General features: G+C 53.0%; 2 protein-coding genes, 3 long non-coding RNA genes and 1 other non-coding gene across 16 annotated transcripts; 3 read left to right on the forward strand and 3 right to left on the reverse strand.

Annotated features, from left to right (window-relative positions):
• Positions 1-1,655: 1,655 nt before the first annotated feature.
• On the forward strand, positions 1,656-9,355 carry LOC102900718. Of its 2 annotated transcripts, XR_006599963.1 has the most exons (3): positions 1,656-2,243; positions 2,376-2,694; positions 9,177-9,355. It is a non-coding gene; the product is annotated as an uncharacterized LOC102900718 (long non-coding RNA). The 2 variants fall into 2 exon arrangements; XR_002743252.2 differs by lacking the exons at positions 1,656-2,243; positions 2,376-2,694 and adding an exon at positions 6,005-6,911.
• A 35,242-nt stretch (positions 9,356-44,597) lies between these two features.
• On the forward strand, positions 44,598-50,473 carry LOC123386197. The gene is made up of 2 exons (XR_006599964.1): positions 44,598-44,777; positions 50,127-50,473. It is a non-coding gene; the product is annotated as an uncharacterized LOC123386197 (long non-coding RNA).
• Positions 50,474-53,929: 3,456 nt separating this feature from the next.
• SYNE3 (spectrin repeat containing nuclear envelope family member 3) lies at positions 53,930-163,180 on the reverse strand. 7 transcript variants are annotated; one of them, XM_023256008.2, is made up of 19 exons: positions 162,217-162,410; positions 128,812-128,969; positions 118,590-118,762; positions 117,259-117,568; positions 109,856-110,017; positions 107,824-108,171; positions 103,550-103,686; positions 102,227-102,401; positions 94,493-94,675; positions 93,405-93,548; positions 92,148-92,282; positions 89,054-89,215; positions 88,773-88,945; positions 88,216-88,345; positions 86,826-86,984; positions 83,492-83,641; positions 82,442-82,480; positions 72,348-72,565; positions 53,930-60,273 (listed from the first exon to the last, which is right to left on the reverse strand). In XM_023256008.2, the coding sequence occupies exons 2-18, from the start codon at positions 128,953-128,955 to the stop codon at positions 72,365-72,367; spliced, it is 2,925 nt and encodes a 974-aa protein (XP_023111776.2). In that variant the 5' UTR covers positions 128,956-128,969; positions 162,217-162,410; the 3' UTR covers positions 53,930-60,273; positions 72,348-72,364. The 7 variants fall into 7 exon arrangements, with proteins under 7 accessions (XP_023111776.2, XP_023111775.2, XP_006933142.2 ...); XM_023256007.2 differs by lacking the exon at positions 53,930-60,273 and adding an exon at positions 61,677-62,281 and having other exon boundaries at positions 162,217-162,409; XM_006933080.5 differs by lacking the exons at positions 53,930-60,273; positions 162,217-162,410 and adding an exon at positions 163,072-163,180 and having other exon boundaries at positions 70,241-72,565.
• Positions 163,181-175,739: 12,559 nt separating this feature from the next.
• Positions 175,740-179,073, reverse strand: LOC109501009. Its single transcript, XR_002158965.3, has 4 exons — positions 178,239-179,073; positions 177,249-177,417; positions 176,761-176,973; positions 175,740-176,476 (listed from the first exon to the last, which is right to left on the reverse strand). It is a non-coding gene; the product is annotated as an uncharacterized LOC109501009 (long non-coding RNA).
• Positions 177,704-177,978, reverse strand: LOC111561211. Its single transcript, XR_002743566.1, has one exon.
• A 77-nt stretch (positions 179,074-179,150) lies between the features above and the next one.
• On the forward strand, positions 179,151-189,623 carry GLRX5 (glutaredoxin 5). Of its 4 annotated transcripts, none has more exons than XM_045060478.1 (3): positions 179,151-179,542; positions 184,535-184,645; positions 185,319-185,776. In XM_045060478.1, the coding sequence occupies exons 1-3, from the start codon at positions 179,248-179,250 to the stop codon at positions 185,399-185,401; spliced, it is 489 nt and encodes a 162-aa protein (XP_044916413.1). In that variant the 5' UTR covers positions 179,151-179,247; the 3' UTR covers positions 185,402-185,776. The 4 variants fall into 4 exon arrangements, 3 of the variants coding, with proteins under 3 accessions (XP_044916413.1, XP_044916414.1, XP_003988001.1); XR_006599965.1 differs by having other exon boundaries at positions 184,535-184,872; XM_045060479.1 differs by having other exon boundaries at positions 179,152-179,542; positions 184,730-185,776.
• The last annotated feature ends 93,790 nt before the right edge of the window (positions 189,624-283,413 follow it).

Raw genomic sequence — 283,413 nt, forward strand, 5'->3', positions numbered from 1 at the left:
CCTGGGGCCGGATTCGGCGGTGCCCACCGCGGAAGGTATTTAGCGTCTCTGGGGCTTGGCCCCCATCTGGAAAACGGGCTGGCTGTAGGGTTACGTGGGAATGAATGCTGGTGTGGCCCTCCTCTCTTCCCGGAGGAGGAAACACCTTCCGGACTCACAGGAGCGGCCAGGAACATCCCGCCTTTCGCCAGTTCCGACCGCCTCACCGTCCAGCTGACCCGAGGGAGGGTCTTGACAGCGTGGGATGCCCGCGGGCTGGCACGTGAACAGCTGCTGTTTACCCGGTGCCAGGCACGCACGGGGGCACGGAGTGGGCCCCGCCTTCAAGTTCCACGGATGTCAACGTCTTTCATTTTATGGATGAGGAAACTGAGCCTCCGGGAGGAGGCGTCGGGCTAGACAGGTGTTCATTTTTCCCGTCCAACATCGATTCCCGCTCCTTCTGATAATAATGCCCTGCCATCTTTGAGGGGACTGCCTCTTCCTCCTGATGGGCCGGATGGTGGGATTGTCCATCGAGGTGCCCGCATCCTTTGGCCCAGGGGTGGATCTGGGACCCAGCTCAGCCCGTCGGAGGCTCTGTCTCTCAATCCCTAGAGTGTGCACCTCATGCACAGGGGTGAAATCTCTGAAGATGTCTGGGCCCGATTGGTCCCAGGAAAAAGGGTAGGATAGGGTGCTGAGAAGAACCCCTCATTGTTTCCTGCTGCCTAGACCGGTCCTTTGCCCCATCGTTACCCCCAGGCAGCCTGATTCTACCTTCAGAGTCTGGTCAATTCGGAGGCTCTCTTGGGCCTGGCCTTTTCTGCCTAAGTTGGCCAGATTGGTTTCTGTCACCTTCTGTCACAGCAGAAGGCTGCTGGGTGGCCAGTGGTCTTTCCACCACGCCGCGTGGCTGGCCCCAGGGTGGTCCTGCCACGGGGAGAGCCTGCTGAGGCGGGGAGAACAGCGTAAACACAGGCTGGAGACAGGAACACACGTGGCGTCATTGCCATGGGGCCGGCTCGGAGGCCAAGGTGCTGGAGAGTTCTGACCCGAGGCGGCGTGGGGTGCAAGCCCCAGCCTGGTTTGCAGTCCCGCCCCCGCCCCTGCCTGGAGGACAAGTCACAGAGACGCCCGCCTCCTCAGCGCGCACTGGCCTGGACGAGGGCTGGGGCAGAGGCTTCAGAGTGAGGTCCGTCAGGTTCACGTTCTCGCCCTTGCACTGAACTCACGGCCTGTGTGACGCCAGACAAGGACTGAAAAGCGTGTCTGTTCCCTACTCTGCGAAAAGTGGGATTCACACCCCCTTCCCGCAGGCTGCGACGAGAGGGGGATGCTCCGTGTCCGGGAGCCTGCTTGGTCACCGCGTAGTCTCCTGTGCCCGTCCTTTTGCAGGCCGATGGATCTGAACCCCTTACAGGTGGTGACCCAGCAGCCCAAAGCGGCTTTGCACGATTCCTACACTAGCCTGCGGCCTACGCCCTTGAGGGTCTCCAGCAGCTACGGCCAGCCTCTTTTTTTCCTTGCAGGAACGTGTCCTTCTAGAGACTCGCTTTCCCAGACTCCTTTGTGGCTAGCAGTGGCCACATGACCAGCCCTGACCAATGAGATGACAGTAGAAGGGTCTCTCTCATCTTATTGGCCAAGGGGGGGCGATAACTATTGCCCTGAAAAGGGGCGAGACACTGTGGGTCAAGCCCCTTTTTTCCTACCTGAGGGTGTCATCACCGTGGGGAGACCATGTGCAGACAGGAGGCAGAGGCTGGCTTTGTGCCCCGAGCTTGGGATTTAAGGCTCTGGGGTCACTGTCCTAAAATCCCGAGTAGTTTTATCTTTGAATCTGTGTTTTGTAAGCCAAGTCCGCTGGGACGGCGGAGCATGGGCTGGACGCGTGGAGCCTTCTAGGTGTGGTTCTGCCCCCGGCTGCCACTCTACCTCCCCAGGAGGGGGTCTCAGCTGCCCTGAGTGCTCTGGGCCCCAGCCGGGTCACCGCAGGTCAGTCCCGTGATTGGCGGGAGAGGACCCCAGCAGCAGCTCAAAACACCACGACAGGTCGAGAAAGACACAAAAGAAAAAAAAATTATATTTTAGTGTTTTTTACAGCACTCTTACCCTGCTTTTCAGACAACGGGCCATTCATTTTCATTGCCCTGGTGCTTGCAGGCTGCGGAGCTGGCCCCGGCTGAGATGAGAGGCTGGAGGTGGCAGAGGCAAAGGATGGAAAGACACTGGAGCCTCGACTGGTTGAGCTGTTAAGCCAGGTCTGGAAGAGCCCCCGCTCAGCTGTTGGCCAAGATAATGATCTTCACTGTTTAAGCCACCGTCAAGTGGGCACCTTGTTACTTGCAGCCACAAGCCTCCTGACACAAAGCCATTTTATTTTTTGTTCTCAGGATGATGCGTGAGGGCCCCCACCGGCCGGCTGATTGACAGCACGCGAGACAGCAGCGCATGCGCACGTGTTGACCCTGACACGTGAGGACCCGCTCGGATCGCCAAGCAGCAGTTAGCCCGGGACTTTTTACTGACAGCAGTAACGACGTCGTGACCCCTTTTTAAAGGGCCATCTTACAGAATTCTGATGCCGGTATTACTTTCCTCCCTTTTCAGATGTGGAGCATGAGGCTCAGAGAGGTTAAGTGGTTTGCTGAAGGTCACACAGCTCCTAAGCGTTGGAGGCGGAGATCAGATCCATATTTCCCGGCTAGAAAGGTGAGGATCTTTCCGCTACGTCTCAGTCTCTCTTGAAGGAACAACTGGTTCCTTTACCATTTCGTCCTCTCATCCATCCCCGGAACCTGCCGGAATTGTCATATGCATACTTTGTTGCTCTGGGGGCGGGGGGGGGGGGGGTCACTCTCTGGCTGCCTGTCTTCCTCAGGGCCCTTTCCCCAAAGTTGCTGCGGGGATAAGAAGGCAGTGAGTGGCCATCAAACACCCGCGGGGCCCTGTCCTTTGGCTCAGGGTCCGACATCCTGTCAAGATCCCCTTGGTTCTCATACCCGAAGGAGGTGTTCCTCTGACACACCATTGACATCCGCACCCCCTAATCAGGACCCGGAGGGCAGAGGGCTGATGCCCACCTCTGTGCCAAGGCACGGCAGCAGCCAGGGTGAGAGAGCCCCGAGGCCACCGGTCTTTCCCTTACAGGTCTCCAGAGCTCAGTTTCTCTCCCCGCACGTTTTCCAGGACCCCCGCTTCCTCTTTGCCCAGAGACCCTTCCCAGAATCCCCTTTTGCTTGTCTCTCGGCCAGTGGTAATCCGTGCTGAAGCCTGAGTCGCGGTCAGTGGAAACCCTCGGAATTCTCTTTGCCCTCCCACCAGCCCCGTGGGACCCGCTCACCCCCGCTGTCAGGAATGCGCCTCGGGGGCACTTTGGGGGAAGCCAGGCAGCCCTTAATGGTAATAGTCCTAACTGCAGCCAATTTTCGGTAATTGATGGCATTTGCCAGGGCATTCCTGCCTGTCAGAGCCACTCCTTTATGCCGGCTTTGATCTCCACCAGTCTCCACCGGGAGACAAAACACTGTTGTCATTTCCAATTACTGCAAGCGGCCGCGTGGCCTTGACCTTGCCACCGAAAGTCCCCAGCCTGCATGAGGCAAGCAGCAGCCACGGAGGGAGGCTGGGTGGCAGGTGAGGGGAGTCTCCAGGTCCATTCCTGGAGGCCAGGCCCTCTGGAAACCCAACTGACATTATATGAGCCGGAGGGCCTTCAGGGCGGAGGGCCGGGGGGAACGTGCTAGCGAATCATAAAGAGTACAGACAGGTTCCCGAGCACCGGTTTCTGCCAAGCACCTCTCTTCTCTCTAGAGCTCTCAGTGTGTCCCCTGCTAGGACGGACAGTTGTCCCCATTTTACAGAGGAGGATGCTGAGGCTTAGAGAAAAGCCATGGCTGGTGGGCGGGGGTGGGAGGGGGGCGTGGGGGGAGGGGGCCCAGCCCAGGTTTGCCTGGCTCTGGCCAGAGGTCTTTCCACATCACACAGCATCTTGGGTCTGCGGGTGAGAGGCAAGTTCCGTCTCCCCGACCTCGAGGACAGGAATGGGGTCTCCTTCGAATCCGTGCCTCCCACAGCGCCTAGTACAGAGCTGGCCGCGGTGTGAACCCTCAGCCAGGGGGATCCAAGCGTGGGGATGGGTCCTTGGCTTCTTTTTTCTACCACACTCACTTCTCAGGGGTGTCATCCTGTCCCATGTATCCAACTGCCTGTGCGATGTCCCCGCTGGATGTCTGACAGACACCCCCAGTTCACTACGGCCCCGACTGACCCCCTCGGGCTCCTCCCACACCGGCTTCTCCCGTGGTCTTCCGGCTCCCGGTCTTTGGGTTCTCTGGGATATTCTGTGGGTTTTACGTTTAAAACCAATTCCGCAACCCGACGATGTCACCCCACCTTCACCGCCAGCGTCACCTCTCGCTGAGATCATCGCAACTGCGCCCCGACTAATCTGCCATCTGTCCCTTGCTCCCCCGCTGCACTGCGGGCTCGGTCCGGCAGCTGGATGGATCCTGCGAATAATTCAGATGTCATTGCTGTTCTGCTCCCACCGCCCTGCTGCTCGTCACTCCTCCCTGGGGAGATGCGCTGGGCTCGTTGACTTAGCGCCTGGCGTCCCTGAAAAGCCACTGCCCTGCTCCGTGGAATGATGAGGGCCCAGAGCTGGGGGCCATGGAAGCGCAGGGCAGGGGGGTTGATTCTGACCGCGGTATATACGGGAAGGCTTCCGGGAGGAGGTGTCATGGGTGCTAAGCTTTGAACCCTGAATCTATCTGTGGCGCCGTCCTGGACTTGAGACATGCAGAGAGCAGGGGCTGCACGTGAACGCTGGTGAGTGTCGCTGAAGGCTGATCCCACCAAAGGCTGTAACCCAGCTTCCGGGCGTGCACGTATTCGCACCGCGGAATCTTCCCCAGGGCTCCTTCGGTGCGCTGACACTGGGCGGGCTCTTGGGATTCAATATCCTTGCTCCCTTTATGAAGCACGTATTCCAGGGGCGCCTGCGTGGCCCTGTTGGTTAAGTGTCCGGCTCTTTGATTTCGGCTCGGGTCGCGATCTCACAGTTCGTGAGTGCGAGCCCCGCATCCGGCTCTGCGCAGACAGTACGGAGCCTGCTAGGGATTCTCTCTCTCTCTGCTCCTCCCCGGCTCTCCCTTTCTCCCTGTCTCTCAAAAATAAATTAAAAAAAAAAAACATATATTCCAGTGAGGTAGACAAGGAACAGGGATGCAAATGAGAAGGCTCTTTGGGAGTAGGACGAAGATTATTATTATTTAGTATGCAAAAATAAGTGCGGGCACCAGCTCCTTCCTGACCCACTGGCACAAGTTCGAAAGACACAAATCACTTTTAATATTGGCTTGAACTAACGAGGGTCTGCCTCCGAAGCAAGAATTCCAAGTCAGCAGCAGCCCAGCCCTAACCACCATGCTCGGCTTTGTGAGCCCGGAGACAGACCCATGTGTGTTTCGTGAAGATATCCCTTCCTCCCCACGTGGTCCTGCAGGGCAAATCCTATTTTCCAGACCCAGGGAGGGGTCACAGGGTCACAGGGTCACAGTACCAGGATTCATACCAGATCCGTTTATCACCCCGGCGTCCGCTCTCAGCCTCCCCACGGGGCCACCAGCCTGGGAGGCTTGCAGAGCCGCAGAGAGATCACATGCGGATTTCCTTCTTTGGGGACGGAGTCAGGACCCATGGCCTCCCATCTTCGAGGTGGGTGAGCACCAGTCCCACCCGAAGGGCTTGTCCCCGCGGGTTTGTCCCGCCCTTCCCCCACTGCATTCCCTGCTGCTGCCATCCCAGCTGCAGGGCATGCTCCCAGAGACCTTTGCGCTGCACTCGGGAAAGTTATTCACCAAGAAACTTTTTGCATCTTTCTGTTTCTCTTGCCAGAGGCTTGCGCATAAGTAATTCTGCAAACTGCTGCGCCAGTTCCTTGTAGAAACCTAAGCAGTTTTTATTCTTATTCTTCCTTCTATTTCAATTCCCTCTAAGTATTTCTGTGGCTACTTCCTCCCCCCCCCCCCACTTTTTTTTTTTTATAATTTATATCTTTATAACTATGCCCGCACCTGTATTTATAGCTGTACGTAGGTGCGATTCTCCTGCCTTTATTTCAAAGGAGGCAGCACTCTAAACTACAATTGAAGACTGTCTGTTTATCCACCTAAGAAATCTCAGAAGTAATTCACAGCAAGCAGGTCAGGTTCAATGCGATGCCTCCCCCCAAATCAAATTCCAGACCCAGGAGCATGAGATAAGACTCGGAGTGCTGGGGAAGCTGGGGGGGGGGGGTTAAGCGCGGCCCTGACGGCCCCCAGCTCTGTACGTGTCTGCCCACCCCTCTCTGTGCAGAGGGACAGGTAATGCGGTGGAAACCATAAGGGCTTCGACATCAGCAGGACTGGGATTCAAATCCTGGCTCTGCCGGTTCTGTGGGCAAGCTCCTTAACTGCCCTGACTGCAGTTTCCTTGGTAAATAGTAACGATGATGATGTGTACCTTGCACGGGCGTGGGAGGATTGATGTCATAAAGCCCACGAAGGGCGGAGCACAGAGCCGGACACATAGCTGGCACTCAGCCCCCTCTGTGGACTGCGGGTAGACTCTGGAAACATCAGGTGTGTGGGTGGCTTTTGGCAAACCCGCAACACTGCACTGAAGGGTTCTGCTCCCTGCCTGGGGCATGTTCTCTGGCAGCGAGGCCCCAGAAAGGGCTCCTGGAGGGATGAACTGAGCAAGTGTGCGCTTATGGGCACGCACTGGCTCACACCCAATCACCATCACGATGGAGAAGTTTTCCCAGGGGCTCGTGTGACAGCTTGTGGATTTTGCAGATTCCTTGCTTCTGTTTTTTTTTTTTTTCCTCCCCTCCGGCAACTTAGGAGTTGGTCACTCTGTGTTTCTGTGCCAGCCCCATCTTGGTAAGCAGGGGAAAGGACGTGACCTTTGAGTCAGTCTTTTCCTCCGTGTGCCAGCGACACTGTGCGTGGGGAGGAGGGCAGGGACACAACAAGTATTTACTGAGTTCCTGGTTAGTGTCACTGTGCTAGATGCTGGAGATCCAGCAAAGACAAAATGTCTTGGAAGTATGGAAGACGGAATGAACAAATGCACGCATAGTTAGTAAGATGGCAGTGGCCGTAAGAGCTATAAAAAAATATAAAGCAGGGCAAGGGGATAAAAAGGAATGAAAGGAAGGCGTGGAACTCTGTTGATAGAGTGGCAAAGCAAAGACTCTGAAGAAGTGACATTTGAACAAAGAAGAGAATATTTAGGGGGAGAGCTTTTCGGGCAGAAGGTAATGATCCAGAGGTGCTGAATTAGTCAGCTATTGCCCCACTAACGCTGCATAACAAGCATCCCCAAACTCAGCGGCTTAAGACAACAACTCTTTATTCTTGATGATCCCGCTGCAGGTCAGTTAGTGGTTGGCTGCTCCAGGGTGGTCCAGGGTGGTCTCGGCCAGGCTTGGCTCCGTGCTGCAAATCTTTGTTTCTCATCTTCTTTGGATGCAGCACACTAGGGAGAAAACGTGTTCTCAATTTGGAGGCGGGAAGGCAAGAGGGGAAGCAGAAAGAGGGGAGCTATCGTAGAGCGTAGGCTTGGACCAAGCGCACTGAGGCTTCTACTGATATTTCGTGGACCAAAGCACATCACACAGGGAGGGGTGGTCAAGCTTAACACCAATGGGGCAGAGAAGTATGCTCTACCCCTAGCAGGTACAACTGTGAAGTGCATAGACAGAAGGGTGAAGAATTGGGAGCAGTGGTGCTATTTACAAAAGATGGGCACCAGCTTCGTGTGTTTGAGTATCAGCCACAGACCAGTGTGGCTAGCGCGAATGAAGTGCAGAACGGTAGGATTTGAGGCCAGTGACCTGGGCGGGGCTATATCATATATGGCCTTGATAAGAATTTCGATGAGTGTGATGAGAAGCCACTGGGGAGCTATGTGTCTTTCTTTTAATTCTAATCGAAGCAGAGTGCATTCGATAAAGTACACAAAAATTAAGTATACACATCAGGGATAAATGTTTCCATAGTGAAAGGTGAGTTTCACCTCTTTTGAACCATATATAAATGGAATTAGCATATATTTCTTTGTGCCTGTCTTCTTTTGATTGACCCTATCCGAGAGATTTATCCATATCCTTACATGCAGCAATTAGCTTCTTTTCTCCCTCACCACTATATAATGGTCCATTCTATACTATCTCTTAAACTGTTTATCCCTTCTGTTGTTGATGAACATTTGAGTAGTTTCCAGTTTGGGGCTATTAGTAAAAATCCTGTTAATATTTTTGTTCATGGTTTTTGACACACGTATGGAAGCATTTCTGTTAGATACATACCTGGGAACATGTATGTATATATTCATTGGATATATGTATAGTCTAGGTTAGTAGGTATGACCAAAAATGTGATTACTGGGCATATGCATTACAAGCGTCTTCTCCTCCTTTATGGCTTGCCTTTTGGCTCTTTTTAAAGGGTCTTTCGGTGAACAGAAGTTCCTGATTTAAATAAAATTCAATTTATCAGTCTTTTTCTTTGTATTCAGTTAAAGAAATCTTTGCTTACACAAAATCATAAAGATATCCCCCCTATGTTTTCTTCTAGATGCTTTATTATATTGTTTTCAACATTTAAGAACTTGTATTAAAAATATTTAATAGGGGCGCCTGGGTGGCTCCGTCGGTTGGGCGTCCGACTTCGGCTCAGGTCATGATCTCACAGTCTGTGAGTTCGAGCCCTGTGTCGGTCTCTGTGCTGACAGCTCAGAGCCCAGAGCCTGCTTCGGATTCTGTGTCTCCCTCTCTTTCTGCTCCTCCCCTGCTCATGCTCTGTCTCTCTCTGCCTCGAAAAGAAATAAAAACATTAAAAAATATTTAATGAACTTACAAAATAGATAAGAAAAAGACAGACAAACCTATTTTTTTTAAATGAGCAAAATTATTGAAGACGATCTTCACAAAAGAGGACATCCAAAGGGCCAGTGAGCACATGAGAAGGTGTTCAACATCATTAGTCATCAGGGAAATTCAAATTCAAACTCTTTGAGATTCTACTACATATCCACCAGAGTGGCCAAAATGGAACAAAACAGAAAATAGCAAGTGTTTATAAGGGTGTGCAGTAATCGATGGCAGAAGTGTATATTAAATACAACTTTTTGGAAATTTCCAGATGGTTTCTACTGAATCTATATCCTGTCCGTATACATCTCAGATGGGACCAAGTTGAGGGTCATCCTACAGATTTGTTGAAGACATGGAAGACAGGGAAAGAGTAAGAATTCATCCCAGATTGGAGGGAACTGGAAAGACATGAACACAAAATGCAAGGTGATATTTCTCATGACCAGACTCTATTCTGACAGTTTTGCTTCTTTTTGTATACTTTTAATATTTTTTCTTGCTTTATTGCATTGGCTAGGGCATCATGTGAGAATTTTAAGCGGATGAGTGGCATGATATGATTTGCTGCTTTGAAAGATGACTCCCGTGGCTGTTTGAAGAACCGATGGGGCAGAGTTTGGCAGTAACGGGGCCAGTTAGGGGACCGTTGCTCATCCGGGCAAGAGATGATAGTGAGAGGAATCAGGGCAGGAGCAGAGAGGAGAGAAGTAATCAGAATTCAGAGGTATTTCAAAGGAACTGCCAGTAGAATTTCCAGTGTGAGGTACGAGGAGGAGAAAAGGGAGGCAAGAACGATGATGCTAGGTTGTTGACGTGAACATTTGGATGAATGATGCTGTCATTTACTCAGATGGATGAGGCCAGGGGGCTGGGACAGGCTTAAGTGTGATGAGGTGAGCAGTGGGAATCAAGAATCTAAAGTGTGAGACATTCAAGAGAAGGGCAGGGTGTCCAACAGGCAGTTGGGTTTGTGAGTCTGAAGCTCAGAAGGGAGGACCAGCCTAGTGATAGATATTTTAGAGTCCTCAGGGCAAAGTGATATTCAGTGCCTTGAGAATGGACAAGGTCACTAATAGAGTGATTGTAGGAGGAGAGGAGGAAAGGAGAGGAGAGAGGAGACCCGAGGAGGGCAGGATCTAGAACGAGCAGCCAGCTAAGGAGAAGGAAAACCAAGAAAGTGTGGTGGCCCAGAAAGTAATGGAAGAAAGTGTTTAAAGCTGGAGGAAATAGTGATCAATTGTGTTAAATTCAGCCAAGAAGATGAGGATAAAAGTTGCCCATTGGATCGGGCAAACTGGAAGTCTAAAGACTATTGACTCCAAGTCACCATCTCGCGGTCCGTGAGTTCGAGCCCCGCGTTGGGCTCTGGGCTGATGGCTCAGAGCCTGGAGCCTGTTTCCGATTCTGTGTCTCTCTCTCTCTCTGCCCCTCCCCCGTTCATGCTCTGTCTCTCTCTGTCCCAAAAATAAATAAAAATTTGAAAAAAAAAAATTAAAAAAGACTATTGACCCCAAGTGAGCCTGGGCAAATGAAGCCCCTTCATAAACTGTCAAGGGCAGGGCTTGGTCTGTCAGACACAGTGTTCATGACCATGGTTACCAGTACTCATAGGGAGCAGGTCCTTCGCACCTCTTGAATCTCCGAAATGGCGACCCCAGTGAAATGTGAAGGAACGACCATTGTCACTCAAAGTACTGGTTTTAATGGCCTCAGAACCCCAGGGTTTGTCAGAGTCGGGGCCCTAGGGTTCTTGGCCATGAAGACCCAAAGGGAACCACATGCTTGCTATCACTCCCCAGTCTTTATTTTTAGGGGAATACCGAAGAAAACTCTAGATAAATTTTTTATGCAGAGCCAGCCCCCAGCTCCGTTTTAGTCATCAAGGCCTCATTGAAATGCTCAGAGGTTTGGTAGCTTCAGACAGGGCTGACTGAGAAGGATTTCACTTCCTTTACTAGCACGTTGATTGGTTGATTGGTGGGTTGGTGGGTTGGTTGGTTTTTTTATTCTTCATCGATTCTTCATTGATTCATTGATTCATTCACTTATCACTTATTTATTCAACAACACTTGCTGGATACAGGTGCACTAGGGCTATGTAAAAACCTAAGGCCTGGTTCAAAGTCATATGTTGGTGGGAGGGGGGGGCAAGATAGCATATAAAGGCCATGCAGTGGGTGGGATTATGCCAGGAGTGGAGGCAGGATAGTTGCTGCAGGGAGCACCAGAGCAAGAGAGGGGTCAGCTCCCTCTGGGGAGGTTGAAACCGCCAGACAGTGAGGTCAAGGGCTGCCTAGGGCCCGCCTCGGGTCCCCCAGACCCTAGGGTCCCCCTGGGAGGGGGATAGGGATAGGGAGGCGTCCAGAGAGAATGAAGTAAGGCAGGAAACTGCAAGGCATTTGCAGAGCTTAGACCATAAATGGAGAGAAGGCCTGTAAGAGCCAAGGCTGGACAAATAATGATGGTAATTATTGTTAGTAAAAATAGCACTGCCTAACATTTATTCAGTTAGTCGAATAGCAACATTTATTGGGTGGTTGAGAACACTGTATCCCGTAGTGTTTGGGCGGATCGATTTTATTCTGCTTTTCTAGCAAGGCCCTCAGATGGTGGCTCCAATGCTTAGACTCCCACCTTCTAGAGCGGATACCACACCGCCCGGGTAGAACTTGCGAAGGAGATGGCCCATAACTGATTTCAGGACCTCTGTCCGTCCATCTGCCCCAGAACGCAAAAGAGAGGCCAGGAGGTGGGAGGATTCCTTCAACGAAGGGGTCCCTGGCGGTGAGCACTTCCCCACTCCTACCTTTAATCCCCCCTCCAACCGGGGACACACGGGTGGTGCTTTTGTCTCCAAGGAAGCCTCAGGGAGACCGTCGTGTGTCTTCCACAGTTCCGGAGGCGCAGTGGCCCGGGGCGTGGCTCACCCTCAAGAGGGCTCAAGGGCTATTTAAGAGGCCGCTGGAGCGGCTTTGGCGGGCGAGGAGGGAGCAGCACAACAGTGCTTGTGTTGATAATGGGACAGAGCGTGCAGAAGTGTTCCCCGGGGACCGCGATGCTTCTAGCCAATCGCTCCCTGGCCGAGGGAGAAGCAGCTTTAACTCTGAATGAAGTAAAGAGTTTTGATCACTGTACTGAATGAACCCAATATGTACTCAAATGAAACACTGTGATTCTTATTATCAGTGGCGTTGTCCCCCAGTGAGCAGGTAAGCCAGGTAGGGCTGCGCAAGATTTCATCAAGGGGCGGGAACCAGCCCCCAAGAGCCGTGGAAGCCACGGTGCAGTGACCCAGTACTCACACACTTTTCAGCCCTGCCACGTGATGGGCCAGGTACGGGCCCTCCAGCTGTCCAGTGAGGTCAGTCCTAGTATTCTTACCAGGCTACAGGTGAGGAAACTGAGGCTCAGGGTGTTGAGAGGATAGGTTGGAGGGGAGGCTTGTGGCAGCCCCAGAATCCCAACGTCGGAGAGGCGGACGGGTCTCCCTGCCAGTGGAGGAGGAGATCGGAGACGGGTCATGAGGCTGTTGCCTGTCCCCAAGACCAGCAGGCTGTCCTCCTTGATGTTACATGGAGTGGCTTGGGAGGGCGGAGGCTGGTAGAGACTGAGGCTGGAGACGATTAAGCACCCCCACCCAGAGTTGGCTTTGGGGCTCCCCCTGGACGAGATCCAGGGCACCGCAACAGATCTGGGTGTGCGGACGGGCCCTGCCCTTGCGACGGAAATCCCAGATGGAATTCAGGAGACGCCAGAGGTCAGAAATGAAGCCCAGAGCGAGGCTGGAGAGAAGACAGCTTGCGGGAAGATGCCCAGACTTTTGCTTCTGAAAAGAAGCAAGTTTCACGCAGGTGGGGAGAAAAAGCCTAACGACCATGGAGCAGGGGGCCTCAGAGAATCGGTGGGGGGGGATGAGGCATCTAGAAACCTGAGCCCCCCGGGGAATGGAGACTGGGCTACCGTTGTCCTCTGCAGGGCCCGGGCCGGGGAGGCGGGGTGGGATTGAGCTGGGGAAGATGACACAGTGGGAAAACCTTGGCCCAGAACAGCTCCTCAGCAACCCCCTCTCCTGGTACCAGTTGCCTTCCGGTTCCTTCTTTGTCTAGCTGTGTCGCCCTGGGAAACACCGCTCTAGCCTTTAGACACCCTTCAGATGTTGACACAGGTTGGGAGAGTAAACCAAGGGCCCATCCCTAGAAGCTCACTGCCGCCAAAGGTTGTTTCGGGCCCCTTTCCATAAAGGGGGTAGTCCCGCCCCCACCCTCGGCCCCCACCACACCTGCTTGGCCGGGACTCCAGGAAGCAGCCTTTAGATTCTACACGATAGCCCTTATTTGTTTAACATTTTACGGGCCCCACCTGGCTCCACGGATATTTGCAAGTGTCCATTATATGGCCAAAAGGCCCCAGCTAAGCCTCCAGCGTCCGCAACAATTTTGCACATCAGCCTCCCTCACTGGCGGGAGCAACTGGGCCCTTTACAGCCCAGGGTGCAGAGGACAAAGATTTGGACATGTCTGCCGTCCCAGTCTTACCGATCACAGTGGGGCCTTGGGCACGTCACTATGTCCCTCTTATGAACAGTTTTCTCTTCTGTGAAACGGGGGTGTAATTCTTACCCCGGGGTCTTAGAAGATGTTTCTGAAGATCAGAGGAGACAAAAAGTAGGGCTTCACTAGCGGTAAAATCCGTGCGCGAGCAAAGGCCTGGGTGTTCTTCTAAACCTACAAACACGTAGGTCCTTCTCCTCTTAATATTTTACTGTGGTACTTGGGTGGGTGTGAATGGATTCTGAGCTGTGTATGGGTGTAGAATCAGAGAACAGTGCGGGGTGGGGGGGGTGGGCGGTGTTCTCGGGACCCTTCTGGTCCCCCAGCCTGGTCAGAGAAGGTGGCCGGGTCCACACAAACCACACCCAGGGCAGATGTGACTGATGTGGCTTTTCATCAGCCGCTGGGACCTGAAACCCTCCAACACCCTGGGGGTGGGTGTTACATGTGAATTGCCTGGTCCAGACTCAGGCAGCTGATGAGTAGCAGAGCTGGGATTTAGAGGCTGCCCACCTTAGTGCCCAAGCTCCTTCCCCTAACCCCCACTTTCCAGCATCAACACACCCCCACTCCGTCACTGTGTGAGGGACGACACCTCGGCTGGTGGCACACAGGAGGCTGGCAATCCAGAGCCTCTTGTTCAAGAATCAGAGCCTCTATGGATACTTATTTCTTGGACAACTGACGCTTTTTTAAAAAACCTTGATCGCTTTTTAGGTTTTTTTTTTTTTTTTTGCTTAAAAAGCTTTCTTTTAAAAAAAAATTTAAATGTCTATTTATTTTTGAGAAAGACAGAGACAGAACATGAGTGGGGCAGGAGCAGAGAGAGAGAGAGAGAGAGGGAGACACAGAATCGGAAGCGGGCTCCAGGCTCTGAGCCATCAGCACAGAGCCCGACGCGGGGCTCGAACTCACGGACCGTGAGATCCTGACCTGAGCCGAAGTCAGAGGCTCAACCGACTGAACCACCCAGTCACCCCTGGTGAAAAAGCTTTCTAAATCATATTATACATGTCCCTACCTCCTCAGCAAAATACAGACAACCCTGAAGTTTGTAATAAATTTGATTTCCAATGCAAAGATACTGCACTGAAGTAACATCAAACAAATCTCATTTTTCCGTGTAAATGGTGTCATAATGATGGGCTATGTCCCTCACCAAGGATCCGAGGCCCCATTTTAGTAACAATGAACACAAGTTTAGCTAACCATTAATCAATATAGTTAGCTGTTGTATCCCTAATATCTCATACAGCGCCCTCACACCTAGTAGGTGCTCAGTAAGCCTTTGCTGAATCAATAAAAGAATGAATATGTATTAGATGACACAAAGCTATAAAATAAAATATAGCAATCAATAACAATACTTACTATGTCCCCCAGGAGAGGGGCTGGGTGCCACTGGCACCCTGAGATGTAAGATGTGCAGGGGCTGGAAAAATTATCTGGAGCAGGAGGGAAAGGTAGCTGTGTCTGTAAGCAGGACCCAAAACTTTTAGGTTGTCTATTTCCTCTTGAGTCAGTTTTAATAGGTGGTGCTTTCCAAGTAATCTGTCCATTTTATCCAAGTTGTCAAATACATCGATCAGCATAAATTTATTCATTATTATCCATTGAATCTTTGTAGCATGTGCAGCAATGATCCATCTTTCATTCCTGATAAGCTGTGTTGTTTTTTCCCCCACTTTCTTTTCTTTGTCAATCCAGCTGGGGATGTATATGTTCTCTTCATCTTTTCAAAGAAACACCTTTTGACCTGCCTGATATTTGCAACTGTTTGCTTTTGGTTTCGCTGATTTCTGTGCATCTTTTTATAATGAACTTTGTTCAAGTTCAGTCTGCTCCTTTTTTTTTTTCTAACTTTTAACAAGCTTAGATCACAAACTTTAAAACTTTATTCTTTTTAAAGTATAAACATTTAAAGGTACACCTGTCCCTACAGGAAGTGTTTTACCTGCATTCTACATATGTCCTCTTGTTACCTTTTCATTATGATTCAGGTTGAAATATTTTCTTATTCCCTTTGTGATTTCTTCTGTGACTCATGGGTAGAAGTGCTGAAGAAAATAAAAAAAACAAAAGGTTAACTAAAGAAGGATCAGTATTGCTGCTGCTCTGATCCATACTAGAGCCTGAGGTAAAAGGAAAAATCAGAGGGGCGCCTGGGTGGCGCAGTCGGTTGAGCGTCCGACTTCAGCCAGGTCACGATCTCGCGGTCCGGGAGTTCGAGCCCCGCGTCGGGCTCTGGGCTGATGGCTCGGAGCCTGGAGCCTGTTTCCGATTCTGTGTCTCCCTCTCTCTCTGCCCCTCCCCCGTTCATGCTCTGTCTCTCTCTGTCCCAAAAATGAATAAACGTTGAAAAAAAAAATTTTTTTTTAAAAAGGAAAATCAGAAATACTGATCCTGTCTTTATTTAAAATTTGGGTGTTTGGATCTTCATGGATTTTTTGCATTAACTGTGATTTTTTTTAAATTTAAAGTTTTACTTTTTTTTTTTAAATAAGGCAATTTATTGCTTTAAAATATTAATGATCTTGATTGCAGAGTTTGTTGGTGAAGCTTTACATTTTGTACCCAGGGTGAGCACCTCACTTGCCTTATACTTATCCTGGCCCTGGTTCTATCAGTTGTTGATGGAGTGATTGTCCAAATCTTCAACTGTGATTGTGAATTTGCTTATTTCTCCCTTTAATTCTGTGAATTTTTGCTTTACCTGTATTGAAGCTCTATTATTCATACGTATATTTTTAAGGTTATTATGATTTTTAAAAAATGAATGGATCCTCCTAACATTATGCAATGTTCCTCCTTGTCTTTGGCAATATACCTTGACTTGAACTCTATGCTGTCTGATATTAGTATATTGACAATAGCTTTTTTATGCTTAGTGTTTCCCTGTTATGCATTTTTTCGATCATTTGAATTTCACATCATCTTCCTTCTTTATGTTGAGAGTTCTCTTTTGTCAACAACGCAGAGTTGGGTCTTGCTTTAATTTTTCATTGTTTACTCTTTGATCCAGTCTGACAACTCTATCTCTCGGTTGAAGTGTTTATTTTACCTGCAAAGGCATTACTGATATGGTCGGGTGTAGGCTTTCATTTTCTACTTGTTGTATTTTATTTTTTGTTCTTTGGGTTTTTTTTTTTTTTGTCTTTTTCCCTCTGTTTCTTTATTTCTCATTTTGACTTTTCTTTTGAGATCACAGAATATTTTTCAGTGTTCCGTCTCCCCCTCGTCTATTGACATTTTAGTATTTGTCTCAGTTCTTAGTGGGTACTTCAGGTATTATTACACAAACTCTGAATTTATCATGGCTCAGCCTGAATTAACATTACACCATTTCACGTAAAACACAAGAACTACAATGAATGGCGGAAATCTGTTTACTTTTCTCCCGTCCTTTGTCGTATAGTTTACTTCTTCACAAGTTATAGTCCTGTCGTATAGTTTACTTCTTCACAAGTTATAAACCCTACAATACACTTAAGATGTGTTTGCCTTGTGTGCTTAAGCGTCTTTTAAAGACATTAAGAAAAATAGTCCTTCTATTTACCTTCATACTTAACATTGTTAGTATTCCTCTTTCCTTCCTTGAGATTTGTATCTCTATCTGTATCAGTTCTCGTTAGCCTGAAAAACATACTTTAAGACTCTTTGTGAGGTGTGGGTCTTCCAGCAGTGAATTCTCTCGGCTCTTGTGTATCTGAGGGTGTCTTAATTTCCGTGCATTTTAAAAATATATATATTGATTTTGAGAGAGAGAGAGACAGAGCACGAGCAGGGGAAGGCAGAGAGAGACAGGGAGAGAGAGAATCCCAAGCAGGCTCTGCACTGCCGGCCCAGAGCCCAGTGCAGGGTTCAATTCCACGAACCAGAAGATCATGACCTGAGCCGAGATCGAGAGTTGGACACTCAACCGACTGTTGTGTCCACCGAGGTGCCCCCGTTTCCCTAGATTTTTGAAGAAAACTTTTACCGGCTGCAAAATTCTAGGTCGGCAGATATCTTCCTTCACACTTGTAAAGCTGAAAATCCATTGTCTTCTGTCCCTTTTTGATTGAGAAGGCAGCTGTCACTCCCATTAGTGTTGCCCTGTGCTTAATGTATCTTCTTTTTAATCCCGGAGGCTTTTAAGTGTTTGTCTAGCTTTCATTTTCAGACATTTTGATCGTGATGTGGACGTCTTCACCTTTTTCTTGCTTGGGGTTTGTTGACCTTTTCGGGACTTGTAGTTTATTGGCAATTGGAGAAGAAAAAAAAATGTGGCCATTGTTTCTCCTTGTATTTTTTTTCTGTCCCCTTACCTCCCTCTTCTTAAGAGACTCTGGTTGAACATACGGTAACCTGCAGGATAGGTCCCAGTGACTATTCATCCAGTCTGAATCGTTTCTATTGTTTTCTTCAAGTTCACTGGTCATTTTTTCTGTTATGTCTAACCTGCTTTAAGCCCGTTCAATAAATTTTTACAGCTTTATTGATGTGTAGGTGACATATAATAAATTACGCATATCTAAAGTGTACACTTTGAAGAATTTTGACATAAGTAACAACCCTAAAACCGTCACTGCAGTTAAGAAAATGGATTTAGATAGGGGGCGCCTGGGTGGCACAGTCGGTTAAGCGTCCGACTTCAGCCAGGTCATGATCTCGCAGTCCGGGAGTTCGAGCCCCGCGTCAGGCTCTGGGCTGATGGCTCAGAGCCTGGAGCCTGTTTCCGATTCTGTGTCTCCCTCTCTCTCTGCCGCTCCCCCGTTCATGCTCTGTCTCTCTCTGTCCCAAAAATAAATAAACGTTGAAAAAAAAATTGTTAAAAAAAAAATAAAAAAAAGAAAATGGATTTAGGGGCTCCTGGGTGGCGCAGTCGGTTAAGCGTCCGACTTCAGCCAGGTCACGATCTCGCGGTCTGGGAGTTCGAGCCCCGCGTCGGGCTCTGGGCTGATGGCTCGGAGCCTGGAGCCTGTTTCCGATTCTGTGTCTCCCTCTCTCTCTGCCCCTCCCCCGTTCATGCTCTGTCTCTCTCTGTCCCAAAAATAAATTAAAAAAAAAGTTGAAAAAAATTAAAAAAAAAAAAGAAAGAAAAAAGAAAATGGATTTATTCATTGCCCCAAAAGTTTCTTTGTGTTTCTTTGAAACACATTCCCATATCATGCCCTCCATCCCCAGGTAGCCACTGACCTGCTTTCTGTCACTACGGATTAGTTTGCATTTTCTAGCATCTTATATAATCGGAATTGGGCGGTGTTTTTTTCTTTCTGGATCTTTCTTGTGGCATGATTAGTTTGCACTTCACCCATGCTGTTGCAGGGGGGCAAGGGTACATTCTTTTTTATTGCTGCGTAGTATTCTGCTATATGGATACGCCACAGTTCGCTTATCCATTCATCTACGATGGACACGAGTTGTTTTCAGGTATTGGCTATTACAAAGAAACAAAAAACCAAAAAACCCTGCTGTGAGCATTCATGTATCGGTCTTTGTGTGGAAGTAGGCTTGCGTTTCTCTTGCATAAATTCCTGGGAGAATGGCTGGATCACACACAGGTATGTGTTTAGCTTGAAACCACCAAAGTGTGGTTCCAAAATGGTTATACCCTTTTATAGTCCCACCCACCGTGCATGAAGGTTCCTGTTGCTCTGAACCCTTGGCCATGCTTGGTATAGTCAGTATTAAAGGAATGAAGAACACCAGAAATGATAAATACATGGGTGATTGTAATTTTTTTTTCTTTTGAGGAATTCCTTTATTTTATTTTATTTTTTAACATACAGGGCAATATTGGTTTCAGGAGTAGAATTCAGTGATTCATCACTTACATACGACACAAAGTGCTCATCATTATAAGGGCTCCCCCCTTAATTGCCATCCCCCACCTAGCCCATCCCCCACCCCCCTCCCTCCAGCAACCCTCTGTTTGTTCTCTATGGTAAAGAGTCTCTTATGGTTTGTTTCCCTCTCTCTTTTTTCTTTTTTCCCCTCCCGTGTGTTCGTCTGTTTCTTAAGCTCCGCATACAAGTGAAATCACTCGGACTCTTTCCGTAGTTTGGCTAGTGTTGATAATGCTGCCGTAAACATCTGGGTGCGTGTACCCTTTTGATTCTATATTTTTGTGACCTTTGGGTAAATACCAAGTGTTGCAATTGCTGAATGGTAGGATAGTTTTATTTTTCACTTTTTGAGGAACCTCCGTACTCTTTTCCAAGAGTGGCTGCATCAGTTTGCATTCCTACCAAGAGTGCAAGAGGGGTCCCCTTTCTCCACCTTCTCGCCAACACCTGTTATTTCTTGTGCTGTTAATTTTAGTCATTCCGAGGTGTGAGGTGGTATCTGAGTGTGGTTTTGACTTGTATTTCCCTGATGATGAGTGATGTTGAGCATCTTTTTATGTGTCCGCTGGCCATCTGGATGTCTTCTTAGGAAAAATGTCTATTCATGTTCTCTGCCCATTTCTTAACTGGATTATTTCTTTTCTGGGTGTTGAGTTTGATAAATTCTTTATAGATTTCAGATACTAATTCTTTATCATAGAGGTCATTAGCAAATACCTTTTCTCATTCCGTAGGCCGCCTTTTAGTTTTGTTGACAGTTTCGCCTTGCCATGCGGAAGTTTTTATCTTGATGAAGTCTCAACAGTTCAGTTTTGCTTTTGTTTCCTTTGCCCCCAGCGATGTGTCTAGTAAAAAGTTGCTTGGGCCAAAGTCAAAGAGGTTGCTCCCTGTTTTCTCCTTCAGGATTTTGATGGTTTCCTGTCTCACGTTTAGGTCTTTCATCCATTTTGAATTTATTTTTGCGTATGGGGTAAGCAAGTGGTCCAGGTTCACTCTTCCGCATGTTTCTGTCCAGTTTTCCCAACACCATGTGTTGAAGAGACTGTCTTTTTTCCATTGGACATTTTTCCTGCTTTGTCGAAGATTAGCTGACCATACACAGCTGTGGGTTCATTTCTGGGTGTTCCATTCTGTTCCATTGATCTCTGTGTCTGATTTTGTGAAAATCAGACCATCCTGTCTTGAAGCCTCCAGCTTCGTAAAACAGCTTGAAGTCTGGAGTCATGATGCCTCCAGCTTCCCTTTTCTGTTTCAGGATTACTTTGGCTGCTCAGGGTCTTTTGTGGTTCCATACAAATTTTGCAATTATTTGTTCTCTGAAAAATCCCTTTAAAAGATAATTGACTGGGGCACCTGGGTGGCTCAGTCGATTAAGCATCTGACTTTGGCTCAGGTCATGGTCTCCCGGTTTGTGGGTTCGACCCCTGCCTTGGGCTCTGTGCCGGCAGCTCAGAGCCTGGAGCCTGCTTCATAATCTGTGTCTCCCTCTCCCTCTGCCCCTCCCCTGCTCACATTGTGTGTGTGTGTGTGTGTGTCTCAAAAATAAATAAACATTAAAATAATTTTTTAAAAGAAGATGATTGACTGTGGAGAACCTGCCTGGCTCAGTCAGTAGAGCATGTGACTCTTGATCTCAGGATCATGAGTTCAAACCCCACATTGAGCGTGGAGCTTACTTTTCATAAAAAGATAATTGCTTAAAGTAAAAATACTAACACTATGGTATGTGGTTTATAACACGCATAGAAGTAAAAACGTCTGACACATTAGCACACAAAGGCCAGGAGAGAGGAAATGGACGTTCACTGCTCTATGGGTCTCATAGAATATGTGAAGCAATATAATATCATGTGAAGGGAGCCTGTGATAAGTCAGACGTGTACTACCGCCCGAAATCAACCACGAAAGCAAACAAAGAGCTATAGCTAAGAAACCAACAAAAGATATAAAATGGAATCCTAAAAACACAATCCAAAAGAAGGCAGAAAAAGAGGAAGAAGGAACAAAAAGCAAGTAGGACACCATCAGCCGGCATGGCATACTTCACGTTTCTAGAAGGCTTCACTCGTGGATGGAAGACTACACGCCCCTTTCAAATGCACGCAGGACGCATGCCAAGGCAGACCACACCGGGTTACAGACCAAGTCTCAATTCATGTCTATGGATTCTGTACTGGGGCAATTAAATGGGATTAAACTGGAAATACCCAGAAGATGTCTGGAAAATCCCACAACATCAGAAACTAAATGATGCACTTCTCACTAGCCCACAGGCCAAAGGGGAACTCAAAAGGGAAAACCAGGAACCGAATGAAAATAAAAACACAACACAGAAACTTTCGTAAGACGCAGCTAAAGCGGTGTTTAGGGGGAAATTTATAGCTACAGTTGCCGCTAGAAAAGAAGAAAGTTCTCAAAGCAGAGACCTAGGCTCTCACCCGAACAAAGAACAGGGAGAACCAATCAAGCCCAAAGCCAGAAACAAAGAAATAATGAAATAAATTAGAAATAAGCGAAATTGAAAACTGAAGGGAGAATGAAATCAAAAGCTTTTTCCTTGAGAAGATCAATAAAATGACGTTTCCTATTTTTTCGAGAGTTGGGTGTCGTCCCATTTTCGATCGCTTTCCAGAGCCTTCAAGTGGTTTTTAAAAACGTGTTGTCCATGGGGCGCCTGGGTGGCGTAGTTGGTTAAGCATCTGATTCTTGATATCGGTTCGGGTCATGATCTCAGTTCATGAGTTTGAGCCCCACATTGGGCTCCATGCTGACAATGCAGAGTCTGCTTGGGATTCTCTCTCTCTTTCTCTCTGTCCTTCCCCACTTGTGCATGCATACACTCTCTCTCTCTCCAAATCAATCAATCAATACTTGGAAAAACAACGTGTGGGCCCGAGATGTTAACTGTTATAATCAGGAGGGTCAATCTGATGTAAGCGATCTCCCCGTGCACTGTCTCACTGTTGGTCATTATCAGCGCACCTCCTCCTGGAGCCTTCCCTCCCACTTCCTGTTTGCTGCGTCTAAGTTGTCTGTGAACCGGGCGATCAGATGATCACACTTGGGGGAGTTGCATAAAAACAAGACTAAGCAGTGGTCGCAGGCTCACTCGTGAGTAAAGTCTCTGAGTCTCAGCTCAAAAGCCTCCTTTGCTGACTCCTTGCGAGGCCACGTGATTCCACGGAATCGAGGTGGGTCACAGTCTGACTTGACCTACGTCCCAGCCCCTTAGCGGTTTCACAACCTTGGGTGCTCGCCTCGCAGGCGATCACTTTACCCCTGAAAAACGGGGTGGATATGAGTCTCGAGTTTGTGGCAGGGATAAGAGGGCACAGTACGGTTGTAAGGCCCTTGCACTGCCTCTGACACATTGAAGGTACTTAGCGCCAATGACCTTCACTCCCCGTCTCTATTCTTTACTGTCTGGAGAGCAGCTGTCGACCTAAGGTACCACCAGAGAATTAAGTTAGGATGTTTCTACGTTTCAACACAATCTGAGCCAATTTGCTTTTTTTTAGATGTTTATTTATTTATTTTGAGACAGAGAGAGAGCAGGCAGGGGAGGGGAAGAGAGAGGGAGAGAGAGAGAATCCCAAGCAGGCTCCACACCGTCAGTGCAGAGCCCAACGTGGGGCTCGATCTCACGGTTCGGGAGATCATGACCTGAGCCGACACCAAGAGTCGGACGCTTAACCGACCGAGCCACCCAGGTGCCCCTGAGCCAATCTGCTTTCTAAGTTTTCTTCAGTTGTGTATGTCCTCGTGGATCGTAAAGGCAGCCAAGATTATACCCCGTATTGCAAACACTTAACCTCTTCTACTTCGCGTTATATGCTCAGGAGGAACGGCTAAGCGCGGGCCAAACGGGCAAAGCAGCGGAATCTCATTAAAGGGTTTGGTCGAGTCCAACCATATACTCTCAGCAGATTGTGCAAGGGCTGGGGCACCAGGAGCTAACATCCTTTATAGGCAGCTTCTGGGCACATGTGGGGAAGACTCACCTGCCTTAGGTGAAGCGTGTCCTCCAGCAGGCTGGGCTTTGTCCAGCTGCCTTCTGCTAAACAGCTAGTCGACTCAGCAAAGGAAAACACCAGACTTCCCAGCTTCTGGCCTCAGAGCCAACTCCCCCTCACACCTGCCTCCTTCATCACCTGCCCCTGAAATCTTAATTGAAATCGAGCAGGGCTAGGGAGTCCCTGCTCCCAGAGCGCTTTCAGGAATGATCACGAGCCCTGTTCGACGTGTACCACGTTCTCGGACAGGATGAGGGGGTTAAAAGTCTGTGCACTCTAGAATCCAGGCTCAGAAACTGTTGAGAAAAGAAGAGCTGTCTGGGTGGAGGAGGGTTCAAATGCTATGGTCCGTGGCAGGTGTCTCCAGAGGCTGACACGCTGCCCAGTCATTGTCCAGTCATTCATTCACTCGTTCGTTCACTCCTGCATGCATTCATGCACCCTTATTCTCGCGACTGTTCGATCGTTAAACAAGTATTTCTTGAGCACCTACTATGGGCCAGACGTCGAACGAGGCACGGGGGTTGCGAAGCTAAATGCGATAGCCCAGCTTTGCCTGCTCGGGACCCACTCCCCATTCTTTTGGCGCCACTGCCTTGGTTTTGTTTAGGGGACGGTCCCACCCCATGGACACAGCCTTGGTGGGGCTGTCCTTCCGTGGCCCAAGAATGTCCCCCTGGAATTTGAATCTCAAGCAGAGTGACATGAAATGGCAGAGTGGTGTGTTATTTGTAGGCCTAACACCTCAAAAGACTCTACCTGTGTCCCCGATACCTGGATCCCTAGAGTTCCTCCCTCCTTTGTGAATCTACTCTCTAATTTTTATTGGAATTCTTCAAGCTCCTCCAAAGTCTCCAGATCAATTCTGTGTTTTGCTTAGGTAAACCAGTGTTTGTTTCTGTTGTTAGCAACCCCAGAATCCTAACATATTCTCTTCCCTCTCGGATCTCACAGTCTAGTGGGACAGACAAGTGATTTCGGTTCAAGATACTCTGCTTGTGATCACACTGGGAGGCCGGGGAGCCCAGAGGAGGGGCTCTGATTATTTCTTTTATTTTTTTATTTTTTTTTTACATTTATTTATTTATTTTTGAGAGACAGAGAGACAGCGTGAGCAGGGGAGGGGCAGAGAAAAAGAGGGAGACCCAGAATCGGAAGCAGGCTCCAGGCTCCGAGCCGTCGGTACAGAGCCCCGATGTGGGGCTCAAACCCACGAACCGTGAGATTATGACCTGAGCCGAAGTCGGACGCTCAACCGACTGAGCCACCCGGGCGCCCTCCCCAGTTTTCTTTAAACAAAGAGCCTTGAAAGCTCCCCATAGGTGTTGTGGTTATCCACTGCTGTGTGTAATGAACCATCCAGTGTGGTATGTAACACACCATCCACAGCTTCCAGCTTGAAATACTGATGCTTCAGTGTCTCTCAAGCCTTGGTGATCTGTCTGCCCGAAGCTGGTTGGTTCATGCTTAGGGTTTTCAATGCTGTTTGTGTGTCGGAATTCCCCCGGGGTTGGAATCATCTGAAGGTTTTACCTTTCAAGTGTCGAAGATGACTCACACAGCTTGGTGACACCCCGGTCATGAGCTGGGAGAGAGCTAGAGCTGTCCACGGGAACACCCACAAATGGGGTCTCATGCACACTTCTTACAGCATGCTGTCTGGGTACGGAGAGAGACCGTTCCCGGATCAACCCAAGGGAGCCCAGTGCACACCGCACGGCTTAGTATGACCTAGCCCTAGAGGTCCCAGAATATCAGCAATGCCACTTCTATTGGTCAAGCAAGTCACCAAGCCTGCCCAGACTCAGAGGAATAGGACTCCCGGTCCTAAAAAGTCACACTACAGAAGAGCCTGGTGGATGAGAGCTACCGCTGCGGCCATCTTTGGAAAATGACATCTGTCTCACCAGGCGGTCCCCCTAGAATATTCCCTGGGCCCCTAACATGCCCCAGTGGGGGTGGAAGATGCTCGGTGTTAGATCCTGTCTTTCTCCGATGTCAGACGTGACTCGTTACTTTGGAAACGCCAGTCCTCAGCGTCTCCGGGCACCATCACAAAGCTCTGTGACCCTCTCAGGCCAAACCTCGACGTTTTCGCTCCGTGCTCTTTCTTTTCTTTACTTTTTTTAAAGCTCATTTATTTATTTTTGAGAGAGGAGGTGGGGGGGGGGAAGGGCAGAGACACAGGGAGAGAGAGCGAGTCCCAAGCAGGCTTTGCACTGGCCATGCAGAGCCTGACGCGGGGCTCGAACTCACCAACCGCAAGATACGGAAACTGCAAAGGCAGGTGGTTAAGGACCATTTGGGCTTAGGGTGGGTGCTCCCTAAACGTTAGCTGGATGAAAGGATGACTGAATTAATGGGTTCATTCATGAACAACCTGGCATTCTACTCAGGACACCTTCCGGGCCTTGGGAAACCCAACTGCACATCTTAACTATTCTCAGATTGCTTACTTTCCTGCAGTTCGGGTAAGTGAAATTCAGGTTTGCGGATTCAGACTGAGCTGCGCCTGCAGCCCTGGTCACCTTCTCTTAGGGTCCCCACTCCCCCCATCCCCCCAGCTGCCCCATCTTCCTTCCACCGCGGAACAGGTCGAGGATCTCCACGCACCAAGCGGTGCCGCGCTGGGAATTGCGCGCTGGCGCTAAGAATGTGGGCGTGGCCACCGCTTCGTGACGATGTCAGCGCGTCTGTTTTCTGCAGCTGTGACAACTTGAGACGGGCGGCACGTCTCACCCCTGGCGTATCCCCAGTGCCTCGAACTGTGTCTGACCCATAGGACAGCGGCCAGTGAAATGTTTATGAGATGAGTAAACAAATGCACAAACGTTCCCAGCGAATGATTTTGGAAAGCACGCAAGTGTTGTTCCGGTTCAGGGAAAAGACCAACATCTGGGGGTTCATCCCTTCTTGGGTTTTTGGGTCATTTCAGTTCAGGGCTTCGTTGAGGAATCTGGGGTTTTGCCCGGGTGGGGTTGGGGTGTCCGTCCCAGGTCCTAGAGCAGTTAGCCCACAATGGATGCCTTTCTTGGGGACAGAGAAGGTGCCGGGGAGGCTGTCTTTCTGGATTCGGCCATGGCCCAGGCCCTGGGACAAATCTATGCGTTGTCGAGGCTGTGATGGAAGCAGCTTGTGTGCTGTGCGCGCCCCCACCCCCTTCACCCCGCGTGACCTTGACCCAGGACCCTCCCTTGGGCCGCTGCGCTGGTCTCAGACAATACACAATGCGAGCTGGCGCTGCGACAGGCTCCATTGAGCCAGCGCGGAGGGTCCCACGGAAAGTGCTATGAGGACTCTTTGTTCGGGGGCTGCTGCTTAGCCGCCCACACAAATATGCAAAGCCTACCCGGTCACCCTAGAACTAGAATTGGAATTGCCAAGGAGGGCTGGGGAGAGGGGACAGACCCGGGCTAGGCCGCCGCTGGGGAGGGACCCCCTCTGGGTGATCTCATTCCACGCAGCGGCCCTGCGCGCATAGGTGCTGTTTCCAGGCGGTAAACTGAGGCTCGGAGAAGTCAGGGCGCTTGGCCAAGGCCAGGGGAAGGGCAGTGATCCTGAGAAGCACTGCAAAGCCCCCACACCGCTGGAGCATAACGACTAACCATGAGAGCCATGGTGATAGAAATCACGGAAGGCTACTTCTGTTTGTTTCCAGAAACAAGGTCGCATGTGTTTCTGATGGGGGCTTTGCGGGAGGCAGGTCAGGTAACAGAAAGAATGTGGGCTTGGATCCCCGCAGTCCCAGGCTCTGATCCTGGCTCTGTTGCCTATAGCTGTGTGACACTGGGCGGGTTGTCTACCCTCTCTGTGCTTGGTATAATCGTACCTCGCTCACAAGCTTGTTGTGGGGATTGAGATCATGTGTGCCCAGCCCATAAGGAGCCAGGCTCCTGGCCGCCCGATCATGGTTTTGTCCTCGCAGTTGCCAGGTCACACGGGGGCTCACCGAGAGACCCTCAGAGTTGTAACATGGGCGGGGGGGGGTGAGGTCAGCGGAGCTGGGTCAGCATTTCCCTCTTGTGGGCTTCAGTTTCCCCATCTGTTAAATGTTAGGAGGCAGAAAGCTGGGCTAGAACGGGCTTCTCCCCCGCAGCATGGCTGACATTTGGGGCCGAATAGTTCTGTGCTGGGGGGGGGGGCTGTCCTGTACATTGTGGGATGTCCCGCAGCATCCCTCCCTGGCCCCCACCCCCTGGAGACGAGTAGCACGCTGCTCCACACCTGCCAGCGGTGACAACCAAAACTGTGTCCGGAATTTGCCAGATGTCCCCTGACATCCGAGCCGGTGAGCAGAGGTGTGCTCAGGGCTCTCCTGGGGACGACAGGTCGCATGACCCTGCCCTCGAGGACTCATCTTCACATGGGAAACAGTGAGCTTTCACCCGAGAAGCAAGTTCTGTGAGCCTTAACCGATGCCTTTCCAGGCCAGACCCTAGAGGATCCTGCTGTCCAAGGCGAGGCATCACCCCCTCCAGGAAGCCGTCTGGATTCTTCCTGGCTAGGTTAATGCCTTCCTCTGTGCCTCCGGACATCACCTCCCCTAGCCTCCCAACAACCCTCGGAGGTGACTTTTTTTTTTTTTTTTTTTTACAAACGGGGGATTTGGGGCTCAGTTAGGGGTGGGGAGTGGCTCACCCAAGGTCATATTTCGACTCAGACCCAGCTCTCTTCCCACTGGGGTCCAGAATCTAGATCCAATCAAGGAAACCTTGGATCCTAGGGGAGAAGCTGCCGTGTTGGAATGACAGGACCTGGGATATAGGGAAGCCAGCTCTGATGCGTACCGACCCGACAGCCTCTGAGCCTTGCTTCTCATATCTGTAAAAGGGAGATAGTGACACTTGACCCACAAGGTTCCAGTGAAGTTTGGGTGCTGTGACGCAGAATGCCTGGCACATAGTAGGTGCTCAGTAAACAGCAGCCGTAATGATTGCTGCTGTCATCGCTAAGGATGCGGAAAGTGGCTGTCACACAGTGCTGCTAGGTAGGCTGGCCTGGGAGGCCTGCAGACGCCACAACCCTGAGCCTGCTGCGGGGCTAGAGACTGGCCTCCGCTCCCAGGGCGTGCCTGGGGCAGCCGGCCACCGGAAGATTGGCAGGTATTTGAGTTCGGTGGAGGCCACAGTGCCCCCTACTGGACAGTCTGCAGAGTGGGGAGAGGGGCCCTGTCACCTTGCACCCTTGGGGCTCCTGTAGGAGGGCCTCCCCACCCCCCACCGCCTGGCTGGCCTGACGGGTCCTTCCTGCTAAGGAGCCGCTCGCAAAGATCGTCCTGAGCTGGCCCCTTTCCCAGGTGAATCCTTTTGTGTCGGCCAGAGGAGCCACTTCCTGCCAAGGACTGCCTTTCTTGGTTCAGCCGAGTTCACTCTTCTGTTTCTCTGACTTAACTCTAGCATCTCTCCTCTCGGGGAACACAAGTAGAGGGAACTCTGGGCAAATTAGCGGAGTTATTGTCGGAAACACGCCCCCTGACTTCCTGGCTCCAGGAGAGGGCAAGGCCGCTCCTTGTAGCAGAGTGGTGGCCTCCACGGGGAGCCGCCCTCCCGGGGCACCCGGCAGAGGTCTGTGCACGTGAAAAGCCTTTTCTGCTGCGAAGTTTTTCCATCACAGAAAGGGGCAGTGTTCATCTTTGTCCGGGTCCCTTTCGGCCAACATTTACTAAGCTTGCCATGGGGCCGACGTGAGCCTGGGCATCCGGGACTCAGAGAAGCCTCAGGAGGGGCAAATATCCACCCGGGTAGAATTTCCACTAGAAGTGATAAACCTCCCCCGTCCTCTGTTCGTTTCCATAGAAGGAGAGGGTGGTGGTGAGGCTCCCCGTCCATTCGCCGTGGCGTCAGGATGGCCAGTCGGGACGACGCCGCGGCTCCTTGAATGCCATTGAATGAAACCAGCAAAGGTCGCGTTTGCTCTGGGAGCCCGGCATTATCACCCCAGCATGGCTCAAAACGCGGAGATGCGTGTCCCGGCCCCAGGAGTGACATGCGTGTGATCTCCGGCTGTTCAGCTTCGAGGGGCTGATCCGTTTCTCTGCAGCCAAGCAGGGAGGCGTCAGGCTGGAAGGACAGGGGGAGGCAGGCGAGAGACCCGGTGGTCTCAAATGCCCTCATCCCAGTTCTGCAGAGCCTGGGACCCGGTGACAGACATCTGCTGGCTCCCTTGCTCCCTCGCCGCTCTCCGGCATCCCGTCCGTGCCTAAATAAAGAGAAGGGCTCTGTGGTTGAGCCAGAGTCCGGAGCAGAGGGTGAAGACATTGCCCCTGTCCTGCTGCGGTGACTGCTGGGTATGCACACTGATTTCCAGCTCCCCGAACCCGGAAGGAGAGCGTCTGTCTGCCTCGTGGGGCTCTTGGGAAGCTTCGAGGAGACAAAGAGGGTTGGCTCAGGGCGTCTCTCCGCTGGCTTCTTGATGACAGGATGGGCTGCGGTCGTGGTCAGCCGAGGGCCAGGTCCTGTCACTCTCGGGGCTTGGGGAGGCTGGGCCAGCTGGGCTCCGAGTGTCCCCCCACCCCCACCCCGGGTCCTGGAACTGACGCTCTCGTCCTCTGTCCCCACTCACGGAAGGCGGCATGAGCTTCCCAGCTCTGCCGTCCCCTGCGCACGACCTTTGCGATCCTTCCTTCCCTTGCAGGACTCTTGACGGTTGAAGGGGACAAAGGGTGTCAAGGTTCCGGCACCCGTGGCTGCTCAGTAAATGGCTATTCTTTCCTTCCCTCCTTACGTCCCCTCCCGCTCCCTTCTGCCCTCGGGTCCATTAGCTTTTAGTTTGGCTCAAGTGACATAAATAATAAATGACCTTTCCCTTTCCAGGGCTCGTCAGTCTTTAGGCAGCTTTTAAATAAATAAATATTACTCGCAAATTTCTCATCCTTTCTCTAAAACTTTTTTTTTTTTAAACCCCACTAATATTAGAATTTCCCCCAGGGACTAAAAATCACATTCATTCCATCAAAAGCAGTGTTCTCAAACGGGGTGGGGAGGTGTTTGCCCCCCAGGAGGCACCCACCGGTGGGTCAAGGCCAGGGATGCTGCTGAACACCCTGCAGTGCCCAGGGCAGCCTCCCAGCGACACGGGATCTGGCCTCAAATGCCGTTAGTGCCAAGGTTGAGAAACCCTGCTCTCAATCGGCACCTACGAGGGATGTGGATCTCCCTTGTGGGTGGTGGCCGCATCACCCCACTCCCGGGAGGGTCTCTGAGAGAAAAGCCTGCCATCTGCCAAGTCCGGAAACAGAATTCCTGAGCAAGCAATGGAGTTGCGTCCCTCCCCGGGCATTTCCAGACCCTCGGGGCCACGGGAACAGCCGGCCTCAGTGGTCCGACGCTGCCCTCGCACTGTGTGGCAGCGGGCAGGCCACTCAGCATCCCCAAGCCCTAAGTACGTCCACATCCATCAGTGGTTCCCCAAGAGTGCGGTGATTTTGGAAGCCCAGAGGTGATTTCGAGGGCAGAGGGGCTGTTGCTTTAAATAACAGCAGACCACAACGTGCAATAATCTTTCCCTTTTCCATTTGCTTCCAAACCCCTGGTTAAGTCCAGAGAGAGCCTCTGCTTGGTGCCACTGTGTGTCCGACTTTGACTTTGGCTCATGGCCCTCCATCACTCAGTGCCGGTGGGCCCCAGATTCAGAGCCGTGGCCCCATGACCCCCCCAGCCAGCTGGGACTCAGTGCCCTGGGCTTCCGGTCGTCAGGTTCATTGTCGAGGCCGCAGTCTTACACGACAGCTGGTTTCCCACTTTTGGTCGTGAAGTCAAGCGTCCTTTGAAAATGAAATTTAGGGGCACCTGGGTGGCTCAGTCGGTTGAGCGGCCGACTTTGGCTCAGGTCATGATCTCGCGGTCCGTGAGTTCGAGCCCCGCGTCGGGCTCTGTGGTGACAGCTCAGAGCCTGGAGCCTGCTTCTGATTCTGTGTCTCCCTCTCTCTCTGCCCCTCCCCCCCCTCTCTCTCTCTCAAAAAAAAAAAAAAAGGAAAGAAAGAAAAATGCTTAAAAAATTTTTTTTAAATAAAAAGAAGGAGAGGATGGGGCGCCTGGGTGGCGCAGTCGGTTAAGCGTCCGACTTCAGCCAGGTCACGATCTCGCGGTCCGTGAGTTCGAGCCCCGCGTCAGGCTCTGGGCTGATGGCTCAGAGCCTGGAGCCTGTTTCAGATGCTGTGTCTCCCTCTCTCCGACCCTCCCCTGTTCATGCTCTGTCTCTCCCTGTCTCAAAAATAAATAAAACATTAAAAAAAATGAAAATGAAATTTAGGAAAGAAACCAAGTTTCTTTGGTTTGCGAGCGTAATTCGTTCCGGAAACATGCTTTTCATGCAAAGTACTTGTGTATATCAAAGCGGATTTCCCGGTAAGAAATAATGGGAACTCCGATGACTCATTCCATAACCCCAAAAATATTCACATAAAAATGATTACAATACTGTATTATAATACAAAATAATAAAGAACATACTTTAAGAAAAATAAACGAGAGGCGCCTGGGTGGCTCAGTCGGTTAAGCGGCCGACTTCAGCCCAGGTCACGATCTCGCGGTCCGTGGTTCGAGCCCCGCGTCGGGCTCTGGGCTGATGGTTCGGACCCTAGAGCCTGCTTCCGATTCTGTGTCTCCCTCTCTCTCTGCCCCTCCCCCATTCATGCTCTGTCTCTCTCTGTCTCAAAAATACAGGTTAAAAAAAAAATTAAAAAAAAAATTAAAAAAAAAAAAAAGAAAAAGAAATGAACCTGCACTTGCCTTTGAAAACCTTCGTGGCTGATGTGAGGGAGATGAGAGAGAGGAGCGTTGTTGTGTAGGACGACGTTCACGATCACTAACAGAATCGCTGTCTGTTGGCTCACTGGAATCTTTTTCTTATCATCAACTTCAACAAGGAACCTATCCAATGAGCCAGAAGGAAGCAAGCACTCCTAAAGCAAAGGACTGTCCATAGGTGCTTGGAAGTGACAAGAAACCCACTCTAGTGCTAGTTGTGGGCGCCTCCCACATTCTGAAAAATCACTGGTCGCTTCCAGACACCTCCGCCTGAGCCCCGCCCTCTGGGAGACGATCGCCCACAATCCCGCAGAGAGAAGGGGGCAGGGGGCGAACCACTGGCTCGGTCGTGATCACGTGACATTCGGTTGTCATGCACTCCTCCTATTGCAAGACATCGCCCGTTTATCAAGTTAACGTTTATTAGAAATGTTTGCTCGTCCCTGCGGAACCCTCGCCGGGCGCGTCGCTCGCAATCCGAGGTTTCACGGTGCTTCGTAAATGGCGCGGGCAAGTCTGTGACAAGTGTTCAAGCAGGCCGGGGGGTTGGAGATCAGTTCGGCTTCCTCATAGGAAAAGGGAGTAACACCTGTCCTCCCCGAGAGTGAGGCTGGGGTAACAATCAAGCAGCAGGGCGCAGGGAAAGCCCTCACGACTGCAGGTGTCATGCGATGACCTTGTCTAAAGTCAGTCCCCTGCCTCAGGGGCTAGGGCCACACCTGCCTGCTTAAGCCATCAAGCTTACGCCGTCATCCTGGCCTGGGAGTCAGAGGATCTGTGCTCCAGCCTTGACGCAGGGGTCAGTCCCAAGCAGGAGGAGACAGGTAGTGTGTATAACGGTCAATCGATCCTAAGATCAGCGTGGGTAGAGGGTCCCGGGTGAAAACGGGGGATGTGTGCCCTGCCTATGAGCATTCACATTCAAACATCTAGAAGATACTGTGAGGGGCGCCTGGGTGGCTCAGCCAGTTGAGCTTCCAACTCTTGATTTCGGCTCACGTCATCATCTCACGGTTTCGTGAGGTCGAGCCCCACGTCGGGCTCTGTGCTGACCGCGCAGAACCTCCTTGAGATTCCCTCTCTCTCTCTCTCTCTCTCTCCCTCTGTCTCTGCCCCTCCCCTGCTTGCACCCTCTCTGTCTTTCTCAAAAATAAATAATAAATAAAAATCTTAAAATAAAAATACCGTGAGCTGCCGATCGGCCTGATTTGACCAGCAGGTGGCTGGTGGGAGACCCCTCGACTAGAGGATTTGTGGGGCCAGTTTGGCTAGACTGGCTAGAACCCCCCACCAGCGAAGCCTCACCCTTCCGAATGCCCATCCTTCATATCCGTGCTCAGGACCAGGCTGAGGCAGGGCTCAGGAGACGTTTGCAACATTGAGCAGGGAGGTAGCGGCTGAGGTCACTGAATACATTTCCTGAGGATCTGCTTAGGGATCGAGAGTAAGCTAAGCCCATTTTCAAAGGGAAGAAGTCTTTGTACTAGGTGATCGGTTGCTCTGGAGCCCGGAAGGTGCAGATCACTTCTTCCCATTGCCCTCCAAAGAGATGTCTAGAGCTGCCGTGAGCCCTGAATGCAGGCGCTGGAGTATATACAGTGTCATAGGGAGAAAGAATATATATGTATTTCAGCCTTCGAGAACCCCGGGCAGCCAGTGCTCCCGCTGGAAGGGGCCATGCGGGCTGAGATGGTGGGGGAGGCCAGAGGTGCATCTCCCAGCGTGAACTTGCTCTCGGGGGCCTCCGTTCTCGGGGGGTGGGGTGGAAGGAAATACAAATGCACCACTTACATGTATCGCTTCTCTCCCTGCAAATCTCTGCAGACGAACTTGCAAGTTAAATGCATTTACGTTACACCTAAGACTGGTATATCCAGTGCCCGTGGCTTCAGACGCACACACACACACACACACGCATCTCACCCTCCTCCGTCGCTGGGCACAGCTGGGTCCCCAGGGTGTCCTCACAGTTTATTTTCCCGTCCCGGGGTCTGTGGCTGCTTCCTGAGGCCGGGTTCCTCCCGAGTCTCTCTGAGAACTGCATTCGCGGGGCGGTCGTTACTTTTTTCTGCAGTTCCCACGGATTTTACAGCTCTGGCCTGGTTTTGGAGCGGAGGCCTGGGCCGGGCAGGCGGCTTCCCCTCCGGTTCAGCCGGCCTCGGCCTCCGTTTCCCTAACGGCGTTTCCATTACTTGCTGGCCTGCAGGCCGGCTGGCTGGTGGGCTTTCTGGGAGCAGGCCTCTTCCCTCCCCGGCTCCCCAGCTGCTCATATCCTGCTTTATGGCCCCAGGGCCGCGCCGAGGGGCCTGCAGCCTGGATGTTCGGAGGTTTTTATTGGCGTCTCCATCAAGACGAGGGCCGTGGGGGTCCTTCAAGGCCTTCCGGAGCCACTTTATTGGAGCCGGCCTTCCAGACGCGCTGGGGCGCGGCGATTTCCAGGGGAATCTGGTTTCTCTGCCGGGCTCGCACCCCGTTTCCTCTGTGTTTGCATTGGCAGCTCCTGGCCTGGCCTGTTTTGCTCCGCACCTCGTGCTGGGCTTTTGTGGCCTGTCTGTGGCCGAGGGGGTGCAGGGTCGCCGTTTCCCCACAGCCGCAGGGACACAAACAGAGCTTTGTGTCTGAGGGCAGCAGGTGGAAGGAAGGCACAGAGCTCACCGCCTTCCAGTGCTTCGGGGAAACGCGCTGGGGTTTAGAAGACGTTAAAATACAAATAAAAACCACTCCACACGGTCTACACCTTGGGAACCCAAGCTCGCTGGCGAGAGAAGGTTGAGTGGCTGGGTCTCAGTTCCCGCCGGGAGCTTTGGGATCCCGAGTAGGAAGAGGAAGCGGGCGGCATCAGTATTCTGCAAAGAGATTTAAATTAAAAAACGCCAAGGGGGCCTCCAGTTCACGTTCAGCTCCAAAGGCACAACGGACGACAGGTGTATCCTCGGCGTCTGAGTCGGGGAAGGAAGTGCCGTGGGAGAAGGTGCCGGTCCCAGAGCGTCCCAGGTAGCACGTGGCCCTTTCTCCCCTTGGTGGCCCCCAAACTGGCCTAATTTATGTAGAAGAGTCAAGGTTAATATTTATAATGGACTGGATCGTGTTCCCCCAAATCCCTGTGTTGAGGTCCTGCCCCTCCAGCTCCATATGATGGGACTGTGTTTGGATAGGGGGTCTTTAGAGAGGTGATTAAGGTAGAGTGAGGTCACACGGGGTGATCCTGATCCGATCTGACTGGGGTCCTTATGAGAAGAGGAGACTGGGACACAGACACGCACAAAGAAGAGGCCGTGTGAGGGGACAGGGAGGAGACAGTCATCTCCAAGCCAAGGAGAGGGGCCTCCGAAGACACCAGCCCAGCCAACGCCTGGGACTCTCAGCCTCTAGACCTGTGAGGAGATCGATTTTGGTTGTTTAAGCCTCCAGTCTGGGGTACCTTGTTACAGCATCCCAGCAAACAAATACAGTTAGCAACAAGAAGGAAGTGATCAGTGGAACCTTTATTTTATTTTATTTAAAAGTTTTTAATGTTTATTATTTATTTTTAAGAGAGAGAGAGAGAGCGAAAACATGAACGGGGGAGGGGCAGAGAGAGGGAGACACAGAATCCAAAGCAGGCTCCAGGCTCCAAGCTGGTCAGTACAGAGCCCTATGTGGGGTTCGAACTCATGGACCGTGAGATCGTGACCTGGGCTGAAGTCATACGCTCAACCGACTGAGCCACCCAGCCCCCCCTCATTTTATTTTTGTACCTGGTGGATTTGAGGGCCAGCCTCGGAACTGAGGGTGACAGTGGAGACACTGGCCATCCCCTGCTCAAGGGTGTTCCTTTTCCCCACAAACAATCCAGCACTTTCCCTGTTCACCCCAGCTGCCCTGTGCTTTTGTCATTCACTCGCTCATGGTTTGGGCTCCCGGGAGAAGTGGATCCCCCGCGACCCGAGCGTAAGCGGCTTACTGGGATGTGGTTCCGGGAGGCATGTGTGCGGCGAGGAAGGGCGTAAAGCCAAACAAAGGTGAACCACCCAGGGAGTTACCGTTGTGAGCAGTGGGTGCTCCGTCCCGCAGAGGACCTGGGTCAGCACAGAGCCCGACGCGGGACTTGAACCTGTGGACTGTGAGATCAGGACCCGAGCTGAAGTCGGCCGCCCAACCAACTGAGCCACCCGGGCGCCCCCACCTTTGGCCTTCTTGATTCCACACTTAACCCTTGGCTCTGCTGACAGACTCCTCTGGCATGCCGAGGGCCTTCTCCCTTCTGGACCCTCTCTCCCCCAGTCCCCTGCAGCCCCGTTTGGCTCCCGCTGTCTCTTTTGAGGCTGTGACGTGGTCTGGGGACCTGCCGCCTCTTAGGGGCAAAGCTTTCCCTCCCTCCCTCCTGTGTTTGTTGAGAATTACTATGCCATAGACACCAAGCACCTGCTTTGTGCCTGGCAACATGCCAGGGTATGCTGAAATGAGTGACTTGGGGTCCCTGCCCCTGAGAAGCTCCCAGTCTGGTGGCAAGGGCCGGGTCTGCCTCACTTCCTCTGAAAATGCTGACCAACCCGGGCAAGACCACTCCGCCTTCTCAAAGTCCAGATCTGCCCTGTCACTAGCTCTGTGAGGCTGTTTGGGTGCCTCTCAGAGCGTCCACGCGATGGGGCCCCCGTGCCTACTGCAGCAACCTCCATTGTACCCCCTCGTATCGGCCCCTCCCTCACCCCTGCATCTCAACCTCCTGCCCCCTCACCCCTGCGTCTTGGGATCGGCTCCCAAATAAGCGACTTATTTAGCTACATCACACCGGTGCCGGGTGTGACGGATGTGTGGCGTGTCCCGGAGCGTATCCGCTTTGCCAGCTTTGGCAAAGGAGGGGACGTATTAGGGACCCCTGCCGTGGTCACATGGCTAAGCCATTTTCTTTAATCTGGCCATTTCAGTAATAAAGCTTTAAAAAAAAAAAGAGCTCTATTTTAATATCATTATTTTCCATTTGTGCTTTGTTTCTCTTTTGAATCAAATGAAAATCTCTTTTGTCAACTTTTCTATTTGTCTTCTTTTATTATGGTTTTTGAAAAGTGCTTTGAAAATCTAGATATTCGTCCTTTGTTTGTTATATAAGCTAAATAGCTTCTCCGAGTGTGTGGCTAGTACTTAAGCGTGTTTATGTTATTTTTCTCAGAAAGATAGTTGCAATAAAAAAAATAAATGAAGGGGCGCCCGGGTGGCTCAGTCGGTTAGGCGTCCGACTTCAGCCAGGTCACGATCTCGCGGTCCGTGAGTTCCAGCCCCGCGTCGGGCTCTGGGCTGATGGCTCGGAGCCTGGAGCCTGTTTCCGATTCTGTGTCTCCCTCTCTCTCTCTGCCCCTCCCCCGTTCATGCTCTGTCTCTCTCTGTCCCAAAAATAAATAAACGTTGAAAAAAAAAATTTTTTTAATTAATTTTTTTTTAATTTTAAAAATTAAAAAAGAGCTACCATCCGTCTGGTTCCTGGATCTGCTTCTTAATTGTCTCTGAACACAAAGAAACAGAAAAGAGGTGCGATTACTTGGCATTCACCAAACCCCGATATTTACACCAATGAATATATGACTATCTTTTTACTTTTTTTTAATTAAAAAAATTGTTTTAATGTTTATTTATTTTTGAGAGAAGGAGAGACAGAGATGGAGAGAGACAGGTGAGGGGCAGAGAGAGAGAGACCCAGAATCTAAAGCAGGCTCCAGGCTCTGAGTTGTCAGCACAGAGCCTGACGTGGGGCTCGAACTCATAGACTGCGAAATCATGACCTGACCTGAAGTCGGATGCTTAACTGACTAAGCCACCCAGGAGCCCTAATTTATTATTTTTTTTAAGTTTATTTATTTTGAGAGAGAGAGAGAGAGAGAGAGCAGGGGAAGGGCAGAGATAGAGAGAGAGAAAGAATCCTCAGCAGGCTCCACACCATCAGTGCAGGGCCTGATGTGGGGTTCAAACTCATGAAATGGGAGATCATGACCTAAACCAAAGTTGGACGCTTAACCAACTGAGACGCTCAGGTGCCCCTTTGCTTTATTATTTTTAATCACCTTTACTGACGTATCCTTTGTGTACAATAAAGCGTGTATATAGTTTGACAAATTTTGACAAATTATGTGTCTAAGTGATCACCACTCCAGGCAAGACAGAGATGATTTCCATCGCCCTAGAAAGTTCCCTGATGCCTCACTCCAGGCAAACATCCACACCCACCCCAGCCAGGCAGCTTCCAATCAATTTCAGTCACTATAGAAGAGTTTGCCTACCTTGCGGCTTCCTGTGTTTGGAAGCATGTAGAAGTTCTCTTCCGAGACAGACTTCTGGCACAAATGTTCTTTCCTTTCTATTACTGAGTTGTATTCCATTGCAGAAGTCTTTATGTAGTCCTGTGTTTTCATTCTCTTGGGTACATACCTAGGGGTGTGATTGCTGAGACTTACGGTAGGTTTATACTTAACTGTGTAAGAAATTGCCAAACTGTCTTCCAAAAGCGTCTCTCCATTGCACTCCCGGTGTTCTACTAGAATTCTGGGTACGCCCTATTACTTCCAGCACTTGGTGATTTCCAAATTTTTTATTTTAGCTGTTCTGGCGGATGCATAGTGTTGTCTCATCCGTACTGTACATTCGTACCTTCTTTTGTGAGGCATCTGTTCAAGTCTTTTGCCTATGTAAAAATTTTTTTTTCAACGTTTTTTATTTATTTTTGGGACAGAGAGAGACAGAGCATGAGCGGGGGAGGGGCAGAGAGAGAGGGAGACACAGAATCGGAAGCAGGCTCCAGGCTCCGAGCCATCAGCCCAGAACCCGACGCGGGGCTCGAACTCACGGACCGCGAGATCGTGACCTGGCTGAAGTCGGACGCTTAACCGACTGCGCCACCCAGGCGCCCCGACTTTTGCCTATTTTAAAAATCAGGTTGTTGAATTGTAGATGTTCTCTGTGTATACTGAATACAAGTCCTTTGTTGGGTAGATGCATCGCAAGTATTGTCTCCCAGTTTGTGCCTTGCCTTGTCAATTTCTTTTTTGTATTCATTCATTTTGAGAGAGACAGAGACAACACGAGTGGAGGAGGGGCAGAGAGAGAGGGAGAGAGGGGATCCCAAGCGGGTTCTGCACTGCCAGTACAGAACCCGATGTGGGGCTTGAATCCACAAACCGCGAGATCATGATCTGAGCCAAAACCAAGAGTCAGATGATCAACTAACTGAGCCACCCAGATGCCCTGTTGCCTTTTCAATACCTGAATGGTGTCTTTGTTGCTGTTGTTTTTACAACTAGGAAAAAAAAGCTCTATTCCCTTCTAGCATTTTTTAAAAATTGTCAACAACTTTATCATAGTATACATATCATAAATTCACTTCTTTTTAGTGTAATAATGGTGTGGGGTTTTTTTCTTTTCAGTATTCAAAAAGGTTGGTAATTACTTAGAGATCCAGTGCAATGTTCTTACCAATACTTGCTTTTTCTGGAGGAGTGGGAGACAGCTAGCACTTTTAACGTGTGATTTTAATAGAAATATCTGTTCAAAATCACAAAGAAATACATGCTTCTTATAAATAAAAATCAAACATTGTAGGTAAGAGTAAGTTGGCGACACGCTGAAGGTCAACATCAGCTTTTGGGAGTGAGCCAAAATCTGATATTTGACTTCAGCTTTGGCTTGACTTTTGGAAGGTCAAATAGTTGATGCTAACCTCAATGTCATTTCTGGAATCCCTGAACTTGTGTGATCAACAATCATATGATTGTCTCATATCTAATCATAACAAGAGCAGTGATAGGAACAAGGCACGGCATTCAGATTTCTTAACAGCTAACCATCCACCGTGAAGTATTAGCAAGCCTTCTTGATGTAACTTGGAGTGGGAATCTCTTTTGTGCTTTATATGCTGAAATTTTGTCAATCAGTTGAGGTAAAAATGTGCTTTTGTTATTGCATAAACGTACTGCAGTAACTGTGGGTCAAAGTTGTTCACTTTAGGCACGAAAGCTATCACGAGCTTTCAAATAGTTAAATAAACAGGGCGATAGCTGACAAAATAGTGGTAGGAGAGAGTGTGTGAGCTAGACAACCTTAGGAAAAACATTATATCCTTATATCCTTCTTGGGAACCAAAATATTATAAAACCTGACCTTGCTTGGAAGTGAACATCTCTTCCGTGAGAGGGGGCCCCTCAGCAGAGAGGCCACAAAACGTCCCATCAGTGATGGCCCCAAACTACTCTTCCTGCACTGTCGGCCCTTAAAATTTCACTATTGTTTTAATACAAAATTGGAATAATAAAGTTTTCCTATAAAATGATGCCAAGCTTTGGTCTCTTCTTTGAAAATTCTTTTAAAAATATACTTTACATTTTGGAGCAGTTTTAGGTTCCTAGCAAAACTGAGCAGGTGGTGTAGAAATTTCCCATTCATCTCCTATCTCAATGGTATCTTTCAAAAAGCAGAAGTTTTCAATGTAGTGAAATCCAATTGATCAATTTTTTTTCTTTGACGGTTAGTACTTTTTGTATCCTAAGAACTCTTTCCTACCCTCGAGGTCAGAGATTTTCTTCTATGTTTTTTGTTTTTTTGTTTTTGTTTTTAATGTTTATTTATTTTTGAGACAGAGGGAGACAGAGCGCGAGCGGGAGAGGGGCAGAGAGGGAGACACAGAATCCAAAACAGGCTCCAGGCTCTGAGCCGTCAGCACAGAGCCTGACGTGGGGCTCGAACCCATGAACCATGAGATCGTGACCTGAGCGGAAGTCGGACGCTTAACCGACTGAGCCACCCAGGTGCCCCTTTTTTGTTTTTTTAAAAGGACTTCTACAGTGTTAGCTCTTACATTTAGGTCTAGCATTTATTTGAGCTAATGACTGCAGATGGGCATTGCTTCTCTGTCTTCTCAGTGAACAGGGCTGGGAAATCGACAATATGCAGACAGTGCCTCCTGAGTGCATACTGATATTGCTATACCAAAGCAAAACCACAGAGTGTTTATTTTTGTCTGAGTGAGTTACCTTCTTCTCTACCACATCCTTTCTTTCTTCCCTAATAAGCATCTCCCCAAGATCACACGGATGTTAGCATTCAAATATCCCATAATCCTTCCTTTACGTGATCTCATACGCACGCCAGCCACGATAATAGTCACAGCCAACCACCAGCTCTGATTACTGACCACAGTTAAAAGTGTTTCTACATATGCTTCCCCCTCCTTTCCCCCTGTTCTGTCATTGTTGGTCTAGAGCTCCATCGTCAGAACATAATGGCCGGTAGGTCGATACATATGCATCTGTTCGATGTTCACCACGTCCAGCTGTGGATGCCTCTCGACTATTTTGATCATCCCCCACTCATTCTCCGGTAGGTTTCTTCAGAAGGAATAACAGGGGCAATGTTTTCCGATTCATGCACGTTGACGACAGTTTCTGTTATCTTTATACACTCTGTGTTGGAAAATCGGTTTCCCCGTGGGGCGCCTGGGTGGCGCAGTCGGTTAAGCGTCCGACTTCAGCCAGGTCCCGATCTCGCAGTCCGTGGGTTCGAGCCCCGCATCAGGCTCTGGGCTGATGGCTCGGAGCCTGGAGCCTGCTTCCGATTCTATGTCTCCCTCTCTCTCCGCCCCTCCCCCATTCATGCTCTGTCTCTCTCTGTCCCAAAAATAAATAAACGTTGAAAAAAAAAATTAAAAAAAAAGAAAAAAGAAAATCGGTTTCCCCGAATGTAAAATCTTTGGCTCACATTGTCTCCTCTTGCGTATCCTAAGTTATTACATTTTCGTTTGTCGTTGACGTTTAAAAAAATTTTGCAGCAATCCCGTTTTCTTTACCTTAGACGTCACATGCGCTTTGTCCCTAAGCTTCCCAATGACTTTTCCTTTTTCCTTAGCGCCTGTGGTTTTAGTCAACTATGCCTTGCTGTTGCTTGTTGTGGTTCATGTTCTTGGGCCCCCGTGTCTCTCTCAGTGTGGGGCTTCAGGTATTTTTCTTTCAATTAAGTGGTCTTGAATTATGTCTTTTAAATGCTTTTTCTATTTCCTTGCTTTCGCTTTCTTTTTGAAGGTGTCCCATCTTCCACATCGTGAATTTTCTTATTTTATGTTTAGTATTTGTCTGTCTTCCACATCTTCTTTGTCTCTATTTTTTTACTTTTAGTTAAAAACATATTGTAAGTTTATTGCGAGAGAGAGCGAGTAAGCAGGGGAGGGGCAGAGAGAGGGAGAGAGAGGATCCCAAGCAGGATTCCATTCCATCAGCACAGAGCCCCCTTGCGGGGCTTTAACCCACGACCCTTGAGATCGTGACCTGAGCCAAAACCAGAGTCAGAGGCTTGACCGACTGAGCCACCCAGGCGTCCCTCCATTTTTTATTTCTCAAAATGTACCTGCTTTTCATCCTCCGTTTCTCGTAGGGCGTTTTCCGGGCTGCTTTGTCTTCTAGTTCTGTCTTCATGTCTAAAATGATTGTTTCGTCTATTTCCAATTCTTGAGTTCTGTCTCCTCACTTTGGGGGGGTTTGAGACATGCTTTGCATGTTTTTGTGTGCCTTGTATCATATTCTTGACTTTCGGGGTTTTTTTCTTTTTGAATGGTCCAGTTCCATTTTGATCAACTTGTGTGAGTGTCTTTCTGGTTTGCCTTGTTGTCTGCAGGTTTACGATTCTGCTTCTTATTCTCTTTTGCTTTGTAATAACTTGGTATAGGATTGCCCCCTGATAATTTGTGAATGCTCATTTGAACGTTAACGTCGTTTTCACGAACCTTTCCCGGGAAGTTCGGTTCAGACAACCCTTCCGACTTCACAGACCTCCTTCTTCTGCCGTTCTCATGCAATATTTAAAAATACGGTGTCCGGCTGTCCGAGTGTCCTGACTTCCTGCCCGTAACTTTCATCTGCCTTTCTCCTTCCGTCACTTTGACCAGCGTTACTCAGGTTTAATTCCCCGTCTAGCAGTCCTGTGCTCTTTCTTTATTTTTATTTTCATTATTTGTTTGTTTATTTATTTATTTATTTATTTATTTATTTATTCTAGAGCCAGCGAGAGAGCAAGGGAGGGGCGGGGGAGAACAGAGGATCCGAAGAGGGCTCTGTGCTGATGGCAGACAGCCCGACGTGGGACTTGAACTCACAAACCGTAAGATCATGACTTGAGCCAAGGTTGGACGCTTCACGGACGGAGCCACCCGGGCGCCCCAGTCCTGTGCTCTTTCTAATACTCAGCTGAAAGTGCATGGCTCCCTTGACTTTGCAACTCTTCCTAGGAATTTAGTAGACATTTCTGCAGACACGGTGCCTGGAGATGTAACAGACAAAGAATTGACTGAAGGCACCTGTGTCACTGAGTGTGTGACATTCCTCAAATGAGAAGGGAGGAGACAACTAGCCCACCGTAGGAAGGCAGCCCCCACCTAGCTACGGAAATGGGAGGGTCTGAGCACCGTGCTGGAGGCCAAGGTCGGCTCTGAAGCCCACACCTACTGCATTTGAGTTGTTCGGGGCTTTCCTTCTTTCTTTCGTTTTTAATGTTTATTTGACACAGAGAGAGAGCGCGCGAGTAGGAGAGGAGCAGAGAGAGAGGGAGACAGAGAATCCCAAGCAGACTCCACACTGTCAGTGCAGAGATCCACGCAGGGCTCAAACCCATGAAACCACAAGACTGTGACCTGAGTCAAAGCCAAAGAGTCGGAAGCTTAACCGTCTGAGCCGTCCAGGTGTCCCTGTTTGGGGCTTTCCGTTGACACAGGGACGAAAGTGCATTGTGATTTTTGCCAAACGGATTAGGAGGGTTGTGGTAATGGCTTAATTTCATCTCTTGGGCAAATTTTGGGTGAGCGTCGGTTAGGGACCAGCCTTGTGCCAGGGGCTGGGATTGAGCCACAGACAAGACAGACAGTGTGTGTTCAGGGAGAATTCATGTCCCCTCTCCTGCTCATCAAATTGAAACTTCATGTGCATCAATAAAAATATTTCCGGAGCGCCTGGGTGGCTCAGTCGATTGAGCGTCCGACTTCAGCTCAGGTCGGGGTCTTGCGGTTTGTGGGTTTGAGCCCTGCGTTGGGCTCTGTGCTAACAAACAGCTCACAGCCTGGAGCCTGCTTCGGATTCTGCGTGCGTGTCTCTCTCTCTCCCCCTCCCCGGCTCATGCTCTGCCTCTCTCTGTCTCTCAAAAATAAATAAACATTAAAAATATATATATTTCCAAGCCTCTAAAGTGACAATATCTGCCGACTCAGTGAGAACAACGCCTGCCGAACAACGACTCAGTGAGTTGAACCTCGTTGAAGGTAGAATCCGAACAGGAAGATCTTTGGATGTCTCTCTTTTAAAGTGCATGTACAAATCAAACAAAACAAACCAAAATATCGCATGTGCGTCTTCATTTCTGGTTTTAATTTTCTCCTTCGGGGCCCAAATCAGATTAGAGTTTCTAAGGAAGTGTATCAGCGGGGAGAGTGCAGTCAGGATTCTGTCTGAAGCCCTTGTCTGGAAGGGGCATTATCTTCTGCTTTTGAGCAGATGTTTCTGTGACCTCCGGACCGGCCCATCATTGAGGCCTGACTCAATCGTGAAATGTGATAAGCGAGGCCAAAGGGTCACTTTTATTGTTCAAGAGAATGCTAACGTTCCACAAGACGAACATTTATTAGCTGGGAACTTGTTGGCAGAATTTACAGCCCTTGGGGAAGAGGAGAGGCTCATCAAATGTCAACATCTTGGTTTCCCCACAATTAGGGAAGCCGGAGCCTCCCAAACAGGGTGAGTTTATCAAATCGTGTTCTCTGGGATGTTTGTCTCCCCGAGTCGATTCAATTCACCGAGCACCTTTCCGCTCTATTGCTGTCCGCCAAGGCCGTCCAGGCTTTTAAAGGCAGGCTGAGAGGCAGAGGAGACCAACAGGTACTGGTCACTTTCTCTGGGACTGGCGGGACTTCTGCTAGTTCTCACAGTAAACCCGGGGGCTCCGGGGGGTTGTCTGAGGTCAAATATGGTGAAGACAGGTCTTGGGTCAGGATATCTGCGGCATGGCCCCCACCTAGGAAAGGCATGAGCAGGGGGACCACCAGATGGGGACCACCCCATCGTCTCTAGTCTTGGCTGTCCACGGAAGCGTTGGGGACAAGTGAAACTCTTATAGGAGATCACTTGTCTTTGGCTTTAAGGAATCTGAACAACCCAACAGTTTTCATAGGATCAAAATAAATTGAGGGGCGCCTGGGCAGCTCAGTCTGTTGAGCTTCTGGCTCTGGATTTTGACTCAGGTCATGGTCTCACGGTTCTCGAGATCGGGCCCACGTCGGGCTCCACGCTGAGCGCAGAGCCTGCTTGGGATTCTCTCTCCCTCCCTCTCTCTCTCTGCCCCTCTCTCATTCACATGTACACATGCTCTGTCCCTCTCTCTCTCTCTTTCTCTATTAAAATAAATAAACTTGGGGCGCCTGGGTGGCGCAGTCGGTTAAGCGTCCGACTTCAGCCAGGTCACGATCTCGCGGTCCGTGAGTTCGAGCCCCGCGTCGGGCTCTGGGCTGATGGCTCAGAGCCTGGAGCCTGTTTTCGATTCTGTGTCTCCCTCTCTCTCTGCCCCTCGCCCGTTCATGCTCTGTCTCTCTCTGTCCCAAAAATAAATAAACTTTGAAAAAAAAATTTAAAATAAAATAAATAAAATAAATAAACTTAAAAGATAAATAAATAGGGGCACCTGGGTGGCTTGGTCGGTTAAGCGTCCGACTTTGGCTCAGGTCACGATCTCATGGTCCGTGAGTTCGAGCCCGCGTCGGGCTCTGGGCTGACAGCTCAGAGCCTGGAGCCTGTTTCAGATTCTGTGTCTCCCTCTCTCTCTGCCCCTCCCCTGTTCATGCTCTGTCTCTCTCTGTCTCAAAAATAAATAAACGTTAAAAAAAAAAAGATAAATAAATAAGTTGAAGGTTAGGGCAGCACAGGAAAAGAATTCTTGTCCCCAGGTACTAAGTACTAAGAATTCTTTAGTACTAAGCATGGTTATCCCTGTGGCAAAAGTCAGACAGAGACCTGCTGTTCTAGCATCCATAGTGGGACTGTGTGTGCCTTCCGAAAACCTACTTCTGCCTCCACCTGCCTCTGTCCCTAGCCCTGGGCTCCTGCAGCTTACAAGGCCCCGTGCCACCTCCCGCCAGCCTCCCCAAGAACTAATCTTGGAGGCCTGGGATGTGCCAGGCCCTGGGTGAGGCTCTGGGCACTCTGAGAGCCAACCAATGTCCCTGTCTTCCCGGGGCTTACGATCTGTGGGGAAGATAAGAGTAACGACGGGCGAACCTGTAGGTCAAAGAAACCACGAGAAACTCTACAAACCAGGTAAAGGCTGGGGGTCTGTTGTGAGATGGGGGTCGGGGGGTGCTATGTGAGAAGGGCGGCCAGCAAAGCCTCTGGGACAAGGGCACAGTCGGGCAGAGACCCGGGTGAGGGGAGGCTGTGAGCATGGCTGAGCTGGGGGCACGGGGCCCAGGTGGCGGCCTTCCCGCTCTTCCTCAGGTCCACTGAGGGGTCGTCCCGGGGCCTCGGTGCAGACGCTCACCCCACCCTGACGCCCACCCCCAGGATCCCCGACACTCACACCCTTGTGTCATTCGAGTCCTAATGAATCGACACCCAGAGGGCCCTTCCCCGTTCACCTCCCCTGACGGAGGTGCAGATAAAAACGCTGAGACTCCAAACACTGGAGAAACCAGCCCAAGCAAGGTCAGTTGGCCGCAAGGCATCTGGACCGCAGTTTGGAGCCCGCCCTGTCTTCCTCGCCCCTCCCCTGGCCTCTGAGTGCTGTCAAAGTGTGATTGATTTCACTTGAACACTCATGGTCTCCGTCACCTGGGCCCCGTCCTCTTCGTGATCATCTGGGCGAATCTGGGTCATGCCCGATTCCTTGTCTTTCCACCTTCTCTCCCCGGCTTCCCCTAATCTAGAAACCCCCCTCCCCTCCCAGCCTCTCCATCCCAGGAGAAGACATAACCACCAAGTCACAGAAGGAAACAAAGGGCTCCTGGGTGTGTCCCTCGTGCCTGGCGTGTTAGTCAAGGTTGTCCAGAGAAAGAGAACCAATGGGACATAGATACGTAGCGAGAAGGAGATTTGCTGTAAAGAACGTGTTCGCGCAACTATGGAGGCAGTTGAGAAGCCCTGAGATCTGCAGTCAGCAAGCAGGAGACCCAGGGGAGTTGCTGGTGGAGTTCTTGGCCGAGCCTGAAGCCCTGGGGACCAGGAGGGCCTTGTGTCGCTTCCGGTCTGAGGGAAGAAGACCGATGTCCCGGTTCAGGCAGGCAGGCACGTGGAATTTCTTCTTCTTCAGTCTTTTTGTTCTATTCAGGTCTTCAACTACTTAGAGGAGGCCCACCATATTATGGAGGACCATCTGCTTTACTCCGTCTACTGATTCAAATGTTAATCTCATCCAGAAACACCCTCCCGGACACATCCAGGGTATGGGGCCAGATGTCTGGGTGCCCCACGGCTCAGTCAGTTGACACAGAAGTGGCTGTCACTCCCAGCCTTTGGACACCTACAGCTTATGTCCAATAGCTCTCCCTTGTTCCTCCCTCACATCTGTCTTAGAAAAAAAGGCTTCTGGCCTCTGGTCTGGGGCTGGTCCCTCCCCCTGTGCACTGGGTCCGTCTCCAGAAAGGAAATCATCCAGCATTTCTATCCCCCCATTACCTAAGATGGCGGTGTGGGTAAAGCTCCGTGTGGGAGGGGAAGGTGCTGGTTCCGGGAAGGAGTCCAGAGTGTGGGTTTGAGGCCTCGACTGGATGACCAGACAGGCATTCCTGTAAACCTCCCGACCCTGACACCTACACCAAACACCCCTCCAGACAAGGCCCTCCCTGCAGGCACCGGGCGCGGGGAGGGGGGGGCACGCGGTCACTCTTTCTTGGGACCTCTTGGTGCCCGGGCCTGCTCTCTCCAGAGAGGTTTCCCTGTCCCTTCATGTCAACCAACCCTCCTGGCTTGAGCAGGATTTTCTCACTGTGGACGTCAGAATTCCAACTCAAAACAGTTAAAGTAAAAATGAGGATTTATTTAACTTTTTTTTAATGTTTATTTATTTTTGATAGAGAGAGAGAGAGACAGAGAGAGAGACAGAGCGTGAGTGGGGGAGGGGCAGAGAGAGAGGGAGACACAGAATCCAAAGCAGCTCCAAGCTCCGAGCTGTCAGCACAGAGCCCGATGCGGGGCTCGAACTCACAGACGTCAAGATCGTGACCTGAGCCGAAGTCGGATGCTCAACTGACTGAGCCACCCAGGAGCCCCCAAAATGAGGATTTATTGATTGATGCGACTGAGAGTTCATGAATGGGGCTGGCTTGCCGACTCTGCTAATACCGTTGGGCCTCAGTTTCCCTTTGCCACACACACACACACACACACACACACACACCATGCCCGTCTGCTGTCCTCTGTGTGTAGAGCTAGTTTTTCTTGCTGTAGGTGAGTTTCTCCGTGCAGTAAGGGGAGAAAGTGTCACAGGCACAGAGAGTGCAGGTGTCTGTCACCCCAGCTCAGCCACCTTGAAGGTAGGCCTTCTCTCTCCCACCCTCCGTATCGAAGTCCCCGGGTGAGATTGGTCCTGTATAGTCACCTGCATTGCCTGTACGACCACCTTGGTGTGGCCAGAGAGACGGGAGCTCTGATGAGCCAGGCCTGGGTCACGTGACCACCCTCTTGGCCAAGGTACCAGATTGCCAGGTGTCCTGGAATCACATGGACGGAGGGCAGAGCAGTTCAAGGAAGGAAGGACCTATTTTAAGAAGCAATGGGAAGGGAGGTAGGGCAGATAAAAACAGCAGATGACCTCCTCACCGCCTGGTCTGGGGGTGTATTGGATTGGGGCCCAACCTACTCCGTTGTGACCTCATCTTTTTTTTTTTAATGTTTTTCTAATTTATTTTTGAGACAGAGAGAGAGAGACAGAGCATGAACGGGGGCGGGGCAGAGAGAGAGAGGGAGACACAGAATCCGAAGCAGCTCCGGGCTCCGAGCTGTCGGCACAGAGCCCGACGCGGGGCTCGAACTCACAGACTGTGAGATCATGACCTGAGCGGAAGTCGGACGCTCAACCGACCGAGCCACCCAGGCGCCCCTATTGTGACCTCATCTTAACTAGTTACGTCTGCAGCGGCCCTCACTCCAAATAAGGTCATGTTCTAAGATACTGGGGATTAGGACTTCAACCGTATCTTTTGGGAGGGGACACAATTCAATCCCTAAAACCTATTGGGTGGTGAAGCCAGCCTCAAATCCAGAGCTCTCGCTTTCTGCCTGAAGGTTGCTGATGCTGACGGCTGGCATTTTTGGGCGACTGCTTTGTGCAGGCAGTTGCTCACAGTTTGCCACTTTAAAATGACAGCAACCCCAGGGGCGCCTGGGTGGCTCAGTCGGTAGAGCGTCCGACTTCGGCTCAGGTCACGATCTCCCGGTTCACGGGTTCCAGCCTCGTGTCGGGCTCTGTGCTGACGGCTCGGAGCCCGGAGCCTGCTTCGGATTCTGTGTCTCCCTCTCTCTCTGCCCCTCCCTCCCTAGCACTCTGTCTCTGTCTCAAAAATAAATAAGCATTTTTAAAAATTTAAAAAAAAATCACAACAGCTCTACAAGGTAGGCTTTGGGTCCATTTTATAGGTGAGGAAATCGAGGCGTGGAGAGGTTAAGTGCTCAAAGGCACACAGCTGCTTAGGAACGGAGTCGGGATTCGCGCTGGTTTACCTGACTTCACATCCACTTTGCTCTTGGCCCCGCCTTGCTGAGTTAAGGGGCATAATGTAAGCGTTGATGAAGTGCCGTGGGAAGCCCGGCGGACAGAGATCGCTGCTGCCTGTGGATGGTTGGGGACAGGGCTGGCGGACCGAAAAAAAATCTGGAAATCCTTCCTGGAGGCAGTGACGTTTTAGCGGAGTCCAGAAGGCGGGGTCAGACTCGGGTGTGCAGAAGTGGCAAGAAAGGGCGTTTTGGGCGAGGCATTTAGCAGAAGCAAGGCCTGGAGGCAAGAAAGTACTGGTCCAGAGTCCACACTCTCCCGGGGGTACAAAAGGAAAGAGCATCTCTCTAACGGGGGACAAAAATGGGGTATTCGTTCTTATCTTCCAGGTTCCCACTATTCTAGCAGAAATCGTGTCCAAAGCCGCTTTCCAGCCAAGAACAGGGGGCATCCCAAGAAGGCAGCGGAAGCCTGAACACGCGGGACCAGCCGAGGGGGGCCCACTGTTTTTCTCCTCTTTCCCACGCGCCCATGGCCAACCCCCTCCAAGCCCAGAAACCAGAGAGCAGCGAAGACGCCCGTCCATCGTCCGGGTCCAGAAGGCCCAGCTGAGATCTGTTTCAACGCACCCACGTGAGAGGGTTTCCAGTGTGTTTCCCCAGTTGCCATGGCTTTGCTTTCTGCGTCAGGCGCTCTGTCTGTCAGACACGACAATTGAATAATATTTTTATTTTTAGGCGTGGGTCACCAAGTCTTTTCATTCCACCGTCAGGCTCGCCCCCACACTGGAGCTCCAGGGAACTGAGCCTCCGGTCGCCTGCGAAATGAATGGGTGCAGCCGGGAGCGGGGTGGGGGGTGTCCAGCCTGAGCTGGACACTGTCCTGGGGCCAGAAAACCTTGTCCCGGGGTGGGGAGGGTGTCCATCATGGCAGAACACGGTGAGGGTAGCTGGTCTTCGCCAAGACCTGGGTGCCGTCGGGCCCGAGGGGCGAGGTCGGCGCTGCGGGAGGGCAGGTGCGTGGGCTGGACCCTCTGTGTGCGGTGGGACGATGTCCCACGATGTGGCGGTGGTGCCGGGGAGCAGGCGGGCGCTGGGGCGAGTAGTCAGCATCAACAGAGGGCCACGGGATGCCCAAAGGTGGGTCGCAGGCTTTAAGTGGAGGCAGACGGAAGTTCTCAAGGGTCGAATCAAAGCGGGGGCGCTCAGGAGTCAGACCCTCACATTCGGGGCCGGATAGAGTCAGGCAGGACCTGTATAAATAGAGCAGAGGTCCTTGCTCTGGCCACTGTTGACTTTCAGGGGTGATTGTTCTTGGTCCTGTGCTCTGTAGGGTGTCAGCAGCGTCCCGGCCTTCACCCACGGGATTCCGGACGCACTCCCTTCCCGGTTGTGACAACTAAAAATGTCTGCAGGCCTCCCCCGCTGTCTCCAGGGCAGCGGGGCTGAGCGCTCTCTGGTTGAGGCTTAGTGGGAACCGGAGGCTGAATGGATTTGGGACTGGGGGGGCAGATGCAAAGACCCAACCTCTGGGACCGGGAACGGCCCCTCAGCTGGCCCCCCACCGGCGAGGGCCTTTGGTGGCAAATGACACGTGTCAGTCCTGGCTAACACCCCCAAAAGGGAACATGGAGGAAGACGCGACAGAGGTAGGGGGCACGTGTCGAAAATAACAAAAGGCTGGAAGATCGGGCGAAGAGACGTCCTCGGGATTGGTTGCAAGGTCCGGTGGTGTTTAGAGAGTTCAGGTGGAGAATGAGTCTTGAAGCAGAAGGGCCCCAGGGAGACAGATCTCCGAGGAGGTGACGAAGTGCTACATGCTGGCGGGCTCTCCCAAGACCGTGCTGCGTCGCCAGTGACCCCTTCGCGGGCAAGAGCGCCCCTGAGAGCAGGGGACGCGGCTGGGGCCCAGGCCGGAAAAGGCCCCGCGGGAGGTGAGACGCAGCCTTCGCGCCCCATGAAGAGATGGGCTCCCTCGCTTCTGCGAAGGGGTGTGAGTGACGGAGAGAACGTTCCACGTAGTCCCTGAAACACCGCCCCGTCTGGGGGGCAGTGAGGAGCCGCCAACGGCCTGGGGAACCGGGGCGCTGTCACCCCACACCCCTCACAGCGGGGGCGGCTGTCCTGGGAGGGCCCTTCACGGCCAAGAGGTGAGATTTTTTCACGTCGGGGCCACTAACGGTGCCAGAGGCTGCGGCCAGGTACCTGGCCCCCCTTGTCACCTGGGAGCGCCGCGTGCGGGTGAGGACACAATAAAAGGCTTCTCTTCAGGCCCGGAGTGAGGGCACTGGGAGGCGTGGGACTCGCACCCGGGCCTTGTGTTTATTTTAAGCCCGGTTCTTATTGACTCTGGACTCAAAGTTGTTCTGCAAAGAGTAGTCACGGCGGGTACTTAAATATTTATGTTCTTATTTAACAACAATTTCCATTTCAGGGAAGAGGCCCGACTTCATCATTCCCCTGGCACTTCTCACCTCTGCCTGGAGCAGGCCCAGCTTCAGGGGGGCCCAGAACGACGCGCCCCTGGCGTCACCAGCGGCGGCCCCCGGAGTGTCGGGCAGAGGGCGGAGCCTCGTGGGGCCAGCCCCGGCCACCGCGGGCAGCGTTTGGTGACCGACCGAGAGCTTGTCTTTGATTATCACCCGTGCTTGGGGGCGAGTCGTGGCCCCACCTCCAACCAGCGAACTTATTTCTCTGAGCCTCACTTTCCTCGTCTGTAAAATGGGCATGAGGCTCTCTGCCTTAGGGGCGGGCTGCGAAGCCGACATGTGAGGATGAGTGTTCGTGGTTCCCAGAGGTCATGGTGCCCAGGGGTCAAGGGAGAGATGGCTAATATGAAGGTTCTCAGGCCCCTCCAGCTTTTCTGGTTGCGTGAAGCTAGGCTGGGACGCTGGGCCATTGTGACAAGCTTCTAGGTGAGTCTCACCCGAGTGAGTGATTCCGTAAGAAACACTGGTGTCTACAAAGGGCTTAGTCCCGAATCCAGCATGTAATAAGTCCCCAGTCCATGTTGCTGCTAGCGACTGTGACTTTTCTTCTAGACCCCTTGTCTCTTGTAGCACTAAGGGTACAGACAAATCATCCCCAAATCTAACCACTTTGCTTCCAGACCTCTGCTCACCATCACATTTGCTGCCAACCCAAACGACATCACCCGGCTAAGCCCAGAACCATCCAGAGGAACCCACCCAGAAAGGGAGGGGATAGAGAGAGAGAGGGAGACACAGAAACGGAAGCCGGCTCTGGGCTCCGAGCCGTCAGCCCGGAGCCTGACGCGGGGCTCGAACTCACGGACCGCGAGATCGTGACCCGAGCTGAAGTCGGACGCTCAACCGACGGAGCCACCCAGGCGCCCCTGCATTTTTAATAAAAAACTCCTTGGTTATTTCCCTGCCCCCACAGCACATCAGGACAGTGGTGATAACAGAGCAAGAGCCGTGACGGTTTCCCAGCACTTCCTCTGTGCCAGGCACTGTGCTAAGTGCTTTTAAATATTAGCTCATCCGACGCCCGCCGTGACCCCATGAGGTTGTGTGTTGGCTTCCTGTTGGGGCTGTAACAAACTGCCACACACCGGGTGGCTGGAAATAGCCCAGATTTATGATCTTAATAAGATTAATAAGAAGGCTTAAAATGGGGCTAAAATTGAGGTGTCAGCAGGGCTGTCTTTCTTCCGGAGGCTCTAGGAGAGGATCCATTCCACGCCTTTTGCAGCTTCTAGATGCCAGGTGCACCCCTTGGCTCCTGGGTGCCTTCCAACAATGGGGCTGAAAGAATGGATGGCCGGATGGGTGGAGGGACGGATGGACAGATGGATACGTGGACACACGGGTGGAGGGACGCGTGCGTGGGTGGATGCATGGATGGGTGGACAGATGGGCAGATGGACAGACAGGCAGAAGGACAGATGGATGGATGGATGGATGGGCGATAGCTGGGTGCACCCCAGAAAGTCCTGTCTCCCAGGCTCTCATCTCCATGGCTGAGACAACTGAAAAACATCTTCCTCACCCCCGTCCCCGGAGCTGTCACTTTTGTCTCTCCATCAGCATCAGGACACTTCCCACTCAGCTTCGTGAGTGAGAGCCTTTCTCTTTCCAAACCTCCCGCAGAACCAGTCCCCTCCAGTTGTGAGAAAATACGTATGTTGCTTACTCACCAGCCATGCCAGTCAAGGAAACTTAAAACAAAGAGATTAGTTCTGCTTTTATTTGTTGGTACAATGGAGAGCATGAAATATTTAACAGCATCGTAATGCGGAACAGATGGGAAAGATACTGCCTTTCAGGGCCTCTCCATCTCTCCCGTCTTCCACCGACAGCCAAAACCTGGCGGCCCTTTAGGACAATTTATGGGCTGGAAGTCAGCCAAGGGACTGCTTGCCCAGGGGCCTCAGAACTGGCCCAACCCTGATAACGCCTACTGGGTTATCCATCAAAGACAATCTTTTGAACACTGGGCATGCCACAGGGGATCTAGATGCTACATCGGGTGTAAGTCCTCATCGGCTTTACGCAGTTATCAGCGTTCAGAGAATCTTTTTCCTCCAGTGCTGATTATGTCATGGAATTTCCACCCTCAAAACCCGAAAGCTTGCAAAATCACCAAGGAGTACATTTTGATTGGGTTTTGTGCTGTGCAACCTTGGGCAAGTCTGTAACCTCTCTGAGCCTGTGTCTTCAGCGGCATGAAAAACGAGAAGAGCCAGCTGGAAGTCCCTGTGAAGCTTGAGTGAGACAATGTGTATAAAAGTCTGGTGATGGCACGTCGTAGGTACTCACACTGCTCTCAGGCCAGGTGGGTGAGTGCCCAGGGTTTGAACGATGGCTCTACTGAGAAACATATCACGTGAGCATGGTGTCTGGGTCTGCATCCCACACAGAATTTAGATTTTTTTTTTTTAGTGTATTTATTGAGAGAGAGCAGAGAAAGGGAGCAAGAGAGAATCCCAAGCAGGCTCTGCGCTGTCAGCACAGAGCCTGACATGGGGCTCGATCTCACAAACCATGAGATCACGACCTGAGCCGAAATCAAGAGTTGGATGCTTAACTCACTGAGCCACCCAGGTGCCCCAGAATTCAGAAATTTTGAACCAAAAGGAACTTGGGGGATTATTTAGACTAAAGGATGTGAAGCAATCCTTTGGGTCACATCCAGCCTAAAGACACACACACACACACACACACACACACACGGCACAGGTATTTTTTAATTATTCAAATTAGTTGCCACGTAAAAGACTTTCTCTCAACATTAAAATCTGAAATCTTGTGTGATCTAAGAACTGTCAGACGTATGACCCAGAGCGCCCACACCCACCTGGCAACGACTGACAGGGCCCCTAAACCTTTTTCCGCAATGTTTTCGCAAGTGACCAAGTCTCTCATTTGTGTTTCCTACCTGGGTTCTGTGAGCATGGGAATTCGTAAACCCAGCTCGAGAGCAATCCTCTCCCTTTACGAGACAAATAAGGTAAAGGGAAGGAATCCAAATATGCACCCCCCCCACCACCACCACCACCACCACGGCCATGGTGGTCACCCAGGGATCTTGGAGCTCTTTGCTTATTCAAGCCTCAGGGTCCTCAACCCAGTGCTTTGGGGCAGTCATCCAGGTGAACCTATCCGGTACCTCTGGACTGAGTCATTTGGTTCAACATTCTCCAGCCCTGCTGTATTCTACACCTTGAGGCCTTTCTTCTTTCTTTCTTCCGTACCCAAGACATAGTCTTGGGGGTTAGATACAATAATGCCTTTGACATCTATTGTGAGAACCAAAGGAAATAATGTCAGTGGGAGTACCTAGCAAACTGTGAATATTGCGTTATCAGGGTGTTACGCCTCGAATGCATTACTCATAAAACAAATGGCTCCCTCCCTGGCTCCCCCCCAACTCCTGCATAAACTCGGGTTTTGATACATGTTGCTTGTGGGAGGTGTTCTGGCATCCCCACAAAACTATACACGTTTTGTGTTCGGCCCCCTGGGCCTTTGGTCAGGGTCGGCCATGCCCTTCAGCCAAAACATGATTGTAAGAAGATGTTTCTTCAATTAAATGCAATCTCTTTCTTTATAGCCCCCGCATGACTGACCCCCTTCCCTGACCCCAAAAGGCAAGACTTGCTGCGTCTTCAGATGCTGGCTCTGATTTGCTCCGGGCCCCACCTCCTCCTGACCTCACCCACCAAAAGGCTCATTACCCCACACAACAGCCTTTTTCTTTTCAAGCTCAGTTAAAAAAAAAAAAAAAGAAAGAAAGAAAGAAAGAGAGAGGGAGAGAGAAATGTCCGTTCTCTTTTCCTTGCCCACGGTAATCCTCAAATTATGCCCGATATCCGGCACAGAGAAATGACCCCGAATTTAATTTTCTGGTTCCCGAGGAGACTTCGTCAGGCCAAGCGTCTAGGAGGGAACCCCCAGGGATGCGCCCCTGAGCTCTGGTGGGGCTCTCAGCCACAAAGGCGGGACGGAGGGCCGTGTGTGTCCGTTTGCGATGTGTGTCTGCACAGAGTGCGTGTGGGGCGCAGGTGTGTCTGTGCACGTGACGCGTGTTAGACGTGGGCACGCGCGTGGGCACGTGTGTGCAGTGTGTGTTGCAAGCAGGCGCGCGCACCTGTGGTGGGTGGGGTGCACCTCTGTGTGCGTGTGCACGTGCACCTGCAGGGCTCATCACGGGAGGCCCCAGCATGAAGGATTAACCACAGGCACCCTGAGTCCTCAGCTCCGCCTGTGTGCCCCTCTCTCGGTGTGTCCCTGGTGGTCACATGGATGACAGTCTCAGGAGGATTGGCACGGCTCTGGGAGCTTTGCAGTGTGCTTCACGGCTCATCCCCCGCTTGGCAGCAAGGGGCTCAGAGGCAGAGGGGGCCCTCGAGTTACCTAGAGACACAGAGGGAGCTGGTGGCCACTGCTGGGACTGGAAGCAATTTCTCCTGACACCCAGTCCGATGTTCTTTCTGCCTGGGCCCCCTTCAGGGGGGTCAGGGCCCGCCTGCAGGGAGCTGGTCTTCCAGAAGGACCTGGCTGGGATCCAGGGGCGAACAGCTTGGATACAAGGGGTGGCTGGGCCGGAAGTTGTGCAGGCGACAGCCCTGAGCAGGGTCTGACAAATGCTTCTCGAAAGGGCCCGGTAGGAAATGGTTTAGGCCTTTATAGGCTAAGAGGCAAAACTGAAGAGGTAATGTACGTACTTATGTGACCACCTAATATGTGATCGTTTTTTCAAAAAAAAATTTTTAAGTGTATTTACTTTTGAGAGAGACAGAGCGTGAACAGGGGAGGGGCCAAGAGGGAGGGTGACACAGAATCCAAAGAAGCAGGCTCCAGGCTCTGAGCTCACAGCACAGAGCCCGACGCGGGGCTCGAACTCACAGACCGCGAGATCATGACCTGAGCCGAAGTCGGATGCTTAACCGACTGAGCGACCCAGGCGCCCCCAATACGTGACCACTCAAACATGGAACCATTTTCAAAAATTTTTAAATCCTGTTGGTCATCTTGGGCTACACAAAAGCAGGTCGCAGCTGGATTTGACCTACAGGCCAGCCCAGTCCTAGACGATGGAAACATCAAAACAGCTCTCAAGTGATGGAACCAGAAACTGGAGAGACTCAAGAGAGTCAAGGCCAGGGAATGAGAGAACGGAGCAGATATCAAAGAAAGAGCGATGGAGGGGGAGAAGGAGCAAACCAATGGTCACAAATTGGCTTTGGCGGGGCAGGGGCATGTCAGAGGCCCAGATGTTGTCAGAGAAGGGTCTCCCAGCAGCACCAGGAGGGGTGGATGGAGAGAAGTCCATGGCCAGGGCAGTGCTCAAGTGGTCGGGAGTCATGGCGGCCAAGAGGACCTCACCATCTGCCTGTGCAGCCTTTCCATGGGTGGGAACCCCACACAGCCTGATCCCAGTGCCGTGTCCAGTTCTGGCTGAGTGTCCAGGCCTGAAGTCTTTGCCAGTTCTCTCATTTGGTCACCCGGTGATTCACACTCCAGGTCACCCACACCTGCTGCACAGTCCCCAACCCCTCTGCCTGCCCCATGGCCTCACCCTGAGGCTCCATGACCCTTGTCTTAGAGGTAAAGACTCTGAGCCTGAGTTTCCACCTGGCCTTGGATGATATGACAGAACCAGCCAGAAGTTCAGTGCTATGGGATCGAAGTCCTCCTGAAGGCCGGTGATGAAAGGCAAGGGGAAGGGAAGTCCCCCCAGGGGCCAGCTTTGAGCTGTCCATTGGTAATCCATTTTGCCCGATAACAGAAGTGACTGGGAGTACAGATCTACGTGGACTGGTGGGCGGAGACCAGCTCCAGGAAGGAGGCTCCATGAAGGCAGGAGCCTGGGTTTGCTCTCCTTCACCATTTTGTTCGTGCCTGACATACAGTAGGAGCTCAGAAATATTCTTGACTTAAGGATGGTCAAGGGCTTGAGAAGTTCAAGGTTAGGGACGGATGACAAGGAAGTTTGAAGGAGAGGTTTGTGGGTAGTCCTCTTGGAGTAGATCTCGGGTGCCAGGCTACGTGGGGCTCTCTGCTCACCAAAAGCCCATCTATACAAAGGAGGCTCCTGAGAGTCAGCTGGGCAATCACACGGCCTCTTTCCAGCCACTCCGGTGCCTGTTCATGGACAACGTGGGCGTGGTGGCGGGGACTGGGTCGTTAACCGTGTGCTTTTCGTTCACAGACTTCAGGCTATCAAGTTAAGACTGCGAATGAACCCGAGGGAAACTCACGGAGCACGGAAATGGATACACTGACTAGTAGGACGTGTCGCTAAGCGTGCACCTGTTTGTACGAACGGGAGGCGCATTGCACAGCGTGGGAGCTGAGTGTTTCTGCTGCTGTTTTCATTTGGAGGTTTAGATGGGGAAACAGGGGTGCGCGTGAATATTAAGCATCCAAAGGCGTGGACTGTGGGGTGCTCGGTTCATCACCCAGTAAACCCCTTGCAAGACGCCCTCCTGTGATGCAGAGAGGGTAAAGCTAAAACGACATTTCTAGACTCCTTTGCTGCCGGGCCCTGGATGTGACCTAGGCTTTGCCGGCTCAGGTTCTCGGGTCGCGATACGCGGTGTGGAAGGGAGGCCCGTGAGACGGCCTGACGCGGGGCACCTGGGTGGCTGCTGCGGGTGACCGGGGGAGACGACAAGAGTCTTCAGGCAACCGCGGCGGCTTCCTGGCTTGGCGGCTTCTTAAAGTGGTGGCTGCCTCTTGTCTCCACCAGGGAAGAGGCCAGAGTGGTGCTCAGGCTGGGCTTATTTCTGGAATCTCAGACTAGAGGTCGACTCCTTCAACCCTGCCAGCAATTTTGTGAGCCCCCCAACACCCTGTCATTCGTCTTTCTCTCCTTAAACGGGCTAGAGTGGGTTCCGTTGTCTGCAACTGACCCCTGGCTGATTCCAGAAGCCCCCCGCTCAACGAGGATCCCCGGGACACTTGCGAAGCGCGTAGGGGACGCCGCAGAGCCCTGGCACAGTTGCAAGGCCGTACTTTGGGGTCGGCCTACGTGGTCTACAAACCCCACGTTCAGAGGGCTGAAACAAGACGTGTCTTCCGGACGTGCTTTCGCTCCCGACCATATCCCTTTGTGGTAAGTATCATTCAAGAAGACTGGAGAACTTTCCCAAGGTTGCTACCTTGGAGACGCGGTGACTGGGAGGCAAACGTGGATGGGGCTGACTCCAAGCCTGTTCCCAGGACAGATCCAAGCCCGTTTTTAAGGGAGTAATTTAGAGGCGAGAGAGAACTCTCCCTTTTTCCCCAGGGCCATAAAAGTCTCTACTTAAAATAAATACATAAATAAAATTTTTCCTTGGGATGATTTTAGAGAAGGTGCCAAAATAGCACCAAGTTCCCGTCGCCGGGTCTCCTCTGACGCGAACCGCTCACGGAACCGTGGGACTCTCGTCAAAACCACGACACGAACACCGGCGTGACATTATTCAGGAAACCACAGACTTCATTTGCGTTCCACTGAGTTTTCCACTAATGTCCCTTTACCGTTCCAGGATGTGATCCAGGACGCCCAATCGCAAGGAGCTTGCTTTTTTCTTTTCTTTTTTTAACTTTTCTTTTTTTGTCATGCCATCACCTTATTCCAAAGCAAAAGGGCCTCAATTATTTGCACATGGTCAAGGACGGGAAACCCACACTCGCGATGGAGAGAGACTGTCGCGGGACAATTTGGAGCAATTTCCCTTGCTGTCCGTTGGTAGCAGAGGCCTCCTGTTAGAAATTAGCAGAAGGCCACGGCGAAGACCAAGGAGGAGCTGGAAGCAGGGACCGACCAGGACGCACGCCAAAGGCGACGGCAATCCAGGATCCCCACGGCGGAAACCCGGAGCGGGCCGGGGGCGCTCCCCTTGAAGCGTAATCGAGGGAAGCAGGGTGGCGAAAGGTCACCGCAGGAGCGGTTGGGAGCCAGAGCCGGCCAGACGGTGACAGGAAAGGCCAAGGCCAAGTAGCTGAATAGCGTCTCACCAAGGGGTTTCCACGAAAGATGATGAATCTCTCCAATTAAACATGTCACAGCCGGGCTGGGAAGCCTCAGATGAAAACAGAGGTAAGATAATTACTTCCATGACTAGGGCTGGTGGGGGGTGGGGGTGGGGGGTGGAGGGGGGAGTGGAAAATCACATAGTCATAAAAATGACTTAATCACCGAGTCAGGAGTATGAGAGCTCCGTAAGGATTTAGAACCTGTAGTTTTCCCACGAAAGCGATGTTTTAACGCCGAAGTTCCCGACCCCGGGTCGCTAGAAACAGCACACAGTCACTCTACGTGATGCCCGGCCTACTTTCACGTTACGCAGATTAAGGCTTTTTAAAATCAGCTACGTAGGGCCGACCCCACGACCTCCGTACACCTCAAGGGTAGAGTGTCCCAGCGGACGAGGTTCTGTCTTTTGTTTTGTTTTGGGAGACGGCTAATCAGGAGTCGAGGAGCCCCCTGACCCCAGGTCACAAGAGTCACGAGGGCTTCGGGTACTACTCTTAAGACGTTAGCCATTAGGTCCCAAGATACCTGATGGACTCACGTCTTTCTTCTTTTTCTTGTAATATTTATTTATTTGGGGGACAGCATGAGCAGGGGAGGGGCAGAGAGAGAGGGAGACAGAGAATCCCAAGCAGGCCGTGCGCTGACAGCGGTGAGCCCGATGCGGGGCTCGAACTCACGAACCGTGAGAGCAGGACCTGAGTTGAAGTCGGACGCTCCACCGCCTGAGCCACCCAGAGCCCCCGGACTCACTTCTGGAAGTGAATTCCTTATAGAGAACAAGCAGTACTCTTGTTACGGGCTGATGGCGGAGAGTTGTTCTGCCCTTTGACACCCAGAAGCGACCAGCCGGGGCACCGAGGACTCCGCGGTCTCACCTGCCATTAAGGCTGACCTGTGGAAGCCGAGGACCCCCTCCTAACAGAACAGACTCTCCCATCCGAGGTTCAGCAACGGGAATGGTGCTGGACTCCAAGGGCACGTGCCAGGGAACCGGTTCCTGCATCCAGAAGGTTCCAAGTCCTTCACACTCACAATTCTGGACACCACTTAGTTTTACCCAGAGTCTAAAACCCGGTCTCTCCCTTTTACCAGTCACTTAAGCGTGAAGGATTAAAGACACATTTTTCTCACCTGAGAGGTCCTTGCCTCTCTCTTCTTAATAAGCGACGAGGGTGTCTTCAGAGAACAGAGTAGGAAAAGGGTTGTGTGCGTTATTAAAATAACAGATTTGTAAAATTTGGGAATGGGCGGATAAATAATGCAAGAGTCCAAGCCTTTCTATTAAAAAAATTTTTTTTTAACGTTTATTTATTTTTGAGACAGAGAGAGACACAGCATGAACGGGGGAGGGGCAGAGAGAGAGGGAGACACAGAATCGGAAACAGGCTCCAGGCTCCGAGCCATCAGCCCAGAGCCCGACGCGGGGCTCGAACTCGTGGACCGCAAGATCGTGACCTGGCTGAAGTCGGACGCCTAACCGACTGCGCCACCCAGGCGCCCCAAAGCCTTTCTATTTTAAAACCTCATGGAAAGTGTTCGAAACTGAAGTACATACACTTTGGGAGCGGAAGATTCTGGACACACATTTCTCCTGGCAAGCCAGGGCCATTGCCGGGAGACTTGATTGACAGGCGGTGGGTCTGGGGTTCGCGGCTGGTTTCTTAGACCTCTCCTCGAACATGGGATGGTATCCCCCCTTCTCTTGTACCTCTGCCCTCTCTGGGTACAGCTTCCAAAACCCTGTGGCTTTGGAAAGCAGATTCTCAGACCTAAGGACGGTTTGTTAAACAAACCATCAAAGTGGGGCTTTGATCCAAGGGCCTTCTGTTATCTGCCTGGTGCCTGCCTCTGTTTGGGGCCGTCTGTCTACTCAGAGCGCATTTGGAATTTTCAAACTCCACTCGGTCTACCCTCCAGATTGCAGCCCACGAGGTCTGGGGAGATGCCGGCGGTGACTTTGAAGATGCTTCCCAGGTGATCCTGACGTTTCCGAGGAGCTGAGAACCGCTATCGCCCTGAGTTCAACCTCTGCATAAACCAGGCCCTGCTGTTGCCTGGAGGCCAGAATTTAAAAATCAGTCAGCCTTAGCCACACAACCCTCTTTCTCCTCGTAACCTCTTCAGACAAAACCCCTTGACTCCAGAAAAAAAAAGATTTTCCGAACCACACAATGCTTCATAGACCAAAATAGAGATTTTTTTTATTTCCAGACATAAAGCGATACATTTTTAAATGCAAAAAAAGCAACAACGAAAACATCCAGCCGTCTTTGAGAACACGGCTACTTCCAACTCCAGCCACAGAAAGGGGCTGTAAACTTCAAGGTGACTTTGAAACCATAGCACTGAGAAGCTAGAAGAACCCACGCATCCCTCCCTCCCTCCCTCCCTCCCGAGCGGGGAAGGCTCTGGGCTGGTCGTGGACTTGATATGAACCGAGATAAAACACACATGTTCCAGGACACTCATTTGGCTCTGTTACTGCTTGCCTTCCCAGAAAGCTTAATTTATTGCAAACGCATGTTTGACAATCACCAACTAGTATGACGGGAGTGGATGTGGTCCCTGTGAATACTGTTTACATAACAGAACATTTTAAACACTGAAGTTTGCTTTCGACGCCAAAACCCACTTATGTGGCATCTACACACACACACACACACACACACACACACACACCCTATTCCACCAGACCGTCGCCTGCGTCAACCAGACCAGACCAGCGGTGTAAACAGCCAGTCAGTCTTTGGACTTGGCTGAGGGTAGAGAGAGGGCAGGAATGTGGCCAACGCCTCCAGGTGGGGTTCCGCAGAGGCCTGGACCCCTCTGGTTCCTGAGCCCTCCCTTGGGAGAGAGGACAAGGCAAACTAACAAACCCATCAGGCTCACATGCTTTGGCACAAGAGGATTGGTCTCTTGGACTTGAAATGGGCTTGCAAGGTTTTCGTTCCTCCAAAGCTGATCCTGGAAACTTGCCTTTTTCCTGCCTCTGGCACCTTAGGTACCCAACAAATACGACGAACACCAGTGGCTTCTACAACACAAAGACACAGACAGACATGCAGAGCAAGAGAGAGGTGAAGGAATCTAGGACCCGTGGAGCTAAGTCCTTCTTCACGAGCTGGTTGTATGCTGTCTCGAGAAAAAAAGAGAGAGCATCATTTCCAGACCAGCTTATGGAAATTTCCAGATGGCAGAGAATCCCGGGGGTCGACTGGCATTCCCTTTTGTGTGGAGAATGACAGGGGGACAAACAGCTACTTCCGTGAGAAGCATAAAATGCTCTTCTCAGGGGAAATGTCCTGGGTCCAGCATGGTCATCCTGAGGATGCCAGGCCCTGTTGGTGTGTCTATTTTCCAGAAGCCCAGGGCTGAGAGCCAGGCTGCCCCCTCAGCTTCTGGGCCTTGCGTGCACACACCCCACTCACACACACACACACACACACACACACACACACACACAACTTCCTCTGTCCATTTCTTCCTTGCCAATGAAACTTCTAGAACATGCATGGCCTCTGCCCCTAGAGAGAAAATGCCTCTTTTTTTCTCCAGAAGAAATCAGAGCAGCTTTACAGGCAATGACACCCGCCCACTCTGTCCCCCACCCGCCCTGTGAGAGGTGGCCTCTCGCCATTCTTTGTCCCTAACCTCTGGCACCCATGCTGCTGTTCCCAGTTCCCGGTGCCGGTGGGAGGTTCACGATTCCATGGAGGGGGCGGGCATGGGGGAAAGCCCTGTGGCCCTGCTCTGGAGCGTCACCCTCAACGAGCCAACCGGCCACCACGGCAGCGGCAGCCCGGGGCCACCGAAAGAAGAAAGGTAGCGGAGGCTGAAGTTCCATGGAGAGGCCTGGACCCCCTCGCTCCTGAGTTCAAGTCCCAAAGGGGCCACTCTCTGGTTGCTTTTAGGCAAGCTGCTAACCGCCCCCCTCCCACCCCGGGCTCCGCTTTCAACGGGATCATAACCCTCACACAGGCATTTAGAAGGAGTCAGGGCTGGGGCATCTGTGTGGCTCAGTCTGTTGAGCGTCCGACTTTGGCTCAGGTCATGTTCTCACAGTTGACGAGTTCGAGTCGTGGGGCTCTGTGCCGACAGCTCGGAGCCTGGAGCTGCTTCGGATTCTGTGTCTCCCTCTGTCTCTGCCCCTCCCCCTGCTCATGCTCTGTCTCTGTCTCAAAAATAAATAAACATTAGAAAAAGAAATTTTTTTTTTAAATAAAAAAGAAGCCAGGGACATCTTGTAGGCTCTGAATTGAGGTTTCTTCCCTCCCCTTGCATCAGAACAGGAAGAGGGGCTGGAGGCCTACAGCCTGATTGCTGACCTTGGAAGTAAGCATCCTGGAAAGGAAGCCCGGATCCTTTGGGGAAACAGATCCCTCTGTATGATCACTGTCCCGTCTGGACAAGGTGGTTGGGTACCAACCAGTGAGCGCTGGTATGTTACCATGACAACCAACGGAGGTGGGGGGGGGATGCTGAATTGGCTGACTGTTCTCTAAAGCTCTGGGTGCTCTGTTGGAAGATCTGTTTTTAGTCGGCGAGGTTTGATTTTTTTAATTCCCTTTTAAAAACAAATTCCTCCTCCTCCTCGCTTTGGAGACAGACAGAAGGCATTCATCTTGCAATTGAAACCGAGGGCGCAAGGACGGCTGGTGTGAGTCCTGTGAATCTTCCCTCTGCTGGAGACACCCGTTTGCTCTGTCAGCCCCAGGATGGGAGCCACCTGTGGCTGCATCCCGGCACTTTTCTGATCTTCCAGAAAGTGGCGGGGGGGCCGCCCAGGAAAAGCCCAGAGGGCCCCTCTTTCCAGGATTTGCACCCAGGAGTAAACTCACGTTCCGGAAGAAATTAAAGCAAATATGAATTTTCTAGGCTAATTCCAAACACAAAGGTGTTAAAAAGCTTAGCTCCGGGGCCGGGACAGGGGAGGGGCTGTCTCTGCTCGCTGTGGCCAGGCAGGGGCACCTGACTTATTTGCCTGTCCCAGGTCTTACAAAAAGGTGGGCCTGGCAGCGCCCTCGGTGTGGAAGGAACGCCTTGGGGAGGGGAAGGGCTTCAGGGACCCAGGGAGCCCTGCCACCTGGTGGCGCAGGTGGCGGGCGGTGGCGGGCGCGTGGCGGCGCGTCATGTTCTCACTCTACTGACCGATGTCCTCCAAGCTCTGCTGATGGAGCTGGAGACCAAGACAGAGAGGGTCCACATATCAGAGGCACAGGCACCTAAGGGCCACCTGAATCCACTCCGTCCTCTTTCTTGCTAAGAGACGCCCGTTTTGTCGGGGGGGTGGGGGGGCTTGTCCCCGGATTCCTCGCGGATGGAGAGGCACCACGTGACACAGTCTGGCCAATGAGGGGGCAGCAGCAGTCTGTGGGTGGGGCTTCTGGGAAAGGGGAAGAAAACGAGGGCCACGAGGGCCGGTTCGGGAGCCCGTTCGCCCTCTTCCTGCCTGGAACGCAGACGCGACGTCGGAGGTAGCGCAAGCACCTAGGGCCATGAGGTAACTTGGAGGGAGGGGAGAGAGCTGCGGAAACCTTGGCAGCTGCCAAGGCTGCCTGGCTCTAGATTTCTCAGGCTCAGGGAAGAGCAAAGTCCCTGGTTGTTTACGTCAAAGCAGGAGGGATTCTGCTACGTGGGGCTGAATCTCGAGATTTCCCTTCACACAGGAGCCCTTCACCATCTTCTGAGAGTATCGAACATCTCAGGCAGCACGGGGGATTCCAGGGCCAACTTCCCCATTTGTGGTTGCAAGGACGGTGGCAGGGAAGTCGCCCAAGGTCACCCGGCTGTTAACAGCAGAACTCCCTCTGCACCCTGTCCAGCCCTGAGCACTCTGTCACCTGACGCGGGGAGCCCTCTCACCCCCTGCATCACTGGGTGAACAGGAGCTGTCGGGACCTCAGCCTCCTCATCTGTAAAATGGGCACAGGTTGGAATAAGAGAGTCTATAAAAGCCCTCCCACCTCTGACAGCCAAAAAAAAAAACAAAAACAAAAAACCAGGCAATTTCACATTTTCTCCTCCATTTTGCTTCCCCTAAAAGTTCTATGCGGTAATTCCTCCCCATGATCTGCTCTCTGGGGTTACCTTGTATCCCCCATGTACGAAACTAAGGAGAGTGATTTTTGATTGGAAACGTCCTAATTTTATTTTGCTTTTAATATTTTCTTATGTTTATTCATTTTTGAGAGACAGAGAGAGAGAGAGAGAGAGAGAGGGGAGAGAATCCCAAGGGGGCTCTGAGCTGTCAGCACAGAGCCCGATGCGGGGCTCGATCTCCCGAATCGTGAGATCATGACCTGAGCCGAGACCAAGAGTCGGACGCTTAACGGGCTGAGCCACCCAGGCGCCCTGAGAATGTCCTAATTTTAAAATTTAAAAAAGGGGGGGGGTGGAGGCCAGAGTTGAAAGTTTGCTGAGGGGGGCTGGTATCAGGGACAAGGAGGTCAAACATGCATTTTTCACATGACAAATAGGATTGATTGGCAGCAGCTGCCTGGGTGGTTTCCAGAAGGACTGTGAGGTCTGTGCAGGATAGACAGGGGGAGGGGAAGGGCTCGGTGATCAACTCTCAATGTCTGCCATGGATGCAGTAAGAGAAGTCCACGTATGTAGTGCTGGGCCTGTGCTGAGCTCACAGCTCACGGCCTCGCCACCTCTCCGTGGTGCTGACCGGGCCTGGCGACCATCAGACTGGGCGACAGGAGCGGAGTCGGGGGAGGCCCGCTGGAGTGGCTGAGGTCCCACGAGAGAAAGAATTAGGGCACCGTCCTGGCTGGGCCAGGGATACGAGAGGCTCACTGGAGGTCGCCGGGCCACTGCCAGCGAGAGCCGCTCCAGTAACAGGTTTCAAAGGAAGCTGGGGGCACCTCAGGACGCGCAGGACCCCTCCCCCGCCCCCTCTGCCCCAGGCGCAGCCTCCCTCAGGGGGCCGCTCAGTTCCCCTGCTCCAGGGACTAACAGTGGGTGGGAGGTGGGGGAGGGCATGATTATCCTAATTCTTGGCCAAACTGATGCCTGGAATGTACGTTACCAAGCCGGAAAACCTCCAGCGGGGAAGAGTGGGCTTCTCAGTTTGGTATCTCCAACCACAGACTTTGACCGTGACCCATGACTGCAGACGAGTAACTGTGCCAGTAACAGAAGTAACAACACGCCGTGTTTGAGGGCTTGCACGTCCCTGGCCTTAGCCCTGGGCCTCGCCGGAAACTTCTAGAAGCCCTCTCCAAGATAAAGCACCGCCCACGGGACCACGCCTCCGTCCTGAGCCCAGCCCATCGGTTTCTCCTCCCGGCTCCTTCTGTCGTGCCTACGTCCGTCCTCCCCTCATCCTGCCACCCTGATCCTGACCCGCCCTTCCGCTCAGGTTGGCTCACAGCGACACGGTGACCTCCAAGGGACGGCAAGGCACACGAGGACCACGTCCTCGGCTATCCCACTGCGTGCCCTACCAGCTTCGGTGACGGTGGGTCTGCCCCCTGCTCCGGGAGGGCAGATGGGCAAGGTCAAGAGCAAGGACTTCACTTGGTTTGGCATCTTCCCCTCCCTCCCCTGGGCTTGTGAGCTCCTGGAGGGCGGGCCTGGGGCTTTATTCACCTGAATTCTCCAGCACGAGCCTGGCACAGACGAGGGACTTGAGAACACCTGTTGCGTTGAGTTAAAGAGCGAAGAAGCACAGGGCATTTCTGCCCAATTGGCCAGACAGAAAGCGACAGACACGGGCTCCTGAACGGCCATCGGGAGTGCCGTGCTAGCGGCCCTCCGTCCGTCTCTCCAAGGCCACAGCTGGCAGATCCCGGCCCCTCCTCGGCCCTGTCGCAAGAAACTGCACCCAACCCCCACCCTGTCCTCATCCTGCTTCTCTTTCCTCCCTCCCTGAGAGTCCAGCCCAAGGCACTTCTCACGCTGCACCCCTCCCTTCCCCCAGCCTTTTCCGGCAGGGCTCTCCTGTCCTTCCAGAAAGAACACTGCATTGGGGGAAAACAGCACAGAGTTGGCCGTTTTTGTCTTCTAAAGACTCAGAAAACATACCTAGAGGAAGATACAGCTGTTCTCTCCCCTCCCTCGTTCCTCGAGGCCACGGGACGCCCAACAAGAGGAAGGATATACTCTGAGAATAAAGAGCCGGCACTTAGATGAAATAAAATCCTACAAAGCGCAAAACCCTCCAGGCATCTGCCCTTATTAGTACCATTATTTTCATTCTGTCTTTGGGGAGTGAAAACTTGGCCATGGGTCCTTGTCTTCGGATAAAAGTCGAGACCTATAAAGGTACAGCCTGACGCCCCTCCCTCCCTCCCTCCCTCCCTCACTCCCTCTGTAATTGTGGCCGAAGGCACAGAACGTGAAATTTACCATCTTTGCCACCTTTAAGTATAAAGTTTGGTGACGTCAGGTCTTCTGTCCCCTCCTGCCTTTGCCCCTCACTTGTCTTCTGCTCCTTCACCTGTTCCGTCCGCCCTCTCTAACCAGGGCAGCTTCACGGGCACATCCCCAAAGCTTCCGCAGGGCCGCTCAGCCTCCCCGGCTCAGGCCCCGGCTCAGGCTCCGGGAGAAGATTCGATCCCCTCCTAACCGCACCCTCGGGCAGCCTGAGCCGATCCTCCCCACTCTCCCCCCTACCCCCAGCAGGGACAGACATCCTCGGACCCCTGGTCCCTGCTGCGGCCTGAAGCAAAGAAATCAGAGGTTGTGAGAGACAAGTGAGTCCCATCCAGCAGGATTCATCTCCTCTGTATCTGGGAGGGGGGTTGGGGGGGTCACCAAACACGCTCGCCTCTGGGGTTTTCCATGCAATTGGACAACCACAGCCGAGGCCCCCACCCTGTGCTGGGCACTGGGTTCACACTCGCGGCCGCCATGCCTGGACCTCGCAGGTGGACAGAGAAGGGCTCAGCCCCCAGACGGGCAGGAAGCCCCGCTTCCCTCTGCAGCGGGCAGTAACCGCTGTGAAGGTGTCCGGAGGGGACCCTTGTGACTGTGCCCCTGGGGCGACTGTTCCCAGAACCCAGGGCGAGAGCAGCAGCGAGGCCGATGTGGGAGCTGGCCCGTCCTGCTGAGCAGGGGGCACTTGAGATCCATCTGCAAAGGCCGAGCCCTGGCAGAGCCAGCCTGAACCGCCCCCACCCCCCCTCCTTTCCCGCCAGTGTGGGCTTGGCACAGGGCAGACCTGAGTTCGAATCCCACCTCTGCACGGGCAAGCGTCTCTGTCTTTAGGTCTCAGCCTGCCCATCTGGAGAATGGAGGTAAAGTTCATGCCTCACCCTGAGAGCTGTCGTGGGGGTTAAATCAAGTATGGCTTCTCCGGTGCCCACGCAGGGGCCGGGCACCCGCAAGCACCAAATGGAAGGCACTCTTGGTTTCGATGCTATTGTCCCCTCTGCTCCTCCCTGAGTCTCTGGGCCTCCTCTGTCATCAGCACCTGCACATCCCACCCCTCGTCTGGCTTCTTTAGAAACACCCTCGGGGCCTGTATGGGCGGGTCTGCAAGGAGGTCAGACTAAGAGGAAGGGCAGGGGCGGGAGGCAGCCGAGGAGGGCGACCAGCACCCCGATCATAGGATCATACCGTGTTCTCCTCTCTCCCCTCCTACTCCCCCCTCCCCCTCCTCCACCCTCCTCTTCCTCTTTCTTCTCCTCTGCCCTCCCCCTCTCTCTTCCTCCTCCTCTTCCTTTTCTCCTTTCTCCCCTCCTCCCTTCTCCCTCTGCTCTCCCCTCCCATACCCCCCTCCTTCCTTCTCTCCCTCTCTTCTTCTGTCTCTTTCACACACACACACACACACACACACACACACACACGAGCTGGTGGGCCAGGCCGTGATCTTCCCCCGTGTCTCCACGACTCTCACTCTGGGGCGGGAGGAAAAACAAACACACGGGGGTCCCACTGGGCACCTTTCTCACACGGCACTTTAAAGCTCTTTGTAGCTGTTGTGCAGGAAGCTAGAAAGTCCTACAAATCCTAACCGTCTGCATCCACTGTAAGCAGGAAAGATTACACGTGAAAAGCACCAGTCCGTGGGCTATTTCACAACTGTATTTATATGAAAGTAATGAAAATACCCATTCTCTTTTTTTAAAAAGTGATGCAAACACGCAGGCTCTAGGGCCTCGTTATCAAAATTTAAAAAATACGTACAGACGTTCCTCTCCCCCGGCCTGCGTATTGCAGTTTTTCTGCCCGGGGACGCGGGCTACACGCAGCACGGCTACCGACGCGACAGGTCACCCTACGGTGAGCCGGGGCTTCGGGGCGCCCGCCTCTCGCTGTGTGGTCTTGGGCAAGTTCCTCCCCTCTCGGGGCCTCGGCCTCCTCGCCCGCGAAGTGGGAGAGTCGGAGACGCTCGAAGGCCCGGCCACAGTCTGACCTTCGAGCGCCGGACCCGCACGGCCCGGGGAGCGCCTGGGCTCGGCCACGTGACCCCAGGCCTGGGTCCTCCAGCCCTGGTTTTCCAGGACGGTGGTCGCCTGCGGGGACCCGTCTAGTGGCTCCGCCTCCTGGTATCTGGAGAAAAGTGTGCTTTCTGAGTGCGAACTTCTCCGCAGCTGCGTTTTTCCTGCCCCGGGAATGTCCAGCTTGGCCCAGTCGGGGGGTGGGGGGCCTGGGTTCTGCAGAGGGAGGGGCCGTGTTGGCCGCAGCGCTGGGGGGCGGGGCTTGGTGCCGGCAGTCAGGACCCTCCTGGGTCCTCCGTTTCCCTCTTTGCAGGGCCTTTCTGAGGCTGGACACTTCATGATTCCAAAGGCCTGCAGGATCCCCTCTCGGTCTACTGCTTGTAGGTGAACGGACAAAATCAGTTCGTAAAGAGGGGCCACCAGGCGTTTTCCAAAAGGAAACTTAGTGTTTTTGTTGATTTAGGGAAACTGCGACCCAGTTATAATGTGCTCAGGAGGAAAGGACACGTTTCTGGCCTCAGGGCGCCTCATCCGGTCGGGGGGGGGGGCTCTCTTGGGGGTGCCCACAGGCAGCCTCGTTCGGGTCCCCTTGTGAGGACACGTGTGGGACACTCTCAGCCCAGAAGACCCACCTCCCTCCGAAGTCCGTTCTGCAGGGAGGAAGAGGCAGAGACCCCTAGACAGGCTGAGCTCCAATGCCCATCGCTCATCTCTGTCTTGGACCCTCGATCCCTGGTCCCTGGAGGGCCACGTGCTCCCCCCCCCCCTTCAGCTCCAGTCGTAGACAGTGGAAAACAGCCCAAGACGGACGGAAGGACACATTTCCCCGGCACAGCGTGCTCCCCATTCTGAATGAAGACCTTGGCAAGGAAGTTTCCCTCCCCTTCTCCTTTCCCAGAACACAGGGAGCATGCTCTAACCAGACCTGCAGATCAGGGTCACAGCCACCGCCTTCTGCATTGCTCTGGGCCATCAGAGGCCAAGAGGTGGGGGGGTGGGGGGGTGGGAGCGCCCCCCCCCGCCCCGCCCCTGCACAGGGTGCCCAAAATTCTGTGAACTGGTATAGTCCTGGGTCCTGCTTGTCATCTTTCTTTTCCTTCAGGGATAGCACGCTATCACTCGTCACTTTTGGCTGCCGTCACCGGCCCTGCCTTCAAGCATCACCCTTACGCTTCTGACCCACAGCATCTAACCCGCTGTGATTTTGTTCTCGCTGTGTCTAGAGCGAGAGCGACTGAGCTGAGTGAGGGCTGGTGTTGCTCCTCTGTGTTGACAGCTCAGGGGCCTCTCCACTAGCATCTGGGGTTGGGACGTGGCTTCCCGCTAAGCGGTTGCCAGAAAAGGGACACGTTCCTGTTCTCGCTCCCCAGGGTAGGGTGGAGGGGGCCGCAGACCCAGGCAAAAATGCCACAAAATCCCACAGGACCCGCAAGCTGCTAGGAACCTTCCCGCCCACAAATAGACGCCATACGTGAAGCTATACGGACTGAGCATATCTACACACAGAGGATATAAACATTCTATGCATCACTCCCTAGTCGCACATAGGGCACCTTTAGGATAAATAGGCTAAGAAGACACCATATAAAAAGTGGTTTTGTTTGGGGGGCATCAATGCAGTATTTACACCGAGGCAGCTGTGCCGGTCGCAGCCTGCCTCTGTTTCCAGTTTCCTGGGCCCCCTCGGAAGGAGCCCTGGGGCGGATGGAGGGCTGGAGGAGAGAGTCACCTGCGTGGCCCGGCGGGTTAGGTGGGCGGGGGGCCATCGTAGCGCAGCATGAACTTGAAGGAGCGGGCGAAGTTGTTGGCCAGCGTGCAGCTGCGGTTCTCTTCCCCGACCGGAAGCAGGAACAGCAGCAGCAGGAACAGCAGGAACAGCAGCTGCAGGGGGAGAGCCACACAGCACACCTTCCGGAAGAGGGGCCCGAGTCCTCGCCACCGCGGAGCCTGCGGAACCAAAGCAGGACGTGTGAGTGCGCTTGGGGGGGGGGGGGCTCTGAGCGGGAGGGGAGGGCAAGCCGGCCGTACCAGTCTCAGTCTTCCCGACTGTCAAGTGGGGCTAAGGTTGGTTTCGCCCAGAAACCAAGGTGTCTGGTTTGCTCAAACCATTCAAGGCAGGAAGGGTAGGGAAAAACACAGAGCTCCAGGCTTTGCCTGTTCTTACATAAATCCTTGCCTGGCGTGTGAGAGCCCCGGCTGTAAATCTTGAGAAGGTCACTCAAGTCCTCCAAAGCTCAAGCTTCTCATCTCTAAACGGGGGGGGGGGGGAAACAGTACCTACCTGACAGGGTCTTTCTGAGGATTACGGGAGATACAGCAGGCGCCCAAGGCTGCTGCCACGATTAGTACGATCACTCACACGATCCCTACCTAAGTCAGGGTCATCACCACCGTGCTCTTCACCATCGCTCCCTCCTCCTCCTCTTTCTCCTCCACCCTCTTCACCATCCACGCCACCAGTATCACCCGAGGGCCAGACTCCCAGGTCCAAATGCCTAGAGTCCACGAAAGTGGCCAAAGGCCATTTCCGAAATTCCAGAGGGACCGGTGAGGTTGTGGCTTCATGGGATGTCCTCATCGCCAAGGAGTGCAGGAGAGGAGAAAGTCGGGAAAGGAGACCCCCCCACCTCTGCCCGGCCAAAACCACAACGTGGTGAAGGGCAGGGGCCTGACTGGGAGGAGCCAGGCTGACTAGGTCCCAGTGGAGACTCTGTCACACAGCATCTATGTGCCCTGAGGAGGGTCGATAACCTCTCTGAGCCTGTCTCCTTCTCTGATAAATGGGGATAGAAGACCTGCCCCCATCTGTGGCGAGGACTCTGCTGGGCGCACGGATTTCAGCAGGGACTCAGGAGCGGGGGGCAGTAAGTCACCTGAACAGCTGAGTGAGCGTGAGTTCCCACGGCCACTGGGCCGGGCCACACCTGGCTGGTGCATGCTGCTGCCCACCTGCTCGGTTCATGCGGGGCTGCCTCAGCCCGTGTGGACTCTAACTTGACTCCTTGACATTTCACGCTGACGCCGCCTGATTCCAAATCTCTGACCCGTCCGGGAGAAAGAAAGAGCGACAACAAGAAGCTACAGGTTCACTCTAGCCTGGCTTGGCACCAAATTAAAAAGCTGTAATCAATGGTCTCGCAAACGGGGAATCTGTTTACAGGGTCCTTGTGTTTGCGCCTACATTCTCAGAGCTAACCCTTGGCTTACTGAAGCCAGGAGCGGTGTCTTGGCCACGATCCTCTGGGGAAAACATCTCTGAAGGTCCAGAGCGTGTTTGCATTTACAAGTGTTGACGAGGGGGTGGTCTGTTTCAAAAGACTCCTGCTGCCTGCCCAGTGGCTGTTCATTTAGAGCTCACATCTTCACTTGGAGGGACCTGAATTCTAAAACGTTCTTTGAATTAAAAGACACGTTTTAATATGACCCTCAAATGCTTAGAAAACACACACACACACACACACACACACACACACACACACAGAGGCATGAACTACCTTTCAAGAAGCCCACCAAAAAGTTGACAATCTCAGCTCTTCCCAGATCTGGGAGCTGCTCTGTGCCTCAGTTTGCCCACAGAAAGGACTACGTGTGTTCCACCCAGTTAAAACTATCCAAAGAGAGAAGGGGCTTCCTCGGGAAGCGATAAGCTCCTAATCCCTAAGGGTATGGAGGCAGAGGGCAGACAGCACATGTAGTGGGGCGGAAACAGGACACGTAATATTGGGTAACTAAATGCTTGGGGGTCCTTCGGGATCTCACACGAATCTGAGGCTCTAGAGTTTTGAGGAGTTCAGGCAAGATGAGTTTATCATGGTAAATGGGACCTGATTTTCTAGCATCTTCTACCATTGATGGAAAGAAAGGTGATGTGAGGAAAAGAAAAGGTTTGGAGTCCTGGTTCTACTTTGGTTCTATGGCGTCCTAACTGTGTGACCTAGGATAGGGCATTCGGCCTCTCTGAGCCTCGGCTCCTTCATCTGTTGGGGAAAAGAGGGAATGAAACCTGCCTACCGAGGTCATAAGGATAAATGAGGCAATGCACGCTACGCTCAATAAACGCTCACTCACTTCCTCCTCTAGCCGATGGATACAGGGACAGACAGACATGTCATTGAGCCCCACACGCTCCCCCCTCCACCAGATGCCAGGGATCAGACACCAGCAATCTCCCCAGGCCCTTCGGAAAGAAAAGCACTGCCCTCCTTCAATGCCAGCTCGTGGCCCCTCCAAGGCCCTCACATCCTCCCGCCACTGGACCTTTGCACAGGCCATCCCTCTGTCTGAAATACTAATTTCTCTCCTTTCTCCAGTGCACCTGGTTAACTCCTGCCAAACACTCTAATTTCAGCTTGTGAGTGGCTTCCTCGGGGGATCCTTCCCTGCCATAGACCAAAACAGCCCCGTTAACACATTTTCACAGCCCCAGTACCTTCCTCCGGATTACTGATTAAAGTCTATGTTCCCCTTGACTCCTCGGAGGCGTGGTCCACATTAACTTTGCTCAGTGCTGTATTCCCAGCGGTGTCCCACAGGTATGTGCTGAGCGAAAGAAAGGGTCCTTCCCTGCCTGTGCCTCTGACCGTCTGCTCCCCGCCTTGGCGCCCAGGGTATAACCACACAGATGCTCGCTGACCGCTCTCTGTGGCTGTTCTCGCTGTCTGGCTGTTCCACCAAACGCCCTGACCACAACGCCCAGGCCCAGATGTCGGTTCTCCTCCCTGCCCACGGCCTCCCTGCGCTCTGGCACAGCTCCGGGACGTGGGCTCCCTGCGTCCATTTCACCAAGGATCTTTCACGAGCATCGTCCGGTGCCCGGGCTCCGCCCACCATCCTGCATGGTGTTCTCACAAGAAACGACTCAGCAACAACACCGACAACGACAGTCACCCTGGGCCCGAGTTGTCAGTCAGCCTGGGCCTGTCGGATCTGGTCCCACCCTGACCTGGGGCCCCGTGTGTAGAAGTCACGCTGTGTCACCTCTGGGGCTTTCAGGGGCTTTCCTGGGAGCTGGCTGGGGCTCGTGTGCTGGGCCAGCACCCAGAGTGATGGGCAGGGGCCAGCTTTTCTCTGGCAATTCAAGATGGGCCAGTCCCCAGGCCTCCAGGAAGCCCTCACTAGCCATTTGTCTAGTCCCTGAAGGTCCCTCTTAGGACCCTCTTGGACTGCAGCGCCCCGTGCTGGCTGGCTTCCTCCCTGGGTTCCCCTCAGGAGGGGGCTGTGCGTGGGGCCCACTGCATTTCCCTGGCTGCACCAGTGAGTCTTAGGGAGACCAGGGTTTCCCGGGCCAGGGCCTGCTCAGAATGCCTGTGATAATTTCTCCACTAATGGCTCAGTCCTGGAGCCCAAGATTCACTCCCGTGAGAATTCAGAGGCTCTGGATAGTTGCCCCATGGGAACAAGATGGCAGTGGCTGGGGTGGGGCCGGGTTCGTTGTATCTCCTCCCTGGGGTGGCTCTGCACGTGACAGTCAGGCCATAGAACTGTATTTTTCCAGAACCTTGAGTTGGTTTTGGAGAGGGATGGGAGATGAGGCCGTCTGAGCTGGCCTTTTGGAGGTGGTTTAGGTAATTGGTGGGAAGTTCCTCTGGATGGAATGACTGGAGATTTTGTTATTACTCAAGCAAGGACACAGCCTCATTTGGGAACAGATGTATGGCCATATGGCTCATTTCTCTTCCCTTTCCCTCCCTTCCTACCCTCACGATTTCTCATCTAAGAGCCATCATGACCAGGCTCTGAGCTTAGGACCAGAACCAAGCTTGGTGAGGGTCTAGGATGACCCGGAGGCGTCCGGCTTGGGGAAGTGGGTGGTCATGATGCTGTCCACTGATACGGGGACTGGGGTTTGTTTGGGTGCAGGGAATACAGTGAGGTCAGCTTTGGACATGCTGCGTCCGAGGGTCTAGAGGACTCCTGGGTAGACGTCCAGCAGGTGGTTGGGACTTTGGGGCTGAAGGCAGAAGGGAGACCTGGCCTGGAGAGATGGACCTGAGGGGCCCAGAGTCAGGGAACAAAGCCACGGTAGCAGAAGGAACGATCCAGATGAGTCATGGGGAGAAAGAGGCTGCAGAAAACCCCATGATACATACAACCACTGAAGAAAGAGGCACTGTACTTCAGTGTTTCTAAGCAGCGCCCCGCAGATTACTTGTTAATTACAAAAGAAATGACGGCGCTGTCCAGGGGACAAGCCCAGCAGCCACCCCCTTAATCACGTGCTCAGAGTTAGCATCAGGGATGCTGGGGCCCTACCGACACCGGGGGTCTCCCAGGAAGATGCGCTAAGAGCCCAACATCACCCGTGACGTTCCTGCCAGAAATGCACAACCTGACTCCAATCACAAGCACGTATCAGGGAAACAGACGTTGAGGGACATTCCACACATCTCTGACCTGTGCCCAAGGTCAAGAAAAACTGAGGGATACCTCTAGCCTAGAGGAAAGAAAAGGCATGCGGCAACTGAATGCAACGGGTTGATCCTGGATTGGATCCCTGACTGGGAAGAGAAGCCTATGAGAAAGACCCGAAATGGAATACTAAGATGACGGCGTATTACCCTGTAACCAAAGGAATGGAGTTCTCAAGCAACAAAGAAACCCGTGCAGGAATCTCAGATGCGTGTTATTGAGTGAAAGAAGCCAATCTGAGAAGGCTACGGACTGATTCCAACCGTATGACATTCTGGAAAAGACGAAACTACAATGACAGTAAAAAGATCGGCGGTTGCCAGGGGATGGGGGGGGGGTGGAGCACGGAGGAGTTTTGCGGGCGGCGAAGCTGTTCCGTGTGACACACCACGGTGGATACGTGCTATTACACATTTGTCCAAATCCATAGAATGTAGGATGCAAAAAGTGAACCCCAGAAAACCCTAAACTATGGGCTTTAGTTAACAGTGATGAGCCAGTGGAGATTCATCGACTGTAACCAATCTATCAGACTGATGCAAGATGTGAATAGTAAGGGAAACGGAAGAGGGGTGGAGGAGAGGGGCTACCTGGGAACCCTCTGTAGGATCTGCTGAGTTCTTCCGGTAAACCTAAAACTGTTCCAAAGCCCAAATGCCCATTAATTTTTTAGAAGGCCATTGAGGCACCTTTGCAAATCCCTTGACTAGGGATTCTGTGTTAAGTAACCGGATGTCATCAACACTGAGTCTCATCCACACTGATTCTGATCACGGAAAAAATAAAACAGGGAGAGAGGGCCCCACGATGGAGTGTGAGGACGGCCAGAGCGGCTGTGGGCGGGGAGGGCGGTCACCCGTCCAGGCTGCCCAGAGGCCAGCCGCGTGGAGGGCACACAGCCACTGGGCTTACTGAACAGGCAGCTACCTCACGGGGGTGAGCTTCAGAGGAGTGGGGGGCGGGGAATCAGAAGGCAGGCGGGCTGGGTGACGGAAGGATAAAGACAGAGTAAATACAGGTGACGGTGGTCTGGATTTCCGAAGTCAAAGACAAGTTTCAAACACTTGATGTCTGAAGAGCTAATGCTGATTCTTTCACACATCAGCGATGGCCAGTGGCTTCTAGGCTTGGCAGACGGACAGACACACAGGGCCCTGGGACAACACAACACGTGGGTGGAGGCCTGTCCCAGGCTCTCTCCTGTGGAAGCTCAAAGACCACGCTGCCCCAGCAAGGCCCAGCCCTTTGACGAAGGAAGGGCCAAATTGAGCCCCCAAAGTTGCACGGTGAATCACAAGAAGAACAATGTCAAGTCACATCTCCTCTGTTCCAGTCCCAACAGGGCCCGTCGTCACATATGGAGAAGGGGCCAAGAGGCCGGGCTTCTCCCACCAAAAAGGAGAAGGTGGTCGTGAGGGGCAAAGACCGGGCCCATGAGTGTTCGAGAGCAGCGCCTGGCACCCAGGAGAGATTTTTTAAAAAATCATAGTCGTCGTGAGAGAGAGTTCCCATCTAACCTGGAAAACTCAGTAAGGCTTCCTTAGATGTGGTATCTGAGTATTTCGCGTGATCGAAGATGCTCACTGTGAGGCGGGTCATGATTTCACACGCCGCTAAGAAAGGAAACAACCGTGACGGAGCGTCCGACTGGAGCCCCCCACAAAGCTGGGAAGCCGGGGGGCTGCGCCTTCAACATCAGGGAGATGGAGAGCAAGTCCCACCTCACGGAAAGGGGAAGCGAGGAAAAAGACGCGTTACCTTGGCCCTGGGTGGAGGGAGGGGGGTAAGACTCTTCCCTGAGAATGTGAGCCCCTGGAGCTCCCGGGGGCTGGGTGTCGGAATCCACGCGGTCGCCGTGGGCCGAAGGAAAACACAACAAAATACCGCCCTGCCAGCAAAGATTTTCGATTTCGAGAAATCTCAGGTGGATAGTGTCCTGGGTGGTGGAGGGAAGCAAACCCAAATCCTCACGGGAAGAACTCGTTCGTAATAAGTCACCCGGATTCCAGAAATGTGAAAATGTGAAACGTCACGATGAGCCTTAGAACCTACGAAATGCGATCCAGTAAATAAAACGCTCGCCATCTGGGTCCCCATCCCGAGAGGCCACAGCGTGCATGGGAGGGCGGTGTTTGTTCTCCACTCCTGCAAAACGGCACGCTGGCTGTGGCCCGGTTCACCCAGGCCAAAGAGACACATTTGCAAATCTGTGCTTGGACGCAAAGTTTGTCTCAAGTAGACTCCGCCACTGCCCTGGGCGGATGCGGGAAGACGGTCCCCTCACGGCCCACTTGCAACTTAAAAAGCAATTACAGGGCGCCCGGGTGGCTCAGTTCGTTGGGCATCTGACTGCGGCTTGGGTCATGATCTCGCCGTTCCCAAGTTCGAGCCCCACATCGGGCTCTATGCCAACAGCTCAGAGCCCGGAGCCTGCTTCGGATTCTGTGTCTCCCTCTCTCTCTCTGCCCTTCCCCACACTCACACTCTGTTTCTCTCTCTCAAAAATAAATAAACACTTACAAAAAGTAAGAAAGAAAAAAAAAAGCAGTTACATTTCATGTGCTCAATGCTGCAGGCAAACGTATCCGGGGGCACTGAGCTGGCGAGGGCGTAGGCAGGCTGCAAATTTAATAAATCTTAATTACCGTGTTTATACAAACAAACAGGCTGAAGCCATTGACGTAGTTGGAGCTTCCAGTGACTTTGCGCAGAGAGAAAAAAAAAAGTGCAGAGAACCAACTGCTCATAAATAATTAGCTTTGGGGCAGTTTTTTTTTTCTTTTGGACTAAAAATAACATATGAAATGTTTTTTAAGGTGGCCAGATTACAGCCTCTGAAGACAGCACTGTCACCCGGTCAGCGTGTGTGTGTATATGCGTCTGTGTGCACACACACAGGCCGCAGAAACAACACGAGAAGCACACCCAAGGGAGGGGTCGCCTCCCCCCCCAGGGGTGTCATTGTTCCCTTTGTCCTCCGAGGGATATAAGCAGGGGCGGTGTCTGCAAGGTCTTCAGGGTCCTCATTTACCTGGCCATCGAGAACCTACTATGCGCAGAGTTACAAGGACTCTGTCCACCATCAGCTTGGCGGACCCTCGTCGTGTTCCTTGGAGAGCGTGGCTAAGTGGCTCGTCGACAGTCACGCACGCTAATGGTGGGTCCGAGATTCAAATCCGGTGCGTCAAGCTGTGGTTCTCGAAGTGGGGTCCCAGGCCAGCAGCGTCAGCGTCACTTGGGAACTTGCTAGGGATGCAGATTCTTGGTCCGTCTCCGCCCTAGTGGACCAAAAACTCAGGGTGGGACCCAGAAATCTGTGCCTAAGCTGTCGCATAGATGAGCCCGAGATGGCCTGCGCACACGGCCTTGCAGGTTGCTTCTTTCCTCGTGGGCGGGCTTCACGAAAGCCAGGTGGCCAGCCGCAAACTCAGGCGCCCCTACGCATCCGATTATTATACACAGAGTCCGGATAAGCGTGTCTTTTAGCCATTTAGAGCCTGCCCGTTTCGCATACCCCACAAAGCCGTGCCCAGTATCTGCCAGCCGCAGATAAGACCCAACCTGTAGCTATGAGGACCCCAGTCCACCTTTGCCCTTTAGAGCCCCGGCCTCAGAGACGTGCCGTTCCTCCCAGCCAGGACGCGTTTGCAGTCTCCCAGGGCAGGACTTTGCTCTTGTGATCACTGATGGATCCCGAGTGCCCACATCAGTCCTTGGCCCGGTCAGCACTCAGTAAATACTTGTGGAACGAATGACGGACAGCAAATGAGCTGTGGCTGAGCCCCAAATGACAGGGCTGTGGACATTCCACGCTAAGCCAATCGCAGGCTGCCAGGAAACAGCCTGCTCGGGAGGCCTGGCCTCCCCCAGCCAAGTGTCCCCCGGCTCAGAAACATTTAGTGAGCACTCACTGTGTGCAAGGGATCAGGGGACCCAGACATGACTCCTCCGGGTTCCCCCTGGGAGCTCCAGATGGGGGCTCCCCAGTGCAGGGCTTAAAAGTATGGAAGCCCCTGGAAGCCCCCGGAAGCCACCGGGCTGGACTGTGTGAGCCACCCTGTCCTTCCTGATGGTCTTGCACATTTCTCGAGGAGGCTCTCTGTCATTCTAAATGAGGGGGGGAATCCAGGGCTACAGTCTCCCTGAAGGACTTCTACAAATGACAGTTCACATGATCTTCAGAATTCATTCACGACGAAAGTCGGCACTGATAATTCCATTTTACAGATGGGGAAAGTCAAGCCCCAAGAGGCAAAGCCACTTGCCCAAAGCCACCAAGCTAGTTGACGCTGGGCCCCAAGCACGGCGTTGGTCTCGTGACCGCCCGACCCAGTCCACAGGACACCCGCTCTCCTACGGACGTGAGACACAAAAACCCGCTGGAGACCAAGAAGAAATCCCAGCGTGCAAAGCGCCTGGAAACCGATCCCACGGCATTAGGGACCTCGAGGAACCCAGGGCTCTTTGGAGCAGAGCCTGCTGAAGGCTCACTCTGTTCTGGGCCAGGGCTTGAAACGAGAGCTCCCTTGCAAAAGGAGACATCCATTCACATCGGGTTGTCCCTGAAGCAGCGACACCCGCCAGGCCCCAGGGATGCTTTCCCCAAGGCACGGTGTGGAAAGTCCAGATGACGGCCTTGGGGCCACAGCCCAGAGACCACCCAGAAGCCACGTGCCTGTGCTGAAGGACTCATTCCGACCTTGCATTGCTCAGTTTCCCCACGCTTCCGTGAAGGCGGTGATGCCTCTTGGGTGTTGACGGTACCGTTAAATGAGATGCCCTCACCATGATTCAGCAGGATTTTCTGGCACACGGTGGATGGACGACACAGAGCGACGAAAGTAATAATGATTAGTACTCATGACTAGTGCCACTCCCACGGTTACCACTTCGGCCTGCAAACGCCACAGGAGTGGCTCTGAGCGCTTCTCAGCGGGCGGAAGTGGAAACACCTTCCTCGTAGAGCACGCGAGGCACAACCCCCCTTTCCCCCGTTACTCCCCCACTGGCCCCCGTGTGCCCAACCACCACTCAGGCGGCCACACGATCCAGTTGGCCTGGAGTGGTCCAGGCCTCCTGGGACAGTCCTGGTTGACACCTGTTGTCACAACATAATTGTTAACAGCGTCCTTGTTCACTCGCCACCGCATCCTGGCGTGCGATGAAAAATTCCAGGGTCCCTCCTCTGTCATGCGTTTGTCACAGCTGAATACGTTCTGCACACACTCCTGAGGCCTCCCGAGGACCCCGGGGCCCGGCACAGCACAACACGGCCCGCAGCTCACTCCCCATAAATGTTCCTCAGACCTCGCGGAACCTTCCAGAAAGCCCAGGAGTCTGGCTGCAGCGTCACAGGCCTACCCACCTCCAGACGCCCTGCCCTCTAGCGTGTGGAGCAGATGGCAAACACCGTACCTTTTGGAATCCAGTCGGCTCCCCTGGAGAACTCTGTGTCTGTTATTTTCGGGAAGGAGAGGAAAAGGGGGGTGGGGGGGGAAAGAAGTTAAGTGAGTGATACTCAAATCCCAGCAGAGCCTGTAATGGAATATTCATTTTGTCAGGGGAGTGTTTCTTTAAAACTTCTGGTCATCTGGACAGGCTGAACCAGCAGGTGATTCGATTTAATGAGCTTTTTAACGCACTTCAGGCCCAGGTGGGATTCCGTCTGGGAAGCCTGGGCCGGCGGCGGCCACCTGGCTGGGACTGCGCTGACACCTAGTGGCCACGGCGGCCGTGGCGGGGACGGCAAAGCTAGAGCGCTGAAGCTTGGCGTCTGGGGCCTGAGGGCCCCCTCAGAGGCCGTCTCGACTGCCCCCCTCCTCGGGCTAACCCTGGTGCCTCAGTTTCCCCATCGCTTCTCTTCTCGGGGAATGACAACGGTGCCCCCTCTGTAGGGTTGCTATGGGGACACGGCATTTAATAAAGGCTGTTATTACTAGTTAGCTTTATCATCGTGTTGTGTGAGGACGCACGGGGACGCAAAGGGGGAAGGTGATGGTCCACAATCGCAGAGCAAATGGGTGGAGGAGTAGGGCTGGATCCCAGGGCCCCGGGCCCCAGTCCAGCGTGCCCTTGCATGGTGCCTCCCACGGCAGGGCGTGTTTGAATGCTGGCTTACTAGCGCCACGGCCGTGGGAGTTCCGGCTCTCAGTCTCCGCTCTCCCTTTGGAGACTGGTGTAAGGACCTGAATGGGGTCATAAAGACTTCAGCTGAGCCGCTCCTCGAACGTGAACCGTGATGGTCACTGCTGTCATTACCGGAAGCGCCAGCCTCACGGGGCGGCAGGATGGCCAGGTGACATGTTGGAAGTGAAGCACCTACGACCCGCGAGCCTCCATCACTCACTCCCGAGTTTAGCGTGTGGGGCAGAGAGGATGTGGCCCAGCTACGTCTCCCCAGACGAGCTCGGGCTCAGCCATAGCCCTCCCCCCGGGGCCTGGGACCTGCACGCCCTTGGCACCTACCAGCAGGTGGCTGGAGTCCTTGAGCTTGGACTTGTACAGCATCCACCGGTAACGCAGGTCCTCGAGCTCGTCCGAGGACCCCCTCGCTGGCCCGACATGAAGGAGGTTCTCGAAGAGACGCTGACCTTCTGGAACCCGAGCCTGCAGCTCCTGTGGGGATAGGCAGTGTCACGTGCACCTTCCAAATGGCCCAGATGGCCCCACCTGCCTGGTAAGGAGGAGCCAATCGAATTTGTCTCAAGAGGCAGCTGAAGGAACCTGTAAAGTGAGAAGCCCATCGTGCAAATTCAAGCCCAGGCCAGGCAGTCGCTCTCTGGAATGCTACAGAAGGAACTCCTGCCTGAGGGGGGCAGGTGCGCTGCTGACCTCCGTGGTCACTTCCGTCTCTGACATTCTAGAACCAAGTCCTCGGAGGGTTTGACAGAAGAGTCACCATCAGGATAAGAGCCACCACGGTTGAACGTGCTTTTCTGTTGGCATTCTTAAGCCTGGCAGAGTGCTACTGGGAGCCGGCAGATTTTTCTATCACAATATAGTACTGTGTCACCCCAGGGTGGCACTTGTTATCCTCAGGACTCCTGAGAGGTAGCGATGTGGGGGTAGGAGCAGGGCTGCAAATCTGAGCGTGTGGGTTTAAATTCTGGCCAAGGATCCTGCCTCCACCCCATCCTGCTGGCGGTGTGAACCTATGGGCAGGTTGCGCATCTTCTCAGAACCGACTAGAACGTGAACTCTTTAAGAGCAAGGAGGCCTAACCGGGGGCGGCCGCAAGTAATCTGATACGGCTGGAGTTGGATGGTGGTGGCGAGAAAGGAGCGTCACAGCCAAATGAGAGACAAGAGGGACCCAAGGACTTCCTCATCGTAGGTAATTGGACCAAACTTCTCACCGAGGGCAAAGTATTAGAAACACTTAAGAGTCATCAAAGAGTTAACAAGAGAGCAAGACGCATCAGGCTAAACCCTGGGAAAGGGTGAAACCCAAAGAAGTAAGGCCGGTGTTCAGACCGGCTTTTGTCTGCAGGACATTTGTCGATCTGGAAGAAACAGTTGTGAAACAGATCACGCTTTGGGAAACCTCATGGGGCTATGGAGACAAAGGTCAAGGTCTGGGCTCTGCAGGGATAGAGACTTTGATAATCTGCTTCCCCTTTGGCTGAGATTCCTAAAGGTGAATCAGAAGTAAACTCACACTGGGGGCACCCGGGTGGCTCAGTCGGTTGAGCGTCCGACTTCAGCTCAGGTCATGATCTCACGGTCCGTGAGTTCGAGCCCCGCGTCGGGCTCTGTGCTGGCAGCTCAGAGCCCGGAGCCTGCTTCAGATTCTGTGTCCCCCTCTCTCTCTGTCCCTCCCCCACTTGTGCTCTGTCTCTCTCTCTCTCTCTCTCTCTCTCTCTCCCTGCCTCTCAAAAATAAAGAAACATAATAAAAAAAAAGAAAAAAGAAAAGAAGTAAATTCACACCTTTAGTGGACTAAAGTCCAGCCCAGGTCACCAGTGGTCCAGGGAGCCTCAAACTTTGAACTTGGACTCACTGGTTTCAGAACAATAAAGTCCTCCTTGCCTGGCAGTCACAAACAAAATTCTCTCTGGAGAAGAGGTGATCCTGAATCTCAAATTACCCCTACATCTATTTCGTCAAATGCAATGCCCAGCACACAATCAAAGCAGCCTCATATATACAAGACACTGATAACAAGAACAAGCAGAAACAACATGCAAAAGAAATGTTCCTAAAATGACTTGAGAATTATTAGATGCACTATATAAAACAGCTACCATGCTTGAAGAATTAACAACCAGACTCAGCAGGGATCTGGAAGCTACAAAAAGTGACAGAGTAGCATTTCAAAAGAACCAGGTAGAAATTCTAGAACTGGCAAATGCAATATCAAAAGCGAAGGGCTTAACAGACGTGTGTAATAGTGAATGAGACACAGTGAAAGAGAGAATTAGTAAACCGGAAGGTAGTGTAGAAAAACTCTCCAGAATGCAACAGGAAGAGAGAGGGTGAACAAAACACAAGAGAAGGTAGGAGACATAGAGCCCACAGAGAGAAGGAATAACATGTGTCTAAGCAGCATCACAGCAGGAGAGGAAAAAGGGGATAAGGCAAAGGCAGTATGTTAGTATCAGAGAATGCTCTAGAATTTTCCGGAAAGACTCTAGACTACAGATTCCAGTATCCAGATGAATCCCAAGTAAGAAAACTAAAAAGACATCCAAACCCTAACATATCCTAATAAAACTGCAGAGAAATAAGGAAAAAGAGAGGTAAGCTGGGGCCCGGATGAGAAAGGCTTTGTGTGATACGTTTGGGAGGCCGGACTCTATACCGAAAGGTTTACATCAGGGGAAGGATAAAGTCACATTCATGATGCTAAAAGTCACTCTAGCCGTGGAATGAGCCAGGACCTGGATGGGGGCCCATCAGGAAGAAAGAAGGCCAGCTGGGAGGCTATTGCCATAATCAAGGTCAAAAGTATCTAGATTAACATAGTGGTAGTAAGAGAGGACAGAAACAAAAAATTCCCAGGAGGTGGAATCCAGGAGGGCTTCGTGACTAGATATGGGTGTGAAGGAGAAAGATCTGTGGTAGAAGGACTGCAAAAATGGCATGACGCCCCCATCCTGCCTCCCCGCCGTATTCATGACCTTTGCAATATGACCTTGAGTCCTTCCTACCAAGAGGTGGAGTCTGTTTTCCCTCCCCGTGAACATGGGTTGGCCCTGTGACCCTTTTTGTCCAACGGAATCCAGGGCAAGTAATACGCCAGTTCCTACTCGAGGCCTCAGAGGCCTCGAGTGCTCCCACTTGTCCTCTGAGACGCCGCCTCTGCCACAAGCAGCCTGGGCTGTCCCACAAGAGGATGAGGGCTGTGCGGTCCGTCTCATGCTCATGAGAGCCCCCCAGAGTAGAGCCACCCAGCTGACCTATAACTGATAGCAAATAAGGGAGCCCAGCTAAGACCAGAAGCTCTGCCCAGATGAGCTCGGCCTAAATTGCCAACCTTCAGAACCATGAGTCAAATAACCGTTTGCTGTTTGAAAGCTCAAACTGATGGAAGGGTTTGTTACACAGCCACGGCTCGCCGATGGGTAGGGGTCGTGATGAGGCGTGATATTGTCCAAGCTGGGGAATACAGAAGGAGGCTGAAGGAATGAATGGTTCTCCGAAAGTCCTTCGGAAATACGTGAACCAAAAAAGTTCAGAGACTATTACTTATACACGGATGAAAAGGGCTCACAAGCTGCGTGTGTGCTTCTTTTTGAAGAACCCCCTGGTGGCGAACACATCCGTGGGTGCAAAAGGAGGGCCGTTTTGTGGCAACAAACCTGTAGCTTCGTTTCCCTGGCCCTCAGATCCCTGGCTGCGGCCATTCTCATCGCGATGATGCTAACCAGCTTGGCGTTTTCCACCTCCAACCACTGCTCAAAGTCCCTCAGGAGCTGGGAGTAACCTTCCCGGCTGCCTTCTTCCCGGAGCAGATTTGCCTGCAGGAATACACAGCATGACCGACCCTTCAGAGGGGAAATCAATCAGCCTACTGGCCACGCATCCCGTGGCTTCCCTCCGAGGCAGAAGGTAGGGCTGAGGATGCCCAAAGGTGACGAGAGGGGCCTGGAGCCTGGAGAGGGAGGAGTGTCTCTCTAGCCAACGAGGCCACGTTAGAAATCTAATTCGAATTCAGGTCCAGGGTCCTGCGCTGCCTCGGCCAGTGCTCAGCGCCCTCCTGGACCACCCCCCCGAGCCGCGACAACGGATCACCGTGGTCACCTGCTGGTCTCCTAGCGGCAGCCACCACCGTTCCTCACCAGGAAGGCTATCACAGTGGTTCCCCTTCCTCCACACCTGTCCCCCTCCGGGCTCTGTGGCCCGAGCGGCCGGTCTAATGCAAGTCTATTCAGCGAGGCCCTTGCCAGTCTGTACTGCGCTTTCTGTAAACCCTGACTTAATTGCCTGTGGTTCCCATTTCCTCGCTCCTCAAAATGTGCCCCGAAGCCCAGCGGCATGGGCGTCACCCGGGAGCTTCCAGAAATGCAGAATCCTGGGCCCCGCCCCAGACCGGCTGATCGGAAGGTGCGTTCTCCCACGATCGATCGGGGTGCACGTTACCGCGTGCAAAGCTCTGCGCTGGGTCGGAAGTTCCCGCGGGTTGGAAGCGATTCTGTTTCACTCCCGGCTGCACCCCGGCCCCAAGTGCGGGCCCCAGGGCACAGTAACGCTCAGTGATTTGGGAAGGGGCGACACAAGGATACATGGGAGAATGGGAGTGGAGGTGTCATTTTCGAAGGACAGGGAAGGATGGGTCTTTTCAACGCGGTTCCTTTTTTTAAAAGCCGTCAGGAGAAGGGGTGAGCGATACGAGATGGTCGGGTTAGTTCTTTTGAACAAAATGCGGCTTATGACACACAAAAAAGGTACCCCTCTCGCGCGATTTCAGTTTGCAGTGTGGGGCCAGCAGGAAGCCGTCAGCCCTGCGAGGGGCGAGGTTTCCGAAGGGTGGGGACCTGTCTGCCCAAGCGACACTTCTGACCTTCCCCCTGGCCCGGGTCTGGGGCCTCTGAGTCCCTCTGTCCAGCGGCACAGCCAGGAGAGGACAAGGCCAGGTCCCGAGTTGAGCACGCGGCCGCAGACAGGGAGGGGGCTTGGGGGAAGGCCACCCACCGTCCCTCCCTCCGGGTCTGCCGTCTCCCTGGAAGGCCCCCCCCTGGACAGACTCACCCGGCGGTGACGCCCGGAAAGAGGCTCCGCGGGATCGATGAGAAACCCAGTCTTCGGGATGTTGTTGGTGAAAATCGTTTTCTTCCCCGAGTCCACTTCCGTCCTCTGCAGCTGCTGGTTTCTGATGAGGCTGAGAAGACACCCAGCCCAGTCAGCGTGGCGCTGTGATGGGGACTCCCCGGGTCACAGAAGCAACAGACTGGGGGCACCACGGGGTAGGAGCCGAGTTCTGGGCCTCGCAAGTCAGTGACCATCCTTCGGGTTCATCAGAACGTTCCCAAGGCTCCAGTTCCCTACTTGAGACCCACGTCACCCTGCCGTTAAAGTGCACACGCCCATCGGCGCGGGGGAGGCCCAAGCCAGGAGGGGCTGCAGGCTGACCCCCCCCCCCAAGCCGGGACACCTCCCTGCTCCCACTGCTCCCCCTAGAATCGCCCCTGGGCCAGACTGGAGATACACGGGGGCGCCTGACGCCATGCTTCTACGGGCCCGCTGAGCTCTCCGCCTGGCGAAACGGGGGTGTCACCTGAGACCAGCTCGGAGCGGGGGACCCTCACCTCAGCAGGCTTTCCTCTAGCAGCTTCAGAGCCTGCCACGACTCCACCAATTCCTCCAGCTCCTCCTGGACCAGAGCAGCCCCTTCCGGAGAAGACTTCTTCATCACCAGCCGGCCATAGGCTTCGACCAGGGGCAGCTGGGCCTCCTTCTCCGGGAATTCAGCCAGCAGCCTCTGAAGGACACACACATACACACACACACACGCACACACACTCAGTGAGCTCTTGGGACAGGGGTCTCTGTTCCCCAGTGTGGGCTCCCGTGGGGAAAGCCATCCCACCTCGACTTCGACCTCCCGGGACTGGGCGTCCCACGGGCCCGCCTCCTCCTGGTATGACTCCAGCTTCTGGGTGACCACGGCGATCCACTGTCTCAGCTCCAGCAGCTGGTGGCTGAAGGTGCAATGTTCCCGCACGCTCTGCTGACACCTGTCCATGAGGTCCTGCAGCACAGCCCAGGGGGCCCAGGGCGCTCTGAGTGCAGGCAAGGTGGGACCCCGGGCCACCCCATCCTGCAGGGCCCCCAGACCTTCCCTGGGGCAAGACGGCCCCCAGGGCTTCCCACCCAGCGGGAACGTGAGACGCTGGTCCTCCCTTGTACACAGGACAGGGATTTACTCTGGCAAGACCAGCTCTGGTTTAAAGTGTCTCTAAGCCTCCTATTCAAAAAAAATTTTTTTAATGCTTATTTATTTTTGAGGCAGAGAGAGACAGAGCATGAACAGGGGCGGGGCAGAGAGAGAGGGGGAGACACAGAATCCGAAGCAGGCTCCAGGCTCTGAGCTGTCAGCACAGAGCCCGATGCGGGGCTCGAACTCACGAACCACAAGATCGTGACCTGAGCTGAAGCTGGACGCTTCACCGACTGAGCCACCCAGGTGCCCCTAAAGTGCCTCTAAGCCTTCTTAACTTTTATGTGGATGTTACCATGTCTGGACGAGGGTGTGGACGAGCTCCTGTCCACCACTGGCGTGGGTGTAAATCATATGCCACTTGGGGAAACCACAGGTCAGTATCTACTAAGACTGCACAGAGGCATCCCTACGACCCAACCCTGTCGCTCCTGGGCAGACACCTAACAGATACAAACGCATCGTCACCAAAAGGCCCGTACGCGGTGTCGCTTGTAACAGGAAGAGACAGGAAAGCACCCAAGTGCCCGTCAGCAGAAGTATGGATGAATATGTTGAGGTATATTCACACGCTGGGATATTTTACAGCAGGAACAAGCGGTCTATGCAACAGTCATTATAATACAGCATTGCGGGTGAATTTACAGCCGGCGTATGGACAGCTAGGAGCCAGACACACACAGAAAACCATTCTGTGCGATTCAATTAAAATAACGTGTAAAGTCAGGCAAACCCAACCCAGGGTGTTCCAAGTCAAACATCAGGGTTGCCTTCAGGCACCAGGAGTGGCTGTGGGGGGGCGCCGAGGGGCTTGGGGGTTGGGGGAGCCAGTATCCTTCTGTGTCATAATCTGGGTGCTGCATACGATGATGTTTCGATAGAGAGTTTTTGAAAATGGTCCTGCTTTTTTCCCCTCTCCTCTGGGTCAGCCCTTCCCAGCTCTCAGGCTGGGGCCTTGTTCTTCTCCGTCCTCAGGAAAGGAAGGAGCCTGTGCTCCTGGTCACCCAACCTGGGGCCCTCTGAGCCCCTCTCTCCCCACCCACTGCAGGCCAGTCAGACCCCAGGGTCTTGCTGTGACCCCTGGCTTGGGCCACCACAGGCCCTGCCCTCCTTCATTCCAGACACTGGCTGACACCCGCCCCTGGACACCAAGCCCCCTAGAACTGGGGAGACAGACAGGGTGCGTCCGAACTCTCTGCCACAAACCAGTGATGAGAGCCTGAACAGTTACCTAAAAGTCCACTTCTCCGTACTGTCGCTACCATAGCCCCTGTCCCCATGCACCAATGTCAAACCCAATGCTTTCAATGGCCTCCGATTGCTTAGTGGGGTCTGTCTCCCCCAGGGGGAGACGGAAAATGGCCTGGGCTGTGGGGAAAGGACTTATTAGAACTTACTAGGTTTAAAAAGCCCTGAGTGGGGCACCTGAGTGGCTCAGGAAATCTTGTGGGCGGTGGGGCAGTTCTGCGTTGTGGGAGTCGGATGAGGGCACCTGTCCCTCTCCCTGTATCTGCAGGGGTCACCCTGCTCTATCATGGTCACAGCAACCAAAACCCCCTATGAGCTTCCAGGAAACGTGGCTCCACCGAGGGAGGCCTGTTGGTCTAAGCGATGCATGAGGTCTAGATGAACTGATTTAACTCCACCTAATAAATTAGCAGCTAGTGGTCTCAAGGTGGAGGTGGGGGAGTAGAGAACTAGGAAATCACCATCCCTGCCCTTTGGGGGCCCACAGAGCCCAGAGAAACAGCAAACACCAGCTTTAATGCCTCTATCCAATAAGCTGGATTGATCGTGATAATAGTTAATAAGGAGCATTAACTGAGTATGATTAGCGGTTGCAGAACGCTAACATTCCAGTTCAATCGCGCTCTTTAATTATTGCCTAAACACTTCTTCAAGGAAGCATTGTCCCCCTTTTATTACTGTGTCGCTCAAGGCTTTTAATTTCTTTTTTATTTCATTTTGAGAGAGGGGGAGAGAGAGAGAGCGCGAGCAGGGGAGGGGCAGAGAGAGGGAGACAGAGAATGCCGAGCAGACTCCGTGCTATCAATGTGTAGCCCAGTTCGGGGCTCGAACTCACGAACCGTGAGATCATGACCTGAGCGGAAACCAAGGGTCGGACCCTCAACCAACGGAGCCACCCAGGTGCCCCCAGCCTAGGTTTTCTTGAGGTGTGGCTGCCCGAGAGGCGGCTCCACAATCCCCAGGGCACTTGTTACAAATGCAGACTCCCGGGACCCCATCTGAATCACTTAAATTTGTCCTCAGGCCAGTTTTGAAGAAGCCTGCGCCAGCCCCTCCCCACCCCCGCCCCATTCCATTCCCAGGGCTCAAAGGGCCCGGGTGGCCACTAGAGGGCGCCGCAGAGGAGGCTCCCAGCCGCCGGGGTGCAACTTTCAACCCGCTCTTAACGTGGCTTACCTACCCCCACGCCCACTGCACCCGGGGCTGTTAGCCTGTTCTGTTCCTTGGCCTCCGGGCACACCTGGAATTGTATATGAGCTTGTTGTTTTGCGGACTCACGGTCCATCTCCCCACTGGAACATAACCCTGGGGAGCGGGGTTACCTTCAACCTCAGGGCCCAGAACCCCCCCACCCCCGCCATAGGGGACATGCTCACTACTCCTCTGCTGAATGAATGAGTGAGGGAAGAAAGGAAGGGAAAAAGAAAACAGAAAGGTTTGAAGGAATGCAGGAAGAAAAGGCAGAGAGCGTAGGATCCCAGGCGCCTGGTTCTACCTCCAGAGACCTCTGCAGGGCCTGGTAGTCGGCAGAAAGTTGCTCCATTTTGTGCTGGTGGGTGGGGTTCCCCTGGACGAGAGGCCTCACGGCCTCCATCTGTGCCCCAAGGTCCAGCCCCTCTTCCTGCAGCCCCTGCAGCAAAAAGAAGCAAGTGTGGCCGTCCTGTTTATCTTCTGTCATGGGAGCTGATGGGGGGAGGGGGGCTCCGAGTGGGGGAGCTTGGGAAGGTCCCGGCAAGATGGGGCTCCCCCACCCCAGTGGCGGCACCGTATGGCCATCCGATGGGCCTACTCTCAGAGCTGGTGAGACTTTTTAAAAGGAGACAGAAATATTCTGGGACACCCTGGAAACAAACGGTTACGGCCTGGAAGGCATCTCTGGGGAGGGGGGCGGGGGTCAATCTCCCACCTGGATTCTTACCTGATGACCCCCTCTCCTCGTGAAGAATCACGCCCCAACTTCAGTTTTAAAGCCCCCGGACACACCATTTTTAACGTCTTCCCAAGAACCCTCTCAATGTACGTATGAAAAGTGCTTGACTTTTAAAAGGGTAATTGTATCGCACGCCTTTAAAATCCTGCAACTTCCTTATCCAGCCAATCATTATTGACCAATCTGCCTACGGACAGTCTGCCTGTGTTTTAACACATTTATTCTCGCTTCCAAAATCAGATCATTTAACTGAAGGCCTCTGTACTCATCAGGAACACTTTTATTTTTTTAAAAAAAATTTTTTTCAACGTTTATTTATTTTTTGGGACAGAGAGAGACAGAGCATGAACGGGGGAGGGACAGAGAGAGAGAGGGAGCCACAGAATCAGAAACAGCCTCCAGGCTCTGAGCCATCAGCCCAGAGCCCGACGCGGGGCTCGAACTCCCGGACCGCGAGATCGTGACCTGGCTGAAGTCGGACGCTCCACCGACTGCGCCACCCAGGCGCCCCGTCATCAGGAACACTTAGAGCAGAGCAATTTTAAAACCGAATACCAACATGACATTTTGCAGCGACAGAGTAAACAGAAGTGTTAGCTGATCTTTTCCTGAGGCTCAAGAATTCGCCGTCTGCAGGTACTAAAGGTCCCGCAGAGGCCAGAAGCCACCAGATCAATCTAGCAGAGATCTGGACAAAAGGTCAGACCTCAGGCGAGGGGCTCGGCGGCCGCTGTTTTGCCAGTTACTGCCGCAAGAGGGGAGCTGCCTAGAGACGCAGCTGAGCCCCTGAACGGGGCCACCCCGGCCCCACAGAGCCCTTACCTGCAACCTGGAGACCTGGGTCTGTTTCCTAGGAAAGTCCTGCTGAAGCCCGTTCTCAGCTCGGACCCTGCCTTGGAGGTCCGACAGCTTCTTCCGTAGGGGCTCGAAAGCGGCCCCAAAATCCTGGTGCTGAGCCAGCAGGCTCTGCAGAGACACACAACGGACAGCACACAGATCACAGGCACCCTGTACGACCGGCCACTCACCACCAAACTCCGGCCTTCTCCCGGCCGGCTCATATCCACTCCGGCATCACCCCCTCCAGGAAGCCTTCCCGGAGCCCTTGCTGGGGTTGGACGCCCCTCCTTGGCATCACCGTGGCGTCCTCACCGTGACAGTTGCTCTGTTCCCTAGCACAGAACTGCATCTCGTAATACGTACCCACCAGATCCCGCCGGAGGCCTGTTTTTGTCAATAAAGTTTTATTGGGATACGGCCACGCCCATTCACTTCTAGCCGCTCTCAAGCCTCGGTAGACCCGAGGAGCCGCAGCCGAGACTGTCTGCCACACAAACCCTAGGATGTTTGCTAAACGTTCGCTACTTGGGGGAGATGAGATTCCGGATGTGAATGGAGCTCTCGGCGAGGGCCCGGTCCCTCCCAGTGCCCGAGAGTTATGTCGTCGTCATCATCAGATGCTCGGCAAACATTTGGTACGTAAAAGAACACACCGTCCTCGACATGCCACGTTGCCCCTTCGATTTAGTGCATTCAGAAATGTGCTCCTAATAACATTAGCTTCCGGCTCTAGGTGGTCGAAAGTTCACAGGCAATTTTCTCTGCATTTTCTCATTAGACAGCCCCCCCCCGCCCCCCCCCCCGGCTTCCTCAGGAAGACAGTTCCAGTGTCGAGGGAGCAGTGTCGAGGGAGATTCAGGGGCAGGGGTGGGCACAGCAGGTGCCCAGGATGCCAGTTAGAAGGATTGCACGTTAACCGCACCGGCTCACGGACGAGGAGCTGAGACCCCGGGGGACAAAGGGCGAGGGAAGGCCACCCGGTGACAAGTGGTGGGGCCGAGGGAGGAGTCTGGGCCTCCTGCCTCCCTCCCCAGAAGGCTGTCCCCCAGGACGGCAGCCGCGACACCCACCTGCAGCTTGCTTTTCCTCTGCAGGAGGCCGTTGTGCAGCAAGTCTCTGTCCCGCACGGAGCTCGCCACCTGCTCCAGGAGGGCCGTGGCTTTGTCCTGGCCGAAGACGCTCCTCAGCAGGTCTTTCTTCAGCTGTAGCATCATGAGCTGCTCCTTCAAGCGCGAGCTTTCTGCCAGGGCCGCCTACAGGGGACAAGGCCTCCGTGACCCCCAGGGCACGGCAGGGCAGGGCGGGACCGGGCTGGGAAGCGGTACCAAGAGCACATCGGTCCTGCCTCAACTTCCCCGGGACGCCGTGCCTTCGTGCCTGGAACTGAGAAAGTGGCGGACGCCAGGAGGAACGGGCTGGCGGGGACGCGTCAGGGAGGCCCTGACTTTCAGGGTCAACTTGATTCCTCTCTCACCCCCCACTTCTATCCTATCACCAAAGCCCAGGCAAGATTGTACCTCCTGTCCAGCCATCCCCCCTGCCGGTGTCCACAGCGGACTCAGCCTCGCTCACCTGGACCACAGCAGCCCTTGACTGCCTGCCCCCCCCAGCTGTCCCCCCAGAATCCACCACCCAGACTGCAGCCGCACCTGCGCCCCCAGCCGTCCCCCCAGAATCGACCGCCCACACTGCGGCCGCCCCTGCCCCCCCAGCCGTCCCCCCAGAATCGACCGCCCACACTGCGGCCGCCCCTGCCCCCCCCCCAAGCCGTCCCCCCAGAATCGACCGCCCACACTGCGGCTGCACCTGAACTGAACCAGTTGGATCCTTTACTCGATAATCCCCCATCACCGACAGCAGTAGGGCTACCCCTTGGGTGCTGTTTAGGACATAGGGGTCTATGGGAGCACGTGGGAATTCAGGAAAGCCCCCTAGAGGAGGTGACATCTGAGTGGAATCGTGGTGTGCAGGTGATGGAGGTGCCAGGTGAAGGAGGGACCTAAGGGAGACTCACGTGATGAGCAGCTGGCTCCCTGGGCCTTTGCATGGCCCCGGCCCCGCCTCCTCCAGGAAGCCGGCCCCGACCACATCCCCAGCCTACACGCACTCTTCCTGCCCCAAAGCCCTGTGCCGATCTCCGGCTTCTGCTGACTAATGAGCTGTTTGGGGTCAGCACGCCTTGCTGATCTGAGGGCCCAGGGTCCCGGAGGCCAAGGGAATTGTGTTCGGCTATCCAGAGTCCTTCCGCTTTATCCCTGGTGACGTTACTGAGACACCGAGCTGGGTACAGGGCTGGGAAGGGACAAAGACCCCAATCCAGGTAGGTACCTGCGATCCAAGGCCGAAAGTGATCATCTCCCTTCAAGTGTCGACGACAGAGCCCTCTGGGTGTTGGAGGCGGAGCTGAACGCCCCTAGTTGGGGAAATCCGAGAAGCCTCCCCAGAGCAGGCCGTGTTGCCAGAGCCCCGGAAGAGCAGAGGGGGCCCCTGGAGGAAGGGCAGCCTAGACACGGCCGGCACAGCCGAACTGGCATCCCCCGCGATGGGGGCAGGTGGTGTGAGAGGACAAGCCCCTTGCTAGGGAGGGTGCCCTTCACTCCCTTTCCAGAAAGTCTGGACACAATAGTGCAGCAGTTAAGAGTTCAGGCTGAGAAGTTGCGATCCGGAGGCCTTGGGTAGTTCTGAGCCTCAGTTTCCTCATCTGCAGAACAGGCAGAGCCACGCCCAACTCCCGGGGTCGGCGTGAGGGCTGAAAGGGGGCGGCGCCCATGCAGCCTGTAGCCTGGCGCACAGCCCGCAGGGAACACAGAGTAACAGACGGCTTGTCTCTCTGGGACCGTCTAACCAGCCGCTGCGGGCTGAATCGCGTCCCCCCAAAAGATGTGAAGTCACAGCATCCCCGCCCCGACTGCCCCAGAATGTGACTGTATGCGGAGACAGGGTCCTTACGGAGACGGTCAAGTTGGAATGAGGTCATGAGCGTGGGCCCCAATCCAGTTAGGACCGGTGCGCTTCTTCAAAAGGCAAATCTGCACCCCGACCCACAGGCACCAAGCAAGACGACGTGAGGACACGTGGGGAGAAGCTGTCCGGGTGACGGCAAAGGCCGAGATCGCCGGGCCAGGTCTACAGGCCAGCAAACAACAACACCTGTCAGTCGACACCACGAGCTAGAAGAGGCAGGGAAGGATGGTCCCCAGAGCCTTCGGAGACGGCGCGGCCCTCCTCACTCGGCGCTTGTCGTCTCCAGAACTGTGTGAGAGTGAGTCGCCATCGCGCTAAGCCATCTGGTTTTGGAACTTTGTCACGGTCGTCCTTGGAGACGAGCATCTCAGCCATGCCCAGCTTTGGGGCCTGATGCCTTAGTCCTAGAGGAACCTTGCAGGTCTGATAGGCTACGCTGAGGCTAGCTAGGCGCAGGAGCTGAGCCAAGAAAAACAGGGCTGGCGGCTCGAGCCTGGCCCGTGAAGTCCATCCGGCCTGGGAAGGGCTCGTGAGCGCCACGCAAGACGTGATCCCAGCCAGCACAGAGCACGGACAAGCCATAGACCTGCCCACCTGTTCCAACCCACTGATCCGCGAAACTCCTGCCCCGGGGAGTCCTGAGTCACACTCTAGAAAGACGGAACCTCTCCCGCCCGCCTGGCACAGGTCCTGGTTAGCTTTCTGCCCCCCGTGGGAAGGACGGGATGGAAACGCAACCTGATCTAGCGGGAAAAGCACTCGCCGTGGAGTCAACCAGACCTGGGTCAAAGCCAGCTCTGCCACTTGGTCGCTGTGTGACCTTGAACCAGTGCCTTTCCCTCTCTGGGACATGGTTTCCTCAACAGTCAAATGATAATAAAACTGCCACACTGTAAATGCCAACCCTGTTCCCAGGACCCAGGGTGACGGCAGGAGCAAGAAACATAAGATGAGAGTCTAGAGCCTGCCATTCTGGCCTCAGCCCCGCCTCTGGAGTGGCCCGACCTTGAACAAACACCCTAACTTCTCTCTGGCTCTGGTCCCTCGTCAGCAAAATGAGGAAAATAATAGAAATGCAGACCAAAATCTGTGTACATAGATATCCACCATATACAAGTTATGACCAGGAATACTGGAAACAACCTAAATATCACACGAACGGAACAAAAAATATTGCGACATACCGTGCAGCCATTTAAAGCGATGACTTTTCGGCAACATTTTATCTTTTTTCTTAAGACTTTTTTAGCTGAAGCATAACAGACACATAACGTTATATCAGTTTCAGATGCGCGACACGATTCAATATTTGTACACACTGCGAAATGATCACCATGATACATCTAGGGCTGACCGTCACCACACAAAGTTATAATTTCTTTTTTCCTTCTGACAATGAGAACTTTTAAGATTCACTCTTCTGGCGACTTTTACGGGGGGCTACCATATCGACTGTAGTCGCCATGCTGTACATCACATCCCCGTGACTTATTTATTCTATAACTGCAAGTTTGTATCTTTTGAGCCCCTTTAACCCATTTTCTCTACCCCCGACACGCCTCCCCATTGGCGGCCTCCATTCTGTTCTCTATATCTACGGGTTTGGTTTTCGGTTTTTAGATTCCACATAGAGGGGCGCCTGGGTGGCGCAGTCGGTTAAGCGTCCGACTTCAGCCAGGTCACGATCTCGCGGTCCGTGAGTTCGAGCCCCGCGTCGGGCTCTGGGCCGATGGCTCAGAGCCTGGAGCCTGTTTCCCATTCTGTGTCTCCCTCTCTCTCTGCCCCTCCCCTGTTCATGCTCTGTCTCTCTCTGTCCTAAAAATAAATAAACGTTGAAAAAAAAATTAAAAAAAAAAATAGATTCCACATAGAGGTGGGATCATGTGGTATTTGTCTTTCTCTGTTCAACTAATTTCACTTACCATGATGCCCTCAAGGTCCAACCATGTTATTGTAAATGGCAAGATTTCGTTCTCTTTTATGGCTGAGTGGCATTTCTTTATATATATCTATATAGATACAGATATAAATATAGATATGGATACAGGTACAGATATATAGGTATAGATATAGATACAGATACAGATACAGATATAGACATAGACATAATCACACATTCTTTCATCCGTTCACCCCTCAGTGGACACTTAGGTTGTTTCCATACCTTGGCTTTGTAACTAACGATGCAATGAACATGGGGCTCTCTTTACCTATAGCTTTTCAAATTGGTGTTTTTGTTTTCTTTGGACAAACACCCAGAAGTAGAATCGCTGAATCACATGGCAGCTCTTTTTAATTTTTCGAGGAACCTCCATACTCTTTTTCCACAGTGGCTGCCCCAGTTTACATCCCCACCAACAGGACACCAGGGTTCCCTTTTCTCCACATCCTCACCAACACTCGTTGTTTCTTGCCATTTGCTTTTAGCCGTTCTAACAGGTGTGGGGGGATAGCTCATCGTGGTTTTGGTTTGCACCTCCCTGCTGATGAGTGACGTTAACATCTTTTCATGTGCCTGTTGGCCACCGGTATGTTTTCTTTGGAAAACTGTCCCGAGTTTCTGCTGAAAAACCTGCCTGTAGTCTTATGAGCGTCCCCCTGCATGGAACACATTGTTTTTCTCACACTACTTTTAAGATTCTATCTTCGTTTTTAGCTTTTGACATTTCAATTATAATGCATCTTGGTATGGGTCACTTTTTGTTCGTCTTGGTTGAACACGCATCTCTGTGCTTTCTGGACCTGGATGTCTGTCTCTTGCCCCAGTTTAGGAAAGCTTTCAGCCTTTATTTCTTCAGATAACTTTTCTGCCCCCTTTCCCCTCTCTTCTTCTTCTGGGACATCTACAATGCAAATGTTATTCGGTTTGATGTGGCCTCATAGGTCCCTTAAGCTATTTGCATTTTTTCAAATTCTTTTTTCTTCTTGCTGCTCTGAGTTCCACCGCCCTGTCTTCCAGATCACCGACCCCTTCTTTGGATTCGAGTCTGCCGCTGAACCCGCCAGTGTATTTTTCAGTGCAGTCACTGCATTCTTCAGTTCTGTGACTCCTGTTTGGTACTTTCTTATTGTTTACGTGGGGTTTTTTGGGAAGTTCTTACTGTGTTCATCCCTTCTTCTCCCAAGATCGGTGAGCATCGTTAGGACCATTACTTTCAAGTCTTTATCGGGTAAATTACTTATTTCCATTTCATTAGGGTTTTTTTTCCCCCCTTGAGGTTTTATTTTGAAGTCCCAGGGGTCAGGTGCCTGATGTGGGGCACAAACCCCTCACTCCTCGAGGAGAAGCTCCAAATTTGTGAGCCCCTTCCTCACGGCGGGTCGCTGCGGCGGGGGTGAGATTTTTTGGCCAGACAGCATCTCTGCCTCTCTGACGCATCTCAGTGAAGCCCTTTTACCGTTGGATGGAAGCAGCTACAGTAGTTCTGCTACAGTTCAGGTCTTTTTCAGAGGGTATTATTCCATATGTAGCGACAGATTCAGCGTATCCATGGGAGGACATTAAGTTCAGGATCTTTCTACGCTGCCATCTTGGACTGTCCTCCTGAACCATTTTATTTTATTTATTTTTATTAAGTTTATTTATTTATTTTGAGAGAGAGAGAGAGAGAGAGAGAGAGAGAGAGAGAGAGCACAGGCAGGGGAGGGGCAGAGAGAAGGAGAGAAAGAATCCCAAGCAGGCTCCATGTTGTCAGCACAGAACCCGATGCGGGGCTCGAGCTCACAAACTGTGAGAGCAGGACCTGAGCGGAGATCAAGAGTCCGACGCTTAACCAGCTCCGTCACCCAGGCAACACCCCTGCCCCGGGGACCATTTTAAATGAAGCTTGTAAGAGCCAACTGAAAATATCAGAATACACAGCTACATAACATGATTCCAAATGCGCAAACAATTGGCAAAGAATTAGTGAAAGCTTTTGTCTATTGGTGACAAGATTGCATGGAGACGGCTAGATGGGTTTTCATCAGGTATGAAGGGTATATTTGGGATTGTCGGACCTAAAGTAGATTTCTGCGACACATGTAAGATTCGCCTTTGGGGAGCCCTGAGAAGTTCCTCAAAAAGACGGACAGTCATCTTTCAGAGCGTGGGAGAAGGAGGCCCATAGGAACCCCAGAAGGAAAGGCTAAGCCCTGCAAATGAAGAAATACGGACAGAGAAAACAAACCCTTGTTCCAGCGTGAGCCCCACGTGGAAAATCCCACGAGCAGACACTCCAAACTTCAGGCACCCTTGTGTGTGGCTGAGCAGCGTGTTCAAGGGTGAGGAGAGGCCAGTCCTGGTTAAAGGGCCTCCCCGGAAATACCAGGTCAGAGAGAAAGCGCGATGTCGTGTACCTCAGCATGTTAACAGGGCTCCTACGGCTTGGGGGACCGTGGGCACTTTTTGTTGCCTTCTTCACAAACCTTTACGTTCTCCACGGAGGCATGGCTTTTATAACCAGAATGAAAGTTAACGTAAAGTAAGGCTTACATGTGATACGCTTTTGTGTCTCCTCCCACTCTGTGTGTCTTAGAATCCCTAGACCCCAAAGCTGATGGACTTCAGGCTCCAGGAAACCCTCAGGCAGCGTCCACGGGCCAGTCAGAGCCGCCATATTGACTGGCGTTTGCCACAGACACGGCCCTCCGCTCACCCAACACTCATTGCTCCTTCTTGATCACCGAACGGCCAGCACTTCTGTTTGGGTGACAAAGCGCCCAGTTACAGGTGCTGAAATAAATAAATTTCTAGGCTCGGGATGGGGCTGCTCCTCCCCTAGATGCCAAGGCCACAAAGCGAAACTTAGATTAAGTTTCCAGTCCCTGTAAATGCTCCACTTGGCCAGAAACGCAGGATATCCAGTCCACGATGCCCAAACACCAAGCCAACCCTGGGCCTTCTCACCCCAAACAAGGCTGACCATCAGCCAATCAGATATTTTCTATTTGTCTTTTCCTTCTTTATTCTTTATCCTATTAAACCTTCCCGCCTTCGGCCCCATTTTGCAGCTCTCCAAAAGGAGGCTGTCCACCTCATGAAGTCTTAAATAAAGTTTGTTTGTAGCATCTAAATTGTCTTCTTTGATCACTTTAACACAGGGTTACGTCTAGGCTTGGTATAAACCAATCCCGGCAACCCCATCACCTTCAGCCAGTGATTGGGTCAGGGGTGGTCATGTGACCTGGCCTGGCCAATGAGACGTAAGGAGAGTCTGCTGGGGCTTCTGGGAAAGAGGGTTTGCCTCCCTGTTGGAAATGGTGAACGGAGAAAGCCCTTTTTGCCCCCTTGCCGTTCGACAAGATGCTGTCTGTGTGAAGATGCAGGCTTGCTGTGGTGACAGCCATCTTGGGGCCATGAGGGGACATGTGGCTGAGAGCTAGAAAGAGCCTGGGTCCTGGAAGACGCCTGTTGAGCCATCAGGCCAGCTCTGGGACCACCTGGGAGTCTCTGGGTTTGAAGCTACCATTGGTCAGAATTTCTGCCACCTGCGTCCCAATTGATACGCACGCAGCAAAGGGAATGACCTAACATGCTCTCTCTCAGAACGGCTCTTGCTTCCACCCGGGGACCGTCGGCAGGAGGGTCCTGAAGGACGGGCTGTGGGAGGGTCAGTAGCAAGTCCTAGGGGGACACCAGGGACCAGCCTTCGCCTTCTACCCAGGAACCGAGGACGACGGTAACATTTCCTGGGCAAACTTAAGACTTGCCAGGCAGGGTGCAGTGACCTTTACCCAGATACCTGGAGGCTCCAGGGACACGCCTTTCCCTGGAAGAACGGCTCCGGCGTCACGCCCGGCTGCTGGCCTCCTCCCCGCCCCCCTGCACCGGTCAACCCTCCTGGCAGGCTCACAGTTACCTCGACCTGGGGCAGGAAGGTGTGAATGGAGGGCAGGTCCGGCAGGCTGGCGGTGATGTCCAGGAGGCTCTGGGCCAGGGCCGTCCACAGCTGCAGGTCCTGTAGAGGCCTCTGGAAACGCTGCCACAGCTCCGCCCCCGTGGCATTGCGCAGCCTGGCGCTCTGCCCCTTCATGCTGAGGAGCCACGGAGAGGCCGAGAGAGGAGAGAGCGGGGTCAGCCCAGAACTGAGGCCTCTCCCGAGACCCCCAGGGAGCCCAGCACCCACCGTCCCCACGGTGGGCTCTCCCCCACCCACGGGCTGCCGGGAGTGGCTCTGGGGCCTCGGAGGTCTCTCCCTCTGGATCAAAGCCCACCGGGCGCCAGCCAGTGCCCAGACAGACTTGCGGCCCAGCTTCGTGGCCGGAGAACCTCAGGCCTTGAAGAGGAATCACGGAGCCCCTAGCCCGCAACCGCCTACCCCCAGGCACCCGTGCAGAAGCTAAAGCAAACTCCCTTCCTGAGTAAGAGACCCATCGTCCTAGGCCCAAATCATTTGTTAGAAATAATCTTTCAGATACGATGTCCAGCACCCGGTCATAGATGGCCAGCACGGAAAACCTCACCAAGAGGAGCTGGAGGGAAGGGAACACCCTTGGCCACCCTGTGCACGGGATATTTGGGTCCCTGCCACCACCTGAGTGCCCCCCAGGGGATCCGGGCCCCTGCTCTGATGTACAGACACATCGCAAGGGAGGAGGCCCCTGAGTTCGTTCTGAAGGAACCCCTGGGTCAGGCAGAGGAACAAGAGGTGCTCCGAAGGTGGGGACAGCGGGCCCCCCGGCAGTGGGACAACCACACAGCCACGGTAGCTACAGACCGCAACCCTACACGTGGGGTGGAGACCTGACCCACTGTTCTGGGCTCGGCCAGGAAACTGGAGCCCCCTGCTCTGCCTGAGCCCAGAGCCCAAGGGGGAGGTAGAGGCCGGTCTGAAGATGCTGTCACAGCACCATATGCAGGCCGGGGGGGGGGGGGGGGTGGCGGTGGGGGTGACTGTTGCAAAGTCCTCCCTTTGGGCCGTTACTTGTGGACCCCTCCCCAGGGCTAAGCTGCCCAGAGACTTAAAGGAAACCAGTGAATGAGCCACTCAGCAGGGAACCCAGCCAAGTCCAGCCCTCCTTCTGGGAACCAAATGCCAGTCGTGGAGCGGCGTGAGAGTTACCAGGTCGCAAGAGGAAGCAAGCGCACCTCCCAGAAATGGCTTTAGATGAGGCTGGAAGGCCCCGTGAGCGTCAGGTTCGAGGCATGCCCGAGTCCCGCCGCCCCCAGCCTGCCCGGGTACCTCTGGTACTCCTGGAGAGCAGCGACCACGCTGTCGGAGAGCGGCTGCAGGTCATGGGGGTAGACGATGAGCTCCTTCAGCTGGGCCTGCAGCCGGGTCGCCCGGGGCTCCTCCGCGGCCAGGGCCGCCCGCGTCGCCTGCAGCACAGGGAGGAAACCAGAGGGGCGCGGGAGGTTGGGTGACGGGGCGTGGGCATGGCCGGTGGGAGTGGGCTAGCCTGGGAGAAAACTGTCACCAAGGGCAGGGACTGGGGTCCCTGGGAGCTCGGCGCCCGTTCTCCTGCTTCCGGCTTCCTGCCTCGAACTCAGCATTTGCTCTGGCTGAGCCGGCTCTTCTCTACGATCACTGGCCTCCCAGTGGTGCCGTGAGTGCCTCCACCTAATAATACAAGTGACTCGTGTCTCGGGAACATCAACTCCGTGCCAAGTGCTCTGGCCGTCCCATTCATCGAAGCGGGGCGAAGAGCCTAGGAAGGCATCCGCCACGTCCCCATTTTCTACACAAGGGAGCGCCACCTGGGAGTTCTCCGATGGTTACAGAGCAAGTAAACGGCGGACCCGACAGGGAGCTGAGCCCTCTGGCTCTTCACGTGACTCTTCAGCACCAGAGGGAACAGGGATCTAAACGTGCTTTGTGCTGAGCGCTCCCAAACCACGGGGCTGACACCAGACACGGCCCCTTCCTGCTGCCCTGGGAAGTGCGGAGTTTGACCCTGGCCTGGACTCTTGCCGGATGCCACGCTCACTAGGAGGCGAGATGGGGCAGCAGAAAGTGCTCTGGCTTTGGCATGACACGGGCTGAGCCGGAAACCCCCCTCGACCCCTTCTGAGCCGTGCGACCTCGGGCTGTTCCCTCATTGGTAAGATGGGGCCACCCCCACCCCTCGCCGAGCCCCTCCCCAGCAGCCCCACGTGCAACCTCGTGCCTTGGTCCAGACCCCCCATTCACAGGGACCAGAGGCAGCCCCAGCCACGCTCGGTGATGGAGGGACCACAGGTGAACTGCCACCAGTTTGGAGCTGGAGAGCGAGCGCCGATAGAGGGATCGTAAGCAGCGGTCAGTGGCAGGCTGGCACACTCTAGAGGCAACAGAATGTGGAATCTGCCCGGACGGTCTTATTCAGTCTCAAAAATGTCCTTGTCCACATTCAATTATTAGGGAAATGTGATGAAAACTGTACAGGGCTTCATAGAAGATGAGGACACGATCGGTGCGTGTGAACCGGCTCCTTCCAAACCATTCACAAAGAAACTCCACACCAGAGCGCCCAGGAAGGCTGGCCAGCCTACAGACAGGCAGGCCCTCGGCCCAGGCAGGGCAGGGCTCTGCGGTGAGGACCAGGATCACGGGCTGCCTCAAGAGAAAGGCCCGTGCGGACCACAGAGAGGTCACGCGTCAATGTGGGGCTGTGCGGGTCACGGGAATATCCAGGGACCAGGGAGGGACCATCTGGGGACCGCAGCGGGAAGGCTGCTGGCCCACTGTGCTGGCCTGGCTAAGGACTGCCCCTCTCTGGACACAGCTGCCACCTTACGGAATCAGAGGGGCCCCTTCCAGTCCAGCCGTGCCATTTCTGCACCTATGATGGAGGCGTCTTTAGTTTCTGGATCGCTGGGATGCCCGAGGGGGGCGCTCTGTGAGGCCACTCTGATGGACTCTGCTTTAGCCACAGAACCGCTCTGAGTTCAACCTCGGCTGCCGAAAGTCTCCCTGAAGTGCACGAACGGTCCCGGCCTGGTCCGCGTAAGGATGTGACGAATCACCCCCGGCCCCCAGTTCTCCGTGTGGAAGGGTCTTGGGACTGTCGGCAGAGAGATCAGGAGGTGGTCACGGCCAGACTGAGCCCCGATGTCCTCACTCCTGGTCCTTGACTCTCTTTATGCTAATTTCCTAAAACCGGGAGTCTGAGCTGGCAGTTAGAGGCATGTCATGTTGAGTCAGACTGTCTGGGGCTAAGTTCAGACCCCCGCCTCCACCTGTAGGGTGCATCACCACAGGCAACTCTTAAACTCCTTAGTGCCTCAGTTTCCCCATATATTAAAGGGGATCGTGGCAGTGCCCACCCCCCTCCTCCCCCGCATAGGGTTATACAGCACTCGGCACATCGCAGGCTGGGTAAGTACAACCCCACTATGTTGGTTTTAAAGACGAACGCATCTCTCACAGATGCTTTCTTTTTTTTTTATTTTTTTTTTTAACGTTTATTTATTTTTGGGACAGAGAGAGACAGAGCATGAACGGGGGAGGGGCAGAGAGAGAGGGAGACACAGAATCGGAAACAGGCTCCAGGCTCTGAGCCATCAGCCCAGAGCCTGATGCGGGGCTCGAACTCACGGACCGCGAGATCGTGACCTGGCTGAAGCCGGACGCTTAACCGACTGCGCCACCCAGGCGCCCCTAAAATTTTTTTTTTTTAACGTTTATTTATTTTTGGGACAGAGAGAGACAGAGCATGAATGGGGGAGGGGCAGAGAGAGAGGGAGACACAGAATCGGAAACAGGCTCCAGGCTCTGAGCCATCAGCCCAGAGCCCGACGCGGGGCTCGAACCCACGGACCGCGAGATCGTGACCTAAGCTGAAGTCAGACGCCTAACCGACTGCGCCACCCAGGCGCCCCATCTCACAGATGCTTTCTTTACAAGTCGCGCTTTCAACCGCGGTCCTGACACCACCCGCTTCTTCGAACTTTGCCTGTTTCTCAAGAGGGAAGAGTCCAAATTTCCTTTTTGGTGCAAGAGAGAAAGGCTGTGCTCTACCTTTCCCCTGCTCTGCGGGGCCACGGGGGCTCCCAGCCAAAGCAGGTCGGGCTGCCCGGCGGCCACGGACCTGGCCTCATCCCAGGGCACCCAGCCACTCCAAGGGCTGGGCTGGAGCAGGCGTGGTGTCTGCTCCTTGCTATAAACCACATCATAAGTGCAAACAGCCACTGTGCGAATGCTCATTTAAGAACCAAAGTCTGCAGTGATAAATCCCAAGCTTCTCTTTCACCGATTTCGGTGACTCATGGCTTGATCATAATTGAGGGGCCACTGGCATCGGGGCGGGCAGAGAGCCTGCGCAGGGATGCGGTCGCCTCTGCCTCAGGAAAGGCTTCCTGAAACCCAGCTGGGCACAGACAAGTAGCTGTCGCGGTGGAACGGTGGCAGGGCCTTCCGGGCCTTGGCTCCCGAGTTTGCACCTTGTGACCCTTGTCCCTCATCTTGTGGTAAAAGCCGGTACTTCCCAAGCATCGACTTTGGCAGGTGCTGTGCTAAGCACTTTTTGAGTTTTCACCGGTTCGTCCCCGTCCGTGTATAACTGAGGTTAAAGTACTTCTCCCAAGGCCGCCCAGTTAGCAAGAAGAGAGAGCAGGATCTGGACCCAGGCGGTCTGACCCCAACGTCCCCCTGCCCTTGGCCGCTGCACACGCCAGCTCCTCCTGAGCCGAGGCGGACAGTCCGAAACAGGAAGTAGTTCTCTTTGCGCTAAGTTGATCACCGCAGTGGAACCTCGTCTACTACGAGGCTCGATGAGCCCTAAAGGGTAACTGGTTTCTTTCTACCCACACAAAAAATATGTTTCCATTTGGGCAAGCATCGGAAGGAAGAGAGAAAAACAGAACAACAATGCAGAGCGGAGGTGGGATCCGGGTAGCTTTTCTTTGAAAACATTTTCCCTGATGGCACTGACGTGGGGCTAACCCGCTGAGCTAGTAAGTGAAGATAGGCGTGAGGGAGGATGTTGACCCTTGTTGGAAAAAAAAAAAACCTCTCTGTCCGTAAGTCAGACCTCCCGGGTGTGCACATGCGTGGGAGGAAGGCGACCGTGCTCTGGTCGGACGTTGTGTCTGGGTTGGAACCCGCCCCGCCCTCCCAGGATGGGCACCGTTGGCTTGGTCTCCCTAGAACCCCATCGTCTCTACGCGAAGAACCTTCCCTCTGACCTAACTCTCCCTGCTCTGGACTCAAGCAGTCCACCCCACATCCCACCACGGGGCAAGGGAATGGCAGACCGAAAGGCAAGCCACCTCTGGTCTTATTTACCCACAGACTCCTCGCGTGGTCCTGGGGGTGTTGAGGGTAAGGGAAACCTCTCTAGACCTCGGTTTCCTCATCTGGAAGATGGGTACAAACACCCAACTTGTGTACTACACCCAGGGAACTTAGATCACCAAAGATTTAGAAGGCCCAGAGTAAACGTGGTTAAAGCTTAGCATGACTCTCTCCCCGTGAAGAGGAGCTCCGAGGTACACATGTCACCTGGACAATCCCTGTCTTAGCCAAACCCCACTTACCGAGTAGAGTCTCCAGCGGGCCACCAGCTCGTCCTCGGTCCCCGCATTCGCCGCGGGCTCCAGACCCTCCTCGGCCAGCCTCTGAAGGTCCTTCCTGAACTCTCCCAGCTCGGCCTCTAGCTGCCGCCTCTGCTGCTCACAGGCTCCCATGGACTTGAGCAGGCCCTGCAGCCGCTCCTCCTCCTCCTCCCAGAGGGCTCGCAGCTTGTCCAGAACTTTCTGCATCTCCTCCAGCTCCTCGGTGATCTTCTCCGCGCCCAGAGGAGAGGTGTTCTGGATGACGCCCACAGCCTGCTCCTCCAGCCTCCTCAAAGACTCCTTACCCCGGGGAAAATCGCCAGCGATGTCCTGAAGGGGGTGGGGGGGTGGACGGATGGGGAAACGTACAAGGGGAAAAAGACATCACGTGCTGCATTTTCCAGAGCCCCTGGAATGTCATGCTAAACACGAACTCCTAGATGAGAGCCAGACGCGCCTTTCCAAGGGGTGGACTGTCCGCCTTAATCGCACTGACTTGCCACAGGAGGACGTAATTCCCTTCCCGCGACTTTTATGGCCATTTGATTAAGTCGAGGAGAAAAATCTGGGTTGGGTGTTTCTGCCTTTCACCCTCTGTGACGTTTGTTGATCTTCCCTTGTAACAAAGACAGAGGCAGCCTCGGGCTGGGAGCCTTCAGCTGGAGGAAGTATGGAGCCAAATAGAACCTAACGACCCCGTTGGGTTTCGTTATATTTATTCGTAGGGTTATCTACGAATGCCGAGTGACAGCGGTTTTCCATTCACGACAATGACAGAACTTTTCCTTTCGTACAAATATTCATTAGTCTTCCATTTAAAAAATTTATATAGGCACCTGCAAGTCTATTTTATTTGCAAGTGCCTTCCAAATATTTTCCTTTTTTGTCGCAGCGCAATTGCATGGAGTAAGATACATAGACCTTAAGCACTACTATTCAAAGAGTTTTGAGAAATATGCACACCCACGTAGTGCACATTGTTACCAAAATATAGAGCATTTCTAACATCCCAAAAGATTCTAGAACTCCATGTATCTGAAAGCATTGGATATATTATCTTTTGAAACTGGCTTCTTTCCACGTCGTTTTTTGGATTCTTCCATGCTGTCGTAGGTCTTAGCACTTCATTCTTCTTTGTTGTGAGTAGTATTCCTTTATATATAGATACAGACATGGACATATGATTTATATCTAATCTATATCTATATCTATATCGTCACTCCCATGCCACAATATGTGAATCCAACACGCTGCTGATTAAAATCTGAGGTGTTTTCAGTTTGGGACTATTACAAATGAAGTTCCGACGAACATTCTCACACTACTCACATAAGATTTTGGGGGGTGGGATGTCGTTAGTCACTGGTTTTTAAACAAGAGTCAACTTACGTACAAATATTAAATAAATGGTACAGGTGCTGTAGATCTGTGGCAAAATTTATAAAGTAGTCCCTGAATTACTGCACATACTCTAACAGTCCCTTTATGGAAGAAGTCAGAAGCTCATTCAAGGTCACAGCCACTCAGGAAGGCCGGAGTGGACCGAGCCTGTCTCCACTGCAGGCCTGATGCCTACACCAGGGCTCCTTACCCGCGGCACGACCGACACCTGCGGTCGGACAGGTCTGTTGGGAGGGCTGTCCTGCCCGTCACAAGGTGCATAATAGCATCGGATCTGGCCTCTACCCGCTAGATGCCAATAGCATTTCCGCCCTCCGTGGTAACGACCAAAAAATGTCTCCAGACGTTGCCAAGTGTCCCCCATTTGAGACCCACTGGTCTAGACCACGCTGCTGTGACCTTGGGTTTCCAAATGCCCCGCTGGCTCGGAGATTTCTGTAAAGTAGCCGAGGCCCCACACCTACTGCGCTAGATTCCACACGTCTCCTCGTGTGCGCTCTGCGTGCCGTGGCTCTTGTATCCCCTGGGGCCCCCAGCACATCCCAGTAAATAAACAACACAGAAGCCCAGTAGCTGAGCATTCCCCCTCTGGGAGAGACGCGGTCAAGTTTACCTGCAGCGCGCAGAGATGGCCCTCGGTGGTCAGTTTGCAGTTCCGCCCCAGGCAGCTGCTCACCTTCTCCACCACCGCCTTCAGCCACAGCTGGAACTCGTCCACGCCTGCCTGGAAATGCTCGTGCTCCCGGGTCACCTGCTCCAGCAGGTCCACTCTGTCCTGTGGGAGGGGAGGACGGTCACCACCTATGCAGGTCCCCAGCCCAGGCTGCCCTTGGCCTTCAAGGCCTATGCGTGTGTGTGTGTGTGTGTGTGTGTGTGTGTGTGTGTATGTGTGTGTTTAGGGGGTGTGAGATACAGCCGACCGTCTGCCCTTTTGCCGAAGATAAAGACATCCCAGTGGCTCTTCTCCACCTTATTAGCGGGAACCCAAGAGACTCTTGGTCAGAGCATGTCCACACTGGGCCCGCCAACTCTACAGCTGGCTTTCTTTCCTGCCGTGTCCGGGGAATGGGACTCAAGACAGGGGTATTTAGGGGCACTTGGGTGGCTCAGTTGGTTAAGCGTCCAACTCTTGATATCGGTTCATGTCACGACCTCACGGTTTGTGAGATCGAGCCCTGCATCGGGCTCTGCACTGACAGCATAGGATTCTGTCTCTCTCTCTCTCTCTCTCTCTCTCTGTCCCACCCCTTGCTTGCATACTCTCTCTCTCTCTCTCTCTCAAAATAAATAAATAAACATTAAAAAAATTACAGGAACAGGGGCACCTGGGGGCTCGGTCGGTTAAGCATCCAACTTTGGCTCAGGTCATATATCAAGGTTTGTGAGTTCGAGCCCTGCATCGGGCTCCGTGCTGACAGCTCAGAGCCTAGAGCCTGCTTCAGATTCTGTCTGTCTGTCTCTCTCTCTCTCTGCCCCTCCCCCGCTCACATTCTATCCCTCTCAACGATAAATAAACATGACAGGAACATTCAACAACTCCTGCTACACAACGTTATCATTGGAGCACTCACCAAGGTGCCGGGAGCACCCAAGGAACTTTCCGTACACTCATCTCACTGCGCTCTCCTGACCACCCAATCAGGTGGCACCATTATTATCCCCGTTTGACACATGGGGAAATGGAGGCACAGAGCGGCGCCTCAGAAAGCACTTGCCCAAGCTCACCTGCGTACGGAAGGACCAAATTCAAACCCAGAAGGCCAGACCGGGCCAACGGCATCCGTGCCCCACGCCGGCGGTGTGTGCAGCGCATGCAAATACACAGGAGGCCGTCCCCCCTTCCTCACGGGTGTGGCGTTGCTGGCGGCATGGGCTGGAGTCACCTCGGTTTTCAGACAACCCTACTCTAGTCCTCGCCACACAGGGGCAAGATGGCATCCCAAGTGGGGCTGTCATCTGAGAAATAAATGCCCCTTCTATCAGACCTGTGTGCCCAGGAACCGTTTCTCAAACACGCCCCTGATCGCAACACCATTTCTCTCAAGCCCTCCATGGCTCCCCGCTGCCCGCAGGCCCGGATCCAAGTGCTGCAGCATTCTGGTCAAGGGCAGGACCCCGCGATGTGGCCTTGCAGTCAACACCCTGGGTTTGGAGGGTTTGCCTGTGACTTGAACCCTGGCCTGCCGCGTGCCCGCGTCTCTCTGTACGTGTGGTTAATAACAACCCCACCTCACTATGGCGCAGTGGAGTCAAATGAGTCAGAACTCACGTGACCCCGGAACCGCACTGGGCAGCTCGAGTGGGCAAGGGAGCAGTTCTGCCCGGCCACGCTGACCTCCGGGCCCCACAGCCTCTCTGACTTGGCCCGCTGCCCCAGGCTGACTTAGCAGCCTTCCCTTTGTCCCGTGGTTCCCTTCTGGCATTGTCCATGCCTCCCCATCCACTGGGAGAGTCAAGAGCTCCCTACACACCAGGCGGCCCCTTGCTGACTTCCCCCCCAGGCTCTGTGAATGAGTGCTTCCCAAATGGCACGAAGATTCAACACTGAGTGTGGCCGCTGGAGGGAAGTTTTCAAGGAGGGTCAAGAAGAGGGAAAGGGAGGACCTCCATTTACCAAGCACCTGCCAACGTGCCGGGAGCGTGACAAGCTATCTCCCACTTGATCGTCACCACGATGCCAAGCCCTCCCGCTACACGGATGTCCAAGCCGAGGCTGGGAGGTCACGTAGCTCTTGAAGGGCCTTCTGGACAAGAGTTAAATGGCAGGTGCCCAACTCCGAAACCACTGCTCTAATCCAGGGGTTGGCTGGCGGTGGAGAGGAGACGTTTTCGACTTTAGCCACCATGTGGCTTCTGTTGCAGCCGGTGATGCGTTCCTTCCGCTGTGCCACAGGCTGCCACACGCAACCACGTAGAACAGGCCTGCGTTCCAGTGAAGCTGAAATATGGGCACTGAAATGTGAATTTCATAGCATTTTTCCGCGTCCTGGAAGATTCTGCGTTTTATTTCCTGCCATTTAAGCGGGCAGAAACCATTTCTGGCTCCCAGGCCACGCAAAATCAGGAGATGGGCTCGATTTGGCCCACGGGCCATCAGTAGCTGGCCTCCGCTCTCAGCCGGGGAGCAGGCTGTGTCCAGGAGTTCGCTGGCCCTCTACTACAAAACCTGGTCAAAAGTGCTCCAAAGGGAAGCACGGACAGACAGACACGCGGGTTCAGAAAACTTCCCCGCGCTTCGTACATGCCTCCCCTGCCCTTTGAGAAAGTCCTCACCAAACCTGAAAACACGGATTAATTCATTTAAATTCGCAACAGCCATGGCAGGGAGGAGAAGACATCCCCGCTTTGGAGATGGGGAAACCGAGGCACGGGACCGAGTCCTTCAGCGCAGAGCTGGGAACCTCCCACTCAGGGGAGCGTGGGCCGGAGAGCAGCGACAGCAGTGCCCCGCGGGGTCCGAATTCCAAGCGCGGACCAAGAGACAGAGGCCACCGCCACCTCCTTCGCGACTCCCGCGCCGGCCCCCCCTTCCCGCGGGGCTGTCTGCGTCCGTCCAAACCCTCCCAGAGCCTCCGCCGTCCCCGGGAAAGCCTCATTTATGAAACGAAGTGGGTCAAGAATAACAAGCAGAGAATAAGCGCCGGGCCCCTGGTCGACGCTGCCGGTGATAGATGTCGTCGCGCAGCAAAGGCTACCCCGGAACGCGCTGGCCGGCGGCCCCGTGTGTGAGCGATGAGGTGCCAGCACTCGGGAAGCCCAGAGTAAACAAAAGCCTCCGTGATCGTGAGCAGGCCCTCGGAGAGCAGCGTGGCCCGGCAGGGCAGGCGTCCAGACGAGCCCCGTGCCAGGCGTAGCGATCACAGCGCACAATTCAGCCGCTGCCGGCCGGCCACGTCGCAGAATGACAGGGGGTGACGGATGGCGGGGGGCGGGGGGCGGGGGGGGGGGTCCTCCACCTGCCCTCATCAGACCAAACAACGAAACCATCTGCGGCGGGCAGGGTTGTCGGGAACGTCCGAACCCCACCAATTAACAAGGGCGGCGAGGACTGATGTCTCCGCAAGCCTGCGCCGGTCGGTTTGATTCACGGCCCAGATGCCAGACGCACCCGCCTCCTTTGAGAGGCGCCCAGGGGAGGCAGGGAGGGGGAGGAGGCGGCTGCTGTGTGCCTGGCCCTTCAGAAAACGTACCTGGTGGATTAAAAACACTCATAGTACACCAACAGGACCCCACTGGCGGCCAGCCTGCTCTATTCTTGACTCTCAGTGTCTGGGGTTGACACAGCCCTATTGTCCTCCCCACTCCCGGGCTTGGCCCGCTGATCTAGTCCTCGGATCTCCCTGCCGCGGGTGGTCACAGAGGCCACGGGTCCGGAGGTGGCCCCCACGGTGCTCCTGGGCTCCCGTGCCCCTCCACACCAGAGGCTTTGCTAGTTAACATATCGGAAGTCAAAAGTGGATTCTCAGAGGTGAACACAATGGCCCGTTGACTAGCTTGAGAAATGTTGAAACGGGCTCTCTCGTTGGTGGAAGTCAAGGTATTAATACACACAAAGTCTGCAACGGACTGAGCTGTGTCCCCTAAATCCATAGGGTCAAGTCCTAACCCCTAATGTGATGGTATTTGGAGGTGGGGCCTTTGAGAGGTGACCGGGATCACGAGAGGTCATGAGGGTTGGGTCCCCATGATGGGGTCAGTGCCCTTATAGGAAGAGACAGAAGAGAGCCTACTGTCCCCTGTCCCCAGCTTTCCGCCATGAGAGCAAGAAGGCAGCCATCTAGGGGTGCCTGGGGGGCTCAGTCGGTTAGGGGTCCGACTTCAGCTCAGGTCGTGGTCTTATAGTTCGTGAGTTCGAGCCCCGCATCGGGCTCTGTGCTGACAGCTCGGAGCCCGGAGCCTGCTTCGGATTCTGCGTCTCCCTCTCTCTGCCCCTCCCTCATTTGTGCTCTCTCTCTCTCTTAAAAATAAACATCAAAAAAGAAGAAGAAGAAGAAGAAGAAGAAGAAGAAGAAGGCAGCCATCTACAAAGCAAGAAAAGGCCCCTCACCAGGAATCGACTGCCAATACCTTGTAGACTTCCCAGCCTACAAAACTGTGAGAAATAAATTTCGGTTGTTTAAGCCCCCCAGTCTATGGTGTTTGGTTACGGCAGCCTGAGCGGACTAAGGCAACACCACAGAGAGCCACCCTGAGACAGGCCTGGATGCCTGGGATTCTTACATGGCCCCAGTCCTGTCCCTGGGCTGGGGGATTTCAGCTGCCTGCTTCGGGATGGCCATCTTATCTGCCTTGAGAGAGCCTTTCGCGCAAGGTGAGGCCTTCATCAAATGTCCGAGGCAGGTGACTAGGAGGCATCTGGGCCACGGAGAATCTTCGGGGGCCCCAGCGGACATGCAGAGTTCCCTACCCTGCTTAGGATGGAATTCGAGCATTCTCTTGTGGTCTAGGGCTGGCAGGAGGGGCTGTGACCCGGGGCTTGGGGTCTGGGGCTCTACCCCATTTTACTAATGAGGACCGTGGGGTTGGCAGTTAAATCTCGTTAAGGGCAATGCCAAAGTTAGATTTTCTCAGTAGCTCCTCAGTCTTCTGAAGGTCAAGGTCCCTTCTAGAATCTGAAGGAAGCTGTGGCTCTTCTCCCCAGCAAAATGCACTCACGCCGTCCTTACACTCTGGATCCCCCGCTCTCCTGCCCTGCGAGCTGGTCGCCGCCTCCTAGAAACCTCTGGAAGCAATGTGCTCCCGCCTCCAGGGTCTCCACACTGCCCACTCACTGCTGCCTTCCACTTTCTCAGCCGGACCCACAGCAGCTCGGGCGGTCCGGGCTCCTCCCTGACGGGCACAGGGGACAGGACCTGAGGCACCACTGAGGGAAGACCCCACCTTGCGAGTCGCCTAGAACTTCTGGGTCTCTCTCGCGGGACAATGGCATCTGCCACTTACATGGGTTTTTTTTTTTAGGTCCGCAAAATGGGCCCAGTTCGAAACCTTCGCTCTCCACCACACGAGAAGGCTGGGGGGACCAAATGAGGTCAAAGACACGAAGAGACTTGGAAAAGACAGCAGTCGTCAACAAGAATTGTGATGTCTACGATTTTTTGGACGCAGCGAGGGGAGGGTCCCCTAGCAGCGACTGTGAGAATCTCTGAGGTGATCGTTTGCACACGTGGGCCAGGACTGGTGCTCACCTGGTGCCCCTGGCACGCCCCCTCCACACACACGTGTACACATGTATACACACACACACACACACACACACACACACACACGGGCCAAACTACTTTCCATTTCCCGTCCTCCGCACATTTCGAGGAAGGCTCTCTGCTGATTGACAGGTGCACCTGTTTCCTGTGAAGTCACAATGAGGCCACAGGGGCAGACACCTTCTCTGCCCGGCCCCAGGGGCCGACCTGGAGAAAGAATCGCTGTTAAGCCTGCCCTTGCCACTCGGGACTTGGTGAGGGCCAGCTGGCTGCGTATGTGAGAGCCAAAGTCCACACCCGCCTTGCCTGTCCATTCTGGCCCCTGCACAGCTGCCCCAGAACCTTCCGCTGCTTCCCTGGGGGGGAGGGGGGATGGGGCTTGGGACTCGTGAGCCTCCAAGCTGAAGGGCGGGGCTCTCATTCATTCAATAAACAGCTTTGAGCACCTGCTCAAAGCTCCATTGTTGTTGCTATTGGTTCTCACTGCTACTGGGGGCCGAGATGTCCTTTATGTGGGGAAACCAGGTGCCAGTTTTCAAAGAACTCCCTTGTGAACCAGCAGGTAGGGCGAGCTGCCCTGAGGCCACACAGCTGGAAAGCTGGCAGAGCCTGGCTTGAACCCAGGCCCCTTCCCAAGCATTCAAGGACCAGAGTCCTGTTCTTGCTAGTGCATTCTCAGATCTCTGTCCATTACAGGTCTGTTGCCCTTAAACTGTAATCACGAAGGAGCCAGCAACACGGCAGACTAGAAAGCCTGGGCACCCTTCCACGATAGACGGCCAAAACGGCTGCATAAAATTTAACAAGCGTTGTTTACATGCACACACCGAGGTAAGTGACGTCACGTAGATGACACGCAAAGATGTTACAGGTTGCTAAACTCACTTGTGTGCTTGAGGTTTCCCTGGGTTTAAGGCTCCGGTTGGAGGAGGAAGTAAGGCTTTGGGCCCAGAAGCAAAAAGGCAGAACCCTCAAGGGGCTGCGTCCCCCACCGTCAAAGGATGAACTAGAAAAATCTCCCCCTACGCACAATCCAGGAAAGAAGTTCGGGTTTCAGCGCGGGCTCTGGGGCAAAACCCAAAACAAAACAAAGGAAAGACTAATCGTCTTTCAGAGTGTGGAGCCAGGGGCCTCTCGCATAATTTTGGCTTGGGTTCAAGTTCAGACGCAGGAATCCCCAAGTCAAGAACACACTGATGTAAGCATAGGAACCATGAAGGTGAATTCCCGGGGGAGCCTGGCTGAGGGAAACACCAGCCACTCGGAGCGTCAGGCCCCAGCCACGGGGGTCTGCAGATAAAGTCCTGCTTAGCACGAGCTCACAGCCCGGAACCGCAAAGGCCCTAAGGCTCCACCACGACAGGAGACCCGATAAATTGCAGCGTCAGACTCCGAAACTTCAGCTACTCGAACAATCTGATGGAGACCGTAAAATACGTACACTCGGAATGATTACAGATATAACCCATACCCGGAAGGTGGGCAAATTTTACACGATGCGAAACAGAATGGTGAGTGTCATAAAAACCCGATTAGAATTCCTTTGCAAGATACTAATAATTGAACTTGATAACTCAGAGGACCGGTTAAAAATCTCCCCCTACGCACAATCCAGGCAAGAAGTTCGGGTTTCAGCGCGGGCTCTGGGGCAAAACCCAAAACCAAACAAATGAAAGACTAATCGCCTTTCAGAATGTGGAGCCAGGGGCCTCTCGCGTGCTGCATGGGTAGACAGTGGTGGATAATGGATGCACGGGGAGACAGAGGCGGCTAATGGACGCGCAGGTGAAGACAGAGCCCCCCACGCCTCACGCACCTGGGCTTTGGCCTTCACCGCGGCGTACTCGGCCTTCATCCTCTTCTGGGCATCTTCGTCCACACTGGGGTCCCCGATCCTGTTGAACAGGGAGGCCGCCTCCTCCAGCAGCCGGTCGAGGAGCACGGCCTGGTTGCCCACGTTGTGCAGCAGGACCTGGGCGTGGCTCAGCTGCCACTGCTTCTCCTTCAGGCCCAGCTGCAGCTCCACGGGCAGCTCCAGGACCACCATCATCTTCTGGAACCAGCGGTAGAACTCATCTCGAGCCAGCAGGTACTCGCTCCAGTGCAGCCACACCCACTCGATGCGGCTGCGGACGGAGAGCAGGGAGCCGTGAACGACCCGCCCACCTGGCCCCAGGGCCGGGCAGCCGCCCCCTCCCCAGTACTCGTGGGGGGGGTGGGGGGGGGAGCTGTGGGCAGGAGCGCAATGAAATGACACTCTCTCTGGGCCTCAGGGTCACCTGGGCAGCTTGACGACCCTCCAGGTTCGGGGCCCTACCTCAGTGCGGTGGGAGTGTGTCTAATAATCGACACAGTGCAATAGTGTCTGGGGGGCTTGTGGCTGTTCGGTGGGGCAGAAGGCTGGGGGGGGGCCTACGTGTGGGTTCCAGAGGCGCCATGAGCTTGCTGCATAACCCTGCCTCCTCGCCTGCCTCGGTTTCCCCGTCCGTAACACGGAGACGGCCCCATCTCTCCAGCCCACATCAAACGACTTTGCAATTCCAAGTGAGAGGGTTTGAAAAGCGGAAAGCACAGTGCAAAGTCGCCCCAGCCACTCAACCTTCTGGCTTCAGAGCGATGGAGGGGGCCCTGGCAGCTCCTGGTCCCTGAGGGCCCTACTGTGCCTCGCTCTTGACATTTGCTTCTCCTGAACGCTTGATTATACCCCTTGTCCAGATGAGGAGCCTGGGGCTCAGAGAGCTCAAGTAACTTTCCCAAGGCCACACAGCAGGCAGGCAGCAATCTCAGGTCTGCCTAACCCCCCATCCCTCCCTGGCTCTCAGGGGCAGCACAGGGTCTAGGCTACGTCGCCAGCCAGGCAACAGGGCCACTCCGCCATTCTGCTGGGGGACGAACACATGGCGAGTCTACTGAGAATTTAGTGTTGGCAAAACCTGATGGACTCCCACTGCCATTGTCATCATTAAGCTCGATTATAATTAGAAAGAGGCAGGCAGGGCTGGCGCACATCCCAAGAGAACATCCTGTTCCCAGCAATTCCAGGACCGGAGAAATGTCCCCGGGGTAGAGGCCCCAGGACAGCGCGGTGCTGGACAAGGAGGGTCAACAGAGGCTGCGAAGGCCCGGCGGGGTCCCCGGCCGCCTTACCTGTGACAGTGGGTCATGTAGGTGACCGTCTCCTCCCACTGGGCTTTGATGTCCTTCAGCTGGGCCAGGATCTCGGGCTTCTGGCCACCACGGCAACACGCCAGGAGGCCCTCCGCCGCCCGCAGCACGACGTCCACCTTCACGCGCCCCTCCGGCTCCAGCTGGCATATTTTCTGTCGTGGACACAAAGGCCGGTTTCCAGGGGTTAGACAAAGCCACGAGCAGGCAGAGCCTGGGCGTTAGCGGTGGCATGATGGAAGAAGCCGGGACTTTGAGGCCAGAGGGGCTGGGGTTCGAACGGTGGCCCTTGCAGCTTTCTCCTGTGACCGTGGGTGGCCGGCTAAAGGCCCTGAGGTCGGAAGCAAGGCACTGACGAGGGGAGCACAGAACCGTGGAGCCGTCTGCTGGCGAAAGTCCCCTCCCTTTCCCACTGGGCCGCTTCCGGCTGTGTGAACTCACACACGTCTCGCCATCCCCCTGGCCTCGGTTTTCTCGTTTGTAAAACGGGGTTATTCATAGTACCGAGCTCCCAGATTTTTTTCAGTATTAAGTGAGAAAATGCAACGTAGGGGCGCCTGGGTGGCTCAGTCGGTGAAGCGGCCGACTTTGGCTCAGGTCGTGATCTCGCTGGGTTTGTGAGTTCAAGCCCCGTGTCGGGCTCTGTGCTGACAGCTCAGAGCCTGGAGTCTGCTTCAGATTCTGTCTCTCCCTCTCTCTCTCTCTCTCTCTCTCTGCCCCTCCCCTGCTTGTGCTCTCTCTTTCTCTCTCAATAATAAATAAATAAATGTAAACATTTTTTAAAAAATAAATGAGAAGGGGGCGCCTGGGTGGCGCAGTCGGTGAAGCGTCCGACTTCAGCCAGGTCACGATCTCGCGCTCCGTGAGTTCGAGCTCCGCGTCAGGCTCTGGGCTGATGGCTCAGAGCCTGGAGCCTGTTTCCGATTCTGTGTCTCCCTCTCTCTCTGCCCCTCCCCCGTTCATGCTCTGTCTCTCTCTGTCTCAAAAATAAATAAAACGTTGAAAAAGAAAAAAAAATTTTTTTTAAATAAATAAATGAGAAAACGCAAGGTGCACGTCGTGGTGTGTGGGGCTGTGAGAATCTGCCTCTCACGTCTACTGCAGGGAGTGGGCTTGACCCAGGGCCCCAGCCAAGGCTCCGGAATTCTCTGAATTTGCAGTTCGCACCGAGGCCTTGCTCCCTCCGCTGCTCCCACCAGTGACCAAGCAGGAAGAGGAAGGCAGGCCTGGTCCCCTGTGGCATCGGGCTCCTCTGATGGGTGACTGGTCCAGGAGGCCCCACGGCCTTGCCAGACTCCCACAGAGCCACACCGCGGTCTCAGACACTCCCTGATCTCCTGGATTGGGGGTCAGACCTGCGTCGGGCTGACCTCACCCCTCCCAGCCTTCCTGGGCTCCCAACCTGTTCTCTCGCGGAAGTTTCCCTATCAAACATCTCGTGCGTTTAGTCTCATCTTGGCCTCGGGCTCTGGGAGGACCAACACGAATTTACAACGTCTAGCAAGTAGCATATTTCTGATTAACATCAGCCCTTGTCCTTAATACCTGCCGTTATTTAGTTCTTTGGCAACTCAAGCGTGGTCTCTGTAGGAAGAGTACAATTGGATTCCAATTCCAGAGCCATTCCCTCCTACCTGCCTGACCTTTGTCACAGTACTTCGAATCGCGAGGCCTATGAAATGGGGGAAGAGGGCAGTTACACCACCCAGGGTTCCAGGAACGTTCCGCGAAGCCGAGAGAGCCCTGGGCACCCCGCCTGGCCCAACACTAATAGTGTTCGCTCTCAGTACCGTCTTTTCATACCTTGGAGCCCTCTTTACTGACAGCACATTTGCCTGAAGTTCAAGCTCTGTTCCCCAGCCTGTCTCCCTGGGAGGCTGGCAGCCAGCCTTCCCTGAATGAAGTCCCAGTGGGCCGGCCGTCTCTGACCCCTCTCTGTGGATGGCGCAGGGGTGGGGGAGGGGGGAGCGAAATGCTGCTTCAATGATAGCTGTGTGACCCCAGGCAGGTTGCTTGACCACTCTGGGCCTCCCTCTCTTACCCTGAGATTGTGATAACAATGTCTGCTTTGTCTACCCCATAGGGTTCTAACATTAAGTTTTTTTTTAAATTTTTTTTTTTCAACGTTTATTTATTTTTGGGACAGAGAGAGACAGAGCATGAACGGGGGAGGGGCAGAGAGAGAGGGAGACACAGAATCAGAAACAGGCTCCAGGCTCTAAGCCATCAGCCCAGAGCCTGACGCGGGGCTCGAACTCACGGACCGCGAGATCGTGACCTGGCTGAAGTCGGACGCTTCACCGACTGCGCCACCCAGGCGCCCCTAACATTAAGTTTTGAAAATACAGCTAGTTAAAACATCGATGTGTCAGCATACTCCGTAAACGGTGGGGTCTAAAAGGTGTAGATCCTTTTCCGAGATGTGCGAGTGAGCAAGGGTGTCAATCCTTTGTGTTGCTTCACGTGAGACTGGTTAGCGGTGACGGCGACGTTGATGGTAGAGAGGGACGTCCCCTCCTACCTGTGTCATCAGAGTGACATTAAACAAGCTCCTTCCACACAGGCTCTCTGCGGTCTAGGAGTGTGTGTTTGGGGGTGGGGGGCAGATGAGAGTGGAGAGCGGGGAGATACCCCAAGAAGGGGAAAGCCGTTTTGTTTGTTGTTTGAGCCCGGCCGAGCGGAGGGATGTAGCAGGACCCCGCAGGGTCACGGCTGCGACAAGAATCCGACCGAGACCCCAAGTGCCGCTCAGCACAGGCAGCGATGCAGAAGACCAAGGTACTAAGGCAATTAGTGTGGACCAAAGGTCCGAGGGCCACCGCGGGATGTTGTGGGGCTGAGCGAGATTACCCACCCGCCGCATGGAACATTTCACACCACTCAGGAGCGGGAGCCCCACAGGGCGGCTGGGGAGGAATTTCTCGCCATCCCGCGACATTCAGTTTAAGGACCTGATATTTCTGACACCCAGCGCTGAGGAACAGACTGCAGGCCCACCCTCCGAGCTAGGAAGACGCACGCCGCGGAAATCGCAGTTAACGGACAAGGGCGCTGGGAACCCACAGAAACCTTGCGCTTTGCAGGGCTGTTCTCTGCAGCAGCCAGAGAGGCCTCCTTTCCGCCTGCTGTCCAGAGGAGGCTCAGCCAGAATCCAGAATCTAGGGAGCGAACGGCTTTGGGGAAGAAGCTGAATTCGTTCTCTCCGCCACACCCAGAGGGAGCCAGCTGGGCCTGGAAAGTCCCCGTGAGGACAACGGCCCCTTTCCCAAAGCCTCGTTTCCTGATTGTGTGACCTCCTCTAGGCCTCTGGACTCTTGCTCTCCTGACTCCTGCTCGGAGACGGGCAGGCCGGACGGGGGAGACACGGCAGACGCCCAACTCCCTGCCCTTCGCAGGGGAGTGAGTCTGCTGCTTTCCTGCCAGAGACAGAAAAGCCGGCCAGCCCCAAAGGCGGGCAGAACACCAAGCCCTACCTGGCCCAAAGCAGAAACATCCGCCCCCAAACCGAAATATCAACCAATGGGATGTTTGCTGGCGGCCGGGGGGCCAGGAGGCCAGAGGCCGTGGCTACGCTGGCAAATCCAGCTTTCCAGAAGTAGTTTCCACCTTTCTTCGCCGCAGTCGTGACTACGCTCTTCGGCTGGTGTGAGGTTCCTTTAGAGCTGATCACCAGCAGGATCCAGGAGTGCTTGGCAGGAGGGACGAGCCAGCTGGGACGGGGTACAAAACTATTCTGATTGGAAGGAGCCAATGAGGGCAACAGTCAGGTGGGGGTGGATGGAGAGAAAACTTTGGGGAGAGAAGAAAAGATAGATCAGGAAAGCCGGAGGGAGGGGGTTAGTCAGGGCTTTCCATCAGTGCAGCCAAGACCAGGTAGGCACTGCGCTGGGTACTGTGCTTGGTACTAGATGGGGTAGTGAGCTGAGCACTGCACTGGGTACTATGTGCAGTACTGTGCTGGGTACCGGGTTGGGCACTGCTGGGTACTATGCTTGGTACTGGGTGGGGTACTGAGCTGAGCACTGCACTGGGTACTGTGTGCAGTACTGTGCTGGGTACAGAGTTGGGCACTGTGCTGGGTACTATTGCAGTGTTGTGCTGGGTACTGGGTTGGGCACTGTGATGGGTACTATGCTTGGTAGTGGGTGGGGTACTGAGGTGAGCACTGCACTGGGTGCTGTGTGCAGTACTGTGCTGGGTACTGAGTTGGGCACTGCTGGGTACTATGCTTGGTACTGGGTGGGGTACTGAGCTGAGCTGGGTACTATGCTAGATACTATGCTGGGTACTGTGTGCAGTGCTGTGCTGGGTACCTAGTTGGGTACTGCTGGGTACTATGCTTGGTAGTGGGTGGGGTACTGAGCTGAGCACTGCACTGGGTACTATGTGCAGTACTGTGCTGGGTACTATGCTTGGTACTGGATGGGGTACTGAGCTGAGCTGGGTACTATGCTAGATACTATTCTGGATACTATGCTGGGTACTATGTGCAGTACAGTGCTGGGTACTGAGTTGGACACTGTGCTGGGTACTATGCTTGGTAGTGGGCGGGGTACTGAGCTGAGCACTGCACTGGGTACTGTGTGCAGTGCTGTACTGGGTACTGAGTTGGGCACTGTGCTGGGTACTATGCTTGGTAGTGGGCGGGGTACTGAGGTGAGCACTGCACTGGGTGCTGTGTGCAGTACTGTGCTGGGTACTGAGTTGGGCACTGCTGGGTACTATGCTTGGTACTGGGTGGGGTACTGAGCTGAGCACTGCACTGGGTACTGTGTGCAGTACTGTGCTGGGTACTGAGTTGGGCACTGAGCACTGTGCTGGGTACTATGTGCAGTACTGTGCTGGGTACTGAGTTGGGCACTGCTGGGTACTATGCTTGGTAGTGGGTGGGGTACTGAGCTGAGCTGGGTACTATGCTAGATACTATTCTGGGTACTATGCTGGGTACTACGTGCAGTACTGTGCTGGGTACCTAGTTGGGCACTGCTGGGTACTATGCTTGGTACTGGGTGGGGTACTGAGCTGAGCACTGCACTGGGTGCTATGTGCAGTACTGTGCTGGGAACCGGGTTGGGCACTGTGATGGGTACTATGCTTAGTACTGGATGGGGTACTGAGCTGAGCTGGGTACTATGCTAGATACTATTCTGGGTACTATGCTGGGCACTATGTGCAGTACTGTGCTGGGTACCTAGTTGGGCACTGCTGGGTACTATGCTTGGTACTGGGTGGGGTACTGAGCTGAGCACTGCACTGGGTGCTATGTGCAGTACTGTGCTGGGTACCTAGTTGGGCACTGCTGGGTACTATGCTTGGTACTGGGTGGGGTACTGAGCTGAGCTGGGTACTATGCTAGATACTATTCTGGGTACTATGCTGGGCACTATGTGCAGTACTGTGCTGGGTACCTAGTTGGGCACTGCTGGGTACTATGCTTGGTACTGGGTGGGGTACTGAGCTGAGCACTGCACTGGGTGCTATGTGCAGTACTGTGCTGGGTACTGAGTTGGGCACTGCTGGGTACTATGCTTGGTACTGGGTGGGGTACTGAGCTGAGCTGGGTACTATGCTAGATACTATGCTGGGTACTGTGTGCAGTGCTGTGCTGGGTACCTAGTTGGGTACTGCTGGGTACTATGCTTGGTAGTGGGTGGGGTACTGAGCTGAGCACTGCACTGGGTACTATGTGCAGTACTGTGCTGGGTACTATGCTTGGTACTGGATGGGGTACTGAGCTGAGCTGGGTACTATGCTAGATACTATTCTGGATACTATGCTGGGTACTATGTGCAGTACAGTGCTGGGTACTGAGTTGGACACTGTGCTGGGTACTATGCTTGGTAGTGGGCGGGGTACTGAGCTGAGCACTGCACTGGGTACTGTGTGCAGTGCTGTACTGGGTACTGAGTTGGGCACTGTGCTGGGTACTATGCTTGGTAGTGGGCGGGGTACTGAGGTGAGCACTGCACTGGGTGCTGTGTGCAGTACTGTGCTGGGTACTGAGTTGGGCACTGCTGGGTACTATGCTTGGTACTGGGTGGGGTACTGAGCTGAGCACTGCACTGGGTACTGTGTGCAGTACTGTGCTGGGTACTGAGTTGGGCACTGAGCACTGTGCTGGGTACTATGTGCAGTACTGTGCTGGGTACTGAGTTGGGCACTGCTGGGTACTATGCTTGGTAGTGGGTGGGGTACTGAGCTGAGCTGGGTACTATGCTAGATACTATTCTGGGTACTATGCTGGGTACTACGTGCAGTACTGTGCTGGGTACCTAGTTGGGCACTGCTGGGTACTATGCTTGGTACTGGGTGGGGTACTGAGCTGAGCACTGCACTGGGTGCTATGTGCAGTACTGTGCTGGGAACCGGGTTGGGCACTGTGATGGGTACTATGCTTAGTACTGGGTGGGGTACTGAGCTGAGCTGGGTACTATGCTAGATACTATTCTGAGTACTATGCTGGGTACTGTGTCGGGCACGGGCGTCCAGGAGGAACCTAGCGCTTGCAGGCCGTGCTGGGGTCTGCAGAGAAAAGCACAAATGCTAACAGAGCCACCGACACCACGGAGTAGCTACTGGAGCTCCAGTGAGGGACGTGGGGAAATCCAAGGCTTGGTGGGCAGTAGTGGCGTCGGCACCGAGCCTTAGTGACGCGCAAGCCTTCGAGATGGGGCTTGAGCGACGGCTGTGTCCGGAGGCCACGTCCTAGGAAAGGCAGCCCGTCTCTGGCCACAGAGGGGCCTGGAGGCCGGTCAGGAAGCAGCCTGGCTGAGGCCGGGCCCCGAGTGCAGGGCCGCAAGTCTGGAAACCAGAGGACAAGGAGCTGGGACCTGGGGGCCAGCTCCGGGAGGCCCGGGCGCGGGCAGGGAGGGTCGGCGTGCGCGTGCCCCCGCATGGAAACCGCAAGAAATAACCCCATCCATCGGGCCGGCTCTGCCAGGGCACCCGCGCTCTGCCAAGCGCACCAGTAAGTCATTCGCCCCCACGTTCCGTCCCTCCTGCAAGGCGGCAACCATCGCCCCCACCCCCACCCCACCCCAACCCCCAGTGAGCTGAAACCCAAGGTGCTCCAGAAACGCTCCCAAGGCGCCACAGCCACGGCAGGGACTTGAACCCCGGGAGCAACCCTCTTCCCGGTCTCCCTTCACAGAAGGCTTTCACCACCACGAGGGTCCCGGGGCCGCCAACAGCCCCTCTGTACGCAAGGGGGAGAGGGCTCTGGGTCGCAGGAGGGCACGGGACTCGCTTCTGGCCACGCAGCTATGCGGCGTCAGAGCCGGATGGGAACTCACATCCCGGCCACTCTGGAGAAGGGTCACCCTGGACGCACATCACTGAGCTGGGGGGGGGGGAGGGGCACGAGACCCCGACCCCAGAGTGAGGCCCCGCGGACTGCGGAGGTGGAAAAGTCACCAGACGCTCCCTTCACCAGATGGCAGGAGCGAAATGTTTTCTTTCTTATTGCAAAATTGGTTTTGAAATGTCAAGGCCCAGAAAATAGCATGCCTGAGCCCCGTGGGAGAGCCAGAGGCGGAGCCCCTGGACGTGACCCCCTCCGCCTAGGCTCTGAGTCAAGTCCCTGGCGGGCGTGCTCCCCTCCGGTTTCCACCCTGGCCTGGCCGAGGGCTGTTCCCAAGGACCACTCTTGCCTTGGCTGCAGCCCGACCCACCACGGGAGGGGAATGGCCTGCCGGTAGAAGGGTGCAAGGTTCAGAGGGATTAGCAACCCTTGGCCTTGAAACAGCAAGTACACACGCAGGGCCGTGGTGTTCCGGGACACAGACTATCAGGAGCTGGGGCCAGAGCTTGGGGGCAGGGGGAGGGTTGCATTTCACAAGCACAGACACACAAGCAAACGGGAGGGCATCCCAAGGAGAGGCAACAGCACAGGACAGAGGCCTACAGACAGGAAATCTAGGCTGTCTGCCACCAGGACAGGATCTGTGCTTGGTAGATGGGATGGCCGGGACAGCCGAGGCTGGAAGATGGGGTGGTGTAGACAGTGGCAGACTGTGGTGCCAGGTGAAGCTTGGTTTTAGTTTTGTGGGCAATGGGGAGCCACGGAAGGTTCTAGAGGAGGAGAATAAACATCAATAACATCACGAGATCCTGTGCGGCCTGGATTATGTGTATAATCCCCCATTCCCCTTTATGGTGTGAGCCCCAGAGTAAAGTGAACCTCGCCGTCTCCACTGCCCCAGGACCCCCCACGGGGATGGCCAGTGATGCTCTGGACTCGGCCCTGGGCTCAGGTCCTGACAAGATCGGTTCCTAGAGTTTGGGCCCATCACCGCATCTAGCAATCACATTTTATTATTGAAAACTAGGGACCATAAAACCACATTCACAGGGCTTTTGTGAAATTCAACATGAAAGCTGACGGTGCGGCCCTGGGCACGTGACAAACAGGTGCCGAATGAATGTCGGGTCCCCTCCGTCTGACCTCTGAGGACCAATCATTTGATAAATGCCTCCTGGTGACAGTAACAATGCGGATGATGACCGAGGCCAAGTCCGACAAGAGAAGGGGCTCCGGGCCGCCAACTCCTCTCCTTGAATCCTCGACCTTCCTTCCAAGTTTCCAACCTACCATCCCCCTGTCGCAGCAACGACATCCAAGCTCCCCGGCTCAGTGTTCCAGGCCGTCACCCTCTGACCCCTGACCTCCCCTCTGGCCCTGTCCCTGGCTCCTGCCTGATGGCTGGTGCTACCCCAACCCAGCCTTGCTGGGGCTCTGAGCACGTGCCTCGGGCCATGCCCACCTGCTGGGTCTCTCCTCTGCTGCTCCCTCCGCCTAGAGCCCCCTCCTCTCCACCCTCACCCCTGCGGCCCCCAGCCTGGCTACCTCGTCTGTCTTTCAGCTTCAGCAATAAAGTCACTTGTCCCCAGAGGCCTGATGCCCCAGGCTGCCTCAGAGAGTCCCGGGTTCTCTGCTCACTCCACTGTCCAACTGGGAAGCCTCTGGCCGTATGACTTAAAAGTGGTCCCCCACTCTCTGCCCTGCCGGGCACGGTGTTGCTGTGAATGCCCGTCTCCGATCATCTGAGAGGCACGTGTCCTGTCAGGGAAGCAGAAAGCCCATCCGACAAGGAATCAGAAGACTCAAATTCCAGGCTGGAATGTCCCACCCGGAGACCTTTCCAACGTGGACAAGTCACCTCTCTGAGACTCAGTTTCCCCATGCATAAAATGCAAGACCATGGCTCTCCCTTCGTGACGTGGTTGTGAGCCTGAAACCATCGGCCCTGAAAAGATGATACAAATTTTCTTCCTTTTGACTGTTTCCGAAAAGAGGATTAGGTGTTTTCAATAAGATGCACAAAACCAGTGAGACAGCACACCCAAGAAAGCACGCAGGACACTGGGTGTGGGGCCAGCACCCCTTCTAGCCTGGTCAGGAGATCAGTTTGTATACGAGAAGGTGGTCTCCCCCCCTTTAAAAGCGACCATTGTTAGCTGTCTATCCCAATGGGTGTGACCCCAGAGATGCGTTAAGTCATGGCTTTGCCTACACGTGGGCAACGGAGGCCCAGAGAGGGATAGGGACTTGGCCGAGGTCACACAGCACTTGCACAGCAGCATGGAGCCTATAACCCAGGTTCTGCCCCCTGGCCCCCTGGCCTGAAGCAGATGCCCTCGGATGGGGGCACCATAATGCCGGGCCAGGCACGGGACACCAGCACTTCCGGTAGGCATAGCACCACACGCCTGAGCCCTGCCTCGTGCCAGGTGGGGAGCAAGGCCAGACCCTGGCCCTGGAGAAGCTGACGGGTCACTCCTCACGGGGCAGAACCCTTCTCCACCCTCCTGAAGGCCAATCTGGGCCCACCCAGACCTGGCCCAGGGAAGCCGGGAAGCGGCAGGAAGGACTGGGCTGGGGACCCCCCCAACCCGACCCCCCCCCACCCCGGCCACAAGGTGCCTCTGCCAGGACAGGACAACCAGAAAGCCCCTCTAGCCCCTCCCTATGAAAGTGTGGTCCCAGGACCAGGGATCGTGTTAGACATGCCAGAGTTGGGGTCCACCCTGACCCCCTGGGTCAGAATCGGCCCTCAAACCCAAATCCCCAGGAGATTCAAACACGTCAGAGTTTGAGAGAGACATTAGCCTGGTCCGCCCCCGCCATTTAAGAGTCAGGAGACACGAGGCCCGAGGGAGGGACACGGCCGAGGCCCCAGGGCTATGGAAGCCGCGGTCTCTGTACCTCGGTCTCCCGCAGCCTGGCCTCCAGGGCCGCCCGGGGCCCTTGGGTGTTGTCGTTGACCTGCAGCCGCTCCTGCACAGCCTTCATCCACTGCCGGGCTTCCTCCACGCTCCTGTCGAAGCCCTCCTGGGGCGGTTGAGTCATGGCACCTGCGGAGGCTGAAGGCAGGAACACGTGAGATCAGGCCAGCAGACGAGAAAGCAGGGTGACGCCGGACGGGGGTGGGGGGGAGCCAACGCCGGGGACAGGCCCACACAGCACCAGTGCCCCTCCCGGCAGGCACGTCCGCCTGGCCCCACAGCCGGGGGCGACTCTGGTCGTCAAAGGGCCAAAGGACCCGGGAGGAAGGACAGGTCTCTCCTGTGGGAGCAGGGAGAGCAGGTGCAGGGCGCTGGGCTGGCCTCTCAGCTCCCCTGCTGGAGACTCAGGGGCAATTCTCCTCTGTCTCTGTGGGTTGAAGCCCCTCCGCAAGGGATCCCAAAACACATATACGGTCTGAGATGGGCACTACGGATAGCGAATCTTGAGCTGCGTGGATCAAGAAGCCTCAACCGGGGGCGCCTGGGTGGCTCAGTCGGTTAAGCGTCCGACTTCGGCTCAGGTCCGTGAGTTCGAGCCCCGCGTCGGGCTCTGGGCTGACCGCTCAGAGCCTGGAGCCTGTTTCCGATTCTGTGTCTCCCTCTCTCTCTGCCCCTCCCCCGTTCATGCTCTGTCTCTCTCTGTCCCAAAAATAAATAAACGTTGAAAAAAAAAAAAAAAAGAAGCCTCAACTGAAGAAACACAGTTTTGGGCCAGGCTGATGCCAGCCCCGAAACCACGCCTGAATATCACGATCTCAGGGCTGGGGGTGCCCATGACAGCCAGGTGCCTGCTCGCTACTTCGCCACCAACTTGGGTCCACGGCAGACGTCACTGACGATCCACTGCCCTTGCATGTGAGACGATCCCCACACGCTTTGCCCCCTTAGGCGACGCCTGCCTGCTGGCCTGGATCCTGCAGCTGAACCCGCCCTTGGCTACGCCGCCCGCATCTCCCTTCTCCTGACCTCGGAGCTGCGGACGCGGAGGCTCAGAGTTTCGCGGGTAACTTTCCTGGAATCCCGGGCAGCCCAGGCAAGACTTTTCCTACATTCCGGTTCCAGCTGTCTGCTTACGGCAACTATCACCTACTTTGGATTAAAGTTATTTATATCTGCATCTTACGGGAAGGGATTGTACGTGGCTTATCTTCCAGCTCCCGCAACGCCTCGCACGATGGCGAAATGGCCCAGCATCGGCATGAAGTGTAATGCTGATGAACACAGCATTAGTTAAAAATGGCAAACAGGACAAAGCTAGAAACAGCCCAAATGCCCAACAACGGGGGGTTGGTTAAGGGAAGCACGATGCGCGTTTCGGGATATCACGCAGCCACTGAAAAGTATGCCTAAAATGAATTTAATAAGGGAGCATCCTTACGATATAATGACACCCCCAAATTAGGCAAAATTGTACCTTTAGCAGACACGGCTCTCCACAACCAGTAAAAGCAAACAAAACCACAAAAGACTATCCTCACAGGGGAAGGTTGGGCGGTCTTGCCACCATGTGTCCACGTGACAAGGGGTGTGGGCTGAAGTGGCCCGAGTCACATCCCACGTGACCTCAGGCCTCTCTTTTCCGGGCACAGCATTCTCGGAGGCCACTTGATTACGGACGATTTGCGTGCGGATGGTGGGAACACGCAGTTGGGAGTTCTTGTGTCCTTATTTTTCCTTAGGCGTCTTGTGAACTTTCTAGAAAGAGCGAGCATCACTTTCAACTTACACAGTCTCTTGGCCTCGGCTGAACCGCGTTGGCCCTCTCTTCTGGATCGGCAGTCGGTGGTCCAACAAGCGCAGACAGAGGATTTGAACACCGCCCCCACCGCCCTGGGTGGGCTTTGCCACCAGATTGCAGGGGACAGCTGTCACCGCCGGGGGACGCTGTCGGCGGCGAGGGAGACCTGGGTCTGCGGCTCAGAGCTCAGTCTCCCAGCCTGTTCTTTCAGAGCTGTTTGGAGTTTTGCTAACCATTTAATATGTTCCCTGAAGCCACTCCCAGCCTTTGAATGCTTCGTTTGTAAAGCACGGGAGACTGTGCGGGCGTTTAAATTGGTTCATTGTGACTTTAATCACTTGTCTAGTGTGGGACTTGATTGGCTTCCAAGAGCTCGGCTTTTACGTAACTTGACCGAGCGAGGAACGGGAGGGGCAGGGACGAGTCTCCCAGAGTCTCACGTGGCACAACGGTGGCGGGGAAACGCTGCCCTAATCGCCGAAAGGCATGGAGAGCCCTTCTCCGCTCCGGTCACGATCTCAGGGTTGGTGAGTTCGAGCCTCCAGTCGGGCTTTGCACTCAGAGCGTGGAGCCTGTTTGGGATTCTCTCTCCCCGCCCTCGCTCTCTGCCCCTCCGCACTCGTGCTCCCTCTCTCTCTCCCTCTCTCTCTCTCTCTCTCTAACACAAATAAAACGTTTAAAATTTTTTTTTCAAACAGACTGAACTGAATCAATGAAGTACACACACGTGCACGCACAGGCACAGGCTTCTTTATTAACACGTTAAATCACCAGCGCTAACGCTGGGTCTGATGACTACCAGAATTTCGAAGTAGCGACGGGCAGACACGACATCTCAAGACACGTACGACCTCACTGCAGCGTGAAAATAGGTGTGACGGGGTTACCAGCACCGCTAAGGCGAGACAGGGCTTCGCCTTGGCTTTGCCTCGTACCTAATGGAGGGAACCGCCGTCAGGTAGACGGTGCGAGGCGATGAGACTACGGTTTCCCATCCGAGTTCTTGGCCCCTAAATGGCCTCTCAGATCCGGACCTTGGGGAGGAAGCCTGCTCTATGCCTTCTCACATAGGAAGGGGAGCCTGTTTTGTTACACGAGGTTGAGTTTCAAGAATCAAATGGGCGGCTCAAGAAAAGCCCACCCACAACTGATGTAAGGACCAGGAGGGCATCCCTCACTGAAAGCTTCCTGGGAACCTGTCTTGTGGAAGCCAGGGGCAGAGGTGTGGCTCTGGGGGGGGGGTGCGGGGGGGGGAACGGGGACAGACCCACATGAGCTTTGAGAGACGCCGACCACAGGGCCACAAAAGAGGGCTTGTCACCTGGCCTGGAGCCAGCAGGGCCAGTGGAGGTGTTTGTTGCTGCGGGCTGTGGGAGGCTCCTGGGGGATGGTGAGGCTGGAACGTGGGAACTGGGAGGAGGTGACTGGAGGAGGCTGGTGGGGGCGGGGCGGTGTGCAAGGGCCAGATCACAGCCTTCGGAGCCAGGTCCAGGGCCCTGGGGACAACAGGGAGCCAGCAAATGTTCGGGTGGTGGTGACACAACTATTCTAGGCTTCAGACAGGTGACCCTGGCCAGGGAGGGTAGGGAGGGGAAATACAGCGGGGGGCAGGGGGTGGAGGCTGGGGGTCAGTGCAGACAGGGACAGCTGCGGGAGGCCAAGGACCATGAGGGAAGGACGAGGGAGGGAGCACGCAGGCATGCCTCTCCGGAGGAGAGTTCTCAGCCTTGGCAGGTTTGTCTGTCCTTGGACGGGTTGAACGGACATAGTATTAAAAAATGGGACTACATAGGGGCGCCTGGGTGGCTCCGTCAGTTATGTGTCTGACTCTTGATTTCGGCTCAGGTCATGGTCTCACAGTTCGTGAGTTCGAGCCCTGTGTCAGGCTCTGTGCTGACAGTGTGGAGCCTGCTTGGGATTTTCTCTCCCCGTCTCTCTCGGCCTCTCTCCTGCTCTCTTTCTCTCGAAAAAATAAATAAACTTAAAAATTAAAAAAAAATGGGACTATGTATTTTCCAAACATTTTGGAGAAAGAAAGAGAGAGAGGAAGGAGGGAAAGAAGGAAGGAAGGAAGGAAGGAAGGAAGGAAGGAAGGAAGGAAGGAGAAAAAGGGAGAAGGAAGAAAGGAAAGAAAGAAAAAGGGAAAGAAGGAAAGAAGGAAGGAAGAAGTGACAAAGGGAGAGAAAGGAAGGAAGGAAGGAAATAAAGAGAAAAAGGGAGAGGAAAGAAGGAAGGAAGAAAGAAAGAAAGAAAAGAAAGAGAAAAAGACGAAGGAAGGAAGGAGGGAAGGATGGAAGGAAGGGAGAAGGAAGGGAGGGAGAGAGGAGGGAGGGAGGGAGAAGGAAAGGAAGAAAATGTGCTCAGGGTTAAAAAAAAAAAAATGCTATTCCCATTTCCAAGTCCAAGAAGCAGCCCTGCGGTGTGGCTACAGGTGGCCAGAGACTGGGCCTCCTCGTGTGTCTCTGGGCTGTCCCTAAGGAATCAGCGAGAGAGCCAGGCAAAAGGACACAGCCCTTTGCGGTTCGGGCTGGTGCTGGTCTGCCGGCAGAGAGAGAGAGAGAGAGAGAGGAGAGAGAGAGAGAGAGAGAGAGAGAGAGAGAGAGAGAGAGAGTAAATAAACTGCCTTGGTTTCCAGCATCCTGTGTGGTTATCACAAATGACAGCCGGAAGAGAGGTGACATTTTTGCCTTGACAACAGACAAGCGGGGCCAGGGCAGAGGAAGAGCCCGGATCAAGACAGATCGGGTGCTGAGAGGGAGCTGGGTCCACAGCCACAGGTCGGCGAGAAGAACACAGTGACAGGAGCCCGGCAGGATTCGCAGGCTTGACCAAGATCACAAGCGGAGAGCTTAACCAGAGCCTCGCTGGGAGGCTGAGGACAAAGGGAGGGGGCGGAAAAGTCCTCAATCAGGGCGCAGCCAGGGGCGGTGGGTGGCTCAGCCGGCTAAGCCTCCGACTTCAGCTCAAGTCATGATGTTCAGGGTTTGTGGGATCGAGCCCCAGGTCGGGCTTTGTGCTGACAGCCTGCTTGGGATTCCCTCTCCCTCTCTCGCGCGTGCTCTCTCTCTCTCTCTGACCCTCCCCCACTCGCTCTCTCTCTCAAAATAAATAAACTCAAAAAAAAAAGTTTAAAGGGGCACCTGGGTGGCTCAGTGGGTTAAGCGTCTGACTTCGGCTCAGGTCATGATCTCGCGGTTGGTGGGTTCAAGCCCCGCGTCAGGCTCTGTGCTGATTGAACGTGCTTTCGATTCTGGGTCTCCCTCTCTCTCTCTGTCCGTCCCCTGCTCGTGCTCTGTCTGTCTCTCAAAAATGAATAAGCGTTCAAAACAAAAGTTAAAAAGAAATAAACGTGCAGTGGGCAAAGGGTGCTGGAGATGTGATACAGCCTTAAAAAAAAAAAAAAAAGACCATCCAGGAAAGGCAAGGGCACTAACCCGGCTGCCATGATAAATGGCCCACTCCGTGCTGGGCACTTGGGCTCCGGTCCCCTTGGCACCTGGACCTGAGGGGTAGGGAACACGGAAGGCAGCAGATAGAGCGGGGGGGCTTCCGCTCGTGCCGTGCGCTGCGGCTGATTGGGGGTGGGGGGGGATCTCAGCCCAGCCTCCTCCTCTCCACCAGCCCCTTCTTCTTCGAATGCTGCGGAGACCCCTCGGACGCTTACCCAGGCAGACAGGTGCTCGGAGGGCGGGCTGCCACCACCCCGTCCACTCACAGAGGAGAGCACTGCCATGGAGCCAGCAGCCCGGGACAGGGGCCCGTGGCTTCAGCACTGATGTGTGAACCTCGTTCTGTCAGATTCCATAGCCCATGCTTGTCTCACCAACCACACGGCCTCCAAAACCGGGTCCCGTCCCCTGCGCGATGGGGCATCCGACACAACGCCCCGGGGCAGCCAGTGACCCTGTCTGTGCTGGACAGGATCGAAGCAGGCGAGCTGAATCCACTCGGTCCAGCCACAAACCCCAGGGACCTGCCGGCGGGGGGTGGGGGGAGGGGCGAAGAAGCTCCCAGGAGACAAAAGGGAAGCCAGAGGCCGGCCCCCCCACCACTCAACTGGAGGGACGAAGGTGACGTCATCAGACCCGGGCTGGGAGCCCCGAGCAGCAGGTGCTGAGTCCTGGCAGTGACAAAATTGCCTGCCAGTGACTGCCTACTGGGGCTCCGAGCCCCATCTCCTGAAGGGGGTCCGTCGGCACAGACCCCACTCCCCCCTTCCCTTCCCTTTCCTGGGACCTACAAAGCTGAGGCTGCACGGTGGAGACCGCTATTTGGCTTTGCGGTGCCCCTGGTAAGGGCCAGACACCGTAAGGACCGGGCTGGGACAGTCCCCTGCCTCGGTCCCTCCAACACAGACTCTGGGAATGTGCAAACACAATAATCCAGCTTGCCATGTGGTGATGCAGATGCTGTAAGAATCCTGCTTAGGACCCGACCACATCCCATGAGGGAACACCCCAGAACATGACACTGGCCCCCTCCCGAGCAGAGAGGGGGCAAAGTCAGGTTCACAGAGCGGCTGTCATGTGGCCAGTATCAATTTACAAAGGTGGAAACGGGGCGCCTGCGTGGCTCAGGTGGTTAAGCATCCGACTCTTGGTTTCGGCTCAGGTCACGATCTCCTGGTTTGTGAGTTCGAGCCCCGCCGTCGGACTCTGCGCTGATAGCCTGGAGCCTGCTTGGGATTCTCTCTCTCCCTCTCTCTCTCTCTGTCCCTTCCCTGCACGTGTGCACGCTCTTGCTCTTTCTCTCTCTCTCTCAAAATAAATAAATAAGCTTAAAAAAAAAAGACGGAAATAGATTCAGAAAGGAAAACAGCCCGCCAAAAGCGGCTGGTGCAGGATTAACGATATAATCGTAACAGCCAGCATATATCTGGCATCGTGTGTGTACCCGACTCTAGGATAAAGGGCTTATAGCTGTTAACTCATTTCTTCTCCAAAGACCCACCCAGAGACTTGTTATTGCCCCTACATTATTGCGGAGAAAACTGCCAATCAATGATACTAAGAACACAGCCCAAAGTCAGAGGGATTCTAAGTAGCAGGGGCAGGACTCGAACTCAGGATGGCCCAGGTCCAAAGTCTGTGCTCTTTGTTTTTTTGTGTTTTTTTTTTTAATGTTCATTTATTTATTTTGCAAAGAGAGGGAGAGGGAGAGACAGAGCCTCCCAAGCATAATCCATGCTCAGCACAGAGCCCGACGCAGGGCTCGATCTCACGACCGCGAGGTCATGACCTGAGCCGATAGCAAGAGTGGGATGCTTAACCAACCGAGCCGCTCAGGTGCCTTTGCTTTTAAACACCACAGCCCTACCCGGCTTCCACACCCCTGCCCGTGCGCCCCCAAACCTCACTGGGAGCGGCCCGTGCCGTGCGGGGAGCCTGAGACAGCCTGCCCTCTTTGGATCATCTTTGAGGAACAGCCAGGTTCCAGGAAGGCCACTGCAGGGGTAGACCTGGGCCTCTGCTCAGGAATCTGGAGTCAGAGACAATAAATAACCTGAGGCCCCCCCACAGCCTCAGTCATACAGTGCCTGGCCACCGGCATTTGTTCCGGAACCCAGAGGCTTCAGGACGCGGACCCAGGTAAACTCCCGCCCCCCCTGGCGGGCCCTATACGCAGGGACAGCCCGGTGCACCTGCCCTGCCAGCCTGGCCAGGGGCCCCCACCACACGCTGACCCAGCGCCCAGGGAACGGGGCGCGTTCCCCTCCGGTGACTCCCTCAGCTTCCCCGTGACTCATTCCTGCCCTGCCGCCCTTTCCACCCTCGCTCGTTCCCACTGCTCTCACACACGCAGATGGAATTTCAGGAACCAGCGGGCAGCTGGTTTTAATCCCAAAGCTTATGCCAAGTGGATTCTGGGAACACGCTCTTTTGTTGACGTACAGCAGGCAGCGATGTGGCCAGGCCATTGTTCACAGCATCGCCCGGCGCGTCCCGAGGCTCCTGGGGGATTCTGTCCTGCGTGGCGTTTGCAGAACATGATGCTGACGGCAACGTGCAAAGAGCAGGGGAAAAAACCCTCACGCCATCCTGGCTGATCTTTTAACGACCCTCGAAGGTGGCTGAGTCCAGAGTTGGGATCGATCACTGGGCTTTATCCGGTCACAGAGGTAAGCACAGGCTCAGAGAGGCTAAGGGACCGCACCAAAGCCACACAGCCGGCAGGGCGCCCCAGCCCACCCTCTGCCCACTGCCTTGTAAACGCTTACACAGGAAACCCCGCGTAGTAACGGGGCCGTAGGGTCCGCTTCACAGTTCCAGCCACCAAGGGGACGGGCCAGCGCTGGCTTCACAACAAGGGCTCGGAGAGGGATTTTCAAACAGCTCTCTCTCCATCACGGATAAATGGTGTCTGGCAGGGAAAACAAGCTGATCTCTGGCCCTGCTCCTGCCCCAGACACTCTGACTGTAAAACGGCATTTCCAATCACTCCAAATTGACCGAAGCCAAGCTCTCCATCAAACAGGCACGGCATGGAGAACGCCAGGATTTCTACCCAGGGAACACTCGCCTTGGCAAGCAGGGTCAAAGGTCAAATATAAATCTCCACGAGGGGAGAGAATGCACAGGGCACCTAAGAGAACGGGGGAGGGGTTGCGGGCAGGAGGCATCCCTGGGGCAGGGCAGGTGGCTTCAAGGGGTGGGGACATAGTTCCAAGGGCACAGGTGTGCCTGGCGGTGTGGGCAGGGTGGTCAGAGGTCAGGGAGGCAGGGACTGGCCGTCAGATGCAGGTCAGAGAGCGCTGGGGGCAGGGCGTCAGCACTGGTCGAAACTGGCTGGGACACAGGACCTCAGACCACAGGCCTAAGGGTGTGCAGGCCAGTCAACTCAGTCCTACTGGTCTCTGATTCAAAAGAGGGCCTTAGGTCGGTGTTGGTTTTTCACACTGCGGATCGTGACTCAACCTCACTGCCCGGGCAATAAAAGCACCACCCACACTCCCACGTGTCTCGTAGATGACATTCCCAAGGCCCTGGGCCAGGAGGACAGCGCTCCATCTGGCCCCGGACAAGGCCAGCCCCAGGTGCCGCCCCAGCCCCCACCGCACCTCCCTGAGACAATGACCCAATGGGGTGGAAGCCAGGATGGGATGTCAGCCCTCTGTCCCTGCACCTGCCCAGACCGCCCTTCCCAAGCGATCCACGGCAGCGCCCGCGACAGCACGGACAGCAGCGACAGGCGTCCCTCCCCCCTCCAGGCCTCTCACCGGCCCTGCGAAGCAGAGCCTCATGCCAGGCCCCCAGCAGCTCACATTTGCTCTGGGGCAGGAATCATCCCCAGAGAGGGGTGACTCCCAAGTCCCTCCTGAACTCACCAGACCGGCCTGGCCTTCTGGCCCCACCTTCTTCACCTCCCACGGAACCAGGGCGCCCTCCCTGGACTTTCCGGTCCATCGACAGCCCAGCCCGCGGGAGCAGGCTGGGTCACAGTGACCCTAATGGAACACGGTCCCTAATGGAATACGCGTGAGCAAACGTCTTTAAAGAAAAACCGCGGCTGCACCGGAACGTACTCTCCGAACCCACCCTTAGCAACACTGACTTTAGAAATGAGAGTTTTCCAACTTAGATGAAAATGTCTTTCAATTCGAAAGCATCGCACCAACATAGGCAGGTTTTTGTTTCTTGTTTTAACTTTGCCTTTGGTTTTATCAGACAAAAATTGTAGAACGTCTCAGAGAGCTTGCGGTCTCTGATGAGGGAGCGTAAGGCAAGGTCACCCCCCCCCGCCCGTCCCCCCCCCCCGCGCAAACGACCCCCCCACCCCGGGTGGGTCATGTGTGATATTCCTCGGGGACTCCCAGCCGCCCAAGAACAAAGGAAAGGACGGAAAACAACTGGTTAAATTGATCAGAGTCTCCGTCAGTGCACGAATATCTCATCCATAGCCTAATCTCTGGGAACCCCCTACTGCCTTAATGATAACGCTTGGCTAGAGGGAAAAACAACCTTAGCCTGACATTAGCTAGGCCTCCAGTAATCCGTAAATCTTCTTTAGTGTGTGGAAATCCCTTTAAGAAACTTTCTCTTGGAGCGCCCGGGTGGCTCAGTCCTGTTGAGCGACCGACTTCGGCTCAGGTCATGATCTCACGGTTCATGAGTTCGAGCCCCGGTTCATGAGTTCGAGCCCCGAGTCCGAGCCCCGCGTCGGGCTCTGTACTGATAGCTCAGAGCCTGGAGCCTGCTTCTGCTTCTGTGTCTCCCTCTCTCTCTGCCCCTCTGTCTCTGTCTCTCTCAAAAATAAATTTATAAAAAAATTAAAAAAAAAAAAAGAAAGAAAGAAACTTTCTCTTGACTTTATCGGTCCCAACTCCACCGCATATAACCAGTTACCCGGCACAACCCCAGTGCCGTTCTCTCTGCCCACGGGTCCTGCCCCCCTTGCTTTCCTAAAATCGCCTTTTTGCACAAAAGACATCTTCAAGAATTCTTTCTTGGCTGTTGACTCTGAACCCCCCACCAACACCGCCAAACCTCATCATTCTCCAGAAAGATCTTCCTCAGACCCCAATTTGAGAAACCCCGTGACTGGAGGATGAAGCCAGTGCTCCTTGGGACCCTCCAGGATGAAGCTCCCACCTAACCCCAGTCTTATCTTACCACACAGATGTTTCCAGAAGCTTAGAGTCGGGATGCTGCCCCACCCCCAGCGTAGCTCTGCCTGGTTAAGTCCTTCCCTACCCCACCCCTCCATACCTTCCTCCCTCAGACTCTTCCCTGTTCCCCTTTCCAAGATCCACTTACGGCCACTGAGAGGTGGAGACCTTCCCAGCTTCCTCTTTCTCCACACAAGGACGCTCCCTTCTTGGGCGCCCACGGGGACGTGTGCACGCTGCCATTTGCTGCCTGTTTACTAAGCACTTTGTGTGGATCTCCCCGTGTTCTCCACCTGACCTTGGAGGTCGTTGCAATTATCGGTTCCATTGCACAGAAAGAAAATGGGGGCTTTGGAAGGCATGGCGTGGTTAGTAAGCCATGGGCCCAGGATGGGACCCCACAGCTCGGCAGTGCTGTTCGTATTTTATTGTTCCTATTTGTTGGCACAGACAGGAGTTCTCTGAAGGAGGGCAGGGTCAGGTTCATCTTATTGATGAATCAACTGGAAGATGGGTCCGCCTTTATCTTTAACAGCTTTACTAGGAGTATGATTGATAAATAAACACGTGGTTAAACTGTACAATTTGTAGGTTTTGCCATATACACCCATAAAACCATCACCCTGGTCAAGATAAAGAACGCATCCATCACCGCCTGAAGTTTCCTGATCCCACTTCTGATCCCTCCCTTCTGCCCACACCCCGTCCCCGGCAACCGCTGATGGGTGCACCGTCCCTGGAGACTGCTTTTTGTTTTCTGGAGGATTTCACATAAATTGCATGACACCCTAAATGCTTTCTTTCTTTATTTCTGGCCTGGCTTCTTTCACTGGGCGCAACATTTTTTTTTTTTTTTCCCAGTACAACTACTCTGAGATGCATCCATGCTGTGGCCCATATGGATGGCTCGTCCCTTTCTGTGCTGAGTAATATCCCACGGTCTGTGCGGACCACAGGTGGTTCCCTCGGTCCGCCCACTGATGCGGGTGTTCGACGATTATGAATAACGCTGCTCTGAACACTTTGTGTGCAGACCTCGGCTTTCATGTCTCTCGCAGAGATACCTAGGAGCGGAGTGGCTCGCTCCGATGGCAGGTGTGCGTTGACATTTTTTTCAGAAACCGCCAGACTGTTGTGCCAAGCGGCCGCACCTCTGTCCATTCCCACCGGCGATGTGTGAGGGTGTTTCTGGCTCCCGCACACCCTCCCACGGCCAGTTTTCCAAACTTAACTCTTCTTTTAGACGGGCCGTGATAGCTCCTAGTGGTTGTAATCTGCAGTCCCCAAAGGCCAACCACCTGATTGACTTTCATCTGTACTTAGAACTCCCGTCCGAAGCTCCCAGGCTCCAGAGGAGCACTTCCCGAGCCCCTCCTCCTTTAAGGCTGTGGGTGGCTCAGCTCCCAGGCTGTGGGCTGACGGCCAGAAGAGTGAGGAGCTGAGTGACAGGGGGACACGCGGCCAAGAGGAACCCGATCCAATTCCAAGGGCCCTGCCATCCGACTCCTTGAACAGGAGGTTCCCTGAGGACAAAAGCCAGCACCTCTAACCAACAGTCAGAAGCACGCACTGTGCGAGGGGCTCTCTGAGCTCTGAAACGGGGGTTCCCTGGGGTCCCTATGCCGTGCTCCTGCAGCTCCCATACAGGCTGGGTTCAGAAGGGACCTGGATGCCTGCACAACTCAATGACCTCAGGCTGCAGGGCTGGGCTCACAGGATGATGGGATGCCTCAAGGAGCCAATAAAGATTCTGCAGAGACCTCCCTGAGTCTCAGCACGTAATAATCGGACCACCTCTTAGGAATCTTATCTAGCTGTGCCATGTTATAGATGGGGAGACTGAGGCTTAGAGAAAGAAAGAGACCCACCCAAGATCTTGCTCAGTGGCAGAGCTATGGCCAGGATTTATCTTGGTATAAATACATCCGAGGTAATGTGCATGTCTTCAAATTGACCCACAGATAAAGAAACAATTAGCTACCATATTTACAGACAGTTAATTTTCAACAAGGGTGCCAAGGTAATTCAATGAGAAGTCTTTTCAACAAATGGTGTTGGGACAACTAGATAGCCACAGGCAAAAGATAGAACTTGGACCCCTACCTCACACCATATACACAAAGTAACTCAAAATAGATCAAAGACCAAAGTGTAAAATCCAGACTATAAAAATCTTTTTTTTTGTATTTTTTTAAAGTTTATTGATTTTATTATTTCTGAGAGAGAGAGAGAGAGAGAGAGAGAGCACACCCAAGCAGGGGAGAGGCAGAGAATGAGGGGGAAGACACAGAATCCAAAGCAGCTCCAGGCTCTGAGCTGTCAGCACAGAGCCCTACACGGGGCTCAAACTCACAAACCACGAGATCATGACCTGAGCTGAAGTCAGACGCTCAACTGACCGAGCCACCCAGGCGCCCCTAGACCATAACATTCTTAGAGGAAAACATAAGCATAAATCATAAATCTTCCCGGCCTTGGATGAGGTACTGACTTCTTAGATGTGACAACAAAAGCACAAACAACAAAGGAAAATTACATAAACTAGACTTTATCAAAATGATGAACTTTTGTGTTTTGAAGGACGCCATCAAGACAGTGAAGAGAAAACCCACAGAATGAAAGAAAAATCTGCAAATGATTTATCTGACAAGGGACTTCTATCTAGAAAGACAAAAGCCCAATCATAAAAGGGGCAAAGGAACTGAATGACATTTCTTCAAAGAAGATGTACGTACAGATAGCCAAAAAGCACATCAAGAGACACACAACATCATTAGCCACCAGGGAAATGCGAGTTAAAGCCACAAGATTATCACCACACCCTCATTAGGATGCTTAGAATCAAAAAGACAGACAATAACAAAGTATGGAAAGAGATGCGGAAAACGTGGAAACAACATGTCCATCAACCTATGAGTGGATAAATAAAATGTGTTATATCCATACCATGGAATATTCTGCAGCAAGAAAAAGGGAGGGAGCCCTGATGATCCTATACATAAATGACCCCCCAAAACATGATGCTAAATGAAAAACGCCAATCACAAAGGACCACATATGGCATGATTCCACGTACTTAAAATGTGCAGAACAGGCAACGCTATAGACACGGAAGCAGACTGGTGTTGCCGAGGGCTGGGGCCGGGGGAGGACGAGGGCTGGGCAGGGTTTCTTCTTGGGGTAATAAAAATGTTCTAAAAATGATCACGGTAATGTCTGCACAACGCTGTGAATGTACTAAAAGGGATCAAATTGTATACTTTAAATTTTTAAAAATTTTTTTAAGTTTACTTTTGAGAGAGAGAGACAGAGACAGAGACAGAACGTGAGCTGGGGAGGGGCAGAGAGAGAGGGAGACACAGAATCCGAAGCAGGCTCCGGGCTCCGAGCTGCCAAGCACAGAGCTCGACACGGGGCTCAGGCTCGTGAACTGCGAGATCATGACCTGGGCCGAAGTCAGAGGCTCAACCAACTGAGCCACCGAGGTGCCCCAAATTGTATACTTGAAATGGGTGAACTGTATGTGGTGAATTATATCTCAACAGAGCTGTTTTTTTGTTTTTTAAGAAACAGTAAGAATCCAAAAACTAAGAGGGTTATTCAAAAAGACCTAGCTTAAGCATCCATCTTTGCCCAAATTTCCTGAAAAATATACCCATCCAGAGGCCTCCAAGACTTGTATACCGCTGGTGATGGGTGGCTCACTACCTATTCCAGGTAACCTATCCTGGGGCTACAAAGCTGAGCAATCTCAGAGGAAACTAAGGGAAGTGAGGCCCTCGGAAGCATCCCGACAGGGTCTGCAAGTCAAGGACATGCCATCTGGTATCGGGAATTCCCGAGAGGGACAAACCCTCCCTGTGAGAAGCTACTCGATTCGACGGCTTCTGCTGAGTTAACCATAAAAATATTTTTTATACTTGAGAGTCGGTCTCAATCTTCAGTTCCATCTTCTAGATCGGGACACTGAGATGGAGAAGCCACGTGGCCTGCCCAGGGTCCCAGAGCTAACAGTTGGGAGACAAGGAGTCAAATCTAAGACCCTCTGACATGCACGGAGCCCCACATACCCTGCAGGTTATTAAGTTCACGGTCTGCATGATCATGAACTCTAAATGAGGCTGTTATGGGTGCCCAGGTGGAGAGGCACCCCAGAAGCTCGTGGAGCCTAGAGAACAGAGCAATGACGTCGATCAGGAGATCCAGGAAGGGGTTCACAGAGAAGGGGACACCCTGGCTGACATGTGGAGGATAAGAAGGGTCTGGATAAGACGCAAAGTGGCAGAGAGCATGACAAATAGATGCACCCGGTGTGCGCGGAAGCCAGGAGGTGGGGAAGTGCAAGATCAAGTTCAGGCTGCAGCGCGGGCTTGGGAACTGTTAGAGAGAGGCAGAAAGATGCAGCTGTCAGAGAGCAGGCTGCACGGGGCCCGAACGGCACGGGATTCAAGGGGTGCACTGACTTTCGTCTGCAGGCAATAGGGAGCCAGCGAGGGTCTGCAAGCGAGGGAGTGGCATCCTCTGGTCAGGGACGGACCCGCAAGCAGCCAGACAGCATCTGACCGACCACCTGAAAACAATGTTGGACTGAGCGGGCTCCTTGCCACCCGGCACGTCAATCCACGTGCGGGGAAGCGCCTCGTAAAGTGTCACTTAACCCAAGGCATCCTTCTCCTCCGAAGCCTGCTCTTCAAACACAAGGGCGAGAGTTCAAGTCGAAAGATCTTTCCTCGACAACCGGTTGAACGTGCAGACATCCGATGAGCTGCGGAGAACAGCCTCCCGCCTCCCAGTGTTTGTGCTTGAAGCCTGCCCTCGTGGGCCCTCGGCCAGCAAAGCACGCAGCCACGCACCGTGGTGGGTAACAGGTGTCCTGCCTGCTCTACCCTGTCCCCACCCCAAGCTCAGCTGTGACCTACAGTGGCCCTGGGAGCGGGGTGGGGGGCACGGGTGTCAGGTTCACCACGGATCTTGACCTTTCGGTGCCAAAGGAGGTTGCTCTGGGTTGGGGAACATGCCAGCGAAAGTGCCCACGTGGGAGGCCACCTGCTGTCTCCCAGGCACTGGCCAGATGCTCTCCATCCATCACCCACCAACACCAAGGCAGGGGTGACTGCGCCCCTTTACAGATGGGGAAACTGAGGCCCAGAGGGGCCACCTGCGCCGCCCAGGTCGGACAGCTGCTGAGGCACAGAGCTGGGAACAAGCCCGGGCCTGTCTGGCTCCATCACCCATGCCATGGTACAAAATGGTCTACAAAATGAGGAAGTGAGTCAGGTAGGCAAAAGAAGTGGGGGGAGGGTTCCTCTCTGAGTCAGAACAGGATTTCCCATCACACACCCGACCGGCCGCAGAGGCAGACAAGCTCGGGGGTGAACCCCAGAGGCTCAGGCTGGCAAGGCGCCCAGGTGGGGCCAGCCCTCCACGGTGAGCGCGGCTGGGGCGGGGGGGCAAGCCCGAGAGGCACGCGTGGCTTGAAGTTGGCGCTGATGGGCCTGGTGACGCCTCCCCAGCGGGTCTCTTGGGTGTCTGGCTCAGGGCACGCCCTCCAAGGACCCCGAGTGAGCAGGCAGAGACTCGGGTCGGGACCATCTGTCTCCTAAGCGAGAACCACAGCAGGCCTGACTTCCTCTGCTCCGCAGCCCAGGAGAGGCTCGGTGCCTTTACTGGCAAAGCTCGTCTCAACGCCTGCTCTGTGCCAGACGCTGCGGTCGTCGGTCGGCGTGAAGATCAGAGAGGAAGAGAACCACCAGGTCCTGCACCCTTGGGTGGCCTGGCAGCTCAGCGTCCCTTTACCCTTCTGGGAGATGGGCACGGTGTCCAGTGTTCTCCCACCCAGATCTCTAGGTCAAGGCGTTTCTCTACCTGAGCCCTTCTGCCACCCACCAGCTCACGTGTCCTACGGGAAGCACCTTTTCAGCATGTCTCTGTGAACCAAGGATTTTATTCCACCCCCCCACCCTGGGACAATGGTCGAGGAGCTCTGGAGGGGCCACGAGGGCCCCACGGGCCCGGAACCTTAGGTCTCGTTTGGGGCCCGCTTGTTGTCCCGACGAGGTCCGCGGATCTCTCGGGACCCCCCTGGCTCGGGGAAGGCTAAAGCCAAGCCCTCCCCACGCCACTCATGGTGTTAACCATGAACATTTCTCATTGTAAGCGACCCAGAATATTCCACGGGGTGGACGTCACAGATCATCCTGAACCGTTGCATTTTTGTTGTTGTTCTCCGCAGTTTGATTAGAGAATGTGCACATTTCTCGCTTACTTAACAATGGAGCAAGACCCTGGATCCCTGTGGCCACAAAGCAGAGCCCTTGATCTGTTACACCCACGCGGTATTTTTCTGACCAGGAGACATAGTTTTCTTGGCCCCTCACTGCATCTTCAGCATCGGCGGCCAGCCCTCTGTTCTGAGCCATTTGCCACAAAGAAACGGAATTTGCGCTCACGTGGCCCTGGTTGCCGGGCTTGTGACAAGGACGATCAGAGAATAGTCAAAGCTGGGTGAGGTGGGGCGGCTGGGCTGGGCAAGGCAGGGTTCATCCTGGTGAGTCACTGGACCCCCTCCTCCCCTCCCTCCCCCCACCACCGCCGCCGTACCTCATCACAGTCACAAAGGCCTGCTTCTTCTGGAAGCTTCCTAACAGCTGGTAAGCCTCCGGAGCTAGCCTGCTTAGCAGATTCAGATCTCAGCCAAGTGCATTTAACTGCCCCTGCCTTCACTTTCTCATCTGTAACATGGGGGTAAGAAGAAGAGCTCCTATCGCCGATCTGAGAATAAAGTGAGTTGGACTGGTAAAGAGCTCAGAACGGTACCAGGAAGCAGTGGGTGTCCTGTCCGTGTTTCCAAGAAACGATAAATTAGCAAATGCGGACACGAGGGAAAAACAAGACGAAATCAAACAAAAGATGCGACACATAACAGGCCGGCGAAAAGGAAAGGATCGGGAAAATTCTGCGATACCCATCTCACGGACTCTGGGCCATTTACAAGGAACACTGGGACAGGTCACACCGTGGCATAGTGCTGCGTCTGACAAGAAAAACAAGCATGCCGTGACACCCCGTGCGTTCTGGACCAGGGGCCGGCAACGTTTCTCTGGAAAGGATCGGGGAGGATTTCGGGTTTCACAAGCCATGTGGTCTCTGTCGCTGCCACTCAGATCCACGGCTGTAGTGTGCAAACAGTCGTGGGTAATAGTAAGTGAGCCATGAGCGTGGCTGTATTCCAACAGCTTTGTTTATAAAAACAAGTGGCATGCGGCCAGTAGGCTGCAATGTGCCAAGCCCTGCTGGCAACGTCAGCAAAAGCTGTGTCAAAAACAGACAAAGATTGAAAGGAATATGGAAAAAGACAAGGAGCTCTCTTAGAGCGGGGGGATCAGAGGGACACTTAAAACTGCAATTTCCTTAAGGGGAGAGTTACAATTTTTTTTTCATTTGTTTTTTTTTAACATTTATTCATTTTTGAGAGAGAGAGACAGAACGTGAGTGGGGAAGGGACAGAGGGAGACACAGACTCCGAAGCAGGCTCCAGGCTCCGAGCTGTCAGCACAGAGCCCGACGTGGGGCTCGAACTCACGAGCTTCGAGATCACGACCTGAGCCGAAGTCGGACGCTCAACCGACTGAGCCACCCAGGCGCCCCTCCAAAAGCCATATTTTATTAAAGGTTCCCTGAATGAATATATGTATCCTTTGTTTTTTTTTTAATTTTTTTTCTTTAACGTTGATTCATTTTTGAGAGACAGAGTGCCATCGGGGGAGGGGCAGAGAGAGAGGGAGACACAGAATCCAAAGCAGGCTCCGAGCTGTCAGCACAGAGCCCGACGCGGGGCTCGAACTCACAACCTGCAAGATCATGACCTGAGCTGAAGTCGGACGCTCAACCGACTGAGCCACTCAGGTGCCCCACAAACTGCTTTTTTAATTAAAGGGCTTTAAAGTGACATACAGTCTAATAACAAATTAAGAGGTGTCTCTGGTCTGTTCGACTTTCAAAATAAGTTCAAATAAGTATTAAGCCCAGCAGTCACATTACGCTGCACAGAAAAGGTAGAGACTTTGAAGTATGGTCAGTCTGGGACTGAATCTGGCTGCTCCATGTACTAGCTGTGTGACCTGGGGCAAGTTTGTTACCCTCTCTGTTCCTAGCTTTCCTTGTCTGTAAAGCCAGACTAACTAACAATGGCACCGAGGGGCATACAAAGGCTTGGCGCTGAGCCTGGGGCCCAGTAGGGCTCGCCTCTCAGACCCACAGGGACCCACAGGGGCCCCGGTCGTCACCAAGAACAAGGCAGCCTAGCAAGCCCAGCACACTTTACTTTCCGGGGAGGAAAAACGCCCTCCCATGGTTTTCAGGTTTGGCTTAGAAAACGACACAGAACAACTTGAACATCGCTTTTCAATTAAGAAAAGGCACTCCAGCTGTGGGACCAACAGCCCAAGGAAAACAGGGTTCGTTCCAGATTGGGGGGGGGGTGGTTCTTGGAGGCGGGGCGCCCTGGGGGCTGTGCTCACTGAACCCTGGCGAGAGCCATGGCCCCGCGGAGCCAAATCCCTGCCCTGTTCCCGAGCCTCAGGCATCAGGGTACTTCGCCCCTTTCCCCAGAAGCCTGCAGGAGGCAGAGGGACCAGAGTCCTCTCTTCCTGACAGAAAAGGGTATTTAAGGGCTCAGGGTCAAGGCCTTTCTGACTTAAACCGTCCAGTGCTCCACGGCCCCCAACCGAGAAAATCCGAGATGCTTAACAGGACAGCTGGAGTCCCTTTCTGTTCATCTCCGCAGCCTCGCCTCCTACCCTTCCCACCTCCTCTCCCTGCAGCTGGAGCCTCTCCTTCTCCCGGGGCTTCTCCCCTTCATGGTCTTCTTTCCCTGGCTACATTGACCCATCACTGCCTCCAGGAAGCACTCCGGGATTTCTCAGCGAGCAGAGGTCTGGGAACTCACATGGCTAAATACCTACCAGGTGCCAGGCACCGTTAGGTGTTTATACACATCAGCTCATTGGGGTCTCCCACCCACTGTTAAGTAGGAGTGCTTGCCTTTTTCTAAAGAAATCAAGAGTCAGAGCGGCTATATAACCTGCCCAAGGTCACACAGCAAGTAACCTGCTGCCTTCTCCTCTCCTCTTAGCGGAGCCCAAGACGCTTAAAACTGTCCCCATTCCTCTGGAGCTGCAAGGTGATATCCACTGGGCCATCCAGAAGACTCCACGCCCTGGATTGCCAACCCCTGCCTTGTATCTGTGAGCCTCGGAGCACCCTGGGGACACTCCCCCCAGGAACCTTCACCTCCCCGGTGCCCAAGGTCGAGTGTTAACAGTCCGCACAGATTATAATTAGCACATGCCTGTTCCTGCCAGGGCTTCAAGACGCCACGTTTAGGATGGGTCTGTGGGAAGCCAAGGGCACCTGGCTTGTAGACTGACTTCCGTTGCTCTGTCCTCCAGGGTCTCAGCATGAGGATGTTATCAACACGCGTGACATCCTTGTAGACTCAGGGGCCACCTGAACTTCCCAGACCTTGGCACTAGGGGCTGCAGACAAAAGCCATCCCCTGGGGCCCTGGGGAGCAGCGTGTTCCCCAATCTCGGGGTGCTTTGGCCCTGCAGAGGAGGCGGCTTCCTCCCTCCTGGAAAGGCCGGTGTCTGGGGTTGAGCTCCCCATCAGTCCCAGGGGATAGTACTCCATTGTCAAGTGCAACTCATGGAAAGGGATCAAGCTTAACCCCCTTGACCCGCTCCCTGCTTTGGGCTGGAGCGAGTTTGATCCCCTTCCCACTGGAAAAGCCTGGGCTCCCGGGTTCTTGCCACCGGTCCCTTGGCAGAGCTCATGTCCCCTCTTGTTGCTGTCCTGGCAAGGTCACCACCCAGCATGTGAGCCTGGAACTTTGCACTCCCACGCTGAGGAGACGGGCAGACGCACACTCAGCCCCCACACCAGGCACAAAACATCATCTGACTTTCCAAAATGTGTTTTCTCCCTCACTCACACAATGCTGGCTTTGACAGATTTTCTTGAAGGGACCGATGGCCCACACGCCACCAACCCTGAGTTGACCACAGAGATCAGTAAGGCTGCAACCACCCAGGAGAAGGTACGTTCTTTCTGCCTCCATAGGAAGGTGCCACGATGCGCTAGGCCGGAACCATCCCCCACCTCCCCCCACCCCAGCCACCAAGCTGCAGCCTCCACCACCCCCCCCTGTTGACAGTTGGCGGGGGCTCAGAGACTTGCCTCATTCTTTTCCTTTTCTTCAGAGCATATGCAACCTTCTGATACGGGCTGCCTAGTTACTGCTTGCTTGTTGAATCTGGATGATTCTAGATTCTTCTAGAATGTAAGTCCCATCAGAGCAAAGACTCTGCCAGTCATGTCCACGGCCCCCATCCCACTTCCTGGGACAGTGCCCGGTTCACCGTAGGCCCTCAGCAAGGCACAAATGACGCTCTGCTCCATGGGTTCAGTGCCAGTCATTCCTTCAAGAAACCTCCAGGCCCCAAAGGCGACAGAGGAAATACTACAATAGGGACCTTCCCTAAGGAGCCACAGTATATGGATGAAAGACGCATAAAGAAAGACGCCCAGTTAGGGAGTTAAGAAAGGTGCAGCTCAGAGAGACACAGAGGAGGTGGGAGACACTGTTTATGGTGAAGGATCAAGGGATGGGACACAGAGGAGGTGGACAAGGGACAGGGACCAGCATGTGCAAAGTGGCAAAGCATGAATTAGCATCTGAGTCCTTTGCCCCAGCGTGATGGAGACCTTCAGCCCCCATCCATTCGCCCTACAGCATTTACTAAGTGCTCTGTGCTCTGGGACCCGCAGGGGTGGGTCCCCTCGGGGGTGGGCCGGTCCCCTCGGGGGTGGGTTGGTTTCTACCATCATGCGCCCACAGACCTGAGGGACAGCAGTCAGTGTGGTTCTTCACACACAGGGGCTCTGAGCAGACACTGAGGCTCGGGGGAGAGCAGACCCCTCTTAAACTGCCCAGCCATGACCCAGACTGCCCAATGCCACAGTCAAGGTGCCATGACTCACTGGCCAAGGGTGACCGATCGTCCTGGTTTGCCCAGGACTTTCCCTGTCTTCGCCCTGAAAGTCCTGTGTCCCAGGAAACCCCTCAATCCAGGGCAAACCGGGGACGGCTGGTCACACCTGCCCCCATCTTCCTTTCTCGCCCAAGACCCCTGCCCCCAACTCCTGACACCCCTGTCCCCACCCCACCTCCCAGCCGCTCACAGGTGGGGGCTGGGTTTCCAGCAGCCTGCACTGAGGCAGCCTGTCCTCAGGTAACTGAGAGGGACCGGAAGGTGCTCCAGGTTACAGATGGGGCAGCCGGCCGGCTAGTTTCCAACGTCCATGTGTCCTCCCTTCTCTGATTAAGTCTTCAGACAAGTGCAAGGGGCACAGAAAGCCCTGGATCAGCACACCTTCCCCAGCTCGGAGCCTGGCCGCAGCTCTGCCAGAAACACAGAATCGCAATCCCTTCACTGTTCCCCTTGTCTGAGCTTTATCTCCAGAGGCCTCCAGGATCCAAGGTCAGGCTTCCCCCCACCCCCCAGGCGTCCTTTGTGCATTCAGAGCAAGGCCCGTGGCGGGCGTCCAACAAGCACGTGCTCAAGCAACAGGCAACTAATTATGACATTTCCACGTCCATCTTACAGAAGTGAAAACCAAGGCATAACACTTTTTAGGAACTCACAGCCAGTAGTTATTTCCTAAGACGCTGACGATTCCTTTCTTCAAATGCGGCTACCCTGAATCCAGTCTTCTAGAACTTTCTAGAGCCTTCCCCACTAGCCCTGCAGAGACTCAGACCCCACAGACGCTCTCACCCAAGGGGAGTCAGAAAAACTTAAAGACTTCCCCAGATGCCCGTTTCCAGGCTGGGATTTCTAAACCAGAGCTCCCTGCAGAGCAACAAAGTTCCCCCTAGGATACTGACAGAAAACCCTCAGCCTGGAGTCCCCCACGGGCTGCTGGAAGTCTGTGGGGTCCCTCAAATGATGCTCATCCCCCAGAGAATTTGAGGCACAGCACAGAGGAGCTTTAAGAGCCTGGCTGCAAAGGGAAAGATGCTGGTTGCATTAACCCCTCCACAAGTATGGAGCTGAATTAGATTCAATGCCTCCTCTGGTCCCCTGAAAGGGCATTGCATAGAAAGAGCTAGGTCCTACGAGTTACACAGTCTTCTAGCTCTGCTATTTATTGCCAGCCGTGACCTTGGACAAGCTCCGTAAGGTCTCCGGGCCTCCTTCTCCATAAAGCGCTAAGTAAGGTCTACTGTGCGGGGTCTGCTGGCTGAAGGGAAAAGCACTCGCATCCACCTGTACCCCGGAACCCTCGCGGAGGTGAGAGAATATAGCTGACCTCCGTGGAGAGGGTGCTGTGCGCTAGGTATGCGTTAACCCTCGCACTGATCACTTCGCTGATGTGGTAGGTCCCACTATTACTGCCTCCCCAGATGGAAGAAGTGAGGCTCGGAGAGGGTCAGCCACCAGCCCAGGGCTCCACAGCCAGCACGGGACAAATTTTCTCCCTCCGGGTTCCTCCCCTCTTTGCCGCTAGACTTGAGGTGTGCTGAACGCAGGTCGTAAGTAATGAACCATTTTATTTTAAGCAGCCGGTGTAAAAGATCGGGACCTGTTTCAGAACTAGAGTTTTCAGAACTGAAATGGTTAGAGAGACTTCCTCAAATCTGCAAGCCCCCCCCCCTCCCTCCCCGGCTTCTAGAGGCTTCTAAAGGCTTCTAGAACAGGGTCCTGTAAACTATGACCTGTTTCAGCACCTCTCTCCTGCTAAGAACGATATTTACATTTTCAAGTGGGTTGAAAAGCAAATTGAGAGAGTAAAATTCTGTGATAGGTAAAAGTGACACGAAATTCAAATTCCAGTGTCCTGTATGCAGTTTTCTTGGGGCACAGCCACGCCCACTCGTTACGGGAGTCCGTGGCTGCTTTAGATACAACAGAAGAACTGAGTAATTATGAGAGCCTGTGCGGCCCATGAGACAAAGATATTTACTATCTGTCCCTTTACAGACAAGGTTGGCCACTTCCATTTATCAGCTCAAGACAAATACCTCACCCCGCCCCCCCCCCTCCCCCAGCCTATCAGCACAGCATTCCTGAGAGGTCTGGAAATCTAGAAGATTCCATTCTATTCCTTTCAGCTACAAGTCTGCAATCCCTGATATCCAGAATGGGCCGACCGTCTGCGCATCACATCCGTGATTCTGGGCACATCTGGGGACGCCTGGCTTACTTTTCCTCCTTAGTTTGTTCTTTTTTTTTTTTTTTAATTCCACCCATTTAAACTTAAATTTCTTTCAGAAGGAGAATTTTTTATCTTTACTTCAAATAGACCACCAGGATGAGAATCGACTGCCATGTATAGAACAACATAAGGGATCAATACGGTGCTTCTATCATCTGAAGCCGGTGCTAGCTTGTGCCTGAGGCCCGCTCCCGGTTAGGGATGTGCAAGCATTACAGCCAGACCGGCCCCACACGGAGACGTTCTCCTGACAAAATCCAGTGGTTCCCAACGAGCCCCGTGCAGCAGGATCACCCAGGGAGCTTTTAAGAAGCTCAGATAGGCAGCCCTTGGTCCAGAAACTCCTACATTGGCCTAAAGTGGAGCCCCGATGATTAGGAAAACATTGCATAGTCAGAAGGATAAAAGGAAAAAGTCAAAGGGACGACGGCACGGAGGATGGAGTAGGGAATTACTGGCATTCCGTGCTCCAAGCACCTGCCACCACATTCATCCTGTCCATGATGACAGGTGACCAGCAGCTGCTGGTGACCAGCAGCCCCCAGTCCAAACTCAGACCTAGTCTGCACCCCTGCACTGTATTGAGGACCCCGAGGCTCAGGGCTGGGAAAAGACCGGAGAGCCTAGTGGGGAGACGCTGACTTTTTCCCATAGTCAATTCTATAAAAGTAAAAGGTCCCACTGGCCATCAGGGGTGGTCGGGAGGGAAACGGGTGATCAAGGCATTTGGTCTGCCCGCTGTCCACCTCAATAAGGGTCTTCCAAAGTGGGGCAGGCTTGGCTGAGTTGACTTCAGCCCATCGCACCCCGGGCCCGGCCAGAGCACAGCCTCAGCCAAGAACACCTGTGCCAGGGGGCTGACTCACCAGCGGCTGTGCGGATCCAGCTACTGTGTGGGCCGGGGCAGAGGCAGGCGGAAGTGCCCCCGCTCCCTTCGATGTGACCCGCACTGCCACCAAAGTCACCTCCCCAGCCAGGGAGCACCTCGGGGAAATAGGGAGTGCTCAGAGAAGCTGGAAATAGAAAAGCCAGAGATGCTGGGACCCAGCACCCACTCGGAGCTAAGAATTCCTCGTCCGCCTGTGATCGTATCGGTCCCTCGCGGCAACTCTGCGGGGAAGGTGTGACCAGCCCCACCGAACAGGTGAGCTGGCCATGCAGGGGATGTGACTTGCCGAGATTACACTGCAGGTGGCAGAACCCGGGTCCCAGCCCAGGTCTGTCTGATTCCACCAGTCAAGGCTGCCAGCCCCACCCCTCAGGCCCAGGAGCGGGGAGGAACTCTGCCAAAGCTCTGTCTTCTGCACAGGAAGACAGTGACGCCTTGGTCCGTGGGCTAAACTGGCCATGTTAATGGCCTCTTAGCTCCAGGTGGGGGTTTTTGGTTTGCAACACATGCTCAGACACAGCCAGCATGGTCAAGAGCATAGCACATGTTTCCCAACCTCACAGAGAAGGGAGTTGAGGTCCCCAAAGACCGTGCCCTCCAACAAAATAAAAGGGTCCTTCCTGGTGCCCCTGGGCTCCCCTCTCTCTGAGCCATTGCCCACCCCCTCCCCCCCCCGCCCCAGGATGGGACATCCTGTTTCAAGCACCCACCTCACCCACCACACTCCTCCTATCCACAGGGCACGGATGTGGCCCTGGAGCCCTCCTCCCCTGTCCAGCTCGGTCAATGTCAGCATGTTAAAGGAATGTGGTTGCCCAAGCCAGGCGGCTTCCAGAGCGGAAGGGCTACCTCCCAGCCACAAACGCGTGCCTCTCTGGCTCCCAAACTAAAGTGGCTCCAGCTAGGAGCTGTGTGACAAACCCCCGCTGCTACCTACAGGGGACAAGGGCAGGGACTTATGGGGCCACCACCCCCCTCCCCAAAGGAGCATATCCATAAGTAAAGACTGCTGGGAGCATATGCCCACACCCCCAGGCATCCAGGTGCTTCTACCCAGAAGGAAGTGGGGACAAGACAACACCACGAGATGGAATTTTTGTAAAAACTCATGTTCTAAGATTATCCCTGAGCAAAGTTGAATTTGAAATCAGCAAACAGATAAACAGGCAAATTACATAAGCCAGGCTCCACTGCTGCCCAGTCCTGAATGAAGGAATTTAACCTGGCCGCCCCGACTGGCTCTCATCCAGCTTACAACCGCGGCTTGTGGTCACCACGCTCTCCGCAGCGAGTGACAGAGCCCGCAGACTTCCCTGGAACCACTCGAGAAAAGGGTGTGGTCAGGGCGGTGAGGGTAGGGTGCTCCGGGGTGGGCCCCCGCTCTGGGAAAGCTGTGCCCCGTGTGATATTGGCCACACAGAAAGGATTTCCTGGGAGGAACGGCCTGTCCGTGCGAGAGCCACTGAGGGTTGCGGAGAAAGAACTAGATTATGGGGGAGGAGGCCCGAGGTCTGGGTCTGACTCACCACGTCCTGCCCAGTGCGCTCCCAGCACGGAACATGGAGAGGCCAGGGGACACTGGTGGTTTCCCTGCATGAGCTGTGGGATCAGATCATTGGAGCTAAATTCCAATCCCCTGCTGAGGGTTTGGAATCTTTCTGTAAACTGGGACTAGCAGAGCCTGCCTCCTGAGCTGTCTTGAGGATTGAGGGGGAAAATGCAGAGGGCATTCAAGCAACACTAGCGTTCCCTACCGAGTACCGAGTACCGAGTACTAAGTACCGAGTACCGAGGGGCGCCAGCCATCAGGCTAAAGCATGCGAGGCGCCCCAGGTGGCAGCCAGTCCTCCTCATCAGTGTACACTTTCATTCATCCCTTCTTTCATTCCATAGATATGGACTCGGCAGCTACTACGGCCAGGCTCTGGGGACGGAAAAAATCCCCGCGCTCAGGGAGTGTCCGTGCTAGCGGAGGGGACGGATGATAAACCCAAGAGCAGACAGCAGACACGTAAGATCATTTCAGTTGGTGGCAAGTGTCAGACAGTGAAACAGGGCGATAGGGCAGGGCGCAAGGACAGGTGCTCCAGTGGCCTGTGACGGGGACTCGGGATCTCAGTGATGAGCATTTGCAGCGTCAGAAAGCCCTGAGGGGGGCGGGGGTGCAGTCTGTAGGCAGAGGAAGGGCAAGAAGGCAGGCCTGAGGGGGGAGGCGCCCAGCGTCCTCGGAGAAGAAATGGACATGAGACCTGAGTCCCAGACAGGCGAAGGGAGGTCCTCAACTTCCAGCACCGGCCCCGGGGAGCCCCGGAAAAGGGACAGCTCTCCAGAAGGGCGATCTCCAAAGAGGACCCCAAAGGGAGGTGACAAGCATCCCCCCCTTCTCTCCCCAGCCTTGGTTCATGACTCCGGAGCCCACTTTTCCCCTCCGTGTCCTGTGATCACCAGGATCTGTCCCGTCCACTTCATTCAGGGGTGCTCGCTGGGGCGACACAGCCCCCCTGCCGTTCGCGAGATCCGATTTTAAAGTGTAAAGCCTGTTCGTGAGACAGTAATCATGACAGAAGGAAAAATCCTGTATCCCTGCCTTCCAGGAGGTCACAACCTAGTGGGGAATCAGACACGAAAGCGGAAATGAGTGGAAAGTATACTGGAAAACAAACCAGCGACCCCACTGGGTTGCCGGAGGAAGGCTTCTAGTTGGAGATATGTAGCAGGGGTTGGCGGGGAGGAGCCGGGGGGCAGGTGCGCCGTCTGGCAGAGGTGACAGCGGGAGCGCAGGTCTGGAGGTGGGAAAGACCAGGATGAGTTTGCGGCCTCGTGGGACCAGGTGGTAGAAAGCATGAAATGCCAGCAGGGGAGGCTGGGGGGCCTGGGACTTCCTCCACAGGGCAGGCGGGACCCACTGGAGGGGACAGGCAGGGACTCACCCCCTTAAGTGAGCTGACCTCTCCCAAGGGTGGCACATGGCCATCGGGAGAGACTGAGGCCCCAAACACCTACTTTGAGGCCGTGGTTCTTGGCTGAGAGAACACCCAGACTTCAAGGCACCTTAGAGCTCTCCTCATTCCGGCCTCCCCTTCGGAAGGGCAGGAAGCCTGAGACTGGCCCAGGTTGAAGGTCGAGGTGCCTGGGGAACTACCAGCACCTCCCATCATCACAGAAGAGCCAGCTCTTTGAAACAAGGAAAGAGGCTACCCCAGTGAGTCAGCCTGCTGTATTATTTCAGCGAATGTCACTCGGGAGGGGCTCAGCCCTTTTCAGACCTCAAATAAAACTCTTGGCTTAATTAGAGCCCCGCCAGTGGCCACAGGGACCCACCTACTCTATCTAGGCGTTGGTGATGAGTGGGAGGGCCCGACCCCAAAGACAAGCCTCCCCATTTTCATCACGTGACCAGCCCGCATTGTGTCAGGCATGAATACAGACCAAACAGACTTTTAGGGAAGGTGGCTGCCAGGGAAGACACCATCTCAGATCGAGATTGGCCCCGAGGCACCACAGAGAGACCTGGGCCGGTCATTTCTTTCTTCCTTTCTTTCTTTTTAAATTTTTTTTAAATGTTTTTACTGATTTTTGAGACAGAGAGAGACAGAGCATGAGCAGGGGAGGGGCAGAGAGAGAGGGAGACACAGAATCAGAAGCAGGCTCCGGGCTCTGAGATATCAACACAGAGCCTGATGCGGGGCTCGAACTCAAGGACCGTGAGATCGTGACCTGAGCCGAAGTCGGACGCTTCACCGACTGAGCCACCCAGGTGCCCCTGGGCCGGTCACTTCTAATTGTGGAGACTCAGTTTCCCCAGGGGTAAAAATAGAGGCTCAGATGAGAGGAATCCAAGGCTCCGGCTGGCTCTGGCATTCTCTTATTCTCCGCTGCAGCTGTCAGTTCGAGAACACTGCACACACATTCCCCGCAGGCACATACACTGAGGGCTTGTTTCCCAGCGTCTGAAAGATGCCCGACTTGTGCAGTTCCGTCTCCGCGGGTCCTAAGCCCTGCCCTACGGGGAGGTAGCACCAGCCCCATCAGGCACGTGAAAAATGGGGTCACAAAGGGGCGCCTGGGTGGCTGTCGGTTAGCGTCCGACTTCGGCTCGGGTCACGATCTCGCAGCTCGTGAGTTCGAGCCCCGCGTCGGGCTCTGTGCTGACAGCTCGGAGCCTGGAGCCTGCTTCAGATTCTGTGTCTCCTCTCTTTCTGCCCCTCCTCCGCCCTCGCTCTCTCTCTCTCCCTCTCTCAAAAAATAAGCATTAAAAAAAAATACCGTTTAGGAAAAAAATGGGGTCACAGGACACAGAGCAGGGGGACCCGGCCCCAGGTCTCCACTCCCCAAGGGGGCACACAAGCTGGACACAACCGCTGTCTCCGTGCCCGACGCGCATCAGAACCACCACCAAATGCATCAGTCCTGGGGCATCCGGCGCTCTGAGACCCTTTGGCCGGGACAGCTATCTCTGCAGAGGGAAGACCCAAAGAACACCTTGGATTTGGGCAGAAGGCAGGTGGCCAGGAATCGAAGCGAGCATTCAAAGCACCAGGGCCCCAAGTGGGATGGGTTCCCCAAATCTCAGCGCACCGCTGCCCCACTCCATCATAAGGAAGAAGGTGTGGCGGTTAGAGCCGTCCGGCCCAGAGCCTCCTGTGATCTGACAGCTGGGCAGAAACCACCCAACGACCCTGGACAAGGGCATGTCCCCCCCACCTGCCAGCTGGGCCGGGACGACAGGGACCGCAGCTCCGGAGGAGCGAAGGCTGCGTTCACAGCACAGCACACGCGAAAAAAGCTTCCCGTCTTTTCAGCGCATCCTCTGGGTGAAGCTCCCGCCCCGTCACTTACTCAGCTGCCATGGGGATTTGGGGCAAGGCCTTCAACCTCTCTGACCCTGTTTCCCCAGATGCAAAATGGCGATAACCATACCCGTAGCGGTTAAGTTGTCCTGATAACTCCTAAATATATCCAGCATGCCCCACAAAGAACAGGAAAAATAGGAGTGGCTGCCCAAGGCCGGTTTCATGGGAAAGGAGAGTGTGGGCACTGCTTATGCAGGTCCTTTGGTGACGTTTGCGTTTGTGTAAGTTCCGGAAGTTGTGTGGTCATTGCACGCGGCAGCTCTCTTCTCGCGTTCAACAATTAAAATGATCACTTTAATCTCGGATAAATGTAAACTTAAATAACATAATAAATAAACGAGTAAAAAAATAAATACACGGAAATCTTAGTTTAATCTCAGGGCTGCCCGTTGCCCTGTCTCCAGGGGGCCCTTGCCACAGTGGTGTCGCGTCGCGGCGAGAGACATTCAGGTGTGGCCGCGCAGAGCAAGCTGTCTTCCCTACCTTTGGGCCTGATGTTGACCTGGGCCGGGGCATTTCCACCAGCCACAAAAGCCAACAGGTTGTGTCCAGGGGACCCGAGGTTCCTCCCAGCTCAAATATTTCAGGATTTTCTGATTCACAAGCATAAATCATCACGCCAAGACCTTAAAAACTCTCATAGATAATCTGAGATTGCAGAGCGTTTACACCATCTCCCAGTCGTATGTCTTCAAAGAGGGAGATGATTTCTCCGCATAAGATGCCATGGGTCTGTCACACGGTAGGGTTTGTGTTTGTCGTGTTTTATCAAATCCAGCCAGACTACCACCGGAATCTGTGGGAAGAGACTGATTTCCCATGAGAGCTTTGTGAAATGTTTCATATTACCTTTAAAAAAATTTTTTGTTAATGTTTATTTATTTTTGAGAGAGAGAGGGAGGGGCAGAGAGAGACGCAGAATCCAAAGCAGGCTCCAGGCCCTGAGCTGTCAGCACAGAGCCTGATGTGGGGCACGAACTCACGAACGGTGAGATCGTGACCTGAGCCGAAGTCAGATGCTTAACCATCTGAGTCACCCAGGCGCCCCTCACATTACCTTTTAATTGTATCTGCATGTAAGATTTGATATATGCGATGGAATATATAGGCATGTACGTGTATAAACAAATGTATATTCGTAAATGATGAAGCATAAAAATACTTTAATAGCACCCACGACTGCACCTCTCGACAGAAAAACATAATGGATCCCACCGAGACTGGACCTGGCTCCTCTTTGACCCTGTGCCCTCTTCCCCACCCTGATTTGGGGGTTACCATTCCCCTGCTTTTCATAAAATCCACTTAAATTTTAAAAAAGACTCCATATAGAGAGGCACACATAAAACATACATGGCGTCCCCAGCAGTTCCAAGGTAAATTCTTCTATCATGGACCCCATGACCCTACCAATCCCCTCTTGCCCACGCCCCCCCCCCCCCATGATCATCTCTGCCCCACGATTGCTTGACTTCTCATGTATACATCGCGAAACGACTCCTCGTTCGTGTTTGTGTTTTGAGCTTTCCTAATTAGCAGCTCTGTGCCCTGCCTTTCAAAGCATTTCGGAGATGCTGGGATTCCCTGCACAGAGTCTGCAGCCTAGAAATCCAGGCAAGAGGTGCAGGCCACAGTACATTGTCACGATCGCATTAGGTGGATTAGGAATAATAAAACCACTATAACTCCTCCTATGATGTGTCCCCACCCCCCGGGGCATTCTGCTGAGGCTTGTCCCCAATTGTCTCATTTATCCCCACAGCAACCCCACAGGGGGCCTCTTATCTCTACTTTAGAGAAGACAAAATTGAGGCTTTGGCTGCGGGGACTGTCCCCCATGTGTTTCCTGGCAGCTCAGCCCCAGGAACATCATCCCCAAATCCTGAAGCCGTGATTCCCTGGGGGTGGAGAGGGTCAGTAGACAATTCCAGAACTTCCATCTCCCCCTCCCAGGTTCCTCTCGTGGTGGCCCTACTGGGCTACTTTCAGACGTTAACGGGGGAAGAAAGTTCAGAATCCATTCTTCCCGGCAAATGCCAATGTCTTAATGATGAGCGGGATCCTGCCTCGCCCATACTGTTGGCCTGGTGATTAGCGTCATTTCTTTCTATTGCCTGAGACGCACTGTGTGGTATAATGAAGGGCAGCGAGTCAACGGCCCCGAGTTCGAATCCTGACTCAGCCACCCCTGCCCTCTGAAACCTGTCTCCTCATCCGTAAATGGGCCAGCAATGGCACCAGCCTTGGCCTATTCCCCTCTTGTGGGGAAGAAAACCGAAACTCTGAGAGGGGAAGGGAGGTTTTCATGGCCAAGGCCAAGGCCAAGGCAGGACTGGACCCAGGTAGTCTAACATGACCACCCCCATTCTCAACACCTAGGCAACACGGTAAGGCGCTCAGTCCTCTTGGCTCTCGGGGGCCCCAAGGCTTTTAGGGGGTTGTGCTGGACCTGTCCGGTCTTACCTCCCTAGAACGGCAGTCACAGCTGTCCCTGCCCCAGGTTTTTGCATCAGGAGATGGGGGGGGGGGGCCACCCAGGCACAGACAGGTCTGCGGCCACAACAGAACATGCAAAGCAGCTATGCTACAGGGCTGTTCCCATGGAGACAAACTCACCCTGAAGGGTGTCTGCAGGGGGCCAGCCTGCACCCTGAGGCAGAAACCAGGGCCCGGATCCTCACCCCTCCCCTCAGGACCCCCAGCAAGACAGGAGGAGTTCCCAGCCCACTCCCCCCTCCAGCTGCCCTCAGAGGGGCCTCTGGCTGAAAACGGCGCCCTGGGGCCAGCGGGCAGGACACAGCTGCGGCTGTCGGGCAGCAGAAAGAGGTCCTGCTTGAGGAATGTGCAGACCCACACGTGTCAGAGAGCCCCGCTGGGGACTGGTTCCAGGAAACAGAGCAAAACAGCCCGGTGGCACCGGCTCGTGCCTCCTGCCTCCCAGCCCCTGACCCCTGGGGGCTGCTGGCTGTGCAGGAGGCAGGGCCTGACCCTTCCAGAGAGCCTGATTCTGTTCTCAGTCGTGCAGCCCCGGGGAAATCGCTGCCCATCCCTGGGCCTGTTTCCTCTCTTCTTGGTGGAGGAAGGAGGCCGTCCCGCCAAGCTCAGAATGGCAGTGATTTTGTGACATACTCCCTTTTCTGGGAGGGCAGTCTCTTGTCCCTCACTGTCTCCTCCTGCCCTCACTCGCCTGGGATGGGGCATGCTTCCCTCGCATGTCAGGCTCCCCCCCCCCCCACACCGGCTGCCTGCCTGGTTACATCCACCGGGCCCACTGTCTAGAGTCAAGATCTGAAGACCCTAAAGGTGGTCAGCATCCATTGGGGGCTCGCTCAGCCCCGCAAGAGATCTTTGGCCTCACTAAGCCCTCCTTGAGAGATGTGGGATGAGGCTCAGAGAGGCCGAGCGGCTTGCCCAAAGCGGCACAGCCAGGAGGTGTCTGAATGAACCCGAGACTGTCCGGGGCTACCCGCCCCCCCCCCTCCTCCAGCGCGCCCGCTCCGGGCTGTCCCAGGCACTAGGAAGCGAGCGCGTGGTCGCCAGGAGGGGGTACTGATGCCCGCGATTGCTGCCCAGGCCCGGGACAGCCGGCGGCGCGGGCCCGCGGTGACAGGTCCGCTGGCCCCAAGCGGCGGCTGAGTGAAGACTGGAGGCGGCGCCCGGCCCGCCGGGGACACGCTGCCCAGGGCTCAGGGGCTTTTTCTTGGGGGCCGCGCCTCCAGGCTTGGGGAGCGGAAACGCTCGGGGACTTTGCAGGCGGCAGGGATCGGTTAGGTTTAAACTAAAAATACCCGCCCGCCCGCAGCTGTCACGCCAGGGCCCCCGCCCCCGCGCCGGGCGCGCCTCCCCAGGTCCCCTCGACTTTCGGCGACCCCGATCCCTGGGAGGCCCGTCGGGGCTGGGCCGGGGGCCGCGGCCCCGACCCTCCCGGCCCCGGCTCGGCCTCCGCGCCCCGCGCCACTTACCGGGTCCGGAGCGTGCAGGAGCGCGGCGCCGCGGGCAGCTCCGGCCCAGCCGCCCTCCTCCCTGCGTCCCGGGCGGCTCCGGAGCGGGGCGGGGCCGGGGCGGGGCCGGACACTCGCCCCCGGCCCCGCCCAGTCCCCTCGGGGACCCGCCGCGGGAGCCGCCCCGGGGCCGTGCCACCCGGCCGGGCCGTGCAGGACGCGCCCGGCCCCGCGCTCCAGGCGGAGGCCCCCGGCGCACGGCCCCAGCCTCGCGGCGCCCAATCGCAGACAGCCCCCCTCCGAGGGAAGGAGCGCCGCCGCGGGGCCTCCCCATCCTCACCCCCGGGCTCCGCGCCCCGGGCTACCCCCTCCGGCCCAGGAGCCGTCCGGATCCCCGGACCCCCGCCTGCCTCCGCCTGGGTCTCATCCTCGGGAGGGCACGGAGCTGCCTGTCCCCCGGGGGAAAGTTGGATCTGGGGAGGGAGATCCTCTGGCGTCCAGATTTGGGGAGAAGGCGAGGGGGGCTGGCAGGTCTGGCCCCCCTCAGAGCCGAGGTGCGGCCAAAGGCAGGGACACTCCTCCCGGAGGCGCGAAATCCAAGGAGGAAGTGACACCTATCAGCTGGCCTGACAGTGGGGGCGCCCCATCCGGCCACTCCTACCCCACAGTGCCCGGAGCCACCGCGGGGGGGAATCTCTCTGGGTCCCGGGCTCAGATGGGAGCCCCGAGGATGTCCAGAGGAAGCTACTGCGGGGGAGGGGGGAGGGGGGTGAGCCCCAAGGAATGTGAATTAAAAGCATAATCTGGATATCTCACAAACCGCAAGGCCCTGGTAAGTGTCTCCCTTCTGTCCCCACCGCCGTCCAACAGGCTTACCGTCCCGCGTTTGATCCGCAACTCCACCAACTCTTAAACCTCACGGCAGACTGTCTGAATCTTATCTGCCTCTGTGCCTTTGGCTCCCAGCGCATTAGGGCTCTTTGAACTGTTCTCCACCCCAGCCCTGATCCTTGTCAGCCTAATTACATCTCTGCCTGATTGGTTCTGTCTCCTTTGGGTGGGGATGAGAGCCGCTAAGGACACAACTGGTGGAACTATGTACCACGGGGACTCCAGGCTTTGCAACTTAAGTGTGGCTATGCCCATTTTGCAGATGAGGAAATGGGGGCTGGGCTTGAGGAGTTAGGGAGCTGCCCCAAATCTAGTGCTTCGCGGAGGGTGTTTTCCTCTATCCGTATTTGTTGAATAAATCAGTATAAAATCAGTGTCCTAAGAGAAAGATTAAGTTGTAAAACAGGACCAGATAGTCATGGTGTGTGTGTGTGTGTGTGTGTGTGTGTGCGCGCACGCACGCGCGCGCGTGTGTCTTTTCCAAACTGAGGGCAAAGGAGAAGAATGCCAAAGGCCAGAATTAACACTGGGGTAGACCAAGCTGGAGTTAGAATGCCAGTGTCAGCCACACCTTCTAAGGCAGGGCTCAGGACTCCCTTCATTAAGCTGTGATTATTCACAGGGTCATAGGACTTGCCAGCAAAGGGCCTCTCCCCTGCTTCCCCTTGACCTGTTCTAGGTATCTTATTATGTTCCTCATTATCATCTTGACTCCATCGGAAACGCTGACACCGGCCTTGGGGTCGCGACAGCCACGTGAAAGGCCCAGAGGGCAATTACGATCGTGATGCCTGTGCTTGGATAGCGCTCTTTGCTTCCCCCCCCCCCCCCAGCTTTCACGTGTGTCTCCCCATTACACCTCTGCACAGGTCTTCTGGGTAATTAGGAAAAGCTTAATTGGTTCTGTCTGAGGGTGGAGACTGAGACGCACAGAGGTCAGGGGCTTTGCCCGAGCGCGAAGATGGCCCCACCGGCGCTGTTGGAAAGACAGAGCGGCTGGCCGCCAGCGGTCGGCTTCCTGCGGTGAGCCATGGGGTAGGGAGTTCAAGCCCTGGCACCAAACTGCCCGAGTTGGCAGCTTTCTGCTCGTTACTCATTCTTGGTTTCCTTTTCTGTTAAATGGGCCTAATAACAGGAATCTATCTTGAATGGTTCTGCGTCTGACAGTGTGAGCACCCGGCTCACGTGAGCTGTGGCGGTATGATCGCCACAGGTTCTGGTAAACAGCGATTCAGTCTCTCATCACACATTTCCTGAGCACCTACTATGTGCTAGTCCTTGGGGATAGGGGGAGGGAGGCACGGAGTAGGACCCCCCCGGGAGGAGGAAGTCACCGTGCAAGGATTCCGTGTCCAGGGGGCTGTGTCCTGAACGGGGCCGTGAGGTGCTTAGAGAGCGCAGAGCACCGGCTTCAAACCTCCCGGACCCGCATTCGGGACCCGGCTCCGCTACTTTCCTGAATGAACCCTAGCAAGCCATGCAACCTCGTAGAGCCTTAGTTTTCTCATCTCTTAAGTGGAGAGAGCAATAATATTCCATAGGTGAAAATAGATGTGATAAAAAAATATACGGAAGCTGCAAAATGCTGGGCACGTATTAGTACTTTTATTGTCATCAGTTATTATCTTCAGCTTTACCGGGCTTGGGGATTTGTGAGAACGCTCTCCCATTGCTTTTCTTAAGCCTGCCGTAAAAAACAGGGCCTTGTTTTTCGCGAATTCTGCAGCAGTCCTCGGCCACTCCAAAGTAGTCCATGCCGAAGGGGAAAGCCTTGAGGAATCGGTGCGGGAGAAAGGGGGAGTGGGCAACTCGGAGGGCTATGAAGCCTTCACCTCGTGTTCAGCATCACCCGCTGCTAGAGAAATTCGTGGAAACGAAAACTGATCTGGAAAGAAAATTCTGGCAAAGGACGGTGGGGGAGAGCCCCTCTGTCATCTCTGGAATTGAGCACAGGAAACCCCGCCCTGAGGCCTCCCGTTCAGAAGTGGCCCAGAGAGGGAACCACAAGAAGGCCCTAAAATTATGCCATTCGGAAATTCTGACTCACTTGGCGGCGGGGGCTGTTTGTGTAACGTACAAAATGTCTCCCAAAAAGTGAAATTGCTGCTCCTTCCCCCCACCTCTCTTCCCTGCAGCCAACATCGCCACCGCCACCCGTGGGGAAGCAGGGGCCGACTCACTGAGCCGGGGGAACTGATCCAGGTCTGTTTCGCCTTGGCGGTTCCTTAGCTTGCCCCCACCGCGATCCGTGCAAGCCTTGTTTTGCAGGCATGATTTTTAGTTGTCTGTGTGTTCGGTCTCCGTGAGAAGCTTAGAACAAAAGCTGGAGGGGCTCTCCGGGCTCATCCAAACCTCTTGTTGTATGAGTGAGTAAACTGAGGCAAGGGGGCAGGAAGGAGGGGCCCTGCCCAGGGTCCCGCGTGGTAATTGGTGCTCCGGAAACCTCTGTTGCCACTTCTCTTGTCTCTAGCCTGGCTTTCCCCTCATGATGACTTAAGTCGGTCCCATTGGCCGCAGGGCGATGAAAAGCTCACACGGGGGTGGCCGTTTCTGGGGTGCCTCCTCAGAGAAGCCCTGAGCTGGGCAGGAGAGCTGTTCTCACCCTGGATCTGCTCTCAGCGGCTTCGTCCTCTGTTTTCATTCTAGCCAGCTCTCTGAGTGCTCTTCCGTCCCTTCCCACTCTGGTCCTATCATGTGCTTGTAGCGGGGTGGAGGGGGGGGGGGCACCAGCCTGGATCGTTCTCAGAGTACGTTGCTGACCCCACCAGCAGCAGCCACCCTGTAACTGGGGGCAGGGACACCCCTGCTAGAGGGCCACGAGTCCTATCAGGCACCAAGCATGGGAACCGGAGTAATTCAGGACACCCGTCTACACACACGAACTGTGCTGCTTTTATAAAATAAAGACACAGAGTGTGTTGGAAACACAGGACTGGATCCTGGGATGACTGGGTCCCAGTCCTGGTTAATGTTGCTAGTTAGTTGTGTAACGTTGGGCCACTTCTGAGTTTCTGAATCTGGAAACGAGGGAGTTGGAGCAGGATCACCTCCCGGTTACTCCTCTCAGTTTAAAACCTGAGCCACCTGGGTGGCTCAGTCGGTTAAGCATCGGACTCCATTTCAGCTCAGGTCACGATCTCGTGGTTCGTGAGTTCGAGCCCAGAGTCAGGCTCCTTACTGATGGTGCAGAGCCTGCTTAGGATTCTCTCTCTCTCCCTCTCTCTCTGCCCCTCTCGTGCTCACACATTCTCTCTCTCTCTCTCTCGAAATAAATAAATTTAAAAAAATAATAAAAAACTGTGTGAATTTTAATCGTATTACGACTGTTAATATATTCCAAGGATTAAGTACTAACAGAGACAGGATGTCAAGTACAATCGACAAACTTCACTCCTGAAAAATAAAATCTTTCTAGAAGAGGCTTGCTATATATTTCTCCCAACCGTGGGCAACCCTATCTAGTCTTTCTGCTTCTTCTGGGAACACCGTAAGCGGTTTTTTAAAAAAAATTTTTTTTAACGTTTATTCATTTTCTGAGAGAGAGAGACAGAGCATGAGTGGGAAAGGGGCAGAGAGAGGGAGACACAGAATCTGAAGGAGGCTGCAAGCTCTGAGCTGTCAGCACAGAGCCTGACGCGGGGCTTGAACTCACAAACCGCGAGATCATGACCTGAGCTGAAGTCGGGCGCTCAACCGACTGAGCCACCCAGGCACCCCATAAGTGGTTTTTTTTTTTAATTAAACCTTTGATTTGGAGATAATTGTAGATTACGCAGTTGTAATAAACTAGGCTGAATGATCCCTGTACCTTTTCCCCAGTTTCCCCCAATGGTAACGTCTTGCAAAAAAGACATTACCTACGTAGCACAGAATCACAACCAGGATGTTGAGGCTGACACCATCAGAATGCAGGTGTTTCCCCCCCTCTTATCCCCTCTCTCACCCCTGGCAACCATTAATCCATTCCCATTTCTATAATTTTGCCATTTCAAGAATAGCACGTTAATGGAATCATACGGTGTGTAACCTTTGGCGATTGGCTACTTTCACTCAGCAGAATTCACTGGCGATTCTTCCGGAGTGTTTCTGTGCCAAGAGTTCGTACCCCTCCATTGCATGGCACGGACGGACCACTGTTTGTCTAGCCTCTCACTTGCTGAAGGGCAAGTGGGTCGTCTCCGGTTTGGGGCTATTGTGAGTAGAGCAGCTGTCAACATTCAGGATGGGTTTGGGGGGTCAATAGAAGTCTTCCCACTGGGTGTTTCAGCTGTTGGTTGTAGTACCCGTCCATAATGCCGCACCACCAGGTGGGTTCCCACTTGCTTACAGTGACGCGCACGCTCCGGGGATGTTTATGTGTGCGGCGGTTGCCCAGGACTGGGCTGGGAGTTGTGGAAATCCGGCAGAAGCAAACTACGCGGTTCCTGCCATCGGGAACTTGCCATCTATCGAGGGAGCAACAGTGAGACTCAGACATTGAAATGACACTGAAATAACAAGACCGCACCGCACGTTATCAAATGCTAGGCTGCGCGGTACAGAATTGAACCTTAGAGGAATCCAGAAATGGGAGGAGTGAAGGCACAAGTGTCTGGGGGAAGGCGTTCTGGGTAATGATGATACCTAACACTGATTAAGGGCTTACTACGTGCCAAGCACGGTACTAAGCCTTTACTCATATTAACTCACTTGCTCCTCATCATGACCCTAGAGCTGTCAGCATAGAGCCCAAGGCTCGAACTCATGAACCGTGAGATCATGACTTGAGCCAAAGTCAGATGCTCAACCGACTGAGCCACCCAGGCGCCCCAAACATGACCCTCTAGGGTGGCTACTATTAACCGATTTTACAAATGATGGAATAGAGAGGGTAATAACTTGCCCGTCATCACACAGCTATCGTATGACCCATCTAGGGTACAGAGCCAGGCGTTCTGGCCTCGGGCCACACTCAATCGCTGTGGATTCTGTCTGTCTGGTAGAAACGGCGGAGGACCATTTCCTGGTCGTGATTCAATTCCCACCCATTTGTTAGGTTATATTTTTACACAGAGTTACGTTGAACCTCAAATGTTAAACTCTGGCTTCCCTGGTGTGATGAATTCCTTAGGGGTCAAGGTTATAGATGAAAACTTAAAGTGCTTTGGAAAGAACGGTACCAGCTTTAGTAACAGGTGAGAACCCTGCATGTCATGTGTGTGCTGTGACAGGCAAGCACCAGCCTGGAAGCCTGTTCTGTGTGTGTGTGTGTGTGTGTGTGTGTGTGTGTGTGTGTGTGTGTCTGCTGTGAGAGGCAAGGACCAGCCTAGAAGTCTGCTCCGTGTGTGCGCACATAAACAGCAGGACTGAATGCTCTGGTTATGTTGATTACCTGTGTGAGTGGCAAGAAATGCATCAAACTCCCAGCTTTATACCATAAAACACCCAGGCTGGCTGAGTGCATTTCAGATAACGTGCTTTAGTGTTTTCTGAATCGCTGCATACCACAAAAGCCACGTCCACACTTGGCTCTCTCCGTGGCTGCTAAACGTACGAGGGGTATGATTTGTCTTCTGTCACAGCGTCCACGACCACTCGCCCTTACGACTTCATCATTTTGGTTTAAGCGACAGGATGCGGGCAACCTGGCTTATTTGCTTTCGTTTTGAAAACGAAATGCAGCCTTGAGGGCACCCTTGCTGCCAGCCCTGGGGTGGGCGGGCAGCATGAAGGGCTCGCTGGGTGAGAATCTCCCGATGACGTGGGGTCCCTCTGGGCTCTGCGTTTCCCCCCCCCCCCCGCCCCTCCGCTTCCCGCTGGCTAACCCTGCTGGGCCATGTACCCCCCCCCCGCCCCCACACTGTCTCCACATCTAGAAAGCGGGGCCAGTTTCGCCCTGTCTTCCCTGCAGGAGCTGTCCATGAGGGTCAGGATGACGAGAATGTGCCACAGACTCGTTTTCTGTGCAAATGTGTGCTATTGTGGGAAATTAGATCCTGCAATTACGATGCTTGCAAACAAAACTTGAGGACAGAAGCCAGCTCAGGAAGAGGCTGTGAGTCAGGAAGACTTCTCCGCTACGGGGGCAAGAGAAATCTTTCATTCTTTTGCCCCCTGGAGACACGTTTTTGTGACCTGCCGAAGTGTTCTCGGCTTGCTTTTCAGCGGGCTCGGCTGTGCTGGGCAGGCGATAACATAGAGGTCCTGTGCGATAGGCAGCATGCCCGGGAAGCCAGGAGGCCTCTGGGCCCCGCCTGGCAGGCACGCGGGGGTGTGGCCTTGGCCCTGGTGTCGGAACCCAGGCTCCCGGGCGGGGCTTCCACGTCGCCCCCTCCATCAGGAGGGGAGCGGCCGCCCTGGGGGGCCCTGTGCCTGAGCGGCAGGTCCGGGCTCTGTGCGGAAACCCTGCTGTTCTTGGGGACAGTTCTCTATGGCCCAAGATGTTCCCCAGCAGGGCCTCATGCACAAAGCATTAGGCTCTTGCCGCAAAGGAAACAAAAACAAAAACAAAAACGGATCCTGCAGCAAACGGCTGACCGCAGACTCGCAGAAGGAGCGCTTTCTAGACGGTCTGCTCGCAAGTTCCCGCTGCTGCAGGAGGTGCACCTGGCCTAAAGATTTGAAAGAACTCTCCTCCTCAGTTTCTTCTTTGATGTTGTGGAGCTGGCATGCAGAGAGGAACGGCGAGTGCCCCTCCGTGCGCCCTCCCGGCTGCCCTCTCGGCAGACAGAGGCAGCCCCGCGCGCACGGCGTTTTTGGTGTCCTCGGGTGTTCCAGAAAGGCCCTTGCTGGCACGGCGCCTCGGGAGTCAAGGCTGTTCACCATCCACACTGAAATGTTTGCTCGTGTCACTGCCGACTCTGGGCAAAAGCGCCGGGGCCTGTCTGCTCGGTTTACAGACTCTGAGTTCGCACGTCCTGGCGGGGATGACAGCCAGAAGTCACTTTCCACACCCCCTGGCCTGGCTCCGTGTTCCAGAGACCCTGAGAGGTCCAGGGAACACCCCGGCCGCTCCAGCCCCCAACCATGCTCACCTCGGTCACCAGATCCAGGCGACACTTGGGTCCTTTGTGGCCTCTCTGCCACCTGCCTCCTTTTCAGTCCCATGGCCTGCTCTTTCCTGACTGCACACCTTCCCCAATTTCTTCTGCAGCTCCCTTTCTTGTTCTCCCCGCCCAAATCTCCAGCCATCAGGCCCAGACCTGTGGAGGCAACAGTCTGAGTGTTGTGCTCCCACGTTGTCTTTTATTTCATTTTAACTTAGTTTTTAAGTTTTTACTTATTTGAGACAGAGAGCAAGCGAGCACGGGACGGACAGAGAGAAAGAGAGAAGAGAGAGAACCCCCAAGGAGGCTCAGCGCTGTCAACGCAGAACCCGATGCGGGGCTCGGTCTCACGAGACAGGAGATGGTGACCTGAGCCGAAACCAAGAGTCGGACGCTTAACCGGCCGGGCCGTCCAGGCGCCCTCTGTGCCCCCATATTTTAGGTACAACTTAATGATTCCGAGTCCCCTCTGAATGTCCGAAAGCAATTCACAACTCGCCCTCCGATCCCCCCCTTCTCCCCTGTATCCCAAGCCTCAGTAAGGAGACAGCAGCTGCCGTGCCAGAAACCTGGGGATAAGCCCAAGGCCCTGGCTTTTCTTCCCAGCCAGTCACCAAATCCTCAGGGAAACCCTCACCCCGGTGCCTTCCTGGCCCCCCTCTGCCACCCTGCCACCTCCTTTTCATGTTCAGCGTGCCCACCAGGGGGAACTCTCCAGAGCTCTGCAGCTTACACTCTTTCCGTGACCTTCTCTCACTCTGGGGAGGAGATCCGAGCCCCTCAGCTAGGTCCACGGGTCCTCCTCTCCCCAGAGCGAGCTCGGACCTCCGTGCCTTTGCCGGGGATGCTTCCTCTCCTGGACCGTCCTTCCTTTTTCAAACAGCGGCTCTTCACCCTTCTTTCAACACTCAGCTCAAGTGCCGGCCCCTTACCAAGCTTTCTCTGGTCCCAGAGGCGCTGACTCACTGCCCTGGCGGGGGGGGGGGGGGGGGTCCACCGGCACCAGCACCGGGACATTCTTGCATCTGTCCCCACCATCTGGCTGTGAGGCCCTGGGGAGCGGGAGTGTCTTGCTGACCACTGAACCCTGCTTAGCATCCCTGGGGGGATGTGTCTTCACATCCTATGGCATCGGTGGTCGGCAGTGTGAGTTTCATGCAATTTGGGATTTCTGAGATACTGTCCTGTATCGCTCACGGTGGTGCGGGTTCTTCGCTTCAGAATTATGCATGGAGCGTGTACTGAGTGCTAAGGACTGGGGGGCAAAATAATGAATTTTGTCAGACCAGAAGCTGATGGTCGGCTGGCGGGGGAGGGGAGCAGGAAAACCACAACAACCACCACCACCACCATAATCCGTACAAAACCCCTGAAGGGTTTGGCCCCCAACAGCGAGAAAACGGGGCTGGGCCATAGGACACGCAGTGGTTATGTTCTTTGACGCCTCCAAGTTTGCCTCCTGGATTGCACGCTACGACACTGTTCAAACCGTTGTCCGGACGGCCGTCTGCAGGCCTGCTGTTAGCTGAGCTCTCTTAAGCCCAACAGTTGGTTCGCGGTTTAGAAAGACCCAACTGTACGCCCATAGCATTCAATCCCTCACCATCTAATTCAACGGAGTATTTCTAAGGGGCTTACCATGGACTAAAAGGAGGTACATAACAGGAGGAGGATAATATTGTTTATCTGGCATAATGAAGGAAGGAAGTATTCTTCTGGTTTGTTTCTTACCATCGCCCCTTTAATAAAGCCAGTGTGTATAATTTGTGCTGGCAACCTAATATATGCTATGTTTCCTCGACTTCTTCACCAAAGCACATGGATCGTAAGTCTTTTCTTGGTGACTTGGAATTTTTATACCAGGCTCTAACGCTCAAAGCATAGTGCTATGTGAGGGCTGTTGGCCCCACTCACATCAAATGCTCCCTGAATGCTGCTTTAAAACAAATCCCAAAGACGGTCGGCTTTGGCTTCTTAATTTTTACAATCCCCTGTTGGCCTTGTAGTCCTTGCTTCCTCCTGCATTTAGCGTTAGCCTTGCAAGTTTACTGCTTCTCATGCGTTGTGGCTGTAATGGGAGAAAAGTAAGCAAGCTAGGCTTTCCCTAAAACAAGAGTAGGCCTTGGGAGGACGGAGGGGCTCTTCCAAAAATCCGGCCAGCAGAAGACTTCCCACTCTGTGCAGGGACAGGGACGGCAGGTATTGGCTCTTACTGCCCTGCCTTCCTAGAAGGACTAGTGCCCCCTACCTGCCTTGCCGGGAAAGGCAGGCACTAGGGAAGAGCTCCAAGTTTCTCAAAAGACAGAAAGAATGATTTTGAAAGACGTGTGTTACTTTTGAACACGAGCAAAAGCCCTTCAAGTAAAAGGGTATCATATTGGCCCCGTCCCCAGCCAGCCAGCCAGCGGGATGTGTGAACTGTCACCGGGCTGCAGCTGCATGGGAGGAAACGAGATGAGCCAGTGGGGGTCTCTCGCCCCCAACCCCCACCCGGCTCACACAGACAGGGCTGCGCAGATACAGGCCCCCCCTTCCCCCCCCCCCCCCGCAGAAGTGAGAATGCCAGGTCAGCTGCGTGTGTAACTGCAGAGGGTGGCGGGCCTGAAATGTCACCTTCTGCCCAAGGCTTTTCATACACAACTCTTGGTCACTCAATTTTTGCAAAGCACTTCTCCTTTTTTTCTCTTACAGAGTATAACTGGTTTCTCATACAGTCTTTTCCTGCAACTCTGAAGCTCCCACGCACAGAAATTTGATGTCAATTAATTGTATCTCGGTAGGCTACACTTTCAGAATGTATAAAGTTTAGAATTAACAAAAGGGATCTTTCCGGCCATAAAAGCAAAAAAAAAAAAAAAAAGGGGGGGGATTACTTAAAATCCTCCACTTTTTCCCTGTAAAGGAAATCGAACAGTTAACGAATGTCTCCTCCCATTCCCACCCCACCCCCTTCCTCTGTCAAACCCTGGGTGAATTTCCCTTCCTTGGCTGGCTGGCTGGTTGCAGAAGGCCGGAACTGGATCGCTGGGATGGCAAGATTTAATTTCGAGGGCATGGGTTCAGACTCAAAGGCTGAAGTACAAAGTGCAATTCTGACTCATCGGAAAGCGTATTTGTGGTCTTGGCAAAACGTCTTAGCAGTCACTCAAGAGAAAACAATGAAAATTTTCTCTATGTTCATCTGGCCTCAACCTCAGTGATCATCAGAGGGAGACACAACCTTCTGCTAACAGATAAACCCTCGTAACAGGTCTGACACACAACAGCACTGGCTCCTTGCTCTCCACAGTCTGGGGTCCAGGCAGCTTCTCAGAAGCTGTTGGAATATAGTTAGCAGTTTGAGCTTATGGAAAATATCTGCTGGCAAAAAAAAAAAAAAAAAAAAAAAAAGCACATAATGCAAAAGATGAAAAATTTCATTAAACGGTTGAGATTCTTTTATCTCAAGATTAATCAAGATTTTTTTTTATCACTTTTCAAAAATATATTTTAGAGAAAGAGTGACCAGGGGATGGGGTGGAAGGGCGGAGAGAGAGAGGGAATCTTAAACAGGCCCCACACTCAGCACGCAGCCTGACGAGGGCCTTGATCCCATGACCCTGGGATCATGATCTGAGATGAAATCATGAGTTGGATGCTCAAGGGAGCCACCCAAGTGCCCCTGTTTTATCACTTTTAATCTCGTCTTAACACGGTTCCTGATTACTTTTTTTTTCTTTAATGTTTATTTTGAGAGAGAGCGAGAGCGCAGGGGAGGGGCAGGGAGAGGGAATCCCAAGCAGGCTCCGCGCTATCGGCATGGGGCTCGAGCCCACAAACCACGAGATCATGACCTGAGCCAAAATCAAAAGTCAGATGCTTAAGTGACTGAGCCACCCAGGTGCCCCATCACTTCATTCTTATTACCTTATAGGAGGTTATGATTTGGGTTCTTTTCCTCTGAATAAAATGAGGTTCTCAACAAAGTCCAGCATATGTGTCCCTTTTTTTTTTTTTTTTTTTAAATATGTGTCATTTTAAAGGGCTACTCCCAAGTTCGGTCCTCACTGTGTAACAGCAGCATGAGGACAAAGGAGCACAGAGCTTCTGAACTGAACAGCCACGTTGATATTTTCTTTCATTGGATTTTTGGAGTGAAACTGTTGCCATTTTAGTTTCAGGGCGTCTAAAAAATCACATCTGTATCCAATATATACACATGCAGCAAAGATAATTCAGGAATATTTGATTTTCTGCGGGACTTGCTTGTGAGGCTATGATTCAGCAGTAAAATTAAAAAAAAAAAGTGCTTTCAAGGCAACAAAACACATAGAGGAACCCAAAGTGCTGGAGTCTGCCAAAAAGATGTAATCTACAAATACTGGAGAACGTAATTTGGGGACCACAACGTCCGAGCACCATTATCCTAGGGTTAACGAACACATCAAATGAGTTCACGTACACAGAAAGAACAAAACGTTACGCGACACACGCAAGACGATATTATTTGGGGGCAGGGGGTGGGGGCGGCGAATGTTCTGAAGCAGAGGAACGGAGTACAGATCGAGGCCTTAAAACCCTGCAGCCCTCATACAGAGACATCTTGAAATCGGCGTAAACCTTCGCAGACACCGCAAACGCAATTTTCACAAACCCGGGAAGGGGAAGGCGGGAAGGGGTGGAAAGTGCCGAGAAGGAACCCGTCTCGGTGACGTCACACCGCTACATTCCAAATCCCAGGAGGGAAGCAGGTTCTGCTGTGGCATCCAAGCTTTGCACGCATGCTTCTTCAGGGAAGGCGTCTCCCCGTCCGTGCCGGACTAAACTTAACCCAATTTACAGCGCACCGTTTCTCTTCATTTGACCCAGGGGAGAGCAGGACCCGTAGAGGTGGGTCCTAACGAGGCCTTCCTCCCTGACTCGAGGCTGAGCCCACGAGACGTGGGAAACAGAGATTAGAAAAACTGAGGCCACTCCCATGGCCAGAGAAGTATTTATAAAACCAGCTGTCTTGTCAAATAGAGGTTAGGAATCCCCAAAGGCGTTTCTGTCTGGCATTAGGGATTAGCAAAAATTCTCTCAGAGGGCTGGGCATTGTCTTGGTTTCTCGTACTTTCCATTATTTTTAGGGCGGCTGGGGAAACCACTTAATTCCATGGTCACACTGATGCTCTAAACTTACTGGATACTCGCTCCGTGCCCCACAGCGAAAGGGTTCAGGTTCCAGCTCATGACTGTGGAACTCGGGGTCTCAGATGCTATTTACTTTAGCTGAGGCATGTCTGGTGGCTCAAACAGCCACTTTTCTCTTCAAATGACACTTGCAGAATGCTCTGGCCGGCTTGGACCAACATGTCTGTATCACCTGTCCTATGCATAGAAACACACCCTCTTTGCAAGAATAAAGCAGGGACTTTAAGACCTGAAGTTGGAAACGCTGATCTGCTGAGCGTTCAGAAAACGTGTTGTCTTAGGTTCAACAATCTGGACTCTTCATTTAGGGCTGATATATGGGAAGAAACTAGCTCAACTTTGTTAAGGTTTGTAACCATACGTTCAATGTTGAATTTGCTTTTGGAGGGCTGGGTAGAAAGCAGAGATTGTGCGAAACACAGTAAAACTTTATCTATAAATAAGCACAGAGAGAAAAACGTTTTGAGGATGCCTGAGCCAGCATGTTTATACATGGCACGATTATTTAGTTTGTGGTCTAATTTCATTTTGTGACCCAAATCCCAGGATTTAAATAACTTTCTGTGTACTTCCCACCTCCACCTTCTACTAATGTTCACATGGGAGACATCACGAACTGATAGATAATTGACTTCCGTGCTCAAAACGCCCAAAATACATTAGAGCATAAAAGCAGATTTCTGACGACGGTTTTTGTCATGTTTTCATTATAGAAAACAGTTTTGCTTTCGATTCCAGTATAGTCAATGTATAGTTTTACATCAGGTTCAGGTGTACAATATAGTGATTCAGGCATTAATAGAACAGATTTCTAAAGAAACACCTCAAAACTAAAATGCCAAACCATACATGAGAGTTTGATGCTTTGGAAGAAAGATCTCGCATACCACCTTCTTCGTTTCTTTAAATCACAATGTTTGGAGGCAATACTCCAAGAGTGGTTTCATTTTTTATTTTTTTAAGTGTTTATTTATTTAGAAGGAGAGATAGAGCGTGAGCAGGGGAGGGGCAGAGAGAGACGGAGACAGAAAATCCCAAGCAGGTTCCGTGCTGCCAGCGCAGAGCCCAACGTGGGGCTCGAACCCACGGACCGAGAGATCGTGACAGGAGCTGAAATCAAGTCAGACGCTCAACTGACTGAGCCACCCAAGCGCCCTCAATGGTGGTTTTAGAAGGCGAAAGATTTATTCGATCTAAAGAGAAACCAGAGTATAAGGGTGGCTTTAAATCAAAGACAGAAAGGAGCATGTTCAACATCCATAAAATTTTGTATTTTTGGCTGCTTTATTAAAAACTTCAAATTGTTTTAATTTCTTTGGTTGCGATGCCTAACCCAAAAGTTTAGATTTATCTTGCCCTTGACCGTGTTATCAAAGCCGCCCCACCGAGTGTTCTGAATGAACACAGACATGCTCTCTCATATCCTTAGGTTTCACCTGCGTTCTTATGCTCTACTGCCCACAGCAACTCGACTTACTGTAAGTTCCAAGAACGCAGGCCGGGTATTCTTCCTGCTCAGGGTTTACTTGTAATCTTATGATGACAGCTGTGTTCTCAATAAACCGTCTGACAGTAAGAAAGACATCTAAGCTTCCAAGCCGATGCTACATACTAGGTAAGAGATGTGTCACCTCGCGTTACTGTTCTACGTCCCTGGATCCTCAGAAGAGAAGTCTGCGAATTTTTCTCCCTATTCCAGTCAACACAGAAACAGGTCAGTTTCATGGAGGCAGTGAACAGTTTTAGCTTTGCAGGAACAAATTACATATATATATATATATATATATATATATATATATATATATACATACACACACACACACACACACATACATATATATACCAATATATATACCAAAACAATACCAATATATAAAAATATATATGTTTATATATATATAAATATATATTTATATTTTTATATTTTTAATCTATCTATTTATTTATTTAAAAAACCCAACTTACTATAAGCATGAGGAAAAATTAGGTGATTTGGGAAATAATACATTCCCAACTGGTAAGCGCACCAGGTCCTGGACTTCTGCAACATCGCTTAGGCTTCAGCACCACGGCATTTCCTGTACATACTTCTGTTCATGATGCTTGCTCTCTGATTTACCTGGAATCCATGAAGCTGGGGGGAGGGGGGGGAAAGGATTCTGTAAGAAGCAGATCAATGTCAGAAAACTATCACATATCCATATCCATACCGTCAATAAATAAATATGTCAGGGACAAGCACTTCTGAGGAATATCTTGAGTTTATTCTCAATTCACCAGGGTCCCAGTTTCAGGCAGAATGGCTGCAAGATTACTTGTTACCAGCACGGCCTCGTTCTCTGATTTTAAAGTTGAGAACCTCCAAAACAGGTCACCTCTCGAAACCATTTTTAAAATACGTAAGGTTTAAAAAAAAAAAAAAATGTAGCAGTACTCAGTGTCCAACAGAAACCACTCTGTCTGTTAAACAATATCTCGACTGCAAGGCTTCTCTTGCTGTCCGTCGATAGATAATGACACGGCGCGGTCATTATCACCGTGGCAACAGCACCCAGGAACTATCAGAGGAAAATTGCACATAGAACGGCTGGCTCTTGAGCAGTCATGCCTCAGCTTCCTCTGGAGTATGCTTTTTCTGCAAGTCTGGTGTGCTCTAGGGTACCACCAACCCAGGGCGGCTCCAAGACTACAGATCACGTCTCTCTTTCACGTGAGTCCCGATCTCCCCGAATCGCTCATTCCACCAACAGGAGCACCTGCCACATCTCAAGCACCGTTCTAGGAACTGAGGCTACAGTAGTGAATAAAGTCCTGTGCCGGGAAGGGGAGGGGGGGTCAACAAACGAGCTAGCGAATATATATTTCAAGGTGCACTAAGTACAATGTTAAACTGAGAAAGCAAGGAGCCCGGGAGGCTTTCTGCCCTCCTCTCTGTACCCGCACCCTGCTTTGTACCTGCTTCTCACTTCTCGCGCTGACGAGCTCTGGGCACCAAGTCCGGGCATCCCGCGCAGGCACCGTGCCTAGCACGCAGCACCCGCTCAGAAAACGTTTGTCCCGGGAACCGATTCCCTCGTGGCTCCCTAGGCAACAAAGGACTGAGGCGGGCTGCAAAGTCCACGAAGCCCCAAACCCGGAAGGGATATGCACACGAGAGCACGTTACACAATTTTAAAAGTTATTTTCGAGATGTAATTGAACGCCGGAGGCGGGCGCCGCCGGGCCGGGTCCGGGCCTCGGCTCCCACGCGGGCAGCGCGGCCAAGGCACAGCCGGGACACGTGGCCGCCCGCTTCGACGCGGGCGCCCCGGCCCCCAGCGCCCGGCCCCGCTCCCACCACGAACGGCGGCTTTCCGCCGCGGCCGCACTGAGGTACCGGCGTCGCTCACCCAGGCTGCGAAAGGCGGGCACAGGCCGGCTCCAGCCCCGCCGCCGCCCCTAACGCGGAAACCCGGAGCCGGGTTACCGCGTTGCCACGGCAACTCAACCACCGCCTACGCCGGAACCGGAACCTTCCCTTGGAAGTGACCTCTTCCCGGCGTGCCGCGGAACGGCGGAGCCCGCCCACTGCCTTTCGCAGTCATCCGGGAGTATCCCAGCAGGCCCGTCTACCCTCCGGAGGGAAGTCGTCTTCCCTCTGGTTTCGCCTCTCCTCGCCTTGGAGCGTGACCCTGATGGACATTCACTCTCTCCAATCAACTGACAAAGCGATTGCCAGCGGCCAATAGTAAGGGCTGTAGGATGCGGGCTTAAGGACCACCTCCATCCTGTCGGGGACCGGGCGAGTCATACGATTGGTAGAATCGAGTAAGTGCGGGCTAGCGTTGCCCAATCACGGGGAGGAGCTCGGAGCCGGCCCAATGAGAGCCTCCGGGGGGCGGGCCGGGCTGCCGCGGGCCCGGGGAAGGCTCCCGGGGGTGAGCCGAGGTCCCGGGCCGTCGAGGGCTCCGGCCAGCGTGCGGGAATGAGCGGGTCCCTGGGCCGGGTGGCGGTGGCTCTGCTCCGCTGGGGGCGCGGCGCCGGCGGCGGCGGCCTTTGGGGCCCAGGCGTGCGGGCGGCGGGTTCGGGCGGCGGCGGGGGCGGCTCAGCCGAGCAACTGGACGCGCTGGTGAAGAAGGACAAGGTGGTGGTCTTCCTCAAGGGGACTCCGGAGCAGCCCCAGTGCGGCTTCAGCAACGCAGTGGTGCAGATCCTGCGGCTGCACGGCGTCCGCGACTACGCGGCCTACAATGTGCTGGACGACCCCCAGCTCCGGCAAGGTCAGGCGGGCCCGCCGGGTGAGGGGCGAAGGGCCGGGGCCGCCCCGCGGGGCTTGGGTGTGTCGCGCAAGAGGTCGGGGGGGGGGGGTTCGAGCGGGGCTAAGGGCGCGGGTTCCTGCACTGTATTCGGGGTCGAGTGGGGGGCATGGTTGGCTTGAAGTGGATCTTGAGGATCTGGGCATCCGGTTCTGTGGCCAACTTGGGCATTGGGTAAGTCCCAGCTGTTCACTGGTCCCCACGCTGAGCCCAGGGAGGCGTTTCGGAGCCAAATCTCTCAGGCTCAGTCGGGGGGAGAGTGATGGGGAAGGGAGGCAAGAAGGAATACAGTAAGAACCACTAGGAGGTAGGCACTTTGGGGGACACGTTGAGAAGGTCGGCCTGCCTCACGAATAAGGAGCCGGTGCTGTTGATGGTGGAGGAAGGGCGGGGGTTGCCTTTGTCTGAGGCTGGCTGGTGCTTCAAGGCTCGGGCTGTCCGGAACCATCCTTTGTTGTTGCCACAAGGAGGGGGTTGACACTGCTTTTAGACTAGTCTTACTTGGGATCACTTGGTGTGGGAGAAAAAGTCATGAAATTTGTTTTTAGCTACTCAAGGACAGGTTGGGATTGGGGGGCGTGCTGGGGCATGGAGAGGCCTGTGGACAGAGAGATAAGCAATGAACCCTGTGCCCTAGGTAACTGAAGCTTGGAGCTGAAGGAACCAGGGACCAGTTAGGGTCTGGGGCCAGATGCAGCAGGTAGGTAGAGGCGGGAGGGCCTGGACAGCTAATTGGTACTTCTTTTTTTTTTTAATTTTTTTTTTTAATGTTTATTTATTTTTGAGACAGAGACAGAGCATGAACGGGGGAGGGGCAGAGAGAGAGAGGGAGACACAGAATCAGAAGGAGGCTCCAGGCTCTGAGCCATCAGCCCAGAGCCCGACGCGGGGCTCGAACTCACGGACCGCGAGATCGCGACCTGAGCTGAAGTCGGACGCTTAACCGACCGAGCCACCCAGGCGCCCCAATTGATACTTCTTCTAATAAGCACCGTGCCAGGAACCTTATTGACATGCTTTCTCCTATTTTGTGGGGGAGGAGGAAGAGGACAGAGGAGTGTGTTGACCTGCCCCTTGGCTAAGGTCCTGGGTCAGAATTGGTGGAGCAGTGGGGAGGCTGTATGTACCTCCTAGAGGGTGGCTTGGTGTCCTGCCTTCCCGTTAGAGACTCCCAGTGACTGAATCCTGGCACCTCCCTGAGCCTAGTGTTGTTCTTTAGTGACAGTGTTCCGGAAACAGTTTTACGGGGCCAGCTTCTCTGTTATCCCAAGCCTAGAATTCTCCCATTTTGTTAATTACATATTTACGACTGTTACTCTCCAGTTGAAATGATCAGTCGTAGTCCTTTCTGCTTGATGAGACTGGCACTTGTGGTGGAAAGGTTTTGGGTTGTAATCCCTCTGCAGCCCGTCGGCTGTGCAGCCTTAAATCCCATCCCTGCATTTTCCTTTTCAGTCGAATGAAGATACGAGGAAAGCAGACTTGACAAAGTTTTGATGAGGAAGAAAGAGAAAGTAAAACTTTTTAGAAAAGTGCCCCTCATTGGGGCGCCTGGGTGGCGCAGTTGGTTAAGCGTCCGACTTCAACCAGGTCACGATCTCGCGGTCCGTGAGTTCGAGCCCCGCGTCAGGCTCTGGGCTGATGGCTCAGAGCCTGGAGCCTGTTTCCGATTCTGTGTCTCCCTCTTTCTCTGCCCCTCCCCCGTTCATGCTCTGTCTCTCTCTGTCACAAAAATAAATAAACGTTGAAAAAAAATTAAAAAAAAAAAAAAAAAGAAAGAAAAGTGCCCCTCATTTTATCTGGCACACAGAAGGCACCCACTAAATGGTAGCTATTTTATTATTGGGATATTTGGTTTTCAAAGTATTTGCCCCCCCCAGATTAATCCCTGGGAAACTGTTGGTTTCTGTGGGTGGAAACTAGGAGGAGTGAAGGCAGGTTAACATGACCAGCTTTATGTGATCTTACCGTGTATTATGCTCATGATCCCTGTTTGTTTTCCTGCTAGGATGCCACCGGTCACTAGGCCTTGGGGTGTTTTTGGTTTTTTTGTTTTTCTATGCACGGGGAGTATCTGTGGTCTTCACCCAGCAGTGGCTGCTCTACTTAAAAGATAAGATAGGAGAAACTAGTCTGTAATCTTTCCGTGGGGACCTCGCCACAGGTCCCCTGCAAATTGCTAGGATGGCCGTTCATAAAAAGTTGCGTTGTTAACAGCTTGTTTAGTACGAAGATTTGAAGCTCTTTGGTTTGTGGTTTCTGTTCTCCTGTGGAATACAACTGGAGATAGGCTATGCTGGAATGTAAGAACAAAGTAGGAGCAGAAATAAGACGGGTGACTCATAGCACTTGGATTCCTGGCTTCCGTTTCACCTGTCTGGCTTCCAGTCTCTCACATTCTCTCTCTCTCTCTCTCTCTCTCTCTCTCTCTCTCTCTCTCTCTCAGGTTTATTTATTTTTCTTTTTTGAGAGAGAGAGTGTATGTACATGAGCAGGATAGAGGCAGAGAGAGAGAGAGAGAGAGAATTCCAAGCAGGCTCCGTGGTGTCTGTGCAGAGCCCAACACGGAGCTTGATCCGTGGGATCATGCTCTGACCCAGACCCAGGGATCATGACCTGAACTGAAATCAAGAGTTGGTCACTTCACTGACTGAGCCACCCAGGTGTCCTAAGTCTCACTTTCTTAAGTGTTCAGACAACAGCTACAGGAATTTAGCCCTTAAATTTATTTTTTTTTTAAGCTTTATTTGTTTATTTTGTGTGTGTGTATATGAGAGAGAGAGCATGAGCCTGGGAGGGGCAGGGAGAGGGAGAGAGAGAATCCCAAGCAGATTCCGCGCAATCAGTGTGGAGCCCTGCAGAGCCCTGCGGAGCCCGACGTGGGGCTTGAACTCACAAACCGTGAGATCATGACCTGAGCCGAAACCAAGAGTCAGAGGCTTAACCAACTGAGCCACCCGGGCGCCCCGGCCTTTAAATTTCTTGACCGTAGCGTTTCAACATTTCCATTCCCATTTTGTTTCATACCAGATTGTCATCTTGTCGATAAATGTGTTGCATATATGTTGAACATAACATCCACCTTTTGTGTTGCTTAGAAAAATAAACTCGCGTGCAACTATTAACCTGCAGATCGGAGCAGGGTAGTGTGTGCGTGTTCCCGCAGTGGGGACTCATTTAGCCAGGGTAGGTAAGACTTTATAAAACATTCAGGCTCTTCATCTCTTTATTCTCTACACTTTTGACTTTACCTAGAGAAGCTGCCAGGCTGTCTGATGGTTGCTTTTGCTAGTCACAGCTACCTCTGTGCACCCTTCCTAGACCCAAGGTCACCGCTAGTAACTGGAGAGGGGCAGCCGCCAAACTGCCTTTCCTTTCTCCCTGTGCCACAGCTTTGCGAAGGGCTCAGAGCCTGAAGAACACCCACAGACTCTGTCTCCTTCCTGCTGCCCGGTTCCCAAGGTGTGACGCAGAGAGGTCTCAACCTGTGACCCAGGGAACAAAGACGACTGTGAGGTCCTCCTCCCGTCTTTTCTTTCTCCTGTTTATCTGGAATACACGCAGAAGGGAGCCACAAAGGGATCGGGTGGGTCCCGGCAGACAGATGTCAGCATATCCAAATCCTCCTTTTAACAAAGCCTGTCTTTTATTTTCCTTTGTAAAAGTAACATGCTCACCGAGGAAACTTGGAAATGCCGAAAGTAATAAACGAAAACTACCTGTAATTCTGCATACACCGTTAACATTTGTATCTAGTTTGTAGTTGGGTTTTTGTTTGTTTGTTTTGTTTTTAAATGCATTTGAGATCACACGTGTCCATGCGTAGCATTTTGCCCTCTGGAGAGCAGGGACCATGTCTGACCGCGTTACCTGAGTACCCTGTATATTGCTTATGCAGTGCGAGCTTTCGGTGATGATTTTAATGAATAAGTAAATACTTCTCTTATTTATCATATCGGAAACCATCTTCCATGCTCTTTAAAAACAAACCCTCTTAAATTTCTGCCTGTTCAGATCCCCATTGTTTTTTGCTTTCACGAGGAGCAGTGTCTGTTGAATGAATAGCCATTATCGTATTGTTGAATGTTTATTAAGCCTTTGAAGATATGCACGGCCTTTTCACTATCAGGGAATTTGGGCAACAGTAACAAATCTGGGACCTTGGCAAATGTTAAAAGATGAGGGGGTGGTGTTTCTGGGTCTTTGTTGTGATGGATGTGATACATGCTGTGGATGAGAGAATCCAGTCGCACCAACACCTTGGAGGAGTAACTGTCGGTGCCGGGTCAAGTTGAAGGTGACCAGCTGCTTCCCTCCTGGGTATATGGTCTACAGTGAGGGTTGCCGGGGGTTCCTGCGTGGCTCCGTCGGTCAAGAGTCCGACTTCGGCTCAGGTCATGATCTCGTGGTCTGTGAGTTTAAGCCCCGCATTGGTCTCTGTGCTGACAGCTCAGAGCCTGGAGCCCCTCCCCACTCACGCTCTTTCTCTCTCTGTCTCTCAAAAGATAAACAAACGTTAACAAACAAATAAAGTGGGGGTTGACAGACGACCTTTGTAAAGGGCCAGAGAGTAAGTACTTCAGTCTTTGTGGACCCTTCCACTCTGCTATTGGGGGCCTGAAGGCAGTCGGATGGTACCTAGACAGGTAGGTGTGGCCGAGTTCTAATAAAACTTGATTTGCAAAAAATAGGAAGTGGACCATATTTGGCCCAAAGGCCGTAGTTTGCCACCTCTTTCTCCAGCGAGGAAGACCCCTGTGTTTGAGTTAGAAGATGCATGTAATGATACTCCCTGAGGCACTGCTTGTAATAATGAAAACTTGGCAAGAGAGGATCTTGGCCTATTAGTAGACTGGATAAACAGACTGTGGTTTAGTCAGGCGATAGAAAACTAAGTTGTGGTAGAGTGATCTAGTTCTAGATGTATCTCATGTAACTGAATCTCAAAAATTACAGGGTGCAGTCACGAAGTAAGTTGCAAAAAAGGTAGTCATGGCATAATGCCGTTCGTGTATACAGACGTTACCGGTGTGAAACGGCCCGACGTGTTGCGGACACATGTCAGTTGTAAGTATGGTTCGTGGGCAGGGGTGGGACGTGCCAGCCAGAGGCCACCTGCGGAGGTCTAGAACCTGTCCTTTGGATTCCTAGAAACCCGGATGGAAATCCAGGCCCGGCCGTCTGCCAGCACTGTGACTTTGGTTAAAGAACTTCTCTGAGCCTCAGTTTCTTCCTCTGATAAATAGGGACTAATTATGCCTTCCCGGAAGGACTCTTACAAAGGTTAAGTGAGGGTATGTATTGAAAACACTTAAAGAATGTGAAATTCAGTAACCCTATCAGCAAGTGCCTGGCACACCTGATTGGTATTTTTCCAGCATTCTTCTCTGGGCGTCCTTTGTTGCACGTATTTCTAGAGAGGCAGGACTTGAAGGGTGGAGTAGGGGGCATTGGTGGAGAGGAGAGCGTATCCGCCTTGCACCTGGAATGTGCAAGCTCAATCCTTTCACCAATTAGGTCTCAATTCATCTTTGTAATAAATCCGTGAGGCATGGATTTCTTCCCACTTCCCAGGTAGGGAGACTGAGGCTAAGACATGAGCAAATTTATCTGAAGCTACATCTGCAAGCTAGCAAGCCACAGTCGGCTGCCCTTAAAGCCATTGCTTTGTTCACTCTGTCCCCAGCCTTTGCTTTTCCCCTGTTGAGGGTCTCTCGTTTCTCTTGCTCTCTCTGCTCAGGTGATCTCATGGGGGTGCTGACATCACTGTTTCCTAGGAGGACTTCAGGAGGAGGTGATGTGACTTGCCCCAGGCAGAGTTAACCTGCATCAGACTCGGAAGCTCCTATGGTGAAAATCTACCAGGAAAAAAAAAAAGGAAACTCTTATCATTTGTTTGTTGTCCAAACCGGGAACGAAGTCTATGTTCCGAAATGGGATGAATTTTGAAAAGTCCCTTTCGAAAGTTCTGGAAGTACTTTTTTTCCACTCTGGTTTGATGCTTTGGAATATTAATTTTTTTGGTGGGGCAGTAGGTAGAGGTAGAACCGGTTTTGTAAGACCACCTCCTTCGTCACTCCAAATTCCTAGTGTCACCCTATGTAGAACTTCGCAGTCAGTACTTTTGTCCCAAATTGAATCATTGTCACCTATCATCTTTAAAATAGCATTGTCATTAAAATCCGCTCTTGGATACGATTTTCTCATTTTCATGAGTTTCTCCGATCCTGAGTTATTTGGAGTGAAAGTTAACTACCACTGTATATTGCAGGTTTTGAGAATTAAAAAGTGTGAGAAATTAGCCATGTTTAAACAATTAATGGTGGACCGATGGGATTCATTTTAATTTTCAACTTGTGAGCCGCGGTCTCTTATTCTCAGAAGTTACTCGCTTCGTGCTATAGGAATCCACTGGTTATCTCGTTAAATATTTAAACTTGTAATCAGACTTCTAAAAAAAGGAACATAGTATTTTTTTTAAGACGCTGAAGCTTTGCCTTGCTATCAGCTGCCTGTAACCTCTGTTACTCTAAAAGCCAAAGAAGCAGGTAGGTTTCGTTTTGATCAACTGTCAGCTAGTAGGCCCCTTGGCCACTGTCACAATGCCATCATGGGCTCCGAGGCACGGTGCTTCTGAGTTCCTGAAATGCAAGTTATTGGGCAAGATAGTGTGACTCTGGGGTTTGGAAGGAGTCCCAGCTCCCTCGCACGTGACTGGGGGTGGGGATGTTCGGGAAGGTTGGAAAGCCCACTTGCTGGGTAGTTTTAATGGTGGCGTGTCTGCCTCTTCTGTCTTGTCTGGACATGTGATCTGCCGCAGCATGAAATTAATGAAGGAATCGAGCCTAAAGCTTTGATTGAGTGTGGTGCTATAAATACGATTGATGGAAGCAAATCATTCCTTTACTTAGCAAAGATCTTATGTAAAAAAACTACTTTTTTGGATCAGATGCGTGTGGTTTTCGGGCGACCTCAGATGGCAAATTTAGTCTCATGTATGGTGCGCTTCAAAAATTGTAGGGACTCACCGAAAGAATCAGTAGATATTCATTGTCTTAGAAAGCTTCACACAATGTATTACCAATTGAAAAAGACCCAGATGTAAAAGCACGCACATTAGTGGCACATGCACACAATACAGAAGGTTCTTAAGAAGCTTTCAAAGAATTGCAAGAGATTCGTGTTGACTTCAAACATTTCTTAATTCCCACACCCACTCTCGGTCACATGAAAGTAAAAAAAGATGGATCACTGGCTTCTTTGTGAAATAAGTTCTAACAGACTATTTAAGGACAGAGCTTTTTTTTTTTAAATACAACTCCTATGCTGAGTCGTCTCTGTGGCATCAAGTATCAGAATGACGAAAAACTTTAATTCATCAAGATACTCTAACATATCTAGATATTTGGTATTCTGAAGACATTCTGAAGGCTAAATGAAATTTTCCTTTTATTAGTAACCCCCCTACCTCTAGCTGACTTTTTTTTTTTTTTTTAAGGCACTCAAAGTGGCTTAGAACTGTGCTTTTCTGGGGATATAACGTACAGCATTGTGACTATAGCTGACAATCCTGTATTGCACATTTGTAAGCTTTTAAGGTAATCTTGAAAGTTCTCATCACAGGAAAAAAACCTCTGTAACCTTATAGGGTGACAGCTGTTAACTAGACTTATTGTGGTGATCATTTTGTAATATATACACATATCAAATCATTATATTGTATGCCTGAAATAATATGCCATATGTCAATTATACCTCAAAAAAAAAAAAAATAACTAAGTGTGCTTTCTGGGGCCTGTAACGCTGGACCCATTATCTCCCTAGAAGTCTGGGGAAGAAAGATAAAGCTCTCAGCTAGGGGCTGTCTTTAGTGCTGTGGTTAGGAGCTAAGTTACTGTTTTTTAGAAGGCAGTGACTTATTTAAAAGAGAAAAACGCATTGCCTCTTAGGATTTGGGCCATCACTCAAGTTGGTGTTTTTATTTGGAAAATAAATGCTGGGTAAATGATAGGGTATCCAGGACCAGCTTTTTAGCACCAGTATTTTTCGTCGGTTTGCATGAAAACCCCCACGTGAACGACTTTTAATTAGCACGGTATTGTGTTTTGTTTGAACGGCCTGTTGACGTTGCTGTTTTGCTTGTTTGCTCGTTTTGGCTGTTTGAAAATATCTATGGAAGTGTAAACATGGCAAGTATATAGTGATTGATGGTCACGTGCCATGGTTTTGACCGTCGTCCGTTTTTCATAGAGCCGACACACGTTTTGCCGGAAGGCCGTGTTTTTGGAAGTGTTCTCTCATCTCAGCTCACAAGTAGGAAGGAAGTAGAATGGTTGGAAGAATGCGAGGAAAGAGCAGCCTTCTGTCTTGAGATCAGAACCACGCTCTTTCCCTACCTTGTTGTCGAGACCATCGGCCTCATGGCCCGGAGCTGAACAGAAGAACCACACGGCTTCACTGCCCTAGAATGTGCCTCATCTCTGTGTGTCCTCCACACCGCTCACACACGGGACCGATCCCGTGCGTGCTGGTTGGTTTCTTGTCCTCCGTGAGCGCTTGAGAACGAGGGGGGGGGGGGGCCCTCACCCTCTGGCACCGCTCCTGGCCCAGGACATGGGCCTTAGGCGAGCTTCGGGCTTCTCCTTGCTTTGACTTGGTCGCCGCGAGTTCTGTGCTGAGCTGAATCCACCTGCCCTGCGGAGAGCCCATCCGAGGGGCTGAGTAGGGCGAGGGCTGCAGTCCGCCCTAGGAAAGAGATTTTTCTCTGGGTCAAAGAAGTAAAGGCAAAAACCCATGACCAACCCAGATAGGCATAAAAACCGTGAGGCGGGGACTGCCTCATTTGGCAGAGTTGGACCCGTGGGTCCATGATAGAGCCATATTAAGTAGTCCGCTTGGAAATGAAGTCCTGGCATTTCTTTAACGTTTGGTCTCACTGAAACCATGACTGGCAGATGAATGGAGAATGTGGCCCTGTATGTGTTGTGTGACTTACATGAACCGGTCGGTTCTCTGCCATCAATCCCTGCCGATTGTGTGTGTGTGTGTGTGTGTGTGTGTGTGTGTGTGTGTGTGTGTGTGTGACATTCTACGACAGCCTTGCCTACCTGATTGTCCCGTCGTGAAAGCCTTGCGAGATGGGGGTGGAAACAGGCGGGGGGTGGAAAGACTTGGCCGAGGCCTCACAGCTCGTAATTGGAGGAGGTGGGGTTTGAACCGTGACCCAGTTGACTCTGCAGCTCCGAGTCTGTGGCAAACACGTCCCCCAGGGATGGGGGAAGCAAGAGGGAACCGCACCCGATGTCCTGCTGGGAGCGCGTGGAAAACAGATTTGGCCACGAGAAGTTCAGCTCTGACCATTGAAATGACACTGAAATGTTCTCTCCCTGTAGGCATTAAAGACTATTCCAACTGGCCCACCATCCCGCAAGTGTACCTCAACGGCGAGTTCGTGGGGGGCTGTGACATTCTGTTGCAGATGCACCAGAATGGGGACCTGGTGGAGGAACTGAAAAAGCTGGGGATCCGCTCTGCCCTTCTGGACGAAAAGAAAGACCAAGACTCCAAGTGAGGGCGGCCCGGGGCCTCCGTGAGCAGCAGGGGCTGTTGGTGCCCAGACTCCCCGCCGGCCAAGCCTTACCGATTCTGGTCTTGACTCTTCAGACGGCAGCTGCTTGCACGGATTTCTCCAGTCTGTGAGCAGTTGGGCGATTTTGGTGTGTCTGGTGTTGGGGCTGGGAATATTCTATTGTGAACTTCATTAGAACCACTGCACTGTAATGATTCAATGTTGTATTACGATATTGCTGTCAACAAAATCTGTTCTTAGGTTGTCATTTGCTCTTTGCTCTTTGCCTGATTCGGGAGTAAAACGAGGAGCTTTTGAGTCATTCTTCATGAATCCTCTGCAAATGTGTCAGTCTGCAAAGATAATTATATCTCCCCAAATTTTTCGTAGCTGCTTCTGTTAAGAAAAATGATGGACAGGGAGGAAGATGTGATAACTGGGGTGTTGTTTTTTTTAAATAAACTGCCAACCCAGGGATCCTGTGTGTGAGTCGTTCATTCTGAATAGCAGGAACACTGCACCTTCCTCTGCTCGGGCCCGCTGTAACAAAATACCACAGTCTGGCGGGGCTTATGAACAACGGATGTTTATGTCTTTTGGTTCCGGAAGCTGCAAGTCCAGGATGAAGGCTCTAGCACACCAGCTGTCAGGTGAGGGCTGTGCCTGGTTCATTGACGGCATCTCACCTTCTCACCGTGTCCTCATGAGGAAGCCCTCTGGGGTCCCTCTTGAGAGCTTGTTTGGAGGTTCTAGCAGGGGAGCGCAGCTACTCGTATACCCTTGACTGAAGAACGGTCCTCCTCTATCGGGGAAGGTCGTCCTCTTCGACCGAGCGCGCAGCTTCGGGAGGGACGCACATGGAGCGGTGAGGGAGGAAGGGGACACCCGCCTAGCGAGCCAGATCAGCCGAATCAACCCTGGCGATCAATGGGGTGACAGATGTCGCAGCCAGATCGCCTTCACATCCTGGGGTCCCTCTTTTTTTTTTTTTAATTTTTTTCAACGTTTATTTATTTTGGGACAGAGAGAGACAGAGCATGAACGGGGGAGGGGCAAAGAAAGAGGGAGACACAGAATCAGAACCAGGCTCCAGGCTCTGAGCCATCAGCCCAGAGCCCGACGCGGGGCTCGAACTCACAGACCGTGAGATCGTGACCTGGCTGAAGTCGGATGCTTAACCGACTGCGCCACCCAGGCGCCCCTCCTGGGGTCCCTCTTAAATGGGCACAAATCCCATTCGTGAGGACCCTGCCCTCGGTCACCTCCCAAAGTCCCCCCGCTGCCAACACCACCATTCTGGGGGTTTGGGGTCAACATAGGAATGTTGAGGGGAGGCATTCAGTCCGTAGCAGTGTGGATTATGAGTGCCCGTGACCTTCCGTTTTTAGAAATGCGGAGTGATTCTCATACTCTTCTGTTAAATTTGACATAAAAATTGCCATCAAGCGATGGTCTAATTTCTTGAGGGAAGGTAAGCCTTGTGAGTGCTGGGTGGTGTTGACTGGCCGAGTTGGGCGCCCGGGGGGCGTGCGGAGAAGGGAGGTGGCTGAGGCTGGAAGAGGCATACCCGCTCGCCCGCCCCTGAGATCTGGTAGCTGCGCTACCGTCAGGGGGACGTCACCAGCGGTCTTCCAAAGACAGGAATCCACTGAGCATTGTGTTTTCTTAAAAAATACGGTCTATACACGATGTTATATAGAGAGCACCCTGAACGCTCCACCAAAGATCTACCAGAACTGATAAAGGAATTCAGAAAAGTAGGATTTAAAATCCGTTTCATTCCTATGCACTAATAATGAAGCAGCAGAAAGGGAAGTTACGAAAACAATCTCATCTATAATTGCACCAAAAATAACTAACTCACTAACGCTAACCAAGCAATCTATACATTCAATGCAATCCCTACCAAAATGCCAACACAATTTTCACAGATTCGGAACGGACAATCCTAAAATTTATATAGAACCACAGAAGACCCCGAACAGCCAAAGCAATCTTTTAAAAGTAGAACAAAACTGGAGGCATCACAATTCCAGGTTTTAAGTTATGTTACAAAGCTACAGTAACCAACAGTATGGTACTGGCATAAAAATAGACACATAGATCAATGGAAAAGAATAGAAAACCCGGAAATAAACCCACAATCATATGCTCAATTAATCTCCAACAAGGAATGCAAGAATATGCAATGGGAAAAAGCCTTTCAACAAATGGTGTAGGGAAAACTAGACAGCTACATGCAAAAGAATGAAACTGGACCACCTACACGGTACCAAAAATAAACTCAAAATGGATTAAAGACATAAATGTGAGATGCGAAACCATAAAAATCCTGGAAGAGGCCACAGGCAGCAATTTCTCTAATACCAGCCATAGCAATGTTTTTTGAGATATGTCTCCTGAGGCAAGGGAAATAAAAGTGAAAATAAACCATTGGGACTACATCAAATTCTGCACAAAGGAAACAACAAAACAAAATGGCAGCCTACTGAATAGGGGAAGAGATTTGCAAATGACTTCCGATAAGGGGTTGGTATCCGGAATGCATAAAGAACTGATACAACTCAACACCTAAAAAAACAATCCAATTAAAAATGGGCAGAAGACATGAACAGACATTTTTCCAAAGAAGGCATCCAGATGATCAACAGACACATGAAAAGATGCTCAACATCACCTCCTCAGGGAAATGCAAATCAAAACCACGAGATACCACCTCACAATGGCTAAAATCAACAAGGCAGGAAGCAACAGGAGGTGTTGGGGAGGACGTGGAGAAAGGGGAACCCTCCTGTGCCGATGGTGGGAATGCAAACTGGTGCAGCCACTCTGGAACACAGTATGGAGTTTCCTTAAGTAAAAAATAGAACTACCATAGGACCCAGTAATTGCGCTACTGAGTATTTACCTAAAGTATACTAAAACACTAATTTGGAAGGATATATACATCCCTGTGTTCATTGCAGCATTATGTATGATAGCCAAATTATGGAAGCAACCCAGGTGTCCATTTATAGATGAATGGATAAAGGAGATGTATAGATATACAATGGAATATTAGTCATAAAAAAGAATGAAATCTTGCCATTGGCAGCAACGTGGATGGACCTAGAGAGTAAATGCTAAGCGAAGTAAGTCAGAGAAAGACATACCATTTGATCTCACTATTATGTGAGAATTTAAGAAACCAAGGAACAAAGGGGTTAAAAAAAAAAAGACCTCCTCCCCCTCCCCCAAAAAACCAAACAAACCCAACTGTTAACTATAGAGAACAAACTGATGGTTTCCAGAGGGGAGGTGGGTGGGGGGGATGGGTGAAATGGGGTGGGGGTGGGGGATGAAGAGTATACTTAACCTTGATGAGCACCGAGTAATATACAGGGCTGTTGAATATTGTACACCTGAAACTAATGTTAACACTGCGTTGGCTATACTGGAATTAAAAAAAAAAGCTTTGGCACATGAAAAAAGAAGAAAGGTCTTTATACAAAAGGGATTAATTGGAATCCTAGCAGAGATGCCTCCAGTGTACGGTATCTTTTTATAAGACTCTCAACGTGTCTCTGTCCTGAGGCTGGAGGCGGAGCTGGAGGTGAGCTTTACCGTGGCTCCTGGGAAGAAAGCCCATCCTGTCACCAAGCGCCTTTGTGTCCCCAGAGGCCTTCATTCATCTCCAGGGCCTTAAACAGAACATCTCTTGGAATTGCACCTTTCCTGGTGGCAGAGGAAGGACAAAGAATGCAGGTTTTTGTGAAAAGGGCAGGAGTGACGAGGACGGTGTGGCTCATTCCCCAGAGCCGGTCTCGAAGCTTGTTCTGTGTATTTAGTCCGCTCGAGCGCCTCTTGAAAAAAAGCTCTGAAAACAGACTGACGTAAGTGGGAACTGCTGAGTTCCTGCCACCATCCCTCCCGCAGAGGTGTTGGGGATCCCAAAAGAAAGGAAAGGAAAGCGGGAGCCCCACCCCCACTGCACTGGAGACCAGAGTGCCCAGTCGGGTGAGAGGGCGGCTCCTGGCCAGTCTCTGAGCTCAGGGCTTCAGAGAGAGAAAAGCAGATTGTTGTCACAAGGTCTTTTATTACATGAGTTGGGCACTCCACCCCATCACTGCCTTGGTGTCTGCTCAAAATGAGTTTACGTAGACCCCCCTAGAGGGGGTTGGAGCTCAGCCAAGTGACCCTTCCTGTTCTACAAATCAAAGTGTGGACACGAGGAAGGCTCTAGGTCTCCCCTGTGCTGCTGCTACGAGGCGGCAGAGCCAAGGTTGCAACCTTGACCTTTGGAGAGAAGATCATCGACAAATTGCTCCATACTGTCCCTGGATGAGCCCCGGGGCCGTGGGGCTCACACATGGCAATTGTTCCTCGCCTTCAGATCTGCTGTGTAGCCAGTACCTTAACCTACCTGTTTTGGCTTTTCCTTAGATCTGCCTATATGCCCTTTGAGTCTGTCTGAAAAATGAAATGATAAGATTAGCATGGAAACAGTGGGGAGAACTTCTCCCCCCTCCCCGCCCCCCAGAATATGAGGACCAGGGGAAGGGTTCCCAACTGAATAATTTCACAAGAGCTTCAATGTTTAAGGAAATCGCTAAGCGCTACAGAAGCAGAAACGTTCTTTCCAGAAGTTAATTAATACTTTTTTTCCCTATATGCTTAACGAGTCTTTACCAAGTAGAAAATTGAAGATGCTATCTTATGTCAGTGGGAATAATTTTAATGATCTGCCTAATTAGAATTCACTGTGATAATTACAACAGTGACACCAGAGTTCCTTGTACAAACAGCAATATCACACATCATCTATTTTGAAATGCAAGGTCCGCTTCATAGCTTTCCAGTAGAGTACATTTGGCTTGTGTCGTTGTGATTTATTGGCTTATTGTCACAGCTTCAAAGTACCGTGTTAATGGACCCTTTAGAGGTAGCTGACGTTGTTTTAGAAGCTTAGACCTTTGCATGATTTCAGGTAGTTTTTGTTTCCTAAGCTGGTTACATAAATGTCATCGCACTTCATTTGAGCAGTGAGTGTTGGTGATTCTTGAGGACAGACAGTAGATTTTAAGAAGTCTCTCGGGTTTGTTGTCACTGGCCCTAGTGAACGGACATGTGCAGAATCTGGGACATTCAGCTTTCCTGTAATTAATAAAGCCACAGCACCTAGCTTGAGAGAGAATTCTTGTAACTTTGTTAAATAGCTTATTTTGATATTTAGGGAGAAAGTGTATCTTGAGAGGTCAAGTCCCTTGTTACCTGGACAGGGGAGATTGTGCTCAGGGTTCAGGGGAATGACCTTTGTGTTGGCAAGGTTTGGTTGCAGTAAATTTAAACCAGGGGTGAGGAAGCTTCCAACTTTGTTCCTGAGAGTCACTGACAGGAAAAAAAAAAAAAAAAGATCTTGGTAGACAGTCAAAAAAGTAGCTGAATCGATAGATTAAAAAAAAAAAAAAAGATTTTATATTCTGCTTATGAATTGTCTAGTAAACCCCAAAACAGCTTTAAGTTCTACCTAAGAAGGCTATGACAGCCACCTTGAGCGAGAGTGAGTGGGGGAGGGGGGAAGGGAGAAGAGCTGCTTTCAAGCCCAGGCGCAGACACACAAGGTGACCGAGGGAACCCGGTCCTACTTTCTGAGAATAGTCTCTTTGTGGCTGTGGGCCAAGGGCAGTTGGGCCGAGAGCAGGTCGGGCCTGGGTCTAAGGCAGGAGCTGGTACAGAAAGTCCACCCGGCTTCAAAGACCTTGTCCCAGCTTCAGCCAGAGTGGCGTTCCACAAACACCTCACGGGCCACGTCACTCCCCTACCTGTGACCCTCCCTGGGTCGCTGCCCCGAAAGCCCTCCCGGGCCCCCTCTTCCCTCCCAGCTCCTTTGTCCATCATACCGGGTTCTAATGGCCGCCTTCTTAACTTTGCTCAGGGACCCCCTACGTCTGGCAGATGTAATGCTCAAAAGCAATATATAAATCATGAGCAAAGGATTCCCTTTCTCCATTCCTTTTGGACTGGTCACAAGAAGTGTTAGGTTATTGGTTTACCAGCCAAAGCACTGGGCAGAAGCTAAGATCACACCTCCTGGATTCTCATCCCAACTCTTCCCAGGCGTGTAACACTTCAGACGCTAATAACCTCCCTTTCCCACTCGACTCATCAGGAAAGTGGCCAATGTCACCTACGTCACGCTTGTCAAAAGGCTGAGATGTGAGAATCCCATGGAGAGCTCAGCCCGCAGGGGGCTCCGAGGAAAGAGAACCCCTGCAGTTCCCTCGGACCACATCTAGACTGTTTTGTGCTATGTTCTCCACCAGCACTCTAAGATATAAAGGAGCAGAGCTAAGTCCCTATTTATTGACAGACCCTTGTTAATAGCTGGTTACCCCAGAAGCATGGAGATTCCTCTTTGAAGGTAAATGACAAGAATTTGTGACAGTCTTCTCGGTGGAGCGCATTACCCCACTGCTCTTGGCGACAGGAGGGCCTTGGACAAAGACTTCCCTGTGAATTACCTTCCTAAGATTATAATCTCACTGACTGCCATGGAATTTTATTATTTTTTTTAATATTACTTTTATGTCCTGCAGAGGGAACTCTTTAGCAAACGGATAGGTTACGCGTTTAGTGTGCGGAGTCAGGCTTGAATAAACACAATCAAACTAGTTAATTCCAGTTTACCAGTAGCCAGGATGGTGGTACTGGGTTCTACTTACCGAATTAACAGTTTTCACAGGGATGCGTTTTGCCAGGGGGAAAAAAAAAAAAAAGAGGTAGAAATGTCTCCTGGTTCATAGGAAGCTGGGGGCTGAAGTGTAGAAAGCATTTCCGGATTATTGGTGTCTGTCACTAGTCCCGAGCAGGCAGGGGCTTTATTAATTAATCAGCAGCCATGGATGCACCAGTCCCCCTGGGTGGGAGGGGAGGGTCTACGCTGAACCCCCGACTCTGCTTGGGGGCCTCTTCCTGCCCCGGACCCAGGCTGGTCGGGGCGAGCCTTCCCGCTGGAGGTCAGCTGAGGCAGGGCCAGGGTCCGATACAGGTTGTCAGAACCCTTGGAATCTGGGGGAGGACTTTGCATTGACTCGGTACTTTGACAAGGAAGCTGGAATCCTGGGAACCTGGCAATGCCGCTGGTGTTTTTAATTTTGATTTTTTTAGCTTTCCCCACTTAATAAAGTCTCCTTAGAATGATCTTTGGCAGAGCGGAACCCTATTACGGAGACAAGCTCAGGGATTGGTCGCCGTCTCACCCGTCCAAATCACGACGCCTCGGGTAGACTCCCAAAGGGTCTGGTTTGGCAGTCCGAGCAAGGAGCTGCGAAGGTGCCCGCGTCCTGATCCTGGCACTCGAGACCGTGTTACTGGAGACGTCGCAGACGTGGTCAAGTGCAGGATGGTCTGGCGGGCCCGGTGCGGTCACACGTGTCCTACCGGGGGGAGCCACGACCACGGTCAGAGAGGAGGTGGGGCGTCAAGAGGCAGAGCGTGGAGAGGTGGGCTTTGCAGGTGGGGAAGCAGCCACGAGCCAAGGATGCCCGGGGCCTCCAGAAGCTGTGGAAGGCAAGGAAACGGCTTCTCCCCTGGAGCCTCCCTAAGGACCCCCAGCCTTGCCGTTGGCCCAGGGAGACTGATTTCAGACGTCTGACCTCCAGAACTGTAAGAGAAAAAAATTCAGCTTGTCGTAGGCCCCCGAGTTTGGGGTTATTTGCTACAACGGCAACAGAAATCTCCTACCACTGGCTACCCGGATGTTTATGGTAGGCACCACTTGGTAGGAGTGGACAGGGGTCAGGGGACAAATGCTTACTGAGCCCCTGCCCCATGCCAGGCGTTCCGATCCCTAACACACTTGCCACCAAAGGTCTGCACATGTGGGATATTATCTCTGCCTCAGATGACCAAGCAGACTCAGAGAGGCTGGGGCACTTGTCCAAGGTCACTGCCTTGTGTGTAGCACGGCCGAGGGTTGAGCTGTAGTCCTCATGTTATACCACACTTCACAGGAGGCCCAGCCAAGTAACTGCACCCTCCGTGGTCATGGCCGGGTCTGGGGGCACAGGCCTGAGGGCGAGAACCGCTCCTGCCACTGAATTCGGTCTTCACCTCCCATAGGAGCCCGCAGCTAGGGAGGCTGGATCTTTGGGGGGACACCCCCATCCCCCACCCCGGCCATCCACTGTCAGGTCTGGGAGCATTTGGACATCCCTCCTCTAAGGCCACACATCCAGGGGGCATGAGCCTGTCTTCTGAGACACTCCCACGGGGCAGACACTCCATATCTACTTACGGATGGATAGACAGGTGACAGGGGCCCGATTCTGAGTAAGACCCATGCTCCTCACAGCAGTCTAGTGCGGGCTGTGGCTGAGTGTGAGTGCACAGAAAATTCTAACGCGACAGTAGAGCTTGCTTGGGTGGCCAGGGAGGCACAGAGCAGGCGGCCTCCTGGGCTGAGGTCACTGAAGAGGTGGACCCTCTGCTGGGCTTGCAGGGCAACGACCCAGGGGGCCACCAGGCCACAGCAGACAGCTGTGTCACCCGAGTCCCATCGTGGCCAGATCTTGGTGATGAGGGGCCATGTTGGTTTGCAGGTGATGGAGGTGCGCCCGTCTGAGTGGCCAGGGTCCCCGTGGAGTTTTGCGTCCTGCTCGGTAGGGATCGCGTCGGCAGGATCTGTGCGTCGGCCCCAGTGTGTGCGTGGTCCCGCTGGGTTGCCACGCAGGCGCGTGCGTGCGTGTGTACGCGTGCACAGGTCGAGTTGCTGGCTGGCCAGAGACTGCACTGAGTTGCAGACAGCCACCCTTGGACCCTGCATCAGGGCCCCTCCTCTGCGCCCACTCTGGCCCCTCCTAGTTGCTTCCCTTCCTGCAGGACGGTTAGTGGGGCCAAAGAGCCGTGCCTACCTGGAACCCTGTTCTCTTCCTCCCCGAGACCGTCCTGCAGGTAACTGAGATCTGGGAACTCTCTGCCTCGGTGCCCAGCGTCTGCTTCAAGGGCCCGAAAGCTTCTTAGTCCGTGTTCTTGAGGGAGGACAGTGCTGTCATACCAGTGGATAGACCTTCTGCCCAAGAGTTCATGGGCAGTTGGGGATAGAGCCTGGACACAGAGCTCAGTGTCCACATTCAGCTGCCCACCCCCACCCGGGGGCTGGATGGAGTCACTGGACGGAGAACGGGAGGACCAAGGGCGAGTCCCCCTCCGTCCCTACGCCGCACCTGTCAGAGATGGCCCGAATTGCCCCGTGCATAGCAACATTTAGCAGGCCATTTGGGGGTTCTAGATGTAGCTTCCTACCAGATGGGGCTTGTCTCTGTCTCATCCAGCATCTTCTGGCTGCACCTACGTAGGAAGGACGGCCATAATGACATAGTGTAGTGGCTGTCCAGGCGTCTCAGGTCTCCCCAGGGCCTCCCCAGGCAAGGGGGGGGGTGCATCCCGGCACAGAAAGCAGCCTGTGGCACGGCCAAGGCGGGTGGGGGCCAACTGGTGATTGGTGGGTGGACAGCGAAGATCGAGGGGAGGGGGAGAGGCAGGGGTGAAGCTGGGAGTAGTGGGACACGAGCCTGGAGCAGCCTTCATGCCACACATGCCTGATGACTTTTTGTGGGGGGAGCAGAAGGGAGCTCTGGGGAGACCGAGGTAGAGGCTGCAACCTGAGCTGGAAATGCTCGCCTGGACGCCAGTGTAGCCGTTCCGTGGCCGAGAACATTCTAGGAATGAGGAAGCCGTGTGTGGTGAATAGCAGTGAGGGGAGCCATCTGGCCGAGGAGGGCTGGGCCCCCCACCTGCCACCCCTCCCTTGCTGTTAGAGCCCAGGACCTCACCCCATTTCCTGCTGGGGCTCTCTTGGGTTCCTGCAGGTGTCCAGCTGCCCCCAGGACCTCCAGAGACCTGCTTTTGGCTTTCCCTTCTCACACTGCCATGGGTCCTGTGGTTCCGTGCAGGCTCCTTGGGGAAACACTTGATCTTAGCCAAAGGCCGAGAAGCGATAGGCTCCTTGAGGAAACAGACGTGCTCCCCCTACACCTGCTGAGGGATGTGACCTGGGTTGTCTCTTGCCCCTTTTGCACATTTGCTTTAAAAATTTTTTCTAAATGTTTATTTATTTTTGAGGGTCAGAGAGTCAGGGTGCAAGCAGGGGCGGGGCAGAGAGAGAGAAGGAGACACAGAATCCAAAACAGGCTCCAGGCTCTGAGCTGTCAGCACGGAGCCCAACACGGGGCTTGAACTCATGATCCGCGAGATCATGACCTGAGCCGGAATCAGATGCTTAACTGACTGAGCCACCCAGGCGCCCCTTCACATTTGTTTTTACTTCCTACCTTGGGATTCTTCTCCGTGTTTCTGAGGAAGGTACTGGCAGGAGCTTAGCTCAGTTTGGATTTAAGACTAACTGAGAGGAACCCACCAAGAGGTGGGAGCCACCGGCTTGGAACACTCTGGGTGGAGCTGCAGGCTTGCTTTCTGCTCTGACGCTGGACGTTCGCTCTTCTGGTGGTTCTGTGCCAAGAACGAGGCCCAACGCTGATGACCGCTGCCCCGGGGCTCCAGGAGGGGCACAGGCCGCACAGGACGGGCCCACTGGCCCCACGTGTGTGTGTGCATCTGCAGGTTTCCGCGGGCCGACCTCGCGGCTGGGGCCCCCGTCTGGTGTTGGCCACACTGGCCAGCGTCTCTTCTCCGCCTCCCACAAGCCACCATAGTGTGGGCCTGTGTACGCTGATCTGTCACCTTCCTGCGTGAAACGAAAGGGGAACCTAGGAGTGTGGCACGTGGGAGGGTGTAGGAAGGGCTCGGAGTGCTCAATACCCTGCACGTTTCGGAGAAAGGACTGGCCTTTGGCTCCTGGGTGACAGCCCCTGGCCCTTGGGACATCCTGCCTGCTGGGAGTGTCTGCGTGGCCGGGGGCCCCGGGGACTGGAGACTGAGTGGCTCAAGAGTAGCATGTGCACCACCGACCTCCAGGAAAAACCCCGGGCCCCCAGCTCGGGTGAGCTCCCCTGCTCGGTCACACGCAGCATGCGTGTCCTATGCTGGAAGAATCAGGTGCTGTCCCTGCGGCCACCCCGGGGAGGGCACCGGGGAGCTCTGCCTGGTCCCGCGTGGACTCTGCCCCGTGTACCTTTTACCTTTGCTTTAAAAATTAGCTCTATCTCGGGTGCCTGAGTGGCTCAACTGGTTAAGCATCTGACTCTTTTTTTTTTTTTAATTTTTTTTTAACGTTTATTCATTTTTGAGACAGAGAGAGACAGAGCGTGAATGGGGGAAGGTCAGAGAGAGAGGGAGACACAGAATCTGAAACAGGCTCCAGGCTCTGAGCTGTCAGCACAGAGCCCGACGCGGGGCTCGAACTCACGGACTGCGAGATCATGACCTGAGCCAAAGTCGGACGCCCAACCGACTGAGCCACCCAGGCGCCCCAACGTCTGACTCTTAACGTCAGCTCAGGTCATGATCTCACGGTTTGTGGGTTCAAGCCCAGCATTGAACTCCATGCTGACGGTGCAGAGCCTGCTTGGGATTCTCTCTCCCTCTCTCTCTCTCTCTCTCTCTCTCTCTCTCTCTCTCTGTCCCTCCTGCACACACACACTCTCTCTCTCCAAATAAATAAATAAACTTAAAAAAATGTATCTATATCCCTTCACTGTATAAGCCATGTAGTAGCCTTTCTGAATCCCATGAGTCCTATCAGGTGCTCTTGGGGACCCTGACAATGGGGAGGATCTCCAACCGGCTGGGTTCGGAATCCCCTACACTCTTCTCGAAGAGTGACCGTATCTCGTTAACTCCTTACAAAACTACCTCCACCGTTCCCAGGCTGACCTCAGATTCAGGGACCCATGCCCCTTCCCATGGTGCCCTTTAGCATAGCCGGGTCGAGACTGGGACATGTGGCCAAAGTCTTTTCTAAAGACTTGGGGAACCAGCACGCTCAGAGTAGACAAGCCGGCTTATAGATGCAGCCTCTGCACCTGGACTTGTCCGCTGCGACCTTCCATCCTGGATCAGACCCCTGATCGCCCCCGCCCCCAAACACTCACACTGGGACTCCACACTGTTCAAGGCCCAAGCCAAGAGACAAACGGTTCTAAGCCTTCACTGTCACCTACCCAGAGCCAGTCTCTGAGCTGGGATTTCCCATCTGGGTCCCAGCCTCCTTCGTATGTCGGTGTCTCTGGGAAAGACCTCTGGCCCCGGTGCCGGGTGGTAAGCCGGCCGTTATCCACCCACGGTCAAGGGCACTTAGGGGGATCGTCCTGTAGAGTGACATTGGGCAAGCTGCAACTTTCCTATGCTTTTCAAAGTCCCCTGGATTTACTTCTATTCATTGAATAGATTGTTTGCCTTTGAAGACTTGACCCGAGTGTTTACTGAGGTTAGCAGAGTTGGTCAAAACAAACACTGCCTGAAAGCCGGGACTTGGGCCAAATCCAGCTAAGAACGGAGAACTGAAAGGAACTCCACCAGCTAGCTGAATTCCAGCTGAAACAGAACCACTTCATGTTTCCAAACACTCAAATATATTAAATATATGCCGCAACCGTCCCGCTTTTAACACTGATTTTAAATTTCCCAACAAGAGCATTGAGGCATAGAGAAGTCAAGCGACCTGCCCAGGGACACACAGCTAAAAAAAAAAAAAAAAAAGTGAAAGAGCTGGATAATAAACCCAAACAAGTGGCTCCAGGGCCCATAATCGTAACTGCTGTGCTATCAGTTTAGTTACATACAATGTATTATGAAACACATTTCTTAAGGAGTATTGCTTCCCCCCTCCCCCTGTTTACGAAACACTATCGAGACGCTCCATTTGCGTTTTCAACAGCGATGTCCTTGTCACAACGAGAGCGCGTTTTGAGATCTGTAATGGGCTCTCTAGAGCAGTGCTTCTCAAACCCGGTGGTGCATACAAACCACTCATGGAGGGATCCTGTTTAAATGCAGTTTCCAGTTCTGAATTTCTAACCAGCTCCCAGGCCCATGCCGCTGCTGCTGCTGGTCTGAAGACCGTGGGGTGAGACGCAGGTTCCAGGAGCACATACCTTTGGCTTTTATTTAAGTTGCCTGAGAGGGAGCAGCTTTGAGTCTCGGTAGGACCACTTGCATGGGACTCTTATCTTATGCATATTAGGACACTTGAATTCTTCTTGTTCTCCTATAGGTGTTTCCCCGCAGTCTCCATGGTATAACCACCTGCTGTTTTGTTTTGTTTTTTAATTTTTACCTTTTTTTTCTTTTTTGAGAGAGAGAGAGAGTGTGCGTGTGAGCGGGGGAGAGAGGCAGAGGGAAAGAGAGAGAATCTCAAGCAGGCTGCATGCTCTGTGCAGAGCCCTACGCAGGGCTCAATCCCACGACCCTGGCATGACGACCTGAGCTGAAATCAAGACTCGGGACGCTCAACTGACCGAGCCACCCAGGCGCCCCTCTGTTTTGCTTTTTAAAGTTATCTTTAAAAGATTTGTTTATAATGACGTTCAACACTCCATGGGGGCTATCGATTGCAGCCTGTTTAAATTCTTTGGCCAAACCAGCTCCCAGTGGGGACATTTCAGGCTTTCCCAGGTGGAAGGTAGTTATTTCAACTAACGTAGGTGAAAAAATGCCCTGTAGCCTGTGATTTTACAAAGGATCGATTATAAGAAGTGTCTTCTTTTTCAAGAGATAATTTCGAGAAAATTCAGTCTCACCAGTTCAGGTCTTTTGCTTACAGAACTCAGCTGTGCCCCGATCGTGGTGGTTTCCTTCTGTCCCTCACACTTGTCGGGCTTGTCCCCGCCTGCAGTCACCCTTCCTTCTGCTTAAAAAGTTCTTCCTTCCCGTGGGGTTGCTGCCTTCTTGTGATTCATTTCTATTCAGAGAGGCCATGTTTAGCACCCTGGCTGGGGGGGCAAACCCTACACCCCCCAGAACCCTGGTCAATATCTGTATCAATAGCAATATCGAGGGGCGCCTGGTGGCTCAGTCGGTTAAGGTCCGACTTCGGCTCAGGTTACAATCTTGCGGTTTGTGGGTTGGAGCCCCGTGTCGGGCTCTGTGCTGACGGCTCGGAGCCTGGAGCCTGCTTCGGATTCTGTGTCTCCCTCTCGCTCTGCCCCTCCCACTCTTGCACTCTGTCTCTCTCTTTCAAAAATAAATAAACATTAAAAAAATTAAAAAAAAATCAATATCAGTATCAGTATCTATATAAATATCCTGTCTTAATCATGGCATCTGTCAATGCCTAAACCGAGCTTCTGTATGTACATATGCATTTGTGCACAGGTATGTATGTAGGTAGGTCTGTATGTACATGTGTGTGCATGTGAAGGTATGGCTACCCTTTACCAAACACAACTTCCGAGAAGGGCAGAAACCACGTCTGTCTTATTCTATTAGGTGCTCAACACGGATTTAGGGCACAGTTGACACTCACTTGGGTTTCGTTTTAAATGTTAAGTGGATAAAACCGTGGCATAACCCCAAATTCCACTGCAAACAGTAAAATACCAAGTTAGCTTTTCATGGGTCTGAGATGCTATTTGCTCAGTGGTTTTGTTCTCTTCTGTCGCGGACAGCGTCACGCTCCGGAGGTCCAGCAGGTGGCGCCGCTTCCCCGGCGCTGAGCCTTCCACTGGGGGGGGGGGGGGTGCGGCCCGGCTGGGGGTCTGTCCCCCGCTTAGCCACGCTGAGGCGTCTTCTGCCCTTCCTGAAGGATCCTCCACGTGGGAAGCAAATCAGGCAGATGTATACGTGTCCCCAGGTACAGCCCCCGCTTCCCCCACAGCCCTCACTTCCTCGGAAGGGGTCTCGCACCCTTCCCTGACGCTTCGCGGGTGTGAGCGAGTATATGCTGGCACCGGCAGCCCAACCATATAGAGAGGAGCCTGGTGAGTTTCGAGTCCATCCTTCCCCCCCCCCCCCCCCCCCGGAAATGCCTCCCGGAACAGGCAGAACTGGGTGGTCCCGGGTCCTCAGGCTGAGAGTCATCCGCGGCCGGGGGGGCGGGATGGCGAGGAAGCAGTTTGGGGACCGAAGACCGGGATGGGAATCTGGGCTCCCCCTGAACTCGGACGCGCCTCCTCAGCTCTCCGTGCCTCAGTTGCCTCATCACAGTGCCTCCTGTCAAAGAATAAAGCGGGCGCAGGCAACACTCAGCAAGTTATCCTGCTTCTCCACGAGGGAAACCAGCAACGAATGGACGTCCATGCAGCGAAGGCACAGATAGGAGCTGTCTGTCTTTGGGTGAGGCGCTGAGTGGCTGGCATTGCAGAGGGCCAGGCTGGGTGTTCTGCCCCGGCCCTGCGGGGGGGGGGGGGGGGGGGGGGGGGGGGGAGGGGTGGCCATCGAGGGAAGCAGTTGGAGTTGTCCGTGGAGCTCCAAAACACCTGGGGTTTTAACTCTGCCACATTCAGGACAGGCTGTCCCTGCATCTGTCCATCGGGGCCATTGGATAGCGCCCCAGTCTCCCGTGTTCCACGTTCCATTCCCTTATCAGGGGGCCGTGAGGCCGGAAGGATAGATGTGATGCTGTGCTGGAAAATGTGAGTGGCACACGCGTGTTACACGCTAGGATGTCATCGGAATCCACGTTCCAGCCAGCTGTGTCAACCAGACACTCTTTGTCTCTGCCCCGTCCAGACAGGCATGTTGGTATCTGCCCCAGGTACCTCTTGCATCAGTGCTCGTCCTTCACCCCCGCCGCCCCCGACCATGCCCCACTGGCTGACTCACCCTGCCTGTCCATTCTCCCTGCTGAGAACACCACGTGGAACTCACCCCGTGTCAGAGTGCTCAATGAATCCCACTGCCCAGAACATCCAGAAGGCCCCTCGCAAGGACTTCTGGGTCCTCCTGGCTCTGGTGCCCTCTGGCCATGCCTCCATTCACTCTCTTCCCACGGTCTGAGAGATGCTGCCCCCTCGGAAGTTGGAGAAAATGCTCGCCCCACTGACCTCAGCTGAAAATACCCCTTCTTCTTCCTCGAGGAAGTCGCAGCCCCCCAGTCCCAGCTGGTGTCTCCTGGGACCCTCCGTCCCAGCCCTCACCTGCCTCTGCCACTCCATGTAAGCTCCCAGGGGGCGGGCCCATGTCTCCCTTCTTCCTGTATCCCGTCTAGTACCCAGCACGGTGCCTAGAACATAGTAGGTACTCAGTAAACGCCAATTTTAGTGGGAGACTCCTCCTCTGCACTGCACTTCCTTAGATGAGGGCCACTCTTTCTCAGAACCGTGGACATTTGTGAATCGAGGAACAATCTCGCCAAGTTAGAAAGGTGCTGGGTGGGAGGCCAGTTGGAAATGGTGATACAACTCCAAAGTCAAGCTCACCGACCTCAGATGGCGTAAGTCCAAGTCTGAAGCGGACGGGCCAGCTGTGACAGGGGCACCTGCCAAGTGAGGAGACAGCTCTGAAGTTTGCTCTCACCACTCTGGACTCGCACGCATTGGATTTGCTCACGGTGGGGACCCGGCTGGATTAGCTTGTCGGTTCCCTGGCCCCCCGCTGGCAGATCATTGCGTTCTAGACCGGGGATCGGCAAACTTATTTCACAAAGGCCGAGTCAGTAAATATTTTAGGCAGGCCGTACTGTCTCTGCCACAGCTCTTCACGTCTGCCTGGGTAGCTTGAAGAAGCCATCCATAAGATGTAAACAAATACGCATGACCGCGTTCCGGACTTTACTTACAAACACTAAAATTAGAATTTTATATAACGTTCGCGTGCCATGACATACTGTTTTTATTTTGTTCTCTCGCTCGTCTTTCTTTTTTTTTTTTTTTTTTCCCAGCTCTTTAAACAATGTAAAACCCAGTGTCAGCTCACCAGGCATACGGAAAGAGGTGGTGGGCTGGCTTTGGTCCCTGGGCCACAGCGTCAGACCCCTGTTCTGGACTGTCGGAGCTGATAGGGCCTTCTGGACTGTGGTGCAGGGGCGGGCCAACAAGGCGGATAGGGGTGCAGGATGGGGCCTGGATCTCCGGGAGGCGTTCGGAGGATGAATTAGGGCCCTCGCTTTAAGGGGGACAAAGCAAGCAAGAGCAGATGTGTCCTATGTCATCGGGGAGTGGTAAGTTCTAGAGCACCGTAGGAGGGGGCTGTGGGCAGAGAGATGCCACAGACGTGTATAATTCCTCTTAGGCCTGACCAGGGCTGGCTGGCCCTGTGAAGGCCAACCAGCAATATCTTCTGCATTCAGGTTTCTTCTGGAACGTTCTTGGAGGCCCTGAGGGACACACCAGGTGGTTCTTCATCCCCATGTGACCTCAACGCAGGGCCCTGGTGCCTGATGAGAGGGGACATTTGTGCGAATATCCCATTGTTTGTACCAATCGCGTGGTTACTTACGTGCCATACGTTCCAGGAAGGGACAGTTGGGACCCAGACTGTGACCTTATTTGGAAGCGGGGTCTTTGCAGACATGGTTCGTTAAAAGGAGGTCATCCTGGAGTAGGGGGGGCCCTACGTCTCATATGCCTGGCGTCTTCCTAAGAAGAAGGAAGAGGCACAGACACAGAGATGCCGGCCTTGCGACGACACAGGCAGAGACCGCGGTGAGGCGGCCGAAAGTCAAGGGTGGCCGGCCATCACCGGAAGCTCAGAGGGAGGCAGGGAAGGGCTCTTGTGTAGAGGCTTCCGAGGGGCACAGTGCTATCGACACGCTGATCTCGGGCCTCTAGCCTCAGAGCTACGAGACAGTAAGGTTGTGGTTCTGGGGGAGGGCGGCCCAGGGAACGAACGCAGCTCCCAAGTAGAGATGTCACGTTGGGGGACCTGGGGAAGCAGGTCCCCGGTCGAGAGGACCCCTGGGGGTGGCGATTCACGCCCCAGAACACCGGGGAGTGGGGAGAGCGGGGAGTGAGTCGGGGTCCGGATGGGGAAGATGCGTGCCTGAGCCCCGGGGCTCTCCGATGTTGGCAGGGAGAGGGGAGCAGGAGAAACCTGCAAAGGAGGGCAAAGGGACAGTGAGCAGCGATGAAGCAGTGCTTCCTGAGAGTCTGCAGCAGCGGGGAGAGGTCAACTGGGGCACATGAACGGAGGGCTCAGGTGAGGTTAGGGTGGAGAGCCGGCCATGGGACTTAGCCCCATGGGGGTCACTGGGGACCTGGACCAGAGCAGCATGGATTGGGGGGGGGGGGTGGGGGTGGAGGACCTCTCTTCTGCACTGCCGGCAAACTGAACTCCATGTCGCTTCCTCCAAGAAGTCTTCCCGGACTCATCCATGTAACAATGCTGCCTCCCCACTCTGGAAGCCTGGGCCTCTGTATAAGCAGCCCTGTGCTAGGCTTCACTGTGTGCGTGTGGTCGACACGACTCGCTGTAGGGCCTTCGGGAAGGGACCCAGTCCCCCGGGTCACCACCGCACGAGGAGAATGGACTCCAGGGCCACGTGCCCGGGTTCGAATCCTGACACCCCTACTCAGCAGCTGCGTGACCCCAGGCAAGTTAATTCAGCCATCGGAGCTTCGTTGTGGTATGAACGAGCTCATACTCTCTGTTGGGAACACCAAAGACACAGTAGATAAACACGTCCAGCACTTTGTGTTCCACACACGCCGTTTTCCCTTATTCGGACAGTAAATGGGTGTCAGGCCTGGCGTAGGTACTCAGAAAATCAATGAATGAAGAAAAGAACGAGAAGAAAATCACCGCAAATCGTGACTTTTGCTTGGTGGCAACAGTTTCTTAATAATACGCCCATTTTAGGGGTGCCTGGGTGGCTCAGTCGGTTGAGCGTCTGACATCGGCTCAGGTCATGATCTCGCGGTTTGTGAGAGCAGAGCGCAGAGCTGAGTTTGGAACCACCTGGAAGACCTTCGACAGGGCGCTCCTTTTTCTGGGCCTCGGTTTGTAAAGTGGGCATATTATTATTTTTTAATTTTTTAATGTTTATTTCTGCGAGAGAGAGAGACAGAGCACGAGCAGGGGAGGGGCAGAGAGAGAGAAGGAGACACAGAATCCGAAGCAGGTTCCAGGCTCCGAGCTGTCAGCACAGAGCCCGACGCGGGACTCGAACCCACGAACTGTGAGGTCATGACCTGAGCCGAAGTCGGGGGCTCAACCGACTCAGCCAGCCAGGCGCCCCTTAAGATCTACTCTCTTGGCAAATTCCAAGTATACAACACAGTATTATTAACCACAGTCACCATGCTGCGCATCTGATCCCCAGGATTTATTCATCTAGTAACGGAAATTATTTAACGTCTCTGGGCTCAGTTTCCACATCTGTCACATGGGGGCAGGAATACCCACCTAAAGGGTCGTGGCAGGTATTGAAGCGGGCTGGCGAAGACCACACTGGGCACGGTACTTTGCGCCTAGGAGGTTCCAAGGACACTGCCTGCCCAAGACGTCCCGTCTCCCGCTCTGTTGTGTCTTCAGGTTATGTGAGTGGATTTCATCTCTAATGGGGACCGTGGTGATGGAGAGAAAGGGAGGATTTGAGAGAGATCGGAAGGGGAATTGGAGATGTTGACATAAAGGCGAAGCAGGAGCTGAGTTTAAAGCCCAGACTTCTGCACCCTGGCCCGGGAACTGGCTAGGGTGGACTCCAGACTTTTCTGTTGTCCACGGCTTCCTTCACCGGATGGCAGACGCTACCAACAGCACACAGATGGACGAGCGTCCTGGGGCGGTGGGGGGCTGGGGCAAGACAGGGAGACCCTGGCAGCTTTTTAAACTTGACCTGAGACCCTCCGGCTTGGGCTCTCGATTACCCACCAGCTCTGGTCGTGAGAGGGGCTCAGAAGCCCACGTAGCCTGCCCAACTCTCAGGCTTCTAAGTGACGCTGGTGCGTGAAGTTGGTTTAATCAGTGTCCGTGTCGTTGACGTCCGTGATCCGTCTTGCCATTTGGACCAAATGGCTGACCCAACACTCTGAGAGTCTCCACGCCCGGGTGATAAACAGCCGGGGGAAGACGAGGCTTAGAAGTTACAAGTCACGGCTCAGGTATGGGATCATACCTTTCTTGCAGAATTTGTGCAGGTCTTCTAGGCTCTCGGTATTAAACAGCCTGTGCGTATGTGTGTGCGTAACTATTTTCAACCTGGGGGAGAGGGGTATTTTAAATGGCAGCATTTCCCAGACAACGCATGAAACATTTTTTTAAGTATATTTTTTTAATCTTCATTTATTTATTTATTTATTGAAAGAGGGAGAGACAGAACATGAGCAGGGGAGGGGCAGAGAGAGAGAGAGGGAGACGCAGAATCCGAAGCAGGCTCCAGGCTCTGAGCTGTCGGCACAGAGCCCGACGTGGGGCTCGAACTCACGGACCGCGAGATCATGACTTGAGCTGAAGTCAGACGCTTAACTGACTGAGCCACCCGGGCACCCCAAACATTTTTGATAGAGATCACAGCAATGCCAGCAGTGAGAAAGGTGTTCTCAGCAATCTGGGATACTCAGTAATCCCTCTCGTAGCAGTGCCCAGGGGACTGGGGTTTTTGTGACAGCTTTGGAGACATCAGGGGGTTGCAGGGAGTCTAGGATCTTCTAGAAAGAACTTACATTTAAAGGCCTGCTGTGCCTATTTATAGGGGCACCGGCACAGGTAGAGCTATGGGTACAGATATAGTTGCACGTAAATCTCTCATCCTGGGAGGTCCTTTGTCACCTCTGAACTCAGCCTTCTCACCCCCCAAAAGGGGCTTAGCACAGTCTCCCCCTCAGGGAGCTGTGTGAGGATGAAGGGAGGTAGTTTTCCAAACTTTTCTTGGATATTTTTCTAGCTTCCCCTTCCTCGTGCACTTGAGAATCATTTTGTCAACAGATTCTCTTTTTAACTTCTGCTCACCTACGCACATTCGGGGCATTGAAAAATAGCCGTGATCTCAGCCCGTCCCCAGCCCGGCAGAGCACAGGCTCCGTGTGGCAGGAGACGTTTCCTCTCCCACCTTCTGAGAGCCCGTGGTCAGGACCTCACCTCTGCTGGCAGAGGCGCACTGCCTGCCCGCCATCTCCCTGCCAGACCCACACCCGCACCCGCCCTGGGATTTCTGCTTCTCCTCTGGAAGGCAGCCTGGTGAAATTCAGGTACTGACTCTGCCCTGATGCCGATGCAGATCCCGGTACCAATCCTGACATTCTCACTTGTAGCCACAAGGGCAACACAGTTACTGGTGTCTGGGTATTCTTGGTCGGCAACTATGCCTGTCATTTCTTCTACTTTATCTTGTTTAAGGTAATCGACACAGTACGGGGGTGGGACGCTTTTTTTGTAAAAGGTAGATAATTTCGGCTTTGCCAGCCAGCTGGTCTCCCCCCTGGTCCTCAGGCCTTCGGACTCCAACTCACATCACCTGCTTTTTGGGTCTCTAGCTTGCCGATGGCAGATCATGGGGCTTGTCAGCCGTAACCACATGAGCCAATTCCCATAACAAATTTCTCCTTATCTATCTCCTATCCATCCATCCATCTATTCTACTGGTGGTATTTCAGACAATCCTGACGAACACAGCCCCCCAATATCCATCCTCCCGCATTTTCACAGAGGTGAGTTTTCGGCTGGGAAGATGGCATTCTAGAATAAACAGACATTCCCCAGACCTCCTGCAGCTACACGCGGCCACGTGCCGGTATTCTGGCCAATGCGATCTAAGCCCAAATGTCATGTGTTAGTTCCTGGGAAGTCTTCCTAAAAAGACAGCCCCTCTCTCTCGTTTTTTGAAACTCCCTTCCGTTGTCCTACCTGTGCCGTGGTGCCGCCAGTGTGGACCCCGAGGGTGAGGCCGCCGTCCGGGGACAACAGTGTGGTGAGCTGCGAGGGCTCCTGGAGCAGGGCCTCCGTACATGAGCTGGTCTGCTGAGCTCTGCCCTGTGACAGGACAGAAACACCACTGTCACCCTTCACTTGGTGACGCTTTGTGTCACTCACAGCTGAACGTGCTTTAACTAATGCTCTTGAGCCCTGGTATCCTGTATGTAAATAATAATAATAATTAATAATAATAATAGTAATAATCCCCTCCCCAGAGGGTTTGTTTTGAGGAATCAGTGTGCCAGCGCATGTAAAATGCATAGAAAGGTGTTTGGTAAGTCGTAAGTGCTTAATAAGTGTTAGTTGCTATTTAACCCACATGTGACTCTGTGATGTAGCTCTACAACCCACCTACTCCGGATAGGCAACTGAGGTTCAGGGAGGTTAAATATGACGGTCAGGATTATATTCAGCTGCTTTTAAGAGAAATACACAGTTAGTGGTGTAAGCAAGAGGGAAGAATATTTTTTCCTTGTGCGAAAAAGCCTAGGGCTGGTGTGGCGGGTCCTCAAAGTTCTCTGTGTTGTCTGATCTCCAGTCTCTTGGGAATAACCCAGTTCCTCATGTTTCAAAGTGGCTGCCAGTGCTCCCAGCATCACATCCACTTTCCAATGGAGGAAAGGTACCCAGAAGGGCGCACCTGCTTGTTGTAAAAGACTTGATGAGGGTCACACCGTACCCTCTGCCTACTTCTTGTTAGCCGCTTTGTGGTTCTGTGGGCACATGTAGAGGCAAGGAGGCTGGCCGTGTATCACATCTTAGACACTCCACTGCAGTGAATGCCACAGTCAGGATTTGACTCCAGGACCCACCAAGTCCAAAGCCCGTGCTCGAACCTCTGGTCTCCCAGTGCTTCTCCCCTTCCCTTGCCCTTGTTGTAGAAAGAGAGCCGTTGAGGGCAGGGGCCGGCCTGTTTTGCTCACTGTTCTACCCTGGAGCACACAGTGGGAGTTCACCAGGGACTGGAAGAAAGGCTGCTTCCCTGGAATTCTGGCCTTAGCTCTCGCATGGTCCCACCCCTTGTCCCCAGGCCGCCTTGCCTGACCTCAGTATCGCCCACATGGAGGTTTTTACACTTTCCTGGGCATAAAGCCACCTGGAACTGGTCCTGGTGCAGCTTCCTGAGGCCTATTGTTGTGGATTCCGACTTGCTAGGGCTGGTGTGGACCCCTGCACCTGCCTGCCTCATGAGCCACCTGACGCCCGCTCCCCCGCCATACATATTCAAAACCAAGAAATGCTAATATCCGGCGTCTGTGGAGCAAGCTTTAAGAAATGCTGACGGTCGGTCGTTAAGCACCATGAAGAAGAATGAGTCCTGCCACTCCATCCAAGGACAGGCACCTAAATGCTCCAGTGGACATATGGCCCCTAATTCTCCTGAAAACTCCCAAGGAATGGCTGGGCAGCTGGATGCCCTCTTCATTCATTTCCTCAACAAATGCTGCCCATTTTGAGCTCAGTAAGGACCAAGCGTTGGGCTACGTATGGCTATGCCATAGTGCATGAAAACAGACGTGATCCCTGCCTTCACACAGTCTATATTCTATTGAAGAAGACAGGATAGTCAGAGTCAAATGAATATTGAATTAGAAATGGTACTAAGTGCTATGGAGACAGGGAACGGTGAGGGTAAGGGTGCCAGTTCCCTGTTCTCGGAACCATTGCCTGTCCCCCGTGTTGTGGTAACTTGCCTCCAAGGATGGCCTCTGTCAGTTCCTTTCTTCCCTGGACTTACATGACACTCCCCCACTGGGGGGGGGGGTACATTTCTCCAGGTGATTCTCTATCTGGTTGAATGCGATGATCTGGAAATCGAAGAATACAGTGGAAATGATGTTTAAGACTAGACCATAAGAAGTCTTAAACCTTCCTCCGAGTTTTTAAAAAATCGTTTGCGTTTTGGACACTCCCTCTTGGAATCCAGCCATTACACCATGAGAAGCCCAAGGCATAGGGGGAGGCCACATGGCTGACCGCCCCAGCTGCCATTTGACTGTAACCATACAAGAGATCCCCGGTGAGCCCAGCCAAGCCACAGAAGGATGAAGGATAATGAGCTTACTGTAAGCCATTAAGTTCCGGGTTGGTTTCTTACACAGGAACAGGTAAGCAGAAAAGGAATTAGAACTGGGGAATGAGGTGCTGCTCTGCTTGGGACTGGCGTGGAAGGATTCCAGAGACTGTCACGAAGGCTTGAAGGAAGTGAAGAAATTGTAACTGGAGACGGGAGGAAGAGAGATGTGATTTACCTACTGGCAGAATGGTTGGTGAGGTGGTTGCCTGTGCCAACCTGGAGCATAAAAACCATAATTAATGGGGGCACCTGGGTGGCTCAGTCAATTGAGCATCCAGCTCTTGATTTCAGCTCAGGTCATGATCCCAGAGTTGTGGGATCGAGCCCCACATTGGGCTCTGCAATGAGTATGGAGCCTGCCTACGATTCTCTCTCTCTCTCTCTCTCTCTCTCTCTCTCTCTCTCTCTCTCTCCCCTCTGCCCCTACCCCGCGCTCACTCCCTCTATCTCTCTAAAAACAACAGCAGTGACAGCAGAAAGTAATGAACTTACAGATCTGGCTAAGGAGGTTTGCAGGTGGAACGCTAAAAGTGCCAACTGGCTTCTTTTCGCCACGTGTGAAAAGATACGGATATGGGAAAATGAGCTCAACGTGAAAAGGAACTGTTCAGTTTTCAGACAGAATTTAGAGGAAGTAGAGAGAGCTCAGGGCAATCTGTCCAAAGGACCAGATGTTGTCAAAGTAAGAAATGGCCCCACGGCCAAGATCAAATCAGGAAGATGTCAGTGACAGGTAGTGTGTCAAGGTGAAATGAAGTCCGAGGTGCAAGCAAAAGACCCTTTCTTAGGATATCGGAAAGATTTGGGGCGCCTGGGTGGCTCAGTCAGTTAAGCGTCTGACTTTGGCTCAGGTCACAATCTCACTGTCCGTGAATTCGAGCCCCGTGTCGGGCTCTGTGCTGACAGCTCAGAGCCTGGAGCCTGCTTCGGATTCTGTGTCTCCCTCTCTCTCTGCCCCTCCCCTGCTCATGCTCTGTCTCAAAAATAAATAAAAAACATTTAAAAAATTGAAAAAAAAGATATCAGAAAGATTTGAGGATATGTAGACCTCTGCTAGACAGGAAAACTTTAAGAATCTTAGGGGGTTCCATTATATCATCTCTGCTAGACAACAAGGTCTTTAAGAATACAGCATTCCCATGAACAGCCCATGATATAGAAGGGTATATCCTAGAAAGAAATATGTAGTTTATAATATGATAATAGGAAACCCGTATAAATTTTAGAGGAAGTGTATCAGCTTGGATGGAGGGATGGACAGTTCAAAATGACAAGACACCTTTTGGCCCTGAAAATAGTATAGGCAGGAGGAAGCCTGAGAAAGCTATACACATGGGGCTGTTTTCGATGGAAAAGGCAAGATGAACCAGAGAGCAGAGCCAAGAATCCAGAGTCATGGGGGAGCACTCTCAGGGAGCAGGACTAGGCTTTCATCAGGGAATTGGTGATGTGTACCCAGCTGCATTTCAGAATTGCTATGGACCAGGGACCCCTGTGTATTTCCCACTCCCCCAAAGCCTTATTTCCCCCACCCCTCTGGAGTGGGAGTGTCACTGCACATATTTTCTGCCTGTCTAACCATTGTCTGCTGGGAATGGGAATATGAAGGGGCCACATAATTGTCTCTGTAATCTACCGGTCTTTAGATTGCAAGGAACATTACTTGAGCAGCTGGACCAGAAGAGCCTTGTCAATCTGCTCAGGCTGCTTTAACAAAATACCACAGACTGTTGGGGGGGGGGTGTTGCTTAAAAACAACAGACATGTATTGCTTACAGTTCTGGAGGTTGGCAAGTCCAAGATCAAGGCACCAGCAGGGTCACATTCTGGGGAAGGCTGATAACTGATAACTGAAAGCTGATAACTTCTCTCTGTATCATCACATGGTGGAGGGGTCTGTCTGGGACCTCTTATAAAGGCACTAATCCCGTTCATGAGGGTTCTACCTTCATGACTTAGACACTTCCCGAAGGCCCCACCTCCACGTATTATCCCCTTTAGGGGGTAAGATTTCAACACATGAACTCGGGGGACACCAACATTCAGACCACAGCCTGATTTATATGGTGGTGTTCTAGACCTTGAGCCTCAATCTGATTCCATAACAGGATGAAAGTTTGCATGTCTTGGCAGGGGAGGAATAAGTTTTGCTTGTGAAGGGATGTGAATTGGCGTGACTACAAACTGGATGGTGACAGCTTGCCTCCAAAGATGGTCACCATTAATTCTCTTTTGCCCTGTGCGTACATGCCGTTTTCCCATCGGTAAGTAGAGTCTATTCTTCTCACACCTTGAATCCTATTATATGCGCTTTGACTAATAGATACGGTAGAGATAGGGTCCAGGGTTGAGTCATGAGAAGCCTACTGGGAAATCCTTTTGGGAACCCATCCCGTAGGCTGCGAGCCGGCCCCAAGGCCATGGAAAGGCCCTATGGAGGAGTTCTGGTTGATGACTCCAGCTGAGTGCTTAGCTGACAGCCAGCATCAGCTGGGGGCCCCATGACTGCACCGTCTGGGACACCTAGCCTGATCCAGCCTTTAGGTAACTGCAGCCCAGCTACCGTCTGACTGCAACTGCATGAGAGAGCCCAAGTGACCCCTTCTCAGCTGAGCCCAATTCACCCCCCAAATCGTGAGTGATAATAATAGTTGTAAATCATTGAGTTTTACGGTGGTTTGATATGGCAATAGGTAACTAGAATGTCTGCTTTGCTTGGTATCATGTAGAGTTAAGTTTCCTAGGCTCACTTGCCATTTGGGTTCCTGGTAGTTTGGGCCAATGGGAGGCACTGGTGGGAGACTGGAAGGTGGGAGGAGGGGCAGAGCCAGGGTATTTTCTTTCCCTTTCTCTGGGATATGGGTGGCATCCTCTGCGATGGCAGCATTCTCTCCTTGCCTCTGTCTCTTGTCAGAGAGACCCTCCCTCCGTGGTCTTGGATGCATTCTAGCTCCTGCCAGCCTGCCCTGGCTTCTGGCTTCTGGGGCGCATCTGTTAGCCCTCTGGCCCCAAGTACGGTAGCGGCTCCCCGCTGTTGCTACACCGTCCTCTGGCTTCTCAGTATTTCCATGACCTGTGTAGTCAATTCTCATATTTGAATCCCTTCTTTTTTTTTTTTTTTTCAACCTTTATTTATTTTTTGGGACAGAGAGAGACAGAGCATGAACGGGGGAGGGGCAGAGAGAGAGGGAGACACAGAATCGGAAACAGGCTCCAGGCTCTGAGCCATCAGCCCAGAGCCCAACGCGGGGCTCGAACTCACGGACCAGGAGATCGTGACCTGGCTGAAGTCGGACGCTTAACCGACTGCGCCACCCAGGCGCCCCATGAATTCCTTCTTTTTGAAACACCTAGAGTGGTCTCTGCTTCCCTAAGTGGACCTTGAGGAGTACAGCAGGAAGGAGGACGATGTGATCCAGCCTCCCAGGTTGGGAAGGCTTCCCTGGGGAAGGACGGGTCCAGCCAAGGTCTGATGAGTGAGGGGGGTTTCTGGGCATCAGAGGTGAACAAGCGCACGCGGTCGGTCCAAGGGGAAGGCGAGCACTGATGAGTGGTGCTGGAAAAACGCGGCCAAACCAGGGGTTCTCCATCCTTGCCGAACATTCGAATCACCCCACCCCAGCTTGACGGAATCAGAATCTCTTGGGATAGGGCAAACAAGGTCAATTAGTATTAAGGAGATGAGCCACGTTGGCTGCACGTCAACCATCTGATCTATGGGTGTTGCAAATATTCCCGTCGCGCGTGAGTGAACTAGGCTGCCCTCAGAAAGTTCACAGCAACCGTTTTATGGTCAGGGTGCCAGCTGTCCCATTGGCTTAGGAGCAGCTGACTTGTGAAACAGTTGCCGCTTCCGGCCCAGTCCGAAGGTCTTTGTGGCCAGTCCAAGAGTTCCTGAACCATTGGTTTTAGAAAGGAAGGCGGAGCTTTTCTCAGAAATGGAGTCCCTCATGTCCAGAGACTTTATACAGTTTCACAGCAATCAGGGGTTAGAGCCATTGCGCAGACCAGGCAGGGCCCGGGTCTCCATCTTGGTGAGAGGGAATAGGGAGGGCGGTGGGCTCCCTGCTGCTGAGTCGGGGAGGAGGGGTACCCAGAGTGGGGCAGTGTGACAGATCGGGGAGGACCACCCAGCTCCTGGCCGGCCAGCAGTAGGAACAGACAAGAGTTGGTGGTTCAGTACTTGGGCTACGTTTTCTGAACACCCTCACTCAGTTCTTCATGTCCCCTCATCCTGGTCCATTTTCCCTTGCAGCTGGGCTCTCTGCACTCGTGTCCACCTGCCCTGACAGCCTCCAGCATCTAAGCCCACCCCTCCTCCTCCTGGTTTGCCCCAAGGCCCTGTAGGAGCTAACTTTGGCAGAACCTGGGAGCCCAACTCCTAACGGACCCCATGTGCAAAGTAAGCGAGATGATTCATTATTAGAAATACCAAATAGGGGCGCCTGGGTGGCTCAGTCGGTTAAGCGTCCGACTTCAGCTCAGGTCACGATCTCGCGGTCCGTGAGTTCGAGCCCCGCGTCGGGCTCTGGGCTGATGGCTCAGAGCCTGGAGCCTGCTTCCGATTCTGTGTCTCCCTCTCTCTCTGCCCCTCCCCCGTTCGTGCTCCGTCTCTCTCTGTCTCAAAAATAAAAAAAAAACGTTAAAAAGAAATACCAAATAAAAGCTGTGCTGCCTAGTTAACAGTAGGTTTACAAACTATTGGAGATATGTACAATTCCCCCTGCCCCCCAGCGCACACACAATGGAGTCCCAAACCCTTAGATACATCACTTCCTGGTTCCTCTTCCCCTCTCCATTTCATGGGCTTATTTTTCACGGGCTTTGCAATGAGCATGCGCCAGAGACCTGAAGTCCCTGAGTCACCTCAAGGAATGTACATTGGTTCCAATCAGACTACTTTTTGCCTTACATGGGCATAGGAGACTTCCGGGTAAGGCTGTGACCTCTGTAGTACTCAGCCAATGAGGAACCAGGGGAGAGCTTACCTCTGTAGTGCTCAGCCAATGAGGAACCAGGGGAGGGGCTTCACGCTAGGAGATAAATTGTCTGCTGTAACCTGCCCTGAGTGTGCCTGACCCTCAGACACCTGCTCTTGCAAGAAGTTCATTAAATCCTCCCTTCACTGTGCTCCAAGTCTCCACATCCCTCCTCTGATTGGGTCCGTGGGCTTATTTCTCACACCCTGAAATTTTTCAATCGCTTGAATTTTTATTGTATCTTGGCAGCTTCGATCAGAAATGTGAAACGCGTGGAATTAGAACCTTTGGTCAGAGAACCTCTGAGTTTAAAGCCCCTGGAAATGACCTCTTCCAAAGCCTGAATTTCAAAATCAGAGGAGGTGCGTGAGCTCTGGAGAGTTCAAGGCAGGCCCCCAGCTGCAGAATTCTGCCTGCTTTCCTTCACATCTTGCTGTCCTAGTGATTTTTACCATGAATTTGCACATGCTCTGCCTGAATGAAGTTCATTGTGGACCTCTGGAGACCTCACCTTGGGCTCCCAAGGGCCATAATTACCATAAGAGTGTCCCAAGGATAATCTCTTTGTAAATTTAAACCAATGCATTTTCACTTCCCTCTTTCAGGCAAGTTGCCCTGTAGCTGCTTCCTCCAGGGGAGCCAGAAGGTTTATTGCTCCCAGGCAGGAGAGGCTTTGCAACCTGGTTTGGAAAGCTCCCAAGGAGGGAGGATGTGCTAGGATTCCTTTATCTCCCTCGTTAGCATATCAAGGGCAAAGCCTGGAGACTGTCCAGGGCCCCAGCGGTGTGTGTGGGCGGGGCCAGGCCCTCACGGAGAATGCAGGTTGGAGGATGGGTGAAGTAGGATAAAGAAGGCCGAGGGCCCTGGAGGACTGTGGGAGAGAAGAAAGGGGGTGTGAGCCAGTGGGTGGAGGGCCCGAGGCTGGTGGACCCTGGCAGGTGTTGGGTCAGTGAGGATGTCAGAAAGGCAAAGAGGAGGCTGACCGCTCAGCCCCTGGTGCCCACCCTCCGAAAGATGCCAAGAGGCTCCGTTGAGGGGCACCCCGAGTTTTAGCACCACCAGAGAGCTTGTCCTGGGCAGGGCGAGGTGACGCTCGAGTCAGTGGGCTGGCTGGAGGATGGGAGCCACGGGTGATGCCGGAGCAACCCAGGACCTTGAACAAACCCTGCCCTCCAGCAGCTTTGATGCTAGAGCTCAGAGGAGGTCCACCAACGCTAGGGGCTCATCCTTGGGCTGAGGACAGGTCAGGTCCTCTACCCCCATCTCAGTCCACTCAGGCTGCTCAGAGTACTGGGCGGTGGGGGGGGGGGCTTCTAAACAAGAGACTTTGTTTCTCAGAGATCAAGGGGGGGGGCAGATTGGGAGTTCAGAGAGAGCTCACTTCCTGGTTCATAGTCTACTGTCCTCCTGCCTGGTCCTCACATGGCAGAGGTGGCCAGAGATCTCTCTGGGGTCCCTTTTATTAAAAAAAAAATTTTTTTTTTAATGTTCCTTTATCTTTGAGAAAGAGACAGGGTGAGCAGGGGAGGAGCAGAGAGGGAGACACGGAACCTGAAGCAGGTTCCAGGCTCTGAGCTGTCAGCACAGAGCTCAAGGAGGGGCTCGAACCTGCCAACGGCGAGATCATCACCTGAGCCGAGTCGGATGCCCAACCAACTGAGCCACCCAGGCGCCCTCTGGGGTCCTTTTATAAGGGCCCTGATCCCTCCACCTCCCAGACCCATCACACTGGGGATGACGTTTCGGCATACAAATTTGAGGGGACGGGAGCATCCAGTCTACAGCTCCCCCGACACCTCAGGGATGGTACGCGTCTCTCCCCCACTCACCAGATGTCACCTTAGGGAGACTGCAGAGGCAGAAATAGGCCAGCTGAGAAAACAGGTATCTCGGAAAGACTGAGACGTTAGTTGCAGGCTCAGGACTCTGAAAACTCCACGTCAGATCCCAATAATATTGTTGCCTGCTCACCAGGGCGTGGGGAGAGCTCGGGAGAAAAACTCAATTCATTCCACATTAAGTTAGTAAAAACAGTTTTGTTTTGTTTTGTTTTGTTTTCTGGACAGCCTGATCTTAGTACAAGTTAAATTTGTAATGCTGATTCAGTAGCAGGATCCCCACCCCCCAAATATGCTTCTGTGGCGTAAGGAATTTTTTGAGCGGATTTATTCTGATTATTTTAGAAGAAGCTCTGAAAACCAGATGGACATTACCCTCTTGTAAGGGGCATTTGTACCTATAAAGAAAACCTGACATTTCCGACGGTCAGGGTGTCTCCCTCGCTGTACCGGGAAGAGGAGAAGGACTCTAAATCCTGAGAAACTTACCAGTGGAGAAGGTACCGACCTGAACGCCACCACAACCTCGCCCTTGTTTGCCAGGCTTTTTCACCTCCTGCAACTGCCCCCCACCCCAGTCCAGCCCCCTCACCTCTACCTTTTGTCTTTAACTGCAGATGGTGTTTAAGGTGGCGGCTTGGGCCATCTTGGGGACTTAGTTTCCCTGGGCATCTCCCATCGATTCGCGAGGTAGACGTGCTAATTAACTTCTGTTTATTCTCTCATTAATCTGGGTTTTTGTTTTGTTCTGCTTTTTATTACGAGAGGTTTCAGCCAAGAAATTAAAAATGTAGAGGGGAAATGATCTTTCCTACCCAGCCCTACCGTTTACTGAGCGTCTGTTTTTTGCCGGTCTCTGTACCAGTATTCATTGGTTGGTGTAGTGACTGGCAGGTGGACATTTTGGCTTAAATGTCACTGTTACTGACGTCATCAGTATCCGTATAATGATGCTTTCATCCTCCCGACGGCTCTGCACGTAAATGTTGTCACTTGGTTTTCTTGAGGAGGAAAATATAGTCCAAGTGACTTTACCTAAGGTCACCTGTTCTAATCACAGTCTGGGTTAAAAACATTCATTTACCTTAGTTTTTTCCAATTCAAAGACATACCCTTATTTCACGTACCGCTAAGAAAGAGAAACAGCTAGCAATTGAACCGTGACACAGGATTCCTGTAGCATTGAGAATTTTTTGGTAAACTTACCATAAGAACTCTTGAACTTGTTTAGACACAGACTGACCATTTGTTACCGTTTTGCAGACCCAGGAAAGAAAACGTACGTGAAATAAATTGGTGAAGCGTTCCTGAAATGTCTTCACACTCAGGCTCCAATTCTTTTTTTTTTTAATTTTTTTTTTTCAACGTTTATTTATTTTTGGGACAGAGAAAGACAGAGCATGAATGGCGGAGGGGCAGAGAGAGAGGGAGACACAGAATCGGAAACAGGCTCCAGGCTCCGAGCCATCAGCCCAGAGCCCGACGCGGGGCTCGAACTCCCGGACCGCGAGATCGTGACCTGGCTGAAGTCGGACGCTTAACCGACTGCGCCACCCAGGCGCCCCAATTCTTTAAGTCGCTTTTCAACTCAGAGTGTTGGATCTCCTTTGTGCAAAGTGTGTTGTGACGGGACATTTTCTTTTTCTACAGAACTTTATATTTCGGAATAATGTCAAACTTAGAGAAAAGGTTCCAGAATAATACAAAGAGTTCCTTTATGTGTTTCGCTCAGATCCCTGAAGGTTTATTTACTTTATTCACATTCTATTTATCTTTTTTTTTCTTTTTTTTTTTTAATGTTTATTTATTTTTGAGACAGAGAGAGATAGAGCATGAACGGGGGAGGGGCAGAGAGAGAGGGAGACACAGAATTGGAAGCAGGCTCCAGGCTCCGAGCCATCAGCCCAGAGCCCGACGCGGGGCTCGAACTCACGGACCGCGAGATCGTGACCCGGGCTGAAGTCGGACGCTTAACCGACTGAGCCACCCAGGTGCCCCTCTATTTATCATTAAGTACATGTGCGCGTGCACCTGGAGCCTGCTTCGGATTCTGTGTCTCCCTCTCTCTCTCTGCCCCTCCCCTGCTCATTCTCTGTTTCTGTCTCTCAAAAATAAATACCAAGTATACAATACTCTATACCAGGTATACAATTCTATTACCTAGCCTACAGACCTTATTCAAATGCCCCCATTTTATCAATAAAGTCTTTTACCACAAAAGGAAAAAATGCTATATATAATATAAAATATTTCTTTTAAAAAATAGGCATTTTTTCCCCTCTGTAATTAATAAACATCTTGTGGGCAGGTACTTGGAGACTGTGTAAATATCCTGTTTTTCATTAACTGTTCGCCCCTTAGTTTTATCCTTCATTGACGAGTCTTACCTGAATCCGCTGTAATTGTAACGGATGGTAAATGGGGAGACGCGCCATATTGGTTTCCTAAGATGCTATGGCAAACGACCACAAACTCAGTGGCCAAACAAAATGAATGTATTATCTTACAGTTCTGGAAGTCGGAAGTCTAAAAACAGTCTCACTGGGCCAGCAGGAAGGTGTCAGCAGGGCTGGGTTCCTTCTGGCAGCTCCAGGGGGGAGTCTATTTCCTTGCTTCTTCCGGTTCTAGAGACTGGCCGTATTCCTTGACTCATGGCCACATCACCCCCGATCTCTGTTTCTGTGGTTACAGCTACTTCTCTCATTCTGGCCCTCCTGCCCCCCTTTCACAAGGACCCTTGTGATTACGTCGCGCTCGCCCAGACAAGCCAGACGATCTTCCCGTCTTGAGATCTTCAGCTTAATCCCATCTGCAAAGTGCCTTTTGCCATGGAAGGTAGCATATTCTCAGGTTCCAGAGACTCACATGTGGACATCTTTGCGGGGGGAGTGCATCATTCTGCCTCCCGTATGTCACAGTTTCTTAAGAGGGCTTCGCTGTTGTCTAAGGGATTTGCTTCTGAGCAGCTCACCCACATTCTTCAAGCTCTGACTTTCACAAGCAGGGATGGCAAATGCCACTGGCCACAGTGATTATAAGATGCATCTTGATCTCAGAGATACTAAAATGTAAAAATGGTGCCCGGGCCATGCACTGAGGGTGCTGTGAGTCTGTCTTCCGTGGATATCTCGAAGGCCGGGGTTTGTTAAACTTTCACCAATGTGTCTGAGCACCTCCTAGTTGCCAACAATTGTCTTGTCTGTTGAGTGTGCAGAGATGAGACACATAGCCTCTGCCCTTGCGGGAGGTAGGGGGTCTGTCTGTCCCCCACTGAGAGAGACAAAGACAAAAGTCCAATTAAAAGTGAGTCAGCAAAGAGCCGTGGCCTGGGAAGAATGGACATCAAATTTCCTTATTGGGCTGGGGTGGGGGGTGCTCACCTGGGAGGGGCTCTGTGCATCTCTGGACAGGTGGGAAGAGTCAGGGTAGCCCCAGAAAGGCCAGTGTTCAAATCCAGTTTAAATTTTTTTTAAAACATTTATTTATTTTTGAGAGACAGGAACAGAGAATGAGCAGGGGAGGGGCAGAGAGAGAGAGGGAGACACAGAATCCGAAGCAGGCTCCAGGCTCGGAGCTGTCAGCACAGCGCCCGACGCGGGGCTCGAACTCAAGAACCGTGAGAGATCATGATCTGAGCTGAAGTCGCTCAGCCGACTGAGCCACCCAAGGCGCCCCCAAATCCCAGTTTAAACAGCTGGGCATTAAGGAGAGCGCTTGTGGGGACGAGCACTGGGCGTTATATGTAACCAATGAATCACTGGGTTCTTCTCCTGAAGCCTGTACTATGCTGTATGTTAAATAGGGATCCAAACGGGACCCACGGGAAGACACGGAACTATCAGAGATTCAACACAGGGTATCATAGTTGCTGCCAGAGAGTCTATTCCTGGAAGTCACAGCTCAGATCTGACCTCAGAGACTGTTAAAGGGCTAACCCCCTTATCCCGGCCCTCGATGTCTCCTCACAGCCGGGCCCCAACACCGGGCCCCTAGCATCTCTAACAGCCCAGTTCCATCCTACATCCTAGGGCTGCTCCCCTCCCAGTCCGGAGCCCCCTCAGCCCCTCCCTGGGAAGACTGCTTCCTTCAAGGAAGGTCCTCTGCCCACCTCTAGGATGAGATCTGCCTCCATAGCCCCAGGAGTGCCCTCTCACGTCTCACATATGGGTAGTTCGGCAACCCCAAGTTCATGCACAGGTACATTGGAAAGCATTTCTGCTAGAAACGAACCAGAACCGTCCTCTCTGTTAGAAGCAGCTGCCACTGGGCTCTGTCCCTTCAGGTGCGTCCTAGACCAGTGGGGCCAGCTCATCTTAGATGCAAGTGAGGAGGCTCGGTGCCTCGTTTCCCTCCCGGAGCCGGGACCCAGGCCCAGCCTCCACTCCAAACACTGTTTCCAAGTTCTAGAAGGATGGTATATCCTGCTGTAAAAATTCTTCTAGAGTTTCCTTTGGACACTCCATTGCATTTTGGGGGTGTCTATGTATCTGGAACTTGCAGAAGGATGCAGAAATGAGAATACCAACGGGTTTGGTTATCCTGGGATAGCACGTGACGTGGTGATGACAGTGTCTTTCTCGCTTAAGCCCACAGCAGCCCATTCATTTTGTCACTTGCCACAAAGTGGGGAAGTCTAAGGTACGGATATATACAGTCACTCCCCCAGATCTCCAGAGCCTACCGGGTGACAAACTCCACGATGCATTTAAAATATCAGAGTAAGGGGCGCCTGGGTGGCTCAGTCGGTTAAGCGTCCGACTTCGGCTCAGGTCACGATCTCGCGGTATGTGGGTTCGAGCCCCGCGTCGGGCTCTGTGCTGACTGCTCAGAGCCTGGAGCCTGTTTCAGATTCTGTGTCTCCCTCTCTCTTTGACCCTCCCCTGTTCATGCTCTGTCTCTCTCTGTCTCAAAAATAAATAAACGTTAAAAAAAATTTTAAATATCAGAGTAAATAAAACGAAATACGTCCTGCCCTTGCTCAGGGTGGGAAGTCAGAGGGTGAGGCAGGAAAGACAACAGAGTGAGTAGGGCTTGACATGGCGTGGGGGGGTGGGGGGGGAGTGAGCTGGCAGGTCTTAGAGAAGACACGGGGGCCCAGTGCCTTAAAAAAGGCACAAAGCAAACAAAGGCAGAGGGGACCAGGAGCCTTTGGCTCAGACCTGACGGTCATGGGCTGGAACTGCACCAGTGTGGTTTTCCAGGGAAGCCTGCTTTCGAGAATGACGTCTCCGACCAGAGCAAGGGGGTGGTGGTGATGTCCAGCCACTCACACAGGCCAGGGTCACCTTGCCCAAATGATCGTTTCAAAAGTCGAGCGAACGAGCTCCGGATTGAGAGCGATGGAATCCGCCTCCCGGAATGAAGCGGGCGTCGGGCTTTCTCTGGAAGGTCGCCGAGTCCGGGGCTCTCACCCCAGGGCTAATGTCGTCGGGGATGGGAGGCCCGCGGGGCTAGCCTTCCGCCTGGAACCACACGGCCGCCGGCATTTAAAATCTGGGGCTACAAAAAAGAGCTGGCTCGTCTCCCAAGGCAATCTCAATGTGGGTCAGTTGAAACCCTCAACTACCCTAGCCTGCTAACTAGAGGAATAAACCGCCTCCGAGAAACCAATTACGGTTCTGTAATTGCATCCTGGACACGGAACCCCAAGCCGCATAAACCCGCAGGCAGCCTAAGGGAGTTTCATAGCCGATCCACCCGTTCCCAGAACCACCTGAGCAAACGTGGGTGGAGCGCCCCCTAGAGGCTGAGTGCGGTCTGGGGGGCCACCAAGGGATGCTGAACCAGCCCAAGGGGGGCTGACTTCTCTCTGGCCCTTTGGAGCCGGACCAAGGCCTTTCTTTCCCTCCAGCGCTTCCCTCAGCCACCCTCACTCCAATCTCCTCCTCTCTCTCCCGACGACCTCTCAGCAAACCCCATGACTTTGTTATTAAGCCCAGACCGGTCCAGTTAATTTTTTCATTTTGTTTTATTTTTCAGCTCAGTCCAATTTGAAATGTCATCCTCGTAATCTAGTTTCCTGCTTGCTTACGCCCAGAAGGCTGCGGGTGGGGCCGGGCCTGAACTGCCCCCCCCACCCCAAACTTAGGGTAGATCTGGGGGTTTCCTGATACTCTGGAATGAGTACTAGCCTTGGAATTGGAAGCTCAGCTCTGGAACTTTGCAGCTGTGTTACTTTGTGGAGGTAACTCAGCCTCTCTGTTCCTCAAACCCCTCTTGATTCGCAGCCCGGGGGGTGCGTCGCTTAACTGCTCTGTGCCTCAGTCTCCTGTGATGCGAGATAAGAGCAGTGGCTCCCCTGCGGGCTGTGGTGAGTGCCGAGTGGCTTGTTCTATACAGGTGCCTAGAGCAGTACCCGGGACGTAGTCACAACTTCGAGAGTTCTACCTTTGACTGTTACCAAAACTTGGGTTTCTAGCAACAAGGCTTCATTCTTTTTTTTTTCTTTTTCTTGTTACTAAGTTTAAAATTTTAATTCCAGTATAGTTCACATACAGTGTTATATTAGTTTCAGGTGGACAATAATACAGTGATTCAACAATTCCGTTCGTGACTCGGCGCTCATCATGGTGGGAAGTGGGCTCTTTATCCCCTTCCCTGGGTCCCCCATCCCCCCACCCACCTCCGTTCTAACCATCGATTTGTTCTCTATAGTTAAGAGTCTGTTTCTTGGTGTGTGTGTGTGTCTCTTTGCTCCTTTGCTCCTTTGTTTTGTTTCTTAAATTCCGCATGAGTGAAATCACACGGCATTTGTCTTTCTCTGACTGATTTATTTTGCTTAGGGTAGTACTGTCTAGCTCCACCCATGTCATTGCAAACGGGAAGGTTTCATTCTTTGTCATGGCTGAGTAATATTCCATTGCGTATATACACCGCATCTTCTGTATCCATTCATCTCTCCGTGGACACGGGCTACTTCCATAATTCAGCTATTATAAATAATGCTGCAATAAACATAGAGATGCATGTATGCCTTTGAATTAATGTTTTTGTATTTTGGGTGGGGGGGGGGGAATACCCAGTAGTGCAATTGCTGGGTCATAGGGTAGTTCTATTTTTAACTTTCTGACGAACCTCCATACAGTTTTCCAGAGTGGCTGCACCAGTTTGCGTTCCCGCCAGCAGTGCACGAGGGTTCCTTTTTCTCCACATCCTCGCCAACATTTGTTGTTTCTTGTGTTCCTGATTTTAGCCATTCTGACAGGTGCGAGGTGATATCTCATTGTAGTTTTTATTTGCCTTTCCCTGAGGGTGAGTGATGTTGAGCATCTTTTCGTGTGTCTGTTGGCCCTCTGGACGTCTTCTTTGGAGAAATGTATGTTCATGACCTCAGCCCATTGTTAACTGGATTATTTGTTTTTTGGGTGTTGAGTTGTATCAGTTCTTTCAGTATTTTGGATACTAACCCTTTATCAGATATGTCACTTGCAAATCTCTTCTCCCATTAAGTAGGTTGCCTTTTAGTTTTGCTGATTGTTTCCTTTGCTGTGCAGAAGCTTTTTGTTTTGATGCGGTCCCAATAGTTTATGTTTGCTTTTATTTTTTTTTTTTCAGGAGACATGTCTAGAAAAATGTTGCTGTGGCCGACATAGGAGAAATTACTGCCTGTGCTCTCTCCTAGGATTTTTATGGTTTTGGGTCTCACATTTAGCTCTTTAACCCATTTTGAGTTTATTTTTGTGTCTGGTGTAAAAAAGGGTCCAGTGTCACTCCTTTGCATGCTGCTCTCCGGTTTTCCCAACACCATTTGCTGAAGAGCCTTTTTCCCACTGCATATTCTTTCCTCCTTTGCTGAAGACTCGCCGATCACATCATTGTGGTTTTCTGTTCCGTTCTATTGATCTGTTATGTATCTATTTTTGTGCCAGTATCATGCTGTTTTGACCACTACAACTTTGTAATATAACCTGAAGTCTGGAATTGTGATGCCTCCGGTTTTGTTTTTTTTCTTTTTCAAGATTGCTTTAGCGATTCAGAGCTGTTTGTGGTGCCATACAAGTTTTAGGATTGCCTGTTCTAGTTCTGTGAAACATGCTGTGTGTGGAGGCGGGTGGGTGAGGGTAGGGAGGGGGAGGGGACGGAGCTGGAGGCGTGAGAAGGGGGAGCGAAGGAGGGAAGAGCACAGACGGTGCAGGGTGGGGGCCGGGCGAGGTAAGAAGGCACCCGTAGGGTCCAGCCCAGAGCTGGGGTGCTGGCGCCTGGGGACCGGTGGGTGGATCTGAGTGGTCTGTGAGGGAGAAGTGTCAGCCAAGGTCAGGGAGAGGAAGGAAAGGACACTGTGGGCAGGGAGGGGACAGAACGAGGGGGCAGGACAAGTGGGGGTTTCTGGATCAGTTTCGGCAGCGGGCCTTCTGTCATTCACTAAGGTTGGGGGCTCCAGGGGCTGAGCAGACAGGCGGGGAGGAGGACGTGGAGAAAGGCGGTGAGCTTGGTTTGGGACACGTTTGAGGTGTGGCACTGTCCAGCGGGCAGGTGGGCCTCCTGGGGTCCAGGAGATGTGGGTAATGGGCCACTGGATGGGGCCACCAAGGAGAGTGCATGGGAAGCAAGGGGGAAGCATCCCAGGACAGAGCCAAGAGGATCCCAAGACATAGACCAAGGGTATACAGTGGACCCTCCTTCTTGGGCATTTGTAGTTTAACAGAGGGCCAAGCGTTCAGCAAAAGGAGTAAGTCCTGTGCGAGGGCCGATGACCAGGTAAACAGGTGAGGGGTGAACTCAGTAGGGAGACGGGAGCAGGGGGCCAGCCCTTCGAGCTCCCTTGACATCCCACCCAAGGGGCTGTCTGTTCAGAAGACCCAGCCCCAGGGCGACCCCTGTCAGTAGGACTTTGATTTAGGCAAAGTCAGACCCTAGTGGCCTTGAGGGACTGTGAAGGATCCCAGCAACAGGACCCCCAGAAGACAGCTGAGGCTAATGCTCCGTTCCCCTCCGATTAGCGGAGCACACGTGTCCTCTCGGACCTGTCTCAGCTGAGTCCACCTTCCAAGTCCAAACTGCTCTAAGGAAGATTCAGGAACAGACAGAGGTGTGCTAAGCCCTCCCGACCAGCCTACGGGAGCTCGTGGCGGGATTTGGGGGGATTTTGCAAACCGGTTGTTCAAATGATTACTTGAATTTCTATGCACTCAATTACTGAATTATTAAAACATGAATTCCATATTTTATTCTTAAATAATTAAATCACATAAGCTTACAATGGATTTTTTTTTAATTTTTTTTAATGTTTATTTATTTCTGAGACAGAGAGAGACAGAGCATGAATAGGGGAGGGACAGAGACAGAGGGAGACACAGAATCGGAAGCAGGCTCCAGGCTCTGAGCTGTCAGCACAGAGCCCGACGCGGGGCTCGAACTCGCGGACCGTGAGATCATGACCTGAGCTGCAGTCAGTCGCTCAACCGACTGAGCCACCCAGGCTCCCCACAATTGATTATTTTAAAAAGCAAACTAATATACATTCAAAACTCATTGCTTTTCTCATCATTTCACTTCACTTTACTCTTTCCTGGGTTCTCGAGGTGATGTACGTCGAATGTATCCGTATGGTAGAAATACGATACGAGAGGGGGTACCTGTGTCTCTCTTCCCGACTCAGTGTTCAGGATGTCACGTTGCCTGCCTGAAATCGGTTGTGCTGGGCATGTGTACCCCACAAATATTGACAAAGAAATCAATGTTTTTTCTTCCTCCGCACGCCATTTATCAACACCACTGTTTATAAAGGTATGCCGAGAGGAAGGAGGGTAGCATATATTCCTAGACATTGATGTGCTTTCTATTCAAATGTTAGAAAGGAAACATTTAAGATGACTGCTAGGGGCACCTGGGTGGCTCCGTCGATTAAGCATCCGACTCTTGATTTTGGCTTGGGTCACGATCCCATGGTTGTGGGATCGAGCCCCACATCAGGCTCTGGGCTGAGTGTGGAGCCTGCTTGAGATTCTTTCTCTCCCTCTCTCTCTGCCCCTCCTACAATTCCACTCCCTCCCTCCCCACCCCCCCATCAAAGAAGATGACTTCTAATCGCTGCTTACAAATAAAACAATGAAAGATTTAAAGAAATATTAGCATCCCAGCAGCATCCAATGCCTTTTTGCATCCTTGCACATTACTGATCCTTTAGAGCTTTTCTGGGTTATCTCTGTCTCTCAGATTGAGTAAACCCGGAGTTCCAGCCTGATCTATGCTGTGGACCCCAGGGCTGAAACTTCAGCCTCTCCTCAGAATCAAAGTTTTACGTGCATAATATAAACAGCGTTGAATTCTAACAGAAAGCCATTATACCGAGATAAAGTTATCAAAGTATAAAAGTATGTGACACAGTCACTAATATGTGCTTCTTAGCTCTAGCGACAAATCTCGTAACGATTGTAATTTCCAACTCAAGCTTTGCAGGCATGATATTTAGAGAGACCAGCAACCACTGTAACCCGACACGAACACATCTGTGATTTCCACTCATGACAAATTCGGTCCTTGATCATACTGTTGCAGTTTGCTGCCTGTATTAATAATAAAAAAAATTGCTAAATTTCCATGAGGGATTAGAGAAAATAAACGTGTAATGTTTCTCCATCAAGTTCACAGGCAACCCTGAATTCTGTCCACTCAGCCTTTTAAAAAGCAAACTAATATATAATAATATATTAGTTAATATATATAATATTAATATATAATAATATAATATAATATAATAATATAATATTATATATAATATAATATAATGTTATTATCTATAATAATATATGATATATAATATATAATATTATATTATATATTATAATAATATAATATTATATAATATTAACATAATAATAGTATAATTATTAATATATTATAATATAATAATATAATATAAATTATATAATATATAATATAATAATATATTATTATTATTATTATTATTATTATTATATAATAATGATAATAAGCAAACTTAGACCCATGCAGGGTCTAAGGACTCCAGGTTCAAACCCTGGCATCCGAGCCTGTGTGGCCCCTTAGACGTTTTCCCAAGTGTAGGCGGGATTCTGAGCAGTTTGGCGTCGAAGCTCATTCAGTGTCCCTCTGGTAGGCAGAAGCATTAATCGGGCTTGTTTCGGGGAGCCCTGCTCCCAGTTGCCAGCGCTCGCGATCTCTGCAGAGCCACAGAACAGTCTTTCTCTGCAAGGTGACCGCAGCCGTCCGTGGCGCTGGCTGTGTGGACCCCGGCCGGTGCTCACGCTCGCTCTCGCCTGCTCACCGTCAGGGGGCCGGGGACCGGCTCTGGCTGATGGCCTGTGATTGATGAGACACGTGCCACTTCCAGCAGGTGCAGTGAGAAGCCCCTCCCGACCCCTGCTCTCACCTCCCCAGCCCTGGGAGCCCTGCAGTGACACGTTGAAAGGTGCTTCACGAGAAAGGGCATCTCCCTCGACCGAGGATGACGAGTGACCCACTGGAGCAGAGTCTGTGCAGTCCGTGACGCGTGGGAGCACCAGAGGGATGGCACGTTTGCTCGGTGAGCTGCCCAGGTGCCAGGGTCACCCACGGGTTGCCCAACCCTCCCCACAGTCCTCCTGGATGGGCACAACCCGTGGTCACCTCCTCCCCGAGCGGCCCTAAGTGATCTGCATGCAGGACACACTCTGCCCTGGCTTGTTGCTTGTGTTTGTTGCAGGAGCCTTGATCCCTCCCTCCTCGTGCTTCCTCGAGGGGAGCGAGCGTGGACCCCACTCCCAGGAGAGAAAGCTGGGGGTGGGGTGGGGACACTGCCTGGCTCTCCGGCTTCTCGGTCACTCCTGCAGGAGGGGAAGGGAGGCCACTCAGGTCAGTGAGCTGGGAGGAGGGACAGAGCGAGTGTCGCTGCTCCGCAGAGGGACCCCACTCGGATCTCCACTCAGGGCACGAGGAGCCCTGAGTCTCGGGAGGAGGAGAGGCCCGCAGATGGCGAGCCGGGGGTCAGTTGGGCCTGGACAGCAGATTACATCTGGCACTAGGTCACCTGGGTCAATCAAGCTGATAGTTCAATCTTCTCTGTCTCCTGTTTCCCTTTTCACAGTTGGTTTTGAAGGCAAGAGGAGAAAGCAGAACATTCTAATTTAGTGCCCCCAGCCTTCAAAATGCCCTTTCCCCACCCCCCTCTGCACCCATACTAGTCAGTGAGCTCCCTAGAGGCCAGAGGCCCTGCTCCTTTTTCTCTGCTCTCCCGTTGTCGTGACCTGTGGCCTGGCATTTCAAGGGTGAGGCTGTCAGAGTTCCCTGACGTGCGATGACATCACAGAGCGTGGCAAGCAATTCTGTACGAGCTTCCTCAGGGTACAAGAGTGCTGACGAGGGTACCCGGGTAGGGGAGGCCTCAGATCCCCTCAGCGTGAGGCCTGCCGGCCACCCCAGAGCACCTGCCGACTTTGCAGGTGCCCTCCCTTCCTCTCCAAAGGCAAAACGATTCATGGAACCACCTTAAAACAACGTATTTATTTATTTGGGGGAAGGCACAAGCGGGGGAGGGGCAGAAAGAGGAGGACAGAGGATCTGAAGTGGACGCTGCACCGACAGCAGTGAGCCCCACGTGGGGCTCGAACTCACGAACCGCGAGATCGTGACCTGAGCCGAAGTCAGATGCTCGACCGACCGAGCCACCCAGGTGCCCCCATGGAACCACTTGTTGCGGGCTCTGCTGGAGGGCCGGGAGGGAGGAGGGTACTTGGTGAGGCGGTCGGCTCCCATCCCGAACAGCGTCGATCCTAACAGTTCGTCCCAGGTCAGAGCCAAACTCTGCCTTGGAGTGCGTTCTCTCTCTGCCCTTTGGTCTCGACTCTGCCTTCTGGAACCACAAGGAACAGATCCAAGCTGTGTCCCCATGAGTCTCCCTCAAATCAGCCGCGTTAGCCGGTTCAATTCGGAGTAGAATTGAGCTCATGTCAGACCTTTAAAATGGCCTTAAAATGTTTTTTAATGTTTATATTTATTTTTGAGACACAGAGAGACAGAGTACGAGCAGGGGAGGGGCAGAGAGAGAGAGAGAGGGGGAGACACAGAAACCCAAGCAGGCTCCAGGCTCTGAGCTGTCAGCACAGAGCCGGACGTGGGGCTTGAACTTGTCAACCGCGAGATCATGACCTGAGCGGAAGTCAGACGCCCAACCGACTGAGCCACCCAGGCGCCCCTAAATGGCCCTTTAAAGTATATCTTTCCGAAACGACTTATCAATTACTGAAAGTCTAAGTAATTCAGTGGTGGAAAGACAGGGGGCCCTCCAGGCTCCGAAATTCAATTCCTCTGCCATCTGTGGAGGACCCAGCCTGGGCCAGGCTCTATGCCAGGTGCCAGGGATGCAAGGACAGTAGGCTTTTGGGTTGGCCCTGGTCCCCAAGCACCTTGAAGCTCACCGAGAAAGAACACCTACCTCTGTTGGCCGGGTTTAGAGCACGGCCCAGTTTAGCCCCCCCTCCCCGTTAGAGCCGCACTGAAAACAGAGCAGCTGTCCCCTTGCCGTTTGCACAAAGCCGATCATTAAGTCACCTTCCCTTTCTGCAGAGCAAGCGCTGTAGGAGGCAGAAGGACGACTCGGGGCTGAATCGAAGGCATCCAGCTCGATTCGGTGAATGCGTGTTGGGGCCTGCAAACGAAGCCCCAGGACACGACCCCACCCCCAGGGACCCCACCGTCCACTCATTCACTAACATCAGGCTAGGACGCAGTCAAGAGAAGAGTCCAGTGGGTGTAATTCCAGGGCAAGCGGGAGAATTGCCAGAGGAGACAAAGAAACGCTCTGGCGCAGGCTGGAGGAAGGGAGCGGGCTCCTGAAGCTGGAAGAGTCAAAAGCCTCCCGGAGGAGGGTGGCCTTGGCCGTGGGCCTGGAGGGACTTTGAAGGCAGAGACGGGAGGCGGTGAAGGCCAAGGTCCTGCAGGAACAGAATCACCTGTGCACCCAGTGCTGCTGGCTTTACAGGTACAGCAGAGTTTCCCTGCCTTTTTAACATCAACTTTGGAGACTGATGTGAGAATCACTCCTTCCTCAAACACCCGGTGGACAGGCGCCCCGCGCTGGGATAGCTTCTGGGGGTGCAGTGAAACACCCTCACCGTGCTGTGCATTCACGGTCTAGCGGGAGGGCCACATGAAACGGAATCGTCGGGTGTGCTGACAAATGCAGCAGCGGCCGCCGCGCGTGGCCCCCACCCCCGTGGACGGCGCTTCCCGCTCTATCAGAGTCCACACCCTCGGCGCCTGCTGGGGATCCTGCCCCCCCCCCCCCCCCGGCCTCTTCAGGGACCGGCTTCTTACAGGCGCCCGTATCTCCCCGGACACTGAACTTCGCCTCCTCACTTGATGGATCCCTGGAGGTTGGAGACCAGCTCGACATCATTGAAATGAAACGAACCCTCCTTTGACACAACGTCGTCCGCCAGCGACTCTCTCCCTTCTCTGCTCCCGCTCACCGTAGGGCTTCTCGAACGAATGGCCTGGGGTTGCTGTGTCCACCTGCCCTTCTCTATACCTTCAGCTGACGCCCACGTGTCTCCAGTTGCCAGCATCCCCTGATGTGCTCTTGACCAGGGCAGCAATGACTCCTGGGGTGCCAAATCCGACAAGAATTTCTGTCTTTAGGATGTGCTGTGTCTTAGCAGCATCTGGCACGGTGAACGGCCCCTTCTCCCTCCTTGAATTTCTCCCTTCTCTCGGCTTCCTCATTTTCCTGGTCTCCCGTCCTCACTGTCGGCTCCTCGGGTCGCCCCTGCCCTGCCTGACTTCCTGTGGCGGGGTCCCCGGGACTCAACCCTCGGTCCGCTCTCTCTTCCACACTCTCCCCGGCCAGCCCAGCCACTCCCATGGTGCTACACCCCCTCCCGTAGGCCAAGAGCCTCCAAGCTCTGTCTCCTGCCCTTGACCTCGCTATCGAACCTCATACCTGCACCACCAATCGTGCACGTGACGGCTGCACACGGAAGTCCCACAGCACCTCAAATGCCACGAGCCTCAAACAAAACTTCGGGTTCCCGTTGCCGGGCCAGCTCCTCGTCCGTCCTTCCCGAGCCAGCCACCATCCGCCACCCGGTGGATGAAGGCGACACTGGGAGTTACTTTTACTCTTCTCTTTCCCTCAAATCCAAGGCTGAGAAAGTCTTAGAGACTCTGTCTTCAAAATGTATCCCTAACAAAACCAGTCTGCCTCCATTTCCTCCCCTGGGTGCATACTCCGAGCCCGTGCGCGCTCTTGCTGGGTTACCACCGCAGCCTGCGACCTGTTGTTTCCACTCTTGTCCCCAGTACAACCCCATCCACCCAGTGGCCAGAGAGACTTCCCAGAAATGTAAACTAGACCACGTCACAACGCCATCGCCTCTCCCACCCCCATTCAAAACATTCTGGAAATTTCCAACCGCATTCCTTCGTGGTCTGAGACTGGCTTACCTCTGTGTCCTCATCTCACACACACACACACACACACACACACACACACACACATGCCTCGTCACCCACCTCCCTGGAGCTCTCTGCTCTTCTTCCTTTTTTTAAAATTTTTAATGTTTATTTATTTTTGAGATAGAGAGAGAGAGAGAGAGACAGAGACAGAGCGCAAGTGTGGGACAGAGAGGGAAACACAGAATCCGAAGCAGGTTCCAGGCTCCGAGTTGTCAGCACAGAGCCTGACGCGGGGCTCAAACTCACGAACCGTGAGATCATGACCTGAGCCGAAGTCAGACGCTCCACCCACTGAGCCACCCAGGTGCCCCTTTCTGCTTTTCTTTCTCCGCCTCTCTCCTGTGGCGCTCTTTCCCGCCTCCGGGCCTCTGCCTCATCTGTTCCTTTTGTCTGGAATGCTCACGCTCCTTCGCCTCGGCTCACTATCACATGACCACATTTTGATTCTCTGCGTCCTCCGTATGATGATTATTACTCGGATCTTTTCTTTTGCTTACTTATATGTTTATTTGCCCCTCTGCACCAGAATACAGTTTCCGTGAAAACACAGAGCCTGCCAATTTGTGTACGACTGAATTCCCAGTGCCTTGAACCGTGCCTGGCCTACGGTGGGCATCCAGGAGATGCGTGTTGAGTGAATAAATGAATAACGTGATGAGCGCCCTTGCCAATGCACCTCGGAAAGCCTCTGTGGCACATCGTCTGTGTTACAATCGTTCTCCCGCCCGTCTCCATGCCCCGGAGTAGGCTTCTTCCACCCTGATTCTGGATGTGGGAGATGAGACAGTGGAAGATATGCAAGTGTTAGCCCCGGGGATCACAGAGACCGTCGTGAGATTGTGCCAAGCCGGGCACGGATGTCAGAACAGCCCCGTGGTTCCCGGTGATGGTGGCCTGGCTTCGTGTCCACGCCGTGGGGATGCGTTGAAGAATGCAGCACACGGGCAAGGTGGCCTCAGTGCGACTGTGCACTCGGGGCACGGCTGCCGGGCTCCTGGTGAGTTCCGCTTCCTGTAGCTGGAGATCCATGAAGTGTCTCTCCTGTACCAGCCCGCCCTCCAGCTGCCCGTAGATACACGAGAAAGATCACCTAAGCCGCCAGGATCGGAAACACTGCCTGGCCAACTCACAGACTCATGTGCTACCTATAACTCTTAAGCCACCAAGTTTTGGGATGGCGTATTTCACCGCACAAGACAACCGATAAAGTCTCTGATCGTTCCCTAATGGTTGATATCTGGGGAGATTGAAGTTACTTAGTACATACGGCCAAATCACTTTTTAGAAAGGCCGTATCCATTCATATATCCCCTGGCAATATACGAGAGTGTTCATTTCACTCCATCTTCCCCAGCACTGGGTATGATTCTAAAAGGCATTTGCAAACTTGATATGTGAAAAGGGGGTTCAATTTGCATTTCTTTGTTCCAGAGATTGACTCTTTTTGGGGGGGGTATTTACTGGCCATTGGTGAGCTGTCTCCTCTTCTGCTTTTTAAAATCAAACTTGTAGGTACAATTCCTGTGTCGTGCGTTCCTCTTTCGGGCGGCGGCAGCCCAGAATGACTGCCCTGTGCTTTTGTCCGCTTTCAAGACCGTCCCTTCGTTTCTCCGGCAATTAGGAGCTGATTATCTCCCTAATGCTCTCTTTCAATACTTCCATGGTTAACCCCGTGGCTGGAGGGCTGCCTAACGACATTTTTATAGCCTGGTGCGCTCTGCTTCATTAAGTCCCAGCAACCGCCACAGCGGGGACTCCCTGCTAATCAGTCAGGAGCGGGCAGCGTGGTGAGGAGGCCGTGACCCGGGGTCGGCCGGTCGGGTCAGGAGGAGGCTGTGTGGGTCCCCCGGCACAGGACGCGCGTGCTGCAGGGCGGCCAGGGGCCCACGCGGCTGGTGAGCAGTGGAAACGCGGGGAGTCCGGACCCAGGCAAGCCGTGATGACATGATTGATGGCCTGTTGGAGTGCTCTTTTAAATATATTAAAATATAAATATCTTAAATAAATATTTTAAAAATATTGTTTCTGTTTCCTTTTCCTAATGTGAGGCCTCGAAAAATTTAAGTTAGGCATGTGGCTCGCGTTCCGTGTCCATTGGCAGGTGCCAGTCTGGGTTTCACAGGGAGTTAGTGGCCGTGGCATGAGAGTGTGTGCGTATGTGTGTGAGTGTGTGTATGTGTGAGTGTGCATGTGCGAGTGTGTATGTCTATATGTATGAGTGTGTGTATGTGTGAGCATGTGTCTTATGTGTGTTTGTGCATACGTGTATGAGTGTGCATGCGCGTGTACGTGCGTGTGTGCGTGTGTGAGGGGATGCAGGGGTGGGGCGGGAGGACTGACGTGTGCACCTGCAGCCTGTCGCCCAGATCAGAGCCTGGGATGCTGTATTCTCACCACTCTGACACCTGCTGTGTCAGGTACCCCCCACGCACAATCTCATTACATCTGCGGGATAGCACAAAGGGACGGGCCATCCTGCCCTCAGTGACTGGTCGGGTCACACGCTAGGAAGTGCCGGGGGCAGGATGGGAAGCGGTGGGGCCCCAGGCCCCTGTTCTGCGTCAAGAGACCTTCTCCTGCAGAGGCCAGCAGAGGGCGAGGGGGGGACCGGAAGGGAGGGCTTCAAAGTGAATTTCCAAGTTGCCGTGACCTTGGCACAGGGCCAGCGCACCATCAGCCACCTCCCCCTCGTGTCTGTCCTCACCACCTCACAGCTTCTGTAACCATACCCCGCACTTGGCCCAAATTCGTAAACATCAGGGACACGGCAAGGTTTCAACACACTGTAGAAACGAATGCTTGCGTTATAAAGAAAAAAGAGCCCCTGGGCGTAGGAGGCAGACCTGATCTCAGACGCTGGTTCTGCCTCTGAGCAGCAGTGCGGCCCATGCCTCGGTTTCCCCGTATGTGTGGTGGGGGTCCGCTTGTGTTAAGAGTCAGTGAAGCGATGCTTGTAAAATGCTGGGCACAGACTAGACGCTCAGGATGTGCCACGTTCCGCTCCCTTCCTCTATAGCTGTCTCTGTTGAAAGTTGTCTTTAAAACCGCTCGGCTTTAATCATAGATGATTTCCTAGACAAGTCTAGGTAGATGACACGCAAGCAAATGCAATCTCTTAGAAGAAGAATAACTTATCTACAGTAGCTGCTTTATACCCATCTTGCATAAAGCTCTTTACGTTGTTATCTCGTTTGACTTTACAATAACCTAGAATGTGTGCATGCATGCATTTGTGTGCATGTGCGTGCACGTGCCTGTGTGAGTGTGTGTGTGTGTGTGTGTGTGTGTATGTGAGGGGCGGGGAGACTGATTTGTACCTGGTCCAGTGAGGAACCCAGATTGAGGCCCAGCATGTTCTAATTCTCCCACATCATACACCAAGCAGCTTGAATCAAGACCAGTAGAATTCTAGAAAGAACTGCCAAAGGACTGGGGCACCTGGGTGGTTGAGTCCGTTGAGCGTCAGACTTTGGCTCAGGTCATGCATGATCTCGCAGTTTGTGGGTTCGAGCCCCACGTCGGGCTCTGTGCTGCCAGCTCGGAGCCTGGAGCCTGTTTCGGATTCTGTCTCTCCCTTTCTCTCTGCCCCTTCCCCGCTCATGTGCTCTCTCTCGCTCTCTCTCTCAAAAATAAATAAACATTAAAAAAAACTGTCAAAGGACCTTGGGAATCATCTAGAAAGAAGCTGGGGATGGAGACTATAAAGAGCATGTGGCAGGTGTTTAAGAATATGAGTTTCTTGTCCTGAATGAATATTCTCCTGGGACCTGAAGAAAATGCAGATAATGTTGCCTCTGTTGACACATGTTTGACAAAAGAGGAATCTCTGAAGATGGGGGTGGGGGGGTAGGGCACTGCTTCTCAGAAAAGAAAAGAAAAATGTATGTTTTTCCAATTATAACCCAATCAGCTTGATTTTGATAGAAGGACAGTTCTAGAATATATCACAAAACACTGTGAAGCGAAAAGTAGTGATGTCAGGACTCAAAAGGAGTTGATCAAGAATGGAAACCCAGTGGCACCTGGGTGGCTCAGTTGGTTAAGAGTCTGACTCTTGGTTTCAGCTCAGGTCATGATCTCAAGGTTTGTAAGGTCGGGCCCCATGTGCACGTGTGCATCTGTGTGCGTTCGTGGAAAGGCAAACTTAGATGGAGTGGTCAAGAAATACTCTCTGAGAAGATGGCATTTAAGCTAAGAGTGGAAGGAAGAGAAGGAGTCAGTCAAGGGCAGAGTAAGAGGCAGAGAATTCTGGGCAGGGAAACAGTGCAAAGGCACTGCGGCAGAAATAAGTTTTGGTGTTTGTAGGCAGCAGAAAGATCGGCGCACCTGGAACAGGATAAGGGAACAAGAAAACAGGTGGGTTGGGGGAGATGAAGTCAGACGGGTGAGATCAGATCACATTGCCTCCCAGGGTGGGGTAAGGGGCTTGGCTTTCTTTTCAAGCGTGATGGGAGGGAGTTGAACAACAGACAGTGGTAAGGATTGATTTATGTGTTAATAGGACTGCTCTGGGCACGATGACTCAGGCAGGGACAGAGGCCGTGGCGATGGAGGAAAAGAGGAAGTTCTGGAATACATTTGCTAAGGGGTCAACCTTGCAGGTGCAGTGGAGAGAAGAAAGCGATCCAAGACAGGTCCTAAATCTTCGACCTACCCAAGCAGGTAGTTGGTGATGCCACTTAGTAACCTGGAGGAGGAGCAGTGTGTGTGTGTGTGTGTGTGTGTGTGTGTGTGTGTGGAGGGGCGCGAGGAACTGAATGCTCCCTGAGAACCCTGTTAGGCATATCCCGGTGGAAGTGCCAAGTTGGGCAATTTTGGGGGCTCAGTGGAGGCATCGGGGCTGGAGGCGTACATCTGGCATACGATGGCCCCCTGTGTTGCCTGCTCAAAAATGCACCAATTTTCGTATTTCAATACCACACTGTACACAATCACTTTGAGGCAAGTGGCATTTGGGACACAGCTGCCCTTGCCTACGTGAGGGTGTCCGGGCCTAGAGAGAAAGTCCCAGTGACCACAGCGGACACTCTTCACACATTCTATCTCCCCAGAGCACCAGAGAATGATTCTACGCACACAAAGGGGACACAGACAATTCTGAGCCGAAAGGTTTTCCCAGAACGTTGGGCTTTGGATGCAAAAAGATTTTAGGAATATCTTAACCAATTTGACTTATATACTCACGAAATGTGTGAGTATCAGCATCAGCCGTAAAAACTCCAAATGCAAGAAAAAAACTCACTACCGCGTAGTTTAACTGGCAGAAGCCTCAAATGTGTTCTTTCTAAATGGCACGTAGTATAATAGGGTGTCTTACACGTGATTCAGTAAATCGATAGAATCAATAGACTCAGCGGAGTTTTGGATTTAAAGCCACAAGCCTGGATAATAATCATAGCAGCTAATGTGAACCGAGTGCTAACTGCGTGCCAGGAACCGCTCTGAGCCCTCTATGCACCAGCTTATTTAATCCTTGGGGGGTGTTGGTGGAGTCCCGCCTGTAACCCCTTCAGCTACACTACGTCAGGGTTCACCTCAGGCCTCTGTGACTCCACCTGAGGCCCAGACCCGGACCTGTTTCTGCGCGCTCGATCCTGCTGTAGAGTTCACAAGCCACATCGGCTTAAGAGCCGGGAAAGGTGTCCCCCGCCAGCCCTGTAGGAAACTGGGAGGTGCTGTTCATCCTAAGGACTTCCGAAGGCGTCCTGTATGGTCTTAAGGAAGCATTCGAGAATTCGGCGGATTCTATTCTGTTAGAACAGGAGTCAGCAGACTATGGCCCCAAGACCAAGTCCAGCCTGCTGCCTGTTCGAGCCAAGAATGGTTTATACAGTTTTTTTTTTTAATTGTGGCAAAATGCATGAAATGTATCATCTTAACCATTTTAAGGGCAGCGTTCTCTGGTGTTAAGCGTGTTCACATTGTTGGGTAGCCTACCTCCAGAACCTTCGTACCTTGCAATGTTGAAACTCTATACCCATGAAAGGAGTGCCCATTCCCCTCCCCTCACCCTCGGGAAACCCTAGTTGTACTTTTTGTTTCTCTGAGTTTGACTACTCTAGACGCTTTATATACAAATGGAATCATCTGGTGTTTGCCTTCTTGTGACTGGCTTATTTCACTTAGCGTAACGTCCTCAGGTCAGTCCATAGCGTTGCGTTTGTCAGAATTTCCTTTCGCTTTAAGGCCAGAGTGCGATTCCGTTGTGTGGCTGGACCACATTTTGCTTAGCTCTTCGTCTACCGGTGACCCTTGAACTGCTCCCACTTCTTGGCTACTGTGAATAGTGCTGCTTTGAAGTGTGAGTGTGAAGAGAACTCTCTGAGACCCTGCTGGCAAATCTTTTGGGTATATACCCAGAAACGGAATTGCCGGACCCTATCAAAATCCCAGTTCCAATCTTTTGAGGAACCTCCACACTGTTTTCCGCCATTTTGGAAATGGTGGCTGGACCATTGTGTATTCCCACCAGCAGGGAAGGGGGATTTCAATCTCTGCACGTCCCCATCAACACTTGTTATTTTCTGCCTTTTTTTGGGTTTTTTTTTGGATGGTACCTATTCTAACGGATGTGAGCTGCCATCTCATCGTGTTTCGATTTGCACTTCCTTCATCGTTAGAGTTGTCGAGCATCTTTTCATGTGCGCACTGGCCATCTGCGTCTCATTTCTAAAAAGAATGTCTTGAGTCCTTTGTCCATTTTGAAACTGGATTCTGTTGGCGCGCCTGGGTGGCTCAGTCGGTGAAGCGTCCGACTTCGGCTCCGGTCACGATCTCGTGGTCCATGAGTTCGAGCCCCGCGTCGGGCTCTGTACTGACAGCTCAGAGCCTGGAGCCTGTTTCAGATTCTGTGTCTCCCTCTCTCTGACCCTCCCCCATTCATGCTCTGTCTCTCTCTGTCTCAAAAATAAATAAGTATTTAAAAAAAATTTAAAAGAAACTGGATTCTGTTGTTGTTGTTCAGAACTTTACATATTTATTTTATTTATGTTTTGAGAATTTTACAGTTTTTTTTTAATTTTTTTTCAACGTTTATTTATTTTTGGGACAGAGAGAGACACAGCATGAACGGGGAAGGGGCAGAGAGAGAGGGAGACACAGAATCGGAAACAGGCTCCAGGCTCTGAGCCATCAGCCCAGAGCCCGACGCGGGGCTCGAACTCCCGGACCGCGAGATCGTGACCTGGCCAAAGTCGGACGCTCAACCGACTGCGCCACCCAGGTGCCCCAAGAATTTTACAGTTTTAAATGGCTAAAGGAAACAAAAGAAGGGGCACCTGGGTGGCTGAGTCAGTTGAACTTCCGGCTCTTGATTTCGGCTCAGGTCATGATGCCAGGGTCGTGGGATCGAGCCCTACATCTAGCTCTATGCTGAACATGGAACCTGCTTGAGATTCTCTCTCTCTCTCTCTCTCTCTCTCTCTCCCTCCCTCCCTCCCTCCCCCTCTGCCCCTCTCCTCCTGCCCACATGGCTCTCTCTCAATCTCTCGCTAAGATAAAAAAAAAGAAAAAGGAAACAAAAGGATGTTTCATGACTCGTGAAAATTGTATGCAATTCAGATGTTAATGTCCGCAAGTATGTTTTATTGGAACACAGCTACACTCACTTGTCTACATTTTGTCTAGAGCCGCCTTCGAGCTACCGAGGCAGAGGTGAGTATTTGCGACAGAGGTCATACGTTCTGCAAATCTTAAATATTTCACTCTGCCGTACAGAAAAAGTCTGCTACTCCTGTGCCAGGATGTGAGGGGTTAAGCGAAACCCAGTAAGGTCCAAAGGGAGGGTGTGTTTGCCTCTTAGAGACAGTTGGGGGCAGCAGAGAGCTGAGGTGCTGGAGATTTCCATAGCGGTCCTCCAGAATCCAAGGACACATTCTGTACTCCGCACCAGGGCTCGTCAATTTGGAGGGGGCGGTGGAAGCCATGAGACTGTGTGTGAGACTGACCTGGGAGAGCAAAGAACTTTCCTGGATCTCCTTGTCTCCCCTCTGCCTTCCTCTCTCTGCTCTGTGTGGACGCCAGCCTGCTCTTCTGAATGCGCAAATCAAGCCCTGCCCCTTCCTGCTTAACCCCCTTCATTGGCTCTCTCTCTGTCCTCCTCGAGGCTGAGGAGCCTCTTCTGTCTGGTTCCCAAGGTCTTCTCTCTCTGCCTTTCTTCCTTGGGCTTCATTGCTTGGATCCAGCCGCCCGAGATGACCCCACACGTCATGCTCCAATAATCCGAATCCCATGCTGCCGGCACTCATGGGCTTTTCTTCAGGCCTCTGCTCACACCTTCTGAATGGCATGCTCTCACACTTACCCCTCTCCTCTCCACCTCTTTCTCCCTGATAACTGCTCCTATCCTTAGGCTCACTCCGTCTCCTCCAGGAAGCCTTCCATGACCACTTACAGACACAGCTAGGTCTCCATCTTCTGGCCCCTTTCTCTGTGTCTACTCTGCCCCTGGTCCCTCAACCATGGCCACAGGTAAGAGCAGGACCAGGGCCTTGTTATTTTGGGGTCCCCAATGCCTATGGGAAGTCCCGGTTCGCAGCCAGTACTCAGCAAATGTTTGGAATGAATGAATGAATGAATGAGCATAAAGTCCCATCAAGAAAGGAGTGAGATCTTTTCCGGTCTACAGCTGCTTAGTACTGCCCTTCATCTTCCTGGAGAGGTTGGACCTAGGGAAGAAGGGACACTGCAGTTTCATCGGCGTGGATGTCGGGCCCCTGCAGATTTGTGAGCTGAACCAAATAAGAAATGTTCCTGCTGTTGCTGCTGCTGGAGAAGTTCACGCAATGAGGTTGACAGCTCGAGGACCTCCCTGTCCCTCCATGTCTTAAAGGTCTCGTGTATGGGGCATTTGGCACCCGGGACGGACTGGTTCCCATGGGGAGCCCAGTGGACACGCTTCACACAGCCCTCGAGAGCTGAGCAAGGTGGTAAGGTTCTGTGACAGCCTGTGAGCTCCCATTCCGGCTCAGGAGGAAGCCAGAAGAAGCTCATTCAGAGGCAGAAGAAGCCAGTGGGTTCTTCTGCCACCTCACCCCCTCCTTGTCCCACGGTCTACGAGCTTGGGGTGGAGAGGACCCAACAGGGCCCTGGCGTGGGCATCAGAAGACCTGCGAGCAGTGGCTGTGTGACTCCGGGAAATCCCTTGCCCTCTCTGAGCCCCGGCTGCGACCCTCTGGACTCACCAGAAGACCACAAGAAGACGGGTCTACAAGGCCTTTCCGCAGTGGCCATGGCCCTGCAGATACGCAGATGCCTCCTGGGCAGGCCACACGGGATATGCAGCCATCACATGCCTCTTTATCGGCCCTCCCGAACCAGCTGAAGGAAGAGAACCTTTACAATTCCAGCCGGTTCTCGGCTGTCCCTCCAGCTTCCTGAATGCGGCCGGCGCAGCTCAGCCCAGAGGCCTCAAACTCATTTTAGAATTAGCTGGAGGAATTACTCGCTATACAAACAGACTCCTCTTGTCAGTTGCAATTTGTAAATATCATTTACAAAAGGAAGTCAATTAAAACTCTCCCTGCTGACCCAGGGCCTCCCGTCCCCACCCTCCGTGGCGCCCAGCAAAATGTTGTTGTTTGTAAAGCGGCATGTGCCTTTTAGGGCTAATACGTGGAGAATTCGCCTTTCCTCTATTAATTAGATAGGCTCTGGGTCGGGTAGAAATCTTTTAAGAGGCTGCGCTCTCGCCGATGAGTCATTTTCCCTTAGAAATAAATGAAATGTGGGTTTTTATGGTTCCGTTCACTCGCTCAACAAATGGATACAATCTACTCCCTTCTTTGGAGTCCGTGCTCAAACTCCACCTTCTCCCTGAGGCTTTCCCAACCACCTGTCCAATGCTGCAACCTGGTCCCCCCCCCCAGCACTTGTGACCCCCTTTCTCTGCTCCGCCTTTTCCCCCTCAGACCTTAGGAACTTCGATCGTACAAAATAATGTACTGATTTATTACACGCTTTTGGTTTACTTCCTGTCTCCTAGACTAGAAGTCAAGCCCCACGATGGCAGAGATCTCTTATTCACGCATCTACCCAGATGCTGGGGCAGTGCCTGCCTGGCAAATAGCAGATGATCAACGAGTAATTTTTTAGTGGGTGAGTGACAAGCCACAGACTCGTAGAAGACCTGAGCATTCTGTCTAAGACAGAGAAGATAGTGACACAGGCCAGTGTAAGGAAGAAGAAAGGAAGTAATATGTATCGAGTGCTCTCTATGAACTGAGACTTTGTTTTTTTAACTGAGACTTTCACGTAAAAGGTCTTCGGCGCTTCATCTGTACAGCCATGCTACAAATTTAAGCGGCTGTTCTATTTTTGCCCAAGGAAACGGCTGCCTAGGCTGTTTGCCTTAAGGGCACATAGCTGGAGAGAGGGCCATCCAGGGTTGTCTTGTTCTAAAGCTCTGTGCACTGCAGCACCCACGAAGAAACAGTAAATGCACCGGGGCTTCCCGGAAGACTTCCTGGAGGAGGTGGCGTCCACACCACCTTGAAGACAGCACGTGGTACGGACACGCGGGGATGATGTATAGGAATTGTTATTTGCGATGGTGAAAAGGGTGACCGGCCAGCCCGGAGAGGGGGGTGTTCAGGGAAGGAGAGCCCAGCAACCGCTGCATAAGAAAGAACGTGGTGGTCAAGAAGGTCGGAAAGGCAGAGTGGGGTCAGGCACCAGTTGAGACGCAGGTTTGAAGCTATTCCTTTAATTTCTAATTTGCAAGGCTTTCATATTTGCTATTGAAAGATGTGTCATGCTCTCCAAGGCCCTTAAAATAGAAATCAGCATTTCTCTGCTTCACATCCCCTCAGACGACGCAGATCCAAGATGTACTGAAAGAAAATAGAATTACCTTTTGAGTCATATGGGCCAAACAGGTTATAAAAAGCCCATTCAGCTAAAAGTCCAGCTGTTGCCAAAACATTAAGGGAAACATTTAAAAGACCCTCAGTTCTAATGAATGCCTACTCCGAGCAAGACATTTCGGATCTACGGTGTATGATGTAAGTACTCTGCGGCAGGCAGCACAATGGCCGTTTTTATAAGAGGCTCAAAGGGATTAAGTTCCTTTCCCGAAGTCACAGGCCTAGTGAGGACAGGGGCAAAATTCCTGAGTCTATGCCCACTTCCTTGATGGCCTCTCCCCGAAAAAGCGCATGCCGTATTCTTGGAAACACTGCTTTAGCGGCTACCGACAGGGTGTCTACTGTGAAGAATAATTCATTTTAGATCGCTGTGCCTCGTTCTTTTAGGGAATGGTAGAAATGGTCCCCAGGAGCTCAACTTCATCCATTTAGCTGGGAACCTCCTGCAGAGTTGAGCAGATGAAGGGAGCTGGGGATCCACACTTCTGTCAGCTTTCTCGTTGGACGGGGACAGTCTGGGAAAGCTAACGCCGAAGGAAGCATCCCTTACGATTCCAGCGATGTGTGCCCAGCTTGCCCTGCCAGGGTCAGAGAGACGCCCCATCACCCATTCATCCAACTCAGAGCAAGGCACTGAGCTAGGTTCCGGGAACTGCACCATACCTTCAAATAGCTCCCGGCGTAGACGGGAAAACGGACAGAGAAAAAGAGTATGGTGACACAGCTTTTTTTTTTTCAATTTTTTTTTTAATGTTTTATTTAGCGTTGACACAGAGAGAGACAGAGCACGAGCAGGGGAGGGGCAGAGAGAGGGAGACACAGAATCCAAAGCAGGCTCCCGGCTGTCAGCGCAGAGCCCGACGCAGGGCTCGAACTCACAAACCGCGAGATCGTCACCTGAGCCGAAGTCGGCCGCTTAACCGACTGAGCCACCCAGGCGCCCCAGACACAGCTTTGCCCAGGCCGGGGAGCAGTGTTGAAAGATACTCCAAGGGGAGGGGTAAAAATTTTGGAAAACTGGAAGCTTTGAAAGCGCCCTCCACTCGTTCCGGCTCTGACCCTACTCCGAATGGCCCGACAAGGTAGCAAGATGGGTTGAATTCCTTCCCAACTACCATTTTGAGAACAGCCTGATGTTCCCCGATCAGTTTGTTCCTGTCCACCCCATGGGCTCTTCATCACAAACCTTACAGTCTCCTAAAGGTGTGTGCAAGTGGCTTGGGGTTGATCTAAATCCACAAGGTAGCTCCTAAGCACCGATCATTCCGCACGGAGCTGCCTGTTGTTCTGGTTTGAGAGGTCATTCAACAATACCTCTCTTTCCCAGCGTGAGTTCAGCAGGTGAAGAACAAAATATCACCTCTAAACATTAGTTGTATCCTGCATATGAAGACACCCCCGAGTCTCAGTGGCTTATGACAAAAAAGAAAACAACCAACCGAGCAACCAAAACCTAGTTTTCTTACTGGTGGGACCGTGTCCACCAAGGCAGCCCTGCTTTGGGCTGCAGGCAAGGCTCATCTCTGCTCTGTGTGTCTCTGATTCTGGAACCGGGGGGAGATGTTGCATGCTTTTCTTGTGGCAGGTAGCAGAAGTGCACGAGGGGGTAGGGGTCACACGTGATGCCTCTTAACATCTCAGCCCGGGGCTGGCACTTTCCCATGCTTTCCACTGGCCAAAGCAAATCACATGGCCAAGGTCAGCCTCAGTTTCATCCACAGTGAACCATTCTGAGGACAAGGAGGGAAGAACGGGAAGGAAATCATACACTCTACGTGTGGACGTGGCCTTTGGCGCTTGGAAACAAAGGAGACATTGAACCCTTTATCAGAAAGTCTCACCCACTGCTCACGGGCACAGTAGACCCCCTGCAGCATTCCCCTCATGGGGACCTGCTCCTGTAAACTTAACACCGGGAAAGGCAGCCCCAAATATACATTTCCCGTGGGAACCTTGGTCCCGGAGGACAAGGAGGGAAGAAGAATGAGCTGGGAATGCCCACCTCCTCTTCCTCTGATCAGAATTCACCGAGTGAGTGAAGGGTTGGCCAAGAGTGTTACGCTAATTGCTGCCCTTTGAAATGGAAACATGGCGAGCAGAAAGGAGGTTCCCTTCTGGTATCCACATGTGATACATATTGGGACTTGGCCCTCCCTGGCCCCCTGGTGTAGGTAAACGCTGTCAGTGCAAGCCTGGTGCCCTACAGGCTATTTGTTTTCAAGGAAAGACAGGATTATACTTCAGTGCTACGTAAAATGCTCCTTATGTGCAAACGAAAATTTTGTAATTATTTTAAAGATGTTAGTCCCTTACAGTCCAAGGCAGTGGTTCTTGAACTTGGCTGCAGTTGGAATCACTCGGGCCCTGGGGGGCTGTCTAGAATTTGGATGTCTAGACTGCACCCCATACAGAGTCAACCAGAATCTCTGGGGATGGGGCTCAGATGTGGGTATTTTTTAACCACCCCCATCCCCACCGCCCTGCAGGTGATTTCAATGCGCAGTCAAGCCTGAGAACCAATGATCTAAGTCAGGGGTTTTCTCAAAAAGGGCCAGATAATAAATATTTCAGGCTTTGCAAGCCATCCAGTCTTGGTCACAAGTACTCAACCCTTTTGTGGAGGCATGAAAGCAGCCGCAGGTGATATGTCAATGAATGAGTGTGGCTAAATAAAACTTTATTTACAAAACACTCCCGCAGGCTGGTTTTGGCTCCCATGTGTAGTCCGCAGATTCCTGGTCTAAAACATGCTACAAAAGAAGACCTTTAAGAATAAAAGCAGAGACCTTCCCAGGGAGCACAGGCCATGATGTCTAAGAACTGGGTGCTGAGGATCTGACTCGGAGGCCCAGCTCGACCACAGTGGCCTGCGTGCCTTGGATAACTTCTCTGTGCCTCTTTTCCTTAGCCATGAAACAGAGATAATAAAAAGTCCCTACCCCCAGAGTTGTTTGAGGATGAAATAGGAGGTAATGAGTATAAGAGCGAGGCACAGAGTCGGCTGGATGCGTAGGAAAATTCTTAGTAGTATTTTTGTGTGTGATTATTGTCATTTTTCATAAAGGAAGAGGACCCTGTAGCTTTTCCCAGGCCCCTCAGATATATGCCCTTTGGGGAGATGCTGATTTGATTTTTAGTGCTAGCAGCCAAAGCAACAAGGAAATGCGTTGTGGGGAGATTACTTCTGTTTTCTGACAAGTGAAAGCCTGTGGAGTCAAAGTAAATTTAATTACCAAGGGTGTGATTAGCCCGTTAATCGAGGTTTCTCGCTCTTTTCCCTTATTTTGAGAACCTCCACAAAGGGTGAACTCTGGCAAGAAAAACTCAGGGGCAAAACGAAACCTCTAGGGCCAAGAGGCCTCTGCCCAGCTCCTCCAGGGAGGCAGGACCATGGGCTGTGCTCATGTGCCATGGGCTTTCCATCCTGTATCTCATCATCTGTCAGAGGCTTCCCAGAGAGGGCCCTCCTGCTTGGTTTGAATGATCTTTTTTCAACTGTCATTATAATGTAAACAGTGACCATTGATTTCCTTAAATGACTCTCACTGCAGAGGACTTTCACCACCCCCCCCCCCCCACGCTGCAAAGCCCCCAGTTATTTAAAAATATCAAGGTGAGGTTTAGGCATCGCCATGCTCCGCGACTTGAGAAAATGTGTTGGTATTAAAGACCTTTTCTCCCTCTATCTGAAGCGAAACCTTCCCCCTTCTCCCCCGCAAGAGTGTAGATCAATCTGAATGACTTCACCAGTGGAGTTCCAGCCCTATCTCACTTTCTACGTGGTTCCAAGAAAGTCAGCGTCGTTACTGTGGCTATTTTTATCATTGCCCGATATTTCTGTTTCCTCTGGGGTCTATGGGGATGGGCATCACTTCCCAGTGACGCACAGGCCTCACCGAGTTCTGGGGAGTCAGCATGTTTGCATAGCTCACCCCATCCTTCTTGCCTGTCCTACCCTTGAACTTTCTTCCCTGAAGCCCAAGCCCTATCTATTCTTGAAGACACCAGTCCACCCGTGTCCCAACTGGAAGCAAATGCCCCCTTCTGCTGGCCTTCTGCCATGTTTTGTCTGAATCTTGGAGGACAGGGAGCTCTCCCCCAATGGCGGTGCTGAAAGTCTTTCAAGGTCAGAAGGATCAGGCCGTCCTCCTCTTGCAGAAGGATGAGGCAGCGGAGAAGCAGCAGATGCTACAGGGAAAAGGGGATGTCCTTTGGAATCGGGTTCTAAGTCTGGCCAGGTGACTTTTGAGTGAGGTTAGACAAATGGTTGCACCTGTCGGTTGCACCTCCTCTGTAAGCCAAGCACCAGAATCCCAATGTCGGAGCTTGTGGGCAGGAGGCAGGAGGTACCCCGTACAGCCCTTGTGTGGCTGGCACAAGGGCTGGAGCGGGTACACCAAGATGTACAGATTCATTGATGTTTCCTCCTGCCAGAGAGGCTGAAGGCACTCATGGAAATGTCTGTGGACAGACGAGAGGAAGGAAAGGAGAGAAAGCAGGCAGCTGGAGTGTTGGGGAAGACAGGGGAGCAGGTGAGGGTCAGACGTCCAGGCAATTTTTGTGGTTGAATCATGGAGGTCTGGGTCCTAACTGCCCACCTGGGTGGAGCAGAGCTCTCACTCAGTAGACGGCAGGCTGGTTCCGAGCTGTGCTGGGCTGAGCTCAGTCAGACAGGAAGTTGGCCTGGCCAGGTTGGCCTCCTGTTGGCTTTGAGGGAAGAGCCCTTGTGGTCCGGAGGCAGCAGAGTGAGGTGACGTCATCCCAGATCAAAACCCCTGGGACTGGTTCCCCAGACATCGCGGCTGTGTTTTTTAAGGTCCCCAAGTCCATTTGCCTCATTCTTTCACGGGGCATTTATTGAGCGCCTACTGTTTGCTGCGCTAGGTGCTGAGGATGTCAAGGTGCACAAGACACTGTTCCAGACTTAAAGGGTCTTCTGAGTCAGCCAGGGTCATGGGCAGCGTGAAGCAAACAGCATGCTCCAGTCCAGTGATAGGTGCCCTGCTGTAGCTGAGTCAGGGCACGCATGGGCAGGGGCGGGGGGTCAGGGGACGCAGAGGGCCCCAGCTTAGCCCTGAAGTGCAAGGAAAGCTTCAGTGAAGGGGTCACATCAGAGTGGTGTCTTTCGCTTGGCTAAAAATGATCGAAGGGTGTTGCATGTAGAAGATGTAGCACAGCTGCCCTGGGGGCGTGAGAGAGGCCATGGGGCCAGCAGCTGGGATGTGCTCTTGTTAGGACAGCAGGGGACGCTGTGGGTGAAGGTGCATGGATGCCGGGCTAAGGCCTTGGTGTTCTAGCGTGAAGGCAGGGAGGCGCCAGCGGTAGGTGGGTTTTGACCATAGGAGTGCCTTGGTCTGGTTTCTTCCCTTCCCCTCCCTTCCCCTCCCTTCCGTTCCCTTCTCTTCCCCTCCCCTCCCCTCCCCTCCCCTCCCTCCCCTTCCCCTCCCCTTCCCTTTCCCTTCCCTTCCCCTCCCTTCCCCTGCCCCTCCCCTTCCTTCCCCTCCCCTCCGTTCCCCTCCCTTCATTTCAAGCTTTTAAATTCTAGTGAGTTAACATTTATGGGAAAATTGGTTTCGGGAGTAGAATTCAGTGATTCATCACTTCCATACAACACCCAGTGCTCATCACGAGTACCTCCTAAGTACCCATCCCCCATCTAGCTCCTCCCCCACCCACCTCCCTCCATCAACCCTCAGTTGTTCTCCGTCATTAAGAGTCTCTTGTGGTTTGCTTCCCTCTCCCTGTTTGTCTCTCTCTTTTTTCCCCTCCCCTACGTTCATCTGTTTTGTTTCCTAAATTCCACATGTGGGTGAGATCATACGGTATCTGTCTTTCTCTGATTTATCTCACTTGGAGGCATCACAGTGGGAAGCTGAGAGTGGTCAGGACCACTTCTGGGCCTGGGGACCAATGAGGAAGTGATGAGAACCTGCTGGAAGGTTCTACATTAGAAGTGGAAAGGAGGTCATGGAGAAGAGATATGGGGTGGGGAGCAGAACTGGCCGTCTTTGGTGACCCAGTGGCTGTGTGCAAGGAAGAGAGAGGGAGACGGGGGGGGGGGGGGACACAGAGGCTGCAGGGGAGATCAGATGGGAAGGGGGCGCCTGTGGGGACGGAGACCAGCCGGAGCACATTAGTTCGTTGGGTCAACACATGCTGCTGGTCTGAACTGGAAGGGTGTGGATAGAAGGAAGGGCCATATTTCCAAACTATTTAGGACAACTTTCTTGCCCTGTGAGCTAGAAACCGCCTTGCACTATAGAAAATGATGCAAATCACACAGCCTTCATTTCCCAGGACCCTTTGCACCCAGCCCACGGGCACATGACCAGCCTTCTGCCCTTTGAATCAGAAGTCTGTGAAGAAGCCAGGACATGCTGGCGAAGGGGGTGGTGGCAGCAGCGACCCCTCAGGATCTCCGGGTCAGCAGCCGCTGCGGCCAGGGGTCAGCACTGGGATGACTGTGCCAGGCAGTGTTGGCCATGAGTCTGTACCCAACCTGGTCTGTGGGGTGGTTTGGGCTTCGGGCCCGGCTGTGTAGCCTCCAAGTCCCCCCTAGGAAGGCGACCTCCCCAGTGTCTTTCTTAATTTTTTTAAAAAATCGTGGTAAACCACGCATAACAAAATTTACCATTTTAACCATTTTTAAGGGTACGGTTCAGCGGGACGAAGTGCAGGCACACTGGTTTTCAGCCGTCACCACCATCCCCCTCCAGCACTTTTTCATCTTCCCCGACTGAAACTCTGTGCCTGCTGAACACTAACTCCCGTTCCCCACTGCTCTTCCCTGCCCCGGCAACTTCCTTCTACTTTCTGTCTTTTGTCACTGGCTTCTTTCACTGAGCATCGTGTCTTCGAGGTTCAACCATATTGTGGCATGTGCCAGAATTTCCTTTTTCTTAAAGGCTGAGTAATATTTCATCGTGCATATATACCGCATTTTGTTTATCCATTCATTCATTCATTCTTAAAATTAAAAAAGAATTGTTTTGTTTATTCGTCCATTTTGAGAGAGGCAGAGAGCAAGAGAGAGCAGGGGAGCGGCAGAGAGAGGGAGAGGGAGAGAATCCCAAGCAGTCTCCAGGCTGCCAGCTCAGAGCCTGACTTGGGCCTTGAACTCACGAACTACGAGATCGTGACCTGAGCCGAAAACAGAGAGTTGGATACTTAACCAACTGAGCCACCCAGGTGCCCCTCATTCTTAAAATGTTTAAGGAAACTATTTATTTTGGAATAATTTTAATTTCTAGGAAGGTTGCAAAGAGAGTACAGAGTCCTTCCATGCATCCCTCTCCCAGGTTCCCCTGCTCTGACATCTTACGTGAACACAGGACATTTGTCAGAACTAAGAACCCAGATGGGGGTGTTACCATCAACCGAAGTGTAGATCGACTTTACGTGGATTTCACCGGTTTATACACTAAGGTCCTAATTGTGTTCTAGGATCGATTCCAAGATCCCATATTGCATTTAGCTCAATGCCCTTTTAATAAGATAGATCAGGTTTCTGTAGCTTGCAGCAAAATGCCCTTCCTGATGGCGATGCCACTCAGGCAGGGTTCAGCTGGCTGCGTGGGCTGGGGGAGAAGTAAGGGTCGAAGGCGATGCTCGGGCTCCGGGCTTGGGCAGCTGGGTGGCCAGTGGGCCACATGGAGAGAGAGGGAAGGCAATGGGGGGAGGTTTGAGCAGGGAGAGGGACGGATATCCTTTGCAGGGATGTGATTCTTCCCTGATCTCTTCGCATGTCTGAGCCTGGCTGGAGGCAGGTGCAGGGGCAGGTCCTGGGAATTATTCTAGATGCTCAAAGCATCCATTCATCTGAATCCCTCTCTGTCAGGGACTGGCCAGGCTAGAGAGGAAACTCACACCCCGGAGTCTGGTCTTGCCCGTTGGACGATCGATTCTTCCAGGAGCAGACCTCACCTTCTTCCCTCCCCAAAGCCCTCTTCCAGGAATAAGCATCACCTCCCTTTGGTCAGTTCCCATGGAAACGCATTCATGGCCCCTCCTCATCAGCATTCTGCCTTAAGAACTGCCTTAGCCTGCCCGGGGGCGCGGGTGGAGGGGGAACAGTTAGAAAATTCTTCAGTGATGTCCCTGCCTGTCCTTCTCTCTTTAAGGAAAACCTTTTCTTTGGAGGCCGCGAGCACTGACTTGGGAATGAAGATGGCCCTGGTCCAATCCCGGCTTTATTTAGCTCTCAGGGTGATCTGGGTGCAGCCTTCCCCTCTCTGGGCCTCAGTTTCCCCATTGGTAAAATGAGAAGGGTGCTACAGAACGCTGACGCCCCAGCCTCTCCCCCACCAAGATGCTCTCTGTTTGCTACCCAGAGAGGCCACACTCTTGAAAGATGTTGTCTGTCAGGTACAGCTTCTTTAATAGCATTAGGTTTTGCATGTATTATTAAAGACATCCATAACTTCCAGCCCCGGCTTCCGGTCACAGTATCAGCAAATTGAGTTGATGTCATTTCATGCTAATGTCGGTGAGGCCTCATCTTGGCTGGGAGGGCAATGTTCCCTTTGGCATTTAAAAATACTGAAAAGTATCCTGTCCGTTCCTGCACCTGGGGACAAAGAATCCGTCCCCCCCCCGCCCCGCCCCCATGTTGCGGCAAGACCAGGGTAGGGTGTCTGCCTTTCAGAACCATCTCTGCAGTTCTGTGAGAGGGAGAGCCTGCACACCCCGTGGAGTCAGAGACCTGAGGGCGTGGGGCTTTGTTTATGTTTGTCTTTTAAAATTTCAAGCCTACTGCTTAACCGAGTGTGATCTGTGATCGTGGATGGCGTGGCCAAGCCCACAAGTGCCTGGACACGCCACCCTTCCAAAGGTGGAGCTCTATCCCCCGCCCCTTAAGTGTGAGCCAGACTTAGGGATCGAACCGGAGGTGGGGGAGATGCTGGTGTGTTTGGCCTGTGATGCTGGATCCTAGAAAGCATCGTGACCTCCTCCTTGCTCTCTTTCTTGGGTCACCTGTTCTGGAGGAAGCCAGTTGCCAGGTCGGAAGAACACTCAAGCAGCCTACAGAGGAAGGCATCGGGTGAGGAACCGAGGACCGGCTCGGAAGCTGTACGTGTTTTCCGTGGCTGCTGTATGTAACAAGTCACTTCAAACCCAGCAGCTTCCAACACCACAAACTTATTTTTTTTAAGTTTATTTATTTATTTTGAGAGAGAGAAAGAGAGAGCACACGCAGGGGAGGGGCACCAAGAGAAGGAGAGAGAGAAGCCCAACAATGCAGAGCCCGATGCGGGGCTCGAACTCACGAACTGCGAGATCGTGACCCGAGCCGAAACCAAATCGGATGCTTGACCAACTGAGCCACCCAGGTGCCCTCCAACATCACAGATTTATCTTACATTTCTGAGCTAAAGCGAAGGTGTGGGCAAGGCTGCGTTCCTATGCAGAGTTCCTGTGGGAGAATCAATTTCCTGGCCTCTTCTTGGTTCTAGAGCAGCCCATGTTCCTCAGCTTGTGGTCTCCTTCCCTCTGTCTTCAAAACCAGCCACATTGCATCCTTCTGCTGTCATCTCCCTTATTCTGACTTGCCTCTCCTGTCTCCTTTCTCTTGTGATGACACTAGGCCACGTGGATAATCCAGAAAAATCCGCATAAACTGGTCAGCAACCTTAGTTCTTGCGGCAACCTTAAGTACCCTTTGCCACGTACCCCGACGCATTCACACCTTGCAGGGATTCGGCCCCGCATCTTTGTGGGGCCACTGTTCTGCCTCCCTTAGAAGTGTATCCTCCGACCCCGGTCAGGCCTTCTGATGACCGTGGGTCCCATCAACACCTGGACTGCAAACGGATGAGAACTCTGGGCCAGAAGCATCCAGCTAAGCTTCTCCCTAACCCCTGGTGCACAGAAATGGTGAGAGGGCACATGTCTGGTGTTTTAAGTTACGAGGTGTCAGAGTGATTTGTCAGGCAGTAGGTGGCTACCACAGGCAGCGCACTTAACGTTTCTCAACCTCTCTCATTTCTAAAATGGGGGGTCTCTGCCCCGTGGAACTGTTGTTAGGACTGAAGAAGTTAACGTTGGGAAAATATCTGGCATGTAGCAGAGATGTTCATTAACGTTAGCTATTCTTCTCTTAGTTTTTCTCTTCCTTTCCATAGGGCAGCCCCCCATAGTGAGCCCCGGGGCACAGAGATGGAAAAACCACAGATAAACTCTCCTTAGCATATTTGGCTTTCAGGGGCGCCTGGGTGGCTCAGTCAGTTCAGTGCCCCTCTCTTGATTTTGGCTCAGGTCATGATCTCATGTTTTGGTGAGTTCGAGTCCTGCATCAGGCTCTATGCTGAGAGAGTGGAGCCTGCTTGAGATTCTCTCTCTCTCTTTCTGCCCCTCCCCACTTGCACTCAGTCTTTCAAAATAAATAAAACATTGAAAACAAACAAACTTGAAAACGAATATTTGTCTTCTAAACAATGAGGCAGCTGTGTCACACACACAACTTGGGAGTCACATTCTCAGTGGTGTGGCGGGGGACGAGGGTATATGTTAACAGGTGAAGAAGGAACACCTGCTCTGGAACTTTGAGGGGTTCTCAGCATTCGCTACACCAGACACAGCTTCCCGAGGTGAGTAAATGAGTTTTCGTCTTCCTTGGAGGCTCAACAACTTATGATATCAGTACATTCCCAGGAGTGAAGATGTTTAGAATATCGAATGTCATTATGGAAATTTTTTAAAAAGTGGTTCCTGAGCCTTCCCACTGATGGCAAATTTCACAGAGCCATGGCAGAAGGGGAGCTCGGGCATGGGTGTGGATTTGTCCCCTTGAGAAAACAAATGGGCTATCTTAAGTCCTTTTTATTTTTTTTTTCTTATTTTTTTTTCTTTTTTAAATTTTTTTTTTAACGTTTATTTATTTTTGAGACAGAGAGAGACAGAGCATGAATGGGGGAGGGTCAGAGAGAGGGAGACACAGAATCTGAAACAGGCTCCAGGCTCCGAGCCCTCAGCCCAGAGCCCAGCGCGGGGCTCGAACTCACGGACCGTGAGATCATGACCTGAGCCGAAGTCGGCCGCTTAACCGACTGAGCCACCCAGGCGCCCCTTAAGTCCTTTTTAAAGATGTAGCACTGCTGAGCGGAGCGGCTTGCTCCCTGCAACTGTAGCAAGACGTACAGGCAGGCACTGGGGCCCTGGGGGGCCCTTGAGGAAGGGCCGAGATGACCGGACAGACTCAGGAACTCTGGTCTGGGCTTGCAGTGGAGAGCTGAGGGCCGGGCGCAGGAGAAAATGCCAGAAAGATCCAGGGTGGCAGACCCCCCGCCCTGGGGGAAGTGCTGTAAGAGTGGCTGGTGGGGGGAAATCACAGGGGAGGAGATAGCCCCCCTAGGATTCCCTGCCAGGAAGAAGGGGGGCAGAGGGAGGAGGAGGGCAGGGGGAGACCCATGAGAAAGGCCGAGGTGTGAGATGTGCCAGGCAGCCAGGCCAAGGAGAGAGGAGGCCAGTGGTTCTTGGGACAGACTGCTTAGGGCTTGGTGGTCACCCTCGCGCTGGGGCTCACAGAGCACTGGCTGTCTGCAAGCCAGGGAAGGAGGGTGGGGTCAGCACCCCCTGCCCCCAAAGGTGCCCACAGTCTAATCCCCAGGCTGTGGATACCTTAGATTGATGGCAAAAGGGAATTAAACGTGCTAATCAGTTTTCCTTTAAGTAAACAACATTATCCTGGCTTATCCAGTGACCCAATGTAATTAATTAAAAGGGTCCTTAGAAGTGTTCGAGGAAGGCAGAGTTAGGCTTGGTGGGAAGACGTGGGAACAGAGGCAGCATCAGAGTCATGCGGCGTGAGGGCTTCCCGCATCTGTAGACTCTGTAGATGCAGCAAAGGGGCCACAGCCGAGGGGCGGGAAGGCTCCAGAAGCTGGGAGGCAAGGAGGGGGTTCCCTCTGAGGGCCTCCAGAAGGAGCACAGACGCCATGACCCTGATGTTAGCCCAGAGAGACCCGTGCCCGACTTCCAACCTACAGCAGTGTCACATAATAGACTTGTGTGCTTTGAAGCCACTGAGTTTGTGGTAATTGTTACAGCAGCCATAAGAAATGTGCCACGGGGTGCCGGGTGGCCCAGTCAGTTAAGCATCTGACTTCGGCTCAAGTCATGATGTTGCGGGTCACGGGCTCAAACCCCACATTGGGCTCTGTGCTGACAGTTCAGAGCCTGGAGCCTGCTTTGGATTCTGTGTGTGTGTGTGTGTGTGTGTGTGTGTGTGTGTGTGTCTTTCTCTCTCTGCCCTCCCCCATGCTCTCTCTCTCTCTCTCTCAAAATAAATAAATAAACAGAAAAATAAACTTTAAATTAAATAAATAAACTGATAAATAAAGTTAAAATTAAATAAATAAACTTATAAATAAATGAAAGAAAGAAAGAAAGAAAAAAGAAAGTGTGGGCAGTGGAGTGGGAAACAGAGTCAGGGAGCAGTTGCAAAGGCCCAGCCCCTTGCTAAGAAAGAAAGAAAGAAAGAAAGAAAGAAAGAAAAGGAAAGAAAGTGATTTGTGGAACAAATGAATGAGTGGACAAGGGAGATAAGACGCTGGCTGGATCAGGGCTCCTTAATAAGTACTGTGCAATCAATGAGTAAATACTCTAAGAAGATGGGGGTCTGCCAGGGGAGACCAGGTCCCCGGAGAGTCCTTCCGGGGCGAGGTGGGTACCAGGCACGCGTGGCCCTACGGCTCGCCTCTGCCTTGGGGAAGGGGTGTTGCAGGTCTGTTCCCGACAAGCAGGCTCACAAGGGGTGGTCGTGGGCGGGAGGTGTGTTGGGGGAAGGAGGGGAGCAGGGCGGGGTGGAAGGAAGGGCTGCCCTGTGATCCGGCTGCACCAGAGGGAGCTCTGGATGGTTCTCTGGAGTCCTCCTGAGTCAAAGCAAGGGGCTGGGCCTTTGCAACTGCTCCCTGACTCTGTCCCCGGTTCCGCTGCCCACACTGACTGTGATCAGGCTGCCTCCAGGCGGAGGGTGTGACCTTGTGAAAGGGAGGTCCCTGGGGCTATTCTTGGGGAGCGACTCAGCCGGGAGCCGTCAGCACCCAACAGCCTTGGCCGCTGGAGTTTGAGGGCCTCATCCTGGAGGAGGATCTGGGAGGTCACCCCAGCACCCACCGTGGGGACTGAGGGAGGAAAGGGCCCCGGGTGACCTCACGGACGACAGAGGTGCCCGTGTGCCAGCTTTGGAGGAGCAAAGGGGAGAAGGGATTCCTAGGTGAGCAACCGTGTCGAGGCTCCGGAAGGTCTGGAACAGAGCGTGTGCCAGAGGGGCAGGCGTCCGTGGACAAGGATGCTGGGAAGGTCAGAGGAGACCAGATGGTGAAGGAGCTTGCATGCAGAACACGGGGGTGGCCGTCATCCCCTGGGGTCAGCAGGTGGCAGACTAGGGCTTAGGTTCACACGGATCCTCCCTGGCAGCCTCCAGGGGCCCAGACTGGGGTGGGAGGCGGGGAAGCTGGGAGGGTCTGCCCTACGGCCTAGGTGGGGGTGGAGGGCTGCCGTGCCTGGCTCATTGCCGCAGCCTGGAGCCAGGGGGATGTTGGCAGGGTCCCCCTGGGCAAAACTTGTCCACAGAGCTCCTCTCGCAGTTGGAGGGGGGGGTCAGGGCCTGGGATACCTACATTGTGTGTGTTAGATGGGGCCCCTTGAGTGGTGGAAAAGAGAGAAAGGGGAAGGCCAGGACAGGCTGGGCTACTGCTGGGACAAGTCCCCACCCTCCCCGACAGCCTTGGCGGATGGCAGTGATGAGGAGCCCACCGTCATGTTGGTGACAGTGCCCGGATTGTCAGGCTGGGGGGTGGGAACCAGGAGAAGTGGCCAGAGGTCCGAGATGGGCGTTAGACGTTCCCCACCAAGCCAGGGTCACAGGAAAGCCCAAGACATTGGAGCCACACAGCTCAGGGGAGTTGGAGGTGCAAGAAGTAGAACCAAGGTCAAGGGTAAAAACCCTCCTATTTAGACCCCTCCCATTTTTTGACCCTAAGGATGCTGCTGCCTTTTTTTTTTTTTTAACGTTTATTTATTTTTGAGACAGAGAGAGACAGAGCATGAACGGGGGAGGGTCAGAGAGAGAGGGAGACACAGAATCGGAAACAGGCTCCAGGCTCTGAGCCATCAGCACAGAGCCCGACGCGGGGCTCGAACTCACGCACCGCGAGATCATGACCTGAGCCGAAGTCGGACGCTTAACCGACTGAGCCACCCAGGCGCCCCAGGATGCTGCTGCTTTGACCTCACCATGCAGCAAGATCCCCATGGAGTTTGAAAGAGAGAACAACCTCCTAAGAAAACCCACCCAGCAGGAGCCACGATAGGGGTGGACAGGTGACCGAGGAATCCAAGCTTTGTCGCGCCCTACAGCTGTCCCGGGCAACAGCTCTGTGCCCAGGCCCCGTGAAATTATTTCAGAAAACTTCTGATGGGAATAGGAAAAACCGGACCCCGTTCGGACTCCGTGGAAAATTGATTCAGGGCTTCAATTAGCTCCGCGGAGTTCATGGCAAAAATAGTTCTTGACCCCAAAAGTCATTTTCTCTATCATTTTGATCTCAAAGTTCTTATGTGTGAACAGGAGCTGTGCTGCCTCTGAGGTCCCAGTGGGAAGGCCATGGGGTCAAAACGCCAGGGTCAGAGTGTCCTGAACTTCAAAACAGAAGCTGGGGTTTCGTTTGGAGCAGACAGCATCGCTCCGAGAGGGGGCATTTCGGGGTACCCCACTGGAAACGATGTGTCTGTGGTCCGTGTGATCTCTGACCCCACACATCTCGGTAGCACAACATAGAAAAGAGGAGCAGCCTCAGGGTAGCCATTAGTGAGCACTTACTGTGTGCCTGCGGCTGTGCTCAGAGGTTCACAGCATTCATAGCACGTTGTTTCTCCAATAAGGAAACAGGGGCACTTCGGCAGCTTGAAAGAGAGACCGGGACTCAAACTCAGGCCTGCTGGGCCCCAGAGGCCCCAATCAGCCCCCCACTGGGCTGTGGGAGAAGCCGCATATGTGCTATCAAGACACCAGTGTGAGAGTCTGACCCTTGTCCCCCCTGTCCCCCCTCCCACCTCCTGTCGCTGCAGCATGGCTCGGCTGGAGTATTGCCAGCGCCCCCAGTGGATCGTCTGCATCCATCTTGCCGTCTGTTCTCAGAGCAGTCAGCAGTCTTTTCCAGGTCCCTGTTCTGCTCTAAAGCCTCCAAGGCACTTCGTATGAAGGTCAGAGAGAAAGCCAGAGTGCCCTGTGACCTACACGGCCTTGACGCCATCCCCACCCCGCATCCTTTTCTACTTTCCCACCTGCTCATACTGTCCTCCGGCTTTTCCTCGAACAACTCAAGCAGCTCTTGCCCCGGGGCCTTTGCACGTGCGATTCTCTGCTTGGAATGCTTTCCGCTGCAGTATCTGCCCTGCTGTCTCCCTCTGCTCCGTTAGGTCTTTGCTCCAACAAAACCTTCTTAGCGAGGCCCCTCCTGACCACTGATCTAGAATTGCAGCCACTGCCTTCGTGTCCTTCCCTCATCTCCAAGCACCTGTCACTTCCTGATGCACCAGGTACTTTATCTCTGTACAGGTGGTTTGTCTGTCTACCCTACCGGAACGTCAGCTCCTCCGGGCCAGGGCTTTGTCTGTTTTGTTCACTGCTGTATCTCTAGCACTTGGAACAGAGTTTAATCCATAGTAAGTGCTTAGTAAAAAAGAAAAAGGAAAAGGAAAAGAAAAAGGAAAAGGAAAAGAAAAAGGAAAAGGAAAAAGGAAAAGAAAAAGAAAAAAGGAAAAGGAAAAGAAAAAGGAAAAGAAAAAGGAAAAGGAAAAGGAAAAGGAAAAAGGAAGAAAAAGGAAAAGAAAAAAGAAAAAGGAAAAGAAAAAGGAAAAGGAAAAAGGAAAAGAAAAAGAAAAAGAAAAAAGGAAAAGGAAAAGAAAAAGGAAAAGGGAAGGAAAAGAAAAAGGGAAAGAAAAAAGAAAAGGAAAAGAAAAAGAAAAAGTCACCGAATGAATGAATGTTGACATTTGGGCAGAGAGATGTTGACATCGTTAAGAGCCTGTTCCTTTCACTGTGCTGGCCAGTGGGCACACAAGTTGTTCCGAAGCAAGCCAAGTCTAAAGGGCCCCCAGCCTCCGGGGGAGAGGGTCGCTCTGGGCACAAGGATGTCTCTTCTCACCGTCCTTGGGGACCTCGTTCTCTCCAGGTATCAGCCACACTGCTCGCTGTCGGAGGCTTTCTGGAGAGTTTCCTGTCATTCTAGTGGGCCTCTCCCAGCAGGACAGGACCAGGTCTTTCCTTCTGGGGGTCAGTGCCAGCCCTGGTCTTTCCAGAACTGTCTTTCCGGCTTTCAAGGCTCAGATGCCCGGGCTCACGCCTGCCAGCCCCCGGGAGAGGCATCATTATCATATAGATGAAAGAAGTATCCTGTAATTACAGGGCCCAGTCACCTCACTGCCCGCCCAGTCCCATCCTTGCAGGTTGCCGAGCCCGGCTCGGCTCACCCCCACCCTTCCACCGTCAGGACATGCTCCTGGGGGGCAGGGGTGGGGGCTGCAACCAATACCCGCATGCACTCATTTCTTTTTCCAATTCAAAGACACTCTAGGAGCACCTGCCGTGTACTCACATAGGCATCACGCACCTGACCATTGACATCACTTCCTGGGCACTGCTGTGTCCCAGGCACCGTTCGAAGAGCGGCCTGATGTAATCAGTCCCTGCACGACCAGCCCACAGCCACCCCCGGGAGCAGGCTCTCTCGTAACCCCCACTGATTTTGCAGATTGTACCTAAGAACGGGAACAAGAACTCCACAGTGTCATCCAATATCCAGTCCATTCCCAGCGTTCCCCAAACGAGGGACTGAGAAGAGTTGACTCACAGTTCTTCCCCATCTTATGCAAAGTTACCCCCCTCCCCTGCATATCGTGTCCTGTGTTGTCCCTGGATGTTGTCTTTCATGAAATCAACACCCCCATGCCCTTTTTAATTTTAGACCCTTCGCAGTCTAGTGGGGGAGACAAAAACAGAAAACAGAAAATTAAATGACTGGGGTAGGGGGCTGTGATGGAGGTCAACCTCGGGTGCTCTGGGAGCACGTTGAAGAGGAACCCAGGCCCGCTAGGGTAGGCAAGAGGGGTTCTTAGGGGAAGGGAGAGCTGAGCTGGACCCTAAGCGATGAGAAGCAATGATGGGGAGAAAGACGATAAGGGGGGCATTCCAGGCAAGAGGGGACAGTAAGAGGAAAGGAAAGGACACATCATGGTGACATGTGGAAAAACTCAAGCAGTCTGGTGTTACCGGAGTGTGATATGAAAAGCAGGGAGTAGTGAGAAATGAGGCTGCAGAGATAGGGAGGGGTCAAATCATAAAGGGCCTTAAAAGTAGGGTGAGGGAGGTTGAGTTTTATCCCCAAGACGATGGGGAGCTGTGAAAGGCTGTAGATAGGCAAGACTGATGATTTGTGCTTGGCATATCACTCTGATGGCTGCAACTTGTAAGCACTGTGGTGAAATTCATTCATTCATTCATTCATTCATTCATTCAAATGTTTATTGAGTGCCTTCTGTGTGCCAGGAATTCTTCTAGATGCTGGGAAAAGAGCTGTGAAAAAGGTAGCCTAGAATTCCTGCCATCATGGGACTTAGAATTGGGTGAGGGAAGGCAGACGGCCAGCAAATAAATGTAAAGCATGCCCGAGGGTAATAAGTGTTAAACAGAAAAATAAATAAACAGGGATAAGGGAGGTCCAGCCAGTGATGTGTAGGGTGTGTGTCTGTGTCTATCTTAAATCAGGTAGTCAGGGAAAGTCTTACAGAAGAGGTGAGTGAGTGAAAGAGGTGAGGGCAAGAACAATGCAGTCGTCTTGGGGAAGAGAGGTCCAGGCCAAAGGAGCCGCGAGTGCAAAGGCCCTGTGGTAGAAACGTGCTTGCCATGTTTGAGGGTTTGTCGGGAGCCACCGTGGATAAAGCAGAGGGGGAAAAAAGTAGGGGGATCAAACTGAGAAAGGGCGAGGGGAGGGGTGGATCACAAAGGACCCCGTAGGTCATTGTAATGACTTTGTAATGACTCCGAGTGAGACCCGGAGGAAGCCGTTAGGAGTTTTGATCCAAGAAATGGTAGAGCATGACTTTGGTTTTGAAAGGATCACTCTGGTTTCTGTGCAGAGATTCAAAGGCGGGGGGGGGGGCAAAGTCAGATGCTGGGAGGCCAGGTAGGGGGAGAGAGCGCGTCCAGGTGGCAGAGGGTGGCACTGTGGACTCGGGCTGGCAGGGAGGGAAGTGTGCAGAAGGGGTTGGGCTCTGGTGCCCGTTTGGAAGCTGAGCCCGCAGACTTGACGACGGATTTGGACGGGGCGTGCAGTGGAGAGGAGTCAAGGCGGACTCCAGGATTTTTATCTGGAGCCACCGGGATTGCGGGGATCTAAGGGGAGCAGGTTTGCCGGAGAGTCGCGCAGGAGCTCAGCCTGAACACCTTCGCTGTGAGACCCCCACTGGACGTCCCGGTGGAGAGGCGGGGTCGGCGGTGGGTGGGAGCGCCTGCGCTTAGGAGGAGGGTGCCGGCTGGGGTCCTTGGCCCGTGAAGCCCGGAGCTTGGTGAGCTCACTGAGGAAGCCAGTGTCGATGGAGCAAAGACCCGAGCCTGAGCTGCTCGCCCTGATGTGCGTGGCCAGGAGACGAGGAAGAAACTAGAAGCAGGAACCAAGAAGGAGCAGCCAGAGAGGTCAAAGGACAGCCAGGTGGGTCCCTGGAGCTGAAAACGATCCAAGGACGGGGCGGCCAAGGGCGTCGAATGCTGCTGGCAGGTCAGAACTGCGCTTGACTTTGGGCCACGTCACCAGTGGTGGCGGGGAGAGCCTGGCGGGCTGGGGGCCGGAGGGCACGCGTGGAAAGCTGGGGTCGGGCTGGGTGCTGCCTTCCCACTCAAAGCCGGGGGCACGGAAGTGTGGCAATCATTTCATTATCTGTCTGGTTTCCTGAGAGTCAGGGGCTCGGCCGGGCATCATCTGTCTGTCACGCAGCAGAAAGTCCCTCCGAGGCTGGAGCCGGGACAGCTACGGGCTGGCCAGGGGGTCTCCCTCCGTCTCTCGGGCCAGGGGTTCGGGGCCTCTCCATGAGGTCTCTGTGTGCACGGACTTGGGCTTCCTCACAGCATGGCGGCCTCGGTGCAGCCAGACCGCGCACAAGAAGGAATGTTCCGGTGGGCAAGGCGGAAGCTGTGTGGCCTTTCATGACTCCACTTGGAGTCGCATGTCACTTTCGTCCTAAGCGGTGAGTCAGAGTGCTCCCAGAAGCCCGCCCGGTCAAGGGAGGGGCATAGACCCTGCCTCTCTTCGGGAGGAGTCTCAGAGAATCGACAGATACGTTTAAAAACCACTCTGAGAGCTGAAGTTTTATAATAAGAGGGGACAAAAAAATGGTGCCACCACTAGAGAAAAGAGTTGGGTTGAGTTTGTCGTTTTTCAAGGCGGAGGGGGTCACTCGGTTGATCACAGACGTGTGTGACGTGTGGGCCGTGTGACGTGTGGGCCGTGGATGCCCTTACGTGTCACAGACGGAGGACCTGGCCGATGGTCAGGAACCCCGAGTTCCTCGCTTATAATAGGGACCACAGAAGACACGGGGGATGGAAGGGGTCCCAGAGAACGTTTGGTCCCATGTTTTCTTAGAGATGGGGAAACTGAGGCCCAAGCCGGTCACGACGTGCCCAGGATCACGGAGGAGCAGAGCCAGAATCGCTTCCCGGGCCCCCAACTCCCGGGCCAGTGGGCCTCGCACAGAGACTCCCCCCTCTCCCCACCTGGCTGGGGTTCCGTGAGCCCCCCTGCCCTCCCTTCAGGCACATTGTAGACATAAGGCCTTATTATGAGAGAGTCCTTCCCCACGCGTGGCTCCCTCGCTTGGAAGGAGGATGTGGCCAATGTGCGTGCGGCAGGTGGTGTGGCCTGCTTCGCTTGACGTGAAAAGTGGGACCCTGGGAGCAGCAGAGGCAGGTGCTGCAAAATTTTAATCTCCTAATGGCACCAGGGTGGTAGGAGCCTGGGGCGAGCCTTGTGAGGCTTGAATTTAAATAGAAGAGAGAGAGAAGCCAAAAGAAGGATTCTAGGGCATTTGAAAGGTGAGCCCCGTGCCAAGCAAGCTTCCAGAGCAACACCGATTAAAAAAGAGTGGGGAGCAGAAATGAGCTGGTCGGGATGCTGAGCGAGAACAGAGCTGCAGAATCCCGAGACTGGGCGGTAATGTGAGGCAGGGAGCAGGGGCGAGGAGGGCTGGGCACACTTCGCGCTGCGGGGGCCACGGGGGCCTCATCCCTGCCCCTCACCGCCCCGTGAGCCGGGTTTGATCAACGCCATTTTACAAGTGGGGAAACTGAGGCTCGGAGACTCAAAGCCTCGCTACTCAAAGTGTGGGCCGCGGCCCAGGAAAAGGGTGGGCGTCATTCGTTCGTGGCCTGCGGGCACCCAGGGAAATGGGTCTTGTTGTAGAGGAAATGGAAAATTGGTGAGAAATGTAAAATCTTTGGCCTTGCCCCGACCTTCTGACTCAGCTGCAGTTTAAGATCCCCCCCACCATTGGAAGGACCTGCCCAAGGTCACCCAGCTGGATGGGGGAGGGGGCGGGGGGGAGGGCGGACAGCATCATGAGAGCCCAAGGTCTCCCTGACTCCAAAACAAGACTTCTTTCCATTTATGTGGTTTTGCACCACAAAAGACGCCCCCAGAGGAAAGGGAATAATGCAGACCTGAATATCACCTCCCTGCTTAAAATCTTTCCATGGCTCCCTAGTTCCTTCAGACCAGGCCCCAGCACCTCAGCATGGCACTCAAGGTCACAACAGGGTAGACAACTGAGCCAAGGTCACACCGCCAGACTCTCCTCCCACGGGCAAGAGGTTCACTGGGAACGCGGAGGCCGGCGAGGAGCTGCCGAGCAGTCCACGCGGTTATCGTGACTCCCTGACAGCAGCCTTGCAGGGTGGGACTCAGTATCCCCATCCGATGGCCCAGGCAGGGCCAGCACCTGCCTCAAGCCACCCAGGCAGCAATGATGGTCGCGGTTTCTGCAGCTGTAGCTTCAACCCTTCCTTGGGATTTTGTCGTGTTTTCAGAAGCCGCATTCCCCGGAAAGCCTTGAATTTCTTCGTGCAGTTGGGAGGCTTCTTAGAGAAGAAACACCATGCTGATTTAAGAGAGATATTATATTATTTGCCAAAAACGAAATCATCGTGTGGGTGTAAGAGACGCCTTTTTGGTTCTGGTACTAATTAGCAGGCAGAGGGACCCTGTAAGCACAGGACAGTGGGCAGAGCCCTCTCGCTGGGCCTGGGCTCCCACCCACCCAGCACCCCTCCCTCTATCTCCCTCCACCCCCCACCCCCACCCCGGGACAGGCAACTCTTTCAAGCTTCGTTCCCTTCGTCTTCTGCTTTGGGAGTGTGGAGAAGCTGCCGTTTTATTATTTTTATTTTTTTCTTTTGAACATGGACACGCTTTCTTTCTCCTTCCTTCCTTCCTTCCTTCCTTCCTTCCTTCCCTCCCTCCCTTTTTCTTTTTCTTTCTTTCTTTCTTTCTTTCTTTCTTTCTTTCTTTCTTTCTTTTCTATTTAACATAATTTATTGTCCAATCGGTTTCCATACAACACCCAGTGCTCATCCCAACAGGTGCCCTCCTCAGTGCCCATCCCCCATTTTCCCCTCTCCCTCGTCCCCCCATCAACCCTCAGTTTGTTCTCTGTACTTAAGAACCTCTTATGGTTTGCCTCCCTTCCTCTCTGTTTGTAACTATTTTTCCCCCTTCCCCTCCCCCATGGTCTTCTGTTAAGTTTCTCAAGTTCCACATACGAGTGAAAACAGACGGTATCCGTCTTTCTCCGCCTGACTTATTTCACTCAGCATAATACCCTCCAGTTCCATCCACGTGGCTGCAAATGGCAGGATTTCATTCTTTCTCATTGCCAAGTAGTATTCCACTGTGTATATAAACCACATCTTCTTTATCCATTTGTCCGTTGAGGGCCACTTAGGCTCTTTCTGTCATTTGGCTATTGTTGAAAGTGCTGCTATAAACATTGGGGAACACGTGCCCTATGCATCAGCACTCCTGGATCCCTTGGGTCAATTCCTAGCAGTGAAGCTGCCATTGTAGCGTCACACTCTCGGGCTCTTGGTTCAGGCCGACTCGGGCTCGGACCGCACGCCCTGAGGGAAAAGAAAAAGGGCCGATACCTCCTGGCCCTGGCAGAAATCCATTTGGGGGGCCCGGCCCCCTGAGGATCTTCCATTCTCCAGTAAGACTTTCCCATCGGAGTCAGACTTTCCTTTAGTCTCGGGGAAGCCACTAGGCACACAGCGTCGAACAGGCAGATACGGCTGTATTCTAAGGCAGTGTTTGGATTTAGGCACAACGAGGTATTTGAGAGGCGGGAATATGATCGGTACCGGGGAAGTGTGTTTGTGTCCTCCCCCAAAATTCACATGTTGAAATCTTAAACCCCTGGGTGATATTAGGACACTGGGTGGTGGTGGTGGGGGGGCTCTGGGACGGGATTAGGTCACCAGGGTGCAGCCTCATGATGCGATTAGAACCCTCATAGAAAGACCCAAGAGCTTGCCTTCTCTCTCTTCTCTACCACGTGAGGTCACGGCCAGAAAACGATCATCTGCGTCCCAGAAGAGGGCCCTCACCACGACCCAGCCATGTAGGTACTCGGAGCTCAGACTTTTGGCCTTCAGAGCTGTGACCAACAAATTCCTGCTGTGGGTAAGCCACCCCGTCCCCAGTGTTCTCTGGTAGCAGCCGGAGCCAGCTCAGACACCTGCTGAGGCACTGTCCGTGCTCAATGTTTTCATTGCCCCGCGCTCACTGTTGAGGGGCTCTCAGGTGGGACACCGGCCCTGTGGTAGAGCTGATATGCTGCAGTGCAGGTATGTTAAAGAATGGGGGGGGGGGGTCTGTCTGTCTGAATTAGCCAGCAAGGCTGTCTTCTGTGGCCCAGTGCCCTAAGCCTCATTTGGAAATGGCCTGTCATTTACTTTTAAGATTAACAGCCCTGAAACGTATCCAGAGGGCAGTGGGACGAGGAAATATGGCAGCGGCCTTCAAGCCAGACTTCTGACTCCACTGGCAAAACTGAGCCCTGGGACCACGGCTCCCAAATCGTTCTGTGCTCGGGCAGGAGTGGCGCCTCCTGCCAGGGATACCTGTGCAAGAAGGAAGGCAGTGGAGGATGGCATCGGGGCTGGTGACCAGCCGACGGTCGATGGGTCAGGCTCTGCCCTGTGTCGTCGAGGCTGTTGGCACCTGATGGATGAAAACCAGGCTCCTGTCTCAACGGTCCTTGCGCTCGGCTTCTGGAAACGGCTGAGCTCAGTAGATGAGCCAAGGGGCTGGAAAAGCGCTGTCAGTGTAAAAACGTAACGTAGAGACAATTGCATAAAACGTAAGGACTGCTTAGTGAATTATTTTAAGATGAATCCCCTTCTATCCACCCTGGTCCCTCCAGAGGCCCCGAAGGTCCGTCTCAGGCACGGCTCCTGCTCACTGTTCAGTAAGAACATGGCTCCCTTGGTGTTCGTGGACCACACCTGATGAATGGAGAGGCTCAGTGTGGTACGTGTGTACAAAGGAATAGCCTTCAGCTGTAGAAAGAGATAGAAGCATTGGCCGAGCTACAACACAGATGAGCCGTGTGAAGTTATGGTCAGTGCAACAGGCAGACACAAAGGCCACGTGATGTGTGATTTTACCTATAAGGAAGGTCCACAACAGGTTGGCGGGTGCTGGCGGCTGGGGGCAGGGTGGAGTGGGGGGTAACTGTTAATGAGCATGGGGCTTCTTTTTGGCGTGATGAGATGTGCTGGGACCAGTTAGTGGTGATGGCCACTCAGCCTTGTGACTGTTCTCAAAATCACTCAGTTGTACACTTTAAAATGGCAAATTGCATTTTCGCTAAAAAATAAAAAGGTGGGAAGCTCAGCAAATACACAGCGGAGTTTGGAGGGCTTCGGTGAGCTTCGTGTGGGCTTGGGCTTTGCAGGCTGGCTGACCCGGGTCACAGGGCACTGCTGTCCTCTCCCCTGAGCCCCATCATTGCTGTTCCAGCCAGTTCCACAGCCTCCAGCCTGCCTCCTGTGTCTGCTCTTGGCCCTCCAGTTCCTCCTCCACTCAGCAGACAGAGGGTCCCGTTCAAAATGTGCAGCTCATCTTGACATCCCTTGAGACCCTCAGTTTACAAGAGCCCGAAAATCCAAATGCCTTAGAAGACCCTTCATGAGCTGCCTACCCCAGCCCACCTCCACCAACCACCCCACACACCACCTTTGGGCCTCATCCACAGCTGCACCTGTTCCGGACTCACCTTGCTTATTTATGCTTTAGGGACTTTGCAGGTGCTGATCCCTCTGCCACAGATTGCTCTTCCCCAGATCCTCATAAGACTGGCTCTCTCTACTTTTACAGCCATTCCCTCTTGAGAGAAGAGTTTCCTCACCACCCTGCATCCAGAGGCCCCTTCCTTCACCCCTGCCATTCTCCATCTCACCATTCTAGAGTCTTCTTCTTATTAGTTTCACTACCCTACATTCTCTTGTTTATTCATTCACTGTCTGAGTCCCACTAGAATGACAGGAAACTCTCCAGAAAGCTGGGTTCGGGTCTATCTGCTCACCACCGTGTTCATAGCCCCTGTGATAGTGCATGAAACACATTAGGCATCAAAATGTACATTTGGATGGATGGGTGGATGGATGGTTGGATGGATGGATGAGTGCATAGACAGATGGATGGATAGATGGATGGATGGATGGATGAGTGTATGTTTGGGTGGAGGGATGGATGGATGGATGGATGGATGGATGGATGGATGAGTGCATAGGTGGATGGATGGATGGATGGATGGATGGATGGATGAGTGCATGGATGGATGGATGGATGGTTGGTTGGATGGATGGATGAGTGCATAGGTGGATGGATGGATATATGGATGGATGGATGGATGGATGGATGGATGGATGGATAGATGGATGGATGAGTGTATATTTGGGTGGAGGAATGGATGGATGGATGGATGGATGGATGGATGGATGAGTGCATAGGTGGATGGATGGATGGATGGATGGATGGATGAGTGCATAGGTGGATGGATGGATGGATGGATGGATGAGGGTATGTTTAGGTGGAGGAATGGATGGATGGATGGATGGATGGATGGATGAGTGCATAGGTGGATGGATGGATGAGGGTATGTTTGGGTGGAGGAATGGATGGATGGATGGATGAGTGCATAGATGGATGGATGGATGGATGGATGGATGGATGGATGAGTGCATGGATGGATGAGTGAATGGATGGATGGATGGATGGATGAGTGTATGTTTGGGTGGAGGAATAGATGGATGGATGGATTGTGAATTAGTCACAAGTGTGGGGACAGGCAGGAAAAGCCAGTGAGCATCTGTGGAATCACTAGGACACTCATGAGCCTGTGGCAGCAGGGTTCAGGTGAGGTTTGACCAGAACTGCTCAGGGACAAAGGGTTAGTGGGTTGTAGTAATCTTTCATTTTTTCCAGTTAAGTTCTTGTTTACCCATGACTTCATTGGAGATTTGATTAGCTTGTGAAAACCAGAGTTACCTCATTGGTAAGGACAGCACCCCCCTCCCACATTAGGAAAAGAGTGACCACTCTGTGCCTTTACCTGAAAGTTGCCTGTCCATTTCCTAGTGGACCAGAAAATAATAAAACCAATTCCTGTCAAGGCAGGCATGATTACTCTTCTTTTCAGGTGAGAAGGAACCATCTCAAGTGAGAGGAACCATCTCAGAGGACCGGGTCAGGTCTTCAAAGCCACACGGCTTAGTTTGAACCCAAATATTTCTCCCACACACTGGCCAGCCACTCAGATCTGTGGAGAACAGCACCAAGCAAATTGTTACAGAGGCACATATACTGTCCTCACTGTCTAGGATTTTTCATCCTAAGAAATGCAAATACTCACGTGCTGCCTACATGTGCGGGTCTTTGTTTTGACGAACCCAGCTCAGTGCAAGAGGCAAACGCTTGCCCCTTTATTCTAACCAGGCTCTTAATGCCCCTGACGTTGGGACAAAAGCTGGGAGTTTAAACGTCCCCCCTTCATGTTGCCTTAATAATGAGTAAGGGGCAGTGATTACCTTAGCAATCGGTCACTCAAATTTATCTCTTTTATCTCTTTTCGGAACTGCTGATGGGCTGTACTGAACGTGGAGCAGGTTATAATTTGTAGGCGAAAAATAGAGAGAGAATTAGCAGAGAGAAAAAGAACAGTAAGGAAAACAGGAGAGAAAACAGGAAAAAAATCTTTAGAACCTACAGCTAGGTGAAAATTTCCTAGACTTGACACCAAAGGCGTGATCACTGAAGGAGAAAAGTTGAGAAAGTCGGACCTCCTCGGAACTGAAAGGTTATCTGTGAAAGATCCCATGAAGAGGATGGAAAGGAGAATCAATACAGGAAGAAGACATTGCGTGCCTCACGCCCGAGAAAGGACAAGTATCTAGAATATGCAAAGAATGCTCAAAACTCAGCAGTAAAAAAATGTAAACAGTGCAGTTAGGAAGCGGGCAAGAGACACAAATAGATATTTCACCGAAGAGATACAGGGATGGAAAGAAACTAAACACATGAGAAGATGTTCAACACCGCGAGCCTTGAAAGAAATGCACATTCAATCCACAAGGAGAGGGGCGCCTGGGTGGCTCGGTCGGTTGAGCGTCTGACTTTGGCCCAGGTCATGGTCTCACAGCTCGTGAGTTCGAGCCCTGCGTCAGGCTCCGTGCTGACAGCTCAGAGCCTGGAGCCTGCTTCTGGTTCTGTGTCTCCCTCTCTCTCTGCCCCTAACCCACTCGCATTCTGTCTCTGTCTCTCTCAAAAAGAAATAAACATTAAAAAAAAAAAAGACCCCACAAGGAGATATCAGAATGGCTATGATTAAAACAAAATAGCGACACCACCCAAATCTGGTGGGAATGTGGAGACACTGACCACTCCGACGTTGTGGGTGGGAATATAAAGCCGTACAGCCTCTACGGAAAACACTTTGGCCGTCTCTTAAAAAACAAAACACGCCATCACCATACAGCCCAGAAATGAAAACATGTTCACACCAAGCCTGTGCACAGACATTCAGAGCTCGAGTCATAATGGTCAGAAATTGGAAACAGTGGCAATTCCTTGGCCAGGTGAATACTTAAACAAACTAGGGAATCCGTGCCATGGAATACGATTCATCAATAGAAGGCAATGAATTTTTAATACACGCCACAAATTGGGGGAAGCTCCAGGGAATTATGCTGAGTGAAAAAAAAAAATCAATCCCCAAAGATTACATGCTATACAATTCTATTTTTATAGCCTTCCTAAAATAACAAAATTTTAGAAACAGCAACTCAATGGTGCCTATTGGGAGACGGTGAGGGAGGCTGGCGGGGGGGGGGGTGTATCCGGCTGTAAAAGGGCGGCGCGAAGGATCCTTCTGCAGGAGGGAACGTTCTGCGCCTTCACGGTGGCGGTCGCACCAACGGACACGTGTGAGAGACTGAACAGAATGAAGCGCACACACGAACAGATGAATCGTGTAAAACTCGGGAAAGGTGGGCGAAGTAGACTGCGGTGGCCTTTCCTGGTTGCGACGTCACCCTTTCGCTCCGCAGGATGTGACCCGGGAGGAGCTGAGTGGAGGGCGCGTGTAGTATTTCTTTCAACTACACGCACGACTACAAATGTCTCCGAATAAAAGTAAAAAAGAAAAAAAAAAAAAACAGGGACAGAATGTTAGCCTTGGCGTTGATATCAATCCTGTGTTATTTTGACCCATTTCAAAATGGGGAAGATCCACACTGGCAGAACTGGTCCGAGGATGGTTTGCATTTCTTGAAGAAAATGCTGCTTTCCACCGTTGAGGGACCGATCACACCGCCAGTGATCTTCGGACTATGAAGGGGACCAGCGTGTTCAGAGAACAGAGAGCTAGCGAGTGTGAGTGGGGACGCCTCTTCATTCTCCCGGTGGGACCCTCCCGCCCTCTCTCCATCTCCCTTTCCCCGGTGGGAGGAGTCTCTGCCTGAGTCACGAATTTAGAAAGAGGCCGGACAGGCAGAGCACAGCCCCTTCTTCTGCCCTGGACTGATGTCACACGGTGCAGGGCTGACAGCCTGCAGGAGCCACCCTCCCTGGCGATTCCTCCCACGGGGCTGCCTCAAGGAAGCTGCTGTCACTTTCCAGCCCGGGAGAGCCACATTTAGTGCTGTCACTCCGAGGACCGAGTTCCAGAAGACTGAAATAGATCTCTGGGACGTCTTCTGCAAGCACAAAGGCAGAACCCCAAGACACCAGGAGGCGGTGGAGAGAAGTGTGAATTCTCAGGCGGGGAGAAGGAGGGTAGACGAGATGGCTGGTCTGCGGTTGCAAAACCAAGGTGATAGAACCACGCGGGCTGGGGCTGGGCCTTCGCTTCACTGTCTTCAAGCGGGGAAACTTTGGGTTCTGACTCAACCTCCCTGCACCTTTGGTTTCTTTTCTGTGCAAGAAGGATAAGGAAGGCGTTATTGACTCAGGAGAGTTGCTTCAGACAGTTTCCTCTTCTGCAAAATGGATGGTTAGTCACAAAGGCATCTTCCTAGAATGTAAAGGTGATCACGCCACTTGCCACCTGCTCCGTAAAGAGTGTTCGTGGGTCTCTCCTCCACGAGGCCACGAGCTCCTTGGAAGGAAGGGAACATTTTCTCCCCCTGTGTCTCCAGCATCTGGCAGCCTATCCAACACACAGAAGCACAGGCTTCCAGGGTGTATGAAAAAACTAATGAATGAATGACATTTATCAAGGAATCTAAACTTGACTCTTGCGCTTGATAATCCACCTGGGAATGCCTGATCCGATTCCACAACTGGATCTGATTCCACAACTGGGGTCCATGCTGAGTGAGGAGAGACCATAAATCTGGCTGTACCTGCTTGACTCCTCGGGCGTGATTCCCCTCCGGGTCGGCTGGGGTAGCTTCTCAGCCCATGTGACTCTGACGACGATGACGGCTTGTAGGTTCTAGCTTCGACTTGTCCAGGATATACTTACTTCCGCTAGGTGGGTTCCGATCTTTACTGCCCTCCGCGTAAACATTCCTTCGGCTCCTTTAACTTCAACTTCTCCGCATGTCTCTCTGAAGCTGTCATTTTTCTCGTCACCTCTACCTGTTCTCATCTCCTCCTGTTCTCTGCCTGTGTTTCTTTCGAGAAGGCCAGTTTCGTGAGATCCTCCGCTGGCTCCTTCAGAGAAGGCGTACAGACCCTTCCTTCTCTGAGCTTTTAGGACGACGCCTCCCGTCCACCTTGCCATCAGTGATTTCACGGGGACCATTACAATAAGAGGAAACAAACCCTTCTTTATTCCCTCTCAGGTAGAGCACGTTCTGCCCAGACCACCGGTGGATTGCCTCTGGAATGGTCCAGATGGGTGTCAGCCCTGTTTTAGATGTGATTCTGAGTGATTCCGGCCCAGGCTCGGATGACCAGAGACATCTTCCCTTTCCTCTGCGTCTCTGATGCCCTGTGCGGACGGAACACGTGGGCCGCATGTGTCCACCGGCATCGTTCTTGTTTCTGACTTCCTTCGGGACTTTACCTGGGGACAACCCACCCAGGATGTGGATTGCCGTGCCCTCCACGTCCCGCCCCTTCCTCCCAGCTGTTTTCTGGAGTTGCTGAGTCTGAATGGTCGTAGAAATGTGTCAGGGAGGGAAGAGGAGAAGAGAGCATTCCTTATCTCCGGGAAAGTCAGTGTCCAGGCAGGAGAGAAACCGTGGTAGATATTCTAGGGGTAGCTTTTCCACCCCCCACCCCAGAGCCCCGGGACTTTGGAGGGGGGTGGAGGGTGCCATCACCTGTTCTTTTTTCAGGCAATTCCTGGGTCACGAAGCAAAGCCTGGTCAGAACATTCCGGACTCAGCTCCTTTAGTCTCCAAATTCCTGGAGACACCCTGCTTCTGGCATTAGATTTTCGGTCAGCTTTAGTTTGGGATGGATGGTATTTTGAGTTTTCAATGTGTGCTGTGTCTCTAGAGGCACTTTAGGAGGCAATTAGGAAAGAATCCTCCAGAACTGTCAACCAGTTGCATTTTAAAGCTGGACATTCTGGTTCTTTAAAAATAATTTTAAATATTAAATGTCTGTAAATAAAAATGGGAAACGATTAAAAAATTAGAAAGAAGAACAATTACTAGTTGTACCGCTCGGGGAAAATTGCTGTTGACTTTTGGCCGTATTTCTTTCATCGTGTTTTTCTTATTCACGTTTATATATAATTAAGATCACGTGGCTTTAAATCCTGCTTTTTTTAAAGCCCTAATGTGTCACAGGCTTTTTGCATATTACTAAGATCTTTTTGGAAAAGGCACCTAACATCTCACGGAGTGGCTTTACCGTAATTTCCTTAAGCATCCCATAAAGTTTTTGATTTAGGCTTTTTCTAATTTTTCACTCTTGTAAATAATGTTGCCATAAGGCCTTTTTGCAGAAATCTTTGCACTTAGGTCATTTCTCTGGGATGGATTCCCAGAAGTAGAATTACAGGATCAAAATACATACACATTTTAAGGCTCAGAATATTTGTGAGTCCAAGTGTAGAAGGGAAGCATCCACCACGGAGCATGTCAACCGCAGTTAAGCCTGGTGGAAAAGCATCACCTTGACGTTTTTGGAGAGGCCCCAGTAAGGAAATTCTCAACTGCAGCGAACAGAAAAATCTATTTCAGTTGGGACTGTGCAACTTACTCACCATCCAGGTCAGAATCCTCCTTGACTATCAATCTGGAGTCCACCCCAGTTCTACAAAGTTCTACATAAACACCAAGTAACAGCCTGAGGCATCGATGCCGTGTGGACCTGGCTACGGACAACGCTTCTGAACCACAGGTCCTGGGTCATGGCAGATCGGCCCACGGGAGGCTCCAGGGCTGAAAGCTCAGGCAGAGGAGAGAGATGATGCCAACAGGCATTCCGGTCGGGCGTCCGAAGGATTAGGCAGGTACCGTCAGAGCAGGTGTTCCACAGATGAAGCCTGGAGACATCATTCCGTGATTTCATTCATTCATTTGGTAGGTATTCGCTCGGGGCTGGTTTCTGATGGTGCCTAAATGAAAGGCATTGTCTCTGTTCCTAGGACCCTCGCAGTCCATTGGGGAAGACAGACAGGAAATCTCTCCCATTTGGTGTAATAATCCGAGCGGCAGTGACGAGGGCACTTGCTCTCACCCATAAACCTCCACCTTCACCACTGGCCTTTCCCAGCCGACTCTTACCAGCGTCACAGTCCACGGAAGTGAAAGAACACATCCTGTCCCAGTAGTTAGGCTTCGCTTTCCTGTGACCTCATGGTTTGTTGTTTGCGTTGTGACGTTTCTGTAGCCTGGTGGTTTAGGGAGCATGGCAGATGCGGCAACCAGACTACAAAAATGGTTTGGGAATGGATTTTTCTTACCTCCTCTTGCCCCAAGGAATAGGGGCGAGCTTCCTCGGGGCTCGGGAGAAAGCCCGAGAGACCAGAGCAAAGACAAGGGGCCCCAGGGGCTCAGGGACCTGGACGTCATTCAAGATGCAGGTCTGAGCAGGGAGTTGAAGGGAGTCGTGCTAGGCTTTCAAAGGCCGGGGCAGCAGCCATGTTTAAAATGGACCAGAGAGAGGCCATACGTGAGGGAGAAGATTCTGGAAGCTCTTGAGAAAATCCAGATGAAAGTCAGGGAGGGGCTGTGCTGCTGAGCAGCAGAGAAAATGGAAAAGAGTACCACAGACATCCCCCCCGCCCCCCAGAGATGGGCAGGGTCTCCTGCCCTGGGGGACATACATCCCCCCACTGAATGGGCTCCTCGCCCCTCCCCCCACCCCAGGCTCCCACACCTTCAGCTTTTCAGGTTCAGCAAAGCTTTCAGGTCAAAAGCAGCTGCTGGTCTCCGTTCCCAACCCCGGTGATGGTTAATCTTATGTGTCCGCCTGAACGACAAGGTGCCCAGAGAGCTGGTTAAACAGGCATTTGCGCCCACCCTCTCTTCCCTGGATGGAACACCTTCAAGTCAGATGCTGAGATTGGCTTGATCCTCTAATTACCTCTTTCCTCTGATTTTCCTTCTTTTTTGGCTTTTCTGGCTTCCGTTCCATTTTCCTCATCTCCCAGTTGAAGAGTTTTTCCTTCTGGTTGTCCAATTTTTTCCCCCTTTAACCTAAGACTTCTTCCTTTTCCCCTTGTGTACAGCCTCCTGTCCTTGCTGTGTGTGTGGGCCTCTCCCTTCTTGTCCTTCTGGGGATATTCACCCTGAGTTTCAGAAGTTGTTTTTTCTTCCTTGTTTTAATTTTTCCAGGTCCTTCCTTCCTTCCTTCTTTCCTTCTTCCTTCCTTCCTTCCTTCCTTCCTTCCTTCCTTCCTTCCTTCCTCCTTCATTCCTTTTTTAAAAAAGTGTTTTATTTACTTATTTTGAGAGAGATAGAGAGCAAACGCATGCACACCCCCCCCACACCCACACACACACACACACACACACACACACACACACACGTGAATGGGGGAGGGGCAGAGAGAGAGAGAGAGGGAGACAGAGAATCCCAAGCAGGTTCCACATGGTCAGTGCAGAGCCTGACTCAGGGCTCGAAACCACAAACCATGAGATCGTGACCTGAGCTGAAATCAACAGTCTGACGCTCAACTGAACCACCCAAATGTTCCTCCCTCCCTCTCTTTCTTTCTTCTTTTCTTCCTTCCTCCTTCCTTTCCTTTCCTTTCCTTTCCTTCCCTTCCCTTCCCTCCCCTCCCCTCCCCTCCCCTCCCCTCCCCTCCCCTCCCCTCCCCTCCCCTCCCTTCCCCTCCCCTCTGCTACCCTCCTCTCCCCTCCTCTCCTCCCCTCTCCTGCCTTTTCCTTCAATTAATTTAACCACTCTCTGTCCTCTGCGTGGTCTTCCTCCGTCTCTCTGCTCCCGGGTGGGCTGTTAATTTTAGGAGCAGACACTCCTCATGTGGGTGAGGGTGTCACCTGGGAGCTTCGTAGGCAGGAGATCGGATGATGAGTACAACTTCTTGCTGGGGGATCCCCGGACGTCAACAGGCCCCCACTGTCAGGTGCTCTGGAGACACATCTTTCCCTGCCTCTCCTGGGTGGGGGCTTAGGGGCCTGCCTGTGGCGGGGGAGGGAGCAGAGGTTTCCAAGTTCAGGGTATAGGTTTCACTAAATGCCCCACCCCCATTTTCAGCTGGGGGCCCGCCCCTTCCCTCCTCTGCACCCTGGTGGTGTTTCTCCACACCATCACCCAGTCTCCTGAGAGGTGCGGGCAGAGGAATGTGGCAGGTGGGGGAAGGGGTGTGGGTGGTCTAACCAGTAACCTTCCACCGTGCTTTCAGCATCAGGCCTTCTTGGTCCCAGCACTTCCAAACCCGACCCTCCCTGGGAGTCTCTGTTCTTGGCGCCCCTCCCATCCGCCCCCCTTCCCCCATACCTCCCTCCTCTTTCCTAAGACTGCTCCCCAACGTCTTGGACCTCATCTGACACGGCCTGAGCTCCCGTCTCCTGCTCCCTGTGAACCGACAGCTTTTACTTTCCCCCCTGGTGTCATTTCCACGGGGTTCAGGGAGCAGAGAGCGGATCCAGGTGGGTGTCATCCTACCCTGTTTGGCCAGAGTCTGCCCCAATTGCGGGGCATCGGGGGCGGAGCTGAAACTCAGCGCTGGCTGCTGGGACTAGAGAATTCCAGGGGAGGAGGAGGGGAGAGGATCTTCACGGGGGAAGCCTGAGAGAGGGCGGCAGAGGGGAGTGGATCGTATTTACTCGGATGGTGGCTGGAAAGAGGAAGCCGAGGACTGGGTCGGGAGGGCCTGGCCCCGGTCTGGATGCAGAGCAGGAGGAAGCTGGCATTCAGGACGCGCCCTGGTAGGGGCAGGAATGAGCAGGCACGGAGCAGGAGGGGAAGGCGGGGGCCGGGATGAGAGGTGCCCAGCTGGGTGCTTCGGGAGTCTGGAGCAAACGTGCAGGTGCCTGGGGGTGGCACTTGGGTTGGTTATCTGGTCTGGGAGAAACCACCGGCGGGGGTGGGCCTCCCATCCAGCCGGGCTGCAGGAGCTAGAAATCTCTGCAGTAGCATTTTCTGGCTTCTCTGAGCAGCCCCTGTGGGTGCTCACGCGCGTGCATGCACACCTACGCACAGACATCGGCGTGCACATGTACACGCACACACACACATGCATCCTGCAGCTTGGACCTTTCCTTCAGAGCCGCCCCTGACCCAGACCTCCTCTCCATGTTGAAATGAGCATCTCCTTTAGGGTAGCGTAATAGAACGTGGCATTTCTAGATAAAAATAGAACAGGTCTACTGCTGCCCAGGACCTGGTGGGCAGGCTCACAGCCTCCTTCTTTCTCAGCTTTCCATGTTACTAAATTTTACCGCCAAGAGACAGCTCCACGGCTCGGGGCCCCCAGCCACAGCTCTGCTAGACTGGAAGGCCCCAGAGCTGGGGGAAGGCCCGTCCTCCTGCGCGACCCCCCCCACCCCCCCCAGCTGGGAAGGAGCCGGAAACCCGACCGGCGGTGCCAGTTTCCTACAGCGGCCCTAACAAGTCACACAGACTGATGCCTGATGCCTGCAAACACTTGCTTATTTTCTTACCGGCTCATGTCAGAAGTGTGAAATGGGTCTCAATGCGTTTAAACCAAGGCAGCTCTGGGGGAGAATCCACGTCCCTGCCTTTTCCAGCTTCTAGAGCTGCAGCCATGGTCAAGATGAGCGGCAGACGGTCTTCACGTCTCTCCCTGCTTCCAGACTCATGTTTCCAGGACACCAGTGTGGCGTGTGCCCCACCCCCTACCCCCAATAATCCAGAATCGTGTTCCTGTCCCAGCGTCCCCGACTTAATCATACCCACGGCCTCCATTTGGCCACATAAGGTGAGGCTCACAGGTCCGAGGGACTAGACCCTGGGCGTCCTTTGGGGCATCATTCAGCTGCCCGGCTCCTGGCGAGCGTGACCCTTGCCGGCTCTCTGCCCCTCTCCGCTCCGTGTCCCGTGTTTGCTCACTGTGCCCGTGCTGCAGGCCCCCCAGACTGCAGGCTGCTTGAAGACAAGACAGAGGAACTGACCTGGTCCCCCCCTTCACCTCCAGATCCGGGACAGGGTTTGCTCCTTGTGAGTAGACCCTGTGATGTTTGTTAAATGAGCGAACTGATGATCGGTAAGAGTGACCAATGCAGGGAATAAATAAGACAGCGGCTACGGTTTCAGAATTTCAAGTCCAAATGCCAGCTGGACACCAGCCAGTGGCTGAGGGCTGTGTGAGGAAGGATGGACGGATCAGGTCAGGGTCGCCCGGGACAAGCCACCCCAGGCCCACGCCAGGAGCCAGCGCAGTGGCAGCTTGTAAGAACCCCCACGGCTCCTGCAACCCGCCCCGACCTCCTGGGTGGAAAACGAGGCCAGCCGGTCCAGCTCGCAAACCTCGCGCTCCGTGTCTCTCAGAGCCGTGCTAACCCGCAACTATTCGGGCAAAGGAAATTCTGGAGAATGTGTCTCCAGCCTGGCTAAGCGGACACAGCACAAACCCACACAAAGTCAGACGTCCCTGGTTTCAGGCTGGGGAAAGAAACAGCTTCGGGGCTCGGAAATGACAAGTCCCAGTGGCCACAGCACCTGAACTTGAAAGCTATCTGTTTGCTTCTTCTCCGGGCCTTTCTTGAGGTTGAAGCAAATCATTTTTCTACGGTTGCTTAAAGTCACTGTGTTTTATCTGTTTTTATTTTTATTTTTTCTAATGTTTATTTTTGAGAGAGACAGAGCATGAGTCGGGGAGGGGCAGAGAGAGAGGGAGACACAGAATCTGAAACAGGATCCAGGCTCTGAGCTGTCAGCACAGAGCCCGACATGGGGCTTGAACTCACGGACCGCGAGATCATGACCTGAGCCGAAGGCAGACGCTCAACCGACTGAGCCACCCAGGTGCCCCCACTTTGTTTTATTTGTAAAACAAATACTTATATGGAGAAAAATGCCTTTAGCCATATTCCTAATTCTTACCAGTATTGGTAGGCACCCTCCCCCCCCCTTTTTTTTTTACAGGTTGAGTTGTTGAGAGCCGAAAGTGAGAGCTGGTGGTGAGTTAATTATCACCAAGAATGTTGCGTGGGAATCAGCCACCCCTGACAAAGAGTGGTTTTCCACTGACACTGAACCGACATGGTTTTTGACCACAAACTTTCTAACAAATGCAGTTTCTACAACAAACGCCCTGATCTCAGGTTATAAGGCAATAGTCCTTGGGGCTATTTCAGCAGACCTGTTACTGGAAAGCTCCCTGCCCCTCCTCGCAAGCGGTCTGGGGGACTCACTCTCGGATGGCAGGACACAGAATAAGTGCGGATGATTTGTATCTTAGGCCCCTGGTGCTCCAGGTCTCCTTGCTGTCTGACAGGATGTCAGGGCCAGCATGGGGAGTCAACCCGGACACCTGCGCCTGTCATTTCCCGTCCCGGTTTCCAAGTTTTTAATGATGCTTCCGACCGAGGTCTGTCCAACTTTCAGCCAAGAGTGACTTATAGCATATGGGGCACCTCATGTCCCGTTTCCGTCCTATTCGCTTTACTCTCACGAGCTTGTGGGCTCCACCTGCCCAGCGCCCAGGCCAATGCCCATCTGACTTCCATCGTGGCCACGGAACGAGAGACAACAATGACACTAATAATACAGAAGAATGTTCGCCATCCATGGAGCATCTGCGAGGTGCGTCTGTCTCCTGTGCGTGATCTCTCGTTACTAGTTTCATTATCCCCCTTTTATAAATGACACATTGAAGATCGGGCTGATTAAGGATTTGTCCAAAATTAACTTAACCACTTGGGCACCGGAGTGGGAATGAAAACTCAGGTCTGCCCGTCTCTCCGGAAGTCCCCGGCCCTACCACGCTCCCCTGACACGCTTGAGGCTGCAGATGGAGGCTGAACTTGAGACAGACCCTCACTAGACTCAGAAGAGCACAGCGAAGAGGGGCTCGTGAGAAGCCCCGTCCCAGAGGAGAAAACAGAAGCCCAGATTGAAGGTTGCCTTGTCCAAGGTCACATGGCACGTGGCATTGAGCTGCCCTGGCTCCCGCCTCCATACTCTCTCTGCACCCCATGCTGCCTGTTTGCTTGCTATGCACCTGAAATCAGCAACAGGAAGTTCTGGGAGGTCACGATCTCACCGCTCGTGAGTTCGAGCCCCGTGTCGGGCTCGGTGCTGACAGCTCAGAGCCTGGAGCCTGCTTCAGATTCTGTGTCTCCCTCTCTCTGCTCCTCACCCGCTCACACTCTCTTTCTCTCAGAAACAAATAAACATTTAAAAAAAATTTTTTAATAAATGGGAAGTTTTGA

This window comes from Felis catus, chromosome B3, assembly GCF_018350175.1.
Source record: "Felis catus isolate Fca126 chromosome B3, F.catus_Fca126_mat1.0, whole genome shotgun sequence".
NCBI classification, from domain to species: domain Eukaryota; kingdom Metazoa; phylum Chordata; class Mammalia; order Carnivora; family Felidae; genus Felis; species Felis catus.

Bases quoted from the DNA above. Each gene is read 5' to 3' on its own strand.
- GLRX5 (XM_045060478.1), top strand. From the start codon at position 179,248: ATGAGCGGGTCCCTGGGCCGGGTGGCGGTGGCTCTGCTCCGCTGGGGG. The intron at 179,543-184,534 runs GTCAGGCGGGCC...CAAAAATTACAG, and splicing joins CGACCCCCAGCTCCGGCAAG to GGTGCAGTCACGAAGTAAGT. The intron at 184,646-185,318 runs GTAAGTATGGTT...CTCTCTGCTCAG, and splicing joins GTTGCGGACACATGTCAGTT to GTGATCTCATGGGGGTGCTG.
- SYNE3 (XM_023256008.2), bottom strand. From the start codon at position 128,955: ATGACTCAACCGCCCCAGGAGGGCTTCGACAGGAGCGTGGAGGAAGCC. The intron at 89,216-92,147 runs GTAGAACCAGGC...GCTGTGCTGCAG, and splicing joins CCCTGCAGAGGTCTCTGGAG to GACCTCATGGACAGGTGTCA. The intron at 83,642-86,825 runs GTTTGTTGCCAC...CTATCCCCACAG, and splicing joins CCAGGGAAACGAAGCTACAG to GAGCTGCAGGCTCGGGTTCC.